The 288,358-nt window shown below is 37.6% G+C and overlaps 1 protein-coding gene across 3 annotated transcripts; it reads right to left on the reverse strand.

The window, feature by feature from the left end:
- Positions 1-39,616: 39,616 nt before the first annotated feature.
- Positions 39,617-234,518, reverse strand: Ccdc85a (coiled-coil domain containing 85A). 3 transcript variants are annotated; one of them, XM_047522985.1, is made up of 7 exons: positions 233,415-234,518; positions 225,704-226,652; positions 79,510-79,586; positions 51,852-51,986; positions 48,676-48,795; positions 45,303-45,401; positions 39,617-41,414 (listed from the first exon to the last, which is right to left on the reverse strand). In XM_047522985.1, the coding sequence occupies exons 1-7, from the start codon at positions 233,673-233,675 to the stop codon at positions 41,325-41,327; spliced, it is 1,731 nt and encodes a 576-aa protein (XP_047378941.1). In that variant the 5' UTR covers positions 233,676-234,518; the 3' UTR covers positions 39,617-41,324. The 3 variants fall into 3 exon arrangements, with proteins under 3 accessions (XP_047378941.1, XP_047378942.1, XP_047378944.1); XM_047522986.1 differs by lacking the exon at positions 45,303-45,401 and having other exon boundaries at positions 233,415-234,516; XM_047522988.1 differs by lacking the exons at positions 45,303-45,401; positions 48,676-48,795; positions 51,852-51,986 and having other exon boundaries at positions 233,415-234,512.
- Between the last annotated feature and the right edge of the window lie 53,840 nt (positions 234,519-288,358).

Raw genomic sequence — 288,358 nt, forward strand, 5'->3', positions numbered from 1 at the left:
TGGTTTGGATGTGAGGCGTCTCCCAAAACCTCACATGTGAGACAATGCAGGAAGGTTCAAAGGAGATTGGGTGGTAAGAGTCTTAACCCAATCAGTGAATTAATCCCTGATGGGATTAATTGAAGTGGTAGGGTGTGGTTGGAGGAGGTGGGAATTGGGGTGTGGCTTCTGCCTCTCCTCCAGTCCCAAGGAATGAAGCCAGCTTTCTATGGACTAAGACCTCAGAAACCATGAGCCCTCAAATAAACCTTTCCTCCTCTGTAATTGTGCTGCTTAGATTATTTATTTACTGTAGTGAAAAAGCTGACTAAAACAGTGTGGACATTTTCATGTTATTAATTCCTCAAATGCAAGAACATAGGATATGTTTCCATCTATTTGTGTTTTCTTTGATTTTACTCGTCAGTGTTTTATAGTTTCAGTATATAGGTTTTTAATCTCCTTGGTTACATTCATACCTTAATATTTACTTTTATGATGATTATAAGTGAATCATTCATTATTTCCTTTTCAGATAGTTCATTATTAATATATAAGAATATTACTAGTTTTTCAAGTTTTATTTTTAATTGACACTATACATATTTACAGGGTACAATGTGATGGTTTGAAAACTGTCTGCATTGGGTAATGATCCAATCAGAGTATTTACCATATCCATTCACCTCAAATATTTATGATTTGTTTGTGGTGAGAAACATTCCAAATTCTTTCTTCTAGCTACTTTGAAGCATAATGTTATTAACTGTGGTCACCCTACTATGCATAAATCATTGCTCCTGTCTAACTATAACTTGGTACTCACTGACCCACCTCTCCCTTTTGCCCCCTGTGTCCTACCTGGGGCAAAGGACCCACCTCTGGTAACCACTATTCTACCCTCTCCATCTGAGGTAAATTTCTTAGATTCTAAATACAGTAAGATCCTGCAGTATTTGTCTTTCTGTGTCTGGTTTATTTCACTTAATGTAAGATCCTCCAGGTTCATCCATTTTATCCCAAATGAAAAAATTCCATCATTTTTATTGCTGAAGAGTGTTCCATTGTGTATATGTACCACATTTTCCTTACCCATTCATCAGTTGATGGGCACGTAGTTTGTTTCCATTTCTTAGCTCTTGTGAATAGTGCTGCAATGCACCCGGGGGGGGGGGGTGCAGAGTCTCTTCAACATACTGATTTCATTTCCTTTGTGAATATACCCCGTAGTGGAATTGCTGAATCAATGGTAGTCCTATTTCAGTTTTATGAGGAACCTCCTTACTGTTTTCCATAATAACCTCACTTTATTTACATTTCCACCAACAGTGTGCAAGTATTCCCCACTACATACTCACCAGCACATTTTATCTTTTGTCTTTTTGAGAATAGCCTTTCTAACTGAAATAAGGCATATCTCATTGTGATTTTTGATTTGCATTCCCTGATGATTAGTGATGTTGAGTATTTTTCCATATACCTGTTGGCCATTTATATATCTTCTTTTGCCTTTATTTATTTGGATAATGCTGGGGATTGAACCTAGGGCCTGGTGCATTCACACCACTGAGCTACTTCCCCAGCCTCTACCCATTTTTAAATTGAATTGTGATACTGAGTTGTTTTCATATACATATGGGACATTAACTTCTTGTCAGATGTATATTTGGCAGATATTTTCTCCCATTTTGTAGTTTGTTGCTGCACTCTTGATTGTTTCCCTTACTATGCAGAATTTTTCTTTTTTATACCTTCCCATTGTCTATTTTTGGTTTTGTTGCCTGTGCTTTTAAGATCTAATAAATATATTTTCCCCAGACCTCTGCCATGAAGCAGTTACCCACGCTTTCTTCTAGTGATTTCATAGTTTCAGATCTTAAATTTAAATCTTTAATTCATTTTGATGATTTTTGAACTGGTGTGATTTTAAGGGTCTAATTTCTTCCTTCTGCGTGTGTATACCAATTTTCTCAGAACCATTTATTGAAGAGACTGTCATTTCCACATGTATTTTCTTGGCACCTTTGTCAAAAATTATTTGGTTTTAAGTGCATGGATTTATTTATGGGCTGTACCCAGTACTATACTGTTTTTATGCCAGTACCAAATTGTTTCATTTATTACAGTTTTGTAATACATTTTGAAGTCAGAGGGTGTGATACCTCTAACTTTGTTCTTTTAACTTAAGATTGCTTTGGCTATTCAGATTTTTTTTTGTGGTTTTATACAAATTTTAGAATTGCTTTTTCTAATTCTGTGAAGGATGTATTTTAACAAGGACTAAATTGAGTCTGTAGGTTATTTTGGCTGGTATTGACATGATAATAATATTTTTCCCATTTGTGAACAGAGAATATCTTTCCATTTATTTGTGTCTTCAATTTCTTTCATCAATGTTTTAAGTGTAAAGTTCTTTCACCTACTTGATTATTTCTAGTTATTTTTGAGTGGCTATTATAAATGGGATTGTTTCCTGAATTTCTTTTGCAAATGGTTCACTCTTAACACATAGAAATGCTGATCATTTTTGTATGTTGATTTTTTTATCCTTCAAGTGTACTAAATTTGTTCATTTTTAAACAGTTTAATGGTAGGGTCCTTAAAGTTTTTCATGTATAAGATCTGTGTCATCAGCAAACAGGGATGATTTCACTTTATTCTTTTCCAATTCAAATGCCTTTCTTTCTCACGCCCAAACACTCTAGCTAGAACATCCAGTGTTATATTAAATAGAAGTGGTGACAATAGGAAGCCTTGTCCTTCTCCAGATTGTAGAGAAAAATCATCTTCCTTTTCCTCATCCAAAAGGATTTAGCTCTGAATGTGTCATATATGACTTATGTTTTGAGGTTCATACTCTCGTTCCAATCATGAATTGTTTTTGGATTTCATTGTGTTATTTGTATTCTCTTGTACTCACTAAGTTTTCTTGAGATCATTACTTTGAATTCCTTTTCAGACATTTGCAACTTTCCTTTTCATTAGGATTAGTTACTAGAGAGCTATTGTGTTCCTTTATGATGTCATGCTTCTTTGCTTTTTCATTTATCTTGTGTTCCTTCCTTGATGCCTGTGCAGTTGATGAAACTATTATCTCCTCCAAACTTTTACAGAGTAGCTTTCATAGAGAAATACTTTCACCTGAAAATCAGGTTTACTGTTCCTTTTGAGAAGGGTGTGGTGTCCCTAGTTCCAAACAGATAATGTGGTGTAGCTTCTCTGCAGATTCTTCAGCTATGATCAGTACCAACAATGACTGTGGATGCCTCAGTGGCATAAGCTATAGGAACTTGTAGCACTGGCAACAGTAGCATAGGTTATCAGGGTCCTCAGTGCCAACTGTCTTGGTCATTTTCTTCACAATGAGGATCCCACTTGGTGTTGATTGGAACATAGCCTGCAAGCAGCTACAGCAGTGCTGGGTTCTAGGACACAGGTGCTCTGAGCAGTGTCTTGGTCTCAGAGAAACTATTATTGCACCTGAGTCTTGGGGTATAGTTTTACTCTGTGAGATAAGGTCAAATGCAGATTGTGCACAGAGCTGATGTCTGTGACCCTGAGGCACTACCCAGCTCAGCCTCCCTCCCAGGGAGGGCGGAATGGTAGCATGACTGCCCTGGGAGGCAGGGAACAGCACTGACCTGACTTTGGAGAAGAAGGGGTTCTCTGGAGGTTTGAGCTCAAAGACATGGTTACAGATAGAATTTGAGACTCAAACTCAGTAGGGCACAGTAACGACTAGGTCTTGGGTGATAAGGTACTGTGTAATGGTGAATGTGAACCTTGGAATGGAAGGACACAGCAGTGTCCCAGACTCTGAGATGAGATGAAGCAGCAGAACGGACCCCAGAATGGAAGACTCATTGGTTGGTTGGGCAGGGGAAGCAGGAAGCACCAAAGCAATAATGCCACTCACCAGGGAAGGTGATATCTAGGCAGCTCAGATTCTAGATAGTCCAGTTTAAGAGAAGGGTACCATCCTATAGGGAAGGGTATTTCAACTTACCCAATGCTCTGTTTTCCTAGAACATAAAACACCATGTCACCTCACTCCTGGGATGTGTGGTTTCTCAGATCAGCAGGGCCCCGGGAGGTGATGCACTGCTTTAGCTCAGGCCCAAGGAGTGTGACTACTCTGAGAAGCCAAGGCCCCATTCCTTTGGAAGCAGGAGACTGCTCTAACTCATGCATAGGGCATGACCATACTGGATATCCAAAGTACTATCTACCCAGGTCAGTTCACAAACAGGGGAGGTGGGGTATGATTACTGTTATAGTCAATGCATTATTTTTCCCAGAAGAACTGCATAAATTTGCCTCGGGTCCTAAGGGACAGGTTGCAGCAGTGACTGGGAAGGGTAGATGAAACAGGTCCAGAGGCAGCATGGTCCCTTGGGGTAAGGGATAGCCCTCAACTTGGCTTGGGGAGAATGGGTCATGAGGCAGGGATCATTCATTGGTGGCTTAAAGGCCTCAGGGTTGGAGTGCCAGGGCCACTCACCCCCAAAGCAGGACAAATTCCAGTAGTGTCTCCAGTTCTAAGACAGCACAGCACGGGAACCATGCATTTGCTGGGGGTGAGGCTCCTTGTTGACCTCTTCTCTGAGGTGAACATAACTGGATGGACTTCAAACAGATCCCTCTGCTGGGCTCAGTGCCCTGGGGTTCACAGCAGGAGTCCTTACTTGTGAGTACTCTTGGTGTCCAAAGTGTTCACAGGGGTTTCTGGGATCATCTTGCTAACCTGTTCTCCAAGGGAAAAGTCCCTCCTGTTTCCAAGGTTCCTAGCTGGGGATGGGCTGGTGGGGACCAAATGTTTCCTTCTGTAATGCATGCAGCCATCCAGAATTTCTGCTCTACAGGGTTTCTGGTACTACTTTGGTTTATTCTGGTACTTTCTTCTAGTTATTTTCATTAAAATGTAATTGTTTATTTGGGTGTTTTTGTTTTGTTTTGTTTTGTTTTTGGCTTACTTTATGGAGTGAAGAGTGTGAAGGGCTTCTAGTTGACCCTCTTTCTGATGTTGCTCTCAATTCCTGATATGTGTATATCAGTTTTGTATTCTGCAATTTTTGCTGAATTGATCAGTTCTAACAGTGTTTGGTGGAGTCTTTAGGATTGTGTATATGTTAGGATCCTGTCATTGGAGAGTAGAGACACATTTTGTCACATTTTCCTTCCCTATTCACATACCTTTTATTGCTTTCTCTTATCTAAAGGCTCTGGCAAGAACTTCTAGGACTGTATTGAAAAGGATAAGTGAAAGTGGGCATCCTTGTTCTATCCCTAATGTCAAAGAAAAGCTTTCAACTTTTCTGTTGGAAAAGACGTTAGGTTTGGGTTTGTGGTTCACATCTTACACTGTATTGCAGTACATCCCCTCTGCAATAGTCTCAATGTGGTTTCCCTTTAAAAGTTCATGTATTGAAAGCTTGGTCCCCAGTATGGCCATATTAATAGGTGGTGGGACCTTTTAAGAAACAAGTGTATTGAAAAGATGTTTGTTAATTAGGGTATTATCCTTTTTAGTTTTTTTTTTTAATTTTTCATTTTTGTTGACTCATAGTATTGTATAACATTAGGATTCATTTTGACATAATTATAAATTGATGGAATATAATGTGCTCCAATTCAGATCCCAGTACTTCCCTTCCCCTCCTCCATCTCCCTGTTCCTTTTCCTCTACTGATCTTTCTGCTATTTACAGTTTTTTTAATTAGTGATAATAGTGATATTCACTGGAGTATATTCATATATGGACATATATGGACAGTTTTTCCCTTATCCTGTCCCTCTTCCATTCCCCTTAATCTCCTTCTTCTACTGCCCTGTGCTTTAAAAATTTTATTAACATGTATTAAAAATATATACCATGTGTTAACTATGTATATTAGTGGGATCCAGAGTGATCTTTCCTTACATGCATATAACAAGCACTGATCAAGTATGAACTTCCTTTGTACATACAATTCTCAATATACACCCTTCCCAATCTCTAGCAATCATTACTATACTTTTAGGTCAGCTTGTTTTTAGCGTCCACATGTGAGGGAGACCAGGTGGTACTTGTTTTTCTGTAACTAACTTATTTCACTTAACATAATGTGCTCTAGTTCCATCCATTTTTACTGCAAATTATAGGATTTCACTCACTGTTATAGCCAGACAAAACTCTGGTGTGTGCACAGTGTATGTGCATATACACACACAAACACAAGTACACACACATACATATACACACATATCTATGTGTGAGTATTTCATTTGTACATTCACCTGTTGCTAGGCATGCAGGCTGATTCCATGTTAGTAATTGTGAAGTGTCATAATAATCATAACCGTGTAGGTATAGCTTTGGTCTGCTGATTTCATTTCCTTTGGATATATACCTAGATGTGAGATAGTTAGATCATGGGATAGATCTAATTTTAGTTTGTTGAGGAATGTCCATACTATTCTCCATAACAGCAGCATTATTTTTATTCCCATCAACAGTGCATTAGATTCCCTTTTCCTCCACATCCTTGACAGCATTCATTATTTCATTTTGTTTTGTTTTGCTTTTTTTTAAATATATACTTTAACTGGAATAAAGTAGTATCTCATTTAATTTTGATGTGCACTTCCCTAATGACTAAGGATATCAAACATTTTTTTCACATATTTGTTGACATTTGTGTTTCTTCCTTTGAAAAGCATCTATTCATATCATTTTCTCAATTTTTAGTTGATTTCTTGAGGTTTTTTATTAGGTTTTTTGAGTTCTTTATATAGTCTCAATGTTAACCCTCTGTCAAATGAACCCCTATCAAATATTTTCTCCCATTCTGTCAGTTGTCTCATATTCTGTTGAGTGTTTATGTTGTGGGGAAGATTTTTAGTTGGACGTACTCCCATTTGTCAATATTTGTTTTCTGTACTTTCTTTACAGAAAACCATTTCCTGTACCAATGTCTTGAACTGTTTATCCTTTGTTTTCTTCTAGTAGATTCAGAGTTTCAGAGCTTACATTTAGGTCTTAGATCCATTTTGAGTTGATTTTTTTTTTAACAGTGTGAGACTTAGGGGTTAAGTTTTCTTCTGCATGTGAGTGTTCAGTTTTCCCAGCATCACTGATCCAAGATGCTGTACTTTCTCCAACACTTGTTTTCAGAACATGGATGAAATCACAGTTGGCTGCAGATGCATGAGCTTACTTGTGGGATGTTTAATCTGTTCTATTGACCTATATGTCTATTTTTATGCAAGTGCCATGTTATTTTAGTAACTATGACTCTGCAGTATGTCTTGAAATAAGGTATAGATGCCTGCAGTTTTTTTTTTTCCCCCAAGATTGTTTTGGTTAATACAGGTCTTTTGTGGTCCGATGTGATATTTTTTCTCCTAGTTTTGTGAAGTGTCATTGGTATTTTGATGGGGACTGAATTGAATCCAAAGGTGTTTTTGAGTAGTACAGATATTTTAACAATATTGATTTTTTAATACTTTTATAGACTGTATTTAGATTCATTGTACACAAATGGGGTACAACTTTTCATTTCTTTGGTTGTGGATGATGCAGATTCTTACCCTTCATGTAATCATACATGTACATAGGGTAATGATGTCTGTCTTAGTCTACCATTTTTATACCCCTGCTCCCTCTCATTCCCCCTACATAATCTAAAGTTCCTCCAATCTTCTCTCACCCCCATGCCCCCCTCCTCCATTATATATCAACAACCATTTATCAGGGAAAACATTTGGCCTTTGGTTTTTGGGGATTGGTCTATTTCGCTTAGCATGATATTCTCCAGTTCCATCCACTTATCTGCAAATGCTATAATTGTATTGTTTATGACTGAATAATAATCCATTGTGTATGTATACCACAGTTTCTTTATCTGTTCATCTGTTGAAGGGCATCTAGGTTGGTACCACAATCTTGCTATTGTGAATTGAGCTGCAATAAACATTGATGTGGCTGCATTACTGTAGTATGCTAATTTTAAATCCTTTGTGTATAATCCGAGGAGTGGGACAACTAGGTCAAAAGGCAGGTCCATTCCAAGTTTTCTGAGGATTCTCCACACTGCTTTCCAGAGTGGCTGCACCAATTTGCAATTCAACCAGCAATGTAAAAGTGTGCCTTTTTCTCCACATCCATGTCAACATCTATTATGGTTTGTGTTCTTGATAATAGCCATTCTAATTGGAATAAGATGAAATCTTGGAGTTGTTTTAATTTGCATTTCTCTAATTCCTAGGGATGTTGAACACTTTTTCATATATTTATTAATCACCTGTATCTCTTCTTCTATAAAGTGTCTAGTTCCTTGGTCCATTTATTGATTGGGTTCTTTGTAATTTTGGTGTAGTTTTGTAAGTACTTTATAAATTTTGGAGATTAGTGCTCTATCTGAAGTGTGTGTGGAAAATATTTTCTTCCACACTGTAGGCTCTCTTTTCACATTATTGATTGTATCCTTTGCTGAGAAAAAGCTTTATAGTTTGAATCCATCCCATTTATTGATTCTTGCTTTGATTTCTTGTGCTTTGGGAGTCTTGTTAAGGAAGTCTGATCCTAAGCCAACATGATGAAGATTCGGGCCTACTTTGTCTTCTATTTGGTGCAGGGTGTCTGGTCTAATTCCTAAGACCTGGACCCATTTTGAGTTTAGTTATGTGCAGGGTGAGAGATATAGGTAAAAATCAATATGCATAAATCTAACCCATTTCTATTCATAAATGATGAATCCTCTGAAAGAGAAATTAGGAAAATCACTCCATTCACAATAGCTTCAAAAAAAACAAAAAAATACTGGGAATCAATCTAACAAAAGAGGTGAAAGACCTCCACAATGAAAACTACAGAACACTAAAGAAAGAAATTGAAGAAAGCCTTAGAAGATGGAAAGATCTCCCATGTTCTTGGATAGGCAGAATTAACATTGTCAAAATGGCCATTCTACCAAAGGCACTATACAGATCCAATGCAATTCCAATTAAAATCCCAATGACATTCCTCATAGAAATAGAGAAAGCAATCATGAACTTCATCTGGAAGAATAAGAGAGCTTCAATAGACAAAACAATCCTGAAAAAGTGAAGCAGGAGGTATCACAATACCAGACCTTAAACTATACTACAGCAATAGTAACAAAAACAGTATGGTATTGGCACCAAAATAGACAGACAGACAAATGGTACAGAATAGAAGACACATAGACAAACCCACATAAACACAGTTGTCTCATACTAAACAAAGGTGCCAAAAACATACAATGGAGAAAAGATAACCTGTTCAAAAAATGGTGCTGGGAAAACTGGAAATTCATATGTAGTAAAATGAAATTAAACCTCTATCTCTCACCCTGGTTGATTTTTCTGTCTGGATGTTTTGTTGTTCATTGCTGAAAGTGGAATAAATGAAGTATTAAAACCTTCAGTTACTTGGGAAGATTTATTATTTCTTTGAATAAGTTTTCTACATCTTTGGCATTCTTAAATGCTTTTTGAATCCCATTTACCCCAATATTTACTATTTTAGTACTGTCCCAAAGTTCCCATAAGCTTTCTTCATTCCTCTCTATTTTTTTCTGTTTTCCCCTCCAGTTATGTATCTTTAAGGTCACTAATTCTATTGATGCCTCCTATTACATTTTTAATTTTGTTTAGTGTATTTTTAGCTCAAGAATTTACTTTTTTAAAAAATTGCTTCTATCTCTTTTAGGTTTCACTGTAAGAATACTGAAACATTTTTTTGTGTTTTCATTGACTCACTGAATTTCCTTAAAACAACATGGAATTTTTGATTCTCTGAGAGTCCTTCCATACTGAATGTTGTCTGTACAAACTATTTGGTCAGTTTCTGGAAACTTCTTTTGAGTATTATGATTTCCTGAAAGCACTTAATGTTTGTTGGCATGTAACATCATCTGGGCATTGAGAGATTAAGTATTTAGTCTTCACAATGTGGCTTTTTGCCTATCTTTCAAGGAATTCTAATCAGTCTCCTTACTTTCTCTGAGCCTGTACTCACTTCCACTATTTCAGTAATGGATGGCACCCAGGTCCAGATTTACAGGAATCAGCCTTTGGTGTGGTATCACTGTTTCAATACTAAGAAGGCAATCCAATCCCAGTTTTGTCTAAATTACACTGTTTGTGTTTTCAGAAATAATAATGAGAGTACCTAGGGAGATTAGTTTGCCCCCACAAGTCTCTCCCAGGAACCACGGATGGTCTAGATGCCAAGCATAGCTATGGGGTGGGACAGAGGTCCACCCAGCTGTGGGCTATCTATTGCTGAGGTGGACCCATGGCCCAAGACCATTGCAATCAGCCCCAGATGATGCTAGCAGACATACAGATATGATTTCCTGGGACTGTGTGTCTTCCCTTAGCACTGGAGCTGTTCCAGAGGCCATGGAAATTAGGGCATCAGAATCATCCCTGTGTTAGGATTCACCATGCCAGCACTAAGTTCCAGGACAAAGTCTCATGCTTACTACCAAGCAAATGGAGTCTTGTATCATACCATGCTGCCTGAGATGAGGGAAGTGTGGATCAAGGCAGGACCTTGGTCACCTAGGCTAATACTAAGCTGGGTTGTGCCAGAGTTTCACAAATGCAGGGACATACATAGTCTCAAAGTTGCACCAAGGCTCATGCCACACCTGCTAGTGAGGCAAGCCAAAATTCAGTCTATCTCACTGGGGTGCAAGTCTCCAAAGGTGTTGAGGCCATTCTACAACCCCTTCTTCTAGCAGGAGCCTGGTGATAGTTGTAACATCCAACATTAGGCAACAAGTGGCAGAGACTATCCTTTGGCCACCAAGGCTTATGCCCAAATCTCACAACTGAAAGGGCTGGCACAGGCTCAGTAGGAGGAAGACAGTTTTTGCCTGGTCCACTCAGGCTAGAAATGATGCAGGCGAAAACTTGTCTGTCCCACTGGTGCATATGTCTCTGCCTGATTCCAGACCCAATCTAGAGGCTCCATCTCTAAGTTCTGGCCTGCAGATGTGGCCCATTTCTACTGGGTACCATGATATCATGACTCTGGGCTCTAAAACAAAGCCCTGTCATAGATTTCTTGCCCTGCTCTCAGCAGGTTAAGTCTTGCTCCCCACTCTTCTGCCTGAGATTGATGGAGAAGTAGAAGAGTCAGTCACCTGTCCTAATACAATGCTAACAGCTCAGTCCATGGATATTCGCCTGTCTGTAAGGGTTGTGAAGCTTTGCCCAGTACTGGGTTTTATCATGGCAATCATGACACTGGGTTTGAAGTTCAAGAACTAGAGTTAATTCTCTCTCCCTTCCCCAAGCAGGTATCTCTCTTCACACTGAGCTTCTTGGAGTTGGGGGAAGGGTGATGTGAACAATCCTTTCTTTCCCATCTTCTTCAATACATCTTTTCATCTTGTTGAAGCAAACGTTATGAAGTCTCACCTGATTTCCTTACTCTTGTGAAGGTAATCTGGCCTATGAATAGCTGTTCAACTCAGTGTGTCTTTGGAGAGGTGATCAACTGCCATCTTACTCTGCTTCCCTGTAATTTGTATTTCATAACAATTTATTGTAGCAACAGTTGTTTTTTAAATAGTTTTCTTTAAACCCTCCCAGGATGAAACTGCTTTACGCACTTCCCTTATAATATTAGTATTTCGAACATGTCTACTCATTAGTAATACCATTGAGTTTTTTACTTTTTTCTTTTCTCGTTCTTATTAATAAACAACCTTTTGTTTCAGTGTAAAGAATGGCTCCATAACAGTTTCTGAAAAACATGCCTAGTATTGATGAACTCCCTCAACTTTTGTTAGGGAAAATTTTTATTTCTCATTCATTGAAAGTTTTAGTGGGTATAGGATTCTGTTTGTCATTTTTTTTTTCCTTCAGCACTGTTAGTCACTTTTCTGTTACTATTAAAAAAATAACTGATACAATCAATTTTAAAGGGGACAGGTTTATTTTGGATCAGAGTTTTGCAGGTTTAAGTCCATGACTGATTAGCTTCATTGCTTTTTGGTTTCTGGTTTGGCAGCATATCATGGTAGGAGATTGTGGTGGAGCCAGGAAACCAAGATAAAGAGGAAGAGACCAGGGTCCCACAATCCCTTTCAAGGGAATACTATCCAATTATGTAAAACCTCTCACTAAGATCCACCTCTCAAAATTTCTGCCACTGTCCAATAGCATCAAGATAAGGCCCAGATCCAAACCGTAGCAAGAATTTTTGAACATATTATCCCCTGGTATCCTGGCCTGTGGAACTTCTGTTGAAAACTCCTCTGAGATATCAATTGTACTCCCTTGAATGTGATATGCTTCCTATCTCTTGATGCTTTCCACATTGTCTTTGAATTTGGATAATAATTTGATAATTTGATTATAATGTCTCTTGGTGAACTTCTCTTTGGATTAAATTTTATTGATGGCCTAGATATTGTCATCTTTACCCAGGTTTGAGAAAATTTGTTGTTATTTTTAAAATGAGTTTTCTATGCCTCTTTCTTCTTTTCTAATTACTCCTATTATATAAATTAGTTCTCTTGATAATGCCCCGTACTTCCAATTGTTTTTCTTTATTCTTTTTCAGTTCTTTTCTTTTGGTTCCTGTTTGCCTAATTTCAAATGTCTTATTTTCAAACTCACTGATTTCTTTCTTCTGTTTGATCAAGTCTACTAAAGAAGCTCTGTATTAAATTTTTCATTTCAGTTAATTTATTTTATCTCTAGGGTTTCTTTCTTCTTATTTTATTTTTTTGTCAAACTTCTCATTTTTATTGTTTTCCAAATTTCATTTAATTTTCTGTTTGTATTTCCTTTTTGTCCTATGAACTTTTTTAAGAGGATTATTCTGAATTATTTGTCATTCATTTCATAGATCTCTATTTCTTTCAGATCTGTTACTAGTGCTTTATTAGTCTGTTATAGTAGAGTCCTTTTTTCCCTGATTTTTTCATAATCCTTGCCTCCTTACAATGATGCCTGCATTTGGGGAGATGTCTATCTCTTCTGACCTTTGCAAGTATTCTTTAGGGTTGATAAACATTTACTCATTAGTCTAGTCTGGGATTCTGAGTCAGGTAGAACTTGACATACTGTTCTCTAGTTTGAGTAGGTTGCTGTGTTGCTGGCTGTGTTCTCTCATCTGGTGAGACCACTAGCAGGACTCTGCTGTCAGGAGGAGTAATTGACTGGGCTCTATAAACATTTCTGATTGTGCAGTATTGCAGGTTGTCTTCCCTGACTGGGCAGTAATGTTCAATATCTGTAATTGGGTAGGCCATTGGATGGGCTCCAAGTGTGGTTGGGTTATCTGAAATTTCTGCTCAAACACATGGGATAGATAGAGACAGAGACTATGCACTTTAGATTCTTGGACTTGGACTTTCTCCTAGCCTAGGATTGGTTTAATCAGAGCATAGGTTTGGTGGAGGTATAGTCCTGCAGTTGGGATTATGCAGGGCCAGATGCTCCTTTCCTAAATGACTGCTGACTTACAGTTGCTCCCTAGTCTGAGGAAGACTTAATGAAAGCACCAAAACTTAAACACCTCTCTACCACTACAGTTGTGCAAGGACAGATGCTCCTTCCATGGGTTATCACTAACTGCAGTTGCTTCCAGGTCTGGGGAAAATTAATGTGAACACTGAAATTTAATTTGATTACCCTTCCAACACCTGGAACAGGCAACCCCAAAGATGCTTCTCAAAATGGGGGAGAATTAAAGAGAGGACCTGACCTGTATATAGAAGCTGGCTTAGGATTCCAGCCTGGAAGACCCACGAACAATGTTGCTTGCAGCATGATGCTGTTGGCTAGTTTCTCTGAGATTTCTCCCCCAGAGAGAATACAGAGTGACCAAGATTCATGCATAGATTATTGCAGACCTCACCCCTGTTCTTTGTTCCTAACCGACCCGAGGTGGACTATCCCTGATAATATTTCCAAAGAATTCAGTGAACAGGACATGAATGAGCCTCCTTTGAAGGGACTCAGAAGGGCAATTGAATGTCTGCCTTCAGCTCACTTTTCCCACTGTAGAAACCATGGGTCCAGGAAAATTCTCTGTGTGTAGAGCTGTGCTGGCTTGGAGGAGGAGTGATATGATCAAAGAAGACCGTTGCTCTTATTGTTCAATCATGAATGCTAGTTCTGTGATAAAACTATGTTATGTGATAAAAGGGTGTCTCATCTCCACTATCAAACTCCAAGATATTCAGCTTGGCATTATTTGCCTGTGAATCGTTGTTAGTTTTAGTTATAGGAGCATGGGGGAATAAATCAGAGGACCCCTCTACCATCCTTCTAACATCACTCTCTGGGTCTCAATATTAGTGCATTTAGAATCTTTTGGAGGTTTTGTTGTTTGTTTTTGTTGTGCTAAAAATGGCACCAAGTCTTTTCAATGCTAGGCAAGTACTCTACCATTAAACTACATGCCCAGCCAACAGTCTATTTTTAATAGTATTTTATACAAACAACTTCTATAATAAAAGAGGAGCCCAATGTAGGGTAATCTGCATTTGTTAAAAATAGATAATTCTCGAATATATATTTCTAAATATTTAGTGCTAAACTCTCAGTGTTTCTTTTTCTGTTTTATGTGGGAGGACTGGAGAAGCTTTGTAGGTATAGGGGAATATTTTCTCTCTAGATCCAGTTCTCAGCTATTCTTTCCTCTTTGCCTTTTGAGTGTTACTAAAGAAATATGAAAGGTAGGGAAGTAAATTAGATCATCCATGTACTTTTAAGAAGTTATTTTTATTTTGCAGCACAATGCACCATGAATTTCAAGCATGTACTTTCCCATGTATTTTTCACATTCCTCACAATCATCCTGTTAGATGGGTGTAATTCTCATATACATTTTTAATTTAGGCTCAGATATGCAAGGCAACTTGCCAGAGGCTAGTTAGAACTGGGTCTTGAGTCTTGCCCTGCCCAGTTCCAAAGCAGTACTCCTAACTATTATAAGATATTACCTCCTGCTGTAAACACCTACTTATTAGTAAATTATATTTATGTGGTATTGGAATTGACAATAGAAGTAGAGAATGATCCAAGTTTGAACCAAAATATTCAAGATTCAAATATTTCCCAATGTGTTCACAAAACTGATGGAATGGACACACTAGACATATGTTCTCAGGAGGTTAAAAAAGAAAGCTGATTTTCTGTAATTACTGAACTTGGAGAACTTGGAAAAAACCCCAGTTAAATTCACATATCCACAAAATATTTGTACAAATTAGCAAGGTTCATATATCCACTGTTGCCCATTCAGACCCAGTCAGAGCTTGATTTTTAAGGAGAGAAGGTCCAGTCACAGTAAGCTTGGATATTTAACGAGGTCTTAATCATAATGTCAGGTCTGGTACCCACCTTTTCCTGTTGTTCCACTACCAGCCAATCTAATTTTATGGTAGTAGAAGTAAACACTCATGAGAAATTGGAATGCAATTCAGGTAGCTTTTGTGGAAAAGATAGAGTCACAAACACACAAAAGAGAATGGCAACTCCTACTCATTTAGTCCTAAAACCCATGTAACTTTGATATGTTGGGTGACAGGCTTGAGAAATCTTAGTGGGATTTCTCAGAAGTATATGGTTGCTATCATGGAGTAACTGTTGTGACCTGTGAGGAACTTACAAGAAAATTTTAAAAGTTGGCCCTACACGAAGAGAGGGATGAGAAAACTTTTGGGGAAATGTTGAGAAGTGAAGAAAGCTTTTCTTGGGTTAAAAAAAAAAAAAAGTGGGAAAGACTGGAACACGAAGAGTGAGGTCTCCAGGGTAACTCAAAGAACAAAGGCATGACTTTAAAAATGAAATGTCTTTTTTAAATCTCCTATTAGCTCCCCTTTCTCTTTTGTAGTGACCCCACTGAATTCTGTTGAAGCTATACAAAAGGCATTTTTCAACAGATTGATTTTCCAAAACCATAAATGTATTGTGTAAGAGCCTCTTGTTTTTTACTATAATTCAAATAACTGTCAAAATAAAATGTTAGTTGTTTCTCCAGTCAGAAGAATCCCCTTTGCCTGTGAAAGAAATGGTAATTAAAGAGCATTCCCACTGGATTTTATTGATCTTTCTCTCAGGATTAAAATCTTTTCTGTAAGAAATCAGAACCAACATAATAAGTTAGCACTTACATATGAGACATCAATATGCCATGAGTATTTAATTGCAAACACTAACTGCAAAAAAAACAAAAACATTAGATGGTAGTCCTTCTTAAGGCATGAAATATTTGTAGTGCCTTGCTGTAAATTGCTTAATTTTAAGAGGAGAAAAATATTCCATTTCGTATGTGCAACTTTTTAATTTAGACTCGGTGTATATAAATTGTGTGTGCCACAATGTTGTCTAGTTTCTGTTTTAAGTTTTCCTGTGGTTTTGGTGATTATGATTTTTTTAATAAGTTCATATTATCAGGTAGGTATTAGACATGCGATTCTGGAAATACATACATATACAATTTTTATTTGTTCTAATTAGTCATAACATGATAGCAGAATGCATTTTGATTCATTGCACATGAATGGGACACAACTACTCATTTATCAGGTTGTACATGATGAATAGTCCATACCATCTGTGCAATCATACAAGTACCTAGGTTAATGATGTCAATCTCAATCCACCATCATCCCCACTCCCCTCCCCGCTTCCCTCACTCCCCTCTGCACAATCCAAAGTTCCTTCACTCATCCCTAACCCCAACAACTATGGATCAGTATCTGTTTATCAGAGAAAACATTTAGACTTTGGTTTTTCGGGATTGGCTTATTTTACTTAGCATGGTATTCTCTAGTTCCATTCATTTGCTGCAAATGCCATCATTTCATTCTTCCATTGTGTATAAGTACCACATTTTCTTTATCTATTCATCTGTTGAAGGGCATCTAAGTTGGTTCCATAGCTTAGTTATTGTGAATTGAGCTGCTATAAACATTGATGTGACTGCATCACTGTACTATGCTGACTTAAAGTCCTTTGGGTATAAACTGAGGAGTGGGATAGCTGGGTCAAATGGTGGTTCCATTCCAAGTTTTCTGAGGAATCACCATACTTCTTTCCAGAGTGGTTGCACCAATTTGCAGTCCCACCAGCAATGTATGAGTGTACCTTTTTCCCCACATCCTCCCAAACACTTACTGTTGCTTGTCTTCGTGATCATTGCCATTCTAATTGGAGTGAGATGATGGAGTAGTTTTGATTTGCATTTCTCTTATTACTAGAAATGGTGAACACTTTTTCTTACATTTGTTGATCAATTGTACATCTTCTATGAAGTGTCTGCTCAGTTCCTTAGCTCATTTATTGACTAGGTTATTTGTGAGGATTTTTTGGTGTTAAGTTTTTTGAGCTCTTTATATATCCTAGAGATTGGTGCTCTATCTGTTGTGCGTGTGGTAAAGATTTTCTCTCACTCTGTAGACTATCTCTTCTTGCTATTGATTGTTTTCTTTACTGAGAATATGCTTTTTAGTTTAATCGGTCTCATTAATTGGTTCTTAATTTTACTTCTTGTGCTTTAGGAGTCTTTTTAAGGAAGACAGACTGTAGATCCTTCTCTAAAATAGACCATATGTTATGCCACAAAGCAATTCTTAGCAAATAAAAAAATATTCTATCAGATCATAATGGAATGAACTAGAAATCAATGATAAAATAAAAAATAGAATCTACTCCAACACATGGAGACTAAATAATATGCTATTGGATGACACATGGATAACAAAAATCATCAGGGAGGAGATTAAAAAATTCTTAGAGATAAATGAGAATACTCATACAACATAACAAAATCTCTAGGACACCATGAAGGCAGTGCTAAGAGGAAAGTTCATTGCATTGAGTTCATACATTAAAAAAATAAAAAGTCAACAATTAAAATAATGTAACGTTATATCTCAAAGTCCTAGAAAAAGAACAAATCAACACCAAAAGTTGGAGACAGTATATAATTAAAATCAGAGCTGAAATTAATAAAATAGAAGCAAAAGTAACAATTGAAAAAATGACAAAACAAAAAGTTGGTTCTTCGAAAATAAAATAAAATTGATAAGCCCCTAGATACACTAACAAAGAGAAGGAGAGAGAAAACTCAAATTACTAAAATTTGTGATGAAAAAGAAAATGTCATGACAGACACTACTGAAATACAGAAGATAATTAGAAACTATTTTGAAAATTTGGACTCCAACAAAATAGAAAATCTCGAAGACATCAACAAATTTCTAGAAACATATGAACTACCCAAACTGAATCAGGAGGACATACTCAATTTAAACAGGTCAATTGCAAGCAATGAAATAGAAGATGCCATCAAAATCCTACCAACCATGAAAAGCCCAGGACCTGATGAATTCTCAGCTGAGTTCTACAAGACCTTCAAAGAACTAATACCAATACTCCTCAAATATTTCATGAAATAGAAAAGGGGGGAAGCCTCCCAAACTCATCCCATGAAGTTAGTATCACCCTGATACCAAAAACAGACAAAGACACATCAAGGAAAAAAAACTTCAGACCAATATCCCTGATGAACATAGATTCAAAAATCCTTAACAAAATACTGGCAAATCACATATAAAAACATATTAAAAAATAGTGCACCATGATCAAGTAGGGTTCATCCCAGGGATGCCAGGTTAATTCAACCTACAGAAATCAATAAATGTAATTCACTACATCAGTAGACTTAATGATAAGAATCATATGATCATCTCAATAGATGCAGAAAAGGTATTTGACAAAACACAGCACCCCTTCATGTTCAAAACACTGGAAAAAATGAGGATAGTACGAACATTTCTCAACATTGTAAAGGCTATCCATGCTAAGCCCAAGGCCAACATCATTCTAAATGGAGAAAAATTGAAAGCATTCCCTTTAAAAACTGGAACAAGACCGGTATCCCCTCTCTCACCATTTCCATTCAACATAGACCTTGAAACTCCAGCCAGAAAAATTAGGCAGACAAAAGAAATTAAAATAATATAAATAGGAAAAGAAAAATTCAAACTATCACTATTTGCTAATGACATGATCTATATTTAGATGATCAAAAATAATTCCATCAGAAAACTTCTAGAACTATAAATGAGTTCAGCAAAGTAGCAGAATATAAAATCAACACCCATAAATCGAATGCATTTCTATACATCAGTGATGAATCCTGTGAAAGAGAAATTAGGAAAACTATCCTATTCACCATAGATTCCAACAATGATAAACTATCTGGGAATCAATATAAAAAAAGAGCTGAAGGATCTCTACAATGAAAACTACAGAACACCATGAAAAGAAATTAAAGACCTCAGAATATGGAAAGATCTTCCATGTTCTTGGATAGGCAGAATTAATATTGTCAAAATGGCCATACTACCAAAAACATTATACAAATTCAATCCAATTCCAATTAAAATCCCAATGTCTTTTCTCATGGAAATAGAGAAAGCAATTATGAAATTCATTTGGAAGAATAAGAGACTCGGAATAGCTAAAGCAATCCTTAACAGGAAGAGTGAAGCAGGGGGTATCGCAATACCACAACTTCAACTATACTACAGAGCAATAGTGACAAAAACAGCATGGTATTGGCACCAAAATAGACATGTTAGACCAACAGTACAGAATAGAAGACACAGAGACAAACCCACATAAATACAGTTATCTCATACTAAACAAAGGTGCCAAAAACATACATTGGAGAGAAAAATATGCTGTTAAACAAATGATGCTGGGAAAACTGGAAATCCATATGCAGTAAAATGAAATTAAACCTCTATCTCTCACCCTGCACAAAACTCAACTCAAAGTGGATCAAGGACCTTGGAATTAGACCTGAGTCTCTGCACCTAACAGAAGAAAAAGTAGGTCCAAATCTTTATCACATTGTCTTAGGACAAGACTTCCTTAACATGACTCCCAAAGCACAAGAAATAAAATCAGGAATCAATAATTGGGATAGATTCAAACTAAGAAGTTTTTCTCAGCAAAGAAAACAATCAACAATGTGAAAAGAGAGCCTACAGAGTAGGAGAAAATCTGCCACACATACTTCAGATAAAACACTAATCTCCAGAATCTATAAAGAACCCAAAAATCTTTATACCAAGAATACAAATAGCCCAATCAACAAATGGGCTAAGGAAATGAGCACACACTTCACAGAAGATCTACAAGCAATCAACAGATATATGAAAAAATGTTCAACATTTCTAGTAATAGAGAAATGCAAATCAAAACTATTCTATAATTCCATCTCACCCCAAATAGAATGTCTATTACCAAGAATACAAGCAACAAAAGGTGTTGACAAGTATGTGGGGAAAAAGACACACTCATACATTGCTGGTGGGACTGCAAATTGGTGCAACCACTCTGGAAAGAAGTATGGTGATTCCTCAGAAAACTTGGAATGGAACCACCATTTGACCCAGCTATCCCACTCCTCAGTTTATACCCAAAGGACTTTAAGTCAGCATAGTACAGTGATGCAGTCACATCAATGTTTATAGCAGCTCAATTCACAATAACTAAGCTATGGAACCAAACTAGATACCCTTCAACAGATGAATAGATAAAGAAAATGTGGTACTTATACACAATGGGATATTAATCAGCCTTAAAGAAGAATGAAATGATGGCATTTGCAGGCAAATGAATGGAACTAGAGAATACCATGCTAAGCAAAATAAGCCAGTCCTGAAAAACTAAAATCTTAAGTTTTCTCTGATAAACAGATACTGATCCATAGTTGTTGGGGGTAAGGATGAGAGAAGGAACTTTGGATTGTGCAAAGGGAAGTGAAGGTAGGGGTGGAGCAGTTGGGATAGGAAGGACATAGAATGAGACAGACATCATTACCCTATATACATGTATGATTACACTAGTGGTGTGACTCAGCACTATGCACAGAGGAATGAGAAGTTATGTTCTATTTGTGTACAATGTGTCAAAATGAATTCTACTGTCATGTATAATCAATTAGAATAAATAAATACCACATTTCTACATTTGCTATACCAAATAACCTAAAATGATTGTGTGGTTGAGATCTTTATATAACCACTTAAAGAGCATAATAATCAACCCATTCACTCATAAAATATGGGTTCCTACTACTTTGCAGGCACTATTCTGAGTACTGAGCACAAATTTTTGAACAAAACCAAAAAAAGATCATTATCCCCTTGAGTTTATGTTCTACTAACAGAAAGACATACATTTTTATACATTTTTAAAAAATAGTATGCTAGTATGTAAATGGGTGGTTAGTGTCATGGGAAAAGTGAAGCAGAGCAAGAGGAGGCAAGAGGAGGGGTGGGATTGCCTTCTTACAGGTTAGGCCTCACGGAGATGACAATTAAAGGACACTTAATGAACTTGAGAAGATTAGCTAGGATATCTGGGAAACAGGATTCCCAAAGAGGACAGCCAGAGCTAACATAAGGTAGAAGCATGTTCAGTGAGCCAAAGAATCACTAGAAGGCCATTGTGCCTGTAATGGAGAAAGCAGGGAAAGAATAGAAGGAAAGAATTCAAAATAGGAAGACTTGTTTAACTGAAGCAACTAGGAGGATGGGAGTGTTAGTACCTGAAAACATAGCCTAAGAGTAAACTGAAATAGACCAGGACATCTACTTTAAAAGTTTAGACTAGAGTTCCAGGTTTGATCCAGCATATATCTTAGAAGTTGCCACTCTGTTGCAAAAAGTAAAATACATGAACAGACTGTTGTTGGCTGAAGCAATCTTTAAATGTTAACTATGTCCTATTGTGATTAATGGTGCTATTGCCTTGACCTATGCCCATGTTTAAGTATACCAAATATTTAAGGAATAAATTATACTAAATCTCTACAATCTCTTCCAGAAGACAAACAGATAAGTAGAATGAAGAACACACACATAAATATATAAAGTTAACGGATCTTTGACAAAGTTGATCTTTGACAATTAAAGGAAACAGTCTTTTCAACAACTTCACCCAGAACAACTGGATATCCATATGCAAAAAAAATAAAATGAATCTAGAGAGACAACCTACTTATTTCATAAAGTTGACTCAAAATGGATCTTAGACCTAAGTGTAAAATGCAAAACTGTAAAACTCCTAGATTATATAAGAGAAAATTTATATAACACAACCTTGGGTAGGAAGATGACTTTCTGGATATGACACCAAGCATTACTCATTAACTAAAGAATAAGTTTGGCTAAAATTATAAATGTTTGTTGTGAAAAGACAATATCAAGAGAAAGAAGATACGAGATACAACTGGAAGATAATATATTCAAACACTACATCTTGTAAAGGACGGTTATCCAAAAAATTATATAAAGTGTGTTTAAATATGTGTGTATGGATATTGCACTCTTAATACTCAGAAATAAGAAAATGAGCATTCAATTTTAATAGTGGAAAAAAGGCCTGAATGGATATCTCATCAAAGAATAATTACAGATGACACGTAAGCATATAAAAAGATGTTCAATTGCATTTGTCATTAGGGAATTGAAAATTAATTAACATCATATTTCATTAGGGAATTGCAAATTAGCAACAATGAGATGCCACTACATAGAAATTAGAACGACCAACAAAATTAAAAACACTGACAACACCAAATACTAGCAAGAATGTGGAGCAATAGGAACTCTTTATTTGTTGTTTGTGGTAATGCAAAATGGTACCACCTTCAAAGACAAGGTGACAGTTTCTTATAAAACTAAACATACTCTTATTATACAACTGAGCAATTGCACTCCTCCATATTTTCCCAAATGAGTTGAAAACTTATGTCTACACAAAATGCTGCACACAGATGTTTATAGCAGCTTTATTCATAATTGCAAAACCTGGAAGCGACCTAGATGTCTTTTGGTAGGTAAAGGGATAAACAATGATACATCCAGACAATGGAATATTACTCAGTGCTAAAAAGAAATGTGCTGACAAGTCATTTGGAGGAAACTTATATGTATATCACTATGTGAAAGAAGCCAATCTGAAAATGCTACATATTGTGATTCATTAGACTTATTATATGACACTCTAGAAAAGGCAAAAGTATGGAGAGAGTAAATTAAATGTCAGTGGTTTCCAGGTGTTGGGATGGGTGAGGAAGGAAGGTTGAATAGGCAGAATAGGGTGAGTTTTTTAGGGCAGCAAAATTATTTTGTGTGTAGCATCTATTTTAAATTCCTGTTACTCTTAGGTAGATCACCAGAGTAGATATAGAAAAATATTTGCCAAAATTCATGCTCTGATACCTAGTTTCAACTGTAAAAGGTCAATTACAACAACCACAGCCTGATAAGACCAGGATGACCACAGGATGACTCTCATGGATGAAAATCTAGGTCTAGGTGGCCCCACCAGCCATGCTACCTGGACCAGCAGAAGTGCTACCTAAGAGTGACAGTAATTTAAGTGATAGAGTACTCTAGAAATCATGCTAACCACTGTCCCACAGAAGCTGTGGCAGGTAGAATTACCTTAATGTGAGATGCAAATGGTCAGAGCAGGGCCGATCATGGAACAGTAATGGCAAGTGTTTGTTGTGCCCAGATCTACTCTAATCCCTTTGTTATGGTTTGGCAGTGAGGTGTTCCCCAAAAGTTTACATGTGACACAATGCAGGAAGGTTCAGAGGAGAAATGATTGGGTTGTAAGAGTCTTAACCCAATCAGTGAATTAATCCCTGGTGGGATTAATTGAAGTGGTAGGGTATGGCTGGAGGAGTTGGAATTGAGGCATGGCTTTGGGGTATTTATTTTGTATCCAAAGACTGGAGACTCTCTGCTTCCTGATGATGTGAGCTGCTTCCCTCTGCCACACTCATCTGCCATGATGTTCAGCCTCACCTTGAGCCCTGAGGAATGGAGCCAGCCTTCTATGGACTAAGACCTCTAAAACTGTGAGCCCTCAAATAAACCTTTCCTCCTCTATAATTGTGTTGGTCAGATCATTTAGTCACAGCAGCGAAATAGCTGACTAAAACACCCTTCATCATTTCTGTCCGCCCTATTCCCATACCCTTTAGAGATTAAAACCACATAGAGGTGACTATGTGGGTTTGTGACACCTGTGACCCTTTGCCCTACTTGCTCAGGTTACTAGAGCCACTGTGCAGAGACTAGAAGTATCTGGAATTCACAGTCTCACATCCACCATACCCACACCTTTTCCCTTCATTGTGTCCTTTGTGAGCGGTGGATGGCGTGGCAGCATAAACACCCATCTTAGTTCCCTTGGCTCAGGACAAACTTTAGGATGCAATTTACATTCCATAGTTCCCTTGCAGCACTAGGGCTGCAGCAACCCTCCAGAAACTGCACTTTGGCTTGGTTTTTCCTCTTTCCTGTCCTCCTTCTCCAGTTTCCTTCTGGTTTCTCTGGGGAGTCATTTTCTTGCACAAGAATTCTTGTCTTGCAGTCTGCTTCTTGGAAGCTCAAGCTAAAACATTTTGTTTGAGCTCCCATAACACCGTGTGTTTTTACTTTATATTACTAAACTCGTGAGCAATTATTTGTTCAAAGACTGTCTTCCCTGCTGATGTATAACTGCGTACGTGGCAGGACCAGGCTGTCTGTTCACTGCTTCATCATTAGTCGCCAGCCCAGTTTGTGGCACACGGATTCAATTACATGTTGCTTGATACACAAATAAGCAAAGCAAGAGGGTCAAGATTAATTAACAAATTAGTGACATGTTTGTAATTTTTTTAAAAAAAGAAAGTTATTGCTTTCAAGTAGACTTAATAAATAGAGTTAGGGTAAATACACAAGCTCTGTTATTAAAAACTAAAGTCCTTAAGAATCTCTTTGACAGTTTTCAACCCATCTGGACCTCTTTTCTCTTAATTGTTTGTTTATTCTATATTTTTTAGTTTGATCACTATCTTTAAAAGAAAGAAACAAACAAACAAAAAAAAAAAAACAGGAAAAAAATCACAGCAAGAGTGAAGTAGGTACCAATTATACTGAGTACCAAAGTTATTCTTGACATTCTTTCCCTTAGGCTCTATTTTTATAGTTATGATGAATTGAAAGATGATCAGAATATCTGATTTTTTTGAACAATAACAGTAAAGCACAGCACATGACATGAGCCTCAAATCACTATGGTTGCTGCTCACATAGGCTAAACAGGGTCTTGGCACAGAGTTTATGTTGTTAGAGTAGTAAATACAAGAAGGGAAACTTGTACTCTAGTCCAGACACTGGGGACTCTTCACTGGTTAAGGAACTGACTGGTGAGTACTGTCAGTCACTTAAGGACACCAAATTACTACAAATAGATTCCTGAATAATTTTAGGGCAAAGAATACTAAAGAAAAGAATAGATGATGAAAAGTCAGTCAGTTTTCTGTGCTAGCTTGCCTAGAATTTTAACTACCAAACTAAACTGATTTGAATTCTTTGCTTTTAAAATCGTGCTTTTCTGAGTCCTTGTCTTTCTCTGTGAGTTGAATACACTTGACCCAATATAAATGCCAATTTGGGGTTGTAACATGGAAAAGAGACATGTTCAATAGTCCTGAGATCTTGCCTCCAACTTGTGCCATCTTCCCTTAGGGAGCTAAAGAAGCTTTGCTCCAGATGAAAGAAATTAGGCTCTATGAGTTGAACAGTGTCCAGTGTAGAAAAAGTCGACATACGTGGCATGCAAAGATGTCTTTATAACAACCTCCTGCTAAAATGTAAGAAGCTTTACCATATGAAAGAAGGAAAACCATGTTTGACTTAACCCACTATAGGAAGAGGCGTTTTAAATTCAGTTACTAAATTTCTACTGACCTGTATATTCCTGTGGTCTTAAAATAAACGTAATTTATTTATTCCAAACTTTAGACAAAAGGTTTATTCACATCAGCAAATGTACCAAAAAAAAAAAAGAGAAGAAAAAGAGAAAATGGGGTAAAAGCATAATTCACAGTAGTATTGTTTTATTTTTATTGTGGTTTATTTGGCACATTCTTAATATTGTTTCTACAGCTTGATAGTCATTTTTAATTCTTAAATGTGTCTCTACCCCAGGTCTTTCAAAATGTTTAGTAAGCTTCCAAAAAATATGGTGCCTGGTTAATAGAGATTAATTAATTAGAAAGAAAAGATAGCAAATTCAAAGAAAAAAATTGGAATTCAAAGATGCTAACTAAGGTGGTCAATCCTGTTTAAGTGACTGAACTACAGTGGCTCTGGGTTTCTGACAGCCAGACGCACCAATGAAAGAAGAGAAAACCTCACTATTTCCTCACATGAGACATTTCTCAATTATAAATTACAGACTGAATTTTTCATTTGAGATTTTATATATGAGAACTGTTTGGTCCATGAACATTATTCCTGGCAACATTTCACGGCAAATGCATGATCATTTCATAAAATGTACTTGGTTCAATATACAGTGTGAATGATGGTGATTCTGTAAGCCAGGTTTATAAGGCAGGCTCATCTACTGTGTTTTAATGACAGTTTTAAATTACCAAGAGTACCTTGTTTGTCCTAAGTGGAACTTTCTCAGTGAGGCTTTTATTAAGAGATAAATGGTAGAAAAAATTTGATTGTACTTTTGACAAATGATTGAAACACAAATCTCTATACTGAATCACTGGAGTTATAGGCATGTGTCACCACACCAGGCTTAAGTACTAAAATCTTCTTCATTAGAAATATCATTTTAAAAATTGGAAAAGATATTAGCAATGCATATTACCCACCATTACATAATAAACAGAATATATAACACTCTGTAAACACATACATATGCACACATACACACACATAAACCTGGTAGAAATAAAGGACATGAACTTCCGAAAGAAAACCCACATGACTAAAATCACAAAATATGAATGAAAAAGATAACATACTAACTTCAGAATAGATTAAGCCCTTGGGATGGGAAGGGGAGATAAATTAGGAAGAATGTTCCCAGGAAACTTCAGGGTTTTTTTTTTTTGTTAAAATTGAATCAATTATAGCAAAATGTCAGCATTTGTTAAAATATCTTCTATTTTCACTATATTTTGGAACAAAACTTATAAAAATGAGGAGGCCCCCAAATTCAGAGTTCTGTTAACATCTCTGGTCTGCTTTTATTTTTGGAAACTCTAATACTCGGGATTCTTTCATTGTCTTCCCATTGGCAATCTTTCACCTACATCTGCTGAGACCTGCCATCCTGGTCCCTCCAAGTCTTGCTCCCCTCTCTTCCCAGCCCCTGCATAGTTGGTGCTGAGATATTTGCTCCTCGCCCTCCCCTTTGCATTGCCACATGCATCTTCCTTTATTATTGAGACTGCTTCAGTACCATTTCATAACTTTTTCTCCCAAATGGATTAAAACCTGGAGGGGTCATGCTAGGTGTACTGGTGCATGCCTGCAATCCCAGGAGCTTGGGAGGCTGAGCCAGGGGGATTGTGAGTTCAAAGCCAGCCTCAGCAGTGGCAAGGTGCTAAGCAACTCAGTGAGACCCTGTGTCTAAATAAAATACAAAATAGGGCTGGGGATGTGGCTCAGTGGTTGAGTGCCCCTGAGTTCAATCCTGGGTTTCCCCCCTCAAAAAAAAAAAAAAAGAAAGAAAGAAAGAAAGAAAGAAAATGGAGGGGTCAGGAGAGGAGAAGCAAAGTAGATGGAAAGTGAAATCAAGCAAAAGAAATCAGGAATCCTGTAAAGGACACCCATGTTCCATTTTCTTTTTATTCCATTACATAAAGATAATGTAGAACCTCTCTTTTATGACAATAAAACCTTGTTAAAACACTTACTTGTTTTTCATAATAAAACTAAGCTCTCATCAGAATATTTATCTTCCCATTGCTCTATCAGAAGACCATCTACCCAATAAATTTTAAGTGTACGATTTCAGTGACCATGATTTTGGGCAGTCATTAAACAGAATCCCAAATCAAACTGGTTTCAAACAATAAGGCAACTCTAATACTCTTAGGATTCTTTTATTGTCTTCCCACTGGCAATCTTTCATCTACATCTGCCTAGAACCACCGCATTTTAATCTTTAAATCTCTTTCATTCACTCTATTTCGAAGTCTCAAAGTAAAGAACACTCCAAGCAAGATATGATCCATTTTTCAGTTCACTTTCTCCACAGTTCTCTTGACTCTATCCTTTTCCACATATGTATATTTTCTTTTCAAGATCATTTCTCTACGATAGCCAATATAGGTAGTTATTGTTGGCAACAAACATTTCTTTCTTGGCATATCCAACAAGAGAGAGGAAAATAACCTATCCTTCACCCATGAGATAAAAATACTTCCTCAAGAATTTAAATAAGTCATGTTAGATCCTGTGGCCACCAATATACCAGAGGAATGCCACATGCTGCTTAGCTTCAGCTTGGGTTTTTTAAAACAATTATTAGCAACTAGGTTGATTATTAGTAAACCAGTAGGTTGATTATTGATGTGAATATGGTTGGTCCTTTCTAAAACTCATGTTGAAATCTGGTCCCTAGTGTAACAGTGTTGAGTCCGTGGGGCTTTTAAGAGGTGTTTGGGTCATGAGTGCTACTCTTGTGGGACTGGGTTGGTTCTCATGGGATTAAATTTGTTACCTTGAAAGAGGGTTGTTACAAAGTGAGGCTGCCCTTTGTCTCTTCTGCATGTGTCTGCTTACCCTTCTGATTTCTACCATGAGTTGAAGCATCAGTATGAGGCCCTCATCAGTACCATGTTCTTGGACTTCCCAGCCTCCAGAGCCATAATTCAAAATAAACCAATTCTCTTTATAAACTAGTCACTCTCAGGTACTTTCTTATATACAATTACTAAGGAAAGCTTTGAGTTGATATTTTAGACCAATCAGTTCAACTCTGGAATTGGAAATTGTTTTTCCCTGATCCTCTTGGGTACTGTGGAAGAGGAGAAGGTCTCTCAAGCATATAAGGACTTGCTTGGGAAGAAGGAAGAAAAAGCAAGCGTAGGTAGCTAGCCAATATGTTCACTACTTAATGGACTGACTAGACTGAATCTAAGAAATGGTGATAGTAAAGGGAAAAATTACTCTAGAGATTATGGTCTGACTTGTCAAAAACCCACTTCTACTTAACCCAAATTGTTGAAGGGGGAAAGACAGGTTTTTAAAAGACCTTTCTTAAATGTTATATTCTCATTCAACTTGGCCCATACCCAACAGTGGTCCATAGAATCAGAAGCCAAAGAAATTCACATGCTTTGTGCTGCTATAAAATTGTATCCTCATTAGCATATGAATTTATTGCCATGGTAATTATGACATTGTTTGTTGAATGCTATCATTTCAGAACAGGATCAGAAAATGAAACGTCTTGGGACCTGAAAATAAAGATTTCTTGCTAATAAGACCAAATACAATTATAAGTTAGGCATCAAAACAATGAAATATATTCTGCAAAATAAGAAGAACTTGTACTTCAAAGGGACATACTTGAATTTTAAGGAAACGAGACTATATATCACTTATGATTTATCCTTCTAAGTGATCTTGAGGTATCCTTTAACATCAAAGCTCATAAAACAGGGCAACTAAAAACAACTTGAAAAGAGAAAGATAAAAGAAAGGATAGAGAGTTAGAGAAAGCACTCTGGGGGCTTGGGGATGGAGACAACATTTCCCTTTTCAAACTTTTTAAATATCTTTTCTGGCAAAATTTCTCAACCTCAAGCTCACTAGCTTGCTTTTCAGCAGTGTGTTTTCTACTCTACAGCCAGTGTGTTCAACTTGTTTACACTAACATTTCACTTCCAACATATACAATGGTTATTTTGTTAATACACACTAACTATGCATATTCATGGTGTTCTTTGTAGTCATTGTGATATATATATATATATATATATATATATATATATATATATATATGCAGCATTCACTTATCAAATTCCACCACCCCTTTTTCAGCTTCCCCACTCCCAACAACAAACCCTTCTCAATCTTGAGTCACCACTATTCTACTTTCAGGTTAATTTTTTGACTTCCACGTGTGAGAGAGACCATCTAAGATTTGTCTTGCTGTTCCTGGTTTATTTCATTTAACACAGTTTCCTTTAGTTCCACCTATTCTGCCAATGACAGAATTTCATTCTTCTTTATGGCTCAGTAATCATTCATTGTATATGTATATACCACATTTTCTTTATTCATCCGTTGATAGTTAACTAGGCTTGTATTATGCTGCAGCTATTGTGAATAGTGCCACAATAAACATGGGTGTGCAGGTATATCTTTAGTGTGCTGATTTTATTTCCTTTGAATATATACAAAAAAGTGGGATAACTGGATCATATGATTGATTTTTTTTTTTAGTTTTTGAGGAACCATACTGTTCTCCAAAATGGCTGTGCTAATTTATATTCCCACCAACAGTGAATAAGAGTTCCTTTCTCTATATCCTTATCAGCATTTTTTGTGCTTATTTGCTTATTTGTTTGATAATAGCAATTCTACATGAAATAAGATTGTGTGTGTGTGTGTGTGTGTGTGTGTGTGTGTGTGTTCTTTTCCTTTGTGGATTTAATTTGCATTTCCCTTATAGCTAATGATAGTTGAATACTTTTTCATATTGGTATTTGTATTTCTTCTTTTGATATTTTTCTCTTAAGAGCTTTTGCCCATTTTAAAATTGGATTACTTGTTTTTTGTTAAGTTTTTTGAGTTTCTTATATATTCTGGGTATTAATCCTCTGTCAAAAGAATAGCTGGCAAATATTTTCTCCTGTTCTGTAGACTTTTTCTTCACTGTTGTTTCCTTTGCTGTGCAGAAGCTTCCTAGTTTGATGTAATCCCATTTGTCTGTCTTTGTTTCCTGTACTTTTGAGATTCCATACAGAAAATCATTACCTGTACCACTGTCTTGTAGGCTTCAACTATGTTTTCTTCTAGTAGTTTGAGTTTCAGGTCCTACGTTTAGGTCTTTGATCCAATCTGAGTTGATTTTGAACTAGATGAGAGATAGGGATCAAGTTTCAATCTTCCCTATGTGGATATCCAATTTTCTCAAAACCATTTGTCAAAGGAACTATCCTTTTTCCAAGGTGACTTTGTGAGAAGCAGTTGACTGTAGATGTGTGGAACTATTTCTGGGCTCTCCATTCTATTCCAGTGGTCTATGTGTTTATTCATATGCTAATACCATGCTGGTTTTGGTTACTGTGGTTCTGTAGTGTGTGTTGAAATCAGGAATTGTAATGCCTACAGCTTTGTTCTTTTTGGTCAGGATTGCTTCAGCTATTCTGGGTCTTCGGTTTCCATATGAATTTTAGGATTGTTTTTCTTGGTTCTGTGAAGAATGTCATTAGTATTTTGAAGAGGATTATATTGAATCTGTAGATTATTTTCAGTAGTATGAGTATTTTAACAATATTACTTCTTCCAATCCATGAACCTAGGAGGTCTTGCCATTTTTTTTAGTGTATCTTCAATTTCTTTTTTTTTTTTTCTGTTCAGTGTTTTGTAATTTTGTATAAGTCTTTCACATGTTTAGTTTACTTTATGTGTAGGTATTTTATTTTTTGTGTGCAGCTATTATGAATGGAATTGCTTTCATAATTTCTTTCGCAGAAAATTAATACTTGGTATATAGAAAAACTGTTGGTTTTGTATGCTGATTTTGTATCCTGTTACTTTATTGGATTCATTTTTCAGTTCTAAGTCTTTTGGTGGAGTCTTTGGATTTTTATATGTATAGAATCATGTATTTTTTTCCTTCCCAATTTTTATGCCTTATATTTCTTTCTCTTGCCTAATTGCTCTCGCTAAAATTTCTATTATATTGAATAAGAGCAATGAGAATGGACACCTTTGCATTATTTTCTTGCAGTTTTTCCCCTTTCAGGATTACATTGGCTATAGTTTTATCTCACATAGTGATATTATGTTGAGTCATGAAACCTCTATACTAATTTATGAAAGACTTTTACCATAAAGGGATGTTGAATTTTTATCAAAGGATTTTTGTGCTTCTGTTGAGATGATCATATGATTTTAAGCCTTAATTATACTGATATGGTATATTATGTTTATTGATTTGCCTATGTTGAATCATCCTTGTATCTCTGAGATGAAAGCAACTTCATCATTGCAAATATCTCTTTAATGTGGTATTGAATTATCTGCTAATTTTTTTTGAGAATATTCTCATCTAGGTTCATCAGAGATATCCATCCATAGTTTTTCTTTTGTTGTTGTTTCTTTGTCTGGTTTTGATAATAGGGTCCATTCTAGACTCATAGAATGGTTGAATGGATTTCCTCCCTTCCTTTTTTAAAACATAATTTATAAGGGATTGGCATTAGTTCTTTCAACGTTTGGTAAAATTCAACATGAAGTGGTCCTGTACTTTTTTGTTGGGAGACTTTTATTACAAATTCACTCTCATTATTTGGTATAGGTCGATTGAGATTTTTTATGTCCTTCTTCAATTTTGGTAGGTTACATATTTCTAGAAATGTGTCTATTTCTTTCAGTTTTTACAGTTGGTTAGCATATAGTTTTTAAAATAAAAATCTGTAAAGATCCTTTTTATTGTGCAGTATCAGTTATAATGTATCCTTTTCGTCTCTAAATGTATTTATTTGAATCTGTTCGCTTTTTTTCTTAGTCTAGCTAGAGGTTTGTTTACTTGAAATCACTCCATTTTTTTTATGTAGATATTCATTGCTGTCAACTTCCTCCTTATTCTTCCTTTGCTATAAATATTGATATGTTTTATCTACACTTTCATTTTGCTACAAGAAATTTTCAATTTCCCTTCTCCTTTCCTCACTGTTCATTCAAGTATTTTGTTCTGTCTCCATGCATTTGTATTATTTCTAAAGTTGACTTCTGTTTTTTTCCCATTGCTATCAGAAAATATAAAGGATATAATTTCAATTTGTTTGAATTTTAAGGCTTTGTTTTGTCTAATATATGGTATATTCTAGAGTAAGTTCCATGTGCTGATGAAAAGTATGTGTATTTTGCAGTTGCTGAATGGAATGTTCTCTAAAGTTCTATAGTTAAATTTTACTATTTCTCTGATCTTTTTGTCTAGATGACCATTACATTAATGTGAGGTACTGAAACCTCTCCTATTATTATATTGGAGCATATCTCTCCCTTTAGGTCTTAATAGTGTCTGTTTTATAAAATTCGGTGCTCCAACATTTGAGAACATAGATTTACAATCATTATATTTTCTTGTTGAATTGATCTTTTAATGATTATACAGTGACCTTCTTTGTCTCCTCTTACATTTTTTTTCTTTCTTCTTTCAGTTTATTTTGTCAGATGTAAGTACTGCTACTCCTGCTTGATTTGGGTTTCCATTTGCTTAGAATATAATTTTCCATCCTTTTACTTACAGTCTGTGTCTTTACTGGTGAGATGAACTTCTTGTAGGCAGCATATTGTTGTTGTTTTTTTTTTTTTAATTCTTTTAGCCAATCTGTATCCCCCCACCACCCCCATAAGGGGGATTGAACCAGGGGTAATCTACCACTAAGCTACATCTCTAGTCTTTTTTAATTTTTTGAGACAAGATCTCATTAAGTTGCCCAGATCAGACTGAAACTTGCAATCCTCCTTCCTCAGCCTTCCAAATAGCTGGTATTAAAAGCAGGCACCATCACACCTGGTTTGGTCTGTATATTTTAATTAGAGAATTTAATCTGTTTATAGTCAATGTTATTATTGATGGATAAGGGTTTTCTTATCCTTTTGATCATATTTGGGGTCTAAGAGTATAGTTTAGTGACAGAGTGTTTGGTTAGTATATAGAAGGCCCTAGATTCAATCCCCAGTACACACACACACACACAAACATACACACACACAACACATTATAAATAGTTAATTTTGTTGATATTCTTCTAACTAATATTCAATTTTCTTTGAATATTCTTTGTTCTCTCTTGTTCATCTTTGTGATTTGGTAATTTATTGTACTGATGATATTTAATTCTTTTCTGTTTCTCTTTTTTGTTTACTTTCAGTACATATGCTTTCCGATGCTTTCATGATGGTAGTTATCTTTCACTTTTACATGTAGGAGTCCCTTTGAGCATCTTTTGTAAGGCTAGTCTGGTGCTCATGAAGTCCCTGTGTTTGCTTGTCTTGGAGGGTCTTTATTTCTCCTTTGTTTCTTAAGGACAGCAGTGCTGAATATAGTAACCTTGGCTAGCATATTTTTCTTTAAGAACTTGGAATATATCATTCAATTTCCTCCAGGCCTGTGGGGTTTCTTCCAAGAAATCCTGTTACTCTAATGGGGATTCAGAGTTTTAAACTTTTCAGAGTTTAAAATTCTTTGTCTTGTACTTTTTTACAGTTTGACTATGATATGCCATGGTCAAGATCTTTTCTGCTCATGTCTGTTTGGGGTCCAGTAATCCTCCTATACATGGATGTTTATATTTTTCCCAAGATTAGGAAAATTTTTGCTATTGTTTCACCATACAGATTTCTCTACCCTTAGCCTTATTCTCATGGCTTTTGGGTATTCCAAAAACATGTATATTTGTTTAGTATGGATGCCCTAAGGCCTTGGATACTCTCATCTATGCTTTTTCTTCCTTTTTCTTCTTTTTTTTCCTCTCTCCCTCTCCTTTCCTGTTTCATTCTTCCTTCTTCTCCCTTTCTTCTTCCTCCTCTTTTTTTGTGGATATTTCAAAAGACCAGATAGTCTTTCTTTTTTGGGGGTGGGCACTGGGGATTGAATTCAGGGACATTCAACCATTGAGCCACATTTTTATTTCTTTTTTAGAGACAGGGTCTCAGTGAATTGCTTAGCATCTCGCTTTTACTGAGACTGGCTTTGAACTCATAGTCCTCCTGTCTCAGCCTCCCGAGCTTACAGGTGTGTGCCACAAAGCCTAGCCAGATATTCTTTTTTCACTTGATCTAGGTTGTTTTGGGAACTTTTAACTGTATTTTTATTTGACCTATTGTGCTGTTTGTTTTCAATATTTCAGCTTGGTTCTTTTTCAAAATCTCTTTGCTGGAATTTCTCATTAATATCCTGATTTGTCTTCCTAATGTCACTCAACTGTTTGTATTCTTAGATCCCACTGAGAATTTTTATAATCACTTTTAAATTCTTTATCAAGAATTTCTTTCATTTTGATTTCTTTGGAATCTGTCCTACAGCATTATTATATTCTTTTGGAGGTATATATTACCTTGTGTATTCATATTTATTTTGCTCCTGTTGAGCTTTGGGCACCTGAAGGAGCAGATACCTCTACCACTTTTATGAGATGGCCTTCTGAGTAAGTGGCTATCTCCCAAGGGTGAGCCTTGGGATGTTGGTTTGTTATTTGATGTTGACTCTGATTCTAGATGTACACTAAAGTGAGTTGTCTCCCTATAGTTTCTGTGGCTGTGATAAATGGCTTTTAGACCAGAGTATACCATGGAAGAATTGAAGAGACCCACTGTCTCTGTGGTCTCCATGAGAATGGGGACATTAGCAGGTAGTCGTGGTATAGACAGCAATGGGTATGGGATGCTCACTGTGTGGCTACGCCTGTAATGGGAGAGGGAGCCCCCAGTGCACCAATGATTGGGGTTTCCTCAGGCACTATTGATACAAGCCCTGGTACTATCAAGGGGCCCTGGCACTGATAGCCCCTGCAGTGGCAATGGGTCTGAGAATTTGACTTCTGACCAGTCAGAGGTGTAGGCCCAGATAGTGGAAAACACAGCATCCCCTCTGTGTTGCTTGCACCTGAGAGCAGTGTGTGGTTGGATGAGGTCATGGAGGGAGATAACTGAACCATGGTTCCTCTGCTTCTTTGACAATTCTTGCCCAGGCTAAAGCTGGGAAATTTTTCTTTTGGGACCTCCTTTGGCATGTACACCCATGACTGGGAATTTTCTCCCTCTAGATCCTTCAGTTTTAGTGCCTGCCCAAGAACAAGAAGGACATAACTGAAGCCACGTAAATTTGCTCTTGGCTTACAGTGTACCCAGTGTACCCAGGGTCCAGTGACAGCTAGAGCCATGGAATTGATCAAGGCTCCCTCAGTATGCCCCAGTGTGGGAGGCAGCAGTGAGAACTGTGCTGTTCCTTTCCCACCTTGTCAGTAATAGGAGCTTGAGGGTGGTACAAGGCAGGGAAGGCAGAAATCAGGTGTCTACCTTCAATCCTAGCACTGGCACGAGTCCACGGGTGGATAGTATCCTCTGTTCCCCTCTCTATCACAAAACCCCTAACCTCCCTACAGTGTAGGTCACCCAGAAGGCTCAGGTCACAATCGGCCACCTGGGTCTGGACCAAGTTGGGTTTGTGAAGTAGCTACCCACCAAGTCAATGCCGTGGACTGTCTGTGGAGCCACAGAGATGGGAATGTACAGGAATTTCTGACCTGTAGAGCAATACAAATTCAGACAATAGCTCCCTTCTCTAGTTGACTCCTGGCTATAGCACACTGAGGGTTCGTTGCTAAGTGATGTGAAATCCTTTTCCAAAGCAATGCTACTGTGCAGATTACAGATTACTTATCTAAATGAACTGAAAGCTTATAAGGATCATGAACATTTCCAGAAGCAAGGAATGCCCGCACCTGCACTAACAAGGGTTTGCTTGAATTCTTTCACCCCTATTCCTGCAAAGGAGAGACTCCCACTCCCAACTGTGGAGCCATGGTGGCAGATACGAGGGAATTTTGGGTTTTTTTTTTTTACTGTTTTGTTGTCCAAAGTCTCTGTATCTTATGAGGTTTCTGACTGATTTCCAGTGTTCTCTATGGGTATTCAACTCAAAATGCAGCTATATACCTGCTACTTTGGTTCTTTCCTTTGGAGGAGGTGGTGAGTGCTGGACATTTTCTTATTTTAATTTTTATTCTAATTAGTTATATATGACAGCAGAATGCATTTCAATTCATTGTAAACAAATGAAGCACATTTCTTTTCAGTCACATTGAATCTCAAAATTAATTTTTAATAATATGATATTTACATCTTTATTATGACTATCAGCTATGCTTCTGAAGTTCTCTTTTTTCTTCCCTTGGTACATTTTTTTTTTTTTTTTTTTTTTTTTGCTGAGTTTGTGTTTCTGATTCATAGTTGTGGCTTCCCACAATGCTGGGTGATTCTTGATTGTATACATATTTTAGTACTAAAATTTCCGTAGTAGCCTGTTATGTTTATTCTAGAATTTGCACAATGGAGAAGCAGAACAGGCTGTTAGGCCTCAGAGATACTTAAACCTCTTTAAGTGTAAAGGAGATGGCGGGAGAAGCTTCTAGACAGGTTGTGCTCATTACTAACAATCTGAATAAAGAGAATCCTTTTCTCCTTTCTCCAATTCAAATACCCCCACTCTCTGTTCTGGTCTGGAAGAAATCATCTCTATTGCTCTCTGTGTTACCCAAGGACAGAATGGTTGTATGCAGGAATCAAAAATGCCCAGCTACTGCCAGTCACTCTAGGATCCCACGACACATGTATTAAACTGGCTTGTTTGGAGCACTCTTGCAGCCCTCTATCATGTACCTTGAACTATGGATTTGTTCTTCACTCTGCTCCATTTGTCTATCTTTCAAGATTTCATCATAATCACTGGCCCATGGAGTACACTGTTTCTTATGATCTAGTGGAATCATGGATTTATGAAAACATCTTTTCGGTCATTTTTAGGACTTGAGCCAAGAAGAGGAAGTTATGGCAGGTACTCATTCTGCCATTTTGAAGTCTAATTTTTCCCAGTGATATGTAAAATACAGAATTAGCCAGTAGTGGAAATTGTTTTTTTAAAACATACTGTTTATATATGAGAATCATGTCAATGTCCATTTTTACTCCATTCACATGATTGCCATCTGTAATTGATCATGACAAGGCCTATGGTAGGCTGAATTATGTATGGAGATCATCTGTAACTGCACAGCTAGAATGCTTATGTTGCAGTAGATATTTCTTCAGCATCAGTTCCCCCCACCTTACCCACACTGGCCCATTCTGGACAAATTATATAAACTGCCACTGACCATGAGTCTTGACTCATGTTTTGGTGGACTTGCTATTATTCCTCATGCACTGTCAAGACCATTGAATTTAAGAATTGAGGAGGAACCTTACAACTCAGCAATGTAGATATTATCTTCATTTGTCATGTGAGGAAACTGAGGCGCAGTGAAGCTGTTCAAACTCAGAGTTAATTAGAGTCAAATGCTGAACTTGCAGATGTCTGCCTGTCTAAAGTCAAATATTGATTCAATACTGCTCTTAAGTCAGCATACTTTAATATAACTACATCCCAATATGATAATTCTCTTTTCTAACTTCTATTGTATTTACTCAGATTCCCACACCTGCCCCCTGCAAATAAAATCTTATCATGGGGTTGGATCTTGAGCCACATGTATTTTTTACAGTCCAAAGATGGTCAACATTGGTTGTTTCTTAGGTTTCAACCTAATATGCTACCTTTAACAGAGTGGAGGTTTTACTTTTTTAGGATCCAATAAATGCATTCTTCAGAGGTGCCTTGAGCTTGCTGGGAATTCAACTTGATAAGCCAGACTGAGGTAGTCAAATCTTTCCAGAAATGGATACCAAAGTTTCTCCCCGAGAAAATAGCTTGTCCCTGAGGTGGAGGGAGGAGGAAGCAGCAAGAAGCTTATGGCAGAGTGCAAATTCTGGGAATTAGAGGAAATCATTAGGAGGCATACTGCTTCCTCAGATCAAGAAAATAGATGTTTGAAGCAATCCTATCTAGATTTCAAGGATAAAGGAAGCTTTCACTAGATCCAAGATACCACTCTTCATGTGTGTCTTGAGCAACCAGCACCATGAATCAGGAATCAAAGCTGTGTTTACGCATATGGCAATGGTAGGCATTCATTAAATGTTCATTGAACTAAGGAACAATCATCCCAATTAAACTGTCAGTATTTTACTGAATGTCACATAAGATAATCTGCATTTTCTACAGTGCCTTAAGCATGTGCTAAAAACATGAAAGGCATTCATTAGAAGCTAGATTCTGATTGTCAGTCTCTCAGCTTTAAGACTTGTAAAAAATACTCTGCCAAGATATGGAAATTAACCTTTGTCCCAGGGAAGATAAGATCATAAACTTATAAAATCATCACAGAAGAGAACAGTGCCACTCATTTTGATTGATACACTCTGCCATTTAAAGTTCGGGCTGATGCTCAGTATAGGAAGTCTTATTCCACCATCTCATTTGTGATTTCCAAGAAGTATGTGTGTGTTCCTACTTATGTCTTGGTTATGTGTATATTATACATTCCCACAATGATGTGTAAGCTTCTTAAATACAGTTTTCCTATTTCTTTAGTATTTCCCTTCTAGTGTATCTCCTAATGACTATGTTCTAATAATTTGGTAACTAAATTAATTTTAATCCATCTCAATTAAAAGAAGATTTTATAACAAACTAATTTTTAAAATCTCTGAAGATCATTCTAAAATTTTAACTACATTATAATAGGGAATGGTATAAATTAAGAAATCTCTGAATATTAAATCCCTCATTATAAGCATATTTTAAAACATGACTGTTTTATATTTAAGATAATTATCTGTATTACCACCATCCCAAGAGAGCATTGATAGTTAACAGACATCTACTCAAATTAAGGAACAACATTTTGAGTAAGACAAAAACACTGAGATTAAATAATTTATTACCATTGCTAAGATGAACACATACTTAATACTCAATTTTATGTGGTACTTTAAAAAAATAGTTTTAATACAGTATCAAAATTTACACAAGTATTTTGCAAAAGACCAGAGTCCCTTGTATTAGCTTCTGCAGGCTGTGCTGCAGGCACAAAAACTTTTAAGCATTTTTGGAGTGAAGGAATACAACAATTTAAGGATGAAAACACTTCTAGGAGAGAAGATGTAAATATAACAAGCAATTTAATAGAGGGATAAGATTTAAAAATATGACATTTTAAAAGAAAGAGGCTTAAACCGTAACCCAATTATAACAGAGATAATTCTATAGTAAATTAATTCATAAATATTTTCTGAAAATAGCTGTTTTTCATCAGTTACATTTTTTAAAAGTATAATGAAATTCCTTTACATTCCCTCATCAATGAACATTAATACACTCTGTAATGAGCCCATTTTAAAACAAAAAATATTTGCTATGAACCAAATCTCAGTAATTTAGAAGATGCCTGAAAGCTGGAAGTTGTTGCATCCCTACTTTTATACTCTTAAACTACAGTAGAAATGTAGCATTCTGTCACAGGCCTCTTGCACATTCATACAAGAAACTATCATTGCATTTAGATAAACACAAAATACCTATCATAGCATTTCTAATACACACATTCTAATATTATATATATATAGATAGATATACCAAAAATAAGAAATAAACTAAGCAAAGCTAACACACCTCTTTTTCAAACCTCAAGCAATCTGAACAAGAGCTTTTAGCCTTAATAATGAAGGACATGCGTTAGTTCCAGAAAATGCTAGATAGCTGCGGTAGGCAAAGAAAGCTTTTTTCATAAATGCAGTGCAATATTGTAAAGTTTACATAAAGTTTATTAAATATACAGTATGTCTAGAAACTAAATTGTAGAAATTGACATATCACAGCTCGAAACACATAGAAAAATTATTTTTCTTAGTTGAAATTGATATATTGAATGAATATGGAAGTTGGTCTGTCCCCAGAATGTGCTTTTATGAGCAACTCATCAGATTAAAAGGTATTTTTTGATCATTTGAAATAAATGGTACTCTCCGATAGGCACTCTACAAACTCTTGCTACTCTTCTAACTGGCTAAGACAATTTGATGTGTTCTTTTTAGCACCTCAAAAAATCAAAACAGAGATCAAATCTATTTGCATCCAAATAAATTATGCATCAGGAACCTTCCTTAAGAGAAGTATAAGAGGTAGGTGCCCAACTCTCAACTTTGGGAAGCTGGCAAACACCTCTTTGTATCTTCAATATAGCATGATGGAAAGTTCCCACCATTGTATGCAATGAGTCAACTCTATCAAAACCACTGAGGCTCTACTGGACTTTTCCAACCATGCAGGTTTCCCAATTACAATCTCAGAACTGGGGAGATAAAAATGATTTTGTTCTAATGAAAATATTGATACCAAAATGGTGATTTTTTTTCAAAGCTAACCTTGTTTGAGATCAACTGTTGTGAACACTAAAGTGAGACACAGAATATCAGTTTGATGGGGGAAGTCGTACTGAGGGTTTCAGAGGGGAGATATGTGCAATGTACAATCACCTCCGTGTTATTCCATGAGTTCAGGTTTGTGGAAATCCACTCTTCTCTTTATCTCTGTCTGGCAGTGTTGATCTCATGTTTGAGAAAGAGTGCTTCTCACATGGGTCCTTTGTACTGGTTTCCTGATAAATGTTGCCTAATTCCAGGACACGAACCTGCAGCATCTCCAAGTTTCCTCCACACAACCTTAAAAAAGAAAAGTAAAAAGTAAGCATCTTCCTTGTCTTTTCAGAGATTTGTGGGTTTTAAAGGGGAACTATGAGAGGGGCAAAGATGGATGTGGAGACGAGACAAAATATCCACGTGAATGAGTTCAAACACAAGATGTGATGATGAACTTCTGAAGCACAAGAATTGCTCTGCAGCTGGGATTGCTCTCCCTTGCTAGCAACCAGGGTCAAAATTAAAGAACACTGTGCCAGCTTACTCAAGTTACCCAAGTGATCATTAATTCTGGCTACACGCTGAGCACTTGGGGAACTCTTCAATGGTATCTCCCACCTTCAGAAATTCTCATTTCACTGGAGGTGAGGTACTGGCATCTGTATTTCTTTTAAGCTCCCCAAGTGATTCTAATGCATATCCTGAATTACAAACCCTTTAGCAAGATCATCCTGGTTCCTATGTCATGAAATGTCTAATTCACTTAGGAAAATGAAGGAGCTTTTGTTCTTGAGCTGGTCTTAGGGCTAATAGTAAATTTTGGTGGACCTCTCTACAAGCTGGAATCTTGATTGACACAAACCTTACCTACTAAACAATTCTTCAAGATTTCTAAAACAAAACATCCCAAATAGGGACAAGATGAGAATAGTTTCAGGAATCTTTGAAAGAGATAGTTATAACCTGTTAAAAACTGGGTCACTTTAACAGGATGTTAGCAAAAGGTGAAATCAAAAATAAAATAAGTATAAAAGAAAAACCATAGATTTCACTTATTCTGTCATATTAATTATACTATCCCCACCCACATGCATGCATGCACACATAACAATCATAACCTTGCTAGAGTGTTTCACTATGAGGATTATGTCAGATTATCCACAAAAATTGACAGCATTCTAACATGAACACAAAATCAGTTTCTTCATTAGTTACTCATACTGTTTATTTTGCTTTTGCTTAATAAATACAGGCAGATGTTCCAGGGAAACTCAATACCATTCATAGTAATAAGAACATAGGACTCTATCTTCATTTCTAGGCCAGTGGAACTATTAGTATCTGTTTCAACAGATAACAGTACTGTCAGAAATGTCCCGTTGTACTCAAGGGGAATTACAGCTATGGTCCTTAAATATTTGGAAAGGAATTATAGAGCAATGGGAAGCAAGCCAAAAGATACATTTAGGGGGATAAAAAGGTAAAGTTCATAGTAAGTCCATTTCCCAGAATGTTTTGAATGTCTGGCTTGGAACTTAAAGGCCTTACAAGGATCAGAGACGCAAAGCACCAGCTGGTCACTCTCAAGGGCAACTCCTCATCAGTTATCCAAATATGGAGCAAAATGGGCCTTCACCCCGACAGGATGTAGAGAAAGGAAACACAGCAGGCAGAAATCTGAACTAAACCACTGTTCCTACAGGGTCACGGGAGTGGTGACTGAATAACTGAAAAAGCAGACTAGGTGTATGTTTGAGAACATGACTGAGATTACTGGTCAAGTATTTCAACTGTCAACGGTGAGGTTACAAGAGCTAAACTGAAAAAAAAATAAAGCATTACTACAAACATTATCTCTGGAAGAGAATAACCAAGTAAATACTTACTAACACACATCATGGTGCTATGGATTATATTTCCACTGTACAGAAGACAATGATTTATCTCCAGGAGGAATATCAGAAATGATGGCAAAACTTCTTACCCCAAGTTCTCCCTGAGTCTTACACTGACTTTATGTGAAAACTATTTCTGTGATATTATAAAAGCATTTAGTTCCTCCAATAGGAGTCCAGGCCTCATAATCCTTACTAGTTTGAGAAATTATCTATGAAACTTCCCTGTAATCTGCATTTTTCTTTTTTCCAGTATTTACTGTTTTCTATGTTGATATAATGGTGACACAAATATTTTAAATCAATACTTCTTGTCTTTTAAATCATTTCCAAATATGAGTACTTAAGAATCAGATATGGTAAGGATTTTTCCCCTCAAGTTCTAGGAATCAAAGATAAAAGTGGACAGTTAGAAAAGATACCCTAGAGAACTTTTAACATAAACAAGGAAGGTAAACTTTTGATTTTTCTGAAAGGATCTTATATAGCGAAAAACAACATCAGCACTGCAAGGTGCTATTTGAAGCATTTTTGGAAATACAGGCAAACAAAAACATCAACACAAAGCTATTCAAAATCCAATGCCATGGTTGCTTTCTTCTGAGACAAAAGAAATGACTTTTCTCATGTCTGGAAACCCTTCATAAGGGAGGGAGAAGAAGGGAAGGACAAGAAAAAATCCTGGCACTGAGATATTTGTGCTTTTCATTCTTTAGGAAATGAAATCCCATGATTTACTGCACTTAGGAAAGAGTTGGTCCTCAGAGGAGATCTGGGTCTGCTCCGACTTCATTATTGAACTAATCTCATTTATGATTTGGTTCATTCAAGCATAAATTGTGAGAGTGGGGGTTCTTATCCAAATCAAATCATCTGTGGTATATGAAACTCAATCATCTGCTTACCCAGGAGCTCCACACTCTTTGGAGACCACAGGAGGATGACTTCTGTGGTTCCTTCTAGTTCTATAATTCATATTGTCTGAAATTTCTTATTACATAGTCAATAGATGAGAAGTACCAGGCACTCTTAGGTGTGTAGCTCAATGTTTTAATTTATCTAAGGAAACTATCAAGTTGAAAACCATAAACACAAAGTGAAAAGCTACAGAAGGTGAAAAATGGGTATTTTAGGAAGTTATGACATCTATAATTAGTTATATTTTAGAAACAGAAAACAGATATGCAAGAAAGAAACACACACAACTTGGAAAGGGTTGCAAAAGAAAAAGCAGCCATAACACAGGTAAGCAGGAGCTAAAAAAAACTCACCACAGCACATATAAAATGCCCATGAGACTTATGTTAACATTTACTGGATTCCAGAAACATCTCAAGGAGGTCAATAAAGGTCTGAGAATATCTAGTTCTAATGGACCTGAAGCTAAAGGGTATTTCTAAGCAAGTTTGCTATCCTAATGGAGAAAAGAAGGGGATAAAAGTACAATACAAAGTCAATTAAAATCAGTTGCTTAATATGATCAGTGCTTCACCATGATTTGTTGCATTTAACAAATGGCTTCCTCTACCATATTTCAAGTACTTCTTTAAAGTTTCACAGATTGTATTCTTAAAAATTAAAAATTTAACCAACAATTAAAATTCAACCCACAATAATAATTACAACAGATATACATTATGAAAATAACTTTTTGTATGTTCTCCTGACACATGGATCAACTTCCCCATTAGTCTGTCTCACCTTTCTATATTGAGTTCATGTCAACTAGTGAAAGGTAAAGACAATATTTTGCATGACGTGAAGCACACACATGTATGAAGAACTAAGCAAACATTACCTAATAGGGACATTATTTCTAAGAATAGCCACAAATAAATCTGAAGAGGCTATGTCTTATTTATCATGTTTTTAAACACTGATCTTTAAAGAATGTCTTAAAAATAACAAAAATCCATTTATTATTAGACAATAAATTTAATATTTAGAAAATGTTCATAGATTATTCTGGAATGCAGAATTGACTGATCATTTCTGATCTGATTTTTTTGTTGTTGTTTTTTTGCAGTGCTGGGACTTGAACCCAAGACTGTGCACATGCGAGGCAAAGCTCTATTACTGAGCTACATCACCAGTCCACTGATCTGAATATTTTGTAACATGATTATTGTTAATAAACCTGCAATAAAACATACTGAAGATAAAAACAAAGGCAAGTGTTTTATAGAAATGTAAAGACATTTGGTCAGCACTTTTAAAGGTAGGTATTCATAAAGCAATAACTAAGCTATGATGAAGCTTTCAACACAGAATACACAATAAAGCACATTAAACTTACATTGCACATTTCTCTGACTATAGCTTTTTCTGTCTCACTAAGGTCATGTTCATACTCTTTACCCTGTTGACGATCTATAGTTTCCTGAACATCCAAGACCTGGATTTGTTGAAAAAGAAAAGCAAATTTCACATGGGAAATTGTTAGTTATGATAAAACCATCAAAGAGCTCCATTTTGTAAAATCTTTAACTTTCTCCGTGTCTGCATATCAGAGTAGATTAGTATATGGCAAAACCTTTTAAAAATAGGTAATTGATCCAAAACCTATTGAAATAAATTCAACATGATTTTCAAATGACCATTAAAAGTAAGCCATTGTATCATTAATAGTTAACTGAATTCATTAATGTCTAAAATAATTAGATGCATTTAATTCAGTCATTAAGATAACCTAATAGTGTGTACTATTTGGAGACAGTCAATGCCTCTTGGTCCATTGTAATTGTGAGTAACGTAATTAATTATAAGTCAAACAGTCCAAATGATATGTAGACATGGCCTACAGAAAAGACAACTAAAAGAGAACATACATATAAGAATTAGTGACCTCACAGTTCTTGCCTGTACATGTGCCTAGTACCTAAGAAAGAAGGTGGAAATGGCTCTTTGATGGTAGCAAAGAGAAACACTGGCTTATTATAATGAAAATATATGAGCAACACTGAAAATATTTTTCATTGAAGTGAAACATCTGGGATGAAAGCTTTTAAACAATTTTACAGGCCTGTCTCCACTCCTCTAAATTTGTTGAAAATAATGTTCCTTTCAATAATGTTTTTAATGTGGACACTTTCTATAATATAAAAGGAGACAAAACTTTGAGTGCTGCTGGTCATTCTTTTCCCTATCAATCAGCTTTTAAACCAAAGCAGTATTGTAGCATTAAAAAAAAGAAAAAAAAAAAAAAAAGCTAATGCTTTTTCCAAAGGTTCTATTGTCCTATTGTCTTCACAGTTCATACTGATGACCACATCTAAAAGTGCCTCCCAAGAATTTGCAACAATGAACAGTAGAGAACAATGAACAGTAGATGAACTTCATATTGAGTTCATCAATACTGAGACTAATTATAGTATTCAATTCTGTAAATATCAAATTTATAAACTGCCATCTTGTTAATCCAAAAACCCTAGCCATTATTATATAGATACCACGTCTTTAAAGTTCTGACACCTGTTTCTTTTAAATTTACATTCTTTATATACTTAAGGGAAATCATTGACTTTGCTCAGTGAATATTCATGGAAAACTTAAAGAGCCCTTGAACAAGCAGCTCATTTGCCTACAAATTTAATTTGTAATACACCTCATAGAAATATACTTCAAATCAGTTAATTTCTACTAAGCACAGTGAAGGTCCAATTAATAGCAATCATGGAATTTTAAAGCCAAAGAAATATGGTCTTATTACAAATGGGCTAATTTCTCATACTGATTTACACACTCCCCCATAAACCATGATCATAGAGTTTATTAAAGCTCAGAGTTTTCTTTGAAATCTATCAGAAAGTGAGAAACTGAGTCTTTGTTCTAATTATTCCTTTGGAACAGCTTCATGATATAAATCAGCTTTAGATAGGTGACTCTTAAAAACATGTCAAGTTTTTAATATTGAGATCTTCTTAAGATGCATTTTCAAAAGACAATGTCTGCACATATTTCTGTTTTGCAGTGCAGTTAACTCATAGAACCAAACATCTCATATTCAAGGGCCTGTAGTTATCCAATAAAGATGCTTCAGTTGCTCAGTATCACCCAACTACCAACTAAGGACACTTAAGTGCTCTGATTAATACATAATATATCCTTCTCTTGAGATAAAATTTGACATGAAAATTAGAGAATAAATTCAGAGAAAATTGAGAAGCTCTTCCTTGCCCTCCCTTTCCTTCGAGGCCACATTAACAGCTGCATTGAGAAATTAAGGAAATTTCAATGAGACCCACTATGCCGATCAGATTCAAAGAGTACTTGCCATTTAACAAGGCAACAGACTGAGACAGTTTGATCCGGAGGGTGAGGTGCTGATCATCTGTATAGGCACTACAATGCTATAAAACTGAAGTGAATCTCTGGCCCATTTTCCATTTCTAAAATGCTTTTCAGATGGCTAGTGCCTGATTCCTGTTAAAGTTCATCCAAATACAGAGAGCAAAATGTTCAGACAGTAAGCCAAAACCCTTCATGCTGGCTGTACAGTCCCTTGAATTCTCTCAGTTGTTCACTTTGTGAATTATTCCAGCCAAGACAGAAAATGCCAAATGTATTGCCAATGGCTACCAGCCTGATTCTCATACCTTCCCTCAACAACAATTAGTGTGTGTTCAGGAAAAACAAGCTCATGTAAGCTAAAGCAAAATACACAGAGCGCTAAATCCTCTGCTCAAGCTAAATCACCACAAGAACTGAACATTCTGAAGCTCTCGTCTACTTTAGTCAGGTTGTGAAAGTGTAGCACACTCCAAAAGAGGACATCTGTAGTCTAAGGATTAATCGTTCCAAAACAAACAATATTAAGAAAAATTGTAAAACATATGTAACAAAACAGAACGGAAGAACTCAACCTACTTTGAATCTTAGAAAGGTTTGATTCCTACCTGTTAGGAATTACAGATATATTTGATGGACCGTGTTTCATACTATGGAACTGATCAAATTTCAAGGATTTACTTCAATTTTTAATATTTTTATTATCTGTATCAATTTCTTCTGTTGTCAATATATTACTTATTAGTTTTACTTATTGAAAAACTCATTATTGGTTAAAAAATAAATGATAAATTTTACCCAAAATTTTGTAAAGTCATCACAGAATCTAAAGAGCCAAAAATTAGATTTACATATAAGACCATACAACTGCTTTCTAATGCTCTATAATGCAGCATTAATTAGAATTTGAAGATCTAATTTCTACTCAGCAGGTAAGTAGGTTGCTGTTTATTTCTGTACTGTAAGTTGCACAATGTATTCGATGCATAAAGAGAAATATAGTAGCCTTCCTCATTTTGACCATTAACTGCCTACCTCTGAAGACATCCATGCTACAAACATTGCACACATACCTATAACAATATTTCACAAATATGGATATACATGCACATCAGACTTAAACTTCAATGCATATAGGTATGAATCACATTACTCAAAACAAAATGATAAAACTAGAGATTCAACCACAAGTACTCAAACCCATTGTTAATTTAAAAAATTAAAATCATACTTCAAAAATGAAGATTAAAAAGTTATAGCATAAGGAGTCAAAAAAATAAAGTATCTATGGTTAAAGCAAGACCGTGAGGATTACCAGAATACAGCAAACAAGCCACGACACAACTGAGGTTCTGGATAAATGGTTGCACACAGTTGGTTACCTTAAGAGAATGTACCACAGGTTCAGGCTGCTGAGAAGGTGTGGTATGTCCACTGAAGCTAGCTGGAGAGTTGGGTGAACTGTTACTCCCATCAGCCCCTGATGACAACCTAAAAGAACCCTTAGTAGAAAATCAACAACTTTGTTATTAAAACAAAAGTCGTTTATAACTACATAGATGTCATTCAATATTCAATTTCACTGCCAAATGAGAATTATCCACTTTTTTCCTAGCCTATCCTAAGATACTATTGACCTGCTAATTGGAATTTACTTGCTGTTTGACCAACAAGAAAACTAAGAGACATCCAACACATCCAGATGTCATCTCTGATTTACCAAAGAGAGCAATGCCCCTCAAGGAATGACCATTAACAAAATTTCAAGTATAATATTTGAAACTTAAAGATTTTCAAGAGTAGGGGGATTCAAGAGTTACTTCATGGTTGAGTTCAATGTGTTCATTCAGTAGGTCCAATGCCACATTCCATGTCTCAGAAGATGCAGACACATCACATCCTTGCATTGAAGATACTCTCTTATAAACCCTTCTTTGAGGGAAGACCTACAGTAGAGCATTTTTGAAAGACACTCAACCAAATTCAGCATTTCCTTTAAGGAATTATTCTCTGATTTTCTAGTCTTTAAAAATGAAAATCAAAATAGATACAAATTAAATAATTTTAGTTTACTGATTTTTATTCTTCAACTCAAATGGTGAGAAATCAGAACTGGGCGTGATTAATTAGACCCATGCGAGCCATAGTCATGGGTACATGAAGTGGGAATCCCCCGGAGAGGTCTGCCCTTTCACTAAAGATTGCTTGCAGAAAGACTGATGAGTTAGTGAAGGAACAGAGAGCAGCAGTTATCTACTCTCAAAAAAAAGAAAGAAGCAGGAATAGAAATTTGAGAATTTTCCAAATGTGTTTTTATGCAGATCATTACAGTCTTTAGAGGACATGAGAAATTTTAATTTCTGACTATCAACAAATCTACAGATTTTGCCATGTCTAACAGATTAATCACTGTTCCATTTGATCTTATCAACTTAATCCCCTGAATAGGAGCCAGTGAAGGTTCACCATATGAATTTATGAAGGGAGAGACATATTTAGGATATTAAATTGCAACATCTCTGGGTAAGCTTTTATGGGGTACATTTTAGGGATGGGAGGGGAAACCTGCAGAGAGCAACCAGTAGAGGTACAGGCTGTATGCATCCAATGCCATTCACAGAGAAATGAGCAATCCCCAATGATTTTTTACAATAATTACTGTTTATGCAATTTGGAATATTTTCTCCCCTTGTTGCTGTCATGTCTTCCTATGTCCCAGGAGGATCCCCTTGCCCCCTTGCAAGCCTGCTAAGGCCATGTTTGTTTCCCTGCTCACACTTGCACAATCTAGTCAGGTCTTCATCCACCTCCACTAGCCAAAGATAGAGGAAGCTGTGGAATATGACATTTAGGTGACTTCTTCAGGTTCTGTCTTCTATTGCTACTAAGTTTAATTGGAAATGGGTGATAAAGAAGGTCTTTCAATTATCAATGGCCAAACCCCTATGGAAAATGAAATTATAAAATTGGTTTTACTGTATTTGTAACTCAGATCAAATAAAATATAATAATCCCTGATACACATAATAGAAGGGAAATTATTTGAAGTTTAAAGATGGTTAAACTCCACCAACAAATTTTATGACAACTTCTTTTTCTTTCAAGAGTGAATAATTTCAGCACTATGGAGTACAAAGGAAGTTCTTCTTCCCTGAATAACCTGGGTCCTCTGCTGTTGTGTTTGCTTCCCCTAGTGGTACTACCCTTAGGAACTCTTTGGAAAAGATTTCTGGAAATTATACAGAGTTCGCTTCTCTCTCCTAGCGCCAATTTTCCTCTGGTAGGTAATCTGATTTTCTTCTGATGGGTAGCCTAATGTCGAACTCTGAGCTATCCTCTTGCCATTTCTTCCTTTCAAACATTTTCTGCCCAGTCTTTCTTTTTCAAAGATTCTCTTCCCAGATTTGCAGAAAGTTAGGCATGTAAATCCTAGCAAGATCTTGTTTGGGTGTGGGCCTCTATCTTTCAAAATCAATGTTAATAGCTTCCTAATACCAAATTATCAGGGCCAGTTAGCTTTGTTTCAACTTAAGGGGAGTACTGTTCTGGTCATATCTATTCAGAGACAAATGAACACTTTTATTAAAGTGACTTCCTTAAAAAAATGCTACAGTAGAATCTTTTGGGGATGGGGGGTTATTTAGGAGGGAAAATCATCTTTTAAAAATTTAGGTTTTTACCTCAAATTAGCTTTGAGAGGCAAAAACTAGTAATCAACCACAAAGATCAATGTTCATATTTTGTATTATTTTTGTGATACCAGAAAGGTAATAAAATACCTGGTAAAGTTTACTGCCAACAGGTGCTAAATACTTTTCTAGGTTATAACAGAATCAAGCACCTCATTCTGCCTTCATTTAGTACTATAAAATAAAAAGTTAGCTTTCTCTGTGCTTAACACAGTAAGACCAATCCTTGGAGAATTACTGAGGTTCAATCAGTATGTACTTTCAGCTAACATTTTTTCACCAAATTATTTTATCTAAGTATGATACTGAATGAAATGCCAGTACACCAAATGATGTTAAATATTCTCTTGGAGTATATTTCAATGAAATTATTTAAATTATACTCGCCTGGTTCTGGAGACAGGGGATTTAAAAAGTGGAAAATCTTAATAAAATTGGAAATGTAATTCCCAGTTTGAGTTGCTTGTTTTCAAGATTCACATGAGTACACACAGTGCACCCCTCTCTGCCAGTCAATTGCAAAGGGCAAGGAATAATTTCCAGAGTAGACGAGACACAGTTGATGACATTCACTTATTTCCACAGCCCCACATCTTTTACACTTCTCTTCACCAAAGGTCCAGGGTAACTTCATTCTCTCTTATTTGGGGTTGCTCAACTTTCAGTCCCAGGTTCAGAAAGAACACTGTCAACAACTATTTAGGAAGTGAAAAACTATTCCCATCCTCCCTCCTGGTTTTAGACATATAGCAACTTTTTCCCACGTGTATGGACTTATTCTCAACCCCCGAGTATAACTTTTCCTCAAACAGCAGAAGCCATCTGGTTATACACAAGCAAATGTAGCCAGCTGACTCGTCTTCACTCACCGGGAGAGTGGGCAGGCATCGTCCTATTCCTCGGCACCCTTGCCACCACTGCAAGACCCGCCGGGCTCTGGGCCCCCAGCCTTTCTCCATATTTGAGCTGTTTCTAGTTGGAGGTTGCCTTCTATTCTGGGTGGCCTTATATTTGGAACAATATGGGACAATCACTCAAAAAAATACTGTTTCCCAAGTCTCATAACAGCAGATAGAACACGATGCTTAATGAAATGAACCACAATGACCACAATGGCAAGCTGTAACATGCACCTGCAGCTAGGGAAAAAATATACACATATCAGCATCTGAAGTCCTGTGTATTAGAGCTAAGACCAATTTACGTGTTTGGCAAAAGTATAACTACATTCTCAAGCTTTCAAAAAGAGTAGATGGTAAAGGTAAAATGTCAGAAAAATCTTAAAGCCATTTAAATGACATGATTTCATGGGTTTTACCTGTGAGAAGCAGAATTGCCATATGCCTTCCAGGTATCTAAACTGCATAACTTCAGAACTTAATAGAAGTTACTTTTTTCTATTAAGAAGTTATAATCAGAAGCTGTATGCCCTTTTGTTCAGACACTTAATTTGGGAATATTTAATTTCAATAACATGCAGAAGACCTGACACTAATCAAAGTTTCAACAAAATTGCTACATACTGAAGAGTATGTAATCAACTAAGAAGTCTCACTGTATTTTAAAGTAACTCTTTTACACAGGGAATCGACCAAATTATTAAAAATTCTATTCATCACTTAATCCCCAAATTTCTTTGTGTTCTGGAACTAGAGATCACTTAACTGAAAAAAGAAACAATGTTTTCCCTAAATTTTAGGTTTTTTCCTGTGATCAAATGGTACAATCCTATTAAAATGATCAGAAGCAAAATGAACTTATTTGAACATGATTTGCTCTCACTGCCAACTTTCACCAACTTTTGACAAAGGACACTGTCCCAAACATCAGGGAAAAAATGTTATGGAAAACTCACAGACTGTTCAAAAAATTCCAGTAGCTAAATGTTGAGGTTAATTTGGGGAAACTAAAAGAAAAAAAAAATTCAATGATTCATTTTCCTGGAAGTTAGTATGTGCTTCTAAATGGTGCTGGTCTAATTTTCACTTGTTTTTAACTTTCGGAGGCTGAACAACAACAAAAAATATGCATCATAATCTTAAGTGAAGTAAAAAAAAAAAAAAAGGAAATGATGTCTAGCACTTGGTACTCTCAAAACTTTTCTGAACCTATGAATTCAGCCCAGTTCCTACCAAATAAGTCATACATATTCTATTCTTCATATATAACCAGGAAAATTATATATTTGCACTTGGGCCATAATGATAATTTCAACCTTGATATGAATATTGCTTTTTTGGTAGTATTTCATATGTGTGTAATCTATTTCCATCATCGAAAGAATTATATCTAAGAGTTTGCAATGTGGTTATTAGACTGAACTACTACATCATTCTGTTTCTGTGATTATCCTTAATAAGTACTGCAAATTTTGTAGGTACTTCTACAAATAAGGAGATCTATCATCTGGATTTGGTTCTTTCTGTGGCTTGTGTCTCTTTGATCTTGTGTTTTGGATTCAACAACTGAGGAAAACATTTAGGAATTTCATTTTCATTCTTTCTTAATGTTTAGCAAGTCAAAATCCTAATTCCTCTCCACTGTGACAAAACTTATTGCCAAACCCATGAAATCTAAGGTGGCATCTATAACCATTCAGAAGCCTATCGAATAGAGAAGTCATTCAGATACTCCAGAAAATGCACAATATTTGCCCATTTACAGAATGATACTATATAAAATAATAGCTACAAGGTAAGTCTTATAAAAGCTTTTTATAAATATTAAATATTTATAACTAATCTCATAAAAGGGGGGAATACAAATGGGCCAGATTTTTGTGGAAAAATGAATTATTTGATGATATAACTATTTTAAAGGAAAAGGTACTCTTATAGAGAATCAGGATTATTGATTTCCTATTCATATAAGCAACTTTTTAAAAAATCTAGGTACAAAGAAAAATGTATTTTGGGCCAACCATCCATCTTTGACTTTCAAATAAACTATATCTGAATGACATTTCTAGACTAATGAAGGTTTAACTTTTTGCCAGGATTGCAATTGTTAATCACAGTATTTCCTGAAGACGGTTTTGTAAACCTCAGCAGGTCATTTGTTGGAGTTATTTCTGTAAACTTTGAGGCACAAAAGTAGGGAACCTAATTCTGGCCATCAGTGGGGAAAACAATTCCTAACCATCTTAAGAAAGTGACTTCCTATTTTCTGAGGTTGTTTTGCTTAGTCTTGTTTTCTGTGGTTTTCCAAAATTTTAAATTTATAAAAAAGAATGCCTGAATGACCCCACCAATTCCATAAATCTGTACATTGATCAGCTACTTTATATACAGATATATAGTGTAACCAACAAATTATTTTAGATAGGAGATGATAATACCCTAAATGCTGAGAGTAAACTAATGCTTCGTGTGGGAGGTAAATCATAGATTACTTACTATGTTGTAAGGAACCATTATAGAAATGATTTCTTTGCTGTAAACAAGCACCCTTGTTCAAGAAACACAAGTATACTTTAATATCACAGAAAATATGAGTACTATGACTTTTACCAAGTATCTGGAAGACCTTCCATGAAAGTTGAAATTTTGTACATCTATTATTACCCTTAAAATAATTTACTTATCCTTCAGAATCAAAGAATAAAGCCATTCAAATTTTAAAAGATCATCTAAACAAATAGAATATATATTAATTTTTCCTCTTGCTGAGTAAAATTATTATAATTTGTAATATGACTTTAAAGAAAAGTGGTAAAATGAAACAGTTGTGATTAAGTTGTCATTGTGCTATTTTGTTATTATTTTTTGTCAGTTATTTTTAGTAAGATTATTTTAATTAGCACTCTGAAAGCTTCCATTCTTAGTCATACAGGATACATTAAAAGATTTAACAAATATTGTCTTTTTTTCACTATTCCACATGTAGTAAAATAAAAGCAAAATTAGGAGTCTTAAGTATTTATTTAAAGACTATTTTCAATGCAAAAGGATGTATGCACTTTGAGCAGAGTAGCAAAATAGATCTTCCTCATAGCAAAATTACATTCTTGATAATAAGATAATTGCATCACTATTTTAAATTCTAATGAGAGCCATATTAGTTTCCTTCCAAATAAGAAAATGATACTAATCTCTATCATGATGCAATAGTTCTCTTTAGAAGGGTGGGTATAGATGGATTTCATCCTGTCTAGTTTATTTCCACTCAACTTTATCTGCTTATAAGCAAGAATAACTGGTAATATAACAGGCTTCAGAAAAGAAAAAATAAATACAAGAAATGCAGAGATTTGAACTGTCTACCTCTCAGATCCATTGTTTCATTAGCTAACCAAAGTAACTACCCAAATTAAAGGGTCACACAATTTTATGAAGAAAGGAACAGCTGTGTAGAACTTGTCCTTTTTTCATAAAATACAATTATATTCCAACAATCCTCTTGCAAATTTAAATTATTTTTTAAATTTAAAAAATATTTTAATTTTACATGTATTCCTTTATATAATTCCTATATATAATTATGCAACATGACTGAATAAGAAAAATGTAAACTTGTAGATAAGCAAATGGGTGAAAGACAATTAAAAATCAAATTTCTTTCAAAAGTTTCTATATAAGTGTACGATAATCTATGTTCTATTCCTCTAAAATTCCAAAAACCTAAGGACAATATTACAAGATTTATGGATAAATAAGTACTTCTGAAATTTGTGTTGGAGGAGGAGAAGTGAAAATTAGGTCCTGAAAGAAAGGAAAAGGGATCCAGGTTCCATCCTTTTATCACCAGGCACCTCAGCAAACTGCAGAAATATACACTGATAGGAAAAAACATGCTCCCAAGAACTAGTCATTGCAAGCCTAAGTAATAAAGGATTGGGAAACAAAAAAAGTGATCATTTTTTAAGGTAATAGGAATAGGAAAGAGTCAGTTTGACTTGATAACTTTTTCCTTGCTGACTTTGAAAGAAAGAGGAGAAGGGGAAATGAATTCTCACATGGACAAATATATGGTTTTTGCATGAGTCAGAGCGTATGGACTCAGGATGTCCAGGGGTCAGATTTTAAATGGTTCTCCACACTCCTCTGTACTGAGAAATGACTCAACATGACATCTTCAACCACTATCTGTAACATTATCATTAGAATCATCATAGTTTGAAGGGATAAACAGTTCTCATCTTTTTAAGGTTGTACAAATCTCTCTAAGACACAGTAGTTTCTCTTTTCCTTCTTGCTCTCAAAGGGTTATAGCTTACATATAAATGAAGGAAACAACTTTCAAAAAATAGACTACTTTTGAATACAGTCATCATCTTTTCCCAAATTTGTGGGAATCCATAAAGTGCTATTATTCCTCACAGAAATGATGAAATACACTTTAAAGGGTCCATTATTATGTTATATAAAGCACAAAAATCACAAAAGATGTCCACTTGGAACTTGATTTGTCGCTCTGCAATGGAGAAAATTACCTGAAAATTAAAAACTTATAAAATGTTTACAATGTTTTATTCTAGTCAAGGAAAAATAACATTTTTAAAAAACTGAAAATGCTTCCCAAGTTTCGTTTTCTACTCTAGAGTAATGAACAATGAATGCACTTGGCTGCTTATTGACTATCTACATATATACATATATGTGTGTAAACATATATGTTTATATACATAAACATTTCCAGTTGATTAAAATCACAATACTGTAGTGTCCTATAAAATACAGGCTTTTTGCTTGATATGAATCAAAAGTAATGCACCTAAAGCAGATTTTAGAGCCCAGCCTTCTTACTTATTAAAGGAAGCCAACTATGAAAGCCTGAAGATTGATTAGCTAAAGTGGTTTCCTGGTACTTAAAGATGTTTAATTTGTTATAAGTCCTGAAGCTTGGTCACACAGTATCTCATGCCTCATCAGAACATATACCTAGTTTAGGATGGGGGGACAAATTCAGTTTTTCCTTACTATAGGGCCAGAACAGATGCTTTGCCTAATTGCATCAGGAAAATATTTCACTGAAGTTGGCCAGCCTTCATTCTGACACACTATAACACCGCACTAACAAATCAATAAATAGCTCAGATTAGATAAGAGACTTTAAAAGTCACCTTGGCAAACACTTAAAGATACCTATGCAGAGATATACAGATGCTGAGATCCTCAACTTTGTTCTCATGATAATATTTAGTTGTTTGTATTCAAAGAAAAGCACATTTTTCATTTAACTAAAAAACTATTCAATACTGACTTAAAATATTTAAAGGTTTTCAGAATTTGTAGATATTCATTTGTTCACTTCATATCTAGTAAGCACCTATCAGAAGCAATATCATATTTCAATAAAATTTTTGTTGAAAGATAGAGTTCCAATTACAGCCTTTTGGGTCATGTAGCCTGGATTTAAATTCTAGATCTAACACTTATGAGCTATATGACTCTGGACAAACTATATGACCTCTCTGTGCCTCAGTTCCTTGTCTCTAAAATGTGGGGAATAATGGTGCATTGATATGTCACTGTATGATCTTAGTAACTCTCATGAAAACAGTGCCTGGCTCCTGTAAGTGCTCTATAAGCATTTGCTGTCATTATCATGAATGTTTTGGCTTTGGTTGTCAACACGTTTTATAATGTGTCACTTTACTTTCACATATTTATTATATATAGCAGTAGTTCTCAACCAGGGGCAATTTGCTCCCCCAGAGGTTCATTTGGTAAAAAGAAACATGTACCAACATTTTTAGTCTTCAAAACTGGGCAGTTTCTACTAGCATTTAGTGGGCAGACACCAAGGATGCTACTAAACACCATGCAGTGCATAGTACGGGCCTCTTGCAACAAAGAATTATCCAGCTCCAAATGTCAATATTGCTGAAGTTGAGAAAGCCTGATTCAGAGAAAGAGAACTATGTTGGAAAACTGCAACACAAAATCTCTGGTGACAGCTCTGTATCAGATACTGCATATGAGGAGGACATGCCTGCAAGATTTGGAGCTCCAAACAACTAAAAAGGAAACTCCCTAAGCTTCAGTCCTTAAGTATTCTACGTAGGAAGGCACACATATTCCCATCCCCACACAGGAAATGACTTCGTGACAAATGAAACAGAATTAAGAATGTCCCAAACACCCTACGTAACAGCAATACTATAATAAAAATACAAAAATTGGTCAGCACAGGGCAGTGGTCCAAAGAACAGAGTCCCAGAGTAAAGAGATACAGCAAACTGCAGCACCTTGGAAAGCAAGATGGCAATCCCATCTGGAGAATGAAATTGGCAGAAGGTGATTTGTGGAAATTAGAGAAGAAAATAAACCTTCCTTAACAATACAGCAGGCAAACATTCCTCACTTAACTTTAAGCAGTCACTTTAGGAAAGAATAAAAATTGGCAGCAAATAGAAGGGCCCTGACACCCAAACAACATCCTAGTGCTGAGAGCATTATGCAAGATGGAGAGAGAAATCAGAGCAAATAATAGTGACTGTTCCCTCCTTCACCCATGACTAAGGTGTATAATCTGTTTACATGTTTGTATCCTCAGTAGGTAGAAGAGACTTGGAAGGTATGCCTTTGTCACAATGGCTCTCCATCACTAAGGCCCTACTATAAGTTAGGGCTATCTTAAATGTTGACAATTTAAAAGATTAAGACAATCCTACTACACCTTCAAAGACACAAATGTGAATAAAAAATATATAAGGCATTCAACCAAGTCCACAGCAGGAAAACAAACCAATTTTTTAAAAATGGGCAGAAATCTGGATCAACATTTTTCCAAAGACACACAAATGGTCAAGAGGTAGATGAAAAAAAAAAAAAAAAAAAAAAAAAAAAAAAAAAAAACAAAACACTCAACATCACTAATCATCAGGCAAATGCAAATCAAGACTGTAATGAGATACAATCTCACCCCAGTTAGAATGACTTAATAAGAAGATAAAAGATAACAAGTGCTTAGCAAGGGCATAGAGAAAGGGGAAATCTTATATGCTATTGGTGATAATGTAAATTAGTAAAGTCATTATGGAAATCAATATGAGGCTCTTCAAAAATCTAAAAATAGAACTACTATGCAAAGCAGCAATGTCACCTCTAGGTGTCTGTCCAAAGGAAATGAAATCAGTAAGTCACAGGAACACCTGTACTCTCGTGTTCACTGCAGCACTATTCACATGACAGGATATGGAAACAACCAAAGTATCCATCAATGGATGAATTCACAAAGAAAATGTTGGAGATACACCTACAAAATAGAAGACTATTCAGGCATAAAATGGAATGAAATTCTGTCATTTGTAACATGGATGAAACTGAAGGACATTATGTTAAATAAAATAAACCACACATAGATATTGCAAGATCTCAATCATATATACAATCAAACAAAGTTGCTCTTCTAGTTGCAATGTGTTCTTGAGAATGCTGAGAGTGGATATAAAGTGTTCTCACCACAGAAATGATAACCATGTGAGGGAATGCTTTATTGAGTCATTCCACAATGTATATGTATTTCAAACTATCATGTACTTGGTAATATAATTTTATCTGTCAGGTTTTTTTTTTTTAATTTTTAGAAGATACTTTGTGCCTGGTGCTTTTCTCAATAATTTACACCTCGATGACTTTTGGAGGACCTAGAAGTCTCTTTCTGCTAGCTCTTGGGCTAATGGGAGATCCTGCTTGGAAAGACTCAGGGGCCTGGGAATGGTTAGATTAGGAGCATGTGGGTATTCTGACTAATAAATTAGTGCCTGATCCAGACAAACCAATATACACAGACTGACCATGACCTCTGTGCTCATGTGACTTGCTCTACTCAAGACAAAAAACTGGGGTCACAATAATTACATAAAGTCTACATCTAAAATATTAATTGAATGATTTTTGAAACATGGTTTTCTGAAGTTACCTAAAGGATCTGTTGAAAATTACCAACAACTCATTTTGAAATACTATATAGATCATGCTATAAATGGAATATAATACGGATCCAGCTAACTACAGTGATCTCATCAAGAAAATAATCTATCTCCTATTCCAACTTTCTTCTCTCTGGATTTGGATTCTAGTCACACTCTTCTGAATCCAATGCTTTTCCTGTCTCACATCAGTGTGATCCAGGATGTCACTTTTTTATTCTGGTTCCATGTTGGGGGCTGTGCCATGTGGGCTGCGCCGGGATGGCGCCTGGCGGCCAGCCGGAGGTTGCTTTGATCACATCGGCAGTGAGGAGGTTAATTAATATAAGCACACTCGAGTGATTTATCATTGGCCGTTTTCAATTAAGTCCATGCACACAACGCGTGCACAGGTGTTCCCTAGTGCTCCTGCTCCTGCCTGCTCGCTTTAACTTTTGCTGTAATAGGGCAGCTGGCTCCTCGCCTGATCTCAACTGGCGAGGCCCTGCCCTCCGCCTCCTGGAGGGAATATAAGTGGGCAGTAGGCGGAAGGCAATTAGCAGCAGTAAGCAGCAGCAGCTAGAAGAGAAGGGAAGCAGCTAGCAATAAGAAGCAGTAGGCAGTGGCAGAAGGCAGATCGTAGAGTGGAGAACTGAGAACACACCTCTAGATTGCACCCTTTAGTTCACAGGATGCAGGACACACCTCTAAGAAGAAACAGATCTCTGATAAGCATAGCAAGCCTGTCTTTCTAAAACATCCTCTAAGCAAAGTTTCTCTTCCTCTAAGCAAAGTCTCTCTTCCTGATAAGCAAAGTTCCTCTAACCTCTAAGCAAAGCCTATCTTCCTCTCACAGTCTCTCTTCCTCTATAAATTAGTGAATATAGGAAAAGTAGTTTATTTCCAGTCCCCTCCAATAAATATCTGTGCAATTGTTGCTGTGGACAGTTCCATACTTAGCATCTGTCTTTCTCCCTCTCCCCCTTGCCCCATCCCCATCATCTGAAATACCTGTTTCAATCCTGGCTCTGCTAATGAGGAAGTCATAATCCTGTGAATTTTGCCTCCATTGTCTAACAGATAGGTATAATTACTATACTGACCACCCCACCTTAAGGTGAACTGACAAAAATTTTGTTCATGGGTTAATTTTAAGCCCACTCATATTTTCAGTAATACTTCATACATCTTGGAATACTAACATTATTAAGTGTCAATCAAGATCTATGTATGAAACTATGGCTCTTCCTCAAAAATAATTGTGGGGTGGGAGGGAGGCAAGAATGGTGGAAGGAGGAACTGTATAGAGGGAAGGGAGGGGTGGGGGTAGGAAAAAATAACAGAATAAATCAAACAGCATTGCCCTATGTAAATGTATGATTACACAAATTGTACGCCTCTACTTCAAGTACAACCAGAGAAACAAATTGTACCCATTTGTTTAAATAATAAAAAAAATAAAATTAATTAATTTCAAAAAAAAAAGAGCAAACAGACAAAAAAAGTTTATGGATGTTTTTGGATGTTTATTGAGTTTCTTCAGTGTTAAAATAAATAGACATATAAAAACAAAAAAAATTGTGTATATGTATATCTATGTATACATAGATACATATGGCTCTTCCTCAAAAATAATTGTATGGCTATACATATGGCTCTTCCTCAAAAATAATTGTGCCTATGTACTTGGTACCTAAGAGGTACTCAACTATTAAGTGACTGAAATGCACTTCTGGAATGCTAAAATGGCCTGCAATAGGTAAAATTTACATTGTTTTTGATGGTCCATATTTGACAAAACTAGCGTTTAAACACAGTCTAAATTCCCACTATTTTTCTCTCATCAGCCAGTTATCATTTGAGCAAAGTAAGTTTATCCTCAAAATCTTGAATCACCTCCATCAATTTCATTATAGAGAAGTTAACCCATGTTAAAACAGTAACTGAAAAGATCACAAGGAAAGAATAGCAGACCAAAAATAAAAACAGACTTTATCACTGCAACATCCAAAGTATATGCTCATCAGAATCTCTATGTAATCTCACAATCAAGTGGAAATTTTTAAAAAATCTTTTGATGTGATTATTGCTCTCAAATTCATTAAGTGTAGACCACTCTAAGTTTCCAGGAGATCCTAGCTAAGGAAACTGGAAAGGAACTTTTACTCATTTAGTCATTGTTTGACATAATAAAAAAAGACTGATGTCTGGAGTTGGCAAGGAACTCTCACCCTGAGAAACTAAAATTGTAGACAGACAACACAGACGTGGAAAAAAATTCAGAAAAATGTGAGCCTAGGATGTGAGGCCCAGAGCAGCCAAAGCTGAGGCTGCCATGACATGCAGGACCTGGATCAAGAAAACTCTTACAGGCCATAAGAAAAATTTGAAATTTATTCTGCTTGAAACCATAAATAGAATTGACTTAATGTGGAAAGTGATTTGGCTGAGGCAAGACTAGCTGTGATGAAGTTTCAATTACAATATTAACAAAGAAGTTCAAATGAAAATAATTCTTGCCTACACTGGGCAACCGCAGAAAGGATGAAAATCATGACAATGAGAGATTAAAGGGCAAGACCCTATGAGTCTTAATGCTTGAAGGTAGACAGTGAGGTTGAAAAGAATCCAGGATGGCTCCTTGCTTTCTAACTGGGTGCCTTCTAAATTGTCATGCCATTAACCAGGATAGGAAATACCAGGGGAAGTAGCATATCTAACTCCATCCTCAGAATTTTAAAATCAAGATCAAAGAGGTGATTAAGGATACAAAGCCCTAAAGCATTCTTTCTCACAGATACCATTCAAATGGCTTTCTTCTGATGTGGGAGATAAAGAATAGTTTGCAAAATATTAAAATTATAAATGATTTTAAGTACATGTGATGATCAACTAGTGAAAATATCCAATTAAACACTGCAATGTTCTTGGAAGGAAAAGAATCAAATATCTGCTACTCCAGGTGAAATTTGCAGACATATAAATGTTCCCAAGAAAAAAATAAATAAATGAAAATAATTATAGAAGATTATCAGGATGCCTTTTCCCAAGAATTAGAGGTTAAACCTGAGGAAGAAAAGCATTAGTATCTTGAAAGGGTGAAGACAGCAAATACCCTGTATCTCTGGAACCAGAGTGAGAATAGACAAAGAATAACAATGAAGGTCTGCTGTTTGAAAACAAAAAAAATCTGTTAAACAATAGGTAGGAAGTGTGGAAAACTACATTTGTGTGCATTCTGCTAAGATAACGAGTTTATGTTTTTCAATTTTTACTTTTATTAACCACACAACTCCCAGTGAAAAACATTTAAATTTCTAGGGGAAAAAATGAATACATCAAAATTGCTTTCTCATCAGGCTAATGCTAAATAGTAAAGACTCTGGCATTGATACTGAGAGGAACATACCTGAATGTTTTTGGGCCTTGGACTTATTTTTTAAAAAATAAATAAAAGGGAACAGGGGGGCATGAGCAGGACAGAGAGAGCAAGGGCATTGAACTGAATTAGCAGTGTGGATGCAATAGCAAAAAATGTAATGCCAATTAATATTGTATTTGACTTGCAGAGCACAGCCCATTAAGAATAGTGTTAAGCATCTCAGCATGCCATCGGAGCCCTGTGGAACACGTGTGCAGATCTACAGTCCCAGAAACTAAATAGCTTTGAAAATAAATGTTTGTTGAGTTGACTAAGAAATATTACATTCCAAAGTGGAGTCTGCTACACTGACTTTGGCAAAAAGAAGAACTGTAAATTTATTCAAGGAATCTTCCAGTACGTGAAGCTGCCACACAAAGTGAAAGGTCAAGATGAGAGAGGCCAGCAGAGAGGCAGAGTCAACTTCCTACAAGGATGGCTACCTTTCTAGGATATGTATCAATAATACAAATAAGGACTGTTGCTATTAGACACCAGTCCACCCATGCCGTCTGTTGAAACCTCTATCTTAAAACACTAACAAAAATCCTATACTTAAATGTTTGCAAAAATAAAAGCTGCCAAAATGAATCTAGGCAGTATAGCTTCTGACTAATTGGTAGTAATAAAATTGCCAGCAGGGAGAAATGAAATCTGCCATTACCAAGATCATCATCAGAGCACAAAAGAAGCTTCATGGAAGCAAGAATTCTCATTGTCACAAGCAGTGCTTACTAGGAAGAAAAACAGTCATTTAAAAAATGTTTGTGTTCTGCCTCCTTAGAAAAATAATTTATGATGGAAAATAAGGTTTTCTGATTTATACTATTTATTCACATAGGTGAATAATATTCCATTTAGCTCCATGAAGGAAGAGCCCCGAATTATTCATAATTCTGGGTGTCTGAAAGAATTAAATGGGTTTCTCCTTCCATCTGCATTGCCACTGGCTCCTCTCATTCCCTGCCTTTAAATCTTAGGGTGCCCCCAGGACAGTCTACAAGCCTGTTTTCTCCTCAACACTGCACAAGTTTTCATTTGTTCCTAAGGCTTAAAAATAAGTGTAAAATTTTTGTTTTAAAAAAGTGTGTGGGGTGTGTATATTCACACATTAAGTATGTATATTTCATTCTTCCATCTCCAGCTCTGATTTATCACCCAAGTTCCAGGTGTATAACTCCAAAATAGCATCTCCTCAGTAATGTCTTAATACCTCACATTAACCATGTCCAAAATAGAACTTGATTCTCCTGCACCTCCTAACCTGTTCCTCCCCACCTTCTTCATCTCTGCTAACAGCACCACCCCATCATACTGTTGCTTGGTGGTAACAAATACTGGTTTTATTCCTGTTTCCTTAACCATGCCTCCCCTATTTCTACACAAGACTTTTGTTCTTGTTGCTCCTGCTTTCCAGTATATTCTTTAGCAAGTCATGCTCTTTCACTCAGGTCTCTTCAATTGTCACTTCCTAGAGAGAAGCCCTCTCAAACTCTGTCTAATCCTTTCTCATTCCAGTAACTCTTTGACTCTATGCCCTGTTTTGTTTCCTACATAGTGATTACCACTTCCAGGTAATGTATTACATATTAATGTTTTAAAAGTAATAACCCATCTATTAATCTTTAAGTTACATGAGGTCAGAAATTAACTTTGTTATTCAAACTGTATTCCCCATTGCTGAAACAGTGGCTGTGTTTAAGAGATTTTCAAAAAATATTCAAAACAGGTAAAAGATAGAATAACAACTTTCCATGATTTATAGAAATTATATTCCCTATTTATTAAGAGTTGTTTGATTATAATAAGAAAAGCAGTGGAAGCCCACTAACCACCTATCCCTAAATGAAAAGCCCAATTCAATGAATGTCAACAATTTTTCATTTCAAATAGCAAGGTCTATGTGAGATTCTGGGGATAAAAGATATCACAGATAGCTAGAATAGAATAAAAAATAGTGTCACCTCATCCCTCCACACAAGTCCTAAAAATAGCTAATTGCCACAAACCAAAGCTGTATGGTTAAAAAAAAAACAAAACAAAACCAGTTTATTTTTCCTAAAATCTCTGGGTAAAGAATTGAAAGGCATTAAAATGCCCCAAATCCTAAGGGAATTATCTAAATAAAGGTAATGCTTAACACAAGCACACACACACAAATTTTCTGAAAAGTAGCATTATGAAGCTTCAGAAAAAGCAAAATTTTTAAAGAAACTAAAAATTAGAGTTTGGCAATTAAAATTAGAATTTACAATTAAAAATTAGAGTTTTATCCTAGCAAAGAGGTTAACCAGAAGTAGTTGGTTTTTCAAGTTTGGTTTAAAAAAATAATATTAATAAAAAAAAAAACCAGAAAACTAAAAAGTATTTTTCTAACTCAAAAAGAGAAATTGGCCCAGAGACTAATGAGCTCCCTAAGCCACTCTCTGTCTGACCCTCAGCAAATCACTTCTTGGGGCTAAAACAAAGGCCTATCAATTAGCTTCATGTGCTGGCTATGAAGGGTGACTAATAAAATGGATTGCAAAGCACTCTGAAAGCAGTGAGTGCTGTAGTGAGGCTTCATGACCGCCAGGTTGCCATCAGTCACCATGCCCGCACTGTGAATGCATCTGGTTTATGTTTTTAAGCTTTATTTTTTTAATTGATAAGTCATAATCTTATCTATGAGGTACATTGTGAACATCACTTTGGCTCATCTTTTCAAGCTCTTTTCCATCTTGTGGCTCTCCTGATGTCAATCAGTCCTGGTGACAAAGACAAGAAATGAGGATTCTTCTCACTTTCCTGTTCAAGTCTTGCTCTGACGCATAGAAAACAAGTCAGAGATATGAACCATCCTGTGTTCTTTCCAAAGCACCTTGCAAATCCTGGATGAATAGATGCTACACAAATGACCAATGAAACGCCTTTTCCTTTCCTTTACGAGAACAAAGAATTAGAAACAACATATGGGAGAAAGATCATGAGAGGAGGAAAGGACATGAAAGGCCCTAAATTTGTAGAATTACTTTCTACCAATGGTCTGCAATTGCTCATTTTCCCATGAAACACCCTCACTTAAGGAAAACGAGAGATTAATTTATTGCAGACCTCTTCCTTAGACAGAAATGGTTTTTCTCATTTGTTGATAAATACAGTTTTAGAATTTTATTTGACTATAAAGGATTGCATAAAAATTAATGTTCTTTACAAGCTACCACCATGTGGTATCTAATTTAAAGACAAACCTATCGCATATTATTTTCCTAGCTATCTCTCTAAGACATGCAAGTATAGCCAGGACACAAAATTAATATGATCAATCACTCACTAAAGTATAGTCTCAGTTACCATAGTAAGTTCTTCAGAAAAATTCCTAGCCCAATAGAACACAACTATTTCTCCCAAAGAAGGTGGCCTGTCAAGTCAAATGCAAGGAAGCATCCTGACCTCTAAAATAATTTTTTTAACTTAACATTAATGGTTTCTTAGGAAAGCATACCTTGCTTGTTGCTCAGCTACTCTGTCAATTTAATCATAGCACATTTCAAATTCCAATACTGATAACAGACTAATGAAAAAAGAGGAAAAACTAGGGAGAGTATTTGTGTATAATACAGATTATATACAGATGAAAATTTAAATAGCTCTATAGAGACCAACTTTTTAGCAAAGAATGACATAAGAGATAACCCAGTTGAATTGGTGAATGTTATGGTTTGGATATGAGGTCTCCCCCAAGAGCTCCCGTGTTAATGCAGGCATATTCAGAGGTAAAATGCTTGGATTCTGAGAACTGCTGCCTAAGCAATCTATCCTAGTTTAATGAGACTAACTGGGGTGTGGTTAGAGGAGATGGGCCACTGGGGTTGTGCCCTGAAGAGTACATCTTTCATGTGGCCCCTCTCCACCTTCTCTGCCTCCAGGCCACCATGAGGTGATAGTGTTCTCTGCCCTGCCCTTCTGCCATGATGTTCTGGGCTTCACCTTGGACCCAGAGCAATGGACTCTCAGGTAACAATGAATTAGATCTCTAAAAACCATGATCCAAAATATACTTTTCCTTCTCTAAGTTGTTCTTGTTGGGTATTTTGGTCACAGCATGGGAAAAGCTGACTAACACATTGAATAAATGAGTTTAGTTTTGATATCATCTGGCAGGGTCAGCAAACTGCAGCCAGAGTTAAATCCAATTCAATGCCTATTTTGTGAACAAAGTTGTATTTGAATACAGTCTCTGTGGCTGTTAGCTGTTCTTGTGTTAGAATAGCAAACATCAGTAGTTGCAACATACCACATGCCCACAAGTTTGAAAATATTCCTTGACTAAAAAGGTTTGCCAAGTCCTATACAGAATGGAACAGTTTGGGAAGTTTCAGAAGAAGGAAGGGTCTTAAAAGCTATAATTGAACTAGAAGATAAGTGAGAAAAAGACAAATGTTCTCCCCTGAATAAGCATTTTGTAATAGAAGCACCCTTAAGATTGCTAAGAGAATAAGCTCTTCCCATTCTAGATAAGTTATGAGAGCAATGAAATTTCACCAATGAATATGAATATGAATAGGTTTCTTGACTAGTACCCAATTCAGACTCCTGTGAAACCAGCAACTGTTTTAGATATCGAGATGGAGAGATGGAGATAGTAGTAATAGTGTTACTTTCATAGCTATCTTGCTTTAAGGGAGACACACTTGCTAAGGGACAGGTTTGAGCAAAATGGGAAGAACATTTGACTAGCAGTATCAAAAACTCTGGATACAAACATTGCCTTTGCCCATTAATGAATATTTTCCTATCTGCAAAATAGAGATGATCACCAGGGTCAAGGTCAGAACTGAAATAATAAAAATGGACTCAAGGCTAGGACTATTCTGGATCCTAGCTGCTATTCAGGACATGGTTATGAGACAGGATGAAATAGATACCTCCACTGTCTCCATCCTGTTCACTGTATAACCTGAGACAGACCTAAACCACAAGAGTTGCAGATTCTTGTAAAACATCCACTGTGCTGTGGCCCATAGTGTTCTCAAAGAGAGAGAGAGAGAGAGAGAGAGAGAGGATGGTTGGTTGGTTCATTGCATGATGAAAACTAAAGAAAATGGACACTGTTTTTCTTGATCTACAGTCTCTCTCCTTGGGCCCTAAAGACTTATGATATTGAACTCATATTTAAAATCAACTAGGATTGATGATTCAAAATTTTAACATGAAAGATACAACTAAAAGAAAAAGCAAAAGCAAATAAAGCAATAAAGCATTTTAAAAAATCAATGTGATAAAACTGAACATTTTCTATAATAAAAGTGCTTTTGATTCACAAATTATTATGACATCATCTATAACTATGAGAAACCAACCAGAATTACTTTTTATCTAGAATTGAAACATGACTTATCACATTCTCATGCCTGATTCTGATGAACTCTGTCAATATCAAGATCCTGAGCAAGACACATCATTTAGGTGAATATCATTTGCTGGGGCCACCGACTTTACCTGTTCTCATACCTATTTTGATCTCATCAGCAAATGTGAAAAGCTCAGCACAACTGGTTTCCCTAACAAAGAGAATCCTCTCCAACTCCCATGAGGCTACATGAGCCACCTTCTTCCACTGACCATTTGGAGGGTCTTGTCTTCAAGAGAACTCTTCAAAGTCCTTTCCAATTGCCAAAGAACCTAAGTTGTCATCAACAACTCTCTAACCATTTGTAGAACTTATTGACAAAAGTATGTGAGTTTTACTAGTTAAGTACCAGTGTACTAAAATAGAACTGAGGTGAAAACAAGAGGAGAAAGTGAATGGAGCTCGTTCCAAACAAAATACATTTCAAAACACAAAAACACAAAATTGCTAAACCCCCCCCCTTTCTCTAAAACCCTGCCAAATAGATGACTTCCAAATTCTAACAAACTTCTGCTAACTTTTGGCACTCAATATTTGTGAGGTGCCAGAAGGATAAGAACCCATCAATCCCACACAATTTAATTGTGATCAAATTTACCTGGTTATGTTTTATTTCTGAGTGAGCATTTTATATTTTTCTATTTATGAGATTTCTATAGTTGTACATAGAAAATTCCCTAGCATATAAAATGTTTAAATAAAAAATTATCTCTTTGACATTAAAACACACCTGCCTTTGGTGTCAAAATAGTTGATGTATCTTGGCTATTAAAAAGTCTCCTTTCTTAGAGCCAGTTTTTATATCAGTTCAAAATGGCTCCCATCTGGTCCTGAGTTTATTAGTTATTTGTTATCTGTCAAACATTAGAACTCCTGCCTTGCATGCTGTTCCATAGTAAATGAGAGGCATTTTAGGTCATGAGAAGACAGTACCCAATTCCTTTATTTGCTATACTACATTTGAGTCTGAATTTTATTTCTTTTGTAATCTGCACATTTCTCTGTGCAATCACTTTTGAATTATTACCGATAAGAATAATTAGATCAATAAAACAAAAAATTAGTTCGAGTTTTTAAGTGTGGCAGTTAGCTGTTTCCTTGTTTGGTTTTTCTTTATAAAAAATGATTCAAATGTTTCTTCTATACCTAACCTCTATGATAGAAGTTACGAAAATCTTCAAGAGAATAAAAATTCTAAACATCTCAACTAAGCACTCTTAAAATCACACATACCTCTGAGTTGATTATCATGAGGTACTATGAAATTTGGGGGCAAGAAATTCTCCCAGAGGTAAGAACCAGACCAGGTAGACACATATGAATCAAGGATAATGGAATGATTTCAAAGGGAGGAACAATTCTGCCAACTGCCTCTTGATGGATAATTATCTTTCCCACCTCCATTTCCTAGGGTCAGCTCTAGAACCCTGGAGTAAGAAGCTACATTTTCCAATAGGTTTGGGGCCCAGGACAGGGTAGAACCCAGGTAAGAATAATGGAACTTTATCAGTTCCAAGACTATTAGAACACTTGGGATCTCCAACTGTAGGAGCTGTGGGAATGGCCAGGACACCACCATAGCAGGGAGTCATCAACCAAGGTCAGGTTCAGAGTGGTGAAGCTTAGAAACCCACAGGGCTAGACTTAAGATAGTATATGAAACTTGGAATGGTATGACCTGAGAAAACTGTTTATCATTCAATAATACCACACTTACAACTGTGGGTGAGCAAGGTTTGGAAATAATATATTGCTTATTAATGTAGAAATACTTTTTAGCATTCCTAGAATAAACTGAGTAAACCCCTCAATCTTTTCCTACTAAGAATTATTTATCAAGTCACCACCAAAGAACGAGTAGTAAAACTAGTAAGTTAAAACCTGTCATTTATTCAATATGCTCTATTTCTTCATTTCACTCCTCTAAGCAAGCACACTGAAAGCATACTTTAATTAGTGTCATAAGCTAATATGGTACCAGGTTGTACAGGCTCAATGGCCCTCAATGTTAAAGAATGTGGAAGAGTTCACTGTAACCTGTAAATGCTACACTGATCGTTGCCTCACAATGTACCTTGCAAATTTTTCTTTCATTCTCTGTCAACAAGAAAATCTAAAGGCTCTATCCACTTCTCTTTGTCTGTTACTTCAGATAGGTTCATCTAATAGAATGAATTCAACAAATCAGATATCCTTTGAAAAAACATTTTCTTCCTTCACACATTGTTCTTTATACATATGACAAATACAGCTGACTTTGATTTATACACTGGTTCTCTTTTGTTATATTCTATAGTCTAGCTACACTGCAAAAACTAATATGTGCTATTTCATGTCTTTGTCATCTCTTTTTCATAGTAATTTATTTTGGAATTGAATTCCTTAAAAGCATGCTCTATTTTTGAATAAAGAATTCATATTGTTTGAGTATAAATTAGACATAGGTAAAAAATAATTTTCTCACATTTTCTATATTGGTATTCTCTTTAACCATCATTTTTAAAATTTCCTTTGTGAAATCTCACATCCCCATTCATTATATGCAATCTTGGAATATTTTTAAGTATGATCTTTGAAAAACACATTATTTTAGATGCTCAAGAGAAAATATTGTAAGTTCAGGTGATCTTTGTGGTTTGTACCAACTTTTAAAGGGATTCCCCCCCAAACAATGCTTAGTAAATAAAAAGTAAAAAGACTGTACATATGTGTGGACTGTTTTTGAAATGTTGAATTCAAGAAAAGATGTAGAGCACATCTCAGCAATCCTCATAGGACACCGACTGAAGTCACCATGGCAGTGCCTGGAGATCTGCATTCATTGGGAAGATCTGCCATGTCAATGGTACTAATGTTCCACTCTACTTCCTGTGGCTCCTTGTCACCACTGGATAAAACCAACTAAATTTTTAATGTATTTCTCTATTCTAAAATAGAGAGTCCTTCATTCTGAGATATAGTAACTTTGCAAGGATATGAGACATCTTCCCAAGCTTTTATGTATACCTAGGCTCAGGATGTTTAGGATTAGAAGGAACCACACTGATTTATGAAGAAAGCAACGCTTGTACCTAACCAGAGGGAATCCACTGGCATTTATCACACTTACTTCATTTTTAAATATGTATACTATTAGGGAAAACTAGCATCTTCCATGTTCATTATATATGATTTTGTGTAAGAATCATCATCAAGGATATTATATATTATCCCTCAAAATACATGTAAGCTAACACTGCTCAGACAAGGATATGAAGCCACTATATGCATATATGAGGTGCTATGTGCCTCAAACAGATATACCTATCATTGTTAAACAGAACTGGTAGCTATCTGATGAATTTTTTTTTAACTTTAGAATCCAGAGAGGTCAAATAACCCACAGTGACATGAACAGGCATCTATAAACAGAATACTCAGTATAGTAGAAAGTTGTAATTTTTAGAAATTTTAGCATCAATACAAAAGGGACATACTGTTTTTGTGTATATATTACAAATAAACACAAACTTTCTCTGGATAAAGAGGCACAGATTTTCATTACTGAGTAGAACCTCCATTATCACCTATATAAGGCTCAAAGAGGTTAGAAGTATCCTCCTGTTCAATCAGCTAACTAAGGACAGACATAATTCAGGCCTATTCAGTGTTCTTTCTTGCATGACCTCTTTTAATCATTTGATTACTGATGAATATGTCTCTATGTTCTAAATATGACCCAGTTATATTTTGCTAATTTTTCATACAGTGATCACTTTTCAATGTAAATCAACGACTTGGATCCCTTAGAAACTTATATATTTAAAACTGTCATTGTTTCAAGAATATAGACATTTGCCCATCCTACATTTGTTATGTATATTATGGTTACATTTAGGTGATATTACTATCTATTACATTTTTTTATCAATTTTACATATAAAGGATATTGATATGAAATTATTAAGAGGCACCAACATTAATTTTTAATGTGTTCTATTTATAAGCATGTTTGCTTTGCTCAGGATATGGCAAGAAATAAACTGTAAGAATAAGAGTTTTGGATGAAAAGGTCTAAATTCCGTTATGGAAAAGGTCAGAACCAGAAGGAGGAAGGCAGCTTGGCTTAGTTATGTCTTTCCCATCAGTCAGGAATGGAGTGATCTGCAGCAAGAAATGGAGATCAAGGAGACTGCACTATCAGGGATCATGGCCTCTGTGAGAATGTCCACAAAGCTTTATGATTTGCTGATTTTTAAAAAATTAATTAAATTCCAAAATCAAACACTGCACCATGCTCTACACATTCTAAGAGCCTGTCACCTTACCCTACTAAGAAAAGGGAAGGCTTGGGGGCAGGGTGGTACATGCTTATAATACCAGTGGCTCAGGAGGGGAGGTTGAGGCAGGAGACTTGCCAAGTTTAAAGCCAGCCTCAGCAAAATAAAATACAAAGTAGGGCTGGGGATGTGGTTCAGTGAAGGAGTACTTCCAACCAGCACCCCCCAAAAAATAGAAAGGGGAAGACTGCTTCATCTTTTACTTTTTGACTTTACTTTTTCAAAAAAAAGCAAAGGAAGAGTAGAAAGTCATTTCTAATAGTACAATACACTATTTATTTCGCTTATAAATCCCTCTTAAGTTCTGCCCAATTATTCTTTGAAACTTCTTCTCATTGAAATATCTATGATTCTTGTTGATATGAGTATACCCCAAAATCCCATGCCCAACAGGGTCCTATAATTTTTTGTCAAATTCATTAAGGACATAGTACCAAAAATGCTATGTGTTTATGACTTTTACAAATCAAAAATTTAAAAATGCGCCCTACAGAAAGAATTACAATGTACTAGTATAGATATAAAAAGACAGCACTATTAAATGTGAATTGTTGACAACACAGTCCCTACTAATTTAGTACCTGTAAATTCAATGTATATTCTATGAATTAATGTTGAGTACATAGTACTGCCACGTTTTCTCTTTGCACCCCTATTTCACCTATATTCTCTCATTAGGATGAGGGTTTCTTATCAAACAAGGACCTTAAAGTATGAGAGGTTCTCAGAAAAATGTGAAAAATCCCTTCACTTTGAAAGCCCTTATGTTGCCTTAGACCTTTTTTTCCCATAGATTTTACTCTTTGATAGTTTCTCCAATACACATTAGCTTTTTCTTTAATCCAGTCTCCATTAATATAGGTTCTCTAGCATGACTTTTTCTCCTATAACTTTATTTCCTGTACCTATTTATCTCTTCTATTCCAATACACCCACACCACTTGTGTAGCACCCATCTGTCCCCTAGATGTTCTATTGAACTATAAAGACTTTTCCTTTTCATTAATTATATAAATTATTCACAAGCATTAGTCATTTGATGGATTCCATTCCCCCCCACAAAAAAAATATATAAGGAGCAATCAATCTTCAATGGGTTTAACTAATTTTTCCTATCAGTAACATCCAGATTATACCCAGATTGTGCAACATAATTAGGGTTGCTATTCATGAGAAAAAATAATTCTTCACAAGTTACTCCTCAGGATGCCAGAATGGTAATTTCCATGCAAATAACACTTGAAGAATACTGCCACTTGATTTCAGCATCCCAAAAAGCATTACTCTGTGACTCATTTGTGCCACAGTTACTGATATTTTCCTTCCAGAGCAATTCCAACCCTGAAAGAGTTATATATGTAGGGCTGTACTATGACAAAAAAATATATATATATATATATATATATTTATATATATATATGGGCAAAACCAAGTCAGAAAATGTGAAAAGGGAAAAGAAGCAAAAGAATAAATATCTCCACTGCAGAAAAGGAAAGCACATAAGGAGAATGTACATGTCAGAGAGGAACCTCCCATCACTGCCCAGCATGCTGGACGGAGGCTGTGTTGCCATGGAAGTGAGAAGCTAGATTTCCTTAGCTCCTGTGTACCCTTCTCAGCACTTCTGGCATCGGGTGACAGGTTCTTTCCTTTGTTCAGAAACTGCTCTGGAAACAACCCTGCCTCCCTCCCAAGGCACTGAAAGATTGCATTTTGAGGCCATGCTGTAACCAAATTACATGAGAGGGAGATTTTTCATTTTTATCCTTAAAATTAGACTCTTATGTGTGTGCTAGCACAACAGAAATAGCAACACTTGCTGAAAGGGGCCCACTCAGTGGAGATCCCAGTTCCCTTCCTCTCAAACAGGTCTGCTGAACCCCAGCACACAGGGAGGCCTACAACACCAGGCAGCTTTAGGTGCCTTTTCTGATTCTGGTAACTGGCTCATGAATGTTCAGAGGGGTGGGTGGTTTGTGTCAGGAAGGGTCTCCGAGGCCCAGAGCACCCACAGTACTTGCCAAGCAGATTTGGTGCCAGGGTATTTAGTTGAAGGAAACAGATATCCTGCTAGGACTTTCAACAAATGTACTTAATTGACTTTGGAGTTGCAATAAACTACTTACTTCATGTCATGAACTATCTTCATGATGCAAAATTCAAAGTCCATATAGAGTAGATAAGAATAGTTAAATAATAATAGTAAAATAATAATGATAGTTTGCCTCAGGGTTATATGTGAAAAGTAAGTGCCCTCTCAGAAGGGCAGCCCTATTTTTTATAATAAAAGTCATGAAGTAAATATGCTACATCATTCGTTTAAAGATATTCTAGTTGAATAAATTTCTTCCTTGCAAATGTAGAACATAAACAGATAGCTACATCTGGATTGTCAAAAAAAGGACCACAGAATGAGCAGAGAGACCTAAGCAGAGTTTTGAATTTGGGCCAAACAATCATATTTCAATTTTCAAATTTCAATTTTAAAAGCACTATCTGTTCCCTACCCATCTCCAGCTTACTGTAGACAGAAAGGCCTCTGACCACATCTTCTTTTGCATGAATGTTCCATGCAGTTGTATCTATGAGTGTATAATAAAACTTTATGACTCTGGAGCATTTTGGAAATGTTTCAGGGAGAAAACAACCCTGTAAAATTCAGGTTTGTTTGTTTTTTTTTTTTTTTTCTTTTGTGATAGATAGCATTGCTTTAAGAAAAAAAAATAGAACATTTCCTTTAAGGCAGGAATAGAAAAATGTCCAACAAACCTTAGATGACTAAACAGACTCAATGTTAGTCTTTAAGAAAAATATTGGGAAAAAAATCGAATTTGACAATGAGATGAAAATAGATTTTGTAGTCTAATAATGCTGAACTATATTAATGGTATGAAATGATCAGAGAGGGTATTGTGCATATGCTAGAGAAGCCATGGAGTCAGCCTGCCACCTTGTCCTGAGCCCATCCTTAATTAGTTGTCTATTCAGAATAATGCCCTTGACCTCTGTAAATCTGATAGGTCTCAACTCAAAAAGGGAGTTGTCCTATGTGATATTTAAGGTTCTTCAACTCTGAAAATCTATTACTGTATCCAAAGATAGTTTGTGTTTATAGGTAAATGCATATACAGAATAGGTGTATATACCTATCTTTACTAAAAAAAAAGTTTAAAACTACAGCTTTACACCATAGTAGGCCTATTATTTATAAATGCTACTTATGTTTTTGTGCATGACTCTACTTCATTGGATTCAAAAGTTAGAAATGACTCATAGATGGCAGCTATATTTATTTAACAGAGTCTTCATGTGGGGTTTATATCTCAAATTTGCATCAAGTAAAACTGACAGACAAGTCTGACCAGTTTTAGCATTATGTGGAAAAAGAGATTATAAGCAATCCTTTGAAATATTTTTAAATGTGATCATAAAAACTGTTCACATTAGTTTACATGCTTAAAGAAGAATATCCTGAGTTCAGGAAATCTTTATCATTTGAACCAACTTTTAAAAAGGCATTTTCTTTTCAAATAATAATAGCTACATAATAATACTACATTTTCTAAGTGTAAAACTTTTTACTTTAGGAGACTGTTGAAATGTGGTGTTCACAAATGAAAGTACATTACAACTTAATGAACCTCACAGGACACAGTAGTCACCATGGTGGTGCCTGAAGCTCTGTGTTCACTGGGGTGGCCTGCCATGGTGGTAGTACAGACAGCTTACTCTACTTCCTAGGCCTCCTCCTCACCACTGGATAAAACCAACTCAACCTTTAATTAATTTCTCTATTCTTAATAAAAGAATCCTTCATCCTCAGACTTGGTAACTGTCTGAGTATAAGACATGGGACCCAAGCCTTTATTTACAGCTGGGCTCACCTGTAAGAGCTGGGAAGAACTTTGTCACTTACAAATGAAGAAATTAGGCCTTTGTCCCTGACCAAAAAGAAATCACAAGCATTATGCTCATCTTATTTATTTTTAAATATGTATATTGCTAGACAAAGTTGTGACTTTCTATTCACTTAAACTGTTTTGCATAATGAATAAAATAAACATTAAAACATTTTTTCTTCCAGGACAATTTTTAAATACTTTAAATAATTAGCCTAAACTTTATCAGCAAAGGACCTGGCACAGCCACAAAGGATATCTGAAATACTTGGGATTCCAATTGCCAGTTACATCCTTATTCCTATTTATCCAAAGACAAATGGACATATTTTTATAAATTTGGGAGTTAAAAGGAATACCTTTAATCAAGGCACAGTGGAAGCTCTTATAATTGAAAATAAAGTGTTCAAATATTGAGGCTAATTTGTGCAGAAATGTCAGCATGTCGCATTGAATTGACCTTGCAAATCAGCTGGCATGCAGTCAGAAATAGTTCCTACAGGGAAATCTCATCAGACATTATTTGTAAAAGTCCCAATAACATCCAACAATAAGGTACATAATGCCTTCATGCTCCCTGGCCCAAGTCAGCCTTCTGTGAGGACTCCCTTCACCATGCAACATTTATGGTGTTGCATCCTACAGTCTCACCCACTATCTATGCTCATGTCAGTTTCCACCTATAGAAGTAGTTAAAACCAGTGGTTCTATCATATCTTAACTGTAAATGAAGACAATAATCTCCAATATAAAAATTGTTTTTGAACTGAGATCCTTTGTATTCTTTGCATATGTCCAGTAACATTTCAAACAATGAATTTTCTTTGCATTTAACTACTTTGACATGTAAATAGCTGTTTAAATCTGAAACATTGTTTTCTTGTTGTTAACATCTCTGAAATCAGCAAGAATCTGACATGGTTTAATGCATATTTTTCTTTTTTGTAATCATACGTAGAGTAATGGTGTATCCCACATCAATAGCATTTCAGATTCAATAAAACAATCTTTCCTAGCCATTTCTCAGAGGAAAAAGCAAATAAAATCAAAAGTAACCTTTCCTGATAGCAAATAGTAATGCATGAAAAAGCACATAATTGAAAACTAACTTGAGAAGTTAATCTCTCCTAGTCTTAACTATGCAAGTACTACTACGTATTTAAATATACATGCATCAAGTAGAGCTGAGGACTCTTGATTTTCCTTCAAGAATTCTAACTCGCTTTTATAGGTTTTTAAAAATAAATCTTGCAATCATTTTTGTTGTGCTTGTTTTTTTAATAAGATGACTTTCATGTTATCACTTCAGTGATACTCAATTCCCACTTGAAGGAAAACTAATAAATATTATCTCTACTTATCTTTTACATCCTAAGTTGTCTAAGAGATGATATGACCATGTACTAAAAAAATAGATATATTCAGTCAAGGGTTCTAGTAAAACCACACTGTGAACCCAATATAAAAGAGAAAACAAAATGAAAAGAGGAAAAGAGCAAAGAAAAACCTCTATCTTAAGACACAAATAAATCCCTTCTCTCAACATGCAGTGTGTGTGTGTGTGTGTGTGTGTGTGTGTGTGTGCGTAATGAGAAGGGGATAAGTAGGTTCATTAACCTCATGATTTCTAGGCAGTTAGTTGGCCAGTGGAAGAGAGAAAGGCATTCTTCCATGCAGTATGTGATAGCCCAAGTCATCATTAATGAGCAAAAATAGTTTAAAAACCAAACAGAATTAAAAATACTTAAAATGTCTTCCCAAAGAGTATTCGTTTTAATGTTTAAATCCCTTCTCCTGAAATACAATCTTTGACTTTTTATTTAAACTATTATTTATATTTGAGGTGTCATTTTCCATTCATCACTTTATAAAATACCCACCAAAATGAAGAAAGAATGCTAATGACTAATGGTTTAGAGAAAACCCATTTCATACAATATTAAAATACAATTCTATCTTCATATCTGCAATGGAAACTAACCTAATATCAGTAGATTAGTTCAACTTAACAAAATATTTTCTGAAAACCACCACCACCAAAGACCAACATTATTCTCACCACTTTAACAGCCCACAGAAACAATTTTATAAGTAAAATATATGAAATGACATTAAGGATCCCAGAAAAAGTTCCACTTTACATTCACCAGGGAAAAGAAATGAAGTTCCAAAGTAAAACCCGTCAATTACTGTCATTGCTTTGTTGCACTAAAAAAGATGACTTAAATCACAAAGAAACTTAGAAAGTACTAATTTAATTAAAATTAAAACTACCTACGGCTTTATCCCACTCAAAAACTAGCAATTTTTTTAATGAGTCCCTTCCCTGTAACCACTGAGTACATGCACATGCATATGAGTAATACTAACAAAGGGTCTTTATTTTCTATTTCTCTTTATTTTCTCTTCCTTTTAAAATTACTTCACCTTATTTTCAACACTCATATCCTTGAGTATACCATTCAGAAATGTGGATAACATGATGGTCTCATGGAACATAGTCACACTCCACATGATGAATGGCTAGTTACAAAATGACTTCTATCATTTAAAGGAGAACATGTAATTAAGACTTTACATTCAAATAAAAAGCTACAACTCCAAAGACACTGACTAGCTATGAGCTTCTGGAAGTCACCCACCTGGGGCAGCATGCGATTTTCTTCCTCCAGCTGTCTTACTCTTGCCTCCAGCTGCCTAACATAGGACAAGGTTGATTCTAAAATTAAAAAGAAAGAACTCACATTATCCACACAGATCTTGTTCAGTGCACTGTCAGGATATCTCTTGTTTGATTTACTTAAATCAGACTAAGTAACTACTTAGTCTGTTATTTAAAAAAAAAAAATTCCCTAGGAATAAAACAGCAGAAGCCATGGAAACTATAAACAGTTTTGAGCAATTATATAGTGCTAAAAAGTATGAGAAGTTTCTAGGTGGCCAGACTGCTAGCTTTTTCACACCAACCAGCCCTTATAACATTAAGCATCTTGAAGAAAGTTACTCCATCATTTTCCATTGTGTGCATTTTGCATTTTCAATATGTACCATATTCTAGACTTTTCTGTAACATGATCTGTAATCAAAATAAACAAGGTCTTATTAAAAATAGAATAAAAATGCAAAATACACAATTCCCTTCATTTTCCCAATTAATATTTTAAAAGAAACATTTGTTCTTCCTTACAAATCTATAGATATTAACTCTAATTAGAAAACGGCCATTAAAGGGCTAAATATTTAAATTTAGGCTAAATTTGGACTTTCACTGTGGCCACACAGGGGCAGAGACCCAAGTTTTCCCCAAATTTTTATGTAAAATCCAGGCAAGTGAACTGAAATTGGTTCTTGTCTTCAATTCTTCCAAAACTCAGATGGATCCTGAAAGCTCAGAATCAGAATCATACTCATTTTCTGTTCCATATTGAAACCCTAAAGTTTATAGCTTCTTCTCAAAAAAAGGATGGCAGATGGAAGAAAGTAGAGTTTCATTTTTAGGAAGAATATGACAGTAACTCTTCTTCATTAAAATGAAAATATCCAAGCATGTCATATAACACAATTGCAAATCATTCATTACCCAAGCACAAACATTTCAGGTATAGGGCAAAGTATGTAGTCACAAAATCCCTCCAGAGCATATTTTCATAGTTAATGCTAAAGTGGCAGAACCTTCTCAGTGTTCATGGATCACAGGATCACAAAAAAAGCAAAATCCCTTAGGATAGTGCATTTTAGAGGCAAGTGTTTAGAGCACCTGATAATCTGAAGTTAGAATTTCAAGCATTAATAACATGATCTTAAATTTATCATGGAAACTTCACTTTTATTTTTTGATATGGGACTTGATTATATGGAATCAAACCTGTGTGAGTGCATGTGTGTTCAAAGCGATAAGTTAACATTTTATTTCACATAGGAAGTTCCAACCTTTAATTCGCAAATATAACAATTAAGCTCTTCTCTGTGTAAACACAGCATGCCTGTTTCACAATGATTTGCAGAAAGCCCCCATCATTAACACTAATAAAAGGACATACTGACCTCACACAGATAGAGATTAGCCTTGAGTGTTCTTCATAAAAGACAACAAAAATGGAAGGTAAAGGAAACTGAAGATATTTGCTAGAGATGTGCTCTTGTTTTCATTTTTTTTTTGTTGTTTTTTTTTTTTTTTAGCTTAATGAAATGTTAAAACTCTGCTTTATGGACTTTTCAAAAGGCAAAGTACAAGTACACAGCATAAATGAATAGTAAAATTATTGATTTCGTGAGTCTGCTTTACTCTAGCAAATGAATAAGTGATTTGCAGATCATCAAGATGTGAATGTTGATTGCCTGATTTACACAGTTTTGCAAACCCAGCTCTCTTCTCTAGAAAAACAACCACTTGCTAAGGACCATCCAATGAAAAATTGATCAGCAATATTCTATTTAAACCACAAACAAAATAAAATTATTTTATCCTTTGTTCACAATTTATAGCTTATCTTAGTGCTCCTATTCTTTACTATCTCTAAATCTATGATATTTAAAGGAAAAGACTAAATAGTGGGATTTGGGCAGTATTTGAAAAATGCCACTGAATGGAATTTGTTTTAATTCAGTGACTATATTCAGCCACTTTAACACATTTCTCCCTTTTAAATCTTTGCAGTTTACACTTTTGATGACTTCACTCTCTACTTAAACAATTAAGTACTCTGTTCAGAAAAAAAAAAAAAAAGAGGGCAAAGGCAAATTCCAGAATTTGGAAAACATTCTCTAATTTCCATTTTTAAAGTTTAATTACAAGAGATCAAGTCCAAATCTCTGTCCCAAATCATTCACTGAAAATATGGGCTAAGACAGGAATAGATGGGGAATAGTTTATACCCATAAAACAATGAAAAAATATTACAAATGAAGGCAAAGGTAACGTTTGAGTTTGTCCCTTTAACACATTACTGATTTGTTTCAAACTTTGTTCTAGAGTTGGAAGAGAACACCAGTTATTGCAAGTCTTAACACATTTCTCAGAATATAGATTTTCTTTGAGGATTACAAGCTGTGTGCTAGGTTCCAGAAGATACTGTTAATTATTCCAAGCTCTTAGTCTCTTTTGCAATTATTAGTTAACAATTAAGGGATACTCCAAATGAAAAAACTCTCCTGGAAGGAATACCTCATCTGCATGCACAAATCAGAGTACTCATGCTGTTTGTTGTTTCATTCAATAAATGAGCTGATTATATAATCCTTCAATGGGACTGCAGTAGGCAAACATTTCTGAAGTTTACCATCAGGTCAGTAATTTCAAGTATTATTTGTACCTCACCATAGGTCAGCTGAGTCTGACCTATAACACATAGCCAATAATGGGACAGGAAATACATAAACTAAAACAGTATGGGATAAAGAAACTCCGCACATCACATCACAATTTCTGCCCTGAACCAGTTGAATATCAGGAAAAAAAAACTGACAGGATCTTTTGAATAAAAAAAAAAATGGAGTCCCTGGGGCATCAGATCATATTTGACCACATCTGCTACAACCTTCTCTTTCTCCATGATGACAACCATTGAATAAGCTGGTCTCTCATTACACACAACAAACATTAAGGACAGTTGTACACTGACCTAAGAGAAGTGTCTGACAAAGACTGGCAATCTTTTTTATCAAGAGGTGATAAATAAAAACTGCATTACAATGTATTATAATTGATCATATATATCATATATGTATATACACATATATATATGTTTATGTATGTTTGAGGGGGGCTACTGGGGATTGAACTCAGGTTCACTCCACCACTGAGTCACATCCCCACCCCTATTTTGTATTTTATTTAGAGACATGGTCTCAGTGAATTGCTTAGCAGTTAGTATTTGCTGAGGCTGGCTTTGAACTTGAGATCCTCCTGCCTCAAACTCCTCAGCCGCTGGGATTACAGGTGTGCACTACTGCACCTGAATGATCATTATATTTTATACCAGGGATTGATAGCTTCATAAAACTGAGATTTCAAAATGCCATTTGGCTTTCAGAATTCTGAGGCTGATGATCCAAATGAACATAAAAAATAGAAAAATATTTTGCTATAAACTACATAGATGTAAAATATGTTGAAAAAGGACCCTGTCTTCCAGAAACTATAACTAGTTGGGGGAAGTAACAGGGAAAAATAAAACCAATAAGGTAATGTGAAATTCAGTGCTAAAGCACATGGAACAAGAGTAAAGGAAGATGGATGTGGACTATAATTCATACAAAGGCAAAGCCTGAACTTAAATGGATCAATGGAATTATGATAGGCTGGAGATGCATGAGGGGAGCCACAGGATAGACAAAGGTCAGAAGCCAAGAGTAGTCATACTGCATACAGAGAAGGAAAGTAATCATATGACAGAAGAGTAAGAGACTGTTAGAGAGCAGAAGGAGGGTGGGCCAGGTTATGTCCTGTGTCAGGGATCTGGGAAAGCCAACATCAAATCACAGTAATCCAAGTGTCAATCTGCTTTTAAACTCTCCAAAAAGTTATTTCTCTTTCCATCCTGGGAAACCTATAGACATTAGAAAAGCAAAGAACAAATCATATCAATGTGAAAATTCTGTGACATTCTCAAAATGTTCTTTGGGTAAGTCTCAAACTTTCTAAGCAGAAGCCATTTTTCTCTATACATCTCACTTTTCTTTGAGCCTAGTGTAAAATGTTCATAGCACCTCTTCAACAAGTGTCAGAGATAAGCATAAACATTCCACTAAGTTCTCTCTCTTCTAAACAACCAGTTTTAGAGGTGGACTGTACCTTAAAGCCTTTATATTCCATCCTGACCCCCTGTCCCTAGACTAGTTTTTCGGATGAGAGAACTATAGCCAAGAGTAGTAAACTTGTATCTTAACCCTGAGGATTTGTCAAATATATTCAAAATATTCCATTCCATTGCTAAGGCACCACAGTGATTCTTATCTTGGATCTTCTAATCATGAAGTAATGTCTTGCTTCTTACCCAGGTAGTTAAACACTGTTATTTTTTTAGATATTCTTAACGGATTTACCTTTATAATCACCTGAGATTTTCCTCAGACAATATCCTTAATTTCACTTCATTTTACCTGAAATATATTCAATTGTATAAAGGAGCTCTATTTTTTCCCCCCTGCTATTGGAAGTACTCTGATCAAAATACTAAAGACTCTTTTCCTGCCTTTGATTTCTAAAGCAGTGATTCTTCTGCTAGGGGAACATCCGCCCTTGCAATCACTCATGAATGACCCTGACTACTATATGTAAAGGGTTTGTCATTGATAGTTAAAACTGCCTAAGGTTTGTCAAACTTCTAAGTGGTTTTAATCTGATGAGATAAAAGTATTGTCATTGTCTCCATTTTAGAGCAGAAAATAAAATCAGGTGATGGTCCATTCTAACACAAATGCCAACCACAGTGATTTTATACAGTGTAAAGGAGGAAAATCATTCAGAAGACTTTGGCAGTCTTATAATTATAGAAATTTCTGTGGCTGAGAGCTATGATTTGAATGTCCCTTTCAAGACTCTTGTTAAAATTTAATTGTCATCATAATGGTAATAAAAGAGGGGACCTGAAAGAGGTGATTAGATCATGAAGGTTCCCCCACTTATGAGTAGGATTGGTATCTGGCCCCCTCTTGCCCTTCAGCCCTGAGATTACAGCATAAGGTTCTTTCTAGATGCCTGCCACTCAACCATAGACTCTGGAACTATAAGCCAATAAATTTATGTTCACCATAAATTACCCAATCTTCAGTATTCTATCATAGCACAGAATGAACTAAGACAGCTTCTCTCAGCAAAGGTCCAACAGTCACATGATTTCCAATTCATAGGCAATCTTTCCAGTAAACCCCAAGCTCAATATACATGGTTTGAACTAGTTCCAGATTAATCCCACCAGTTATAGGCTTTAACACATTTCTAAGGAAATTATTTCAGAACAGTACATTTTAAAAAATTATTATTCTTCTGACAAAAGTGTTTCTCTTCTTCATGCAAGCTAAGGTCAGCTTTCTACTTAGAATTCATATTAGTTCTAAAAGTATATGTGATTACATGTCTCACTATAATTTGATGCTTTTCTTATTTAAAAACATCTTCCTGGAATCAGCATTTTCAGATTCGTCTGGATAATTCAGACTGCTTTATTGGCACAGTTAGGATTTTTTTTTAAATGGAACTTTAATTACCCTACAGAATTAAAAATTAATACCAAGCCTACCTCCACTATCTATTAAAATTTAATACCAAGCCCACCTCCACTTCTCTCAGTCCTCTCTCTCTATGCCAACCTGAAGGAGAAATGAGATAGTTATTTCCTATCTCTTTCTCCATATTTAAATCTGTTCAGTTTCTCCTTGGCCTACAGTTATCTTAGCTCTGTGTCTCTTCCCATAGCTTGCCCTGGCCAGATAACCCCTCCTCATTCCACTCTGCCTGGTCAAATGCTCCCTATTCTTCCATTCACAAAATAAAAAATAACTTCTAATAACTACAGTTGCCAAAGATGGGAAAATACTGCTTTGTGTAATGATGTGTCTCATATAGTTAGAGGTATTCAGAGAAAGCTCAATGAGATGTTTCAAAGATTTTTATCTATGTACACACTGTTGGGTTGGTCCCTTTAACTCTTAAGGGCAATAATTCTACAATTTTAAATTCTTCCCACTCTAAATGTCTTTCAGCTTTCTTTGTCAACTCATTGACAATGGATTATATATTGAGTGCCTTATGATTTCCTTACCTTCTTGTAGTGTTGATTATTTTCAACATGTGCCTAAATAAGCTAAATGAAAATATCATAAGCTCCACATACCAACTGGTAGTGTTCCCTGAAGGGGTTAATGCATACTTGTTTTGCTTTAATATTAAAAGAGGTCTCCATCCAATAGTTATTATCTGCTGTATGTCAGACAGTAGCAAGCAAGAGTGATAAGGTCTGGGTGTTCATGGAGCTCATATTGCAGTAGGGAAGGACAGACATTGAAAAGCAGACAAATAGGATATCTTATGAAGGAAAGATGTGCAATAAAGACAACAAAATAGTACTAGGATAGAGCAATTTCAGGAAGAGAATCCCTGTAGGGAGGAAGGCCTGGGAGGAGCTCTAGGCAGAAGGAAGCAGTGCCAAGACCCTGGTTGGGAAGACCCATATTCTGGAACCCAGTCAGGAAGTGGGAAGTAATGGCAGCTTGAGACAGAGCTCTGTTTGTCTTGTCACCTTCCTCCACTGCTTATGGTTTTAAAACCTTGTGCTTTTCTTTGGATGTTCCTATTTAGACCTAGTTGCAGACTATTTGACTATTGGACATTCATTTTAAAAAAAACAAAAACAAAAACAAAAACCTTAGTATTAGGATTCTTCTCTCTCCCTCTCTACTTTTCCCATTGGGAAATTCTGTTGTCTATCTCCAAAATATTCTGAGAATCCAACCTCACAGGAGTCTAATAGGTGTCCCTGCTTGCATTCTTGTCTTTTCTTCCTCAAGATTTAAATTCACTCACAATCTATTTCAAACCCAAGGTATCCAGGGTTTTCTTTCTAAAGTGCTAAGTCAGATCATTCCAAGTACTGCACTAGCTCCCAGTAGCAGAGTCCTACATGATCTGACCACCTGAAAACCTCTCTTATTCAGGCCATTACTTACTCTCCTCCAGCCACAGGACCTCCTTTCTGTTCTCAGATACTGCAGGCATGCTCCTGCTGAGCAACATTGCTTCAATCACACCATCCTCTTGACATGCTATTCCCCCAGACAGCAGTTTGACCAACTTCCTCAGCAAATCTTTATTGAAATCTCAACTGATCTCAGGGAGACACAGCCAATTCTCTGTATTTAAACTGCTACCACCTGCAACCCACACCTGATCTCCCTGACTCTATTATACTTCTTTATCTTTTGTCAAAATATTTTATCATCTCCTATCATGTAAATTAGCTTGTTCTTATTTTTATTGTATGAGGTCTGTCTCTCCACAAAATATAAACTCCACAAGGCAAGGATCTTTCACTACTGTGTTGAGTGACATAGTCCCAGTGCCTGGAAAAGTGTCTGGCCCAATCAAATGTTACGGAATGAACAAATCAAGCAGTTACGGACACAGTGCTCCAAAAGCAAATGATTTCATAATATCAGTCTACATCTTTTGGTCATTTCAAGAAAGAGAATTTGTACTTACCTGAAGCCAAATGCCAATTCTATTGTATTTTTTGAAAATCATTCTGTGGCACATTAAACTTTGCGTGGAAACTTTGGGAAGGTTCTCAACCGATGTCAGATTCAACAATTTGTGAGTCATTTCAATAAGAGAATCTGAGATGTGTTCTCATCAGGTATTCAGGGTTAAAGGATTAAAAATGTAAATAGCTGTGTCCCCACCAAAATTCATGTTAAAACCTCACCCCCACAGTGATAGTATTAAGATATGGGGCTGTGGGAGGTGATTGGGTCATGAGGAAATCAGATTAGTGCCCTTACAAAAGAGGCTTCAGGGAGCCCTTTTGCTGGTCCAGGTGAGGGCATCCATAAGTTCCAAGTGCCATCCATAAAGAATGGGACCTTATCAGACTGTGCTTATCAGAGTGTGCTGGAGCCTTGATCTTAGTCTTCCCAGTCTGCAGAATTGTATGCGATAATTTGTTATATTAATTACCCAGTCTATTATTTTGTTATAACATCCTAAAAGAACCAAGAGTAGAGGAAGTGGAGAGACAGAGAAATATTTGTAGAGGGAATGTGAAATGTGGACCATCTCTACCACAAAAGTCTTGGAATACAATGTAAGTGCCCTAATCTGCTTCAGATAAATCAAGTTCCTTTTAGTTACAAATAGCCACTGGAAGAAATTTAAACTTCACCTGGGCATTTTCTCCATAGTCTCTTCCTGAGAGGGATCTACTGAGGGAGCAGGAGTAAGCACAGCTGTGGGACACTGTACTTGGCAGGTGTCAATTGAGTACTGAGTGAGGGAATCTGAGCTGTCAGAGAACAGCCTGAGGATGGCTGTGGGCAGTGGTCCATATCAGGGTATGTTTCTTCATGAAGAGAAAAATCTGTCACTTCAAGGCAAGGGGAAAAAAAACTTGCTGTCTTGCTTATTTTAATTAGAATGAAGTCTGGAAAGACTACTTTCCAAGAATAGTTTGACAGAAAAATTATGAGTGCTCTTTGCTCTTCTTCAATGCCTTACAAGTATTATATTTTCTGAAATAGTAATTATTTTGCTCCATTTATTATTTTCTATGAAATTTATTATTTTATGAAAGAGGAAATATTTAAACGGACATTTAAAACTGACAATTTACATGGAAATCAATTTAAAAATCAGGAAAAATGTCAGAGTCTATGTCCTAACTTTTATATTAGAAAATAAACACTACAAATTTGTTCAAGATACTCTTGTCCCAAATGAGTTTTTTAAATGGCATTTTGTTGGATATTTGCTACCATCCACCTGTTGGTGGATCCTTGGTGCTATGGATTCAGTGTATCTCCCAAATATCATGTGTTGGAAACAATCCCCAAAGTCACAGTTAATGGAGTCTGAGAGATGATTGGGCAGAACACTGATGAATGGATTATCCATTCATTGATTAATGGGTTGTCAAGGGAGTGGCTTTATTGTAAAAAAAAAAAGAGCTCTCTCTGGCATGCTTGCACTGTCTCACCATGTGATACCCTTCATCTAACAGGTTATAATGCAGCAAGAAGGCCCTCACCAGAAGCCAAGCAGATGCTAGGACCATGTTCTTTGACTATCCAGCCTCCAGAACTGTAAGAAATACATTTGCTGTCTTTATAAGTTACCCAGTCTCAGATACTGTGTTATAAAAACAGAAAATGGTCTGGGACACCACACCTAGTTGTTAGAGCTTTGATTTCCCTCTATGTGTAATCTGGAGATCCCATATGACAAGGCCTTGCCTTATACTTCTTTTCACTTTTCCCTATGACCACCACAATGCTATGTGCTAGATGATGTTCCATAACATTGTTGAATGAATAAATGCTCTCCTTATTCGGTTCCCAACTATCCTGGGAGTTACTGCAAGTTTTGTGTCTCCAGGATAGTTTTAAGCAGATAACTCAAAATGCAGTCAGAGTTTCACCTATAAAACACACAACAGCAAGCAATCTAACTGAAGGGTGTTGTATAGGAATTTTTTATGCTCTAAAATTGTGTTCACTTTTACTCTTTTCTTGGAACGTGCTAATCCCACAAAGGATGTAGCAGGTAAGTAGCAATAAACTGGGCTAAAAGAACTAGGGACCATATGGAAAATATTTCAAATTCTAAAGAGCTGTTTAGTATGAGTACTGTTTTAACAACTTTTCAGGGTTAAAATGTGTCTCACTTTCAACTGTTACGTTGTTTGCGTTATTGTTGTCATTTCTCAGAGAAAATAGCTGCCTTTTCCTAATGCCAGGGATAAAAATGGATGTCATTTTAACAAAGGTGACAATTTTCTTTAATGTATATAGCCCCCTTGTAAGTGCATCTTGTTTGGTATTGTCAATGAATGTATAAGGAAGGAAATCTCAAAAAACAAAATTTCAAAAAACAGTAAATCTATAAAAATGTTCTTTTCTCTTAGCATAATTAGTATGCCTTTGCATGTATATTTATATGTTTTAAAAACCTATATCTAACAGCTTCTATTGCCATTATACTTTTCAGAAAAAATAAATTTTATCAAACAGCACAACAAAGCATCATTAATTTGACCTCCATCAATTGGAAATTCATAAAAGTTTGTTGAATTTAGCCTATGTATACACTCTGAACTGGTTAGGAAACAATAGTTGGCAGAACAAACTCAGTGCAAAAATGCAGCAATAATTATATTTGGAGGGCAAAGTTTTGCAAAATTTTAGCATTAGATTACATTGAGTGGTTATTTAAAATGAATGTTAGTTTAAATAAACAAAATTGGAAATAACACATATCTTGGCATTTTTTTGTAAATTATCTATTTTGGCATATTTATAATTGCTATGCTTTGTGACCACTGAGTTAACATACTGAGCACTTATTATGATCCAGGCACTACTTCATGTGCTAGAGATGATTCATTGAAAACAAATAGGGCTCCTCCCCCTTGAGGAATATTGTAGTTGGGAAGGTAGGCAGACAGATGTGTGCATACACACGGACAAAGCTGTCCTGAACATGCCACTCCAGCTTACACTTAGATCATCAGGGAAGACCTGGCATCCAAGTCCAAATGTGAAGGTAAATAGCTGGTAATAAACTTTCCAAGCAGCAAGAACATAACTTGCAACAACTCCAAAATGGGAATGAACCAGAGGCATTCAAAGAATAGAAAGAAGGCTGGAGCATTTGCAGTTAATTGCAAAAACAGGAAAGATGGACTTGTCTCCTAGGAAGGCAGGAGACAACTTAACTTGGATTTTGCACTCTTTGCAGTAGGGAGCCATTGGGGAATGGAAGATACAAGTAGCAACATCTCATCTTATTTATACTTTAAAATAGCATCCTGTCTTGTAGAAGATAGAGGAACAAGAACGGAGGTAGGGTACCCCTGAGGGAGCCTCTGTAGGAGATAAGCTGAGAGATGACTGTGGGTTGTATGTGAACCACAACAGTGGTACAGAAGTAGTAGCCAGATTCACCATATCTCCAGCAGGTAGAGCCAACTAAGCATAAGGATAGAATAGATATGAGGAATGAAGGAAAAAATTAATAATCAATGACAACTGCCATTGAGGTATGAAGTTAGGGAGAGTGGCAATCATGTGATGGCTTAGAGAAGGAGCAGGAGTGGGATTTGAAATCAAGAGTTCTAGTTTGTTCATGTTAGGTTTAGTATTTCTACCAAACATTTAAGGCAACAGAGAGTCAACAGTTGAATAGACAATCTGGGGTTCAGAAAAAAGATCTACAATTTTGGCTTAAATGTGGAAGTCAACAGCCAAGAGCAGTTGTTGAAGAGAAGGATGAGGATGGAGAAGGATCTGGAGTGGGCAGAGCCACATGGCAGTACTCTTCAATCCCCTTCTCCCAGGTCTGAGTCAGTATCCAGCCTTCCTTGTAGACACAAGCACAAATATTGTGTCTCTTCTTAGATACTGTATTAGTCAGCTCTCCATCACTATAATGAAATAGTTGAAGCAAGTAATTATTATATTTGATGACTGAAAGTTTTACTTTGGCTCACCAGTTCTAAAGGTTCCTATCCAAGATCAGATGACCTAATTGCTTTGGGTTCTCTAAAGCATTGGGTTTTAATTGTCAAATATGAACATTGAAGTCTATGATCTTTTGGGCTCTAACACCAGTAATTTCTGGGTTCTAATTGTGCATTTTACAATTATCCTTATTAATGGCATAACTGTGAAAGGGGGCTAAGATAGGATTTCTAAAAGCATATGTATATTATTTGGCTATTTTTTTATTCATTCATTAAGCATTTATGGCATACCTACTAATATCAAGGCCTTATGGAAACAGAAAATATGTAAGACTACATCACAGTGTTCTGAGAAAGGGGATAAGGCACACCTCTGTGACAAATGTTCACCTGTTCTGTTTATGGCTGTTAAACATGCTCATCTTAAGCTGGTTTACATTGAAAAGCACTATTCTTTAAGAATATCTCCTTATAGGTTTATTCTTTCCTAAACTTTGTATCCTTAAAAACATCTTCCACTGAAGAAACAGACCAGAATAAGGGAAAGCAATCCTCCAGATTTAATCTTGGTACAATGAAATATTATTTGACATCATTCTTATAAACAAATTACTGAAAAAAAGAATAAAAAATTATTGAATAACTACTTTTGTCTAAGCATCTATTTGACCATGGTAAACAGGAAGTATCAGGGTATTTATCTCTACATGCATTAATAAAATTGAAATAGGAAATAAATTAATCTTAAAAGTCTGGTTAAATTCAGTCCACACAAGTTAACCTGAAGGTGTTCACTGTTCTTTGATTTGAGAGACTCTTTAAAATAGTGTGGTTGAGAGAGAAAGTTCTAGCCAGGGAATTTTCACCTGACCTTGAAGTTCATTTGGCCTCTTCTAGCCTCACAAGGATTCCATCATTTCATCTTCACTAAATGGTTACCAAGCAACAGCAGAGTAGTCAATTTGGTCAAGCAGGCAAATCAGATGACACAAATAATGACTAATAACTTTAATTTATCATGTATCAAGCACTTTACTAAAAAGGCACATGCATTTTTCACATGCATTAATGTATTTGATCTTCACTGCAAAACTAAGTGGCAGATATTATTATCCCCATCTTACAGATGAAAGATTGAAGGTTTAGAGATAAAAATGTAACTCCTCAAACTCACAAAGCTAGTAGGTTGCAATTCTGCAACTCAGCTTGGGGTCTGCTCCAGCAAAGACCACCACTGTAGCATTATAAATATTCCTTATTGCACAGACAAAAATGAAGACCAGATTAAGCCATTATCAGATAATCTGATCAACATTCATAATCTACTTTATTTAAACATTCTTTCTTATATTATACCTGAACAGTACCCCATCACTCAGTTGATAACATTTCTTGAAGGAACAAAAACTGTTTTTCTTAAGTGCATGGAATTCAAAGTGTGCTTGATGCTACCCTCAGGTAAACAAGTCAGCCAAAGTGAGGATAACAAGTTTCACAGTCAACAACAACCAAACCACCCCAAGTCAAGTGCCTGGATCAGTAAGTCATTAGTGGGCTTAATAAGTACAAGGCAACCTGTGGAAATTTTAACAAACTTCTTACAACCTGTCTCAGAAGTCCATAGGCTTAGAAGAAAATGATAGACACAGGCAAGTGGTAGTTTCTTCTGGCTTGTTAATGTCTAATTTCAGTTTTTCAAAAGGAGTTGTTTTCTTGAATCTCTCCCAGATTCCCTTCTGGATAATTGGGAAGCCCAATGAAATATCCATGGCACTTAAAATTATAGCTATTTATGTGGTTGACATTATTCTTGGGCGATGATAGAGAATTTGATGTATATTATCTAACAGAAGTAACCTCAGGAATTTGGACAGAAGTTGGTCCACTCACCTAAATCAAATGTCTCAATACACTACTCTTAAAGTAGTCATCCTTACCTACAAAATCCTATGAAGTCTGAAATTATATAACAGTGTCATGATACCTCAGAAACTGAAGTAAATATAATAAATTTCTGTACCTAAAATAACTATAATCTTTATGTAATAATTTAAGCTGAATAAAATTCTGTATAGTCTGTAATTACACACACAAAACCAAAAGCATGTTTTAAATTCATTTTGGTCAAACTATAAGATCTGTTAAATTTTGTCTTGCTTTTGCTAACTTTCAGATTGATTTTATATTACTAGTAGAAATGCTGCATTCTGTGTATAAAATGGAATTCTAAATCAATTGTTTTTATTCACCCTTACAAAATAAAAGAATGCTTCTTTTACTTTCAAAGCAAATGGAATTGAAAAATCTAAGTTTTCACTTGAGTTAACCTCTTTTCAGTGCGTAGTCATTCAGTTTAGTAAAACCTTATGCCACAAATAAAATTTTATAAATCAAAAAGTGAAAAAAAAAGAGTAAATTATAAAATTGTAAAATAGAATCTGAACACTATGTCACTTGGGGGAAACTGTGTTTTATCCATCTTTGTAAGCCCAAGTCTGACATGCTTATGAAATCCCAAATAATCATTAAACTAAGGTGCTTGGCTCTTCAACAGGAAAATACCACAAGTATTTTAACAGTTTAAAATATCTCTAGAATAAATCCACATACTTACAGCCACCTGATAATTGACAGAGGTACCAAATTTTTATACTGGAAAAAAGAAGACTTTTTAACAAATGGCACTGAGAAAACTAGATATTCATCTGTAGAAGAATAATACTAGATCCCTACCTCTCAACCCTGCACAAAAGTCAAATTAAAATGGATCAAAGACTTAGGAATTAGACTAGAAACTTTGTAACTGCTAGAAGAAAACTCAGGGTCAACACCCTATCCCTTCACAAGACCCCTAAAATTCAAGAAATAAAACCAAGAATCAGTAAGTGAAATGGCATCAAATTAAAAAGCTTCAAAACAAAGGAAACAATTAAGAACTTGAAGAGAAAGACTATACAATGAAAAAATCTTTTCCAGCTGCTCCTTTGACAAGGGTTTAGTATCCAGAATATAACGAGACTCAAAAAACACCAAAACAAACAAACCCCTAAATAACCTAATCAATAAATAGGCAAAAGAATTGAACAGACATTTCTCAAGAGAACAAATGCGAATGGTCAACAAGTACATGAAAAAATGTTCAAGATCGCCAGCAATGATGAAAATGCAAATTAAAACTACACTGACTTCATCTCACTCTAGTCAGAATGACAATTATCAAGAATGCAAATAATAATAAATGCTGGTGAGGATGCAGGGAAAAACTTGCCCTCATACATTGTTGCTGGGACTGCAAATTAGTACAGCCACTCTGGAAAGCACTATGAAGATTCCTCAAAAAACTAGGAATGGAACCACCATATGACCCACTTCTTAGTATTTGTCCAAAAGAACTAAAATCAGGATATCATTGCAATACATCCATTTCAATGTTTATAGCAGCACAATTCACAATAACCAAATTATGGAGTTAGCCCAGGTGCCTATCAATAGAAGAATGGATGGAACCAAACTAGATGCCCTTCAATTGATGAATGGATAAAGAAACAGCGGTACATATATACAATGGACTATTACTCGGCCATAAAGAATAATAAAATTATGGCATTTGCAGGCAAATGGATGAAATTGGAGAATATCATGCTAAGTGAGATAAGCCAATCTCAAAAAACCAAAGGACGAATGATCTCGCTGATCTCTGCTTCATGTACAGAAAAACAAGATGTATCCCATTTGTTTAAAATTAAAAAAAGAAGAAGAAACACAGTCAACAAAAAAAAAAAAAGAAAAGAAATTGTTTTATAAATACACAGTGGAGCTTTACTCAGTCATAAAGAAAAATGAAATTATGACATTTGCAAGTAAATGGATGGAACTGGAGAACATGGTGCTAAGTGAAATAAGTCAGTTTCAGAAAACCAAGGGTTGGTTGAATGTTTTTTTCTCCTGTGTGGAAGCTAAAGCACAATAAGGGAAAGAAGGTGGGGCTGGGGTCAGATGTCATAAAGGTATAGGGAAGATCAGTAGAGTAGGAGCAGGGGATGGACAAGGGCAGGGAATGGAGAATGAATTTAACAAAATCACATTATGTGCATATATAAATATATATATGTATATATATGTACACTGCAGAGAATGTCATTTTGTGTATAGATATAAAGCACCAATGAAAAATAAATTAATGAGAGAAAGATCAGTAAAGGAAGGAGAATAGGGGAAGGAGGAGGAGAGGGAAAGTGGGGGAGAATGAGGACTACAGTGGAGTAAATTGAATTCCATGCCTATATGATTTTATCAAAAGGAACCTAACTACTATGTAAAACTATGATGCTCTAATAAAAAATATAAACAAAAATAAAATGTTCTTAAAAAGTATGAGAATTTAAAAATATTAGCAATTCACTTTACAGAATAAATTTTACTGGGAATAAAGTAAGTATAAGGACAAAGAGGGTCACAATAAAAGCATTACCCTTTTGGACATATTAAGATTAAGACAGAAGTTCACCTGGTCCCAAATTATTTGAGTAACACATTCCAATTAAAAATAATAATAATTAAATAATTTGTATTTACGAGGGAAAACTTCATTCCCATAAGATATCTCAGGGCATGCCAGGTGAAAGGAGGCTGACAAGAGGGATTTCTCTTGGCTTATTTTTTATTTTTATGAATTTTTAAAAGTTTGTTTTAATTAGTTATATATGACAGTAGAATGCACTTTGATACATCATATCATGGAATGTAAGTCCTCATTCTTCTGGTTGTACATGATGTAGAATACACTTGCCTTATTTCTTTATTAACGTATTAACACTATTCTCTCTTGGCTGCACTGGGAGTACATAACTATCTATCAGGAACACCACCATTGCATAAAGGGAATTACAGTTCTGAACCCCACCCTCTGGCTGAGAACAAACAGAAATATGCAAGATTTTAAGATGATAGAAGAAAGTGAAGAGTCCCATTACAGAATTGCCTATAACATGCCCTCTACCCCCTCTGTTGGAAGCTCAGCTTTGTGTTAACACCAACAGCCCTACTGGAGCTTCAGTTTGAAGGTACTGGCTTATCAGATTTACTGAGAAAGGCTTCTTAAATCATCATGTTAGACCCAGGAATGGAACAAGATGAATTGTTTTTAATTTGCAATCAGTCCTTGGGAAGTACACAGGAACATTAAGGTAGAATAAAACAATAGGTCTGTGGACTGTATAAATTCAAATCCATGGAAAATGATGAATATCTCTTACATTTACAAATGTATATATCTTTCCATAAATGATTGTTTTAATGCACCAGTCTGAAAATGAATTAATCTTTTTAGTCTAAATAACAATTGTCTTGAAATTTATTCTTTTAGCTTCTGTCTTATGCTGAGGTGCCAGGGAAGTCAATCATCGTGAAACACCAACTTCTCACATCCTATCACCACCATCGAGCTAGGAATTTAGTTCTGAATGCACATGGAGAAAAATGAATTACTTGGAAGAGGTACTCGCTAATAATTCTGAAGCAAGAGCCGCTCAATTCTCTGCTAATAATATCCAATCAGCTTTTGTATAAAGGTTTAGAAAAATGCTTGCTTTGTGATAGACACCATGATTATCTATTTGATAAATTTGTAGGGAGGAAAAATAATTTTAGGTTTTCAGCCAGGTTTCATATAAGCTTAGGGAAGATACTGCTTCAGGAAGGAATATCAAAAGGTGGCAGGGGGTGGGGTACCTTCCCTTACCATCTTCTACTCAGTTGGACCTAAGCGAGCCAACGTTAAACCATCTCCCCAGATCTCCAGTCCAGTCTCTCTCCTCTAGTTGGATTTGGCCCTCAGTTTCTACAGTTTCAGAAGCTAGCTCTCTTGTACTGCTATTGAATTTCAGCACCTAAAGTCTCAGCTCCCTGCCCATCACTTTATGTGGCAAGCAATAAATTCCCTAGTCAGCTTCAGGATATTGCACAGAGACCTTCTCTGATCAGCTTGGGTCTTCTACCTGACCTCAGCTGACCACTTGAACTTTTTTTGAAGCAGATCTGAAAGACCAGACAACCAGTATGTGCATAAAACACAACTATCTCCTTTCCTCATATATTCAGCATCATTACCCCATCAGCTATACCCACTGTTTTTTTTTTATTTTTTCATACATTTTATTCTCCTTTTAATAGTATCTGAAAAGAGCATGAAATACTTGTTTATTGCAAAAAATATATCTAGTATGAGTTAAGGTACTCCTTTAAAAATTTGTTCAGGTACTAAAAAGTTACAATGTCTTTTCCAACATTCCCTTTATTTTACTTTAAGAACCAGCTCTCTGGAGACAGTCATCTGGGATTTTATTTAGACAGGTAGTTAAAAGCAAAGAATGAGAAGTAGGCTTCCTGGGTTTGAATACTCCCTCTGTCACCTATACTGTGGTCTTCAATAAGTTATTAAAAATTCTTGGCTTGTCACGGTGGTGCACACTTGTAGTCCCAGCAGTTTGGGAAGCTGAGGCAGAAGGTTTGCAAGCTCAAAGGCAACCACAGCAACTTAGCAAAACCCTGACTTGAAATAAAACATAAACTGGCTGAGGCTGTGGCTAAGTGGTTAAGGGCCCCTGGGTTAAATCCCTGGTACCAAAACAAAAACAAAAACAAAAACAAAAAAACCCTTCTGACCTTTTGTGCCTTAATTTCCCCATTTGCAGAGTGGATTAATAACAGTACCTATCCTATGTAGTTGCTGTGAAGACTAAGTTACTGTGTGTAAATCACCTGAAACATTGGCTGGCATATCATAAGCCCTAGCTATTTAGTATTAGCATGGATGCTGGTAACAATAGTTGTGGCTTTGATATTGCCACCATTACTACCATGTCCCTGGCCCTCTCTGGGAGGGTAGATTTCTTGTCCTCCTCTACACTCTTGATCCAGGACCATGAGGGCTGATAGGATGTCCTGGATATTTGTATATTCTACCCACGGCAGTCCACGTGGTCTGCAGCCCAGGTTCCTATTTTAGACCTTCCTGGCTGTTCTATCACTCAGTCATCCATACCAAACACCAACCAGAATTAGCCACTTTCCCTGAGTACTCTGACTACTGTATCGGGCATTGAACACAGCACTGACAATCTGACAAACATGTAAGAACCAAATCACAACAAAAGTATAAGAAGATTTAAGGGGAAATGCATGTCTTAATTTTGGGAGGCACACTGACTAAATGACTCCACACACAAAATTTATTCAACTGGTATTACTAAAATGACGAGCTATACTCTGACTGTTAATAAACATCGTACTTAGGCCAAAATGAAAGCCATACATGAATAATTGTTTATTCAACAAATATTGAATGTTCCAGACACTAGATTATAATAGATAACAAAGAAAGAAATACTAGATAAGAAAAAAAAATAAATGCATAAAGTTATTTTAAAGATGTTTAGCGATATAAAGGAATGATTGTGTGGGCAGAGAAAGCCACTGTGAGGAATGTGCATTTTAATTGATAATGAATGAATGGAAGATAGTTATGGTTAAATCAAGAGCATTCTAGACTGAAGGGACAGTTTGTTCAAAGGGCCTGTGGTGGGGATGATCTTAGCATTACAGGGGAACTGAAAGTCAGGAGCCTAATGAGTAAGGATATTATTGGGAAGACAGCAAAATACTTTTAAAAGAGAGCACAATTAGGAGGAAGAGTGTTTGTTAAGCATTAAAACCTGTATCCATCTCAACCCAGTTGGGTTATTAGGGTCATACTATTCCTTCTTCCTCTTAAATTCTATAAATCTCTATAGAAAGTGATATAGTGAGAGGCAGATCAAAGAGATTATATTGTCTCTAGCACCTTGAGCTGACTATACAAAAATGCCAGAGCAAAGTGTTTAAGATGAAGGGCACAGCAGGCATCCATCTTAATTACAGGAAAAAAGAAGATGGATTTAATTTTAGACCCTTTGTGGTAAAGTGGTTTAAAGTCAAAGAGGGTGAAGCAGGTGAAGCAATCACTGATAATCTCCCAACTTCATACTTAAAAGACCCTACCTGAGGATACAGGTCAGGGGGCATGGAGAAAGGAAGTGGAGATTACATAGCATCAAGCAAATGGATTCATGAATGACTTAGAATCTAAAATGTAATTTTAATTTCTATTTCTAAGCTGAAACGGAGATTTCTTTTTAAAGTTCTGTCCCAGATTGTTTAAGAACATCAGTCAAAGTACTCTACATACTCTGCATGGGGACTTTAAACATTTTTTTTTGAAGTACCTTCTGAAAAATTCACTTCCAATTAGGAACACAGCTCAATATTTCAGGTAAAATTTCCTCTTAATGAGGAAAGAAAAGAGTCTGGGGACAGATGGACTGGGTTGCCTGGCTAAGAACTTAATTTTCCACTTAGCTCTCTGCAAGACAAGGCAGACAACCTTAGTCCATACATTAATATTTATTTTTAAAAAGGCATAATGTTCCATATGGGAAGAAGATTTGGGGGAAATGAGGCACTGGCAATGCTAGCTTAGGCTTCTAGATTGCTCCATATTAGTGTAGGTGTGTTCCTTAATATGGAAAGTAAACCTCCAATTAACATGGAATTTATTTTGTGAAAATATCTTTACAGATAAATTGCTTAAATGGATGGCTAGGAAACCATAGCAACTATATATTTTAATTAAAGTTTGCTGCTTGAAAGAAATCTTAAATAATTGGTGCCTACAAGGCTTTGCTGAATTGGCTTAGCTATGAAAAATCCAGACTTTTAGTAACAGGAAAGGAAAAAAATCTACCATCTTCCCTTTATGTTATACATCTTATAAAAGAGATAACCTGAGTTAATTTTCCAATATTTGAAGCTAAAATTTGTCCTATTAATAGGAAGTCCACTTGAACACAATAGAAAAAAATTATAACTCTGGCTTAGGAACGTTTTCCCAGCCCCGTATGATAAGACACTCAAAAAAAGAAAAGGACATTTTAAAAATTCTTTGTGACAACTATTATTAATACTTTCAATTTAATGAATGCCAATGATGTCTGTTTACCGTAGAAAAGTGACATTTTGACATTTTGTGAATAATTGCCTGAAACAGAAGTGGGCATCTTCAACCACACATTTATTTAAGCATTTATGGGCAGTCAACTAGATGTCTGTACTGAAATAAAAATCCTTAGTATATTTAACAGAATGTCCCCAGTGATAATAATTTCTTGACACTTCGTTTTATCCTCCAAATAGTATTGTCTCTATTCAATGGCTAAGGCAGATGGTGTCCAGCAGAAGGCAATTTCCAAATCAAGTACTAAGATTGTATCTACACCAGTAAACCAGTTCAATGGCTTCAACAGAACTGACCACTGAGTCCAGGAACACCTTACCCATTTTCCTAAATAACAAAGCTAAAAGTAAAAGTCAGGTGGGTTGCTGTACTGGTCTTCCTATGCACTCAACAGGCCCATTGGGTGGGTCCTCAGTCCCATCTTGGTCCTTAATAGAACTAAAATCCTGGGGCTTTGTCTGACTACATGAGGATAAAAGGGGGGATATGGGGAAAAAAAAAAAACCTAAGTTGGGAACAAATTGGTTTTGTCCCCACTATATGAGAATAGGATATAGGAAAACAATACAAGCCAATAGTGTCCTGTCAGAGATTAATGGTTAAAAACTATCCAAACTGAAATAGACACTAGGACAGTTCAAGTGAAAACTGCCTACATTTCACGTGAAGTTTATAATCTCATTAGCTGTTAACCAATCCAAACCGCTAAGTTCTTTAACAAATTTGCCTCAGAGATAACCTTTACCTTACATTCCCCTGCCACCTCTTCATCTGGACCCAGGACATCTAGCACCAAGTGTACTGGCGAGCTGGCCCCTCTAGAGGGTCTGCACAGATCGACACTCTGGGAAAGTCTAGACTTTAACACTACGCAGGCCATTGGCACTGGCTGTTCTTGACAGCCTATAGTCACAGAATTTACACGCACTCAGCTCTCACAGGTCCTCTGTGCCCACATGCCACCTCAGTGAGGGGACTGCTGCTGCCTGGCCAGCAGGGTTTCAAACATTTTATTTTGAGAAGGTTTGATTTGTTCATGCTTTTTCCCATCTAAACATTATCCTTTAACCACTTTTCTCTATGAAATTTACAAATTCCACCTATCATTCCAGAATGGGTCCTTATATTCTTCTATCTTGCAGACTCCCTGGACTAAGTGAGCCTATCTGACTCCATTAGGGACAGTTCACCTCTGGATTCACACTATACTTTCCTTTCACTCAATGGAATTCCACATACATTCACACTTAATTTCATTCTAATTTATTCTGTTGGCGGCCTCAGTTGCATACATTCCTCAAGGGCAGAAGTTTGGTATGTAGCCATGATCAATTTTGTAAGTACTTGATATTTGAGTAAATACTTGCAGTCTTAAAAATCACCACCATAACTGGATTCAACCACTAAGGAACAATCACTTTCATTTCTACCACATTTATTTCATGAAGTTTTCCCATTCCCAAAAGGCTGCTGGGTTGGGGGTGGGGGAAGAGCAAGCTGTTCTTATTTATGCAAAATGCAGTCTGATAAAACAATTAGTATTTTTTCCTACTCTTGATTACAAAATGTTTAAACAGATTGTATTAAGATTTACCTCAGTCAACCCCAAGGGAGGTGGGGTGGGTGGGCAGAATTCCAAAATGTTTATTTGCAAATCAGTTGTTTGGAAAGAGGAAAACACAATCCCTGGGCGGAAATGATGCTCCATTCAGGTCTGGTTTTCCAAAAGCCTGGATAGTGAAGTCAAGGGATATAGAGAAACAGAAGCTTCAGTAAGGAAGTAGAAGTAGATTTGGGAAAGCTGACGTGAAAACCAACACTGAAGCTCTGGAAAGGGAAGGTGGAACAATTGCAGGCGGTATCCACACCCCTTCCTGCAAGTGATGAACTGAGGATCTGGGAGCAGCTCTCTAGTGCTGGGAGACAGGAAACTCCAAACTGCAGTGTAGTCTCCACTGTAGCTTTCAAAGGAAAAGGACAAGGAAATGTCAAGTTAAGAGTTGTGGGAAAGAAAGGGACCAACTGTGACTGCTCAACTGACCAGGCCACTTGTGTATGAGAGAAAGGGCCTATGCGCTTGCAGGGATGCTCAAATGGCAGACATCCAGAAATCACTAGGTCCTGTCTTTCTCAAGCTATGTTCCTTCAAGTCCTAGATTCTCTCACCAAATCAACAGCTGGACAACAGGAAGAAATGTTCCATGGTCAATCAGTTTGAGAACTACTAGGCTAAATAAAATCAATCACAGTTCTTTAATGGGTACTTAGTCAAGAACGAGCTTTGTAATCTTGGCAAGGTTGGGGGAAACTATACCATGTCGCCTTTCCAAAACTGTTTTAACATAGAATTTATGCTGCAAAGGACAACTTGGTGTGACTGTAGGATCAAAAATGCACATCAACTCCTTCTCTTTCTACAGATGAGAAAAGAACTAAGACCTGGGGAAGCAATACCATTCTTAAGAGGAGGATTTCAGGGATCAGTAGAGAATAGAATTCACATTTCTTATGACAGGTCAGTTCTCTCTATTCTACACTATCACACATGTTCTGGTCACAGGTCAATTTCCATCAAACTACAGTGCCTTAGCGCCACCTTCTTTCCCGAGAATCCTCAGGTTCTTGTTTCTTCTCCCCAGCACCAGGTCTAAGTGTCCAAGTTCACCCAAGACTAATCTTGACTCTTGTTTCTGATCTATTCTACTTAATAGGCACAATCTCACCTGCCAGCTCACCTGGATTATCTACAGATTACCTGCCACTAGAATCCCCATCATGACATGATTGTTCCCCAACCAAAACATCACCTGCTACCCTCAATGGACCTTCTCAATACTAATGATCTACTTGGAGCAATGCCATGTCCTGATAGCACATATTCTCTCCATAGCCTCAGCCCCAACTAGAATACCTCCCATAACCTCTGCTAGGTCCAACAAAAGTCCCTGCCCTCCCCAAGTTCTCCTGTCCCAGCCTAGTCCCTTCTCCCACCCACTGAGCTCTTTGTTGCCCTAGGCAACATCTCATCCTGTACCAGTACCCATAGGACAACCTTCTGCCACAGCAAGTATCCATGGCAACCAAATGGGGACGGAAAATAGAATTAAAGTCCATAGATAATTCCCTAAAGTTAGCTTAGCCAATAGATGATTTCTCAGAGAAGTGAACGTTTGGCAAAACCAAGTATATTGTGTTCCAAATCCTCTTTGTTGCACTGTGGTCTGCTGGGCAATGACATGGCTTATAGTAAGGGCCTGGAAAACATGGAGAGCAGCCCAGGTTTGCCTGGCCTGGAGAAAAAACACTGCCTAGGGAAGGAGACGAATGAGGGGAGGATGCAAGTCGGGCTATCAGTTCTCCTTATTCCTCAACTTGTCTAAGTTTATTGAGGGCCTGCAATATGCCAGCCACTGTAAGGAATATAAAGAAATATAACACAAGTGAGATTTGCAGGTTAGTCAGGAAAATAAAACTGAAGTGTATAAAAAGATAAATATGATTTAAGGACTATCAAGATAAAAATAGACAAAATTACTGCAAAGAGGAACATGATTAGTTGCCAACTGGATTGCACAAACAATAACAGCCAGGAATGTTCAGAACAGTGTGAAGATCCCTCATCTATGAACATAACAAAAGACTTTCAGGATGCACAGGACCATACTGTCATCTGGCTCATACATCTTTCCATAAAATGGGCATGTTCAGATTTAACTGATGTCAGAATTAAATAACATAGTATATATGGTAGCATTTTGGAAGCATAAGAGCTCTACAAACTGATTTATCATATTTTTATATTTCAGGATCAAAAACCTAGGTCAGCAAGTCAGTCTTTATAAGCCTGTAGAAATATTACCTACAAATAAGTTTCAGTACTTACCTGATATTCAGTTAATATTGTCAGGTTAAAATGAAAGTGCTATATAGTGTTTTATTTTTACCAACTTAAAAATCCTTAAAAATCACTGTACATAGTGGATGTTCATAAAGCAAATCATGTTTTCCTACTGGGACTACACTGTAATTGGGTATTTGTTTCTGACCAAGGATTCAGTATTACAGTTATCACAAATATGATCTATAATGTCATAAAAGTAAAGATTAAAAAATCATAAATCTTTATAATCATGTAAAGTAGTAAAGTTATTTTTCAAACCCTACAATATAGGCATCATGCATGGTACACATTGATTATACAAAGGGCCCTAATGCATCATAAATTGTACCTACATCACAGAATACAATGCTATTACATTATACATTCAAGCCTAAATTACTGTAGCAACTAGAATAAGCATTAAACATTTAATTAGCAATGATTTCTTGCCTTTATAGTACTGTCTCCAGGTGTTCAACCTTAATCCAAGAAATTCTGATTTAGGATCCCGTTTTATTCTGATAAATGCCTCTTATAACAAGCAGAGGCTTCTCTTAAATCATTTCATCAATTGACCACACCCTCAAATAAAGAAGTGCTGGGTAGATATTTGCTATTGATGGTGATAGTGATAGCTCTGTTCCGACATGAAGGAAAACAAAATCTGTAGGTGACCATTAACTCAGTACTTCTTTTTCTATAAGTGTTAAAAGCAGAAGTCTAACATCAACCCCCAAGTGCCTCTAAGAAACAAAGTGTTACTGCTCCTCATCAGCTGTGGTCTCTGGTGGATCTAAACTTCTAAATAAAGCACTACTTCTCAAACTTGAATGTGCATCCAAATCAACTGTGGATTTTATTAACTATAGATAGTGGTTCAGCAATCTGTCCCGAGATATACTCTTGGAGCTGATGTAGGAACAATCCTTCAAGAGACCAGACATTAAAGCACTGCAGATGCCTGAATCCCTGCTCCACCCTGCCCTCGACCTGAAACAATGAGTAACACAATTTTCAGAGATGGTTTTGCATCTGAAAAAGGGAAATTATATTGCTATATTTTGGATAGTATTTTAGTCATCATCATCATTTTCGTGGTTGGGATGGAATCCATGGCCTTGAACATGCTCAGCATATTCTCTATCATGAAGCTACACTCCCAGCCTTTTGGTATTAAGATGAACTGAACTCATGTAAAAGTTCTTAACACTTTGCTTACACATGGCTAGATTCTCACTAAAAGTTAGTTAGTTTCTCTTCATTGCAAAGCCATTAAAAACAACAACAGTCACAATGATTAACAGATCATTAACTTGAGATTTTAGAAGCAGTTTCAAAACAACTTGCAACAGAATTTTGAAAAGCCGGTAAAAGCTCAAATCTTGTGTTTAAGCATTGATAAAAACTGTCAAGTAAATGGGGGTGACATGGGGTAAGATCCTGAGAGCTGGGGAGTGGTGTAAATAATGAAGTGTGAACAGGATGAGGGACATAAAAGCAAAAAGGAAGGCTGTCCCAAATGGTTGATTGTAGAATTTGAGACATTAATGTGTGTTTCTTTCTCTCTGCTTTATCATGAGGGACCAAGAATTCTGAAGAATGTTTAAAGGAAGAAAACGTGATTCAAAACTATTCTTTCTCTTCTATGTCATAAGTCAAAGCACAAGCATCCAAGAATAACAAATCTCTGGAAAGGTCTAAATGTGCTGTTATTAAACTTAAGTGAAATTTAGGTGGAAAAAGTCATTTTCCATTTTCTCCCTAAATTAAAAGTCACTAACATTGCAAGGAGCTATCATTCCTTGAAAGTCTGAATCCAAAGAAAGAAATGACTCAAGAAGTGGAGGAAACAGGGCTTATCAGTCTGCATGTCTTCTGTCTGTTAAGACCAATGAAACTGCACTGGAAAGTCAGATGCAATCACTTCTCTTCCTGAAAAACTTGTGCAGTTGCCTATAAACTTTGTTTCCACTTTACATCATGGAGGGATTCTGGAAGCTGCTTTTTCTTAATGGTAGAGACTGCCATAGACCTTGCAGTTATATGTGAAAGGAAGAGCCCTGTGACAGAAATCTCACTTTTCCTTGGCCCCCATTGTGGCACATTCTTAAATGAGCATTCTCAAATGCTGAAATAAATCAATTCTTTTTTGTTGTTGTTGTTTTCTTGATGGGTCTGGACTGACTAGGTTCTTAACATATCATTGTGACCCAACTTTGCCAAGGCTTTACTATAAATTAGAATAGAGGAAAGACCTTTTGTCTCAAAGGAATTCTTCTGAAATTTCTGTTAGATTCCAGAAAAACACCAAGATATCTTGTCACTTCCAATAGCTGCAATTGACAGAACTGAGTAGCAAAGTACTGAATTCCAGCAAGAATATGTGCTATCCTTCTTGGAATCCTAAACTCTTCTGTCGTGAAACTGCTTCTTATACTTGCCCCCCACCACCACCACCACTACCACATACACATGGATTTCTCCCTGCTGCCAGAATAAGCGAGTATCCACTCAGCAATCAGCTGCATCAGGGAACATGGTCATGACATTCACCTAAGGCATCTCTCTTATCCCACTGGAGATCACACGTGTAGGTTAAAGTGGCTGGAAACAGACAGAAAATGACTCTAACCCCATCACAAGTTGGATGGAGCCTGGAGCAAGTAATATCTTTAGGTCTCCTGTTCTTCTTATGTCAGATGGAACAAAGAGTCAAAAGTTGATGGTGTGAACAATGTGACTCTGCAGGGTCTTGTACAAATATATAAAGCTCTGGGAATTGAAGGAAAAAGAACCATAATCTTCTCTTTTGGGAAAGTGCATATTATGTTATAAACACTTAAGCAACCATAAAAGTCTAGGCACTGACCTTTAGCCAATCATGCTGTGATGACGCCAGTCTCAAAGACTACTGCCAAAACCCCAGAACATTCTCCAAAGCACTCAGCTTTTCAGCAAATATCCTTTATGACCCTCTACTGAACAAAGGTCAAAGTCAATGATAGTCTTTCACATTGGGATACATACAAGCTTTTGAGAGCTGATTTCTAAATGTAACAATCCAAAGATAAATCATTATCAAGTATATTCATCTCCAAAGTCCTCTAATCTGCCCCAGTTCATCTAACTACCCAATTTTATCTTAAGAATAACTTTTATTGTTAACCAAACACTACGTGCAATTTTGATACTTCTCACTTCTCACATTCTGAGCAATACATTGTGGCATAAAAGAAGCTACCACTGTATCATAAAACATTTTAGAAACCCAGCCTGTGATGCCAAGCAGGGTTACTGAAGCTTTCATAATCATTAAGCTGGCAGTGTCATTTAATATGTTGCAAGCTGAAGTCCATAAAACATACTTACAAAACCACTACGATCTGCGTAGCTGCCTATCAGATTTAAGAGCTGGGTCTGCTGTCAAGAAATTTAATTTTAACCATCTCATGAAGACCTCATATCAAAATGTTTTCTAATTATCTTCCTTCTGAACAGTCCTTGAACAAGAAATAAAACTGAAATTTCACTCTACAGATAGATACCTTCTTATGAAAGTTTTCTCACAAAAGTTCATTTATGTTTATTTTTTACCCATAAGGCATAAATTTCCCATGTCACCAAATAAATTATATTTAACTCTCAGTACAGATCCGTCATATAAGGAATATTATTTTTCATCATTTCTATAGAAAGCACAGTCTCAAATCCCAATTAGGGAAGGAACATCAGAGGCTGAGGGAGTCACATCTCTCCCCACCTTCCAATGAGATCTGGTTTATAGAGAAGCAATCCCTTTACTTTTCCCATCCCACTCTCTACAAAAGGTTCAACCTCCTCCTTTCTTCCTTCCCATTCAGTAATCTGAAAGATACAAGTTCAGGATTCAATCCTAAGTCTATGTGACTCCAAAGTCAAATCATGTTCTTTGTCTTGTTGTGCAGAGATCAAATGAGATAGTGCACAAGATAGATCTGCCAAAGGGCTGGATTCAATGGATATCCAATAAACATGAATTCTCTTTCCCTCTCCACATATTTAAATGCAATCTGAGATGGAACATTCTTTTTGCTTTCAGAAGGAAATAGTATCAAGCAGAAATAGCACCTTATACAACAAATATCCAAGGTATGTATTATTAGGTTCCATTTTTCAATTAAGGGAAACTGAAGTCCAAAGAAATTTTTATACTTGTTGTTTTTCTAGGTCTGCCCTGCTAGAAGGCAGCAGAGCCAGGTCTTGTATCCTGGTCTTTGAGTTCAAAACCATGTTCATCTTGCTTCAATCTTATGTAGATCTTCACAGTTCAACAGTTTCCTAAAAAGTGTATGTTCAAACGAACTCTGGGTGAATCCAGAACCCCTGGATAAATCTACTGATGAAAGTCTACCAACACTGCCTTCCATTTTAGTCCAAGTTTGGGTTTAGGTAGAAGGAGGAAGGAGCTCTTCCTGTAGACATACAGACAGCTCAGAGCGGGATTCAGAAAAGGAACATTTTGGTGAACAGCAACAAAATATCTTGCTTAACAAAAAGTCTGAAAATAGTAAACTCTAGAGGCATCTCAGGACTAGTCTGAGGAAATATCAAGACTTGCCCAAAATGTCAAACTACTAGGTCACCAGAGACCCTCCAATAGGTCTAATCATGCTACCAGAATAAAAATAGAATGTTATTAGAATGAAAAAACTTCAAAACTGGAGTGACTCATGTAAGACCTCTCTCCTGAGGGCACATCAGTGTTTGCTATTGATGATGAAGTCATCATGGCTGTCATCAGAAAGGACACAGCCAATCTTCCTTTACCTGGAAATAGCGCCTGTTCAAAGCACTCAAGAAATCAGTCCTACAAAGAGTCATATATACTTATCTATCCATAACAGTTGTATCTAGAAAGGTCTTTCTATACATGTAAACCACCATCTCTATATATCAGATTATCCATAACAGTTTACTTTAGTCAGAGATCCTACACCTTCTGCAGTAAGGCTGAAAGCAAGTGAGAACACTGTGGGCATTGAAAGGAGAACTAAATAGCCATTATAGACTATTCTATCAGTTTTGTTTTACTTTAGATCAAAGCTGGAAAGGGCTTTGGCTATGTGTGCATGCTGCTCTCTCTAAGTCATCACTGGGTCTACCATCTTCATAGCATGTGCAAAAGACTCTTGGTTTTGAATAGTCATGGAGATGTGCAGTTTAATCCTATTCCTGCTAATTGCTAAGTTCATTATTTTGAGTGGTTTTTTAACCTCCTTGAGCCTTGGTTGTTCTACCATAAAATGAAGATCAGAATACTTTGTAAAATTGCTGTAAAGGTAAGCAATAACTAACTTAAGCAACATAAACATTCAGTGATGTGCTAATTGTTATTTTTTTACATGATTACATCAAGAAAAGTCAACCCAAAGCCTTCATGTATGAGAGTCACTTCATATAAGAAAAGGGATTGTTTATTCAACAAATGTTTATTACTTCAAATTTCTCTGCTACCTTCTCTAACTAGTTAAGGAATAGGGTTACACCTGAAAATGAGGGGAGTCTGCATAGAGCTTGACTCCAGTGAAAAGCTGATCTGATAGCACTGGTACCTGAACCAGTTTGGGTTTTTGAAGTATATATAATAATTTTAGCATTATAGAATATATTTCATCATGATAAACACGGTTTCCCTTCATTTTTCTTGCTTTGCATACTCAAAAGTAGGCAACCTCTTTAACTGGTAAGAGTGTATCATGCAAGAAAATAAAAAAAATTAGTTCAAAAGCATAGTATTTACAATAAACTATTTATAAAGGCTTTAATTGTATTTATTCAAAGCACAAGAGTTAAATGTAAAAGACAACCCCCTAGATTTCTCTGGTTTCAGCTATAGTTTTTGAAATTTTCCAAATGCTTAACCTTACTTTCATCTAAAAAGTATAAATGTTAAAATAAATAAATAGAAAGTCACAAATTTTGGATCAAAAAAACCCACCAACTCTTAATTTCATTCAATCCATCTGAAATGGACTAAAATTTCCTCAACTAGACGCAACGTCTTCCTAACATCACATCTAAGTGAAAAAAATGTGACCCACTTTAGAGGATAGTCTCCTCAAATCTGGAAGTGTCCTACTAGATCTGTTTGCCCCAGAGGGTAGGCTGTGCTTCTTACTCACTGCTGCAGTTCAATATCCAGCTTGGACTGGGCAAAGTATGTGTTCAATAAACAGTTATTGCCCAAACAAGTGATGAAAATACTTACTTGACATTTTAGTATGCCTGGCAGATCTCCAGTTAGAAACATGAAGGGCCATTGCATGGGATTATGATATGCAGTAAACATATAGTAATAAAACTCTTCGTAATTCATACTTTTTGTTATCTGAAACTTATAACCCAACAATTTTTCTGAACTAATGCCATCTGGATGTATGGTTGTATATGTAGTTATTTAATAGGAGCAAAATTGTAAATATTCCACATACCATTCTCAATCCAACTCAAAAACAATTGTTGTTTAAGAACAATTGATAGTTGAGAATTTTTCACAGACATTATAATAAAGGAAGAGAAGCCACAACCTTCCTGCTGTAGTCATCAATGTAGCCACTGCACTTGGCAGAACTCTGGCACCTGGCCAGACATAATGCAATGTTGGTGAAGGCAGTGAAAGAAGGGAGGGAGGGAGAGAGACAGACAGACAGACACAAAGACACACAGGGAATTGCTTTGTAGAGCCAGTCTATAGTTCAATTAGAAAGAAATGTGTCAATCTCCAAATTGTCATTTTTTGGTACCTAATGTCATTATCCAGGAAACAGGAGGACTTGATTATTAAATCAGCAATGCTGATTACAGAATGAGAAGTACTCTATGCTGAATTAAATTCAGTAATTAATCAAAGCCAATGTGCCCACTTGTAAATATCAATATTGAATTTTAAGCATATAAACCAACCAATCAATTAAAACTGAGAACATGACTTTAATCAGGGAAGGCTGAGATACAATTTGCTGAATTCTGCAAGTAATAGAACTTAAGTCATTCTTGAAACCTAATCTTGCTGCCTGTGAGGCACATAAACAAATTACAGGATCTCTTGGCAATGTCAGGACCTACAAGCGATGCCCTTATCTTCTGAATAAAGCTGGCAGTAGAGGTTGTATATTTTAGAGTTCTCCAACTTCAAACTCAGAGGGAGTGTATGTGTTTAAGACACAGGAACATGAGACTGGCCAAGTTTAAATTTCAGCTCCCCATTAACTATCTGAGTGACCTATGGCAGGTGATCTAACCCCTCTGTGATTCAGTTTTATGGGAATAATAATACCTTCCTCACATTCTTGTTGGAAGATCAAATGATTCATACCCAAGAAACACTGAAAACAGTATTTGCTGAACTGTAACTGTTCAGTAAACATTTAAAATTACTAATATACAAATGTATTCACCTCCACTCCTTAAAATGATCATGTACCAAGAGCATTATTTCTTAAATATATTTATGACCACCATTACAATTAGTTTCCTAACAATCTAAAGGATAGTACCCTATAGATTTTTATTATAAACATTTTGAGAATACTGAAATCAGACATTTTCTTTAAAAGATTAAGGAAACATTTCTCTTTTAAATATTTTTCTAGTTGTCAATGGACTTTTATTTAATTTATTTATATGCAGTGCTGAGAATCCAACCCAGTGCCTCATGCATGCTAGGCAAGTGCTCTACCACTGAGCCACATCCCCAGCCCATGGAAACATTTCTATCTCCCAGATTTCCCCATGGATAAAAGTGAGCATCAGCAAACTCTATTGTTTGTGTATTTGCTACTTAAACCTTTCTCAGTTTCACATTCATCATGTTATTGTGATTGGTCCAACAGCTCTTTCTATAATTTGAATTTCCTATTCCATCACCAGCACGATGTCACTAAAATCAGCATCATTTCACCTCCTGATTAAGTCTACTTGGCCCATGAACTATCACATAAATGCACAAGTCCTAGAGGAAATTATGGATGCCTTTGCACAAGAGTCAAATTTTTATGCATATCATATTCCTCAGATTTAAAATTCTACTCAGAGTAGGTCTCCAGTGCCATTGTTGAGCATGAGTGCATTTCAAAAACAATTTTTGTTTGAAATGTCAGTTCTACGAATTCTCCATAAGTCTAGAAAGCCCAAATCATAGGTTTTGCATTCAATTAAAACTAAGAAATCAAAAGGTGAAACTTATTGTCAGTGGCACTGATCCTGAAATGGGATGGGATTTCAGATAACATGTCATATTTCCTAATGAGGAGGCACTTACAACAGTCATGCAAAGAACAATCACGATTGCCACCTAATCGAGATAACTTATGTAACTGGTGTCGTTTGATGAAAATCACAAGGACACAGATCCAATAGCCACACTTTCCTCTTTTTTGTTCCAGTTCTTATCTCTTTCACAGCTCCTTCTGGTTTTACTTAATATAATGGACTTCCTTGGCTCTTAGTGTCAGCTCCCCAAAATGCCCTTGCAGACTGTTAGCTCCTAAGCAGCCTCCATTAGGAGACACGTCACACAACACATTGCTTGTCCTTTAATGATGCCAGAATGGAACAGTCTAAACCATGCTTTGTACTTATCAAGTAATTGATCCTTGAATTCAGCAAAGACAGTTCGAAACCTTTATGGATATAGAAATCTTCTTCTCTCAATCAAAAGTAAAAGTGCCTGGTAATTTCTCCTCTGCACTACAATAGCAACCATGCAGAGAGAAAAAAAAAATGATTTAAGTCTCATAGGAACAAACTCCTTATTCTCTCAAGTCTTTTTCACACAGCAAATACCATCCACGGCATGCCTTTCCTGAATTAGCAAAGTATAAGATAGTGTTCAACCAGGATCAGGATTCAAATGGAGTTCTCTACCGCTAACAGTCTTGTTGATTTTCCTCCATTTCTCCATGCAATACATACTAATTAAGCACATACTCTGCGCCAGGTATTGTGCCAGAAATTGAAGGTAAAAAAAAGAGGAAAACAATAGTTGATGCCCCTGGGTTGCTACAGTCCAGTATTATGTCTTTTGAACTATTTTTAGTTTAACCACAAAATTATGCATGTTCTTTCATTTAATCTTACATAATGATTGTTTTCTACCTGCCAGGTCTGGAGAAATATTCTACAGAAGAAAGAAACATAACCCCAGGCCTCAAAGTTCCCTCCAAATTCATATAGAAGATATAGCCAAGTAAACAAAGAATTGCAATATGAGACAGGTTTGTGTGAGATTCTCTCTAGGATGAGAAGGAGGTTGGAGACATAAGCAGGTCCATCAAGAGTCATGGCATATAAGAGAAAAAGCACCTCTCTGGGGATCCAGAAACTTGGCTCCTTCCTCCCTCAGGTAGCATGGTGTGACATGTGGTGAGCCCCCACTTAACTATTTTGAAACCCTATTTGGTTTTCAAAACTAAAATACCCTAACAAAGTCTGTCTATTTCATCTGCCTCACAGGGTTAGGATATGCATAGAATGAGAGGAAAGAGAAGAAAATAGGATTTACTAAGATCCTGTCTCAATTTCTCAATTTTTACACTAGGCTGGCTAAGAAGGAGGAGATAAAAGGAAGGCAACCAAGAGTTTCCTCCACAAGTAAAAATAAACAGTGCACACACACACACACACACACACCAACATCTGATTTAGATATCTGTGAAAATGAGCTTTATGTTGAAGTTACAATAAGCGTCCAAGATGAAGTGGTCTTTGTATTGTTTTAAGCCTTTGTATAGGAAAGACGGTTTCTAGGCAAATTAATTTCTGCCTAGAACTTTTGATACTAAGCAACTAGTCCAAGACCAAATAAATTTCTCACAAAGAATTTTCCTCTAGTAATCATGTGGGTTCATTTTTCTGTCCTAAAATTCTAGAGTCTTTGCTTATTTCACTCTCTCATGAGTGAGAGAACCAGGTGTGCTAAAGTATTGCATGTTTCTTTCAGTGGTTTTACCAATCTTATTCCTGCCTCCCCAAGCTCAACTCCATTCAATTTGTCTCTAATAAGCCCCTCATTATATCTTGCTTCCTCTTACCTATCTACATGTGTTGTTCTGTTTTCCTGTGTGAAACAAATCCTTCATTGTGATGGGGCAGATTAATTTCTTTTAAACTCTTTTTTTAAGGCATTCTTTATGTCTGAAATATCTGCTTTGGTGCCTAGAAAAATTCAGATTTCATATTCTCTAGAAAGCTTTCTCTAAAATCATGGTACTTTGTTATGGTTTGGCTATAAGGGGTCCCCCCAAAATCTCCTGTGTCAATGTAGGAATGCTCCAAGATGAAGTGATTGGATTGTGAGAGCTGTAACCTAATCAGTTCATCCTAGCTTGAATGGACTGAATGTGTCATAACTGTGGTTGGAGGAGGTCATCACTGGGGGTATGTCCTGGAATGGTTCATGGTCTCCATGACCATTTCCCCCTCTCCCCTGGATTCCTTGCTGCCATGAGGGGAGCAGCTTCCCTCTGCCACACACTTCCCCCCTGGTGTGCTTCCTCACCTTGGGCCCAGAGCAATGGACTGCCCATAGATGAACAGAAACCTCTAAAACCATAAGCCCAAATAAACTTTTCCCTCCTCTAAACTGTTCTTATTGGGTATTTTGGTTACAGAGACAAAAAGCTGACTAAATCATCATCTTCGGTGACCCTTCCCTTCTTTCTTCCTATCTTCTTGGAGTTAATCACACCTTGTCTAAAAAAGCCCTAATTCATCCCCGTGCATCAGAATCCTTGGAAGAATGTTTAAGATATACGTTCCCACATTCCAGCCTTAAAAAATTCTGATTGAGAATTTCATTCAAAGAAACATTTTAACCGGCACCCAGGTGATTCTGCCATAGGTGGTAGAAAGGCCATAATGCTGAGAAACTGTGCCCTACCACAAATCCATCCTACGACAGGACTTTGGACATACATATGCTTTGGGCATACAAGAACATACCAAATACACATACAACACACATACAGGCATATATAACACGTTTCTGGTGACCACGAAGTGACTTGATTTGCTTCATAAATACTTCATGTAATGCTCAGAAATACTATTTTGAAGGAGAAAAGGTTCTTAGGGTAAAGTCTTATTGTTTCAGTAAAAGCATCCAAAATCTAAAGGTTGACTTCTTTTATAAAATTTGAGTTGCAAACATTTTATTTGCAGCTTGAGCAGATTGCAAAAACACATGAAGTTTTTAACATTATTCTTTTTACTCATGGCTGCTTCTGAAATAAAACCAGGGTTTCCAAAATCTAGATTACTTAGATGATACTTGAGACCAAACATTGAGGTTTATTTGTAAGAAAATTTTTAAATGTAACTCAAAACATAGAACATATAAAGCAAGATTTACCAACTTTGCAGGGAAAAACATCCCAAAGGCAGTTATACATAGAAAAAGCATCATCCCCAAGCAGGATATTACACAAAGTAGGCCAGCTCATCTACCTCGACTGCAGTACCTAACACTGTCACCTATTTTTATCACATCTGGTTGTGCTGTATGTACTGTGGGTGGGTGGGTTCCTTAAATTCTCTGGGGGAAAAATAATACATTCACTGAATTCACAAACTCAAAGATATTTCATCCTTGAAAGCCAGGTGGCAGCATGCTTGAACATAGAACAGCATACCTATGTTTTCTACTTCTGTATTTCTCATCCAACCAAGTCATACCATTCTATCAGGTTCTGATAAGCTCCCTCTCTATAAATTATGCTCAGCCTTACCCCTAGGTGACCAAAGCTGCCCTTATGCTGGGGGGAAAGGAGAGAGGATTATTGAGAACATATAAGTCAATTCACCAACAATTCAATATTAAGTCACTCTTACTGATAAGACTGCTGCTCCATCTGAGTCTATTCTCAACAGACAAGTTTTTCCAAATATTGACTTAGAACCTACTTGGAATGTGCATGGTATTTACCTTCAAGGGACTTATAATCTAGACACCAAAGTCAAACTTCACCCATCCCTTCCCCATAGGAAGACTGTGTCCCTATCTCACTCTCCTGATGTCAGGAGCTGTATCCCAATAACCTGCCATGACAGTTCCTTTGGATCTAGGAGCCCCAGTCACCTTGGAAGGGTCTGGCCTGCCTCTACTCGTACCATTTCTGAATGTACTTAAGCTGAATCACTACAGACCTTTTGTTAGTAAAAATTCACAACCCAGCCCCATGTCAGACTTAAGAACACAGTTGTGAAAAGAAATGAGGGAGGGGAAGTCAAGTCTAAGCTGTTTCCATAAGGGCAGTGGCAGGGTGATTCACAGTTAATATTATTTGGGGGATTTTATCTAGTCTGTTTTTGCTTAAAGTGACCTGTTTCTTACCTTACCCAGTTTCTTGATTCAGGACAAATATTCACTATGGCCCCTTCTAATCTATATAGCGGGTACAATCTCCTCTTTTGAGTCAAACAGATTAAGGTGACTGACTATCCTCTCTTCTCAGCACTTTGTGACATTCCGTGATGCTCTTCCAAAAATCAATCAGGTAATGTTTCTAGTGTCAAAGCAAGGAAACAAAAGACATCTGGGCTCCAGGACAGGGTACAGCCTCAGGACTCCAAGCAGAGATTATGAATTTTAATTCTCTATTAGAACACAGACACATTCGGGCAAGAACATTAGGAAAGACTAATCAAGGAAGAAATCGGCAGGGGGCATTCATACTGAAGATCACTGATAGCACTTGAAACTTAGCACAGCCAAGGCTAATAGGCTCCTTACATCCTCTTCTCCCATTAAAGATGCTCTGGAAACAAGCTACCCAGGAATATTGCTGCAGTTATCACAGTTACCAAATTGGCAGGCAATATTCTCTAAGTGCACTGGGCCAGGAGCTAAGGATTTCCTGTACACCCTCTACTCTTCCAGACTGAGTGCAGTTATAAAAGGAGCAAGAGCGGAGGTACCAGGGATAAATAATGCATGAGAACTTCAGGTGCAGAAAGCTTTATTCAGGCCTGCCACGCTAATGCATGACTAAGCCTGACATTTGCTACAGTATGTCTGGATTGGCTAGCTTGTGTGTCTGAAATGGCGATGAGAATAGAGGAAGAGGCTGTACCTGTGATCTGGTCCTTAGTCTCTCTCCAATTGTTCTGCCCACTCTGTGTTACTATCCCCAACCAGACCTCTCCCCTCCAGACTCTTGAAATTTGGTAAGCTAATAAAATCACAGTATTTCAAAATACACAAAGGCAAACAGAAGTGATATGCATGGTTAAATAATCCCTCTATTAGGAAGACCCCTAATTTCCTATTGTTGCCTATGATTCCCAGCTGTCCTCTGATCTTTCAATTAGCAAAGTCACCACAAACCATCTAAATGATTTCCTGGACTCTAGTTGTCCTTGAACAAATTGAAGAAATTTTAAAACTGGAAGAAGGATGGTAGATTTTATAGATTGCCTAAACTCATTAAGTCCTCAGGGAATACATGATATCATATATGAGAAGCATTTATCTTCAGAATTTCTGAATTAAAATTCAGCTAAGCTCTGAAATAGAATTCAGGATCTGAATACTTACTGAAACTGTCAATATGTTCCTTTATTGTGGAACAAGATCACTTTTTATCCATAATGTGGTCTCTAGTGCAACTGAAATGAGGGCTGTCCTTCAGGTTCCTTTCTGATCTGAAATTCCACAGTGCTTCCTGGGCAATGCAGTCTATCTAGAATCTATTCATATGCCAGAAGCTTCACCTCTAAAATTACCCTGTACCAAATTCAGAGCTTTGGATATCACTTTAGTCTTGCATACTCTCTCCTGCTGCCATCTTGCAATCAGTACTACTCAGCCTCCAATTATCTGAAAATACCATGCAAGTTGCCATTTAGCCAGTACATCTGCTAACATAAAATCATTGTTGTGGTTTGGATATGAGGTGTCCCCCTAAAGGCTTATGTATTAGGCAATGCAGGAATGTTCAGAGTGTGACGATTAGATTACGAGAGTCGCAACCACATCAGTGGATTAATCTAGTTGATGCATTAATAATCTGAATAGACTGCAGGGTGGTAACTATAGGCAGGTGGGTGTGGCTCAAGGAAGTAGGCCACTAGGGGCATGGCCTTGGATTTTATAGCTTGTCCTTGGATCCTTGCCGTTTCCCAGCTGCCATGAGCTGAGCAGCTTCCATCGACCATGTCCTTCCTCCATGATGTTCTGCCTCACCTCAGATCCAGAGCAATGTGATTGACTGACCACAGACTGAACCTCTGAAACAGAGCTCAAAATGAATATTTCCTTCTTTGCATTTTTTCTTATCAGGTGATTTGGTCATAGTGATGAAAAAAATGACTTTGCAATCATCATTTCTCAATATAACATCAACCCCATGGCTATGCAAGATGGCTCTGATACCTGGGGCATAAACTTGTAAATCTCTCCTGCAAATCTGTTTAGGGTAGTACAGTGAGGAATAACCACTGTAATCCTTCCAAGAGATGAATATGTTGCTAACAGAGCATTGTGTCCCAAACATGGAATAGGTTGGAAGGTACTACCATTTCATATCCCTTTTTATAAACCTAACTACTTCAAGTGTTAAATACCAACCTCCAGGTGTCTGTCAAATGTCATCCAGTTTGACCAAGTGACCTGAAGGAAAATGAAGCCGTGAACACTGTTCCACAAACCAATATCCAAGGCACCCACATCATCTCAAGAAGCAAGTTCTAACACTTACTTGGACTTAGTGAGCAAATATTGTGCCTGCTGTCCTGTTCTAAACTTTACTGAGAAGAGGGCAGACATGCCCTTCAGAACCTCACAATTTAACACAAAAACCTACCAGTGGGGAACCAGCTCTCATGCTCCTGTACTGTTTCTTCTTGTAATATAATATTGGTCAGTTGACTCTTGTTTATTGAATAGTGACATCATAAATTCCCAGTTCGTGGTCCTGATTATCAACTCTATATATACATGCCTTGGGAAGAGATTACATGTTTCATTGCATACCAGGATTACACAATAGGGAACATGACTAGTGTCCAAAAGAAAAAAAAAAAAAAGATGCCAAGAGAAGGGTATGGTTTTCTACACACAGAGCTAGAAAAGGGGACTGCCTCCCTATGGTTCTGAGTAAGTTTCCCCAATTCATCCACAGTTCACTTAGCATACCGACAAGAATCCATGTCAGTGAGGCAAACTTTCCCGGCTTGCCTCTCATTTCCTCTGATCATTTTAGTGCCACTATGGGAAGCATTTGTAATGTGCTTACAGACATGTGCCCCTCCTCCAACAAATAAGTATTACCTCAGTAAATCCCAATGAGAGTATACTCCAGAAAAAGCAGGGCTTGCAAAACATCTCATGCTCATTTTTCAGAATTCAGAATGAAGTGACTAACCCCTGATATACAATAAAAATGATTAAATGCAAACACTACTGAGCCTGTATAATAAATATTTTATGCATTAATGTTTTCAAAAGTCTTATTTCACTTTTACTGCTTTTCTTTTTGGCATTATTCTATTTTAGTACATGCAATGAAATAATCTCCCATGAAAAAAGCAGACATTTCTGGCCCCTTTTAAATAAACCAATGGATAATTATTGTGCTATTAATTTGCTATGTAAATTGTTTAAATTGCTAACTTTTTTTCTCTTTCCATTATTATAGACAATTCACTCCTTCCCAAGGAAAATGGAAACTTCCCTTCCAAAGTTAATTGTTTTCTTCCCTAGTGCCCAAAATACACAACTCAGGTGTTCTTTCTGAGGATTCGTTTATAAAACAGACCATAACCCCAACAAAAACCTTCATTATAATGCCTAATTAATGTTTATTCAATTTAGAAGCCATAAAATTTCCCTTCCCTACTCTAGAAGCTATCACTTTGCTTCAGAAAAAAGAAACGCTGGTTGGAGACTACTTAGAGGCCTCCACATGAGTCAGAGAAGGGAGTCCTAGACTCAGGTCAGATGCCTCTTCCTGCAGGTGTGGGGCTGCATCACATGCTCCTCGTTTTCATCTGGGGTTTTTGGAAAAGGAAAAGAAGAAAGTACCATCCTCTAGGAATTTCTCGGTAAGTATGTTATAAACATTTTTTAAGTTAATTCATTTGCACAGTTAGGCAAAAAGAAACCCTTCTGAACTATTAATGACTAAAACTTTTAACAGAGGTGCTCTTATGACAGCAAAATAGGGCACACACATCAGTAGATACATATTTAGAAGCTTCTACAAATGGGGAACTACTGAGGAAGAGAACAAAAAGAGGCAATGAAAGCTATACCCAGGTGATCCTGCCAGCAGGCTAAAGTTCCTGATGTCACTTTCACATTGAGAAAATGAAAATTGCTACCTGTAAATTTCACATTTTCAAAACTAATTTTTCACTTTCGAAGCTGCCTGCCTCCCCCTCCTTTTTGTATGTGTAAGAAAGATGTCAACACTTACAGGCTTAATTGGAAAGTAGTAGGAAAACCTGTCAGCTGGATTTGCAGAACCCTGACAAATCCTCAGGCACAAACACCTGGGCAGTGAAACTAGCAGCCTTGCACCCCACCTTCTCCTAGTATCTCCACCTTTTGTTTCTCAAGAGCCTTTACCTGAAGCCACAAGCTAGCATGGTGCTAGTGGGAAGGTGGATTCCTCCAGGCATAGCAGTTTATTTCCCATACTCCATAGAATTTCCTGACACTAGATAATGATGCCAAACCTCATGGGAAGAGATCACTATACAGTCATAACCTTCTTAATTTGGACAGAAATGTTCTGTAATAATAGTGAGTGGCAGAATCCCACACTCCCAGAGAGAGAGAGGGACCAGTTCTCTTTATCAGAACCAGGAACTGGCCACCCACACCTATTGCTAGTCCTCTGGGTGAACTCCACGTCATTCTTTCAGAAAGGTGTCAACCTCCTTTCCATTAACCACCTGTAGGCTGAATGTTAGCATCAGGAGAGTGAAAGGCTATCAGCATATTACTGATCAGTTGTATTCATGTCTCATGCAAAAATATGACCATCGTTGAAGAAACCAGTGTCCTGGAGGAAATAGTTTAGTAAACACAGTGGAAACCTTATTTATGTCTCACTGCATAAAAGAAAAAAAGCATGAAATTAAGCTCAGAAACAATCTTAAAATCAAGTACAGCAAAAAATTAAAAATACAATAAATGTACTGCTCAAATGGACTTCTTTCTTTGAAGTTTTGAGACAATATTTTTTAGGGGGGAGCATTTAGGAAGGCCTCTGACTCAGTCTGGAAAAAAAAGAATACAGAAACAACAACTGATCAATTCAATGAAAAAAAAAATTAGCCAAGAAAACCCTAGTTACTAAAATCTGGATATTGTTAATAATATTCTAAATGTTATATTCATATTGGGTAATGCACATAATTCAATGAGTCAAATTTATGCTGTCATGTGTTCATTCCTCAGCAATGTCAAAATTACTGTCAAAATAATTATTACTAAGACCACCAACCTACCCTGGGTATTTTAAAGAGCTAGCATGTAGAGGCATTGGCCTTAGGATCCACCATGTGCTCCCTGGTTGCTACTCTCTTCAAAGTACCAAGACTTGTATGGACTTAGTCTCCCCTCCAGCCCCACTACTCTAAAACATTGTCATCTCTTCATACATATTCCCAAGTTTTGATGGTGCTTGGATAAGTGTTTTATCCATCATGGTCAGTTGATTCCTCTGTGATCATGGGGCAAGTTACTAAACAAAGATGTGAATCAAATTGTCATCTCTGACTTACATGAATAAGAAAATAAAATAAGTCTAAGAGGGCACTCCCACACCAAGAATGTCAGTGAGTAAATAACATTCCTACAGAATGAAAACAAATACCATGACTTAGAAAATGGGTTTTAAAGGCTTTATGCCTTTGTATCACTCACTAATGCTGTCTAGTCCATCACCGTGCCCCCAGTGCCCAGTGCAGAGCCTGCCTTAGAGTGGAGGACACCACCAATACATGAATGATTAACAAATGAAAACCCATAAAATGGTTGGATCTATCCATTTTTTAAATCACTAAAACTCTGCTCAAAAGATTAAGATTTTTAGTTCTCTATTTTATTTCTACTTAGTATTTGTGACCAAATGAGAAAGCAATCCATTTCAATTTTTTATGATCAAACTTCCACAATTTCTCATCAGTTGGGTTAATGGAGTCATAAAGTATATCATAAACCCCCAACATTAGTTCTAAAAATTATCCCCTGAAAAGGATTAATAGTCACATGAATTTGAGACACTTTTTTCTTTTTTTTCTTTTTCTTCTTTCTTTCTTTCTTTTTTTTTTTTTTTTTTTTTTTGGTCTTGGAAATTCACAATGCACATTAGCATATTAAAAGGTGCAAAATAACTGCAATAAGGAAATCTGATTAACTTTGTTTAAGCAGACTGTCTATACTTAATGGAACCAATCAGCATCCCTAAAAACTAATATTCTTCACAATACGCTTTGTAAATTATTTTATATTATATATCTACTGTCATTTATAACTAATTAGAAATTTAAAAATTAAAAAAATGCTACTTTATTAAGAGATATTCAGTGGGTTCAAGATTTATATCTTGATTAGTATTTGAAGCATTAACGATAATTGTTAAAAGTCAATTATTAGGTGAACCAGAGGTTGATTCCATGATTTGAGAATGATCTACATTATTTCCTTCTGCTTGTCTTCTGGATAGTTGGATGATCACCATCAGTGATGTAATTATGAGTCCAACCCAAAGCTGAGCAAGTCTGAAAGATCAAAATTTCACCACAGATACAAACATAATTCATCTGACTTCATCACAGCAAAGAGGCAAAGAGTCAGTCATATTTAATCATCTTGTACACAGGAAATGGCAAAAAGCTCTTCTCATTCCCACTCCCACCCCACAAAATGATAGATCTTCATAGAATCTCTCTGACCAAGACTGGGGAAAGGTTGGGGAGAAAACACACTGGGAAAAAAAAGTCATGTTAGTATTGGAAAAAAAAAAATGCACCTCTAGCATTTACATGATACAGTTAATACCAAACCAAAATAGCTAGAATGACAGGAAGATAATAGCACAAATGTAGGACTAATTTTTGATTGATTATAGTCAGAGAGGTTGAAAACTTAACTGTAATTGAAATGTCAGCACTGATGAAAAAATAAGAGCAGGAAATTGTAGAAGGATGTGGCCAGAGTAGTGCAGAGCACAGCAGCAGACTAGACAATAACTTAGAACCAGATGATAGCAGGAAAAGAGGGTTTGGCTGAGAACGGGGACCATCACCACCCCAATTCCCTTGGGTAAGTTTTGACCAATAGCCTAGTACCAGAAAAAGCTCTTTGACTTCATCTGTAGATGAAATACAAAATATAAAATATTTAAATAGAAAATATCTTACAAAGATTATACTTTGTTATTGGCATGTTTTTATATGACTAGAAAATCCTGAGGGGTTTTAACTGTACCCCTTTAAAAATAATAAAACCATTAAATTAAGTTTTACTAACTGAAAATTCATGACAATTCAGACAACAGAGTTGAAGTTTACATAGTATGTATAAAGTACACAATAGACAGATGAACAGTGGAAAGAAGATGGTAGAGTGACGAAGAAGGTGATTTTTCAGGAACTGATCCATGCATTTCCCTCTGGTGCCGTCCCTCCTCCTCTGTTGCCACCTCTAACATGACTCCTCTGAACTCCGCATTCCATGCATATCAGAGTTTGTCTTCTAAGCATGCTTCCTTCTCTGCTTAGCATGTCCTTTCACCACTCACATTACCCCTGCTTTCCCCTGCTAAATCCTACTCATCTTTCAAGACTTGACTCAGATGTCTTCCTTGAGCTCCCCTCCATTCCAGCCTGGATTAACTGCATCACCTAGCACCCATGAAATTCTATCAGAACCCTTACACTATTCTGGATGATCTATTCACTTGACAATTTATTTTTCAAACCCATATCCCCAGTGTCTGCCAGAGTTAATAGTAAGTAGTGATTGATAAATCTAGGTAGCACCAGTAGTGCATGGAAAAGAATCCATATGCTTAAAACAAGAGAGACAAAAGAGCAGTAATCTGAAACTGAAGTCAGCAGATAATCAGAAATTATATGTCCTGTGATTGTGAATCTATACACTTTGGCTTGACATGTTAACTGCAGCTTAGGTAATTCTGCCCATCATCTAGAACCATAGCTGTGCCCCAGAGCCTGACTCCTTCCCAGGGCCACTCTGATGCCACCTCTGTGTACACTACTGAGATGCTTATTTCCACATTAGTGAAACTCTTAACACCTAAAGGGTCAGTATACATGGGTAGAAAGCTCTCCATACCCAGACCTTTTAGACATAATTAGCATCCTTTGACTGCAGAGAGTGGGCATGACAGTCCCTCACAAGTCATCTTAACCATTAATGTAAACACTGAACTATAAAATTTCAAGATTCTTTGATGAGGACATGGTATTAATTGTGGTATTTTGGTCTTAAGATCTGTGCTCTAGATACAAATATATTTGCTTTAAATAAAGTTATTGATTTAACTTTAAACTGGTGGGGGGAAGAAGAAATAGGACTCCAGGATATGGAATGTAATTCTCTATTGGTGTGTTAGAAAATATACCACAGAACTCAGTTCTGAAAATGTCATTTTCATGCCAAATTAAAGGTAAACATAATTATGTCTAATACATCAAAAGTACCTAATTAAACATACTCTTTGAGGCTAAAATATGCAGGCAGACAAAACTAATTTTAACTTATTTCATAATAACTTCATTATTTATTTATTGAAAAATGTCAATCAAAAACATTAAACTAGTTTTTGTTTATTTCAGAGAGCTTAAAAACTGGCAGCAATTTTCATTGTAATTCATTCCCGGTTTTCTGCTTTGGGGAATACATAAGCATCTGATTATTTTGATGCTACAAGGGGGAAAAAAAGAGAACAAAAGGAAATTTTAAGTAAGGAGCAGTGGTGAGTGAAGATAAAGCCTGTTGAGTCATTATGAGCTTGGAACAAATAAAAATGCTGGGATTGTAACCAGGTATAAAACTACGCATCATGCTCATATAAAGACCTTTGTCTCCCTCAGTCCATCCATCCATCCCTCTGTGATGAAAAATTTCCATGGTTTTTGTGTTTCACTCAGCAGTGGGGAGTGAACTGCCAGTCATCCCAAGAAGCATGGGGTTCAGATGTGAGAAGGACAGCAGACTGTACAATGGAGCCTACAAGAATGGCTGAAAGAAGAGAGACCCCAAAGCGTTCCCAGAGGGTTTCGGCCATGAGTCAAAATGCCCCATGGCAGCTCTCTAGGCCAGAAGGAAAACCCAAAGACGACAGGAAAGGAACTTAAGAGGCCTAAAGTCAGGCTTCAAATTGGGAAGAAAATTTCACACTCCCAAAAGTAGTTCACATTTATATGCAGAGAACGTTGTGTGCTGGTTGCTAGAATGTCCCATTTCTTGAAATCAGGCAAAGTGTGAAAAGAATTCGAAAAGGGTAAAGATTAGAAAAATAAAAGAGAAAGAACAGGCTTGGAGCCAAGAAAGAAGACTCATAAAAATTACTGGGTCTGAAAGGCTGAGCTTGGTATAGATCTGGCAAAGAAAGAATGTGGGATGTTAGGAAACCAATAATTCAACTCTAACATGGATCCCATAGAGCATAGGACTGCTACCTCAGGGCATAAGAGAATAATTAGAACTGGACTCATCCTCCTGCTACAAACAACTAAAAAGTTGTGTGCAAACCTGGCCCCTATTTTTAGGCATTAGCCAACAAGCAATGCAAAAGAGCAACCCTTGAAAGAACAGAAGCCCTCCAAAGAGCCCATGTTTGCCTGGGTTTCTGTCTGGGAATGTTTTTCAGACAGTGGCTCAGGGAAGGGGTGTCCAAGCAGAGCACTTATTCCTGATCTGAGGAGTTGGAGACTGACGCTAACAACCACTAAGGTGACTGGACTTTGAGGGGTAGATATTGGAAATAAGACAGTGTCCTGGCCTGGAGGGAGCAGGGCACCCAGAAGTGCACTTGGAAGTCTCTCACAGATCCTTTACTAAGGATGGATTGCACAGGTGCAGACTAAGACTTCAGGCCTGGCAGAAAGTTGCTTTTGCGAGGCTGAGAGATGAACAAAGCCAATAGATGTGGCAACTGTGCTGGAAGATCCTGGCACTGTGGTGCTGCCAGAGCAGAATCATCATGACATGCCTTAGCATTTAGTGAAAACCACGGAAAGGCACATCTTTAGGGAAAAAAAAAAAAAAAAAAAAAAAACCACTCCCTAAAGTAAAGGTCATGACCCAGACCTAAAGGCAAAACCTAAGACAGAGTCATCCTAACAGACAATAAAACCAAGTCTGACGGGATCAAGAGGATCCACTAGCAATTTAACTAACTGCCGGAAGCAAATTCATTTTCCTTTCAAGGAAGATAACATACTCCAGATTCCCTACAAAGAATTATCTTTGATGTCCAATTTACAATAAAAAATTATAAGGCATACAAAAGGAAGAAAAGTGGTTCATAATAAAAAAAAATAAGCAGCCAATGTAAAGAGACCAAGAGATGACACAGATGTAGAAATGAGTAGACAACAGTTTTAAATAGTTATTATAAATGTGTTCAAGGGCTTAGAGGAAAACATGGACATATGAGTGAACAGATGGAGAAATCTCAGTAGAGACTGGAAAAATAGAAAAGAACCAATTCTAGACTGAAAGGTAATATACTTAAAATGAAAATTTCACCAAGTGCATTTAGTAGGAAATTGGAGACTATAGTATAGAGAACCAGTAAACTTGAAGACAGCACCTCCCCCAAAAAATTGTACATATGCACACATATGTACATATATGTATATGAAAGATATATGTCCAGCCAACATAAAAAACCTAGATAAAATATTTTTTAAACGAAAAGGCCTCAATAAAGTCCTTGTCAATCATAAAGTGGTCTAATGTACAATTGTTAGAAGAGAGTGGAACAGAAAACATTAAATAGTTGAAAAAGTTTCAATTTATAAAAAAAAAAACTACCTACAGATCCAAAAAGCTGTGAACCACAAATAGACAAATGCAAAGAAACCCACAATTAACCACATAATATCAAACTGATAAAAGCTAAAATCCTAAAGGTAGCCAGAGAAAAACATATTAAACAGAGGGATAATTACTTAAATTCCACTGATTTCTCATCAGAAATAATTCCCAACGAAAATAAAACAGCATCTATATTTATACTGATGGGAAGAGGAGGAGGTATTGTCAACCTAAAATTCTATACCTAGTGAATGTATCCTCCAAAACTGAGATTTAGGGAAAAAAAAAATCTTCAAAGGTACAAAATATAAGAAAATTTATCTCCAGCAGACCTGCACTACAAAAAAAAAATATATTTTTTCTTCAAGCTGTAGGAAAAAATCTTACCAACCTAACATTCACAAGAAAGGAAGAAGAGGATTGATCAGTATGTACATAAATATATATAAGCAATTTCTTTTAATTTTATTAAAAGAAGGCAGACTATTTAAAGCAAAATTACTTACATTGTAAGATTTATATAGCATATAGAAAATATATAACACACCATACAAAAGAGGAATAAAATTTAATTTTATAATAAAATTTCTTTAAATATACATGAAGTATACAATAATTTCTGAGAAGACTGACAAATTCAATTTGCACACTGTATCAAAGCGATGATCTAATTAATATAGAGTATAGCTAAAATACTTGATTAATCTAATAGAAGATTATTCTAAATGTTAGATTAAATTAAAATGAAACAAAGGCAACAAAGAGTAGGGGAATAATATGGGACAAATAAAAAACAAGTTGTAAAAAGTTAGACATCAAGTCAACCTTATCAATGAGTACATTAAACGGAAAGGTACTAAATAAACAAAAAGGAGATACTACCAGACTGGATGAAATTGTAAAATCCAACATTATGCCATTTGAAAGAGACTAAATGTAAATGTAAAGCCATACATGGGGTCAAAGTAAAAAGATGGAAAATTATATGCTATACAGATAATATGCACAAGGAAGCTGGTGTGACTATATTAATAACAAAAAGAGACTTGATGATAAGTATTGTTACTGTACATAAAGGACAATTTTCAGGAATATATGTTATAAATATTGATATGTATAATAATGAAGCTTCAAAATAAGAAAAATCTGATAAAACTAAAGAAACAACTGAACATTCTAATCTAGCCCTCTTAATAACAAACAGAGCAAACTGAAAATTGGTAAGGATGGAGAAGATTTGAAAGTCAATCAACTTGATCTTAAGCACAGTTATAAATCACTTTATCCAGAGGCAGAAATTACTATATTTTCAAGTGAAAATAGAAAACTAATCAAAAAAGGAAGAAATCACAATAAATTTCAAAATGTTGAAATATTAGAGATTATGACAAACACAATGGAAATCAGTTGGAAAGCAGTAAAAAATATTTAGAAATAAGTATTTAAAAATTAAACAAACTTTTAAATAACCAATTTATCAACGAAAGAAATCATGAGGGAAATTTAAACTAATAGATTATATAAATATATCAAAACTTATGGGATACAGGTAAAGTAGTGCTTAGAGGAAAATGTAGAGATTTAAATACTGAGAGCTTTGATTTTTGAAACCTTTCTTCATAGGATACATAAAAATTACAACTAAAAATAGATCACAGACCTAAATGTAAAATTAAATGTAAAAGCTCTAATTCAAAATATAGGGTATAACATTTGTAATCATAGATTAGACAAAGATTTCTTAGAAAGGATACACTGAGAACAAGACAAAAACATTTAAATTATTATATTAAATTTCATCAAAACTAAGGACTCTGTATACACAGACACTATTAAGAAAATGGCCAAACTACAGATTGTGAGTTATTTCCAGAATATATAAAGAACTCCAACAACTCATGACGAACAATCCAATCAAAAACAGGCAAAAATGCATGAACAGACTCTTCACCAAAAATATACACAAATGGCAAGTATGTACATAGCACGTTCAGTATCATTATTCATCAGAGAAATGTAAATGAAAGCCACAGTGAAGTACTATTCCAAACCCAGCATAATGGCTAAAATTAAAAAGTCTGGCAATACCAAATATTTATAAGGATGTGGAACATCTAGAACTTTGACACCCTGATGATAGTGTTTTGTTCAACACACACCTACCCTATGACCTGCAATTTCATTCATACATATCTTCTTGGAACAAATGAAAACATACTTCCACAAAAAGATTTGAACATGACTTTATTTATAACAGCCCCAGAGTGGAAAGTCAAGTGCCCATGAATAATGTTATGGTTTAGATTTGTGTATGTGTACATATGTGGGTGTGTGTGTGTGTGTGTGTGTGTGTGCGTGCGCGTGCATAATGGGGACTTATTCCGGGGACACTTTACCACTGAGCTACATCCCCAGCCTGCCTGCCTGCCTATCTATCTATCTATCTATACATCTATCTATCTATCTATTTTTGTTAAGTTACCCAGGTTGGCCTTGAAACCTCAAACTTGCAATCCTCCTGCCTCAGCCTCCTAAGCCACTGGGATGATAGGCAAGAACCACTGTGCCCAGCAGGTTTGGATATCGAATGTATCCCCAAATCAGGCTTATGTGTTATGAGAGCTGTAACCTCATCAGTGGATTAATCCATATGATGGGTTAATGATTTGAATGGGTGGTATCTGTAGGCAGGTAGGGCATGGCTGGAAGAGGTAGGTCATTGGGGGCTTGCCTATGGGGGTTATATTTTGTCTCTGACCTCCCTTTCCCTGCTTCCTCGCTGCCATGAGGGGAACAGCTTCCCTTTGGCACACATTTCCCCCTGGTATGCTGCCCCACTTCAGACCCAGAGTAAAAGAGTCAACTGACCATGAACTGAACCTCTAAAACCGTGAGCCAAAATAAACTTTTCCTCCTCTAAGTTGTTTGGGTCAGGTGTTTTGATAAGTGACAAAAGCTAACAAACAAATATATAAACGAATTGTCTTACATTTAAACAATTGAAGAGAAAGTATATTTTTAAAAATGAATGAAGTAAGGATGCATGTAATAATATGGTTTAATCTCAAAAACATTATATTTAATACAAGAATCCAGGCACAAGAGTAAATACTACATGGTTTTATGACTTGAAGCTCAAGATCAGGCAAAAAACCTAATATATCGTAATATAAATAAGAACAGGAGGGACCTAAGTAGTACAGACGCTGACTACAAAGGGGCACAAGGTTACCTTCTTAGTATAACGGAAATGTTCTAAGTCTTCACTGAAGACTCAGTTATATTCCTATATCGTCTGTCAAAACTTATTAGATTTTACATTCACAATACATGCATTTCACTCTATTTAAAATTTAATGTAAAAAAAAAGACTAAGATTTCTGGTGGCTCCAATATCCTATGAATATTAATTTCTAACACCAAATGATAATCTAAAGCTTAATTACTTTATAACTAGATAATATCACATCATTAGCATATAGCACTACTTCCCCACCAAAAGTTTGTGGTGTTGGTGAGGAAAGGATAGAACAGAAATAACTTTTCAGTGAAACTGTATGTGCTAACATCATTGCTTCCCACTCATGCCTTCCTTTTCTCTGATAATATCTCTCTAAAGCTAAACAGGGAAACAAGGGATTTTCCTAGTGGCTGACGCCTAATTCCCATCACTGTTGGCAAACTGCTTTGATCTTTAAGTATCTCACTTCCTTTGACTTAAGCAGTGGCTCCCCCAAAGCTATGAAGCATTTTCAAAACATCAAATTAACTGAACTTGAGATGTCTTTAAATAAGCTCTACACTGCTCTTATAATGGACAAGAAAACTGAGGCACAGAACGGGTGAAGATCCTATCTGAGCTGCATTAACATCAGGTTAAGAAAGCAGGGCTCCTGCCCACCTGGCCCAGGGCAGAGCCAACTCCAGATGCCAGGTCAGCACAATTGCATGAACAACCGAATTCCACAGAACTTGAAAGTACTACACAGAGTAAAAAGGTTTAAGACAGACCAATTCATACCATATGCTAGCGAATGTGCACCTTGTGTTTAGGTGAACTTGAGGATAGTTTGCAAGGTAAGGTACAAGAGATTTTAAGATAGTTTCTTTTGCTTTTGGGTTTTAGACAGGTTAGGGAACTCTGCTGCAGGGTGAAAGAACTTGTGGCTACAGTACCATTTTTTTTCCTCTAAAAGCCTGCCCATGACTTTGGAGAAGCAGGAACTCCTGAAGACCTCAAGGAGTCAACACAGGTCACAAATCTAAACCAAGTCTGCTAGAAGGTCAACTCACTAGCCTACAACTTCATGCTAACCGTGATACAGATATATCCTAGAGGAAAGGGACGTGGACTACACAGCCTCCACAGCCCTGGGAGAAGCCACACCTGGGCCCAGGCCTTCCCAAGGACAACAACCCTCACCAGCCTTGTTAGCAGTTTCACCATTTAAGAAAGAGATGGCTACCCCCTTTTCCCCATGCCTCCTGCTGGCCCTCACACACCCAGAACCCGGAAAAGACGAGAATAAGAAAGCAGATCATGCTACTCCCGTGTCAAGCCCCTCAGCCTGAGCACCCGGCACCTCAAGAAGAACAAAGGGATGAGGTGAAACCCAAGCCAGATATCAGTTTGAAGTATTCAGCTGGACCAGACCTGAATGTGACTTTGTTACATACCTGAAAGTTCTGGGATATGTCCGTGATACCATTAAAAGGCAATGAAGAACAAGTCAACACAGCACAACTGAAGGAGGTGATTAAAGTTATACCATTTATGTACCCAGTCCTGTTCAGACTTAAAAAAAAAAAGTGAAGGCCAGTAGAGAAAACACTCAAAATACAGAATCTAGGAACTCCAGCATGGTGGAAAGACACACAAGTTCTATACTGACAGTCACCTTCCTGTCTCTCTAGCCAGCACTGAGGTCCTGAGTTCTACACCAGCATGCTCAACCTCCCAGACGTCTCATTCATATCTTAAAACCTCCCCACACTCAGCAAGCTCAGGACTGAAACTGCCATCACCTGCTCTCACCTTCACATTCCCAAACCTCCTCCTCCCCTGTATTCTCAGGTGATTCACTCAGAGTTGCTCCAGGGTCTTAATTAGCTTTCAGCTGGACTGCTGCTTTCCCCACACTTCTCGCCCCAGTTGCTCCCCTGAGAGCCATTCTTCATGCTGCTATCTAACACTTCTAAAAAGCAAATATGAGTTCATGGTCGTCCCCATCTAAAATCCTGCAAAAGTTTCCTGATTCCTTCTTTAAGATCCAAGGTGTTTTCAGGTAGAGGCCCTGCCTACCGCCCCAGCTGCATCCACCACATATGTTCTCAAGTGCTGTTTGAGTTGGCTATTTTACTGCTGTGACTAAAAGATCTGCCCAGAACTATTTTAAAGGAGGAAAGGTTTGAGGTCTCACAGTTTCAGAGGTCTTAATCCACAGAAGATTGGCTCCATTCAGCGGGGCTCAAGGCAAGGCAGAACATCATGCAGGAAGAGTGTGGCAGAGGGAAGTGGCTCACATGGTGATCAGGAAGAGAGAGTCCACTCTCCAGATACAAATATCTACCCCCAAGCCACACCCCAATTCCCACCTCCTCCAGCCACACCCTACCACTCAGTTACCACTCAGTTAATCCATATCAGGGGGATTGATACACCGATTGGATTAAGGCTCTTACAACCCAATAATTTCTCCTCTGAACCTTCTTGGACTGTCTTACCATGAGCTTTTGGGGAATACTACATCTAAACCAGAGCATGTGTTTACCTAATCCCAATCATGTCAAGCTGTTTGGAGCTCCATGGCCTCTCCTGCCATTTTTCATGCATGTTGTCTGTCCATCATGTCCTTTCCTATACTTTTGAGTTACTAATCTTCCTAAACACAGTACAGAAGTCACCAACTCTTATAAACCTAGATGATGTGAGTGGTACTCACTATATAATGGTGTGAACTAAGAGGAAAATACCAAGGGGAAGCTCCTGAGGAGACTAAGTGTAGAGGCCGGAGTTTCATCTTACTTGTGTAAGCACTCCCAACATTGACTGTTTAGTACACAGAGGCTACTTAATACATGCCAGCTGAAAGAATAAATGAGTGTACAAATGAAGATATGAAGTCTGCCAAAGATGTCTTACAGAAAATTCTGAAATATGACATGAAGCAATCATCATGCAGCAAATCAAACTTTGGGCACTGCCCTATGACTTTGAACAAATCATGCAAAAATGTCTTTATGCTTCTCATCTCAACCATCAAATGGAATAGTTGGTTGAATAATCTCAAGAGTTTTTTTTTTTTTTTTGACTCTAGAATTCTATGGCACTCTGATTCTGTGTTCATGCAGAACCAATAAGGAGAGGGGGCAGGAAAGATTGGAATTGGTCATAAGAGAGAATCTCTTGAAGTGATATTTGAAGGGTTTTGTTTTCAGAGTTGTCAGAAGATAGCCAGTCAACCCATCTGTTCTAAATGGCTCAATCATGCCTATAAAATGAGGAGCCATGCAAGATGATTTTTAATTTGTGTCTCCTTCCCCACTTCCTAACTACTAGAATACAGACTTTGAAGGTGCAGGTAGAAACTCCCCATCACAGAAGACCAAGGCAAAGTTTCCAAAGAACTAGCAACTAGGTATTTGGACCCATGTAAGCTATTAAGTTTTTGTAACAGAATCAAATATTCACTGAGGGCAAAAAGAAGTGTCAAAAGAAGAGAACTCAGTGGCCTAAGAGAGTCCCAGCCACTCAGATCAGCTCAGAACCTGCCTGCTCTCAGAAGACCTGGAAACTGTCCTGCGCTCCTTAGCTATGCAATCATTCTAAGATCCCAGTGTCCTCAATCACTGACTGGAAGCCAAAAATAAAGCTACCTACTGAAGCAGATGCTGCTTAGTGAAGTGATCCTGGGCTTGCATCCACATTCCAGAAGCACATCTACCTTCAAGCTAAAACACACTCACCAGGACTTCAAAACTGCCCTGGGTCTCTAATCAGGAGTCCTTGGGAAATAGCATACCAGCAGCCAGTAAGCAAAACCAGAACCACTCAAGAAAAAAAAGTTTCTACATCCATAACCTTATTAACCAATCTTTGTATGTTCCTGGGAATAATTTTACACTTACACCCAAAAGTTCCAGTAAAAAGAACAAGAGATTAATGAGTTTCTAAATTTACCTAATAGAGATATAAGGAGGGGAGGTGCCCTATATCTGTTTCATGGGGTGTGAAATTCTCTCAAAGCCATCAATCTGACTAAAGTGATTAAGTGTGAAATCTTTCTTTCCTGAACCAAATTTAAGCAGGACATACAGAGCATGAGGGAAAGTCATAAGGCTAGCCACAAGACCTTAATGTCCCCACTCCTTTTCAGTCTTTACTCCTAATTGGCATAACTATATCTACAAAAGGTACCAAGACAAAAGACTCAACTCAGATTCACAATGAACTTCTACCTCCTCTTTCTGGCTTACATTTTGCTTGTGGATAAACACAACAGAACAAACTTTAACTCATTACAGATGAACCTGGGTATAAAGGTCATGATGAAGATAAACAATGCCAAAAGAGGGCAGGTATGTATACATAACTATGTCAACAAAATATTACATCCAACAGTCAACACCCAAAAACCAATTCAAAACTAGGCCTTTTTCAGTATCACTCAACAGCATAAACTGTCCTAATTTCCATTTTCACTCTTTGCCATATGATGTAAATATAGGATGTTGAACAACAGCTCAAAAGTGAAAATTCACGAAATAAATTAGGGTATTTGAACTATAAGATGCTCAATAGTTGGTGTTAACTGATTCCCTTTAAAAATGGCAACTGTAGCTGTGAGTATCTGTTCCACAGTGAAATGCTTCTAACTATAACTCAAACTATATTGAGCTGCTGCACTCCATTTACCTAGAGAGGCATTCCACAAAGGCCTACAGATAGGAGATGCTTTATTCATGCCACTGCATAGCTGGGGATGAATTCCTTCACAGTCAGCATGTCTAATACCATGAAAATACCATAACAGACCAATGACAGGTTGCTATGGACTGAACTGTGTCCACTCCAAATTTACAGATTGAAGTCCTATCTCCCAAGGTTATGGTTTCTGAAGACAGGTCCTTTGAGAGGCAATTAGGTTTAGAAGGGTGGTACGCTTAGGATGGGATTAGTGCCTTATAAGAAACACCAGAGAGCTTGCTTTCTTTTTCCACCAACATACAAAAGAGGAAAAGTCATGTGAGGACAAAGCAAAAAATTCCTATCTATAGCCAAGAGAGAATTCTCACCAGACACTGACCCTGTGGGCAAGTTGATCTTGAACTTCCGGTCTCCCACATTGTGGGAAGTGAGTTCTTGTTTAAGTCACCCAGTCATGGTATTTTATTATGATAGCTTGAACAGACTAAGACATGTTATGCTTGACAGGTTGCAATGGTTAAATTCATGTTGTCATCTCGGTTAGGTTATGATGCCCATATAGTCAAACGCTATTATAGATGTTGCTTTGAAGATATCTGCAAATACTACAATTACAACTATAGTCTGTAGACCTAAGTACAGCAGATTACCTTCCATAATGTGGGTGGGCTTCATTCAATCAGTTGAAGACCCTAAAAACAAAGACTGAGATTTCCTGAAAATGAAGTAATTCTGACTCCATACTGCAATACAGAAACTCTACCCAGGTCTCCAGTCCATTCTCTTTCCCTGTAGACTTAGGACTTAAAACTACATCAACTCTTACCTTAACTTCCAGGCTACCAGCCAGCCCTACAAATTTCATATTTTCCAGCTTCCCAAATCATTCCAATCATCACTTAAAATCTTACTGTTTCTATCCATGTGTACACATGTGTGTGCACACACAGACTACTGTTTCTTATTGTCTGAAGAACCTATACACGGATTAAACAGAACAATGTAAGAGAAACATGAGATGGACAATAACAGGGTGGGAGGAACAAACAGGGATAAAGGAACAACATGTGAATTTTTCACAAATTATTTAGAAAGATGGGTAATTTCACAGAACTCACTGAAGTCCATGATAGCTACTCTAGACTTATCAACTGATTTGGTACATCTCTCATCTTACAAATGTAGTTAATAAAGTTTTAGTATTGTGAACAACAATCATGTTTACTTTCTTAATCCACTTTGTGCTTTCCTTCAAAAAAAAAACAATGGCCCAGTTCTCTTACTAGCATAGTTTTCAAATTCATTTTCTTTAATGATTACTATTCAATATGTCTTATGACTGACAAAATATTTCCCCACAATGAACTAATATCTAGGACGGTTATCTTCCAAAATGTTTTTTTAATTTGGAGCTATATATCGCTTTATTTATAAGATCTCTTACCCTTTCCTTAACTATCCCTTTATCAAGATGTGCTGTTCTTACTCTGTAAATAGAACATCTCCAATCTAAGAAATTAAATATGGTTGACATTTTCTTGTCTTCAATTTCTTTACCTTTCTATCTGTCCATGTTAGTTTCCTATGTTGAAAGCTTTCTGCACATGCCTTCAATGTTTGCATATATATTCATACTTAAAAGTTGAGGCACTACAAACCTCAGTGGAAGGTTGGAATGTGTGGGTGGAGCATGATGCCATGGACCACACTGAAGAGCATTCAGCCAGAAAGAATTCTTCATTTTTATATTTGTTCATTTATTGGTGAGACTCTCAATGTAAGGATGGAAATCACTTCATCCAGAATTACTCAGAGAATCAACATGTATCCCATTTGTTTACAATAAAAATAAATTTTAAAAAAACTATGCCTTTGCTGACTACTTCAAAACAGAATTATTCTATTTCCCAAAAAACTAATATTTTGTTCATCTGCCTCAAGGACACCTACTATATAGGTTTACTGAATCTCCTGGTTTTAAGCCCTGTGATTCCCTGTACCCTGTGCTACATGATACCCCTGATTATGAAGCCTCCCAGTTACTTTCTCCAAAGAACAAACCTCAGTTCCTCTATATGAAAGGGATGGGACATGGCAGGAAGAATATCACATGACCACATTAGGTGAAGAGAGGGCCTAAGATCACCAAATTAAACTCCCTATTCATATGACCCCTCTGAATCCATGTATTTTGAGAGTTTTCAGACCTTTCTCACTATCGTCTTCTGTAGGACCCACTACTGAATTGAAGTTCTGAAAGGCTCACCTTCTTGCTACTGGTTGTACCTCCCTCTGCAGGATAGTTAGGTGAAAGTTTTCTCTGCTTTGCTAAGTTGACTATCATTCCTCTTTAAGCATTTTATCTTGATAAATTTTAATAAAACCTATTACTTGCAAATGCCATCTTATTTTCTTTATTTTCATGCTTAAATATCAATACTCAATAACTTTACTATTTGGTAAATTTTGGATGAAGAGAAAGAGAGCAAATAAAAGCAATTTTTCAAATTAAAATATGTCACTTTAAGCAAAGGGATGAAGACATATACCTATAGGCAAGCATATTTGGAAATGAACATGACCCAGCCCTATCCACCCTACTTAGCTCCTGACCAGGATTCCAGTACTACGAAGAAATTAGAGGAAAGTTCATACATTCACCTGGTACAGGTATCTCATCAATGCTATCATTTGCCAAAGACAGCAGGGGCATAGCCAGGTGTTATGGTTTGGATATAAGGTGTCCCTCCAAAATTCACATGTGAGACAATGCAAGAAGGTTCAGAGGAGAAACGATTGGGTTGTAAGAGTCTTAACCCAATCAGTGATTTAAACCCCTGATAGGGATTAACCGAGTGGTATCTGAGGTGGTAGGGTATGACTGGAGGAGCTTGAAAAATTGGGGCGTGGCTTTGGGGTATATATTTTGTATTTAGAGAGTGGAGACTCTCTCTCTGCTTCCTGATCTCAGGTGAGCTGCTTCCCTCTGCCACACACACTGCCATGATGTTCAGCCTTGCCTCAAGTCCCAAGGAATGGAGCAGCCTTCTATGGACTAAGACCTCTGAAATAGTGAGCTCTCTAATAAACCTTTATTCCTCTACACCTGTGCTGGTCAGGTCCCTTAGCAGAGAAAAAGCTGACTAAAATACCAGGGATGGCTTGCCACTGATAGGAATAGCCGAATTCTGATATACTGGTGACCCTGAGCTTCCTAACTGACTTTATGTCTGAAGCTTCCCAGCACTTGACTTGGCTTTACTTCCTGGTGCTTCTTTCCTGCTCCTACATAGAGGAAATCATTGCCTGTGCCTGCATCTCACCTACCATCAGGCATAGATAGTTGTTCAGCAATGGAGATATCCTTCCTAATTGGTAAAAAACTTTGAGATATAATGATGAATCAGGACGAGGTTTACAGGAAGGAGGGGAAAGCTAAGATGATCTGTTATCATTAGCCTGTCTCTTTATAAGGCAACCTCTAGTAGCCCTGCCCTACAATTCATCTGCACACCTGACACTTGCTACATAGCTCATGTGTAGCCAAAGCAAGTAGCCTGTAAGACACAGTAGGGAGCAGCCCTGGGTCACACATAGTGCCCCTGCCTCCAGTTAGCACTCTAGCCTTTCCAGGAGTCTTCAAGGACAGCCTCCCTAACCAAGGATACCTGCCTTCTCCTTTCCATTATAGCTTAGCTGACTGGATCCAATCCTTTATTTGTCTGAACACATATCTACCAACCTGATCACTGCACAGTTCAATTATAATTCATTACTCAAATTATTATCCCTCCTGAAGATCAGCTCTTGACCAAAATCTACAGCTTTTAATAAATGACCCACATCCTAACCCAAACTGACTCTTGCCTCATAACCACTGTTTAGTAAATACAACAGGTGATGTGATAGAGTACACTAGTAATGGATCACATGCTAGAGCCAGATAGACTTGGGTTTAATTCCAACTGTGGGATCTTAGACAAATCATTATATCTCCTTGAATCCATTTCCTTTTCTGGAAATGGAGATAATAATAAAAAATACTAATTCAAAGAGTCATGAGGATTTGACAAAATAATACAATGATTAGCACAATGCATGAAACAGTACAAGCACTTAATAAGTATCAGCCCCTTCCATCAGAGCTGAATGAGACCTGTAATGAATTTAATGTTTTTCCCATAGTGGACTGCAGAGTGTCTTGGAAACATCACTTGGACTCTGTCTGCCTTGACAGAGTCTTGAATTCTCAAATTAAATAACTTTATCCTTACTGCTGACTCTAGATTCTTCTAAATCCCAACCTTCAATTATATATCTAAAAACCAATCTTGTGATCCATGACAACATCCAATGTACATTAAAGTCACAAAAGTAAAAAATGAGAGGTCATTAAAATTAATTTGCATCCATAAAACACCTACCAAAATAACTCCTCTAGGCTTAACAGTTCTTAAGCAGAAAAGTAGCTATGCTCAGGGGCACACAGTAATTGAGGTAACATTGTAAATATCCATAAGGTACATATTGCTTTTCATCCTCGGTGTTAAAAGCAAATGCTAGGATACTATTCTATTCAAAACTTTTCTTTGGTATCTTGCAACCACATTTTCTTTTAAAATTATAAATAGCAATAGTCTGACTATCCTATCCAGCTTTAAAATTCAGACTTCAAGATATTTAACAAATTAACAAGAGAATACTCATCAATTTTTTAGGTATTGTTTTTTGCTATCAAAGTATGAAATTATATGAAAAACACTTAGAAAAATGATGCTAATTCTCCCATAATTTCTGAAATTTTGTAAATTTCCATTCACTATAATCAATTATCACACCTTTCTTATCCTACCACTAAGTAAAGGAAAGTGCAAATCAGTCAGTCCAGATTGACATAAGCACATGTATACATTCCTCTTCTAAGATGTTAGGAATTCCTGCAGTGTAATAAAAACACATGGAACAAGCTTGACAGACTATTTCTGCACAAAATGAATCTGACACTCACTTAGCCTGACAATACCACAACTGTGAGAAAACATTTAGCAGACAGAATTCCTAACAGCAATCCAACTGACAGATATGCATACTCCATGTTGAGTATAAAATTCAATTTACAAGTAGAGCTAATATGGATGGAAAACATAATAGTGCTGTTTATGGAAATGGATTATTGAAGCAACATAAAAGAATGAATGGGTATTAACTCCACCTTTAACGCAAAGCCAGTCTAATATTTGCATATTCTCACTTTTTTAAAACAGAGGAGGAGACTTTTTAGTGAGGAGGAGGTGGTACTAATGGGGGAAATGAAACAGCATCAATTAAATACAGGGATTTTTTTAAGCACAAGTTTAAATTACGAGACCTGAATGGAATCTCAAGGGTTGTAGTCCTTGATGAAAGAAAGCACCACTATATCTCTCTGAAGAGCACTCTTGGTGATGAATTTGATGCCTCATCAGTTCATATCAGCAAAGGCAAATAATTTATTATGAAGATAATGAAGCTTAAGCTTCTGGACCCACATTTATGTGGGCCTCTTCCAAGAACGTGGGAGTGGCCCTTTAGGAATGTTTTCACATAGATTATGTTTTTACGAACTGAGAAAGTGAGGTCCATTACCACTACCATTAAGATTTCTTCCTTCTGTTCTAAGTTTTCCTCCTTCATACACACACATATCCTTGCAAGGACAAGATAGGTTCAGGGTGTTTGGGGATGCAGTTAAAGAGAAGCTGTACTGGGAGTAAGTTTAATTAGGCTTTAGTGGGATGTTTATGTGCTTCCATTTTAGAAGAGTGATTGCTATGGGTCCTGATAGAGAATTAGCTTCCAGTAATGTTCACAGCATCACCATCACGATTCCCCACTGTATTGTGACCCAAAGGTGCAGGGCCATAGATTATGAAGTAAATATGGTCTTCACTGGCCCCCAGCAAGAAAGAATGGGGTGTGGACAGGGAAAATAAGGCTTGAAATAAAGTTCAAAACCAGAAACCAGTCTATGCAAATTTTCCAAATCTTACAGAAAGATACAGGGAAAGAAACTTAATGGAGTTTTCCAAATGTGATAGCAATCCTAAAAAATAATGTATGACACTACTAGGAAAAGCTAAAATCTTTCCAAAGAAGCAGTAAAAAATTGTTTTCCAATCAATCTTGTTAAAGGGAAAATTAAATTATCTTTCTGTGTCTCTCTGTAGAGAACACTAGAAAAATCATAAGACCTAATCAAAAAGTACATAGCCATTATACTTTTAATGTCTTTTTTTAAATGGACAATTGAGACAATGAATAAGATATTACATAATTTTTCTGGATATTTTATGATAATGATGGTATTGGTCATTTTTGTTTTGATTTTTTTTTCCTCATTCAAAATATCCCATTTGTATGTAATCTTTATTTGTAATCTTGTGATTTCTCCTTAAAGAGAGTCCTCCACAATTTTATACTTCAAGTCCTACAACATCTCAGCCTTCCTTTGCATATTAGATCTGCCTTCAATGTTCCATAGAATTTCATCACTCCTGATACAAATATCAAAGTCCCAGACTTATAAGACTTTGCTCAGCGTTAACCTGAGAAGCTCTTTTAAATCTTCCAAAAATATGGAATACATTAACAAAAAAAGTAGTGAAAGCATAATTTAACTAAGATTTTCTCTCATTTGGATGTGAAGCTTCAGGAAGCATAATTAAACTATCATACATTGATATTTTGAAGAGAGGAGCATACAAAGTTTGAGATTCCTTAATTACGCCCCTCTCCCACTGCCATGGGGCTAGGTATTGTACCCAGGGCCTTAAACACGCTAGGCAAGCATTATACCATGGAGCTACATCCCCAGTCCTTCTTGATTTATTTTTAAGGAGGAACTGTTGATGGAGGTTTTGGGAGCCTACCAAACTTCACACCAAATATCATTAGCTCTACAATCACAGCCCTTTTAGCCTATCTCTCTAAATGATGTTCAAGGAGAAGTTCCAGATGTTTCTAAATCCTACCAGTTAGATTTTGGCTAATTATTTGGTTTTTATCATAGGTGTCATTTTAGAGAGAATTTCAAAACAGTATGAAGTGACACTGAATTCAACTCTCCAGTGTTCTTAGTGACATGCAGGTCTACTTGGTTCTTGTCTGTGGTTCACTATACAAAGCAGACAGTTTCATGCTGAAAAGCACTCAGCAAAGCTTCTCAAAGGCCAGTGCTGGATGCCAGCCCACTGGAGCCATGTTGACATTTTATGTTAGTCCCATCTGGTCCCATTCAGAATAAACTCAAGGTTCTGTGTACTATGCTGAATGTACAAATCACCTGTTTGAAGAAGAATCAAAAAATCTGCATGAATAAAACTATAGTTAAAGTGATTTCAGTGTGTATCACATGTAAAATAAAAAATCAATAGATTTAATTAATCTTTGCACTTATAAATTTTTGTAGGGAAAAAAAATCAGAAATAACAGTATTGGCTATTAAAGAGATCTTCCCGGGGAGCTGGCTTGAAACCTATTCTGTAGCTTTGGCTAGGGATAGTGAGAACTGGCAAAAGAGTAGAGTCTGGAGGGTGTAGGAGGAGGAGTTAATCACTATTTTTAGGGTCTATGAAAACCATCCATTTTAGAACAAAGTCTCCTTCTCAGTTGGAAATATCACAGACCAAGTGCATGAATATATTTCATTGTCTGTAATTGCATACTATGCCATCCCTACATTGCATTTAAAAATATAAAAAAGATAAGGCTGTCATCATGCATGCAAACACATGGAGATTCACAAATAGAAAACCCTCAAAGATCTTGTTCTTAAAGCTACTTACTTTTTCTTCAGAGCAAACTGCACCACCCCTTTAACACTAATGGTTTTTCAGCTATTCTTGTAGCAACAGTAGAGAAGCCTGAATTCCCTGCTAGTGTAGCTTAAGTATCATCATTCGAACAACTTGCTAATACTCCTTTTGAATTAAAAGGACATAACTAAGGGTCAGGGATGTAAGTAGGTAAGAGCAGCAGCCACAGAGGCAAATGGACAAAGCAACTGAAATACAAATAGGAATTTAGGAAGCTGCACAACCCAGGTAAGAGTCTCAGTGAAACTTCAAAGCCAGGAGCACTAAATCTTACAAAGCCCAAGGCTTTCCTCAGTTCATTTCCTATTAATCACAGTTAATCTTAATGAGTAGCTGTGTTAATAGAACTGTTCTCCAGAGAAGAGATTCCTCTAGCTAGTTGGTTCATTTAGGCAGCCTGGACACATCTGGCGAATGGTATCTGAAGGACAGCTTTCCTTTTTCCCAGTCCAATGCCTCTTCTTTTCTTCTCTTCTCCTTTCCCCGCTCTTCCTACCTATTCTTTAAGACAACATGTGGAGAGCATCCATGAGCAATGCCTAGCATGCTGGGCCATTAAGTCAGAGTGGGGAGTGCTATGGAGAGAAAGAAAGGAAGGTAAGGGTCAGAGATGAAACAAGGTCTGAGGAGACTGTTATTGAGGGTTTTGTTTTGTTTTGTTTTTATACAGACATGTCCTGGAAGTTTCCCTTAAAAATGTGACATTTTACCAGACACCCGAATGACATAAGGTTCTGAGTCAGGCAAGTTCTGAATGTGAGAGACAGAGGAAACAGCACACATAAAGCTCCTAAAGTATAAAAGTACTTGGTATAACTGCAAAGTAAGAACAGAAGGATGGCCATGGAGGATTGAGTGAGGTAGAGAGGGCCATGAGGTGTGGTCAGAGAGAAAATAAAGGTCAGATCACAGAATGCTGCATTTTAAGTGCTAGGAGGACTTTGCTTTCACATTGTTAGAAGGGAAGCCAAATAGGAGGAATGTGAATACAGAGGGACTTGTGTGGAGGACAGACAGCAAAGAGCAATGGTGTAAGCAAGGAGATCAGTTAGGAGGAAATTACAGAAGTCCAGAAGAGAATAGAGGCTTACAGCACTTGGGAACATGGGTAAGGAAAGTAAATGAACTCTGGATACATCTGAAAAGGACAGCTAATAGGATTTACTGGGAGTTTGGATATGCAATTTGAGAGATAAGATGTGAGAATCTTAGAAAGGATATTATTGATTTATACTACCAAAACTGGGCAGGTAGTCAGAGGAACAAATTGGGGCATAAGGACATTGTTTCAGTCAGTTTTTTTGCTGCTGTGACTAAAAGATCTGACCAGAATAATTGTAGAGAAGGAAAAGTTTTATTTGAGGGCTCATGGTTCAGAGGTCTTAGTCCATAGAAGGCCAGCTCCATTCCTTGGGGCTCAAGGTGACACTAAACATCATGACTGGGCATGTGGTAGAGAGAAGCAGCTCACATGTTGATAAGAAAGCAGAGAGAGAGACTCCACTCACCAGATACAAAATATATACCCCAAAGCCACACACTAATTCCCACTTCTTCCAGTTACAACCTACCATTTTGGTTACCACTCAGTTAATCCCATGGGGGGGTTAATTAATTGATTAGGTTAAGGTTATAGCCCGATCATTTCTCCTCCAAAACCTTTTAGCATTGTCTCATATGTGAGCTTTTGGGGAACACCTCACATCCAAACCATAACAGACATTAAAGTTTGGTTCTGGCCACGTTGAGTTTGAAACCCTTTTGGATATTCAGGAAGAAATATCAAATAGGTAGTCTGAGATAATATTCCACAGAAAAGTTCAGGATGGAGGTAAAATTTGAGATTTGAGAGCATGGAGATAATATGAAGAGTGGAGGAAAATATGAAGATTGGATGAAAATCTTTATACCAGGAGACTGGATGAAATCACCTGCAGAATGAGCACAGATAGAAAAAGGAAGAGGACCTTTTTAACCACATCCTCACCAACACCTATTGTTGCTTGTATTCTTGATAATCGCCATTCTAATTGGGGTGAGATGAAATCTTAGGGTAGTTTTGATTTGCATTTCCCTTATTACTAGGGATGTTGAACATTTTTTCATATATCTGTTGATTACTTGTACATCTTCTTCTGTGAAGTGTCTGTTCATTTCCTTAGCCCATTTGTTGATTGGATTATTTGTATTCTTCGTGTAGAGTTTTTTGAGTTCTTTATAGATTCTGGAAATTAGCGCTCTATCTGAGGTATGGTTGGCAAAGATATTCTCCCACTCTGTAGGCTCTCTCTTCACATTTCTGATAGTTTCCTTTGCTGAGAGAAAGCTTTTTAGTTTGAATCTATCCCAGTTGTTGATTCTTGCTTTTATTTCTTGTGCTATGGGAGTCCTGTTAAGGAAGTCTGATCCTAAGCCAACAAGTTGAAGATTTGGACCTACTTTTTCTTCTATAAGATGCAGGGTCTCTGGCCTGATTCCGAGGTCCTTGATCCATTTTGAGTTGAGTTTTGTGTAGGGTGAGAGATAGGGGTTTAATTTCATTCTATTGCATATGGTTTTCCAGTTTTCCCAGCACCATTTGTTGAAGTGATAAAATTATGGCATTTGTAGGCAAATGGATGAAATTGGAGAAGATCATGCTAAGTGAGATAAGCCAATCTCAAAAAACTAAAGGACGAATGATCTCACTGATAAGTGGATGAGGACATATAATGGGGGGTGGGAGGGGTTAGCATTAGGTTTAGGGTTAGGTTTAGGGTTAGGGATAAGGAGAGCGATAAGAATGAAGGAAAGAAGGACTGTATAGAGGGGAAAGAGGGGTGGGAGGGGTGGGGGGAAGGAAAAAAAATAAACATCATTGCCCTATGTAAACGTATGATTAAAAAAAAAAAAAAAAAGAAAGAAAAAAGAAAAAGGAAGAGGACCAAGACCTGAAACCCCTGGCAGTCCAAAGTGGTAGTTTATAATTTAGAGGAAATGAAAAGAAATGAGCAAAGGAGGCTGGAAAGGAGTCCTATACAAACTCGGCTATTTGTCCCATTGAAAAAGGAGAATGAATTGACTCGCAGCTCCCAAGAACCATTTCTCTACTGGAGAAAGAAGGCAGCTCAAATGTCCACACCATCCCACTCATCTAGTAACAAGTATCTTGCTAAAAGCACTGACTCTTCACTTGGGCTTGCAAATAGTCAATGGGTAGCTAAAAGCAGGATACAAACTTGGCATTTCTGCATCCCATTTTTGCATTTGTCTCCTTTGCTCTGAGTCATCTTCTCCTGCAGTCATCCTGGATTCCAGGAACAACAGGTCTATTCAATAAACATCTTTTGATGAGTAGAAACTACCCCTATACAACATCAACTTTCTTATAACTGCTGCCAAGAGGGCTCATCCTATCTAATCCTGAGATAATGACCAACCAGACCACAGTCTGACCACTACTGCTTGACTATGCAGCCTTCTGGCTCCTTCCCTGTGCAACCTGGGGGCACATATCAGGGCTGAGAGCACTGGTCCCCTTGTCTTTCTAGTATAACTGTACTGATTCAAGTTCCTTTCTTGCTTTTATCCCTGCTCATCTCTTCCATTGGCATCTTGGGTCAGCGGCAGAATCTAGTTCACTGGAACCCTGGAGCCTTTGCTTTAAAACTCTGGTAACAATTTCTCATCCCAGTACACACTTCTCCTCCTCCTCCTATACACACACACACACACACACACACACACGTACACCTTATACATGCATCAGACCAGTTCAATATGTAGTGACCATATAAACTTAGGAGGATACTCTTGGAAATATCCCAGCCTGGGTTCCACTGGGACTACCACCATAGCAACTGCCTCCAGTCACCCAGCTAGGCAGACCGAGAGGGTCAGTAGAATAGAGGACTCACTCTGGAATTTGTGGTCCTGTCCCAATTCAATTATATATAGGATGTTTTACCAAAGGGAGCAAAATTAAAAATTAAGTTGTTCCACTTGTCTCTATACAACCATTCAAGTTTTAAAGAAGAATGTATTTTTAAATCAAGTTTCAATACTTAAAGAGACAATCACTAACTAGAAAATCTAACCACACTGACAGTTTAAGACAAGGAACACCATGATATCCTCTCTTTGTACCAGGACTACAGTATGTGCTGGGCTCTATAAGAATTCCATGCCTCTAGTGTATATTCCATATCTGCAGCATGTCACAGTGTTCCAGGAAGGTCAAATTTTACATGTTCTAATCAAGTACTTTCACTTGCCACGTGCCACTTGCAGTATTTCTAGTGCTACTGAGAGCTAAGCATTCATTTGGTCTCCTCTGGTCTCTTTCTTAATGCTTTAAGAGGTATTGAAAAAAAAAATGTTCTGTGAGGCACCTCTTACTTATAGTATTGAGGATATACCTATACTTTGCCCAAGTAATAACGAGGTCCAGTAGGAACAGAAGTAGATATACTGTGTGTCCTGGAACAGACAAGCGGATGAATACTTAAATTTTCTACTTGCGAGCTTTTGCACTAGCCTTAGATGGACATTCTCTGCACCAAGAAGCTTGTCTGGGATGGCTCCACTGGAAAGCAGAATTCTGAGAAGAGACAGCAATGCTGTCTTAACCTTACTTTAAGCATCGAGCCTGACCCTGCTGTGGTCTCTCACAAATACGATTGCCCCTTACTACCAGATACCACAGAGAATTTAATGAAACCTTAGCAATGTGTGGATGGTTTATCGATGGCCACCACTGGGGAGGAGCATCTCCCAGTGAGGTGAAGACAACTCTTGATTACCTACAGACACTTGATTCACACCGTTTATCCAGCAGTACCCTAATCTCCCCATCCAGGCCTTCTCATGCAGAAATACCCTTCAGAGCCAAAGAACTCTGGGCAGAAGCCAATCTGTATAATGCTGAGAAAAAGAAACACACATTTCTAGCAATTAGTTACAGAAAGGAGTGAAATAAGTCAAACCCAATTATTCCGTTTGCAGTCAATTCCCAGAACATCTGACATATTCCTGTTCATACTAAAATAACAGGAAAACTCAAAACCAGTAACATATGCTGAATGATCTACCTTTCAATTATCTATACCTCAATCAAGGTTTAAACTGAAGAATCAATTTAACATATGAGGGATAAGTGCATAGCTACAGGAGACTCACCCTCTCCACTGACCTCCCAAATTTCCTTCAGTCCTATTCCTGGCAAGTGAAATTTACCACCAGAGTGAAACTGGGCTCAGGCAAGTTGTCCCTTTTTAAAATTGAAAACACTCCAAAATCCTGTAATATATCATATGGCAGATGTTCACTAAATACTTATTGGATGGATGGAGGGATGAAAAAATGGTAGATTTCATTAGCTCTTTCACAGTTACCCATCTGTACATTTGGACACTAAAAAGGTGCTGAGGAGGAAAAGCCAGAACATACCATGTGCTAGGACTTGGGCAGTTGAGAGTTATAGTACTCGAGTACAGTCCAGCACAAGAAGGCATATGAACAGTGCTTCAAAAACTTGTTTCCCCTTTAACACAATGCATCTCGGGTCACGAGCATTGTTTCTACTTTCTAAGCTAGCTGTAAATTTGCTTCTTGCTCTCATTTCATTGGAGAGTTAAGTCTTTGAGGACAGAGCCCATGCCAAATCTTTGTATCTCCCACAGCATCCAAAGCCATACCTTGCACATAGTAAATATTCCCTCAGTAAATGTTTAGGCAAACTGGACTTAGATGAAGCACAGATTGTGGGAATACAACCAAAGTGATCCTACTGAGCTCCGGTGCATTTTGCATTTCAGATAGACTTAAAGAAGATAGATCTTAGCATATAAATTTGGTTAACTGATGAGTGAATGCTCGAAATAGCACCAAGGCTGTGCCAGAGTCACTTCTGATGCAGTGATTCAAATGCACTGGTGATATGCATATAACACCAACACAGGGAAATAAAGAGGATGAAAACACCAGAGCTTATAAACATTTTTCAGCCTCTTCCTCTCTGCAAGCTTTAGTCTTGGTTCTAACTCAAGAATAGTATTTTGTATAGCACTGTGGTTTTAAAAGTGCTATCACAGTTTCTTTCACATTCTGCCTGATGAAGGAAACTTCATTATCCCCATTTAAGAGATGCGGAGGCTGCCTTCCCAAGAGACTTGGTGAATTTCCCAGGATCACCTAAGGCAAAACTGATCCTGGATACATACCCAGGACCCTCACACCTGTTTCAGACTATGTCAATTTCATCACTAAATCAGACTGTTTTCACTTCTTTAAAACACACACACAATTTGTCAAAGAAGAATTTGTAACATAATATATATATATTTATATATATATATATATATATATATATATATAAAGATATATACATATATAGATATAACAATTTTTCAAATTATGGCAAGATTTACGAGAAATGGAAGACCTTGTAATCAAAGGGTAAATGCCCTGGACCAACAGGGACAATCCCAGCTAAGATATTCAGCCAACAAATACACTCACTCTAAATGTTTATAAGATGACACTTTTATACATCCAGATGACCTTTTCTTTAAACTGAAGAAATAACTACATAAGTTTATTACTTGCCCATATGTGTATGTACCACATACATATGTATTCCACAGCCAATGAGGTTTATGCCAACTCCATGCAACCTCACCTCCACACCATGCATCTTGGCAGCAGCATCAAATGAAGACTATGAAAGTAACATCATTACTAAGATGGCCCTGCCCTGCTCCTCATTAGGCTAACTATGGAGCCGTGTCATATTGCTGCTCCTGCTAGCTGAGAAGCTACCATGACATTTAGAGCAGCTTTAAATTTTAAGAAAACTCTCCCATTGGACCAATGGATCATGTTCATGTAAGCCCAGGTTTGAACAAATTAGTTCCACTAAAACTTTACTTCAAGCATGACTTCTGACAGTATGGGAAGTGGCAAACATCTCCTGGAAAACAACAGTGATCAAAAGAAAGATTCTTGTGATTCTTCCAATACTAGCTGAAATCCCTAGGAAAACCAAGTTTGAGAAAATCTGTACTCTAGTGGGAGACCAGTGTTTTAGGGATAGCAGGAGTTATTGATCATCTTCTTTTGACTATTGCTTATCTATTCTTCTCTTTTTGGTCTCACACTACACTGAGTCATAAAAAGATATATGCTGATTTTTACACTGGAATTTTTCTGATTATCAGTCTTACTGCTCTTTGATCTTGTGATTCCCATCACATCCTACTTCTCATATTAAATGTTATTTTTTGTTGCTAAATCATCACCTTGACTAAATCCTTCAATTCAATAAGACAACATTTGAGTGGATTTGGCCAAGAAAGTATTGAGGCCTCAGCCAGATTCATAAGGAAATAGGCTCTCCTGGGTTTGGTGGAGATGATCCAGCTATCAGATTAGCCCCCAAGTTGACTAATGGAAAATTCAGCATTTTGTGTCCAAAGAAATTGAGGTGAAATCAACTGTGATCTGTGCCATCTTCAGTGTCTGAAGAGGTCCATTTTTCAGGAAGGGCAAAGCAGTTTCATGGTGTTTAGTCCATAAGAGCAGGACTTCAGTCAATAGCTAGATTTCTAGTCCCTGGAAAGTAGGTTCTGAAAAGATCTAGAAGAGTAACAGCTCCAGCAAAACAAAGTTTTGAGTGAGCCCAGATTTAAGCAGACACATTAAGTAGAAACTGAAGCAGAGGCTCAGTCTGCAAATGCCAGGAGAATCAGGTAAAGGTTATAACTCTGTAGACACACACACACACACACACACACACACACACACACACACAGAAGGGGCACAGAAATGATACTAATTCCACTGCTACCCACTGATGGACTGGAAGCTCCCCATGTGCATGTTCTTGTCCCACTCAGCATTGCCAGAGATTTAATAGGTCTGAGCCCAGAAAGGGAGGCAGAGGGAGGCCTGGGAACCAAGGACTGAGGAAACAGATCTGGGTACATCAGGATCGTGTCTGATGGTAGAACCTGATGGCAAGTGGAAGTAGTGGACCAGGAAGAGCATGGTGAATCTTCCCACATGATTAAAAACACTGCCTTCATTTTTGCACCACCCCCATTCCCCATGATTTCTTCTACCCCAGCTTCCGGTGATATCAATGGATAAATCCATAGGCATTTTCTCATTTTTTTTCCCTCAGTGCCCTGCTTCTGCAGTCTTTCTTTCATTGGCTCCTAGCTCACTTCATTTCCTCTTCCCTTGCTGTTTCTCCTCCCTTTCTTCCCACAGCCACACTTCTACACTCTCCCCTCCACCTCCTGACTCAGTTCTGCTGGACTCAGCACTCCACCTTCTTCTACATCCTCACACTCCTTCCTCAGAGACTGCTTCACTCTTTCAATGCCATTTCTGTGACCCAAGTTGACATCTGAAAGACATCTCAGATCTTGGTTTGGCTATGATTTAAGGAGTACAAATCCTAACCTGTTACCTAAGTTGATCAAAAAGCCCTTCCTCCTGATTCCCTATGTCTATTGATTCCAACATCTGATCACCATCTTCAATCCCTTCTTTATACAGAGGTGTTATAGCTACAACATCTTTTATACCTTCTCCTCTGTGTCAAGTCAGAGAGCAACTCTTTGTTCAGATCTTCATGATTTCTCATTTACCTTGTCACCACAACCTCCTAATTCATCTCCTTCCTCTGGTTTCTTTTCTGCCTTACCTATATCTGAATGCACATCTAATTAAGTTTCTTATACATATTTTATTACTTCATTCCTTGATTTAAAAAGAGTACCACTCCTCACCCAGGCATCTAAAGGCCTCCACAGTATGCCCAAAGCTACCTTCTCCCCAGATATCTTCCTTGTGACTTCCTTCCCCACCCTTATTTTCTGCCAGACTACGTGACAGAATTCACATTTTCCCATCTCATATTTTCCCTCTATTGCCTTCTGTTCCTCACTGCACCCTCACCCCTACCTGTCCATCTTTTCCTTTCACTGCCCCACCATAATTTGGGTTCATTTCATAATTTTTAAGGTTCTCTTCAAGTACTACCTTCATGAAAGCTGTCCTGATCTCCTAATTGGAAATGATGTCTCCTTTTTTTTGACTCCTATAGTTTCTGGGCTCTGTTATGGTATTCCATCACGTTCCAAGTGGCATTATGATTATTTATGGCTTTCCACCATTTCCCTATTACATACATATATGGCACTATAAGATTCCTTAAGACAAGGACAGGGTCTCAAATTTGTGCTTTCAAAATGTCCATACATTCTGAAACAGCACCTTGAACATGGAAGGTAGTCATTAAATGTGTAATGAAGGTGATATGAGGTCTAATCATACCATAGGGCACGGGTAACTTGTTATTCTACATTTATGGATTAGAAGGGTTATACTATATGGACTTCAGTTGAGTATACTTCCTACAGGAAAGTTTGTTCTTTATTGTCAAAATAACATTTTTGACAAGTTGAATCTGTTTGGGATTACTACCAGTTATTTTTAAGACCTTCAAGCACAAAATGAAAAGTAAATGGCATTTATCCAGCAACACTTTACAACTGGTGCCTGATTTTGTTTTTTATATTTTCAGATTGGTCTGCAAGACAGTTCATTCTTTTCACAACTTCTCAAGTCACCCATATTTACCAAATGTAAATGGTAGTCATTCACACAGCTCAGGCATTGGGCCAGGAAGTTTCTATTTACGTAGCTGGGAAAAGAAATCAAATCCAGTCAAACAATACCCAAGTCAACTGTTTGGCTCCTAAATTAGGATGAAAATCCTTCCTTCTGGGAAATTTTAAATAAATGCTGAAGACCTAATCCTCTAAAAAAATATCTGACTTAATACCACGAATGAATTCTGATGGGTATAATTCACTCCCTCCTTATGCATGAGCTATTTTAGTCAACCACTGTATAATTGAATTTTCTTTAGGCAATTCACAGCTAGGCTGACTGACAGGTTTTTAAACTGATAATACTGATCAATAGGCCACCAAGGACACATTGTACTCACTTAATAAGTAGTAATAATAAGCAGGTTCCTGACATCTGAAAGATATTCTTATTAATTAATTCTCACACACAGTCATACCAAGGTGCCCTGACTCTGCTTAAAATGATGTGTAGTCAATTCTACCCAGCAGGTTGGTGCTGTTTCCCTAAAAATAGCACAACAATAAATGAATAGTTACTCAAAATGCAACATTTACTATTTTTAATTTCCCAATACTAACCCTTCATAGGATCCTCTGTATTTTGGCCTATAATCAAGATATATTTGAATTCTGACCTTTTTGAACTAACTTGAATATATGGTCCTGCCATACAACTTACATTTCTGGGTTATGAACTAGTAACTTCTAAGGATCTTGAATTTGATCTAGGATATGTACATCTTTCCATCTCTCCTATCAATCCATCAAATATGTCTCTGTATTTTCAAATACTCCTCTTATCTATTGGTACTACCTCTAAAAAAGAAATGCCCTTTCCTGTTACTTAGTTAACCATATATTCCACCCACTCTTGGCTCCTGTATCTCATTTTCCCTGTGTTTTAATCCACCTTTCTCCACATACTCCTTATGCTGTGCCTATCATCATGCTCAGAATTTAGTCCCTACCACCACCAAAAAATACCCATGACTTTAATAATTTCATATGATTCTGTCATTTTTACTCTTCCCTAGGAGGAGGAATAAAATAGTCAGTGACCTCCACAAGTCTCTCTTTGATGACCTGGTCTCACTCTCCATCTTCTTCATTTGATTGTGCATTTGATAGTGCTGGTCTCTCCTCCCTTCATTTACTGCTCATTTTGTCTCCCTTTGATGACACATTTTTTTTCCTGGTTCCAGGTATACAGAAGTGTTACTAAGATGAAGCTCTTACCATCTCCTCTCTCTCCTTCAGTTTCATCTCTCATCCTATTTACACTACCTGAAAAATTCCATGTACAACCCTCACTTGCCTGGTAAATCTAGCTCTATGTTTCTGATTGCCTGTTGGACATCTTCTCCTAACTAATGCCCCAGCCTACGTATGACATCAACTAACACATATCTCCTCCCTCCCTGGAGAACTTCTAAATATCACTTCCCTAACCTTGTGCATGGTAACTTAATTCTATTTGCCCAGGTGCTAAAGGATACTTCCCTCTTCATAACTCCTTCAGTTCCTTCACCACTCACAAAATCATTCTGGGCCATCATCTGCATGGGTTTTGATACATTGTTTCTATTACACAGCCATAATCATCACTTCAACAAATATTATCATAACCTTACACAGGAAAATGTACCACTCAGTCCCTTGTAGTCAATTTATCAGTCTGGTCAATGATCCCTGAGCTACTTCTGGATGTAAGTAGAAAAGAGCAGAGGCATGAAGTCTCCATGTGGTCTCTTCTCACATGACAGTGCAGCAATGCTTGGGGAGGGGAAGCTTCCATCAGCTGGTGTGTACTAAGTACCTATAAAGAATAGAACCTCTTCACCCAGCTACATCATTCATGTCCAGAGAGAAAGAAACAAACCTTTGTGTTGCTAAGTCCCTGGAATCCAGGGGTCAAGGTATTCTTCACATGTAACCTAACTTGCTTTTACTCTCACTTCCTCAAAATGCCCCATTAGACAGAATGCTCTTCTCTCCACCTTCTTGACAAGAGAATACTTGATACTATTCTTCCATTAATTAAATACCACTTCTTCAGGGAAAACTTGATGTCCCTAGTTCGAGCTACTCCCCTACTGTTATGCTCTCATAACATCACACATTCCTCCCTATGGTACACATCATTATTGTAACCTTGTTAATTCCTAGATTTAATGTCTACCTCTTTTACCAACCTATAAGCTCTATGCAATCAGAGACACCATGCTTGCTCATTTTTAAAACACAATGTCCGGCACAAAAAAAAGTTAAGAAATAAAAACTTTTCAATTGAACCAATGTTGCTCATCTTTTTATCTTCAATGTCTAACATAGTGCTTGGTACAATGCTTGATTTCTAGTAGAAATTATCCATTAATAATGGCATTATATATATAATAGACATTCATATAAATGTCTCGCCATTTCAATTCAATTGTTTCAGGGAAGAGTGCATTTTTATCCTTGATACTACTGCTACCATCACCTTCTCAAGTAGAGACAGACAGCATCAATAAAATCTATACAGCAGCATCTCCAAAGCAACTGCCGGGGACCCTCTGAAAGCTTGTTAGGAAGACTTTATGAGCTGTGAACAGGAACTATGTATTAATCCTTTCATATTCATCAAATTCAGTAGCCCTCATCATTCTTTCAAATACCAGGACAACTACTTCAACAACCCCTGCCTGTTAAAAGGGCAAGTACACATAAACTGCACCATAAAATATACAGATATGTGTATGTCTACAAGCATGTGTCTGTATGTATGTACATGTGTGTTCTCAAGAGTAGAGTTAAGGGGAATAAGGGATACATGAGTAAACATGGTACATTTATTTAATACTCAGATGTGCCAACCTGTAATTTAGCCATCACAGCCAACATTTGTTCAGATGGACACAAAACCAATTACACCTGTCCTTTGTTTGCCAATGTGATTTTGTCCCAAATCTGTATTCTGCAGACCCATTTAGTCAAGTTGGCTAATGATCTAAACAACTGGCTTCAATATTCTGCCATGTTTTTAAGCCAGAAACCTAGATGTCATCCTTAACATCTTCTTTTTCTAGTCTGTGGTTGATTCATCAATAAGTCCTGTCAATCTTTGCTCTAAATAATTCTCAAATCCATCCGCTTTCCGCATTGCTACCACCACCTTGACCAAGTCACCTCCTCTCCAGCAAAGAATATTTATAAAACCGCCTCCTATCTGGCCTGCCTTTATTTAGTCTGCCTCCTCCTTAATCCATTCTCCACCCTCTAGCAAGAGTAATCTCTTTGAAATTCATTCCAATCCTTCCCTCCCTTAATCTTACGGTATCAGACAAAAACCCCATAATATGGCCCATGAGCTTCTGCACAGTTCAGTCTTGCCTTCTGTAGTCACATCCCATACCAGGATCCTCTTTTCCCATCCCATTCTGGTCTTCTTATAGTTCTTTTAATGCTTCTTGCTCCCTCCTGCAATGGCACCTCTTGCCTGGAAACCCTTCCCTCTACCTTTGCCTTAACATCCTTGATCTATCAGCTCAGAGAAAACTTCCTTGTGAAGTTTTTTTGGCTGCTATACTAGATAAAAATCTGAAGTGTTAGAAATTGAAATCATAGTTTAATCTTTGATGGGGTCTAGGAACTAGAAGTGGACCCAGTGGGGCTCTAGGTACTAGTAAAGTTCTGTTGCTTAATCTGTTGCTGTGAGCAAACTCATTGAGCTACTCATCTGTAATGTGTATACTCATCTTCTAAATGTATATTTTAATAAAAAAAATTTTAAAAATTCTCAGTGCATGACAATCATAGTGTATTTCCCCTTTTACATATAACACATTTTCACAGTTGCAATTTTTATGTTGCCTAATGTTCAACAAATATTCACTCAGCACCTAATATATTTCAGACACTGGGCAGACACTGGCTCTCAAAGCATTTGCTGCCTACCAGGAGGAAGCAGAGCCTCTCCAGACAGGCCTTAGGGAAGGTCTTTTGCAAACCATGCCCTTTGAGGCTCCAAAGTTCACCAACATATCACAGCCTTCCCTCCAGGTTCCACCAGATCCCTGCAAGGCAGAGACGGCAAGGAGACAGACAGCACAGATGTCATCAGCAGAAGAGCGTCAGACTAGAACCATCCAGGAAGAAACACATAAAAGGGAGAGAGTTAAACTAAAATGGAGGAGACAGTGCAAATTAGGTATTAGATAGAGTACACCAAATAAATTAGAGCAAATAAAAACAGCAGCAAAGGAGAGAGATCAGATAGGAATACCAAGAATCATACAGAAAAAAGTATTTCAGCAAGAAACTACAACCTCTGAAATCTTTTGAATGCACTTCTAATATTCCTTTCTGCTCTGATTTAACAGAGTTTATCATTGTCTGGCAATGACGAACGGTAGAGACAGTGTATATTAGCCAAATGCCTCAATTTGGGTAGAAGGAATTGGTTTTCTTTTCAAGAAGCAAACATTAGCAACTTGAATGAATGCATTATAACCTTTCCTTTAAAACATCTACTTCTTGAAACCTAGAAAAGAAATTGCTACCTGTTGCTCCTCAGGAGGCTTGACTCCTGTCCTCAGTCTGCACATCCTGGCCCACACCCTCCTACTTTTCCCTCATTCTCCCTCCCACCTGGTTTCTTCCTGGGTACAGGCTGCCATTTAAAGTCTCCAAGGAGGACTTTTCCCTACATCTTTCCTGGCCAGGTCTATGTCATCTCATTCTTGATATGGCAGTGAAATATACTTCAACAATGTTCAAACGGATAGTTCATTTTGTTTTCTAACACCAAACGAAGAGTATTTTACAATGGTTGTACATACTCAAGCTTACATTCATAGAAATAATTATAAATCACTACTGTAGTTCTCTGCCAATTATAGCATAGGGTTCAGGGATATTTCTCATGTTCATATTTAGAACATTATAGCTTAAAACCTCACCATATTTTAAGTGGACTTTACAAAAACCAGATAAGCACCAAGTCCTTACATGAATTGATATGTGTTGCCGGATGCTTCCTTGGTTCTACTATGCCCTTCCCTTCCCCTTCACTCTTACAATAACCCCACAGTTCTCACCTACATATTTTAGGAAAGCAAAATCTATAAATGCACAGATTTCACCTACAAAGTCCCCACCTGCCCTTCATGGCTGCTGGCACAACTGAAGGCATTTACTGCTTCAAGATACTCAAAAGCAGAAGCAATGCAAAAAATGAGGCAATGAAGTCATTTAAATATAGCTATAGCAGAACCTGGCAATGTTACAGCAAATTAAATTTTAATGAGACACAGAAAATGCTGAAGCTTCAGAAAGTTTATCAGAGGAAGGGGCATCCAAAGGACACAAATGCCCCGGGGCCCAGGTGTAGACACAGAGGAATAAAGTACATGCTCGGACCACTCAAGGTTAAGAGTTTACCAAGGACACAGGCATCCAGATGTGGGGAGACCAACCCTCTGAAAATATGATAGCTTTTCCTTAGGAGGTAAAGCAAATTCATGCAAACTTCTTTTTGAAGGCTCAGAGAAAACTGATACGTAACAAGGTCATGTTTCTATATCAATGAAAGATGTTCTATGCACAAATGCCACTGACCTAAAAGAAGCTGATGGCCAGAGACCTCAAGGAGCCACCATGCATCTTCTGAGATTGTCCTTCAGGAACAGACTTGCATGCTAGCCCTGTATGAGATTTATTTCCCTGTGGCTCTCTAGGGTCACTCTAGTCTCCTCCTCTGTACCCTACTGGCTCCCCTGACTTCCAGCTTCTGACTGGGCAGAGCCAGAGTCCCTGGGAAGAGACAGCAAGAAAGAAACACAGGTTCCCCAGTCAATAGGCTGTGGTCTGGCGGTGGGTGCATTCTTCTGCTTAAGGAAAAGCCATGTCTGGTGACCCTGTGGAAGAGTCACTTCTTCCCCTTGTCCTTGTAGCTCTGATCTATATGGATTGCAGTAGAGGGCTCTCCCTCTTCCTACTGGGAAGCAACTGTAGGATAGTGGACAAAAGGAAGACAGCAAACAAGGTCCCTGGACTTTATTTCCACTCCCCTCCCCACACACACACACAACCAGAAATGTCATCTTGGATCGACCATGTACATACTAAAGGTCAAAGACCTTGCCCTTTGCTAAGAGTCCCATTTGTTCTTGACAGAGTCCTGATTCACATAGGAACACCTCCATATGACATTCACAACAACCACAACAGTTAAGAGAATGGGTTAGGGTAGTAGACTGACTCTGGCAGTCAATATTCATTTGACCTTGGACTAGTGACCTACTCTCTTACAGCTGCCTCAACATGGGGATCCTAAGGGAACCCCACTGACAGTATTTTCATGAAAATTAAATCATGTATGTGGCACTTGGCTCAGCCCCTGCTGTGTAAAAGTACTTGATGAAAGACACCTAACACTATTATCATTGTTGTAATTTACAATTACCATTCCCTGATTCTCCACTCATGGATGTCTGCTATTTTCTGAAATTTCCTTATCTGTACTGAGCCCCTGCATTGCCAGAAGCCACTTGTGAAAATAGAACACTTAAGATAGGACTGAATTGTTTGCCACAGTGGAAGAACTGGGACACCAAGACTCTGAATGGAAAACAAGACTTCAGGAGACAGGCTGGCCTCAAGGCAGAGGCCAGCACAGGAGGAGAAATGGTCAGACACAAAAGACCTAGGTCATTTGCTTCCCCATGTCCCTGAGGGCAAGGCATACTGGTCCAATGAGCATGAGTCCTCTTCTGAGCACACTGCTCCATCCTGGCACCTAAACAGTATGTCAGAACTGTCCCGAAAAAAGAAATCAAGACTACACACTCAAGCAAGTGAGCCCCTTTCAGGGCCAGCCAAGTCCAGATACCTCTTTCACCCTAAATCCATCATCCTTCTTGCTGCTAGCAGGACATTCTCCCTCCAGAGCCAATGTTGCTGTGGAATATTCAGAAGCAGGAGCATTTATCACAATGACATATCCCAACTTCCAGAAATTGAGACATCTAGAAACAGCCATCTGAGTAATATCACTTATATCCCCTGTCACTTTCTGAAATGATCCAGTGAGAGAGAAAGACAAAGTGGCTGTGACTTTCTGTATAGCAGGTAAAGCCCAAGCCTCTCTGCTGCCCAGAGAAGCCAGAACTATTTCTGCAGCACTCTTTCCTCTGTGAATGGCTTGGCCCTTTCTAAATAGCTTCTAGTGTCAGCAAAAGATTGGTCCCACCTCAAATATCACATTTTCTGCTTGTTTATTTGTTTTCTATTTGTTTATTTTCTACTTTATTTCTCCTTGATAGAGAATTAAAGTCATATTTTATAAATATACATTAGAAGGACAAATACATCTTCTATCTTCAATGTCCCTCACATCCTCTATGATGTCTTTTTATATGTTTATGTTCCTTAATTGCCTAAGCTTTTCCATTTCACACTTTTATCAAAGCACAGAGGAGACACTTTCATGAGTTGCCATCAAAACAAGCAATTTGAAAATACTTCAACTCTTCAACTTTAACAAGGTGACTTCAAGGACCCCATTTCTCTCTATGGCCTCCTAAAGGCCTAATCAGTCTCAATGACCAACAGCAGGCAAAAGCAGGACAACACTCCTACTACTTCAAGACTGAAGAGGAATCCCCTCTTAGTAATTCAAATTGTGTGATCTCTACAGGAAAAACTGCAAAGGAAAAATATATCTTCCAAGTTTCTCTTTTCCCAAGGAACAGAAGAATGACCTGGTCCTATTCCCTGTATTGTATTCCTAGATGAGTATTACAATGAATTCTAAATTTCTAATTATTCACTGCTATGATTTGGAGAAGGGTCTTTCAAAGGTCCACATGTTAAAGGTTGGTCTCAGCCCATGGTACTAAGTGGTAGAAGCTGTAAGAGGAAGAGCCTAGTGAGAGGTCTTCAGGTCACTGAGGGTACACTGAATGGGATTATGGGACCACAGACTCTCTCTCTCCTTACTCCCTGTATTGTCATAAGGCAAAGGCTTTGCTTCACCCCACACTGTTGCCATGATGTGCTGCCTGACCACTAGACTATAAGCATTGAGGCCAATTAATCATGGACTAAAACCTCTGAAACTGATCCAAAATAAACCTTTTCTCATTATAAATTGATTATCTCAGGTGTTTGTTACAGTGACAGAAAGCTGACTAACACACTATCACTAGCTATGAGAAGGTTACTGTTATTCCTCCCAAGTAACATATTTTCACTGCAACTCAAAATCAAAGAGCCCCACTGCAAATCCAAGTAAGGTACCATGACACAGAGAAAGGTATGGAAACCCACTGTGTTCTGGTCACCTTTTAATTACCCTGTTAACATGGGGCAACTACCCTCTTCACACATACCCAGGTCAATCTTGGCTCCTTAGGCAGGACCTGCAATATGGCACAACCATGTTTTCAGAGGATATGATTTAGAGTACAGTATATCTGAATTCTCATACTAAACCTATAATGATAGTCAAAAAGTGACTGATGACTAAATTGATACTATCAATTGATAAATGGATGTGAGATTAGATATATATGTATGTCCAAACAATGAACTATTTTTCAACCTTAGGAAAGAATAATATGACACAAAAACCACATAATATTACACGAATCCATTTGTATGAAATGTCCAGAATAGGCCAATCAGAGATAGATAGTAGATTAGTGATTGCTGGGACTAAACGGGGAAAGTAGCAGCTGATAATTAGTATATTACTTCTTTCTAAAGTGATAAATATGTGTTAAAATTATACTGTGCTTAAAATCACTGAAATATATAAACAGGGGAATTTAGGATATGTGAATTACATCCCAAATTTTTTAGGAAAAAAATTCAAATTTGAGTTGTGGAGATTTAAAAAGTATGCAAATTTCGGTAAAACTCAAGCAATTCCATTAAAAGCTTACCACATAAGTAATATGTATAAAACATACAAGTTTAAAATAAAGATTATTAAGTTCTGAAATTCCTTAAAAGTGTGATTCCGGACACTGTCCAAAGGAATCCACTAACAAATGATCTCATCATATTTCCTGGTAACTGTCACTGTGAAGGATCAGGACCATGTGCCCACAGAATGAGACCAGACCATGGGCTTTCCAAATCCAAACCCAGGAATAAGCTTTAGCTGGATCTGAAGAATCAAGCTCAGTGACTTCTGATGAATGCTCTTAGCGAAGCAAAACTCATTCTGGAAACACTGGTTAATGAAATCTTCACCCTGAAAACAAATAGTGCTAATTTATTTCCCAAGTAATTTGTACTGTGCCTCAGTGTATGTGTGTTAGAGCTGTTTTACAAGGCTCCAGACCCTAACCTGAGTGATTCAAACTGATATGCACTTGGCTATCTTCCAGCAATGTGTAGTTTCCTATGAAGTTATTTTGAAGAGAAGATAGGAACTTGCCAGATAAAACCTACAGAGAGTAATCTGTCAGCAAATACAAGGCATTAGTCAGCCTGGCTTCATAAGCATATCATTTGATGCCATTTCTCTCTGGGGCTTCGTCATCCAGGGGTTTCTCTCTTTTGCCCTCTACTTTTAAACAAATGGAGTAGTATGGCATGCACATCAAGTATGAGGGCATTTAATTATCTTCTTCTCACCCGAACAGGCTGACTCGGCAGACTCTACAGTCATAAAGTGACCCTGACATCTGGCTGAATAAAATGACAGTGAAATGTCTACTCGGGGAACTCGAAAAGCACACTCCTCTCTTCACCATTTTTAAATTTCAGTGTCTTCTCTTTTCAAGCTTCTCTGCGTATATTTTCAGCTACCAAGGAAATTCTTAATTATAAGGATCTATTACACTCTGGGGTAAGTAGCAAGCATATCAGCATAACGCTCCATTTCACAGAGAAAACAAAAATTTTTTTAAAAGAAATAAAGTAGTCAATCTTTAGCAAACCTTTTGCAGTCAAAGAACTAAGGTTTTACCCAACACTTAGGAAATGGGCCAATCCTCCACAAAGAGCAATGGCTTTGTATAGACTGAGCCCATGTTTCAAAAATAGTGAAATTCTTCTACAAAGGTCCTCTATTAAGAAAGAGGTCAATTCTTGGATGAGAAAAAATTCAGTGATATGTGAACAAATTTTATAAGTTAGTTGCTTCAGTTAACTTAGCATCCCTACATAAAGACAAAGTTGCCAAGTAATTCAATATTTTTTTCATATTCTAAATATTTTATGGGTATGATATTCAACAAATGAAAATATGGGCTATGCAGACTGTGAGGAATGAGTCAGATATAATGACATTTTTAATTTTTTTATTTGTTCTAATTAGTTATATATGACAGTAGAATACATTTATACACTTCGATATATCATACATAAATGGGAAATCATTTCTCATTTTTCTGATTGTACTTGTTATAGTATCACATCAGTCATGCAGTTATATGTACATAAGGTAATACTGTCTGTTTCATTCTACTATCCTTCCCATCTGCATATCCCCTCTCCATTTACTTCCCTCTACCTCATATAAAGTAACTGTTCTTCCCAGGCATCCCCTCAGCCCACCGCCATTGTGAATTAGCATTCTCATATCAGAAAAAACATTTGGTCTTTGGTTTTGGGGGGTTGGTTTATTTAGTTTAGTATGATATTCCCCAACTCCATCCATTTACCAGCAAAAGCATAATTTCTTCTTTAAAGCTAAGCAATATTCCATCGAATATATATACCACATTTCCTTTATCCATTCCTCTATTGGAGGGGACATCATACATTTGCTTCCATTTTTAATGAAAACAAGTGAAGGTCAAGTGCCATTTTTACACTAACCTGCTCCCTCAAGGCAGTATGGCACCATGAGTAGAGCTGAGCTGGACAGTACACTGCTACAGACTTGGATTCAAAGTCCAGCATTGCCCCAAACTGGCACTGTGTTTAGCTGGGAAAGTCAGAGTGACCCCTTTAAACCTCATCTTCCATTTCTGTAGTGTGGAGATAATATCTACCTTTCGAAGTTGCCAAGACAATGCAACAGAAAAATAAATATTTCATGCATATGGTAGCATGGGACACTAGAGCAAGCCAGCAGTTCCTACCAGGCCACCCATAAGAAACACAAAACCGATATTCTTCTCTCCATTTGCAAAAGAAGTTGCAATTTACTCAGCATTCTATTACAGCAAATTTCATGTTTTGTTTTGTTTTTTATTAATGGTTAGAGGTAGTGTAGCATCACAGTTAAGAACTCTAGCAAAAAAGATGATGAGATTTGAGTTTGAATCCTAGCTCTCCTGCATACTAGTCAGTAGATCTGGAACAAATTATCTAACCTCCCAAACTCAGTTCTCTTTGTCTTTAAAATAGGTATGACAAGATAACTCCTTCAATGGGTTGTTGTGGAATTTAAAAGGGACATTCATGAAAACTGCTTAACAAAATGCTTCACACATTAGCAATTTTTGTTATTACTAAATAAAAGCCTCATGAATTTTTCTACTGAATTCCTTCATATATAAATCTACTGAATCTCCATGATGTTACATGGAAGCAACATCAAGAGAGAAACACATGCAGACACTTGCTTTCTGGCTCCTGCTCCCAATTCTCCCAGGCAAACAACCTGGGCCTGCTGTTATTTCAATTAAAACTGCAAAAAGATAAACTAATTGTAGGTTACCTGTGCTCTCTAAATCATGTCAGCAATCTAAAGAGAATGTCTGGCTTTGGAGGAGGTGCACAAGCCACACCTGAGCAACTGACGCTCCTCATTGGGCAACTGTGCAGCAACCATCTCAGCAAGGCCATCAGATTCCAAGGCCCTTCCCAGTGAGAATCCAAATGCAACAGAAATGCTGCAATAAGCACCATTAAGAAATACCCCTTTGCATCAAATCAGCATTTTGCACAGATAAGTAACCAACTAAAATACATTTTGATGAGCCATGTAAATAAGGAGTTCATAGGAAAGCTGGAAAAGACTGAAAAGAATAAACAAAAAGACTCATCATTATTACAGTGGGGGTGGGGGGTACCTGTTACCTCTCTGATGGTCAGTATTTTTTTTTTCAGTGATTCAGATTCATTCAGGTTTTCAAGTTTGAGAACAGAAAAGAGAATGATGGAGACCTAAGAGACCTGGTGAATTTGTACAAACGTGAGGCCAAAATGCTGAAGCCATGATTTACAGAAAGGACTCTTTTGGGAGATCTGGATTCTCCTCATCCCTCCACTAAGGTAAGTCTGACACTTGTTTTATCCCATCTGCCCAAGTTATCACTCTTTGTCCTGACTCTCTGCAGGACATTTTTAGATTCTAAGATGGAATGTGTAAAATGTGGGAGGAGAATTAACAGAAAATAAAAATGAATGCTTCATTAGTTGATCTTCTCTGCCCTCTGCAGTGGATCTTCCTCTGTGAGGCACAGATTGCCTCATGTCATCTTTCCTGGTCTCCCAGCTGCTCCAAGTCTCTCCCAACTCCAACTGGTTATGCAAGCATCCTAACTTTCCAATAGCCAAGATTGTGTTGTTTCTATGCTAAAATGGGGGACAGCTCCCCACTGCCCTCCAATATCTGCATGAGCAGCTAAAATAGAATGCATACTAAGTACCAGGTACTGCACAAGGACCTTCCTTTCATGATTCTCAATGCTTGCAATGATCCCAAAAAGCAGCTGTTAGGATTCTATTATTGTTGCTATTCTCAATACTAAACCCTGTATTTGGTCACATTTGTGTTTTCAGCCTTTTCCCCAGCATCTTTCTGGAACTCCAACCAGAATGTACTTACCACTTTCTATTAAAACTATTCCATTCTTGCCCTTTGGTCTTTGACTTGGCAACTTTCCCTCCAGCAGATATGCTCTCCCATTTACGTTGTATTCTCCTTTTAAAATTGATCTCAAACATACCTCCTCTGGGAAGAATTCTTGAACTTGGCTAAAAGCAAATCTTATTTTGCACCTTTTTCATACCACCATTATGAGACATTTAATTTTGTGAATCTCTTTCCTCCGCTAGACCACCCATTATGTAAGAGATTGAGTGTTACGACATCATGCCTGTGCTTAAAACTAGGTACACAACACACAATTGTTTCAGAAACATCTTATACATGAACATCAACCTTGAGAATAGAACCTAATCTCTATTTTCAATGTCTTATACATTCTGCTTTTCACTGATTCATTTTTTAAGTCTTTCCCCCTAATTTACCTTTTGTATGCACACGTAAAAATCAATAACAAAGTAAGTCTTCTGTAGTATTATATTAGTTTTCAAACCATATCTAATTATGGCTATCTAATCAAGGCTCTGATTGATTATACAGTAAGTGGACCCTCACAGGAAATTAAGGGAGGAATCTGTACAGAGAATTTCCTATGCCTACTCTATTAACTATTCCAAAAAATGATATTACCCACATTTTCATTTAGGCAAGTTTGCAGATTAGGAATAAGTATTTAGCTTCATATTACTCCCCTATCACACTGCACACCATTAAAGAAGCCATTTCATACAATTTGCTGAAGGTATTTTTAGCTTGTTCATAGGTCTCCATGGGAATTTAATGGAAATTAATGACCCCCAAACCTTACATCTGTTTTGATTTGTTTCTGATTTTAGTAAACTCATTTTCACAACCTGAGATGAACTTATTTATGCTCAGGCTGATGGGTATATTTGAACATCTACTACACTATTTCTATCAGCAGAGATGATAAAAGCAGTTCAACCTTTCATAATGTGGTAATTATTATTCAACGAATGATTAAAACATAGTGTCTTGCCTAAAGTCAGCAAACAGGCAGGACAAGAAAAGAATATGTAAACACTCAGGTGAAGGAGGATGAATGCATAATCAAGGGGTTAGAAAGATTAGATCAGTTCTTGGCATCATTGAGGAGTCTAAGCGGGCTCTGAAGAACATGCACATCGGAAAGGGAAATGAAACCCAAGAAGAAGGTAAGTGATAAATAATGAGTGACTCAAACATTAGCAAATCTGAGAAAAAGACTGACAAGGTGAACCTAGATGGGAATGAGTGTTACACAGGAGACAATGAAATCCAGGTTGATGTAATGTTTTAATCAGAAAAATAATTGTAGGCAAAGACACTATGAAGTGATCAGAGCAGTTGCTAGGAATGAAGAGCTAAACAAGCTCAGAGGGGAGCCAAGCAATGTGACATCTAATTACTGAGGTCCTACTAGGTACATGGCACCATGCTAAGAACTGCTGAGCTAACCTGGCCCTCCAGGAATGTAGGGATTGTGGAGTCCAGGAAAATGGCAAAATCAAAGTTAATACTGCACCCAAAAAACATGATAGGATGGCAGACTGAGATCACTGTCCCAAAAGAAGCACCCACAGATTCTGAGGAGCAGAACTGTCTAGGGGTAGAAGTGACTGGCTTGTGGAAGGCATGTTTAGTATACACACTATTCTCAATCACGGAGAAGAGACAGTTAAACATACAAATAAAACCTTGTATTAATAAACACAAAGTAGACATCTCTTTTTCATGGACTTAGGCTGGCAAAAAAAAAATACAAAAATCTTTTTTAAAAGACCAGAACGACACCACATTAAGGATTAATGAATCTTTGAAAAGTTAAAAAAAAAAAAAAAAAAGTCATATGAATGCAAGCTAACAATAATAAAATGCACAATTAATAAAACAACAGAACAAATTCTAGTAGTAGCATCTGGTTTTAATACATAGGTGGCTATCCTATTTCAAATACTGACAACTAGCTTCTTAAGACAGAGGGTTTTTTATGTTATTTTTTGTTTGTTTTGTTTTTCCCAAGTGTCCCCATTACTAAATTTTCAGAGTAAATTTTATTCCTCAAGAAGTTTGAAAATAATGATTAGAAAATAATTCAGCCTTGGTGCATTTCTAATTTGATTATGTATTGGTCAACTTTTCTCTTTTTTGACCATAAGTGTAGGGAGCACCTTTTACCCACACAGATGGCAAAACAGGGCTTAACAAAATGGGGTCATCTCCAGTAAGCAACAGGAAGAGAACATGGTGAGAAATGTATCACATGGTCCTTCCCTCAGGTGATTCACAAGAGCTGCAATTAGGGGTTAGTTATGAAGGTCATTCTCAAAGTTACTACATAGCTGATGAGTACTACTACATCTCTCAGAGCAGGGGGTCAGCATATGACAGTCCACTGCCATAAGTAAGAATTACTTTTACATTCTTCAATGGTTGAAAAATATTGTAAATACCATTTTGTGATATGATATTTAGTGACCACAAATGACTGGAACATGGCCACACCCATTCGTTTATGTATCATCTATGGTTTCTTGGGTACTGCAATAACAGAGTTAAGTAGTTAGACTTTGGCCCACAAAAAACAGCCTAAATATTTACTATTCAACTTGAGCAAAACATGACTCCACAACATGAATGCTTATGATGAATCCCCTCTGCTATTTGTCAAGGGATGATCCAAGGAAGTATACATGCTATTCTCAAACATGGAGGAGAGATGATTAAACATACAAATAAAGTCTTGTATCAATAAGAATAGGCTCCAGAGTCAGAAAGATGGGGTTCCATTACCTGGTTCCTCAGCCACCAGCTCTGTAGTCCGCCAAGTGACTTATATCAGACTCCACTTCCTCACCCACCCAAGAGAGGACTACCAATTCACCTAGGTCTCCTAGGGCCGAACAGACTGGCATTATGTTCTTAGCTCACATGTGAGCCTTCCTTTCACATGCACACTTCTGAGATGTTTATATTTGCCCAAAAGACACTGATCATACAAAGAAATGAAAGACAACTAAATTCTAAAGCACAAACCAAGAATTTTGCTGATGTCAGTCCTTCCTAATGCCTTTTAAAATCAAAAATCCTTTTGAGTATAATCATTCATCTATTTATTCATTCAACAAATATTAATAGAGCTCTCACAACGTGCCAGGCAAATCTCAGAAAATGAGAATAGAGTAATGAACCTCTGACATTCTGTGGAAGAGACAACACACACAAATGTGTATCCCTATGTGCATTCATAAATGCAGTAGAAATTGCTAAGACATGAAAAATGACAGTAATAAGTATTTGCTGAAGAAGTAAGGCTAAACTGAGATCTGAATGATAGGAGACAGCCATGAAAGGATAGGGAAAAGAGCACCCCAAGTTAGGCAGCATCTAATGCACAGGTCCTATGAGAAGGAGGCTCAGGGAATTTAGGAGGAAGAAATAGGACCTTGTGGGCCAGAGAACTGCAAGCAGGGCAAATCTCTCTAGAGAAAATAAGGAAATGTTGATCCTGCTCTAAGTCATCACTAAGTTAATCAAGGGAATAAGCCAATGCCATTTGCAATACAAGGAGGAGGGAAAAGTGGTAATTGGGAGACGAGGAAAAATATTAAATTGTTCAGGCAAGAACCATGATGATGCCTTGGACTAGGGTAGTTAACTATGTAGTTTAAAATATGGAAATATTTGGAGATGGAGTTATAAAAATGTGCTATCCAATGAACTGGATGTTGAGGGTGAGGGCATGCAAGGAATCAAATGCAACTGCTCAGTTTGGGGCATGGGCTATTGGGTGGTGCCATTTTCAAAGATTAGTAATCCAGGATCCAGGGGGGAAGGAGCTATGAGGAAGAAATCCAGAGTCTGATTTGGAGTATGTTAAATTTCAGATTCTAATTATACATATTACTGGTAATACTAAATAGATATTGAGATATGAGGCCCTGAGGTCTATGGAGCTATAGGTAGAGATCTGGAAATCATTTGTATTAGTTTAGCATTTAAAGCCATGGGAACAGATGAATTTACCTAAATAACCAGGGTCTTGGGGCCCTCCAATGAGAAGTCAAGCAGAAAAATAAGACCAGGCCCAAGAGATAGAATAGCCAGAGAAGTAGGTGAAGAGTGTGACATCATGAAGGCCAAGAGATAAAATGTCATAAGAAGAGAATGACTATGGCTGTCTAATACTGAGAGTGGTCAAGTATAGAACAGTGACCTGTCACCATGTCTCAGTGAAATTGTGGGAACTAAAGAATTGCAGGAATGAAACAAGAAAAGAATGTGAAGTGAGTACCAACATCTCGATAAAGCCAAGGGCCTTTTTCCTGGGAGGAGGAGAGGAGCATGCATACATATGTAGCATCAAACATGGGGGGAGGGGTTATATAACAAATCCTCTAAAACTATAAACTGCCTAAGGTTTTTAGGCACCCCATTAAAAAACCTTGGTTCACAGTAAAAACAGAATACCAAGGTTACCTTTTTTCACTGAATTGACTGATTCTTTGAATCCAAGAATCATGAGTCCACAGGCAATTCAAGTTTTTTATAGTCTCTTGTCTTACCCATGAAGATCTTTTCCCATTAGAAAATATCTTTTTTTTTTCCTATAAAGTAAAATCACTTAGATTCAGAACCCCGGGGCTTAATTTTGGTGCGCAGAGATTCAGAATGACTCCAGCTATTTCAGTAATTTCAAGGGATACTTTTAGGCAGAGGAGGCTGTGCAAGGGCCAAGGCTCCTGAGACTGTGCACAGAGATTCAAAAAATACCTTATCTTGTTACCTAACTTGCTGTTCTTTCCATCTCAGACTGGGGAGAATATGATTAGCATAAGGAGTTTTATCAAGAAGGCAGTTAAGATATTTTTATTCTTCCAAATTCTTCCAGGCGACACTCTGGTGTCATACTAATTGAATGAGCAGCCAGGATATCAAACCATCAGACCCTATCAAAGTGAGAATTTGATAAAGTCCTATTGAAGGAAATTTTTTGTGTGACAGGTTGACATATTCGACTCCATGGAAATGTTATAAGCCAGGCTATATGGGCAATGACTAAACAGACTCCATTTTACCCTGAGACTCCATATTATGTAGGAAATGTTTCTCCTGTGGGAACATCCCACCTCTGTACCCATCAACAGTTGCTTAGCATAGCATGTTTGGCAACACAAAATGGCAATTCTTATATAATGTAAAATTGTCCTCTTTTTGGTTCCTATTTTTGTTGGACAATGTATCACGTCAGCAACGATTGTCTAGATGTTAGTTAATAATCATTCTTTAACTTGTACCCAACTAAGATCATTTTGACCCACTTCCCCTCCTTTATAATTGTATATCTTTGATGTTAGTTTATAGTTTTGAATCATAGAAACAGACACTTATGATTATGTACTGACTTATGGTTTAAAAACCCCTGCAACCCTATGGTCAGGGCTGTTCTCCCAGTAACCATTTTGGGCACTGTGTGAGACATTCAGCCAACTGACTAATGAAGACTCTCAAATTTGGACTTCTCAGTGGTGATTGGCCTGTTCTTAAGTTGCACACCACAACATTTTAACACCTCTGGTTTGCCCCTATATCTCAACTTCAGTTATCATGCTGCCCTTTGGGAAGAGAAAGGTACCAGACTGTGTAGAGCAAGTTTACCAAACTTTTTAATGTTAAAATATAAGAAACCAGATAAGCAGAGTTCATTTGGATCATGCTTTGCAGCTCATTTAAGCACCTAAGCAGACCCTTGGTAGGAAAAGAATAAAGCAAAAGTAGAGTTTGAAGCTGCAACAGTTAATTCTTATTCTTTTATTTCCTCCAGAGTTCATCTATAATGTCCTTTCAGTGGGTCAACACCAGTGCCAGAGCCAAGGGCTTGATGACAGACAAGGTCAATACATTCAAATTTTAAGCAGATGGAAGAAGACAGTGAGCAAGTAAAAACAAAGACATAAGCAAATTTTCAAGTGAGGATTGCTGTTTTGAAAAGAACAATTATAAGGGGTCATGACAAGAAAGTTTTGGGGGTTTTTTGGGGTTTCTTTGTTTCTTTGTTTGTTTTTTTAAATTGGAGAGTGAGGAGAAAACTCTCTCAAAAATTAGAACATATGAGTTGAGAATGACAAGGAGGATCAGCCTCCTTGACAAGAAAGGGTGTTCAATTTCCATTTTAAAAATCACATTTCTAATATGGAGCTTAAAACTATTGGCAAATAACCTAGGCTCTGCAGTCTAGCAGCAGTATTTCTAATAGCAGAAAAATAAATATGAACTCCAAGGATTGCCTATAAAAAAGAAATGAGTCATTACTTCTTTTATTATGTTTTCAATGACTAATAAGAGAGAAGGGAACACATAAAAATAACAACTGCTTGTACTTTTACTGCCACGTCCAGGAATTACATCATTTGCCCAAGGTATCTGTCCCTAGAGTTAAGTCTATGCTCCTAAATTATCAGTCAAGAGTTACTAATATCATAAGCAGAGAAGGGTTTGGTTCAATTAGCCTAAATAATTGTGCAAATTTCATGCAGCCCCAAGAAAATATTCAAAATACAGCAATGAAACTAAACATGAAGTACAAAAAGTAGAAAGTTGTACGTGCTAGGCTTGGTGTGGTCAAATCCCTTGCTAAATTTCACTGGCTGATTCCGACAATAAGCCACTCTAGAATCTTCTTAAACAACTGACTCTTCAATACTTACTCAAGCAAAATTTCACTGACCTCATTACTATCTGTATCAACCTTACCAAGTTTCTCTGACAACTATATAAAAGAAGTGGATTTTCACAGTGAAATATCAGAGGCAAAATTCAGATACATCTTGCTTATGTTAACACAAAGTTAGCTCAAGGTGAAAGTTGTATTGATTCCCTAGTGAAAACCCATTTGTTGAGACTAATTCATCTTTGCTTCAGATAAAACACAAAGACAATGTAGGCTGTTTAATCCTAATTCATATATCTTGTTTGGAAAAACTCATCACATTTCGTTTTTCATTTTTTAAAAAATCTAGACTTAAAAGGCTTAACTATTTGTGATTATGCTTCAACATGCTTCTTCTATCTTTAAAGACAGACCAAACAACAACAAAAATTTATGGTCAGCTATAGCAGAAGTCAGAGGTACATTGTAGCTCTTTTTGTCCTTTTCCTTCTTTCTCTTTTCAGTTCCTTTTCTCTTCTATTTCCTAAAACCCAGACTTGCCACCAACACCCAAAATGCAAAATCTTGCAGAACTTATATTTGCAATCACCAGCCCATTCTAAGGGTAGCATTCACTGACCCATACCTTTTGCCATAATTACTAGTGATGATATTAATAACATCAACAATATTAAAAAAAACATTACACAAGTCTGTATCTTGATCATATATGATTAGTCTCATTACCACCTAATATAAAAATTATAAGAAAAAATTTCTGGATATGATATGACAAATGAAGATTAACATTAATGCATCCAAGAAAGCCAAAATTTCCCAACAAGATAAGTCCTAAGTTCTCTGGACAAAGTACCCAGGACAAAGCAATCATAGACTATGGGGAAAGTTATGCTATTGATTTGGTTTCTCCTAAAAAGGAGACTCCTAAGGAGGAAGAAGTTTATAGGATATCTAAAAGCTTCACAATCATCATAGATATCCAGTTCTCTTTATTTCTGTCATGTAATGGGAAGGGTTTAATGAAAAGGTTCATCATTCCAACACATCATTTTCCAATGAATACAAAGTTTATATCATAGATAAAAATGCATCTTATTGTGACTTGATTTTGAAATTTAATATGGTCAAATATACAGTAGAATTGAATAAATAAGACAAGAAAGAACAGAAGGAAAAGGAAGAGGGGAAAAGACCATGGGTAGATTTAAGTTGTTGCATGTAAATGCTATATCAGCTAGAGTTGAACATTTACTGTACACTATGTGCTAAGTCATGTGTCATTTAATTCTGAGAAAAAAAAATCTTGAGTACTATTATTATCCTCAGTTTACAGATAGGGAAATTGAGGCACAGAGAATTAAGAGACTTGCCCATATCACAGAGCTTGTAAATAGTAGAGCTACAAAATACTGGACCAGATGTCTTCACAGAGGAAGTCCTTAGTTATCTAGATATTTCCTGATGTGCCATGGAAAAATTGAGCCCTCAGCTTTGCTCTGTACCATGCCCTTGAGACAAGCATCCCTTGATCTCTCAACAATTCAATCATTTCTGTGATTCTGAAATCAGACTAATCTACCCTAGAAGTCACAGTGAAGGCTCATGATTTTAATTACATACTGTGCAGGGAGCACTGGTGTCCAAATTAAAGAACTGAGAACAATTACTAAAATATAGGTTAGCATATTTCAAAAAAGGCAATCAGACCATCAACAACCGTCATAAACCAAAAAGGGGGTCTAAAATAGGTCTCATGCTTTAGTTTGGCTCTTAAGTGTCCCCTAGAGGCCCATTTGTCCCCAGCCTAAAACATTATTGGAAATTGGTGGAACATTTCAAAGAAAGGAGCCTGTCTGGGACAAAGTCAAGGCATTGGGGCAATATCCTTGAAGAGGATATTTGGATTCTAGCCCTTCCTATTCCTCTCTTTGCACCCAGCAGTGAAATGAATGGGTCATGTCAGCCATGTACGCCTGCTCTTCTTCTGTGTGATGCCTTCCACCATGTGTGATACAGCATGAAGGCCCTTGACAGAAGCCAGCATTATGCTCTGGACTTCCCATTCTCCAGAACTATTACCCCAGTTAGCTGTTTCACACAGAGAGGTGACTAACATAACTTCCTTCAGAGACCTTAAACTCTAACAAGGGAAAGAGGTTGGACCAATATACAGTAACTATTTTTAAAAAAGCCAAGACTATGGTAGAGGTGTTAGTGCATCTGAAAAAGGAATATGATTTTAATTCCAAGATGGCCCTAGAGAGACAGCCTGTGGGTTGTAATTTTTTGGAAAGGAGCAATGGGGAAAAGATATTCCTTTACACATAAAGAGTCAACTGGGCAAATCTCCAGAGCATAAACCTGAGAAGTAGTCAGAATATCCATATAGTCCAAGTGGACAAAAACCAATTCCTGCTTAGAACATTTCCAATGAGACAAATACAAGAAACATATTGCTGCCATGGTCCATTTTTCGCTCCTTTCAGACTATTTTTCCACAAATAATGAAATCATTTTAATAAAAAATGAATAATAAAACCTTGAATTATTTTTAAAATCTGAAACATTTTCTCTTTCCCTCTGTTGCCAAGCAACACACTTTTGCTATGATACAATCTGAGACCTTGATTAACATTCTCAGTTGTATAGAAGGGATATAGAAACAGGATATCTTGATTACAGAATGAAGTTTTTAAAAATAAATCCATAAATGAAAGAAGAGAGAATGAAGAGATGCAGGACTCATCAAATCATTGGATTTCTACAGTACGAACAGCAAGTCATGGGTTCTTCAATTTCAGAAGCCTCATTTGTGGAGGTAACTACACAGGAGTATTCTACGCAGCAACTAAAATTGCTGCAGACAGAACAAGAGATCAATGTCACTCTTACCACATTAGCTATAATTATGCATTTTCATCTACTGAATGGTTTTCATTAGCTTTTGTCCCCTTCTGGAGTAAAAGGTGCTGAAATTCGCCTGTTGAAACTGCTCAGGATGCATTCCCCAAGTTGAGTTCAGTCAGCCCTAAATATCCACTGGTTCACATCCAAATACCACCCACCATTGATTGAATATGTTCAGGAAAAAAAAAAAAAAAAAAAGCACCCCTACTGAATATGTACAGACATTTTTGGTCATTATTCCTTATATAATCAACTATTTATATAGCATTTACATTGTGCATTAAGTATTTTAAGTAATCTGGTAATGATTTAAAGTCCATGGAAAGATACAAATATGTCATATGCAAATTCTGCACTATTTTACACAAGGAACTTGAGCATTATGTATTTTGGTAGGGGACAGGGGGTCCTGGAACCAATCCAGTGGATGTTGAAGGATGATTATAATCATAACAACAAAAGGCCACCAATATTCCACTATAAAACTCTAAAATTGCAGGCCCAGTCATCCTAACTGCTTTCTATTTGTGCTTAAAAAGTCAGGTGTCTGAACTGTAGAAATCTTAGATATTTGGAAGATGTGACTATTTTCACTGAATTTATCAACTGCACAAAGCCCCTGGAAGTAATGGGAACAGTGAGGAATAGTTGCTATCAAGACATTTGAGAGATATAAGAAAGGTGCAAGAGTTCAATAAAATATAAGGAAGAAATGAAATTCATTATACCAAGGTTAGCAAGAACAAATATAATGACATGCATTTAAAATTCATGAACTGGGAAACTAGTTTAGAGTTTATTTATGATAGATCATGGAGTTTTAGTTGACTGGAGGTTTTTTATGAACCAAAGTATGACAGAGTTGCTCCAAATGTTTTTTTTAAATGTCTGAATGTTTCTAAGTGCTGGACGCTGTGCTAGGTGCTTTCATTACTAGTAACATTTCTACAGGACTGGTATCCATCCACACATCCATTCATCAGATATTTAATGAGCAACTATTATGATCTTGGCACTATACTAAGAACCAAGTATTTGGGTTAGCAAAGCAAAACACATCAGTCTCTGGCCCTCATGAAATTTATAAACTGGAGAATCTCTGGAGTTTATAATTCTTTTTTTGTAGAAGAAGAAATTAAGGCACATTTGAGTAAATTTCCCTCAGATCTAGTTATTAGCAGGCCTGGAATTTTAACTTAAATCTATTCTATTCCAAAGCCTAGAATCTTAACCACAGTTCATCAGGTGCCCCAATGGGGAGATAATAATTCCATTGTACACTGCAACACAGTCACACCTGGAAAAATGTTCAGCCTGGAACATATTTTAAGAGGGGTACTGAGTTTCTCTAGATACATTTCAATTTGTGAAGCAGGAAAATAAAATATCTGGAAAATATAACAGAATGTTCTCCAGGTTATTTTTTAATAAGGAGAGAAGATTTAGGTGGAGCTATCCTAAGTATTTTTACACAACAAAGATTCTTTACACAGAAAGTGTATAAGATTTACTCTATGGAGCAAGATACATTTACTTTTTGAGACAAGAGTAGGACTGGATAGCAAGGGGCAAAGTTCAGTCCATAAAAAGAATTTGTTGACATAAAACCTGTACCAAATTGAGTGGGTAGTGGTCACTAACCCCCAGATGGTGAAATGGGTATGTGATATGGATGATTCAGCATGAACTAGAGGTGGGATTAAATCATTTCTAAAATCCCATCTGCTTTAATACCCTATCATTCTAGGAAACAATGCATATATATTATTTTTACTATTTTAAATTATATTGACTACATCAAGTAGAAAAGCTCAATTCGGGTGCCATCTTTTAGTCTTCAACCCTTGCTGACCTAATAAACAAGCAAAAAAAAAAAAAAAAAAATCAAAACAATAACAAACACCAAGAAAGGGGAGTAAAACTGAGGCAATAGTCACCCAAGCTCTAGGAATTTGAGATTGATACATACAAACAAATATTCAAAACTATCCATTTTCTAGTAAATCTAAAAGCCTTCAAATTTTAATAGTTTATACAATCCTATTACAGAACCACACAGCATAATTGTACATTTGAGTCCACATGAATTTGCATCCCCTAGAGTTGTTCGATGAACAATTTTTTCCAGGCCATGTGCCCTATGTCTGTCCCAACCCTCTCTATCATCTATTAATCAAGAGGACATAGCTGACACTCTTCCAGTGAATAGTTACACTGAGTTCTATTCCCACCGATTCCACGACCTTGGCCCTATAAGCTCAATTTACCTTCTTGCCAGCATTTCATGACAGATGATGGTCCATATTTACAAGTCTAACAAAGTGATCAAATTAATGATCCTGATTTTACTGGCCCATTGTTCCACATGGCAAGCACCTGTCTAGTTACAAAACAAGAAGAAAACAAAAACAAAACAAAACAAAAAACCTTAATAATGAAAACAATTTGACATTTGTCTTTTTAACTTCATTACTTTCTGACCATGGATATTTTACAAATCAAATATGAAAGACATTTTTTCGGTCTCTCCTTGACAAGGAGTTAACCTTCTGGAAATGCAAAATCATTGATGGTTTCTCACACATACAGTAGTATCACCTCTCTCTAAGACACAAAATTCTGAGAGCAAAGAGTACAGCTCTTGGAAAAGGGGCTTAAAAATGGTGATGAGGTTTGAGAAAGTTATTGAGGGAAATAAAAAAGGATGCTGGCCAAGTCCAATGAAACAGATCCTTAAGATACCTCCCTGGTAGGTGATATGATCTTGTGTACAGATAATTCTAAGAAATCCACTAAAACTAAGAGCAAATGAATTCAGAAATATTTCAATATAATATCAATATACAAAGCCAAAGTATTATATATTTTTACTAGCAATGAACAATTCAAAAATTAAATTAAAAAATTTCCTAGGGCATCCAAATAAGTAAAATAGCACTGGGTATGGTGGCGCACACCTATAATCCCAGCAGCTCTGGAGGCTGAGGCAGGAGGATCACAAGTTCAAAGCCAGCTTCAGCAATGGCGAGTTGCTAAGCAACTCAGTGAGACCCGGTCTCTAAATAAAATACAAAATAGGGCTGGGGATGTGACTCAGTGGTTGAGTGCCCCTGAGTTCAATCCCTGGTACAAAAAAAAAAAAAAAAAAAAAAAAAGTAAAATATTTAGTAATAAATATAATGAAAGAAGCATAAGATTTGCAAATTAAAAAGTACAAAACATTATTGAAAGATTTTAGTAGGTGGGAAGACTTCAGATGTTAATGAATCAAAATACTTAATATTGTCAAGTAACAATACTTCCCAAATTCATCTCCACACTAAAACCAATTCACACCAAAGTCTCAGTGGCTTTTTTGCAAAGACTGAGAAGCTGATAGTAAAATACACATGGATATTCAAGAGACCCAGAAAGGACCAAGTAAACTTTTTTTTTTTTTTTTTTTTTTTTGCAAGCATATTAAGCAGGTTTATTTAAAGGGAGTAATACAGACTTCTCCTGGCAGGGAGAAGGGGGCCATGGCTGATGTTCTAAAAGTCCCCAGAAGTGAGCGCACCCTACATCTTTTATAGGTTAAAGTCTCTTTTGTTCTCCAGTTTTCTCCCCCCTTATCTCTCCTTCCTTCCTGCCTACATGACTAGGCCTGGTTTTTGCATTAAGTGAGAAGCCACGGGCAGGGGGAGGGCCAGGGTGATTCAGGCAGGCAAGGGCCCACCCCCAGATGACTTTACAACCTGCTCTTCCCCAAGTAAACTTGAGGGGGAAAGAATTAATTTACTATATAGCTTACTATATAGCTATAGTAATCAAGAGAGTATACTATCAGCATAGGGACAGACATAAAGGTCCATGGAATATAACTAAAAATACTACTACTACTACTAATAATAATAATAATAATCAGAAATAAATCCTTACAGTATTGTCAAGGAATTATTTTTTTTACAAGAATTTCAAACTCAACATGGAAATAGTGTTTCCAACAAATAATACTGGGACAACTGGATAGCCATGCCATGCCAAATTAAAAAAAAAAAAAAAAGAATTTAGAGCCCCCTACCTAACACCACATGCAAAAATGAACACAAAAATCAATCTTAACCCTAAATGTAATAGCTAAAACTATAAAACTCTTAGAACATAGCCATCTCTTCATCAACAGCACAAGAGAAAACTTGATAAATTGGACTTCATCAATCTGAAAAATTTCGTGCTTCAAGTAACACTATCAAGAAAGGGAAAAGAATCTATATGATGGGAAAAATTATAAATCATATCTGATAAGAGTTGTGTGTCTAGAAAATATAAAGAACATTTACAACACTAATATAAGACAAACCAATTAAAATGAACAAAAGACTTGAATAGACTTTTATCTAAAGTCTATGACCCACAGCACCTAATTAGTCATCAAGGAAATACAAATCATAACCACAATAAGATTCTACTTCATAGCCAATAGTAAATTTAAAACAAAAGGCAGGCAATAACAAGTATTGACAAGGATGGGTAGAAAGTATGATCCTTGATGCATTGCTGGTGGAAATTTAAAATGCTGGAACCACTTTGGAAAACATCTGGAAGTTCCTCAAAACATTAAATACCAATCACATGCTTGCCATATGTTGCTATGTAACCCAGCAATTCTAGGTATTTATCCAAAAAATATGAAGATGCTTGTATACAAAATGTTCATAGCAGCAATACTCAAAATAGCTCAAAGTTAAAGCAACCTAAATGTCCATCAAATGACAAATGGATTTTTTAAAATCTGCTATATACATATAATGCATTATTTACCAATAAAAAGGAAGTAGGTATTGAAACATAGTAAAAGATGGGTAAATCGTGAAAACAAATCAAAAAAAGGTCATAAGAGACCACAGATTGTATGATTCAATTTATGTGGTGTCTAATAAAAATATTAGTAAGTAGATTAGTGGTTTCTGGGGTTGTGGGGGAAGTTGAAGAATGACTACTAATGGGAATGAGGTTAAACACAAATTCTATTTTAGGCAGACAAGAATATTCTACAATTTTGGTGATGATTATACAACTTTGGGAATATATTCTAAAATGAGTTAATTTAATGGTATGTGAATTATATCTTAATAAAGACATCATATGGGAGAAGGGGATAAAAAAGGGAGGGATGCAGGGACAGAGCAGCCTAGAGGTGCCACAAGACAGCTGAAGTAGATCGCAGAGGGTCATTGAGAAATAGAAGAGCCTGTGCTCTCACATCCTTCTTTAATCTCCAGTGTGACCATTCTAGGTATGTAGGGGCAAAGGGACAACAGTAAGGGCTAGAATAATATCAAATAGTAAATAATATTTTACTATTTGAATCAGAGGCAAATTCTTCCTTAGGTTTATGCGTTAGAATAACCTAAAGAATTGTGCTAAGAATATCACACTGTAATTATACATTTGGTCCCCCCAAAATAGTTTTGATACAAGTAGTTATCCTGTAACAAGGAAATTACTTTATCAAATATGGGGGCAATGATTCCAATATATATTTTCAGTGGATGGAACCAATTTAGAACTTTTAAGGGTAATTCATTTTTCAGGACTCCATACTGCAACATGGATATACTATGGTCCATGGGCCAAATTCAATCTGCTGCCTGTGATTGTAAATAAAGCTAGGTGTACCCATTTCTGCTTTGTTTATGTCTGCTTTTGTGTGGAGTAGAATCATTGTGACAGACCTACAAAATACAAAGTCTATTTATTAACTGGTCATTTACAAAAAAAAATTGCTAATACTTCTCTACAAAAATATTATAGATTCAACTTTTTAAACACAATTTGTATATTCAAGTGAATTCTCTTGCCTTCAAATATTCACCTCATTAGGTGGTTTATATCCATATCAATGATGTCACCATTATTCAAGACTTTCCTGAAATTTGCCTTAGAGCTGTCTTTTAGGATATTAGAAAGCATGCATTTCAGGCCTATCACTGGAAAATCTTGGCATTTAATGGTAAGTAGATAGCTATTGAGAAACAAAATGATAAATCAAGATAGGTACAACTATCATTGATTGATATCAGGTATATCTCTGGAGCAATTCAGCCAGCATTCCCATGAAGCATATAAATTGTCTTTGAAAGCAATTTCAAATGAGTTCCAAAAATGATTTTCAGTAAAGACAGCATCTTGGAAATAACTGTCGAACCTCCTACTGTCATTATTTTGAAAAAGAAAGCTCATTAGGATGTCTAAATTCTGGTATATTGGTTAAATCAGTCTCTTTACTTCCCAGTCACATCTCATATTGGAGACTTAGGATACATTTGTTATCAACGGGTGGGAAAATGTGGCTGATATGCCCCTGAATATTATGTGCCAAGAAAACAGATTCACAAAGACATTAACTCTCCCTGGTTCAATTAGCCATGATGGGTTCCCTAATAGCTGGAGGGCCTGTACAACCCCCTCCCTGGTTAGGTCCAGAAATTCACTCTTCTATAAAAGTGAAGTGTTCTAGCCCAATGCTTCTCACAGGGAATACTCCTCTCTGCATGACTGGACATAAAAACAAGGAGTCCTTGTATTTCCAAGTATTTCAAAGTCTTTTGCCTTAGATGTCATATAATGGGTTATTCTGTTAATTTTTAAAGTTAGGAATAATTTTTATGAAGAACATCATGATGGATGCCTTAAATATATACAAATTCAATTTAACAAAATTTAAGTTAATAATTAAAGTGACGATTAAATGCAAAAATCTTCCCTGAGTCTACACTATAATACAAATAACAAAACATATAACCTTGATTTTCTAATTTTAATATCTCACTATTCTTTAAATAAGAAAGGGAGAACATTAAAGAATTTAAAATTGGAGTGAGAAATCCATAATTTAATTTTGTTCTAAATTATTTTAAGTGTTTCCAAATATTTGACATTCCTGTCCATCTCCAATTTGACAATTTTCTTTAAACAACTGATCTTTACTGAAAGTTTTCAATAGCATTTGATTTACTTTTCACAGAAAAATTTGCTCTTATTTTACAATCATAATTCATCACTTTTGTGGTGTTACATTAGATGAACAAGTACAAGCAACATAAACAGGTTTGGGAATTCAAAAAGCTCACCTCTGGCAAGCAAACCACTCAATTAGTGGGAAAAGTAACAAGGAGACTACAGAGCATGCTTCTAGCCACAAGTATACTAAGTGCCATGGGCTTTGAACAGCAGGTGTCACTGAGACAATGGAGAGCATCAGCTCATCTGTTAAGTAGGTTCCAAGGAAGCTGGTTAAATGCATGTCCACCACAGTGTGTATGCGGTACACAAATTCATGATGTGACCAAAATACCTTGTCAGTGCATCATTTAAAACATCAAGTGAAGCCTTGCACACAGGTCGATTCAATTCTTGAGCAGCCAAGTTCAAACCTACCTCAGACATCTCTGTATAGTTCATCTCATCTCTTATTCATAAACTAGTGCTTGTTACTGGTATACCAGGAAATGAAGTCAGAAAAGCAAAGAACCACAGAAATCATCAAGAGGATAACAACCTTAAATGTGGACGTTTTCACAAAATGGAGATTCATTTTGAAAAGAGGAAGAATGTCGTCCTACCTAGTGGACAAAATGTGGTATGACTTGGGCTGGGGGTAGAGATGAAGTTGCTGGCTTTTGGTGGTAATGGAGAAGCCATTTAAGAGTCAATCAGGAGACCCTGCAACCTTGACCACCTGCATATCTCTTCCCCTCCATATTTATGGAAATTTTTCATTATATGTGATTTTTTTGTAATGAGTAGACAGATGAGGATATCAATGAAGATCCACTTTCGTTGCTATTTTGTTGTTAGGTAAAGCCAGACTTAGCTTTTAGGCAATCCATTTGTGGCTTGTCCTATCATTAAGCACACTGACATTTCTGATGTGTGATCTTCCGGAATGCCATTTAGCTACTGAGAAGAAATAATGAAGTACAAGCTGCCTTCTCAGAAATGCCTGACCTACTAAACTGCCTGAAATGAAAGGAATATTAAGTGATAAAGTTTCTGGAAAACAAACAACTATTCCCTCTATGTGGTTTGGGCTTCTGTCCTACTTATTCTTAAAAGTACAATTATCTTCCTGCAGAATCATTATGTATGTTAAAACAGCTTACCTTTCTCATAATGATAGCTTACTGAATCATTGTAAATAATTACATTTTATTCAGATGTTTAGTATTTTTGTCCTTATAAGTTTTGACTTGATTTTTTTAAAAAATCCTATTTTCAGCACATGGAGAATACCTGGTTTAATGGTTCTTTAAGGACAGAATATAGTGATGGGGTGAAGGAGTTGAAGATTAAATAGAAATAGAATCAAAAGAGACTTTAAAAGAGAATATCTGTGCCTATATTGACAAATATGCTAATATGTGAGAAAAGATCTTCCAAGAACAGTAACTTGTCACAATTCCCTGAACATGTCTTGACTTCTGACCACCATGCTGTTCCCATGCATACGGCTCCCTCTGACCCAATGGCCTTTCTCATTTTCTCACTTGTCTTCAGAACTGACCTTGGAGACAATCTTAGTGAGGTTTTCCCTCTTCCCCATATGGCCATGGTTCCCTTCTCCTTGCTCCCAGATACCACTGCACTGAACTCTGACATCTATTACACCCTCTTGTGACAGCTTCTGATTCTGTCACCTTTACTGTACTTCGATTCCATAAAGGCAAAGACAACCTCTAAGTTTTATCTACTCTAAGATCTAGCAGTAAGCCTGATATATAAAGATCACTGGACATTTACAAAATGGATGAAATACAAAAAGGGAAATGTGTACAAATGGGGGGGTAAAAGTTTAGATATTGTTAGAAGCAAATGACTATTATGCAGTTGCTCTTTTGGGTTAATAGTGTCATAAACAAGGATTTTTTAAGAGCACAGAAGGTAAACAGGTAAGAGCTGAAAAAGGTTAGTTAATCCTGCAATGAAAGTGGGGTTAAAGGGATTCCAGATATAGGAAATAAAAACAAAATATACTGAATCACTGGAAGGGTAGGAAAAGATGGATTTGTGTAAGACACTACCAGCAGTTTGTTACTGCAGCAGGATGAAGCAGAGAGTGGTTCAAAAATGACAAGGGTATATTTTGTTTTATATAAATAATTCAAGACAGATAATTTTAAAATGTAAGATCAAGGGGTTTGTTTAATGTCAGCTTCTTTATTGTTATAATGGTGTCCTCTATGTTGGCATTTATTACTTCATAGTTCTGATTGATCACGTGTCCATAATTACATTTCTGGAATTCCTGAGGAAAGATACTGCATTATTATCTTTGCATCTCCCATGGCATCCAACTCAAGGCTGAGCACACTGCAGTCTCTCTGTACTCTTCCTTTCCATAGTGGGACCAAAAACTATGATGTGAAAGTGTGTGTGTGTGTGTGTGTGTGTGTGTGTGTGTGTGTGGTGTGTGTGTGTGTGTGGTATACATGCATTTATGCACACATGCATATAAAGTCACTGAAGACAAAAATGTAAATGAAATTTAACAAAGGTACTCCGATGTTCACCAGCCTCTTTAGTATACTGATGCTCATGGTCATCCTAATGACTACAATCAAAAACAAAGACCACCTTGGAGAACCCAGAGATTCAGTTTTGGAAATGTCTCAGTCTAAGCACATAAGTTATAATCAGCATACCCTGGCAGATGAATAAAAGGATTTTCTCATTTCAGTAATATATTTATGTCTACCTTCCCTCTGGCACTCTCCAAACCTCATAAAGAAGTAAATTTTTAGTTTCAAGAAGTTCTGCCTCCAAAAAGTTTAGTGTGAAAAATCTGTGAGACCAGGACAACTTGCTCAGGCCCTTTAGCAAGTCAATGTCATAGGGCAAAAGATGGGGACTGAGGTAGATGAAAAAAAAACCCAAGGGACATAAGAACTGGCTACAAAGAGTGGCCTATGGTGGAATCTCTACAGGACAAACAAGATATTTTGGAAACAACTGTTAAATTTTCAATATGAGGGCTGGGGAATATAGCTCAGTCGGTAGAGTGCTTGCCTTGTGTGCATAAGGTCCTGGGTTCAATCCCCAGCACCATAAAAAAAATAAATAAATAAACACGGACCAGGTGACAGGTAAGATGTAAATTTATTGACTGTTTTGTCTGAAAAACAGACTACAGAAGAACATGTAGAATATCATCTTAATTTGGTTTAAGAAAAACATGTACTTAGAAATGGATATGAAAAATGTTTGAGGCCCTTAATGATGGTTATCTGCAAGTCAAGAAGATGGTGCTTTCATTACTAATTATGTATTTTCTAATTTTCTACTTTGGTTGTACCTTTTGCTAAGGTTATAACTAAAAGGTTATTTTTAATTTAAAACTATAGGGACCTACTTATTCATACTTTTATACACATGATTTTCCTCCAAAGTGTTATAGATTACAGTTTCCATTTTTAAGTCTGTTTTAAACTCTCTCAAAAAGTTAAAAAAAAAAAAAGGATATTTCACACTGTATCTGTAGTCATGAAGTATATTAGCTTAAATTAAGGGCATTTTGACAAAGGGAAATTTCATGTTAGTAAAAGTTTATCCTTATTCTTTTGCTGTTTTTGTTTTGGTGTCTCAGCGAGATTTTTCATACAAGATGTTATATCAGACGAGATACCATATGTCCACAAACCTCAGCAGGAACAACTCAGAGTCTGTAAAACAAATTTAATGATGCTTTTCCATAAATTGACTTCCTATGATCCTTAAAATATGCACATATTTTAAGAAACCAATAATCAGACAAACCTAATTAAGAGAGACATAATTATGGCCAACAAAAAAAGATCATCATATACAGAGATGTACATTCAGAAGTTTGCCATGATTTTCATGTACAATGAATATAATAACTGTTCACTGCATGATTTAATCCTTGGATAATTAAGACATACTACATTAGGCTTTTAGAGCACACATCATTATTTTGAGTTTTTTGTTTCTACTCCATATAGAAAAGGAATTTTCCCCTTCCGTTCCAGCATTTTATGCCTTTGGAAAGAAAGCAACTGACCAATATTGGCTCTCTTTACATTAACACATGTGGATAAAATTTTGAAATAAGTTAATTATCTACTTATTTTGACTTTCTAGCACCAAGAGATTATGTTAGGCATTCTAGTTAAAAATGGTTAAGCAAACAGATTCCCCTTCAAAAGCAATAAAACTGAATCAAAATGTTAAAGATGGAGGAGACGTACACAGGGACAACTACCAAGCAAACCATGGAGCACACCTGAACAACGAGGCTGATCTTACTCCTTATACCTTCTTGTAATCAGGGAAACAGGTTTTCTTAAAAGTTTAAGACAGGAAAGGTCTCCATGGATTGTGGCGACCAGATGGAGGAATGTATGTCTGGCAAGGACTAGGAAAGAAGGGATGGGTGGTAGTCACAGAGGCATGGAACAAGTCTGATCTGTCATGGAAGCCACAAAGACACGGCTAAAGCAACCCGTTTACTATCTCCTCACTTGAATCAGCTCTGCAGGAGGGAGACCAGAGGAAAAGGAGCAAAGCTAGTGCTTATGCAGTCAGCCTCTGACAACCGGCAGCTTTGCCAGGCATCACATCACCAGTTAAAGGTTAAAAACTAGGGAAAGACAAACCCACAAGGCAAAGAAAATAACCTATTTGGTTAGAGACCTTTGAAGCAAAAGCCAAAACTGAAATTTTTACTGTCCCATTCACATTCTGCTTTCTCCAAGAGCAAAAGATAAACAACAAAAAGAAAAACACAATGAAATGGGAAATTTCAAGCCAATAGTTCTTCATGATCGCAGAGAAATTTGGACAGAAGAATTCATAAAAGGAGAAACAACCTTGAAATAAAAATAGTCTGGCAGAGTTCAGATAAAATATCACTGAAAGGAAAAATAGAAGGAGAAAAAGGTGGAATGAATACAAGTAAACTCACAATACAAAACAAGGTAGACAGGATTCAGATACCAAAAAGAGATTGGCTAGAGAGAAGAAAAAAAAAATATGTATATATAAAACAGTACTTCAGAAGAAAAGAAAAAATACAGGAAAATAATTAAAAATATAATAGCCTTCATTGGCGTTCAGGAAGAACAAATCTAAACCTAAATGAAATACTAGATTTTACCCACCATATTGGCAACAAATTCTCAAGTTGTACAATAGCAGTTGTTAGCACATGGAGCAATCAGTAGTCTCATTCACTGCTGGTGGGAATGTAACAGAAGGGCATCCACTTTGGAACATGTGACCTCATCTAATAAGGCTGAAAACCGACACTGCTGTGGCTCAGCCATGCCACGCCAACAATATACATGCTTAGATGCAGAAGTATATACACAAAAAAAGTTCATGACAGCTTTCTTCACAGCTGCCAGAAACCAGCAAAACATGTCCATCAGTAATTGAACAAATTGTAGAATATTCATGCAGTAGAATATTATGCAGCAAGGGTCATCAAACCTTTCTAATAAAATGCCAGATGATAAATACTTTGGGCTTTGAGAGCATGGGATCTCCATTACAATGACTCAACTCTGCCATTGAGCACATTTGACTATATAAATGAATTAGCATGGCTGTGTTCCAATTGGACTTTATTTTTGGATAATGAAATTTGAATGTCAATTTTCACATCAAATCAAATTTTTAGAACTTTTTCAAACATTTTAAAATGTAAAAAATAGTCTCAACTTGCAGGTCATCTTAAAATGAAAAATAAAAAACAAAAAAAAACCCAAGCAACAGACTAGAGGTAGCCTAAAAAGAAAACTCCCTGAACAAGGTTGAATGAAGAGCCTTCAAACACAAGATTTTATATATATATATGTATATATATATATATATATATATATACATATATATACATAAAGTGAACAAGTTCAAAAAGAATATATACTAAAGAATCAAAATCATATGCTTTCAACTGATAGAGAAAAACCATTTGACAAGATCTAACACTCACTCTTGATTTAAAAAAAAAACTCAACAAGGAATAAAAGGAGATGTCTTCAAATTAATAAAGAATACTTATGAAAAAAAAAACCCACAGCTAACATTATATTTAATAGTGAGAAATTGGGACCCTTTACCATCAAGATCCAGAACAAATCAAGAATGTCCTCTCTCCATTCCTGTTCCACATTGCTGTGGAAATTCTAGTTAGCACAGTAAGACAAGAAAAGAGAATAATAGTATACAAATACGAAAGAACATGGCCTTTATATCCAAATGCCATAACTGTCTATGTAGAAAATCCCAAGGAGTTGACAAACAACCAAACAAACAACCTTGAATCATCTGGATTTTCCATCACAAAAATTTACTCGAAATGAATCATATACCCAGATATAAATCACAAAATTCACCCACTATATAATTAGCATCCTGGTCAAATCTTTCATATATGCACCATCAGTTCTCACCTGGAGTTTACAGGGAACATGACAATCAATGGAAAATTCATATGATTCAATTTAGACATTCATGCTGCACTTACTCTGCACAGTTATCAATCTAAATGATTTACCTATACTGACTCTCAAAACAACATTCCCCTAAGGTGGGAAATATTATAATCTTCTTCTTACAAATGCAGAAACTGCAGCCAAAAGAGTTTACATAACTTGTCTAAAGGTCATACAAGTAGTAAGAAGAGATGCCAGGATTTAAACTGCGCAGCCCCAGAGCCTGTACTCCACACTTACAGATTACATGCACTGATGACAACATTTCCCCTAGAAGCCTGCACTTATCCACTTAGTCTTATCTCAGCAGAGTATTCGAGATCACCACCATCTATCAGTCAAACCTGGTCCCCAGTGCCTGTCCAGCCTTACTGGATACATCTGGTACCATACTATGGCCCTTTACTGCTCCACCTACCTGCTATATCCTGCTGCTGACTGCAGATCTTCTCTCTCCCCCCACCCCCATACTGCACTTCACTACCAAAGGTTCCCTACCAAATCTGAGCCATCTGTGAACAGGTCACATTGATAAGAAAAGACTATTTTTGATTGCTCTATTTTCAGCTATGAGGCTTTACTCCTTCTATGCCTGAATTGAGGCAAGAGAGAAAGAAAAAAAAAATCACTTCAACAGCAACTTTTTATACCCGAAATAAATACTCTTTAATATCCAGTCATTAAAAGTGCATTAGTCTCTTTTCAAGGGGTTCCTAGAGTGCAGAATAATAAAAATTTTAAGAGGCAGTTCAATCCCTGTTTGGCCAAGATCCTAGAGTCTAGAGATTCAAGCAAAAGTCATCCATCTCCCCTTTTCCTCCAACCTCCTAGAAAAAAGGCAGTTCCTAGAAGAACCCTGTGTTTGAAACACAGGTAATTTTAGCTTCGACTCTTGGCAACACAAAGAACTTGCTCTCAAATTACAGACAAATCTAAACTTTATAAAACAAGAACGTGGATCCCAATTGCTACAATACCACCTTGTCACCCAACCTATTCTGAGCCTGTTTCTACAAGGTGTGAAATAACATAGATAAATGTGAGATGTTGGCCTGATCCCCTAAGAGCAGGCAACTGGGTTCCAGGACTAAGTGAGCTTGAAATTGTGAAATTCTGGACACACTCAAAGCACATCCAAGTGCTTATTTCTTCATTTAGAAATAATAATGGCCAAGGTGATCCATCTGAAAGCTGTCAGAGTTGACATTAAAAGCATGGGGCCCTAACCAAGACTGTAGTCAGTTGAAAGCTCTCCACCTCTCATTTCCTTGAGTCAGTGATCTTACATCCTCTCTGCCCATAATTAATGGCAATTAGCTTATCTGTGAAGTTTATTAGCTTCTTAGTTGCTGAGATTAAAGTGACAAAATAAGCAGCTCAGAGGTGAAGATGAGGGCTATCCAATTGTCAAACAAATATAAGATTCGGTGCATTACTATTTTCTCTCTGGATTAAAAAAAGATCTAACACATATCAACTTTCACCTTGAACTTCTGACTCCATTTTATAAATAAGGTGAGGCTTTGAGAAGTAACATGAGCTGTCCCCAATAACAAGAAGCTTAGGAGGAAACTAGAAACAGGTTGCTTCTGATAGACTTCCTGTAACACTGGGTGCCCACTGAGGCAACTAAGGAACGTGTCCCAAGTTCAGGGGCACAAAGGAAGGTCTGTCTTGACATTTACTGTTATGGGCCGGGCAATGTCCAAACAGACTCCATTTTACCTTGAGACTCCATGTCATATAAGAAATGCTTCTCCCATGGGAAAATTCCCACCTCTGTACCCATCAACAGTTGCTTAGCATGGCATGTTTGGTAATGCAAAAATGGCAATTCTTATACAATGTAAAATTAGGGATTTTGTTCCCATATTTTTTGGGGGGGCAATGTACCCTGTCAGAGAATGATTGTCTATATGCTAGTATTCATTCTTTAACTTGTACTCAAGTAGGGTTGTTTTTACCCACTTCCCCTTCTGCTTATGATTTTAGATCTCACGGTGTTTATGGTTTTGATCATAGAAACAGTCACTTACAACTGATGTAGTGACATGCTTTAAAAGTTGTACTCTAACCCTGGAGGGGGCCAAATGGTATAGACTCGCAGCCTGCCCTTTGGCCTGCCAGCTGATGAATCAAGATAGTTCCATCTCTTGGTTTAAGGTGGACTCAGTGATTTATTGCAATTTCACCATAACATTACCAGTGAGGAATATATTGAAGACTTTTCACTTTTCTGATATACACAAATATACAACCAAGATGCCTGGATTTTAGATAAGTATCTTTCCTGTTTATCCTCCCAAATACATACTTGTTTTTTCTTTTGTGAAAACAAAAGGAATGAAGCATTCTCTGTCAAATACAAACCCAAAGGGTCCTTTCTCCCTTCACAAGTGCTCTCTGAACACTGCTATTCAGCAACAGTAATTCTGGAACAGAATCACAAGAGGACTTCAGTCAGTCAGCCATGCCTTAAACATTTACCAAGAGCCCTATTATGCCAGGTATTGTTATAGAAAGACAAAAGATTATTTCTCTCCTCAAATCTGACTCTGAATTGGGAAGACAGCAAACAAACTATTCTACTAGGATAAGTGGTATGCTACAGAAACAAAAGTGAAGCATTTGGCACAAAATAGAAAAGACAGAACACCAGTGAAGGCTCCCAGTGTAGAATTTGGCCAAGCATGTGGGGCAGGTACATGGACACAAGTGGCCTGTTGTGAACAGAGCAACTCCGGGTGTGACAGGTTAGAGGGTATGGGGCAACCTGGATTTGAGGTCTAGGAACCAAGCTGGGTCCAGATCTTATAGGTCCTCCTGTGCCATGGGAAAAGAGGGTACAGAGATGCAACTGTTGACTTTGGGGCAAAGAATGAATATGATCTGATGTAGGTTTTAGAAAGATCACTCCAAAGTAAAGGACAACTTGAAATGGAGTGGTATCAGAGATAATGGGAACATAAAAGATAGATAGCATACTACTTGAAGTCCCAAGTGAGAAGTTATGAGGTTCTGAGCTAAGTGATCGCTGACAGTGGAGACAGGAGACAGAGTAAAGAAGTATTTAGGAGAATAAATTGCCCTTTTTTTTTTTTTTTTTAAACATCTAGAACACTAGTCAAGAAAGAGTCTTGGATAATTCCCAGTATTTCACCTGAAGCAACAGTGAGACCCACCTTCACTAGAGAAAGAGAGAGGTAAAAATGAGAAGGAAGATTACAATGTTAGTTTTAGAAACTTTTCCTTAACCTTACTTACTCTGTAGTTGCTTTATTTTAATTTCCTAGTAGTATACCACCACTAAAGAAGATCTTTCTTATTATTGATAGTGATAGTGATAACACCCACAGGATATTTTTAAAAATAATTATCCAACAAATGTTCTGGTTCACATTCCCTAGAATAAGGAAATACAGGAAGAAATACACATGCCAAAGAATTTTTTTAAAAAGTCAGTCACTGTATTTGCAGTGTGCAGTGCAAATACAGGATGTGATCTAAACAGGCCTGACTCGAACTCCGGTGGATCATCTCCTCTCTCACCAGCCAAAAATTACTCACAACTCCCTGGCACAGGGAGTCCAGGCTGCCTCCCATTCTTTTTCTCCAAGGGAACACTCAGATTTGTCATTACGAACACTGATAAGAAATAAACTCTAAGTTCTAATTAGGCTTTATCTAAATTTGGAGGTGCCAAGGAAGAACAGTAATTCCCTAATTCAGATTCACTTGGAGAGAGTCAAATAAACAGTGGTAAAGAAGCCCGGAGGCAATGGGACAGGGAGGGGTGAAGAGTGGTGAACAGAAACTTGTCTGCCCCCATCAGTGGATTTAAAACACAGTTGCATAAATGAGCAAACTAAAGTGACATTTCTCAAATTTTTTCATCTGTTTTTTGCCTTTTGCAACTTCCTTAACAATAAGGAAATGCAAAGAAAAACTACACTGAGATTCCATCTCAATTTAGTCAGAATGGCAATCATCACAATAAATAAATAAATAAAAGAACAATAAATGCTGCTAAGGATGTAGGGGACAAGGTACACTCATGCATTGTTGGTAGGACTACAAATTAGTACAACCACTTTGGAAAGCAGTATGGAGATTCCTTAAAAGACTAGGAATGGACCCACCATATGACCCAGCTAACCCACTCCTCAGTATTTATCCAAAAGAACTAAAATCAGCGTACCGCAGGGATACCAATGCATAGTAACATTCATAGCAGTGCAATTCACAATAGTCGAGTTATGGAACCAGCCTACGTGTCCCTCAACAGACAGATGGATAGAGAAAAGGTGGCATATATACACAATGAAGTTTTACTCCATCATAAAGAAGACTGAAATTATGTAATCTGTGGGTAAATGGATGGAACTAGAAAACAGCACACTAAGTAAAGTAAGCCAAACTCAGAAGGTCAGACTTAAATGTTTTCTGTTATATGCAGAAGCTTGAGAGAAATAAGGAATTTGAAAAGAAGAGGCAGGGGATCTCATGAAAATAGAATGGTGGAGTAGAGGAAAGGAATCAAGGGGGAAGGAGAAGGAATGGGAAAAGAGAGGAAATGCAGAATGAAATTTATCAAACTATTCTATGTACATTAATGAAGAGACCACAGTTCCACTTTTATGTTTAACTATAATGCATCAATTGTTTGAAAATAAATAGAATAGAAGAAGGGAGTCAAAGGAAGGGAGAGAAAGGATAGTATTAGGAACTGAAATACAGCAAATTGGGGCTGGGGCTGTAGCTCAGTGGTAGAGCACTTGCCTGGCATGTGTGAGGCACTGGGTTCAATTCTCAGCACTACATATAAATAAATTAATTAAACAAAGGTCCATCAACAACTAAAGAGAATTTTAAAGACTTTAAAAAAAATAAATACAGTAAATTATATAATGTGCATTTATGAATTTCAAAATGAACCCCACAAATACGCATTAACTAATGCACTACATGCACAGCGTGCACACACACACACACACACCCCTTCAAATTCCATGATATGTAGCTCATCAACAGATGGAGTAATTACCCTTTTTGCATTTTGATAGGCTTGTGGACTGCCTCCACCAACAGGCTACAGGAAAGTGACAGTGTATACTCGTAGGCTAGGTCACAAAAGACCAGTGGCTTTTGCCTATTCTGCTGGAACAATTACTCTTGGATCACTGAGCCACCACATAGGAACTGTTATACTGAGGCCATCTGAGGTCATCACACTGAAGAAGTCACATGGAATAATCCCGTGGAAATCTTGGAATCTGCATAGAGACTGGGGAATACCCAGAAGCATCAACCTATCCCAGGCCAGGCATACAACATTTAAGTAAAGGTAACTCCAGATAATTCCAGTCTCCAGCACTTAAGTCTCCCTAGCTGAGGCCTCAGAAATTGACGTGAATACTCTGCTTTGTCCAAATTCCTGGTCCACAGAACTTGTGAGCATAATGAAAATGTTCCCGTTTTACAGCACTTAAGTTGTTGAAATAGTTTGTTACAAAGAAATATGACATCAGAACACCTCCACTGAACAGGCAGCCAGTGCTGTCCCTGCTGCTGCTGTGTGGGCTGTGGGGCCAGTGTCAGAAGACCTTCCAGTTGAATCAAGAAAAACCATACAAACTTAGGTTTGGTAAATGATTTTCCAATCATTAAAACACCATGGGCCAAATAAAACAAGATTGTGACTGAATTTGACCCCTGGCCCACCAGTTACAAATCCTCACATGGCATGTAGATTCTCTAAAGGCAGAGTTGCACCTTCAGCCACTTTCACAGAGTTCACAGTTGGTGAGTCAGACACCCTGCCAATGCCACTCAGCACTACGCTAGCTTTTGTTGTTGCTTGTCCTTGATGTTAGATAAATCTGTTCTATTGAGGGCTAAGATTTTTTTTTTCTTACAGAATAAAACTCCCCCAAATATTCCAAGATTTGCTTTAGTTCTGAAATCTGCGGTAGATTTTAAGGTGCATTTTTTTAAATAAATAAAAGCCACAGTGATCACAATGAAAGTTAAGGGCCAATAAGTTTGAGTGAAATATGAGTTCACATGGCAAGCCTGGACACCTGTTACCTATACAGTAGGAACTCAGATGTGGAATGAAAGAGGAATAGAGAATCTAGTACATAATAGTAACTCAAGAAAAGACAAATATATAAATGAATGGATAAATAACGTTTTTTGAGAAGGGACTGATCTGGTCTTCTTTAGTCCACATTTTGGCATTTCCAGCAAAACAAAAATCACAACCTCCTTTTGGTCTTAAACTAATGCACATTGTTAAGTCTCCAAAATGACAAGTTCTCCCAACTTCTATAAACAGTGGAGACCTACCAGTATAGCAAGTTCATTATAGCTCACAATAGATTAAAAAAAAAAACCTTTGCTCATAAGAATATTAAGCAATAAAAAGATCATTCACATTTAAACTACCCAGTAGCAAGTTTTGTATACAAGTCAACATTTAGTTTTGGAAGAAAAAAAAAAAAAAAAACAGATTCCTATCCCTAATTTTTCTCCAAATATCACTCAGGCCTAAATTAATCTTCTTTTAAGTGACTAAGGTTTTATTTGTCTGCCTTAGTTTTCTTTATAAGTAACACAGAAAAGAATTCACATGAGATTCAGTAAGATTATTTTCAAATAGGCTTCATTAAACAAACTAACATTCTATTTACTTTCTGTGAAATCACTGCCATAGCCATCTGTACAAGTGAGCCATGGTATCACAAATGAATATTAGCTGACTTTCAAGATGGCTGAATGGAGGGTCACTTTCCTGGCTGCTCCATGGCACGAAACCAAGAAAGCAGATAAGCAGCTTTTCAGCAGGGTGAGCAAGCAAAAAAAAAAAAAAAAAGGTGGGGCAGACTTTCCTGGAATTTAAAACTGGACTTTCGAAAGCAGATCAGGGACTCAGGAGGTCGGATATAATAAAATAAGGATGAAATCCCCAGCACCACAGCTGCTATTGTGGCTGGAGGAATAAGCCAGAGTGTTCCCTCTGTGAGCAAAGTGGAAGGATAAGGGAATTAAACTCGCATTTTTTAGGAGGTCTGAGGCTTATATGAGTATGGAGAGTTTAGAGATCAAAGACACTGACCAACCAACTGAAAAGCAGGATGCACAACATCCATTGTGTGGGAGAGAAGCTGCCGTCTCTCTTATGTGTGGAGGACATTGGAAGGAACCATTGTGTAACCATGGCACAGGGGCCGGCAGGTGAGGGAGCTCATTCCTGGCAAACCCAAGTTTAGCCCAAAATATAGGCCTGGCAAACCCATACTGTGTGACAGAGTATGCCTAGAGACCAGAAGAAAAATCAAGCATGGAGAGAGGTTCCACTAATTGTGAAAACCCACCCAGTTCTCCCCCACAACTTCAATCAGGCTGCTGGCAGAACCTGCTAGAAGAAACATGCCTGGCTGTGAATTGAAAAGGGCAGGGGTGGAAGAGATGGAGTTTGGAGACTAAACCCAATACCAGGAAATGTGGGGTCCACAGGGGACCTAGTGGACTAAGAATTGGTTTTTCTACCACATGAGTGGAACCCAGGGAAGAACACTTGGGTGCTGTCTTCCAGCAGGGACCAGCAATTGCATGGCCCTTGAGGTGTGCCTATTTAAAATTTCCAGACCAACTGGCATTCAGCAAAGATCCTGGAGCCTACATAAGCCTAACCCTGCCTCCAGGAATTCTGCCCATAGGCTTACTACTCTTACTCCAGCTCTCTGAAGGGTGAAGCATCACACTTCAGAAGACCCCACCTAACACGGCTGAGAAGCTGAAAATCTTTTGAACTCCAGTGGAAACAATTCTTTAACTTTTCATTGAGTTTTTTTCCCTATTTTTTTCTTTTCTTTTATTGTAACCTTAATGATGGATGAATGTACATACTCATTTTTTTCTCATTTTTAGCATTTTTGAAACCAGTTATTTTTCATGGATCTGTTTTTTGAGGACTAAGATATTTTATTAGTATATTTCAGTTCTATTTTATATTATTTTAATTTTATTTTTTTCAAATTTTGCTTCATATATTTTTTTCTCTCACCACTTTCCCTCAATTCTATTTTCTTCCATTAACAGGTAATCTCTATTGTTCTTTCACTCTTCCTTTAATTTTTCACTTCTGTCTTCTCTCCTCCAACCTCATAATCATCACTATATCACTTCTGTCTCTTTATTCACCATTCAAAGTTGTAAACCACTTTGTAAATTTACTATTTTTATTGCAGACAATAGCCGATCATATCATTTCTGTATATTGTGACAGTTAAGATTGTAGACATTATAGCAAGAACTATTTGGTTTAATGCTGCATATTGATTGAATTGGTTGTTATTATTATTTTTCTCCCCCTAAATGGTGAGCACTGGAAACCTTCAGAGACACTATAAGTCCACAGGGTAAAAATTCTACTGACTCAGATCCGTACCATTAGATGGGTAGACACACAAACATGATAAAGCAAATGAACAAATAACTCCAAATGAACCAAGATATTCTAATTACAGAATCCATCAACCTACAATGAAAGAAATGTCAGAGAGGGACTTTAGAATGTACATAGTTGAACTGATCTCTGAGATAAAGGACAATAAAGGCATGAAATCAGAGAAAATGCAGGAAGTGACAGATCACTTCAATAAAGGGAGACTTGAAAAAAATCAAGCCGAAATTCTCAAAATAAAGGAATTGATAAATCAAATTCAAAATTCAATTGAAAGCATCACCAACAAACTACATCATTTAGAAGACAGTTTCAGGCAATGAAGACAAAATATGTTATCTTGAAAACAAAATTGACCTTAAAGAAGAGATTTTAAGAAATCATGAACAGAACTTCCAAGAAATATGGGATAACCTGAAAATATCAGATTTAAGATTTGTTGGGACAGACAAATGCTTGAAGATAAAACAAAAGGAATGTACAATCTTTTCAATAAAATAATATCAGAAAATTCCCCAAACCTTAAGAAATATAAAACCAAATACAGGGGACTTACAGGACCCTAAATATACAAAATTACAACTGAACCATATCATGGCACATTATTTTGAAAATGCCTAACATATAGAATAAGGATAGAATTTTAAAGGCTACCAGAGGGGAAAAAAATTGACAGGTAACATTTAGAGGGAAACTGATTCAGATCCCAGCTAACTCCTCAACACAGACCCTCAGAGTTAGGAGGTCTTGGAGTTATACCAAACTGTGAAAGAAAATGGATGACAGCCAAGAATTCTATACCTAGCAAAATTAAGCTTCAAAATTGATGATGAAATAAAACCTTCCAATGATTAAACAAAAGTTAAAATAATCCACAGGGAGAGAGCTGGAACTACAAAAATATACTCTAAGAGATTTCATGAAGAATAAATGAAAAATAAAAGTGAAATTGAGCAAAGGGAAGTACTATACTAGAAGAAAATCAAAGGAGAAACTAATTCAAATTAAAAACCAGAATAAATAAAAATGACAGGGAATAAAAATCATATCTCAATAATAGCATTGAATGTAAATGGCCTAAACTTAATCAAAAGACAGACTAGCAGATTGGATTAAAAAACAAGAACTGACAATATGCTATTTCAACTCATAGGCAAAGACATCTCCAGACTGAAAGTAAAAGGATGGGGAGCCCGCCCAACCCCCGCCACACCAAAGTCAGTCACCATGGCTGAGCCCACACACCCCCACACTGAGGTCGGAGACCAGTAGCTGAGCCTGTCCGCCTGAGGGACACTACTCCTGCCTCCATGCTGACTCAGGGCACCCTCGCTGGGGCTCCCCAGTTTCTTTGGAGACTGGTGCAGGCATTTTGAATTATTCCTGAGGGTATGGCCATCATTATTAGAAGGGCGGCTCCCTTCCTGAGACACCTACAGGAGACTAAAGGCCCTTTGACAGGTACCTCTATTTACTCACTCACATCCTACACCCTTTCCCCATCCTCTTGTTCACAACTAGAAATACTGTAAATAGTAATTGAACTGATCCTGTTTATTTTAAAAATGTCAAAGTATTTATATGGGGTATCTGGTTCAGGGCTACATTTTCTTTGTATTGAGTGTTACTGGCATTGATCTCCCCTTCAAAGGAGAGGTATTGGAATACCACAGGGTCATAACAAGCCTGCAGGGAGGGGCTTCAGTATCTCTGATCTTCACTGCTAGAGGGGAATATACAGAAACAATATGAAAAAACAGGGGAAGAAGGTGTCCCTAACAAACCAAGATGCTATTGTGATAAAATCCAATGACAGCATGGCAGTAGAAATGACAGAAAAAGAGTTTAGAATCTGCATAATTAAAACAATCCGTGAAGCAAAAGAGGAGATAAGAGAGCAAATACAGGCAATACATGACCATTCCAGTAGACAGTTAAAAGAGCAAATACAGGAAGCAAAAGAACACCTCAATAAAAAGATAGAGATTCTGAAGAAAAAAAAAAAACAGAAATACTTGAAATGAAAGAAATGATAAACCAAATTAAAAACCCAATAGAAAGCATCACCAACAGAACAGACCTTGTGGAAGACAGAATCTCAGACAATGAAGACAAAAATATTTAATCTTGCATAAAGTTGAAAAAACTGAGAAGATGTTAAGAAGTCATGAATGGAACCTCCAAGAATTATGGGATATCATGAAAAGATCAAAATTAAGAATTATTGGGATTGAGAAAGGCACAGAGATACAAACCAAAGGCATGAAAACCTGTTCAATGAAATAATATCAGAAAATTTCCCAAACCTGAAAAATGAAATGGAAATTCAAATACAAGAGGCTTACATAACACCAGGTGCACAAAATTACAACAGATCCACACCAAGACACATTATAATGAAAATACCTCACATACAAAATAAAGATAGGATTTTAAAGGCTGCAAGAGAAAAGTATCAGATTACATATAAGGGGAAACCAAAATGGATATCAGCAGATTTCTCAGCACAGACTCTAAAAGCAAGAAGGGCCTGGAACAATATATTTCAAGCTCTGAAAGAACACGGATGCCAACCAAGACTCCTATACCCAGCAAAAATAACCTTCAGATTTGACAATGAAATCTTTCCATTATAAACAAAAGTTAAAAGAGTTTACAAATAGAAAGCCTGCCCTACAGAACATTCTCAACAAAATATTACATGAGGAGGAAGTGAAAAGCAACAATAAAAGTAAGCAAAGGGAGGAACTACCCTAAAGGAAAAGCCAATCAAAGGAGAAACTAAGTCAAGTTAAAAACCAAAAATAAGCCAAAATGACCAGGAATACAAATCATATCACAATAATAACCCTGAATGCCAATGGCCTAAACTTAATAATCAAAAGACATAGACTGACAGATTGGATTAAAAAGAAAGACCCAACAACATACTGCCTTAAAGAGACTCATCTCATAGAAAAAGACATCCACAGACTAAAGATGAAAGGATGGGGAAAAACATACCCCATCCATGCACATGGACCCAGTAAAAAAAGCAGGGGTCTCCAGCCTCATATAAAATAAAGTGGATTTTGAACCTAAGTCAGTCAGAAGGGATAAAGAAGGCATTTCATACTGCTTAAGGGAAGCATAAAACAGCAAGATATAACAATTTTAAATATCTATGCCCCAAACAATGGAGCATCTATGTGTATCAAACAAACCCTTCTCAATTTTAAGATGCAAATAGACCAAAACACATTAATAGTGGGGGACTTTAACACACTGCTCTCACCACTGGATAGATCCTCCAAACAAAAACTGAACAAAAAACTATAGAACTAAATAATACAATCAATGATATAGACTTAATAGATATTTACAGAGTATTTCATCCATCATTGAGTGAATATACTTTCTTCTCAGCATGGATCCTTTTCCAAAATAGACCATATGCTATGCCAAAAAGAAGCCATTAGTAAATACAAAGAAATAGAGATCCTACCCTGTCCCCTATCAGACCATAATGGAATGCAATTAGGAATGAACAATAAAATAACAAACAAAAACTACTCATACACCTGGAGACTTAAATAATATGCTATTGAATGATGCAATGATAACACAAGACATCAGGGAAGAAATAAAAAAATTCTTAGAGGTAAATGAGAACAATGACACAACATATCAAAATCTCTGGGACATTATGAAAGCAGTACTAAGAGGAAAGTTCATTGCATTGAGCTCATACATTAAAAAAATAAAAAGCCAACAACTAAATGACCTAACATTACACCTCAAAGCCCTAGAAAATGAAGAACAGATCAACACCAAAAACAGTAGAAGACAGGAAATAATTAAACTCAGAGCTGAAATCAATGAAATTGAAACAAGAGAAACAATTCAAAAAATTGACAAAACAAAAAGTTGGTTCTTTGAAAAAGTAAACAAAATTGATAAACCCTAGCCATACTAACAAAGAGGAGAGAGAAAACTCAAATTATTAGAATCCATGATGAAAAAGGAAAGATCACAATAAACACCATTGAAATACATAACATAATTAGAAGCTACTTTGAAAATCTATACTCCAACAAAATAGAAAATATCAAAGATATTGACAAATTTTTAGAGACATATGATCCTCCCAAACTAAATTAGGAAGACGTACACAACTTAAACAGATCAATTTAAAGCACTGAAATAGAAGAAGCCATCAAAAGCCTACCAACCAAGAAAAGCCTAGGCCCAGATGGATTCTTAGCCAAATTCTACAAGACCTTTAAAAAAGAACTGATACCAATACTCCTCAAAGTATTTCAGGAAATAGAAAAGGAGGGAACCCTTCCAAATTCATTCTATGAGGCTAGTATCATTCTGATACCAAAACCAGACAAAGACACATCAAGGAAAGAAAACTTTAAACCAATGTCCCTGATGAACATAGATGCAAAAATCCTTAACAAAATACTGGTAAATCACATACAAAAATATATTAAAAAGATAGTGCACCATGATCAAGTGGGGTTTATCCCAGGGATGCAAGGTTGTTTCAACATTTGGAAATCAATAAATGTAATTCACCACATCAATAGACTTAAAGTTAGGAATCACATGATTATTTCAATAGAGGCTGAGAAAGCATTTGATAAAATACAGCAACCCTTCATACTTAAAACACTAGAAAAAATAGGAATGGTAGGAACATACCTCAACATTGTAAAGGCTATCTATGCTAAGCCCACAGTCAATATCATTCTTAATGGAGAAAAACTGAAAGCATACCCTCTAAAAACTGGAACAATACAAGGATGCCTTCTTTCACCACTTCTATTCAACATCATCCTTGAAACACTTGCCAGAGCAATTAGACAGACCAAAGAAATTAAAGGGATACAAATAGGAAAAGAAGATCTAAATCTGTCACTATTTGCTGATAACATGATCCTACATTTAGAAGATCCAAAAAAACTCCACTAGAAAACTTCTAGAACTAATAAATGAATTCAGCAAAGTAGCAGGCTATAAAATCAATACGCATAAACCTAAAGCATTTCTATTCATAAGTGAAGAATCCTCTGAAAGGGAAATTAGGAAAATCACTCAATTCACAGTAGCCTCAAAAAAATAAATAAATAAAATACTTGGGAATTAATCTAACAAAAGAAGTGAAAGACCTCTACAATGAAAACTACAGAACTTTAAAGAAAGAAATTGAAGAAAACCTTTGAAGATGGAAACATCTCCCATGTTCTTGGATAGGCAGAATTAACATTGTCAAAATGGTTATTCTATCAAAGGCAGTATACAGATTCAATGCTATTCCAATTAAAATCCCAATGGCATTCCTCAAACAAATAGAGAAAGCAATCATGAAATTCATCTGGAAGAACAAGAGAGCTTCAATAGCCAAAACAATCCTGAATAGAAAAAGTGAAACAGGAGGTATCACAATACCAGACATTAAACTATACTACAGAGCAATCGTAACAAAAACAGCATGGTATTGGCATCAAAATAGACAGGCAGACCAATGGTACAGAATAGAAGACACAGAGACAAAACCACATAAATACAGTCACCTCATACTAGACAAAGGAACCAAAAAACATACAATGGAGAAAAGATAGCCTGTTCAACAAATGGTGCTGGCAAAACTGGAAATCCATAAGCAGTAAAATGAAATTAAACCTCTATCTCTCATCCTGCACAAAACTCAACTCGAAATGGATCAAAGATATAGGAAGTAGATCAGAGACCTTGCACCTAACAGAAGACAAAGTAGGCCCAAATCTTTATCATGTTCAGACTTCCTCAACAAGACTCAAAGCACAAGAAATCAAAGCAAGAATCAATAAATGGGATGGACTCAAACAAAAAAGCTTTTTCTCAGCAAAGGATACAATAAAGAATGTGAAGAGAGAGCCTACAGAATGGGAGAAAATCTTTTCCACACACACTTCAGATAGAACACTTATCTCCAAAAATTATAAAGAACTTAAAAAACTTTACACCAAAAATACAAAGAACCCAATCAATAAATGGGCCAAGGAACTGGATAGACACTTTGCAGAAGAAGACACACAGGCAATTAATAAATATATGAAAAAGTGTTCAACATCTATAGTAATTAGAGAAATGCAAATTAAAACAACTGTAAGATTTCATCTTACTCCAATTAGAATGGCTATTATCAAGAATACAAACAATAATAGATGCTAGTGTGGATGTGGGGGAAAAGGCACACTTTTACAATGCTAGTGGAGTTGCAAATTGGTGTAGCCCCTCTGGAAAACAGTTTGGAGAATCCTCAGAAAACTTGGAATGGACCCACCTTTTGACCCAGTTATCCCACTCCTCGGTTTATACCCAAAGGACTTAAAATCAGCAAACTATAGTAACACAGCCACATCAATATTTACAGCAGCTCAGTTCACAATAGCTAGATTTTGGAACCAACCTAGATGCCCTTCAACAGATGAATGGATAAAGAAACTGTGGTATATAAACACAATGGGATACTATTCAGTCACAAAGAAGAATAATATTATGACATTTGCAAACAAATGGTTGGAATTGGAGAATATCATGCTAAGTGAAATAAGCCAAGCTCAAAAAAACAAAGCCTGAATGTTTTCCCTGATAAGTGGAGAATTATATATAATGGGGGTGAGGGGTGGGGAATGAGAGAATGGGGTAACTTTAGAATATGTAGAAGGAAATGAGAGGGAGCGGGGTATGATAAATGGTGGAATGAGACAGTCATCATTACCCTATGTACATGCATGATTACACAAATGGTATGGTGTACAACCATAGAAATGAGATGATGCACCCCATTTGTATACAATGAATCAAAATGCAGCTTGTAAAAAATTAAAAGCTAAATAAAAAATAATAATAATAATAAAAAAGAAAGTAAAAGGATGGGAAAAAAACATTTACATGGATCTCTTAAGCAAGGGTTTCTATCTTCATATCAGATAAAGTGGACTTAAAGTCAAAGGACATTTCATACTGATGAAGGGAATTTTAGATCAACAAAACATATCATAAATATTTATGCCCCAAACAATAAAGTATCTACATACAAACAAACCCACCTCAATATCAAGAATCAAACAGAACACAACACAATAATACTAGGTGACATTAACACACCTCTCTTACCACTGCATAGATCCTCTAAACAAAAACTAAATAAAGAAGCTATCTAGCTAAAACTACAATAATTTAGACTTAACAGACGTATACAGAGTATTTCATCCAACAATAATCAAATACACTTTCTTCTCAGCAGCACATGGCTCCTTCTCTAAAGTAGACCACATCTTAGACCACAAAACAACTCTTAGCAAATACAAAAACAGATTACCTTTTATTCATTCAGATCATAATGGAATAAAATTAGCAATCAATGATAAATAAAAAATAGAAGATACTCTAACACCTAGAGACTAAATAATACACTATTAAATGACCAGTGGATAGCAGAAGGAATCAGGAATGAAATTTAAAAAATACTTAAAGGTAAATCAGAATACTAATATAACATACCAAAATCTCTAGGAACCTATAAAGGCAGTGCTAAGAGGAAAGCTCATTGCATTGAGTTAATTCCTTAAACGAACAGAAAGACAACAAATAACCTAACATTATATACCAAAGCCATAGAAAAAGAAAAACAAAATCAATACCCAAAGCAGAAGACAGGAAATAATTAAAATCAGAGCTGAAATCAATGAAACTGAAACAAAAGAAACAATCCAAAAAATTGACAAAACAAAAAGTTGGTTCTTTGAAAAACTTGATAAAATTGATAAACCCTTAGCCAACCTAATGAAGGGAAAAATCTCAAATTATTAAAATTCACAATAAAAAAGGAAATATCACAGTGAACATCAATAAAACAGAAAATAACCAGAAACTATTTTGGAAATTCATACTCCAATAAAACAGAAAATCTTGATGACATAAACAAATTTCTAGAGACATATGACCTACACAAATTGGATCAGGATGACATGGAAAATTTAAACAGATCAATTTCAACCAATGAAACTGAAGATGCCACCAAAAGACTACCAAGAAAAGCCCAAGACCAGACAGATTCTCAGCTTCATTCTACCAGACTTTCAAAGAAGAACTAAAACCAATCCTCCTCAAATTATTCCATTAAATAGAAAAGGAGGGAACTCTTCTATGAAGCTAGTATCACCCTGATACCAAAAACAGACAAGACACATCGAGTAAAGAAAACTTCAGACTAATATCCCTGATGAACTTAGATGCAAAAATTCTTAATATTGGCAAATTGCATACAAACACATATTAAAAAGATAGTGTACTACAACCAAATGGGGTTCATCCCAGGGATGCAAGGTTGATTTAACATTCAGAAATCAATAAAGGTAATTCATCACATCAATAGACTGAAAGATAAGAACCACACGATTATCTCAACAGATTCAGAAAAAGCATTTGACAAAATACATCATCTGTTACATGCTCAAAACACTAAAAAACTAGGGATAGTAGGAACATGTCAACATTGTAAAAGCTACATAGGCTAAACCCAAGGCCAACATCATTCTAAATGGAGAAAAATTGAAAGCATTCCCCCTAAAACCTGGAACAAGGCAGGGATGCCCTCTTTCACTTCTTCTATTCAACATAGTCTTGGAAACCCTAGTCAAAGCAATTAGACAGAAGAAACGAATTAAAGGGATACCAAAAGGAAAAGAATTCAAACTATCCCTATTTGCCCACAATATGATTCTATATTTAGCAACCAAAGGAATCCCACCAAAAAGCTTCTTTAACTCAAACAAATTCATCAAAGGATATAAAATTAACACCCATAAGTCAATTGCATTCCTGTGCACCAATGACAAATCAACTGAAAGAAAAATCAGGAAAACTATCCCATTCACAATAGCCTCAAAATATAAAAATAAAATATTTGGGAAACAATCTAATAAAAGAGGTGAAAGACCTCTACAATGAAAACTACAGAACTCTAAAGAAAGAAACTGAAGATCTTAGAAGATGGAAAGATCTCCCATGTTCTTGGATAGGCAGAATTAATATTGTCAAATTGGCCATACTACCAAATGCATTATACAGATTTAATGAAATTCCTATCAAAATTCCAATGAAGTTCTTCATATGAATAGAAGAAGCAGTCATGAAATTCATTTGGAAAAACAGACCCAGAATAGCCAAAGAAATTCTCAGTGAAAAAAGTGAAGACACAGAGACAAACCCACATAAATACAATTATCTCCTACTAGTCAGAAGTGTCATAAACATACATTGGAGAAGAGATAACCTCTTCAACAAATGGTTCTGGGAAAACTGGAAATTCATATGTAACAAAATTAAATCAGACCCCTCTTACCTGAGTAAAACAATTCAAAGTAGATCAAGGACCTAGGCATTAGACTAGAGACCCTATGCCTACTAGAAGAAAAAGTAGACCCAAATCTCCATCATGTCAGCTTAGGAACCAAATTCCTCAATGAGACTCCTAAAGCACAAAAAGTAAAATCAAGAGTCAATAAATGGGATGGTATCAAACTAAAAGCTTCTTCACAGCAAAGGCAATAATCAAGAATGAGAAGAGAGAGCCTACAGAATGGGAGAAAATTTTTGCCAACTACACTTCAAATAGAGCATTAATCTCCAGGATATACAAAGAACTCCAACTTAACACCAAAAAAAAAAAAAAAAAAAAAAAAAAAACAATAAATAAATGGACTAAGGATCTACACAGATACTTCTCAGAAGAAATATGATCAGACAACAAATGTATGAAAACATTTTCAACATCACTAGCAATTAGAGAAATGCAAATTAAAACTACACTGATATTTCCTCAGAAAATTATCAGAATGATAATTATCAGAATGATAATTTTCAACAGAACAAGCAACCATAAATGTTGGCAAGGATATGGGAAAAAGGTACATTCATACATTGCTGGTTGAACTGCAAATTGATGGAAAGCAATATGGAGGTTCCTCAGAAAACTTGGAATGGAACCACCATTTGACCCAGTTATCCCATTCCTCAGTATATACCCAAAGGACTTAAAATCAGCATACTATAGTGACTCCCCCACATCAATGTTTATAGCAGTTCAATTCACAATAGATAAGCTAAGGAACCAACCTAGGTGCTCTTCAACAGATGAATGGATAAAGCAAGTGAGGTACAGATACACAATGGAGTATTACTGAGCCATAAAGGATTAAATTATGACATTTGCCAGTCAATTGATGGAACTGGAGATTATCGTGTTAAGTGAAACAAGCCAATCCCCCAGAACCAAAGATCAAATGTTCTCTCTGATGTCCAGATGCTGACCCACAATAGGCAGGTTGTTGGCGGGGTGAGCTGTTCACCAGATTGGACAGTTGGGGAGTGGGAGAAACAGAGGGAGGATGGGAATGGGAAAGACAGTAGAATGAATTGGATATAATTTCCCTATGTTCATATATGAATACACGACCAGTGTAACTCCACCTCATATACAACTACAAATGGGAAGTTATACTCCATGTATGTATGATATGTCAAAATACATTCTACCATCATTACTAAAAAAAAAAAATAATAATAATAATAATAATAATAATATTTTTTAAAAGAAGAATGAATTTTAAAGACTTGAGTATATACTCAGACTGCAAGTTCAAATCTGCCACCATGATCAGCTCTAGTCAGAGAACTTCAAAGCAGAATGGTTCAGAATGTCAGAATTTGACCCTGCAACCTAAAGACTCCTTCCTTTATCACTAGCTGCCCAAGTTAGACCAGACCCCAGGTGTGTATGCACAAAGAAATCCTTTAGAAAGGTGAAGACTGCCTGTTCCTTCCTATCTGGATTGTAAGCAGAGGGGTTCTGAGGTCTGACATGTAGTACCAAAGAAATTCTGGCTTTTACAAGTGGATGCTGAAGACCATGAAGTGCCAAGAATTTACAAGATGAGGGAAAACATCCTGAGACAAAGAACCAAACCTACTAACTCTCCTAATAAGCTTCCTTTACCCCCACCTTCCTTTTATCTATCACACTGGATGGTGCTAGATGAGCCTGGAAGAGGAGAAGAGGCAGCTTTAAAAAACAGATGAAATAAAACCAAACCACTCTCATTCTGACTATAAAATCCTGTGAAGACCTTGAGCTGGGCTCAAGACATTGCTTGACCCCCTGGCAAGTGGTTTACCACATGCCCAGTAAATTCTCCCAAGATTCTGCTCACTTTCCCCCAAATCAGGCACTTTTGCATTTATCTAGGAGCTGTGACTACAGGAAATAAAGGATCCTATGTTATAAAATATGCACTACTTCCAAATACTGTGCTTCAGAGAAACAATCTTTAGTGATTTACCCATCCAATGTTGGTTAATGCATATGTTTGTGTTCACCCATATGGGGTATCTGGGGAGGCGAGAGTTTGCTCTAAAACTTAATTTCATATAGGACATTAGCTAGAAAGAGCAATTTAGCATAGCCTTTATGCAATAAAATTGACTATCCTGAATTGCTATAAAAAGCTCCCATAGGAAAGTTTATAGTCCTATAAGATCTCAGAATTGAAGGCAAACTAAGAAACCTAAAACTCAAACTCTTTGAATGGTAATCCACTGATGTCACAAAAAAAAGGCACATTTATCTAATTAATCAACTAAAACACACTCTGAACAAGTAACTTCACAGTGAATACAGGGAAAGAAGTAGTTAAAAACAGGAAAAGGCTAAGTGTTGGTGGATTCAAATATGAATTTTAAGTTATCCTTAAGTTTATTTCATATAAACCATTAAATATTACCAGCACCTCTGCAGCTATAGGCAGAAGTTAGCAAGCTTGCTTTCCTTTAAAGAGTTATATTTTGTTTCTTCTCCTGCCTCAGAAGGTATTGGAAAGTAAAGAACAGATGGTGGGTAGCAAAGAGGAGAAACTGAAGGAGAAAGTTCGTTGTTTTTTTTTTTGCTTAAAAGGTACACCATTTTAAATGTCTCCCTCTGAAAAAATAATAGCTCTGCACCTATAAATTAACTTGACTGCACATGTTCACAACATACCTGTCATCACAGCTGTGATCAGGCACACACTCAGCAGCAAGGAGAATCAAGATCTGTTGTTATCTGGGATCATCCATTTACTGGTCCAGAAATCTGACTGGAATATCTACAATGTCTGCCTCTTTTGGTGTCACTGGGTTAGATCAGAGGTTCTCAAACTTTGCAAAGTTGCGCCCCCGCCCCTTTTTTTTTTCTCCCTAAGTAAGGGCTTAAGCAGATATGGAAGAAACCAATCGGTTAAATACAGCAATGCTCCAGGTGAAAGGTGTCTCGGGTGGGGGTGATGAGGAGCCTGGCCACCTAACCCCTCCCTACACAGCCCACTGGCCCTAGGGAGTTTTCACAGAGCATTTCAGGGGTCAATGGAGCAGTCTGGAAAACACCTGAGACTTCATATGCAACACAAAAAACTAAAATGAGGTCAAAAACATTACAGTGGAAAAACATCAAAATGAATGAAAGTTAAAAGCTAATTTTACTCTACTAGACCAACAAAAGGGTCAATAATGTTCCAACATTATACCTCTGTTTTAACAATTAACTCATTGATTTTCACTTAGCAGTAACTAAGCCATATTTTTCCCAAAATCCTTAGAACATCTTCATTATTTACTCAGAAGATATTAGTCAGGAGATGAATTTTCCTAATTGATGTTTCTTTCATTGTAAAACTGCCCAAGTAAAGGAAAACAGTAATTCAGCATAACTATTCCTTAAAAAAAATAAAATAATAAATGGAAGAGGAATAAATGATGGCATAAATCTGGATATATAAAGCCCTCAAGTACTAATCATTATAAAACCTCAGTTCAGGACCGCTTGAGAAAATAAAAGTCAAACTATTAGAATTAAACTGGGTTATAAAATCTTGACAAGAGTTTTTTTTTTTTTTTTTTTTTAATGCTAAGGAACGAACTTTCCTGGACCACTTAGTTCAATCACAAACTCTAAAAAATAAAGAACATTTTACATTACTCCCTGTATGATAAACTAACAGCATTATTAGGAAACACCCATGAATGGCATTTTATACTATATGTAACCTGGACTCAAGCCACTGTCCAGAATTATCTGCTCCAACCTTTACAAGGACCTTAGCACAAACCTGCTAAGCTCTTCACTGTTCCTTAAACAGTTTGTTCATTTTCACCTACATGTTTTCCCTCCCAGACATCTTCACCCTTCTACAAGACTATCCAAATCCAATCAATGCTCAGGAATCAACCTCCCAACACACCTCTTCTGAGAGACCATCTTTTGACTTGGTGGCCTGGGAGCCATCTTCCATGAAGGCCCAAAGCACCAACCACTGATCTCATCCATTTGCTACATAATTATACATCCTATAGTTACTCACCTCTGCCCATGGACTTCTCAGACCATGAACCCCTGGTATGAAGGACCCATGGCTCACGTTTCACTTTTCTGCCCCACCTCACAAAGTATCACCATGCTGCATTCGTGTGTGTCACAACAATAAATATTTCTTAAATGAGTGTTTATTTTCAATCTCTCACTTACATATGGAACCATGAAAAAATTTACATAAAATAAAATACAAGCAGACTGATTTCCTACTACAACCCACTTTGATCAGTGCCTGCTTCCCCTTATTTTCATTTATGTTTGTCTCACCATGTTGTTTATCTCAGGACACACTCTGATTAGACTTTAATTTGTTGTAATAAATCTCTATTATCCCTGACATTATTTAGAACGCATGGTTGCCTGATTAGTCAAGGCAATGATTTATAATGAAATTGCTATAGATTTTACCCTTCCCTTCAGTTATTATTATCCTCCCAATTCCATTGGAGGACCTTACTCCAAACTAGTTCAAGTGCAAGCTTTTAATCTTTGATAAGATTAAAATAATAAAGAAAGGAGAGAATGTCATTTTTGCCAGAGATGAGAGGAAAGGATCCTTACAATGTGGTGCTATGGTTTGAATGCATTTTTTTCCCTACCCAAACTCACATTGTGGCTTATAACATAATATGATGGTGATGAGAGGTGGCGAGGTCTTTAAGAGTGGTGAATGTCTTTTTTGCAAGACTGGATTAGTTCTTCCAGGTGTGGATTAGTTACTGAGAGAATAGATTATAGCAAGCCTGGCATGTTCTCTGGATCTCTTGCACTTCCACTTTCTGTCACAGTTGGAACAGCACATGGCCCTCACCAGAAACCAAGCAGATGCCACGTTCTTAGCCTTGCAAAACCACAAGCCAAAGTAAGCCTCTCTTCTTAAAACTTACCCAGTTTTAGGTGTTTTATTATGACAACAGAAAACAGAATCAGAGTAAGATGTCTGCTTAAATGGGACATAACAAAAGCAAAAATATCAAAAACAAAAAAAGTTAAAACCTGGAGACACCACTTGGTCACTGGTCTTAGTCTCTTCAAATATTTAATTGGTAAGACATGTTCTTTCCTCAGTGCAGACAAAAAGATTTGAGAAAATCCAGTTTGCAGTGGAACAGAAAGCAAAATCCTTCACTCTGATCTTTCAGAGCACTTTCCCAGGAAGGAACACAGAAAACATACATGGAGTCCATTGAGAATGCAGGTTTCACAATGGCCAGTATATTTATGTCTGCATCTGAGACTTGACCAAGCAGAAGAAACCTAGTGTCAACAGACCAGAACCATACAAATCCCAGGTCATCTCCATTATAGTTTCTGTAGTTCTTTGTTCACCCATGGTATTGAGATTCATCACAGTGAGGCTTCAAAGGGAACAGGGTCTAGACTGTTATGGTTTGGAAGTGATGTGTCCCCCAAAAGCACAAGTGTGAGACAATACAAGAAGGTTTAGAAGTGAAATGATGGGGTTAAGACTCTCATAACCCAATCAGTGAAATAAACACCTGATGGGATTAACTGAGTGGTAACTGAAGGCAGGAAAGGTGTGACTGGAGGAGGTGGGTCACTGGGGGCATGCTGCTCAGATACATATTTTGTATCTGGTGAATGGAGTATCTCCCTTTGCTTTCTGATCATCATATGAGTTACTTCCCTATCATGATGTCCGGCCTCACTTCAAGCCCCAAGGAATGGAGCTGTCTGTCTATGGACCGGGACCTCTGAAACCATGCTTTCTCCTCTAGGACTGTTCCTGCTATGTCTTTTAGTCACAGCAGCAAAAAAGCTGACTAAAACACTGACACTGCTAGGTGAATTGCTGCCACCTTGACAAGTTCCCTACCAGGCACAGAGGTATGGAGAAAACTTAGAGCAAGGGTTTTAGGTCATGCCAGGCACAATTTCCCACCTATGCACAGAATTTCTTTTAGAAAATATCCTCATTGCTCCATATTAGACCAACCCAACCTGCACAATCTCTGAAGTCAGGTGGGTTAACAGGCAGGGAGAAGAGGTCCTAATCTAAGCTGATCAGACCCCAGTTGATGAAGATCCCTTTTTCCTGTCATGGTAAGGGGAGGAGCAAGTAGCTGGAAGAGGTACCTGGGTGGTCGTTCCTGACTTCTTTACCCAAAATGAGATTTCTAAATTTACCAACACGAACTTGTGTGAAACTAGATGTTTTATGACAGAAGGGATTTTAATAAAAGCTCTGAAGCTAATTCTACACTAGAAATGCACTTTGTGTTGCATTGCTGAAAACCTGGACTATTTGTTACTATTCAAAATAAAAATAGTTATATGTCAGCACAACATTATCAGCTGTTTCTTTGGACAGACTGCCTTTAGTAAGTGTATGTACGTTTTTGTTCTTAAATGTTCAAAGGGTCTTCTTTCATGAAATGATAGCATTAGTAGATGATTATTTTACTGACCACACCTGACAAAGTCATAAGTTGACAATTCCAGCTTGATTCTCAGGTTTTATTTATCCAAAATCCAAATTCTAAGACTACTGACTTATATCTCTATTCCCAGCCCTTTACTTAGCAGATAAGTTATTTTGCCCACAGAATTTGATGGCATACTAAAGGTCACACAGCAAGAAAGTGGCAAAACCAATTCCATATCTACACCTCCAGCTGGGTTAAGTGTACCAGCACACCCTCTGGGAAGGTAATACATTTTTTAACTATGATAAATTTAAATTTATTAAAGTGTTTTAAAGCAAAATTTAGATGTCATTTTTATTCACAAAATAGAATTTAGCTGAGGTTTATAATTTTTTTTCCTTTGCTTTAAATCTCTAAACAAAACTTAGATGTCATATGCCAATTAGGATGGGTATCTACATATTATTTTGACTTATGGGTGAAATTCCACAGATACACACAAATACAAAAACTAGTTATACTTTGTGAATAGGTATAATTGTACCAGCCTAGCTCTGTTTTTAAATGAGTGCCTGGTGTATGTATGCTACATAGACTCTTGCAAAAAATATTTCCATCAAAAGTAGATTTATGTGCAAGATATCCTAAAGTGGACAATTTTGACACTGCAACAGATAAAAACAAAAAACATTAAGGATGAAACTATAAGGCATACAGTTTTAGGATAGAAGGATTTAAGAACTGATCTCCATTTATGTGCTGAAGAGATACTGTAGAAATTAGCTATTTCTAAGCCTGTTCTTCCACATATTTGAAAGCTTGATTCTAAAAGGTTTCACATGAAAGTCACTATACTAGGGAAGCTATTCATGGCAAACCACCTGGCTAACATTTATTCCTAGACCTCAAATTTATTGTAATTATAAATGTACTCTTCATAAGAGTCCTCATACGTAAAACGAGCAACTCAATTCAACCAATTTCCCCATGACTCTATAAAAAGGGCAATTCTGATTAGCTTTCGTAACAACCAATAGGCCTACCCTGCCAACCAAAATAAGACCATTAACAGCATGCACAGCCAAATATTTTTTAAATTCTTTACAGTATTCCCCCTCACAATCTGGTGTCTCTCAATTGCCTTTGTCTACTATTTTCATTCCTTTTTGTAAGTTGACTCTTACCTCACTTTCCTGTTAAATCACATCTAATCCATCATCTACGGATCTAATGACTTACCTTTCAGGGTTTTATTCTGTTGGGTGGAAGGGTGAGTCTGGCATTTGCTATCTAGGGAAATGGGAGAGATTCTGAATTAATGAACAGGGTTAATTTGAATTCTCAAGAGTGGCTCAACACACCAGGCTGCTGTGAACAAAAACCTGCAACTCAGATATTCTGACTCTTTAAATGCCATCAAAAGTGAAACACAAGTGTAGTTTACTTCTGCCTATAGTAGCATAAATCAGAATAACTGACTTAATTAGTTTTGTTTGCAGTAAGCTGAGTTATTAAAAAAACAAAACTCCTTGAGAGCAGTTGGTGTTGCCATCTGGCTGAGCCCTTTGCTCCTTAGTCTCTCTCCCTTCTGTTTCTTGCCATCCAGAAGCCGGCACTTCTCCTGACACACAGCATGTTGGCTGTTAACCCAAGGTGGAGTGTGAGGACTGGACTAAGGTAAGCCTTTTTTCCCAGGAATGCTTATCTGGAAGGAGCATGGCCTTGGGGTGGAAGAGACCACGTGACTCATAAGAATGTTAGATTCCTGATCCAGGAGTGAAAGTGTCCCTTCCATTAGGAATACATTTTGGCAGCTGTCCATCCATCTGTTGACTGTGCCCCATTGGGATGGGCCAGACTTTCCCAGGAAATAGACTGAACTCACCTACTAAGTCACCAGGTCTTCTTTGGTACTTCTCCAAGTCAGAGCCTTGGACAGCTCCATTAATATTCCCCTACCACAGTGCCTCAAAGGCTGAAGAATATATGTCCCCTTTATATAATTAATTCTGTGCCTGGGGAGTTAGCTTGATTTCTTCAGGTCCTCTACTAACTGGCAACTGAATTTAGGCAATTTGCTAAACTTCTTTGGAAGTCAAATTTCTCTTTCAGAATATGGAAGGGTTAAGTACTTCATGTCTCTAATGTTGAGTATTTAGAGCTCCAAGTTCTATGATTCTGTGTAATTTTGAACTAATTACAACTATGTGGTCCTGTTTTATTTTATGATACAGGGGCAATTTACCACTGAGCTACATTCCCAGACCTTTTATTTTTTATTTTGAGACAGGGTCTCATTGCTTAGGGCTTCACTAAGTTGCTGAGGCTGGCCTTGAACTTGCAATCCTCCTATCTCAGCCTCTCGAGCAACTGGGATTACAGTCATGCACCACAGTGTCCAGCTAATTTTTTTTGTTCTTTAGCATTGAAATTGATATCTAGTCTCAATTGACTGCAAAATAAAACTACACACACATATGTATATATAATCATGCAACAATTAATGATAGGGATACATTCTGAGACTTGGTAGGAGATTGTCATGTGTGCAAACATCAGAGATTACTTTCACAAATCTTAATGGTAAAGTCTATGACATACCTAGGCTATATGGTGTAGCCTATTGCTGCTATGCTACAATCCTATATAGCACATTACTATACTGAATTCTGTAGGCAACTGTAACAATGGTTTAAGTGACTGATTATCTAAACTTAGAAAAGTACAATAAAGATATCAGGCAAAAGGAATTTTACTGCTCCATCATAATCTTCAAGGACTGCTGTCTTACATATTGTCCATTGTTGACTAAAACATTGGTGCATAACTACACACACACAATTAGGTTTTTCCAAACACCCCGTACCCATAGGCAGTTCATGCTTTTTCAAAAATCTTAACTAGCAATTATAGACACTTAGAAAGCTGTAGATACATACTCTAGATCAGAGATCTACCTAAAAAGCCAAAAGCCTCAATAATTGGAAAGATATAAGAATACCTTTCAGTTTCCTTTATAATCAAGACCAGAAACAAAATTCTGTGTCTAAAGCAATGATGAATCAATTTGACTAGAAAAGACAATTCAAAGCATCAAAGACCACCTTCCAAAGCCTGGTCATAAGAACGTAACTAAGACATTCTATCCCACAAATCATGCCAGCAGACAAAAATCAGTGTCAGACATATTTTATTTGCCCAATTTTAAAATGTAACGATTTACTTTTCTTTAGCTCACAATGAAGGTGGAAGAAGCGGGGAGGGATCATTCAATATCATTAAATTCAATGCATTTAATGTTCTATGAAATACACATACAACATTAAATACTGTGTGTGTAGCCTGAGAGCACAAATAGCCGAAACACTCTGAGCAATTACCAAATGCAACCTTTTCATCTGCCTCAGAAAGTCTCCAGAATACTTAAGTAACTAAGGTTCTAAAGAAAATAAAAACTAAAATAGAAATTCCTAAAGTTTTATTTACTCAGCAATTGAATGTGTGCCGAGCTTCAACTGAAGCCTAGCTAGAACAAAAATCCCAAGATTTCCTGTACTCTTCGATAATGATTTGAGTAACAGAAGCTCTTATGGTACACATAACTCTTCATTATGTGAGTGCTGTAAATGAACAGCCACATCTGAACAACCAGTTATTGCCTTTTTCTTAGGGAGGACAAACCAGTATTGCCTTTGTAAGTCTATCAATGCAAACTGCTACTCCCTCTGCCATCTCCCTTGTTCTGAACACCTCTTCTGCCTCTCTGCTGCTGAAGAATCCTCTGCCTGAGAAAGAGCTGCAGTTCTTTCTATTGAAAACACTTGAATGGCACTCTAAAGAGAAAGCAATTTATGTCAGGCACAGTAGTAACTTGAACCTCACTCTTTTGCAGATTAGAGACTCTTATAAATTAGAGTTGAGATTTCATGTCTGTATTCTCAAGTATCCCATGTTCTACTCTTGATATTGAGTCTCAAATTTCCTAGCTCTCTTGAAAAGTCATCCCATTTCAGAAACTATTCTTAATAGTTTTCTCAGAATCAAATTCAAAATAAATACTTTTTCAAATATGGATAATGTTCATCATAAATAATATGCATTAAAGTGCTAGTAGGGACAACTCAATTATGACAAAGTACCCCAGAAGTGAACATTTCATTTCTTATTACAGAAATACCTTAATTATTTGAAGTATGGTTAAAGCCTTGAAAATAAGGATAAACCTTGAAAAGTCAACATAGTTACAGAAGGATGACATGTGAACCATGTACTAAAACTATGCACTTTACACACAGAAGGGCACCTCAAGGTCATTTATGCTTTCTTCAGATACAGGTCTAAGTGGTGCAGTTATCTATTTTCCGAAGTTATGAAGCTTCATTAAAAATGGAAGAACAGAACTTAGACATAATACAAAAATCAGTTAGGCCTGCTGAGGACATAAAGAGGCATGGCTGACAGCATGGTAGGTCTGCTTTTTAAGAAGATATTTAGGTAAGAATATTCATCACAGTCATTTAATGTAGACACAGTTTTACCACTTACATCACATGTAAGTGGCTAAAATTTGAGGAGTTCTAGAGCCTAAGCTTATAAACTTGTAGTCTGGAAAATTCCCATCAGGCATACGCTGGTCCAGTGATGTTACACAGTAAAATTATTATTGTGTATTTGTTTTGGCAAAAATTGGTTTCATGTTTTTATTTCTGACCTGTAAAACTTGACAAAGATCCCAACAAAATGCCTCCAGAATAGTCTATCCTTACTATGCGTACATGGATAGTCCCACATATTTTGTATTTGTATTGCATTTTTTCATGTATTTATGAATATGCATTCACATATCTGTATTCATTTGGCACTTGTAGACAGTTGTTACCTGATAAATGGAATAACTCAAAGGTTTTTACCTTCCCATCCTTTGTTCTAAATTATTTGTTAAAATGAAATGATAGATGCATCACTAATTCAATGATGTTATTGTTTTCTATTATGTCTTCTGAAAAGTTGTAATGAGCCAGAACATTGAATTGATTTCAATTGAGCCTATTGGACAGGATCATAATCAATTGAAAGAGATTCTTGATTTAATTCATGACAACAACTAGCTTATGTGACTGGCTGCCAGATGCATTTGAACATTTGTTAGAATAAACAGAATCAAGAGAATGTCTGGCATTGTTCAGATACAATATTAGAGTTATTGAAATGTATATAAATATATGTACATATATATAACACTGAAGAAACCCTCCTTAGGGAAAAGATTTAAGTGCCCCCCTCCCAGATTTAAAAAAACATTTATAGCTCTGTGTTATTATTGCCAGTAGGTTGAAAACCTTAAATTGTACTAGATAATATCTTTCTATTTCCTAGGTTTTCCAATAATTAGTACCTCTTAGATATTTTGTGGTTTTCTTAAACTTCACTTCCTATTATTAAGCTTTCTATCTGACTAAATCAAAATGTATTCTTCTGATCAGTGCAATATGCTTTGCACATACAAGTATGGTACCATAAATCAATTCTATTTTTCAAAACTTCAATTGATGGTCTATCAAAGTGTCTATAAGGTTCCCAAGTTGCTGTATTCAAGCTTGAAGAACAGAAACTACTATTTATTTTTTTAACCATCTACATGTCAGTTTGTACAATAGAAAATATACTCAAAGGACCTCAATTAATATTTGTTCTGGTAGTCCTTAACTGTAACTGTTGAAATTTCTCTCCCAAGATATGTTCTATTTCTATTGTCCAAATGCATTCATAAGTGATGTTCTGATTTTTTCTAAGCAAAATATAAGATGTCTGAGCAATTATTCATGCGATAGTGCACCACTATTAATTCACAGACAGCCTCACTATAGAGAAATTCCAAGGAGTTCCTCCACACACACAGGTGATCTCACCTCTCACAGACGAGGCCACTTTGTGTTATCAGTGTTTTAGTTACTCATTAATAGCCTGAACAGAAAATAAGGAGCAGTATTAAAATTCAGATTAAAACTTCTGAAGCAGGAGATTTGCAATGCAGCATTCCCTTGTGGGAAATCTCTTTAGCACTGCAGGGTTTGCCTGATCTATATTCACCACCAACATCCATTGCAAATAGGTTAGAAACCCATCTTTTCCATCTTGACATGAAGTTTTCAACAACTAAAGCAGACTTGAACTGCATGCGCCAGTTTTCCCAAAATTAACAGAACAACCCCACCTGCAACCCGTACTGTAGTGCATTTTCAGATAGCCTTAGCCTAGAGTTGGCAGGGCGAAGATTGACAGTACCAGCTAGAGTCAGTCAGTCAGGTCTTCTCAGTCCTGGAACCCAGCAAAGGAAAGGGAGATGTCAACATTCTACTTCTAGAAGCTTGAGTGTTTCACTCACACCAACCCTTCTTAGCAACAGTCGCTTATACAGAGACTGTTTTGCACCTGGTCTACTCATTCAAGTCACCTGAGGAGAGCTCTTTGAAAAGAGCCCAGACCTGGTACCAAATCAATTCAATTTACATCTTCAGAGCGTGAGGCTCAACCACTGGTATTTTTTTTATAGCCACCATGGTAATGTTAATCTGCAGCCAGATTGCAAACCACTGCTATGAAGCTGTGATTTTTTTTTTTTTAACTAGAAGAATTTTGCCTACACCCTACTCTGGAACATTTGCCAGTATCTGGGGACATTTTTGACTTGTTCATAGGTAGAACCCTGGATGCTTCTAAATTTCCTAAAATGCATAAGATAGCACCTCACACACAGAATTATCTGGTCTAAAAGTCAAGAGTGCCACTGTTGAAAAGCCCTGAAATAGAGGAATAGCTGTTAGAAGAAATAGAAGACTCTCTTCATTCTCTAGAGACACTCACAAAGCAAGGAAAGAAAGAATAAGAAGTTTTCAGGAGGACTTAGAACCCTGGCATTCCAAACAGCAAAGTCAAATGAGTTCTAAGCAGACCTTGTCTAACACAAATTAATAATTTCCTCATGTGTGTTCCCCCTGGCTAGGGTGATGTTGAAGGAGAGGATGATGTTACTATTCACTGGGATGCGTTCGAAGAAAGCAAGGGGAAGCAGACAGACCAGCAAGATGATCAAGCAATTATCTTATTTTCAGAAGAAAAAATAAACAACACAATACGGAGTAATGTTTCTTTTATTTATTCTTTCTCATTTGCTGATAACCAGCAATATGTGCCCCTAGAATTAAAATCAAACAAGGGGTTGGAGTTGTATCTCAATAGTAGAGCATTTGCCAAGGATATGGTATATAAACATCATCAAAAAAAAAAAAGTTTAATTGAAACAATGTTACTACTTTTTCATCTGGATTGATAGTGCCCAATGGGCCAGCTGCAGATAAGGTCCTCTGATCATCAGAACCTTAATATCTAGAAGGTCAGCAACAAACAGAACGAACAGATATTGCTAGAATCTGAATCATCCAAAACGCCCATGACCTGAGCTAAAATAGGTACCTTTTAAAAAGCAAATATCTGGCAGCTGATTATCTGACAGCAAAACTCCTTTGGAAGGGAACTCCTTTTACCTCCTAAGAAGTTCAATTCCACTTTGAATTTCAATGGAGTAAGTAAGTGAGATCCCCATTCTCAATAGTTGAGACAGTTGTGTGCTTTTATAGCTAGAAGTGGATATTCAATTACTTAATCTGCTAACCTGGAATACAATGAGCAATTAATGAATGGGCTTTAATGTGTCTAGATGTGATAAGTGTTGAATGGAATGCTCTATAAACTGAAAAAAAAAAAAAAACTTGAATAATAACTTTCAAAGAAGAAAATGCATGTGTGAGGAATTTTTTTTTTTTTAACCTTAGTTTTTTCTGTGTGTTTTTTTCTGGTTGTATGTGTTGCTTGTGTTGTTTTTTTAAATCAGCTACTAATTAACAAAGTTACAGAGATTCATCTTCACATTCTAGTTGGAAATTAAGCCACTGGTTTTAATCAAAGGAGATTCTTGGACACCATGTTCAACTACTTCATCCACTGAGTTTCTAAGTGAAAGACAAGAAGATTTAAAGATGGCCAAAGCACAGTGGACTACAACCGCAGTCCTTTTTCACTGACATTTGTGCACAAGCATGTGTGTTTGGAGGGAATGCATATCTTTACAGGTAGGACAATATCCTGCAGGTACATATTTCATCTCTGTCTTGGTCTGCCATAATTCAGGCACTCTTCCCACTTCCTTTCATCTGCATTTTATTTTATTTATTAATTAATTAATTTATTTGTTCCTACAAAAACATGCAAGTGCTGAACCAAAACACTCAGAGTTCATACCAACCCTAAACAAATAGCTCTGGAAATGACTCAGCAAATCTGCAATTTGGGATTAACCTCGCTGCTGGTTCTTATCTGTCTGTACACCAGTGATTCAAACAAACTGTGTGGCAATTTTAAAATATGAAAAAGCATGTCTTACCATCCATATCAAAAATTAATTTGTAACGGCAGGATACATGCAGGCTACCAATGCACAAGTTTATAGGCTGATGATCCATAAACATCTCATTGTGCCACTTCATTTTCCAATTAATTACTGAAATGAAAATGCAATCCAAATGTACTATAAATATACTCTGGTGAGGATATCAACTGTCAGTAGAAGATCTGAATAAGAAAACTTGAAGTAGTCACAAGAATGGGAAAACTTGAAATAGACACAAGATGAGAAAATTTAAGAATGAGAAAACTTGAAGTCGACACAAGAATTAAACTACAGTGTCATTCAATAATGCAGTTGTTACATCAAAGTTGTAACTAAATTAAGTTGTTAAATTTTATAAAACCTGACCCACCAAGTTTACCTGAATCCAGGCAAAAATAAGTCATGATACAATATCATCTTTCTCTACAAATATACCTTGCTTTGTGTAAGGCACTGTTTAAAGGTTATACCTAAAAATCTTTCTTTTAAGTTTAATCATGCATCGATTAAACTCAAGGAATACTCCCAACAGAAACCTTAAAAACATTTGACAAAATTCAAGATCCTTTCATGATAAAACCATTCAGATTATAGAAGGAATGTACCTCAATACAATAAAGGCCAATATGATAAACACCATTCTCAACAGTGAAAACTTGAAAGCTTTTCTTCTAAGATGCCCACTCTCACCACTTCTTTTCAACATGGTATTGGGAGTGCCTGCCAGAGCAATTAGGCAACAGAAATAAAAACCATCCTAATAGGAAAGGAAAAAGTGAATTGTCTCTATTTGCTGATGGCATCATTTTATAGGAAACCTGAGTACCCACCAAAAAACCTGCTAGACCTGATAAGCAAATTCAGTAAAATTGCAGGACACAAAATCAACATACAAAAATCAGCAGCACTTCTATAAATAACAAACTAACCAACAAGAAAATTAACAATCTCACTTATGATAACAAATATTAAAAAATTTAAGCAGGTATAAATTTAATCAAGGAGGTAAAAGACCTATATCCTGAAAATTATAAAACACTGATGAAAGAAAGTAAAGAAAATGCAAATAAACTGAAAGATTTTCTGTATTCATGGATTGAAGAATTAATCTTGTAAAATGTTCATATCCACCCAAAGCAACCTAAAGATTTAATGCATTCTTTATTAAAATCCCAATGTCATTTTTCACAGAAATGATAAAATATAGCTATATATCCTTAAGTCCATAAGGAACCACAGAAGACCCTGAGTAGCCAAAATAATCTTGAACAAAAAGAACAGAGCTGAAGATATCACACTTCTCAATTTCAAAACATTATTATAAAGCAGTTATAATCAAACAACATGGTACTAGTGTAAAAATAATGGACAGATGGGTGAATGGAATGGAATAGAAAATCTGGAAACAGAATCAAACATTTAGGGCCAAATAATTTTTGACAAAAGATTCCAAGAAGTTATCTTGGGGATAAGACAGTCTTTTTAATAAATGGCATTGGGGAAACTAGATATCCACATGCAGAAAAATGAAAATGAACCCTCATACCAAATACAAAAATCATCATAAAATCTTCAAAATGGATTAATGATTTAAATAGAAGACCTGAAACTGTTAAATTTCTAGAAGAAAAATAGGGAACAAGTTCTGTAACACTGGCCTGGGCAATGATTCTTTGGATCTAACCCTAAAAGCACAGGCAACAAAAGTAAACCTAGAAAACTGGGATTATATCAAACTAGAAAGCCTCTGCACAGCAAAGGAAATAATTGAGAACATAGAGACAACACACAGAATGGGAGAATATATTTGCAAGCCATACCCCTGATAAAAAGTTATTGTGCAAAGCAGATAAAGTAGTCAAACAACTCAACAGCAAGAAAATAGCCCAAATTTAAAAATGGGTAAAAGACTGAACAAACATTTCTCAAATGTCTTCTATATTCTGTACTCTATATATGGAATTCTGTATTCTGTATTCTGTATTCTATAAATGGAATACAGGTACATGAACAAATGTTCAGCATCATTAATCATTAGAGAAGTATAAATTGAAACTCTAATGGATATCACTTCACACCTGTTAGGATGACTTTTATCAACAGGTTGCAAGGAACTCATACAATGTTGGTGGGAACATAAATTAGGGAAAATGGTTTGGAGGTTCCTCAAGAAACTAAATATAAAATGAATATATGACCCAATAATCCCACTTCTGGATATACTTCCAAAGTAACTGAAATGAATGTGTAGAACGGATATCTGCACTACCACATTTACTTCATCATGTAGTCACAATAGCGGGGATTTGGATTTGATCTAAGTGTCCATCAGTGGATGAGTGGATAAAGAAAATGTGGGATATATACAAGATAGAATACTAGTCAGCCATAAAAAAGAAGGAACCCTTCATTCGCAACAACATGATAAAAATAAAGGACATTATGTTAAGAGAAATAAGTCAGATACAAAAAGACAAATGAAACATGATCTCACTTATCCACAAGATCAATTCAAGTGGAAGCCACAGAAATGTAAAGAATAATGGTCATAAGAGGTTAGGATAGTGGAAAAGGAGGAAATGTGTAATTGTTCATTCAAGGGCACAAAGTTTCAGATCTGGGAGTAGGCTTTGAGACCTTGATGACCATAGTCAACAGCAATGTACATCTCAAAATAAGAGAGTAAATTCCAAATGTCACACCATAAAAAATATAATCAAGATAATGAATATGTTAATTGGCTTGAATTAATCATTTCACATTTTACACATAGATCAAAACACTCCATTGTACCCAATAAATATATACAATTATAATTTGTCAGTCAAAAATAATAAAATTTAAGAATAATAAAAATATACTAGGGTTCTTTATTTAAAGAGTCCTTTTATAAATGGATGAATTATTAAGTGAACCACCTGCCCCTAGTTATTTTGTTTTTGTAGTTTAAGAAACAGTTTCTCTAAAATAGTGCACATAGTTACTTCTCAAGCTCATTAAAAAGTAATCACAAAATGGAAATGTCATTAACTATCTCCCCACTGACCCATTACAGCCCCTGAAGACAAGTGTCATGGCCAATGACCCATCTCATGATAATAACACAACCAAAATATCTTTTTAAATGACTTTCATCTCTTGTGGAGACCTGCCTGGCCAAGGCCGCCCACGGCCATCAGGGCACAGCTGCTGCGGCTCTTGGCAACAGCGAGGAGTGTAGATTCAGTCAACTTGGTTCAGACACCAGCCAGTCAGGAGGCCTCCAGGAAGCAGGTGAACTGGCTTCTCCCTGCAGCCTCCCAACACAAACAACCAAGAAAGCAGCAGCTTCCTATCTTTCCTATCCTTTCTAGTTCCATTTTCTCTGAAAAGAACACTGGCTGCATTAGAAGTCAAGCTTCCGGAGTCAATTTTCAGCACTATGAGAAAAGGATTAGGATGAAATGGAATCCAACAGGTAAATCCCCAAGTACAATATTGAAAATTTACCCCTTTGTGTCACTGCTAAAACCGGCAGCCTCCTCCACCACTGCTCAGAGCTGGCTGCACATAAACTCAATAGAGCAGCTCCCGAATAGAGCAAAAATAACCTCAGATATTTTGAATGAAAAGTTCCACAGTTTATGAAAGCAATCATTTTAAGCTTCAACTCAAACACAGGTAACACAAAAGAACTGTAAGGTTTTGGGGAGGAGGGTTATTGTGGTTGTGGATTTGTGCATGCGTGTGTGTGTGTGTGTGTGTGTGTGTGTTGCTCTTTTGGTTTTTGATTTGTTTTCTTTATGAATGATTTCTTTCTCTCTTGAGTTCAAAGTGGTTTCAGAACCAAGATGCAGAAAATTAAGCTTCTTCCAAAAGGTTTAAAAGCTCAAGTTTAGTGCCGTCTCAGCAAATGCAGTGGATGTTATGCTTTGGAAATCAAAGGAGTGTCCAAACACATCTGTATATTTTAAAGAGGTACATTGAAATGACCCAGAAAGATGTCTTATGTAATGTAGAAGAGCATACTATTCAGAATATGTTTAGGAAGGTTTGGTTAGAGGGTTGATGAGTTTTGAGTGAGTAGGGAAGGGAATTGTTTGATACATTTTAAATGCAAATAAAAATCACAGATTCATTCTTCCATCCCCAACACAATGGGAAAAATTCTCAAGATAAAGGCATATTTATAGACAAGGAAAGCAGCATCACAGTCTGCATCAAGGGACACCATGTTTATTTTTCAATGTTGTTCTTCATAATAAATATTCATTTCTTCCTGAACATAAGACACTAGCCGGATTCAGGACCTGCTCAGACATCATTCAACAAGTGAGCCTGAGTAGGAAACACCATACAATTCAATCAAGTTCAAGATGAAAGAATCTATTTTTATCTCCAATATTTAGATGTCACCCTGGCAACTCAGGGTCTCAAGGAATTATTGTTCCTGTCCTTCCTCTAATCTCTCACCCCAACCTTCTTCAAGCTTATTTGATTGGTAATTGTATAAAACAAAAACAAATCGAGGGGAAGAAACACAACCCATAATTCCAGAGCCAAGGCCTATTCCTCCCCCCTACCCACCCGCAACCAGCACCTGCACTTTGCAGCGTGGCTGGAAAGCCCTTGGTCATTCATAGCTCTACTGAGTCACCCCAGTCAAAGCAGTTCCCCAGCGCGTACTGACCCACCGTTCATGCCACTGTAGACATTCCGGTGATGGAGTGACGCGTCCTCCTGCGCCTGACGTCTGAGGGTGCCCTCCCTGCTGCCTCCACCACTGCCTCCGCTTCCATGTTTGTGATCAGGGCTCCCCCCAAAATGCTGTTTGAGATGCTCGGGGCTGGTGCCCCTGGCTCTGGGTAGGTGCTCCAGACTCCCACCAAGGGCATGTTTCTGAAGATGCTCAGGACTCCCTCCACTGTGCCTGGCATGTTCCGGGCTGCCCCCTGGCCTGTGCTTCTGGAAATGTTCCGGACTCCCGCTCAGCACGTGTTTGGGCAGCATTTCAGGGCTGCTTCCGGGGTGTGGGTGCCTTTGCTGTTCCGGGCTACCCTTGCACAAGGGTTTGTGGTGCTCAGGGCTGGGTCCTTTGAGTGCTTTGGGGTGATCTGGGGTCCCGGAGGCCCTTGGTTTCTGTAGATGTTCAGGGCTGGCGCTTCTGTGCTTGGAGTGCTCTGGGCTGCCCTCACCGCGGGGCTTCTGCAGATGCTCGGGGCTGCCACCGCTTGCGTGGTGCTTGTGATGGTCGGGGCTGTCGGTGCTGCCGGTGCTGGAGGTGCTGCTGCCATCACCCACATCCCGCACATAGGGTGCGGTGGAGGCAGTGAGTTGGCACAGGCTGGCCTGGCTGTCGATGGAGCAGCGGCTGCCCGCACAGCCCGTACCCTTCTCCTCATCCAGGAGCACGCAGAGTTCCTTGAGCTCCATGTTCTCCTTCACCACCTCCTCCTGCTTCACCTCCAGCTCCTTCAGCTTCTGCAGGTATAAGGCCACTTCCTTGTGCATCACCCCTGCGGTGTAGCGGCCCAGTCTCTGCCATTCTCGGGACACCCTCTTGCCTTTCTGTCGGTCATCATCCAGGAAACAGCAGAGGTCCCTCAGTTCCTGGTTGTCCTCCTGGAGTTTCTGGTTGATATCCTGAAATGAGAGAGAGAGAGAACCATTCTAGGGAGGAACACATAGGAGACATCATTAGGCCAGACATCCTGGGAGCAGCAGAATGTGTAGATGCTGAATTCTTGCCAGAGGAGGTAGGAGGGTAGGAAGAACTGAAGGTTTTTAAGTATCCATAAAAGTTAAGAATAATAGGCATTGGCCATGTTCGCCCAACAATGATTTACTTGCATTATCTCATCTAATACTCACCCCAAAAACATAATAGATAATAATTATTATGGTTCTGAAGGGTACCCACAGATGGGAAAATGACTTCACAAAGCCTAACTCATCCAAGATCATCTAGTCAGTATTTAGGGAACAGCCAGTTAATGAACAGGAAATCAGTCAATAGAAAAACAAGGTTCCCTCCGCCTTACCCTCTAGAAAGAAAGTTTGCTACTTGTGACCTAGGAAACACTTAAAAGTTCTGATCCAGTAGGGCTTTCAACAGAGCAAGCAAAGCACTGCTTAATTTTTAGCCCATGACATGAAATGAACAACCCAAATGCCCCCTCCAGGGAAAGGCGCAATTGCCCCCTAGTGGCATTTCAGACCTGCACATCCAACCCTTTTGCCATACCCAACTGAAATGTCTCCCAGGCATCTGACACTTGAGCTACCAGGAATCTTGATATACAAACACCCCTTCCCAAATTTCATCTGTCAGCAAATCCCATCTCCACTCATGTTCTTTGTAAGAACCTGTGGTTAACCCTGGCATTTCCTCCCTCATCTCTACTTCCAAACCAGTCTTTGGAACTTGACTCCCAAAATTAAGTTCATCTAGTCACTCCCATGTTATAAACCCTTTAATAGCTTCTCATTGCCTTTAGGATAAAGTGCAAGATCCTTCAATTCTCACAAGATCCCAAATGCTATGACTTGCTCTACTTCTCCAGCATAGATGGTGATCCATTTGTTCATTCACAAAGATATCACAAGCATCCATTATGTGCTAGAAACTAGTCCAAGTGGTAGGTGTGTATCAGTAGACCCAGCGGACACCTTCACATCCCCCAGCTTTTATTCTGGTGGAAAAGAATAACAAAACACAAGCATAGCACATAAGGGCTCATGAAAGGTGATAGGGTAAAAACTAAAGCAGATTAAAAATCACTACTTTTCTGCAGGAAAGGGAGACATTTAAAGCAAAGACCTGGGTGAAATGAAGGGGCAAACGTATGAGTGAAAGATGATCCCAGGCAGAGAGAAGGCAAATACAAAAGCCCTGAAAGGACATGACAGCAAGAGTCCAAGTCACAGGGAAGTCACTGCATCTGAAGCACAGAGATAAGAAAGAAGATCTGAGGTGTGAGGGCCTGAGTAGTGGTCAGACTTTGGGCTGTTGGAGAACTGAGAATAAAAGAGTGACATGATATGATTCATTTTGTAAAGAATCACCACAGTTTAGTATGGAAAAGCAACCAGCTGGAGTGGGGAGGGGAGAGCAGGGAGGGAGACAGGACAAGACGGCCACAAAACCAGCAAGGAGGCTACTGGGCTGGTCCAGGCAGGAGATGTTGGTAGCTGGGATGGGTGGTAGCAGGGCAAAAGGTGAGCATCACACACTGAGCACCACCAACCCTGACCTTGTTTTAGGTTCTCAGAGGACAAGGCCTTCTCTTTTTTCACTTGCAATGCTTTCTTTCCCCAGCCTTCTACACAGCTATTGGGACTCATTTTATATCACCCCCCCCCCACACACACACACAGAAGGCCTTCTGAAGAAGAGCCACCCGAATCTAAAGAAGGTCCACTTCTATATTCTATGTCACCCCTTAGACTTTGCCTCTGTTGTACTTATTACAATACTGCAACATATGTCTGAGTGTGCCTGCTAATTAAGTCTCCAGCCTCGCTAAAGCCATGAGAACAGGGACCTCACCTATTCTATTCTCCTGTGCATCCAAAATGCAGTACCCCCATTGAAGGTACCTCAAACTAAGGAATTTAAAAATGCATTGTGCCATTCTCACTTCCTCTCCATTCACACATATAGTAAAGCAAGCACCAGGATTTGGTAAGAATGATGTACAGGAAGCTGTGGGGCTACTACCTAAGACTCATCCTGCTTTACAAAGCCTGAAATCCTGTGGTCTTGCAATTTCATCATCCAATCCAGAACCAGAGATTCTCAGAGAGGGGACTTACTTCTTTTAAACGCAGGTTGATTCCGATACTGATATTGACTAGTAAATACATTTTAAAACTTTCACCAACCATGTCCTTCACTTCCTGACAGTAACAAGGCCTGAGATGAAAGAGAATTTGGAGCCTTGAGGAAGAAGCCTATGCAGCTTCGTTTTCAACTCCAGTTGTAACTCTTGGCATTACCAACAACTCCATTTCCTTGTTTCCAATGCCCACCTCTTCCTTCTGCTTCTTATGGCCCCTTATGACTAGGGCCTGATCTTTGCCAACAGCTTCCCAGCTGGTCTTCCTGCCGTAGTCTTCCCTCCCCCATTCCAATCCAAGTACTCCTTGGCTGGACCAACTGATCTTCAGAAACACTTCCTGAATGCTTTGTCACTGCTGCTAACCAACCCCGCAAACCTTCCCTTTGCCAGGAAGTGAATAAACCCCTAGGCCAGTCCTATAAGGCTTTCTCTGCCTTTCCACCTTTAGCTCACTGTCAACTAGCTTTGAACCCTGATGATGTCATGCATTCCAGACAGAAATATCACCTTCCTGCCTATATGAACCTATTTCAAATGAGAGATTTCTCTGAGAAGTCTCCCCCTACATGGAACATCACCTATGAATAAATGAATGATGTAACTTCCTCACCTGCTGTTAATGCCTTTAACACACTTGAGCATTCAGTGCATCAGTTTTGTCTCCTTTCTTGTGTGGATACCGTAGCTTCTAGAAGACAGAGGTCTGAAGTCTTTTTTTTTGGTTTTGTTTTGTTTTGTTTGTTTGTTTTGGCATTTGCAACAAATTTATTATGGTACCTTGCATACAGGAGGGATTTAATATGTGTTTATGGACTGATCAACCCCTTAAAAGCCCTAGGCTTATGACCAAAAATGTCTACAGCAACCCTAATATTATGTGTAACTAAAATGAGTTAATAAAAATAAATAAACTTTTTAATGGAAAAAAAAAAAAGTAGCTGTAGCTACTGATAAAGGATTTCTTACAGTTGTTTTCAGCCAGCCCTGCCACGTTGGAGTCTATAATAGTAAGAGGATGAATTATCCCTTGATGCTGATGCTTTAGAGAAAATCAGAAGCTGTGGATATTCAGAGAAAATAATACTAAACAAAATTAATCTTTCTAAGCTACAAAAAATTATTCACCATTTAGTTTAATCCTGGCACTTGATAGAAAGTTCAAGTCTTGTTCTTCTTCATCTGAATGAGTTTACATCTGAAAACACTTCCTTTTGACTACCCCACAGCTACTCTGATCTCTCCAGAACTGGAACGCAAACTGGAATGATGAGGGGCTTCTCGGAGTTAATGTCCTCTCCTAAGAACCTGAAATAGATCCTTTTCAGCATTCCAGGGTGGTGGACAGGGAGCAGGAATGGGCCTATTTATGATCCTTTATCACAGCTCCTTCTTCCTATCATTAATTTTCCTGAGAATATTATTTACTTTCCAACTTGGGGAGATTTCCCTCACCCTCTGATGTCCAGCTAAGCAATAAGCTTGATAATAACCTTGTGAGTCAGCTTTTTCAAATCTGCCACATTAAGGCTTGGACTTTCTTTTTTAAAACCCTAGGTGTTCTTTTAACATCACCACAGGCCACTAGATGTTATCCAAGTGTCTAAAATGAACTTTTAAAACTTGAAGTCCATCTCATAGAATACTACCCAAACTTTCAATCCTCTGCCTGCAAACCATGAAGAACTACATCTATGATTAAAGAATTGTTCTAATTTGTTCTTCTCACTACAGGATGAGGGGGAGGGCTTGGTGTATTAGGGAGCAAGTAGGGAAATTAATGAAATTCAGACAACAAATCGACAGATATTCAGTTCCTTGGAATATTCCCCTACCAGGATTCTGGGTTAGGGTAACCTAAAGGTTGGTGTATGCTCAACAGTCCAAAGAAACTGTCTCAGGAATCCAGCACCCTAATCTCCTCACACATTCTAATCAAAGAATTTCAACTATGCAAAAGAGAAGAAAATAGGCCTATTTCAAACATTCTACATCTGTGTGACCTTGAAAAAGCTATCTAAGCTCACTGAGCTTCTACATTTGTGTATCACTTATTCCTCACAAAACTTAATGTGGAATTAAAACCCATACTGAGGAGATAAGAAAACTGAGACTCAGAGAGGTTAACAGTTTGCTCATGCTTACCAAATCATACAGCTGCAGTCCTGCCTACTAGCCTTAAAAATATTTAGATACAATGTCAAAGTCAGTTTACAGAAAAGGGCACAGCAAAGAAAAGTGTTGTGGCCTTTGTGACCTTACCTTTGCAGCCCTTAATGGAGAGTGCCCATCCATCAGATTCCCAAATATAAAATCCTTTTCTTATGGTTAAGCCAAATATAAATAAATATGCCTATCATTAATTCAGTCAACCATATTTCCAGGTTGCTGTGGTATCTGGAAAATATTGATCTCTTAGAGCCTTAACCCCATGGCACCCCAAAGCCACATCCTGAAGTTGCCCAGGGCTGACACCCAAGGTGTATAGTCTGCCACAGGAAGTAACTGCCTCCATCGTTTCTGAACTTGATAGAGGTAGGCTAGGGAGTCTTTTAATCCTAGGTCATGAATCTAGGACACAGGGAAGCTTTCCTACCTGGGTTGGCACTGCTTTTAACTGATCTAATGGTTGTTTTTCTAAATGAGGTTCCTGGAGTAAAGACCAGGCAGCCCACCACCCAAACCACCCCCTCCCCACTCATACCTAGACCCTCACACAGAATCAGGTCCACACAACCTTAAAAGAAGGTTGAAGAAGTTCTTGAGTTATTATATTGATTCTTCATAGTATTAAATATTCAGTATTAATCAAATGATTTAACTTATTTAAAACTTTTCCAAATCACATCATGGTTCAAATCATGGAAGATTAAATTGGTGGGAGACAAACTAATACCACTGCCTAGCTTTGCCTAAGAAACCCAAACCTGGAAATTAATGACTATACATGTATATGTCCTCTCCTGATGACAATAACCACCATATTTTGTAGTCAAGTTCAGCATTAAATCTTTCCCTCTGTGATCACAACTGATCATCACAGCACCTAGGAAATTTTTATTATCATTTGCATTTTACGGATGCATAAAACAAGTATCTGACAAATTAGCCAAGCTCACCTTTCTGGCAGATGCAGACTCTTGATTCAAACCCATCTCTGATATCACCATTTTACTATTTGAGCCTACTTCTATTCCCCAAAGAGCCTGGTTCTTAACAAATACTCCATTAGTAATGAGTTAAAATAAAGAAGAGAGCAAGCCTTGGGATTTCTCTAACTGTGGGATCTTCCTTACTGCAGCATCCTCTCTAGGGACTATATGACAGTGAGTCTGGGTCTCTGAGAAGGGCCATTTTCACCCACACTGGTTGCAACACACAGGTAAGTCTTGAGCATCCGGCCCCTCCCACTCCTCTTTGCCCCAGAATCCCAGAGCTGGAGCATGAGGCAATTAAAGAACAGAATCCACTGGCTGAGAAGTGGGGTGGAAGGGACAAGAACAGCTTGTGCCTGCGGGAATCTGCTCCCTGAGGTCCCTACAGTGATTTCATTTGTGTCTGGCTTCCTATAAACAAAAGCAGAACAATGAGAGGAAGGAATACCAGGAGGCACCAGGCAAGCTGTGAGGAGAGGAAGTTTGCAGTGCTTGCCGGCAGGGCGGTTCCCCGGCCACCCCACCACCAGGTCTGCTACAGCCGGGTGAGCATATTGCAGGCACACTCAGAGATTTCCAAGGAGAAAAGTTAGTGGGGCTTGAGGGTTCCCCCCTTCTTTTGCTAAATGGCAGAAGGATGGCTGCCTCAAAAAGAAAGCACCACTGTCCGACACTTGGGTACCCTTTCAAAACCTTGACCCTTCCATATTGAGTCCCTTGTCGCTTCTCCTTGCTTTACATGCTTGATAAAATTTAAATCAAACGAGGGGTGTAGTGGGAAGGGGAGTAAGGCAACTCCAGGTGACACTAGCCGAGGTGGAGGTGAGAGCACGAAAGCTAGGAGACGACTTGAAGGCAGAACTTAACCTCCTCTGCACCGGGTAACACACACAGGCTCCGAGGGTGGCGCCCGCGTCTTCTCTCTTGGACGCCCCTCCAGCTCTTCTCGGCAATGGTGCCCTTTCATCGCCCTCTGCTCGCCAGAGAGCTGGTGTCGCCAGGGCAGCCATATCCCTGACCCCCGAAGGTGAAGATGTCCTGGTCTTTATCCTTTGCTTGTCTTTCACCCTGGTTGGCTATAACCCAGCTCCCCAAAGCATCGACTTTGCAGGCTCCTTTGGAAATTAAAGGTTTTGCGTGCCCATCGTGTGCCTCCCGCCCCGATTTTCAGCATCTTAGGCGCCTTCTCCACTGACTTCAAAGGACCCCTAGAGAGCTCGACGCTGGCGCGCCCCATATGGAGAAAAGGGGGGAGCAAAAGTCTCCAAAGTTTGAAAAACTTTCCTAAGGGCTGAATGAGGGTAAGGGGTGCTGACTGGGATAAAGGGGAGAATCGCCTGTTGAAGGAGCGAGAGAAAGTTTGCCTTTCCCCTCCCCAGTGCACCCCGCTCCCCGTCTGACCCTGCGCTCACCTTGAGCCCGCGGATTTCTCCGAGATGGAGCTGCAGTCGACGGTTCACCTCGCGGATGAGGTTGCTGTGGTCCAGCATCGCGCTCACCTTCTCTGCCTCGGCGCGCCGCAAGCTGCGGATCAGCTCCTCCTTGCTCCACTGCAGCAGCTCTTCGTCTGATACTTTGGACAGATCCTCCACCGCGGCTGCCGGGGACGAACCAGCCGGGGCTGGCGGACAACTTTCTGTCGCCGCCCCTGCGCCTCCAGCCGCCTTCGACATGGTCTGGCGCGGTGGCAGGTGCAAGTGGGTGGAAGAGGCAAAGCAACTCGCGAAGACGCGGGCGAAGCTGGGCCGCCTCCGCCCACACGCCTGTGCGCTCTGGAGAGTCAGCGGCACCGCCCGGGGGCCGCTGCGTTGGGGCGGCGGTGGTCGCGCTGGGCGGCCATCCTACCTTGCCATCCCCGTGCGCGCACCCGCTATGCCCCAGGGCCGGGCAGTCAACTGCGGGTTGCTGCTTTGGCCGGTTTCAACTCCGCGCAAGTCCATGGTGAGGGGCGTCAGGGAGCCGGTTCCCACGCGGGAAAACCTTGAATACCGGCGGGGGCATCCAGGGGACTGCGCCCTCGAATCCCCTGCCCTCTCCTCCGCCCTAATTCGATATTGACGCCCTACACACACACACACACTCTCTCTCTCTCTCTCTCTCTCTCTCTCTCTCTCTCTCTCACACACACACACACACACACACACACACACACACACTTTCCTCCCCCTTGCCCAGCTGAAGCCCCCGGGGTCCTCTCCTCTCCTAGCTGTGCAGGGTGCACCGGGATCCGCGGTGCCTCCCGGGATGCTCTAGCCCGCCGTCGCCGCTGCCCAAAGGCTCGGCGCGGCCAGCCGGCTGTGCTCCTCCTGCTGCCTGCGCTGCGTCTGCCGCCTCGCCAAGGCTGCTCCGGGAAGGCTTCGATTTGCAAAGAGGAGCCGAGAAGGGGAGGGTGGGGGGCCGGCAGGAGGAGGAGCCTGGAGCCGGGACCTCCGCAGCCCGCAGCAGCTCCTGCGCGCGGGCCAGAAGCAACTGCCGCCCGACTGTAACCCAGGTCCCAGAGAAGCGCTCCTAGCTATCCCACCCGGGAAGGCTGGGGGCGCGGCTCCTGGAGCGCTAGGGTGCGGGTTGGTTTGAAATAAAAGAGCAGGTGCGAAGCTGTGGCCGCCTGGGCTTTGAGAGGCTCGCGCGCGCCACCATGTGACCGAAGTCGCTCGTTCCTCCGCCCCCAGCAGGCCCGTCTTGTCACCAGGCTGGCAAACAGCTGCTAACCAAAGGAGAGGTGCTTGGTATTTGGAGGAATTGGGGATCGGGAAAGATAGGGTAGCAGGACCTGAGGAATGACCGGCCATGTGCACTTTGGAGAATGAGAGAAAAAGTAAGAAAAAAAGACGGGGGAGGTAAGAAAATCCTAATGCTCTGGAAAGGGGAAAACGATGCTTCGGGGTACTGCTCTTTAGGGACCACCCACCCCCAGGCCTTTGTCTTTTCTAAAATCCACTACTTTGTGAAGAAGCTTCAGGGGGAAATACTGAATCTTTTAAATTTTTATTTGAAATACATCAAAGCCTTTAGGAAAAAATAAAATACCTTCATCTCCTGCCTCCTGAAGCCGGGATTTTAAGGTCAACAGTCACCTGTCCTCAGAGCAAAGCAAGGTCCCCTTAGGCAAACTGAAATGCCAGCCAAGGAGATTTCCATTTTCCTCTGCCGCAGGGTTAACTGGGTTGGCTTTTTAGATTGTAGTATCTGGAAGGAAACTCTGCGTGTCTGGGTCCTGTCTTTGAGTTACCCTCTGGTACAGTGGGATGAAACCAACTTTGAGCTGAAAACATGATTTTTGCCTAAAGAAGTAGATTCAGTTGGCCCTGAGAATGTCATTTCTGAGATGGAGATAGGATCAGAAAACTGTAGGGGTCTCTCTCTCTCTCTCTCTCTCTCTCTCTCACACACACACACACACACACACACACACACACACACACACACAATTTCAGTTAGCTAGGATGCAGAGGGAAACATCTCCATCTGGTAGGATGAGGATCTAAAGCAGAGTCCCTCCACAGGCTGGTTAGTGTGTGTCCCTGATAAAAAACTACCTATTAAAGGTGATCAGTTGGGGACTGAGACTGAGAACTGGTTTCTGGAGAACAAGGAAAGGTGGAACTCGCTGCCCTCTCCCCTGCACATACCCCTCATCTTAGCTAAACACAGATTTCTTCCTGTGGACCCTTGACCTCCTTTTCTCAGAGCATTTACTTTAGTGGACTTTCAATTATAAATCCTTTCTCTGACCCTTTGAGATCTAACTCTTCTCCCCACCTCTTGTCAGTTTTACAACACTCAAAGGTCCTTCTCAAGGATCTCAAGGCAGGCATTGGAACGCACCTATCATGGTAGACAGTACCCTATCTCCCAGGCTCTGTGGAGGGGAGGAGTCTAAACTACAACAAGCTCTGATTGGCAATGGCAGGTGACCAATCTCCCACCCCAAAGTCCTCTGGTACTTTTCCACTAGCTCGCTTTAGTGCTTAACAATCCCCACCCTTTTGTCTCAGTGGAGTTGATTCAATCTGTCTCAGTCATCTTGAATAGTCTTCCTTGCCTGTTCAACCATGCCTGATGCAATCTTTTCTTTGACACCTCCCCTTCTCCCAAACCCACAGAAGGCTCTCCTCAACAGAATTTCTAACACCAGTTTTGGCACAGGAAGGGAAACTTCAAGTCAGAAAATATGAATCCTGTCCCTGTTAACTTGTTAGTTCTTGTCCATGAACATATCATCTAACCTTGCTGTGCCTCAGGCCATTAATGAGATGAAATGTCTGAAGTTCTTCATGGAGATACCCTACAGAAATGCAACCTTACTGTTACTGATATTATATCTGTACAGGCCCCTGTCTGGAAATGGGAACCATCACTTGTATTTTTTCCTTCATCCTAGATTCATTCTTCGGGAGTCCCAAGCTAAGTTGAAACAGCTAGTGCTATTATGGTTGAGATATTGGGTATCCCCCAAAAGCTCACGTGAAAGACAATGCAAGAATGTTCAAAGGTGAAATGATTAGTTTATAAGAGCTTTGACCTAGTTGGTGAATTAATCCACTGGTGTGGATTAACTGGGTAGTAACCATAGGCAGGCAGGGTATGACTGGAGGAAGTTGGTCACTAGTGTGTGCCTTTGGGGTTTATATTTTACCTAGTGAGCAGAGCGCTCTCTCTCTCTCTCTCTCTCTCTCTCTCTCTCTCTCTCTCTCTCTTTCTCTGCTTCCTGGCTTCCATTTCCAGAGCTGCTTTCCTCTTCCATGTCCTTCCTCCATGATGTTCTGCCTCACACTTGGATACAGAGCAATGGAGTTGGCCAACCAAGAACTAAACTTGTGACATCATGAGCCTCCTCTACACTATTCTCATCAGGTCTTTTGGTCACAGAGACAAAAATATGACTAAAACAAGTGCTTTCTCTGCTAACTTCTTCCAGATCACTTAACATCTGAGTAAATACTAGAAGGCAAATAAATGACTTAGAGGGGAATTGGAACTTGGGTTGGGAGGACAAGGAAGAAGAAAACCAAAGAAAAGCTTCTCCACAAATTTATAGACACTTTTGAAGTAGAGTACCTTATTGAAGCTTTAATGTTTCTAATTTTGCCCATTGAGTACGGACTATTATTTAATGAATAATATTGCTTTATTATTGCTAAGGTCCTATATGGTAACACTCAGGTGCTAAAAACAGAAACTCAAAGCAGTCGCCTAAAGAGGGTATGGGTTTTCTTTCATATACTGGTATTTTCAAGACAGGCAGTTGAGGGCTAGCATGGGGTCATTCATAATGTCATCGAAGGTAGGATCCTTCTCTCTACTCAGCCATCTTTGGCCTAGTTACCTCATAGTCATAAAATGACTGCCAGAGTTCCATCGAGCCATCTTCATTTGAGACAGGAAAAAGGTAGAGGCACTTGAAAAAAGGGCACATTTCTCTTTTAAAAGTCCTGGTAATATGACCCATTGAATCTCATTCATATCAATTTATAGCTTAATAGCCAGACAGTGCCAGGAACCTATGACGTTTTTTAAAGTTGGACATATTAATATCACAAGTAAAATCAAAGTTGTTTTAAAAAGAAAGAAGAAAATGGTATTAGGTAGACAACGATTTCTTATGCAAACCTGAACTCTGCAAGTTAAATGGAGGAATCTGAAAACCAGTCAAAAGTGTCCCTATGTCATTAAATCATGATGGTTTTTATCACATATAGTGTTTTAAATCAATGCAATTTTATCCCAGTCCAGGTTTCCATGAGGTTTTACATGACCTTCCTCCCTGGTCCTTCTGACTCCAGCATCACCTTTCTCAGATCTGCTTTCCATAAGATTGCCCAAGTGAACTATCTGGAAAAGTCAAGTCTACTTGCCTCATCCCCAAGGTAGACTGAATCATTCCTCATGATCCTTCACAACCTCCCTATAATATTACCATCACTCTCCACCTGAATTTGTGGCACCTCCCATTCAAGGAGGGAGGGTTGACCTCCCTTCCCCAGTGGTATTGTGCTGGGCCATGTGACTTGCTTTAGCAGTGGAATGTGGCTGCCTGTGGTCATTAGGATATTAAGTGATGCTGGAGTCATAACTTCCTGGCCAGGTCTACTTATTAGGATATGAAAGGATATGAATGAGATTCACTGGGTCATATGGTCAGAATTTTTTAAAGAGGAATGTGCTCTTTATTCATGTGCTCCTACCTTCTTCCTGTCTCAAATGAAGATGGCTGGTTAGAGGTCCAGCAGTCATTTTACAATGGTATGTCCCTTCTCTGATGAAGTCCAAGAGGCATTTTTCTGTCCACTCAAGCTCCTGTACTTTCACACTTCACTGAGAGAAGAGCTAATGTCAGATAGCTGCTCTCATTCGATCTGGGACCCATACCCAGCCACATCTGCTAACCTAAGCCCTGCAACCGGATCAGAGCCATGCCCACAGACTCACAGGTCTGCATGTGAGAATATGTGATTGCTCTTTCTTACTTCGTGTTGGGGAGGTTCATTGTGCAGCATTATTAATGCAGTAGTTAGCAGATATGACCCCTGCCTAAGACCTTCTGCTGCCATCTCAGCACCTCTCCTTAGAGTGAAGCCACTTTCTTAGCAGGGTACAAAAGATGGGTACAGTCAGGCCCTTTCCTACTTCTCCAGCTCCATGTGCCACCGCACACCTTGTCTCACCTTTCCTATTTTTCCAGCTCCTAATCATCACTCTCTGTACCTCCATACCCCACTGACGCTATTGTCTCATGTATGGAAAGCCTTCGCTGCCTTTTTCTTGAACAGCTCCCATAGGATCTCCCATAGGATCTTTCCACTGGCATCCCCTTGTTCAGACCCCTAGCATTGGCCCATCCTTTTCTCCACTCCCACAACCTCCAGCACACACCTCCAGCAAGAACATAAGCAATTAAACCACAGGTGGTCTCTGACTTAACAATGGTTGGACTTACAATTTTTCAAGTTTGTGACAATGCAAAAGCAATAGGAATTCAGCGGAAATTGTACTTCGAATTTTGATCTTTTTCTCAGCTAGCGATATGCAGTGGGATACTATGAGAGCCACAGTGCCCAGTCAACACAGTCACAGAGAGAAACCACTGACACTCTGCAGGGTACTGTGTGGCTAAGTTCTGACATTCAGTTAAATGTATCAAATACATTTTTTCCTTACTTGTTTTCAATTTAAGGTGGATTTATTGGGGTGTAATTCCATCATAAGTTGAGAAGCACCCATATAGAAAATTATATACTGAGGTTCAGACTAATACTGTTCAATTCCAACAAAAGAGTTTAGTTCCAGCTATGACTTAATAGTCTTTCTTTCAGTTTTCTCTACACCATACAGAATTTTGTCTTGCCCCACAGACTACCATGGTGCGACTAGGGACACTTTTGAGGACACCACTTTTATTGCAGCCCCTGATGCCTTATTATGGCATTGCACTTGAAGTGGTTCTCTGGTGCAATTCCTTAGTTTTCATCTCATGGACACTGACTATGTGCAAGAGTGAAAAAGAACGTATCATTAGACAGGGCTTCAAATCAGGGATTCAGGGAAAACAGTGGTTTGTTTTGTTTTGTTTTGTTTTGTTTTGATAACTCTATTTAAGTCAGTAAGAAGAGTTGATTTCTGGATGCAATTGGTAACTTATTTCTCTTTGCACTAACTCCAGGGAAGTCAGGGTTCAATTTTTGGCCCATCTTTCATCGTTGAATAAGACTTAAGGAGTGTAATTTTTTTTTTTTTTTTACTAACCATCATTATCTTACTTTCATATTTCCTGTTCCCATTTCTTCTTTTATTTTTTTCAGTTGTCCTGTATGTATCTTCATAAGTGCTGTCTGATTTGGTTTTATTTTATCTATTTATTTTTATTTCAGAAAGGCAGAAAATAAAGGAAGGAAGGAAGGAAGGAAGGAAGGAAGGAAGGAAGGAAGGAAGGAAGGAAAAGGAAGAGGAGAAGGGATTTCTTGTTTTCAGAGGCCCCATGATGTTTTTTCTCTCTCCCTTTGATGTCTGCTATGCTTTGCATGTAAGTGCCCTTCCAATGTTCATAGGTTGGAACTGTAATCCCAAAGCGACAGTACTGAAAGGCGGGACCTTCGAGAGTGACTGGGCTGTGAGGGCCCCACTCTCCTGGATGGGTTTAGCCCTTATAAAAGGGCTGCAGGGAGCAGGTTCATCCCTTCCTTCTCCTCTGCCATGGTTGGATCTTCTTTGTCCATCTCACCCCTCCACCACGTGAGGATGCAGCAAAAGTGCCATTTATTGGACAGAGAGTGAACCTTCACCAGACATCAAATTCCAGCCTCCAGAATCATGAGAACTAAATTTCTAATATTTATAAATTACCCAGACTTTTGTCATAGCAACACAAATAGACTAGGACAATGTCTTTTTCCTCTATTACACCTAAATTTCTTGAAGACAAGATTCACTCTCTAGCAGAGAGTCAGTACTAAATAAAGAAAGCAAAGATGGAGGAGGCGAAGAAGGCATGTGGGGAACAAGCTTGTCAGGGGCCTTTGTCCAGATTTTTTATCCTCTTTGTTTGGCCGCCTCTCCATCCATAACACATACACGAGTAGACTACTTCCTTTTGAAAATATTGTTTACTGTTTAATACATGCTACTTCCTTTTGAAAATATTGTTTACTGTTTAATACATGCTATTTTGGAAGTCATAGGAGTAGTAGGCAGTTTAGAAACAATTTTAAAATGGTTCAAAATTGTCAGAATGTGAGATAACACGGTGCTTTAATGAGTTGGCCTCAATTTCTTGCAAATGCACTCAGGTGGTGGATTTATTTGCTGATGATGCCAAACATAAGTCATCTGCATGAACTAGGCTGAGGCACTTCACATTTTAAAAATCTGCATTGTGTCGAGTAACATGGGTAGCCACTGAAACATCCTATCTTATCCCACCAAGAACTAATTTCCCAAGCAATACTTCATAATTCAACATGAATGCATTAGATTTCAGCTTTTTTGACTAATTTGGAGTCACATTCAGAGAACACAGACACCATGTGGAACCAGTAAGCAACTAGAAACCCTGGATGAAATCAAAACTCTGGTGGTGGTAGATGTTATTGATGGATGCCCCCAAAAGAAATTACACTCTGAGCCTCTTAGAGGCGCTTCAATTTATCCAGACTTACAAACTGAACAATGAAGAAGCATGCTGCACTTTACCAAGTTTTGTCCTTCCAGGTGCTAAAACAGAAACAGCCAAGGGAGTATTGATCCACCCACAAGGAAAAGAGGTACAACCAGCCTAGCCCCTCAGAATGGGAGATTCCAGTGTCTTTGGGCTCATGGGGACAGTTCTGCTGCCCATTCCCCACTCTTAGACTCAGCTATACTCTGTGGATAAGTTGAAGCAACATCCCAAGGAAGAAAGCCTAAATCAGGGTGTATTCAGGAGCCCATATTTCCTGCTGTTTGTAAAGAAAACAGACTTACCTTTGTGTAATGATCCCTGGACCAGTGACACTATTTCCACTATTGATCCTCCTTGAGGTCTCTACTCCACGAATTCACAACCTTAGCTGAACTGCAACTACCTGGGGAGTTATAAAACATACAGATACCTGGCCCCCTCCCTAGAGATTTCAAATTCAATAGGTCTGGGGTGCAGCCTGGGCATTGAGTGTTTTTAAAACTCCCCATGTAATTTTAATTTGCAGCAGTTTGAGAAGTACTGTTGTAGAGAGTCTAGACCTCTGTTCAATAGAAATAAGATACAAACCAAAAATGCAAGCCCTACATGTAATTTTAAGTTTTCTAGTAGTTGAATTTAAAAAGTAAAAATGATACTATTATGGCCTGCATGTGAGGTGTCCCCCCAAAACTCATGTGTGAGACAATTCAAGAAGGTTTAAAGGAGAAATAATTTGGTTGTGAGAGCCTAAATCCCATTGGTGGAGTAATCCCCCTGATGTGATTAACTGAATAGTAACTGAAGGCTGGTAGGGTGTGACTGGAAGAGGTGGATCATTGGGGGGTGTGCCTTTGGGGTGCATATTTGATAAGTTGAACTTAGTCTGTCTCTCTCTCTCTCTCTCTCTCTCTCCTTACTGATCATCATAAGAGCTGCTTCCGTCTGCCATACTCTCTTCCACCATGATGTTCTACCTCACCTCAAACCCCAAAGAATGGAACCAGCTCTTTATGAACTGAAACCTCTGAAACCATGAGCCCCAAATAAGCTTTTCCTTCTCTAAAATTGACTTATCAGGTCTTAAAGTCACAGCAGCAAAAAAAAAACTCACTAAAATAAATACTAATTTTAATAATATATTTTATTTAAACTAATATAAATACTATCATTTTAATATGTAACCAATATAAGTTTTTGAGATTCTCTACTTTATGTCTTAGTATCTTAGTATACCTTCAAAATTTAGCGTGTATTTTATACCTGCTGTGCATCTCAATCCAGGCAAGTCACATCCATGTGCTCAATAGCCATGTGATAAGAGGCTATCAGACTAGACATCAGAACTCAAGACCCTTTGGTCTGAGGGGTGGCAAAATGAGGGTGGCCCCTATGGTGGGATAAATACCACCCCCCCCATCCAAAAGATACACCTAGGAGCTAATTCCTGAAACCTAGAATGTTCCCTCATATGGCAAAAGAATGGGAAAATCAGCCCAGTTTTTCCAAGTGATCCTGAAACGCAATCACAGAGGTCTTCGTAAGAGGCAGTCAGAAGATTTCACTGATAGAAGAGAAGGAGGCGGTGTGACCACAGAGTCATAGATTGGAGCAATGTAACCATAATTCAAGGATTGCCAGCAGCCACTAGAAACTGGGAGAGTCAAGGAGCAGATTCTCCCTAGAGTCTCCAGAAGGAGCACAGCCCTCCAGACACTTTGGTGTTAGCCCTGTAAGACTCATTTCAGACATTTCCTCCTGTGAAAGAATAAATTTCTGTTGTTTTAAGCCACTTAGTCTGTGGCCACAACAGGGAAACCAACATAGTACTATTTATAACACAGAACAACTGTATTGTTGTAGTTATCACAGTCTTTCTTGTTTTATAGCTAGTAGATACCTATTAATTTTTTCTTCATATTTTTTTTGAAGGGTAGGTTCACTGTCTTACTCAACAGTGAACCCTCTGCTACATCTGGCAAGTAAAGTGCTTGCTGTAGAAGTTCAGTAAATGTTGTTCAAATATACTGAAGCCCAGACTCTGGGGTGCTGTGTTCTGATGTGCATGCAGGAAAAGTACAAAAGGAAGTGGCTTCCTGAAGAGATATCCATATGGCAGAGCCACAGATCACAAAGAACCCACATGACCATTGTAATGCCTGCCTGCCCTGATCACTTGAAGTGTTTTGGAGAAGCCATAACCCCAGGAATAGGCAAAAGGAAAAAAAGTGCTAAAAGCATAGACTGCCTAACAAATCTAACCTGCAAGACAAACTCCCAGCAGAACTGGCCAACTCCTGCCTCTCTCTGTGCAAACCTTCCCCACGGGATCTGGAAGATTCCAGTCCCTTTGTTAAGATGTCTGAAACAGACATGAAGAGCCTTATACATGAAAACACCTCTTCTCAAGTTTGTTCAATAGATTGTTTTTCTAACACAGAAATCAGTTGCCCTGAGCGTGTACAAGTTTGATTAGTAAGTCTGCTCTGGACTATTCCTCAAGAGTCTGGGCCCTGACAGCACTGGTGTCACCTGGGATATCTGCTTCAAGTGCCCCAATATAATCAAAACTTATACATGGCAGGGTTGGGGACAGGGCAGATTCAGGAACACTGTGTTTCAGAACAGAACCTTCCAGGGTGCCACAGTCACACTGTGACTGTATAAAAGTTCTCATTGCTGAGGCACATGATATTGACTCATCTATGTGACAGATGTTCCATTTCACAGAAAAGGGATCCAAGGCTCAGACCAGGCTCCCGTGGTTAATCCACATGAGCGGAGTGGCTTCCAGAAGATCACTATCACCAGAGGAAGCAGGAGTGGTTTGAGATCTAGACAGGTGGACTTTGCACCCCTGACTTTCCACAGCAGCCTCCAAGGAACAGTGTAAGGAATCTTTAATGGCACATTCAATGGGATCCAGGATTTGGGCATTTGCAGCAGAGCAAGTAAAGAATGAAAACAATCTCTGAAGCGGGGAGAAAGGGAGTCCTGATGCTTTTGCCACATGGGAAAGGAGTCCGAATTGCCAACTAATTTGCCAGGAAGGAAATCATAACTTGTCTCTTTTGTTTCTCTGGTAGCATCTGCAGAAGTTCCTAAATCAATCACACTCTTTGCCACTCAGGGATGTTTACATTTGATGCTTCCTGCCTACGCACACTGTGCTGCTTGCTGGCTGAGTCATCCACCATCAAGCCTCAACTTACTAGCACTGCCCGGAGACATCATGGCTGACCCAAGCCTCCTTTGTCTTGAGTTCACCGCCTTTTTGTTTCCTTTATAACATGTATCATTGGCAGTTATTCTATATTGTGCTATTATTGGTTCCACTTTAAGGTAAGTTCTTCTATGAGGGGAGGAGCTGTCTGTCTTGTGCCTGACCTGTTGGAGGTCTTTAGTAACCTGTAGCAAAGAAATGAATGGCAAGTGTTTAATATTTGCTGATCAGCACAGAAAGTCCCTAACCAAACTGTGCTTTATAACAGTACAAATTCTCTCCAGGAACTTTGATTCTATTGGTCAGAGATGAACCCCTATAAATGTGTATTTGAAGGCTGGTTCTGATACAGTCAGTTGAACAATATATGGGACCCTCGTGCCTCCCTTGTGGGGTCTCTACTTGTTCTTTTGCAGTGAAAGTCAGGGTAACAGCCTCTTTTACACACTCCATTCATTTCTGGGTCTTGTGACATCTAAGAGTATTCCATGAATCCTATTTGCATTTGTACCATTTGCCTAACCATCAGAGGTCATGAATAAGATTGGAGGGATGATGTTACCTGCTAAACACTATCAGTTAACACGGCTAAGCAAAAAGGAAAGAGAAAGGCCACCAAGATCCTTGTGGGGATATTCAGGACAGTTAAGGGATTCAGCATTCAAAAAAACTTGATCTAAGTTTGTTAGCAATGAAAAGCAATGCGCAATTAGGGTCTTAAAGGTGAAATGTAATTCTCTGAGAAGTCAGACCACCCCAGGCTGGCCAAATGATCTCTAAGCAGGCTTGGGTGATGCTTAAATGTTCTTTTGGCAATAATAGATGAGGACTGAAACTAGAAATGACAGCAATAGGGAGGGAGTAAGAGGCCCCAGGCACACAGAGGTGGTGTCAAAGTAAAGCAGGGAAGGAATAGAGTTCCTGGGAGGTGAACTTCACTCTGGGCCTTTACTAGTTATCCTAGGATCCGTGAACCAGCAGCATCTGCATCCCCAAAAAGCATGGTAGAAATCCAGATTCTCCATCCCCACCCCAGAACTACTGAAAGGGGTTCTGTCTCTGGACAACATCTCAAGGTGACTTATAAGGACATGATTTATAAGTTTGAGACACACTAACATAAACTAATGGCAGACAAAGACTTAAAGAAGTAGAAGAAATAGCTTGAATTTAGGAAATTCCCTGACTTAGAGGAAATCCCACTGTGGATTCAGTCCAGCCTCCATCATATTCAAGAGCATGGCCAGAAAAATAAGACTCACCCCACTTTTGCTTCTGATTGTCTTGTCTCTTCAATATTCCCTACCTAGAACTTTTACATATCATCCTTAGGATGATATGTGAACATGAAGATCACAAGTATTTAGAAAAGGGTTCAGGAATCTATTACTAATATTCATAAATACAATGCGCCATTCCTCCAAGGTGGTTTTTCCAGAGCTGGAAGTATGACTGACTATGTTGTTTTAATCTGCATTAAATGTCCCAGAGGGAAGGTTACATAAAAGTGCAAGAACTCATGAAACCAATTTGGGTAGAAGTCAAAAACCAAAGCAAAACATCAGTTCTCTGGTTCATTGATTTTCATCTTCTCCCTAGGGTATAAAGAATTCTCAACTGCTTCATAAAGCCACTGCTCCTCTTTCTGGCACATGCTGTGGATGAACACCAACAATAATTCTTATTTTAGGAGCAATATGTCAGGTACTGCAAACATGACCTCTCAGTTAGCCTCTATTGCAAGAATCTTTGTACTATCACACTGCCCTGAGTACATGCCGTTTGAGTTCTTTTTTTAGAAAACTGCAGAACAGAGAGCTATCTGTGTATGTATCCTTAGATATATATGTGTCTGTATCCATAGATATATATGTTTATTATCTATAAGGATTCTCATCTTTACAGCAATTAGAAGAGAAGAAGTCTTGGACAGCAAGAGTAGAAAATGAGATTAAAATATATAACTATATGCCCATTTTCTTGGGAAAAAAAAATTGAATCCAGATCAGCCTGATTGCTAATGTTTTCCTTTAAGAAAATATGCCTCTGAGCACACCATTCTATTTTTCCTAAGAAATGAAATGGTTAGAAAGAATACGCTAATAATCTAAAAATTCCATTGGGCCCCATCAGTACAGGGAAAGCTCCCTGGACTGCAGCTCAACCAGAGAAGAGAGCTGACCTCTAGCCACCACCAGACCATGGTCCCTGTGAGCCTCTGCAGCTGTTTCCACACCTTTCAAATGATAATAAGTATCAGACTGCTTTCTGTGGGAACAGTGAAAGAAACGTGTTTTGAAAAGTATAAATTGTGACACCGTTAGAGTATCTCTATTTTGCTGTATCTTTCTCCTAACAGAAAAGGTATTGTAAGGATTCGCCACTAATCTAGCAGAGGAACTAAAGCTTTAAATTGCTTCTGTCCCTCTAGAATTGCAAGAATCACCCATATTATGTAACTTGTGCAGAAACCAGAAGTTTCAAATCACCTCTAAGCTGCATGGTAAGAAGAAGGCCATAAATTCTCAAGATCTATTCCCTGACCCCTTCACACCCACCTCTCCAGTCGATGCCAGACCCATGATTAATCCATAGAGAAACTTTGTATGAATTAGCCAAAAAAAGTCACCCTCCGTGGGGTGGGGTTTTATTAGTCTGGGTTTTCCTGAACAAAAGCAGTAAAACAGATGGACAGATATATGGGTGGATGGACAGGTAGGCACACACATGCACATTTGTTAGAAGGAATTGACTCAAGCAGTCACAGAGACTGAGAAGACCGAAGAACTGTAGTTGGCAAGCTGGAGACCCAGGAGAGCTAATGGCACAGTTCTGGTCAGAATATGAAAGTCTAATAACCAGGAGAATCAAAGGTGACAGTTGCAGTCCAATTCCCAGTATGAAGGCAGAGGACCAATGCCCCAGCCTGGAGACAGTGAATTCTCGCTCAGTCCTCCTTTGTGTTTTTGTCAGACCCTCAATGGATTAGATGAGGCCTACTCATCGGGGAGAATAATCTGCTCTAGTTAGTCAACCATTCAAATGCTAATCTCATCCCAAACACCCTCACAGAAACACCCAGAATAATATTTAACCAAACATTTGGACAGGTCAAATTAACACAATAAATTAACCATCACATACGGGCACATGATGGGACCAGCACCGGTTGCGCTTCAGCCCCTATCTGTCCCTCAGCTGGGCACCCTAGTGGAGATAATCTATGCAAACATACAGAGGGTCCTGCTTGCTACTTACATTAGCTCTTCTTTAAGAAATGGCCCCTCTTCTCTAGAACAGGTACCTTAGAGTTCCGCCTTTGTGGACCACTCAACTCATTATACCTTCCCTCAATCCCATCAAAGTTTCTGGACTGATACTGGCTTTGGGCTCCGCATAATGCCTCTACAAAGGGTACAGCACTTTACAAGTTGATAGAATGCAATTACCTGCAAATATTATACCTGAGAACTCCCTGGAAAAGCATCCGAGTTAAGTGACACACTTAGGTAAAGAGTACAATAACTGAACCCTTCCTTTCAGTGAAAAAAGCACAAATTTCCCTAGACTGCTAGGTCTGTGCAAAACATTCAAATCCCCCTGAGCAGGGAATAAGAGAAGAGAGAAAATCAAAACAGAAAAACAGCAGGAAAAAGCCAAACAAAAAGGAAGAAAAAATCCACAAGTCAAGAAATGATGTAAACATCAGGGGAAATAAACAGAAATAACAAATGACTAAGCATTCAATAAGTACTGAGTCCCAGAAATGACACTTGTGAAGAACTGTAACATAAGGAATGAATCACTGTTTGCCACCCATGGACAGGGTGCTGTCAGGTTCAACCCATGTGCAGCAATTAGAAGCAGAACGTGCAGAGCCTGCAGAAAGGTTATGGAGAGCTAGATTCAGAAAACAAACAAACCCTATTTTATCATTTCTCCCAAAGGAGAGGGGGTAACCCCCCCATTCCAATTTACCACATACAAATGTTTTACAAAGAAGAGGGCTGAAATAAATGGAAGTTCCAAGTGGTAAGAAAAAAAAGTGGTTCAGATATTGTTGGCTAAGAAATGTAAACAATGCAACTAGGGAAAGCTAAAGAACAGAGTTCTTGCTATGGTAACAGGTTTAGAAACCAAACATGACTCTGTAGGGGAAATGAAATTTTTTATGCTTAAAGAGTCAGCATGAATACGGGGGGTGGGTATGATCAAAGTATGTTATAGGCCTGTATGAATATGCCACAATAAAACCCTTTGTTCTGTATAATTAACATGTACTCATAACAGTTTTTAATTAAAATTTTTAATTTAAAAATATATACATATATATTTTCAGTGCTCATCTCTCACATCTGAAAGCCTGAAAATGAATCCAAGGTGCAAGAAGGCAGAAGCTTTGAGGTTGATGATCTTAGGTGATTTTTCACAAAAAAAGGGGAAAATTCTGGCCTTTCGGTTACCTATGGACAGGACAGCTCTTGTGTATATTTGCTACTAAATCATCAGCCAGTCTTAAAAAAACTCAGTTTCAACACAGTGATTGGGAAACTCAGTTCCAGGTTAGTTTGTCCAACAGAAATCATGGACCGATCGCCAAAATGCCCTTTGTATTTGACTCTCCCCTTAGAGAAATTGGACCTCAATCTCCAAATAAGGTGTGTCATTAACCCTGTCATTATTACCAGTTCTTGTGACATTGCCACCATAACCTAGTTTCATCCCCTTCACAACACACACAAGTCCAGTAGGCATCTCCAATCTCAACTGTCCAAACCCAAGCTCCTTAGTCTCCAGACTTGTTCTCCCTCCAGGGTTCCCCATCGCAGCAAAGAGCAACTCCACTTAACAGTCGTACAGACCAGACACCACGCAGTCACTCTTGACCCCTTCTCTCATATCCCTCATCCAGTCCCCTGTAATTCTACTGGCTCTACCTTCAAAATATATCCATAATCTTAATAGCTTCACACCACTGCTACTATTATCACTAATCCAAACCACCACCATCTTTTTCTTAAATATTTTTTTAGCTATAGATGGACACAATACCTTGATTTCATTTTATTTATTTGTTTGTGGTGCTGAGGATTAAACCCAGTGTTTCACACATGCCAAGCAAGCACTCTACCACTGAGCCACAACCCCAGCCTGCACCACCATCTTTTATCTGGGTTGTGGCTGTAGCCTCCTAACTGCACATCGTGCTGCTTCCTTTTACCACCCTCAGTCTATTCTCAACATACATTAGAGTTAGATCATGTCACTCCTATATGCAGAATTCTCCAATGCCTCCCCACCTCAAAGTGAAAGCCAAAGTCCTTATAGTGATCTAAAAGACCTTGTATAATCTATTGTTCCACACCTCTAGTTATGTTCCTTACCTTATCTTATTACTGCCCCCTTGTTCACTCTACTTCAGACACACTGATTTTGCCCTTTTTTCTTTAACCCAGTAAATTCAGTTCTACCTCAGGGCCTTTGCACTTGTTGATCCCTCTTCTCAGAATACTGTTCGAAAGTGTCTCACCTCCTCATTTCCTTCAGGTTTTAAGGTCTCAACTGAAATATCTCCAAAAGGAATTATTTAAAAAATAACCCTCTCTTCAAGACTTTCAACTCTCCCAATGCAGATTCGGAAAAGGAGAGAGAAACAATTGCCTTACACACAATCTCAGAGTCCAAGGTTCTGCCATCTGACAGACATGCAATCTGGAATAGGCAGCCCCCCTCCCCCACTGGAGAAGGAGAAGAGAGAGCTTGCAGTGGAATGCTAAATACCTGAACTTGAAAACAGGACCTATCAATTGCTTGTATCTTTCATTGGCTTCAATTAGTCAGTTTTATCTAATTGCAAAGAGCTAGGAAGTATAGTTTTCCAAGTGCTTAGGAAGGAAGGAGAACCAGCCATGGGTGAATTTTATACTATCAACTACTACAAGCTGTGTCCTTGGAAATTCTTCAGTGCTTAAGCAATTGAAGTCCCGGCCACTTTAAGTTATCACCCTAAAACTATTACTAGATTGACTCTTTTCTTTCATCTACTCAATGATTATTTAAGAGGCAGAATCTCACAAATGTTGCCCAGGCTGGCCCCAAACTCCTGGGCTCAGCTCCTGAGTAGCTGGGACTACAGGTGCACACCACAGCACCTGACTAACAGAAGTTTTTTGAGTGCTTCCTATCATGTTCCACACACTGTGCATGATGCCGAAGATACAGCAGATCCTCCACCACTGGGGTTTCACGTTCCCTGGTTTCAGTAACTAGCCATCAACTGCATCTGAAAATACTAAATGGGAAATTCCAGAAATAAACAATTAATAAATTTTAAATACTACATTGCTCTGAGAGTAGTGTAATAGAATCTTACACATCCATACCATCCCACCTGGCTCATGATCCCCCACTGTCCACCTTATCCATGCTGCATACACCCCCACCCAGTAGGCACTTAGAAGCCATCGTGGTTATCAGATCAGCTAACCCAAAGTGCAAGCATAGTGGTGCTATGGTATGTGGTCAGAATTTTTCTGTGTTATTATGTGTTGTTGTTGTTTATCTCATGCTTCATTTATAAATCACACCCTATCATACACATATGTATAAGAAGAAATGTAGTATATGCACAATTTGGTTCATATCTGTTTCAGGCATCCATGGGGAGTCTGCTGTTCTGATACCAGTGGCAGTGACATATCTGCAGCAGGGTACTCCACGGCAGGGTGGGAGAGGCCTGCTGCTGTAACCTGTGGTGCCAGTGCTATCCCCCACACAGTCAAGGTTGTGCAACACATGCTCTCCACAGAGAGACGTGCAGAGTAGACAGAACAGTCTCACCTCTCACAGCATTGCTGCCCTGAGGTCATACTACCGAGTTAAGCCCTCCTGAACGTCCTTGCTGCTCTCCCGGAAGCTCGTAGATCCATTGCAGACATACGTAGCCATATAACTGCATGATGCCCTTTCTTCAAGAAATAACAACATATGAGTACTCAATGGATCAACCCAGAATGATGAATCAAAAATCAATAGTTTCCTTCTTTGGACTTGAGGGATATACAATGAAATTTTTTGCCACAATTAGAAACAAAAATGTACACGTGCTTATAACAATGAGGATAGAATTGAACTTTTTTTAAATATAATGTTCAGTAGTTGAAAATGTAAGCTAAAACAAAGTGTATGAACAATACACATAAGATAAAAACACACATATGCTCAAAAAAAGAAACCATTACATATTCTCCAAGGAGCTTGCGTGTCTAACACACAAGAATGGCTGCTTGTGTGAACAGTAGGGAAAAGGAGGAGGCACCAGAATGAAGGCAGGGAAAACAAAAGAAGAGGAGAGTGTCCTTGCATAGACCATGGTGTTAATGTGTCATCAACTGAAGAATATTACCAACTTGCCAAATACAGTTTAACTTTCTAAAGTCTTTTCTGCTTTTGTGGAGACACTCAAAATAACATTTGTCAAATGCATGAATGAAAAGGCACCAATCTAAAAATAGTTTTTAGAGCAATAAGACAGGCTGACAAGGTTGTACGACCTGCAGCCTCAGGGTCTGCAGGGAATTAGCTCCAGGACCCCCATGGATACTAAAATCCATGGATGCTTAAGTCCCATATGAAAAATGGCATTGTGTTTGCATATAACCTGTGCAGATCCTCCTGTGTAATTTAAATCATCTCTATATTACTTGCAATACCTAATACAATGTAAATGCTCTGTAAGCAATTACTATATTGTATTGTTTAGGGGATAATGAAAGAAGATATCTACATGTTCAGTATATACTCTATTTTTTTTCTAAATACTTTTGTCCTGAAAATATTTTTGGCTAAATCTGCAGATGTAAAACCCACAGATATGGAGAGCTGAAAATATTAAGTTCTGATGTAGACTCGGAGCTAAGTCTGAGTTGTCCGTGATTACATATTGTAATATTTGCCTATCAAGTTGATAAGCACAAAAATTTTGTTACACTATTTTAGCAAAGATACAAAGGGGTGCTTTTCAAATGTAAAATGTATATCTTTCTGAAAAGAAATGCTTATTGAGAACCACAAAAATATAACACACTTTAACATAAGACTTCCACTTTTAATAACTTATCATAAGAAAATTAATTTGTGTACAATCAAATTCATATTAAATGATGCTTAAGACAACACTACTTGAAATAGGAAATTTCAAATAACATAAATATTCAGCAATGGGAATTTACTAAATAAATTTTGTCATACATAGGAGAACCATATTTAATTAAATGCAATGATAAAAGAAAATGTTTCTCATATATTGTTAAGCAAATATAGCATTCTAACATGTGTTATATAATTCCAATTTTGAAGACAGGAAGGATATACACCAAAATATTAATGGTAATTGTCTCTGGGTTAAAGTATAAATTCAGTTAAAACTAATATATTTCTGATCTATAGTTGACACATATAGTTCAACTGTAAAAGTACTATAACAAAAACATCAGTGAATATTCCATATTGTTATTTATCTGTTACATTATGTCTCAAAGGCATGAAAAGAGAGTATTTCCAAGCTGAACTCTTCAAATGACGTGCTTCCGTCTTCACAGAGTTCCCAGATCTTTTTTATGTTTACATTTCAATCATCATTCAGTCACACTTACCATGTCACCTTGAGCCACACTTTCCTGTGTCCTCCTCAAGCCATGTTAATAATTAAAGAGAAAGTCATTTTGAGATAAGAATGTGGATAAACAAACATTCCCTATAATTTTCTAAACCTTAGCTAAGCATTCATTAAATATCTTATTAAGGTTCTGTTTGTTATCAAAATCAAGGGAATCCATTCTATCATCCATGTGGATGATGCAGAGTTCAGTCAAGTCAGGATAAAAAAGAAACGACGGGATATTAGGAATCATTTCAAGCAGTTATATTAAAACTCAGGTTGGCTTTACTTTAACAATAAAGAATAAATGTGATTTATTTATTTATTTTCCTCTGAATTTAAAACTCTGGAGGGCTAAAGAGATAAGCAAGAGCAGGATAAGGTCAAAATCCAAACACTGATATGTTTTCTATTTTTCTATGGGTAATAGCTGGTTCTAGTGTCTTATTACTTTTAACAAATGGATCTTCTTGGGGGAAAATAAAAAAGCATAATGCAAAAAACAAAACTTGCCTGGATCTAGATTTAAATTTCACTGTGAGAAAATTCTATCTTAAGAAATCATGTCCTTTAAGTTCTACTGTAATCAATGTAACCATAAAAAACATATAGGATGAAGCACACACATCGATCAAAAAATAAGATCTGTCGGTAGTTAGAGGGCTGGTGATATATCTCAGTTGGTAGTTAGAGGAAGAAGGGTGGCTTATTCTTCTACCAGTATTTCTAAGACAAACTTTCCAAAGCAAATCTTTTTTAGTTAATATCATTTATATGATGGTATTTTTAAGTGTTTAATTATCATTTTAATGTGTCGCTATGATTTACAAGAATACCTGATTTTTTGTTAAATATGCATTTGCAAACCCTTCTACCATTCACCACTTTGAACCATTGGCTTTCATGATGTAATTTTATTCTAAATTTCATTGTGCAAATTAAATGTTTGAGTTACAAGAAACAATCTGTAAAATGAGATGTGCTTAAAACTCAAACTAAGGAATGGATTCTGTTGTCCTACTTTTTATTAAATGATAATTACATCTAGATCTATAACTTCTGTGACATCCCTTTCTTTAAATAGGAGACACAAACCTATCCTTTACATAAGGCATTATTATGAAATAAATATTTGTGTCTCCCAAAATTCATATGTTGAAGCCTTAATCAATGTGGCTGTATTTGGAAATGGTGCCTTTAACAAATTAACGTCAAATGAGGTCATAGGGGTGCAACCCTGAGCAATTAATATTTAGTGTTGTTATGAGATGAGAGAATTCACTAGTCCTCTCTCCACATGCACAAGTAAAAGAGGACATAGCACACATGTAGCAAGAAGGCAGCCATAGACAAACCAAGAGCCCTCACTAGAAACTGAATAGCTAGAACCTTGATCTTGGACTTTTAACCTACAGAGCTTTGAGAAAATAAATTTTCATTGTCTCAACCATCCAGTCTATGGTATTTTGTAAAGACAGCCCAAATCTGTGTGTGCATGATGTGTGTGTGGGTGGATGGGAGTATAATTTCATGTCATTTGTACATTTGTTTGGCACTTACTTTGTACCAAATGTGGTTGTTATTGATTGATTGTATTCTACCAAAAATAAACTTCTTTGACTAGCTAGACTTTGGATGCATCTTCACATTGGGGATTGTAGACATTCACTTCTCCTTTCCTAAGTACATAGTAGACATTACTAGTTGATCACAACACTCTTTCTTACTGAATCTAGACCAGAACTCATAACCCCTTTTAGCACTCCAAGCAGCCACAAGCAATGGATAAAAGTAGACATTTAAGTTGAAATCTGTTCCCCACTATGTTAGATTCAAAGCTCCCTGAGTGTTTAGATACTATCTTATTGCTTTTCATAGCCCATAACCCTTCACTTGACAGGAATTCAGTAAATAGTGAATTAAAGACACTGCATTCTGAGTATGAACCTTCTATAAAGAAAGTTCACTATGTAAGAGTTTTGAGCCAAGAATCAAAAAAGTTTGTCTTAGCTCTACACAAATAGGATTAAAAGCATTGCATATACTTTTAACTTAGAATTCTCATCAAGCATGAACGAGCCAAAATAATGATTAAATTAATAATTCAGCAATAATAGTTCATAATCAATAATCCATAATAATGAAAGATGCATTCTTATTAAATTCGAAGCTAGAAGATTCAAGGACACAAAGGAGTGGAAAGCCCAGTCTCTGACCTCTAATATCTAATTGTAATATCAGATATCACAATAAAAGAAAAGTCTGACAAGTGCCACTATCACGTGAATGGTTTTGACAATAGAAGCATAAGTTGTTCCAAGGAAGGAAGGAGGGGAAGATTTTTCTTCAAAGCTAAAAGGAAACTCAATGGATGAACCAGTTTCTCTATTTTCTCATAAGCTCCCTGTGGTTTCCAGCTGATTTGGCAATTAGCTGTCAGGATAGTCACTGTCTATGCACCAAGTAAGTGCGTACACCCTACACTGACCTGTCCCATGCAAAGCAGATGAAGAAGGATGATTTTTCTAAATCCTTGAGCAGCTGAGAAGATGCCACATGCATCTTTCTTAGTGTCCTGGGGTCAAAGTCTTGCCACCCTGACCTAAAATATTCTTATCCTTAATGGAAACACATAGCAACAGAAAAGATACAAGAAAAAAATAAATAAATAAAAGGTTTGAGACCCCAAACCCAACTTTAGGATAAAAATTTTTAAAAATTGGCAAACTTGTTGGTTTTATACCCTCAGGTAGTTACTTCTTAGGCTATACTTACTTTATTGAATTATGTCAGGAGAGCTAAACTTTTAACTAAGGAAAAATTAAACTTTTAACTAAGAAAGAATTTGACCTTGATGGACTGATGATACTGGAGTGTGCTTCTTTTCCCCCAAATCTAGCCACTCACATATCTGTCACCAGTGGACTTCAATCCAACATGCTTAATAACTTGTTTCTTATTCTTAATGTTTGAAATCTTGTTCACTTGTGTAATATAATTTCCCCAGAATAAGTACAGAGCTAATTGAGGAACTTAATGACTAATTTCTTGAGCCAAAAAGGATGTTCATATAATCTTTAACATTCAGGTTTGTGACTAGATTATCTGATTGGCCGAGGAAGGCAAAAATCACACCTTATACCCCAAATAACATTAAAAATCAATATGTAGTAGAAAAGTTAATTAAGATTAAGAAATATTAATTACCTTTTTGATCTTTTCATTTAAAAAGACCATTCTCCCTTCATTTCTTGATATTCAAAGCCAAACTTGTAGATGATGTATCTCTGAATTTACAAGGCTATAACCAGTGATATTTACAAGATAAATCTTCATACCACACACTGAATATTCAATGAGAAACAACACACTGCCCAGTAGCTCCTCTATTATTGATACCCTGAATGTCTGGAGAGACTGTAAATAATTGCATATAGATCAAATTAAGTTTGTGATTAAATGCAAAGTAAAAAAAAAAAAAAGTCCTTCCATTTCAAGCCTTGAGAAGTAGTGAGAAATACTGTCACCACAGAGCTTTCTAAAATGGTCCATTTTACATAAAGCCAGATGCTTTTCCCATGAAGGAAACTGAACTCATCTCAAGAGTGGGTCCCACATCACTAAAATCCACCTGACTATATTTGGGAATAGATGCCATAGTTGACATTTTTGGTTTTTATTTGGTGCACATATATTCTATTCACCTTTATCAACCTAATACAGTTTCTTCCTGCTGAAACTGGGGGAAGCAAGAAATTACGAAACTGTGCATATTTAAAATTTTAAATTTTAAGATATGTTCACATCCCAAGTCTCTTTCTTGTATACAGAGCAGAAGCTACTGTTAGAACTTATGGAGGAGATGGTCTCCATTTCATTTTTATTGTGATTTTCAGAACACATAAACGTTTTATGTGATATCATTCATACATTAGATGGCCAGTATATAACAAAACAGATAAACAGAGGTGAAATGGGGAAGATAACCAGTAAGAATGCCTCACTCTGGATTTTACAATTGTGGGAAATTCTGCTTATGTTATAGGAAATCTCTGGGGGTACTATCAGAGAAGGGGGTATGTGAGCATCCTAGAACCAATGAAGGCAGGTAGGTTTATAACAGGTTAGGCAGGAGGTCCCACTGCCCAGGACGCTGGAGAGGCCCACTCACCTCCACACTCCAGTGATCTTTACTCCAGTCACCTATGGCTTTCCTCTGGCTGTGAGAGCCCACTTGGCTGTCCTTGGGACAAATGAGAGTGCTGGAGATTTCTCACCTGCAGAAGAAGCCTTCAACCACCAAGAGACAGAGATCTGGTAAATAGATACCATTTCCTTTGCCTGTCAGTGGGATAACACTGAACCATGTTTTCACACTGTCTGCTGCTGGATTTCCCAGCCACCCAGTGGTAACTGGTTTGATTCATTATCCATCACTGGCTTCCTTCACTTTCCTATTTGACATTTTAACTCCCTTACTGATATTTCCTAGAATCATCTCCCCAAATAAATTACTTACAGTCAAACCTTTGTGTGGGGGCCTATTTCTGGAGAAATCCAAAGGAAAGCAGATCCTGTGTGCTTTGGAGGGTTCAAAAGGAAAAGCCATCCAACTGCTCCTTGTAGATACCCAGAGAGAGCAGTGGGGCCGTGAATTGATAGAATTGTAGAAACAACAAAACTGTGAAATTACTACAAGGAAGTTTATAAACTACATAGACCAAACTCCTGACTTAATACTGTGCATAAAAATGACTGTACCCGAGGATGTGGGGAAAAAGGTACACTCGTACATTGCTGGTGGGGTTGCAAACTAGTGCAGCCACTCTGGAAAGCAGTGTGGAGATTCCTTAGAAAACTTGGAATGGAACCATCATTTGACCCAGCTATCCCACTCCTTGGCCTATACCCAAAGGACTTAAAATCAGCATACTATAGAGATACAGCCACAACAATGTTCATAGTTGCTCAATTCACAATAGCCAGATTGTGGAACCAACCTAGATGCCCTTCAATGGATGAATGGATAAAGAAACTGTGGTATATATATATATATATATATATATATATATATATATATATATATATATATATAAAATGGAATATTACTCAGTCATAAAAAATAATAAAATTATGGCATTTGCAGGCAAATGGATGAAATTGGAGAATAACATGCTAAGTGAGATAAGCCAATCTGAAAACACCAAAGGACAAATGATCTCACTGATAAGCAGAGGATGACGCATAATGGGGGATAGCAGGGGGGGCAAGAATGGAGGAAGGAGGGACTGTTTAGAGGGATAAGAGGGGTGGGAAGGGTGGGGGGGAAGAAAAAAATAATAGAAATAACAAAAATAACAGAAAATAACAGAATCAAAAACTATTACCCTAGGTAAATGTATGATTACAAAAACGGTATGCCTCTACTTCATGTACAAACAGAGAAACAAGATGTATCCCATTTGTTTACAATAAAAATGAATTTAAAAAATGACTGTACCTCTAAATACTGGGAGAAGTAATGCATAAGTGCTAAGGGCACTATAAGACCCCTGTTGTAATTAGACAGGCAGAGATTAATGTTAGTCGGGGCCAATAAAGGTAGGCTTTATGAGGTATCCTCAATGAGCCTTCAAGTATATATAGGATTTCAACAGCATCTCAAAGGGACAAGGAATATAAATAGTGTAAGCCAAAAAGGGACTTCTAAGAGCTTCAGGGGCGGCTCATGGAATGAGTAAAAGCTTAATTAGCCTTGAGCAGGAGAGGAAGTGCTGCACTGAAGGCTTCGGAGGAAACAGGAAGGAGCTCTCAGGCTACTCCAGACCCATCACTGTGGCCAGGACACTAGGGACATATAAATAGATGACAGTCCTCATTTAGACCATATGACCAGAAAGAATAGCAATGGTTTCCCCCAAAAGAAGAGGGAAAGAAGGAAAAAACAGAACTTGGTTAAGACATAACCAGTGGGAGAAATCATGGTGGTCAACCACTTTAATTGGAATACAGGTACACAGAGCACCAAGAACAAACTTTGGAGGAAAAGAGAAGATAACCCAGTCACCTAACCCCTAGGCCGCAGTGAAGAGCACAGAACAAGTACCTCCAATTTGCCAAACCCACCCATAAAATGTAAAGCCCAAAACTCTTCTGCAAAAACCATACTGACACTCAAAGGAAGCCAAATCCCAATTCTCATTCTCTTTTATATTATCTTGAGGATAGTTTTCAGGCATATTCTCCATCTTTCATTAAACAGATAAGTCTCCTTGGATTTGAATATAGTAAAAGTACAAAATGTATTAATGTGATAGTTGAAATATATTTTAAGACATAAGCATGATAAAACTAGAGGTGACCCAAAAATGGGAAACCCGTTTCAGGAGAGAGCACTCTCGGCTGGAGACCGGCATCTGAATCATGTGTGGTATCTGGTGATGGCTGTTTACTGCATAGAGCTGGAGATGTCACTGCCCTTGATGTGACATCCACAATGGTTTACCACATTCTCTCACAAACAAGGCATCACTGCAGAGAAAATAAAACTTTCAAAGTCCTATAGAGGAAAGAGACTTCTTCAGCTAAGGCTGCACCTTCATTAATGAAGAAAATAAATATCCATCTAGCATTCATCTTTGGGACTAATCAGATCCCACGCTGCTTTCAAACACAGACAGGGGATCCCATCCACAGATCACTCACAGCCTGTATAATCCTTGAATGTCACTGCCAACTGCTGGCCTCACAGACATTTCCACACTGGCTAAGTGCAATTGAAAATCTGGTGTAAACTGTGTAGAAACTAAAAGCAAGTGTAAAATTCACTCCAAAAATCAGTTTCTTTTCCTTACTTCCATATAGCTCTCAAAAAAAAAAAAAAAAAAAGAAAATTTAAAAACCACTATTCTGTGGGATTTCAAGATGGCGGACTAGAGGGTGACTGCATTTCACGTTGCTCCAGGACTCAGGATTCAAAATAGGAGATAGTGAGAGACTTGGGACCAACTCAAAGCCGCCAGGTGAATCTCTCCCATTGGGGAGGCGTCCCAGATGGGGCGGTAGACCCCAGGATGCAGGGAACTTTGTGAAGTAGAGTTGCCCAATGAGACACCCCTCCCCCCGCTGGAGCAGTGAACTCGGACAACTGGGAGCATCGTAGAGGAGGCCGCTCAGCACAGCGCTTGGACTCAGAGCAACCACTGGGGCTCCAGGCGGCTGCCCAGAGGAGGAGCTGCGCGGCGAGCTGTTTGGACTCAGAGCAACCACTCCTGAACACCGGGGACTGCCCGGAGGAGGAGGAGAAGCATGGCGGGTCACTTGGACTCGGAGTGACTGCATCAGAGCTCTGGGTGGCTGCTCAGAGGAGGAGGCGAGTGGTGAGTTGTTTGGACTCAAAGCGACCGCTCCTGAACACCGGGGGCCTTCCCGGAGGAGGCGTGTGGCGGGTTGCTTGGACTCAGAGCGACCGCTCCTGAACACCCGGGGGGCTACCCGGAGGAGGAGGAGGAACAGGGCGGGTCACTTGGACTCGGAGTGACTGCCCAGGGCTACGGGCGGTTGGCGGGAGGAGGAGATGCTCAGTGAGTTGCTTGGACTCCTAGTGACCGCGCCGGAACACCGGGCGGCTGTCCGGAGGAAGAGGTGTGTGGCGGGTCGCTGGGACTCGGAGCGACTGTACGGGGCTCCAGGTGGCTGCTCAGAGAAGGGGCCGCATAGCCAGGCGATTAGGTGCACAGCAGGGTCCCAGGACCTAGGCAGCTTCTTGGTGGAAGAGCCACACAGAGACACGCTTAGGGGTGGAGCGAACTTTCCAGGACTGCAGGCAGACTCTCTGAGGAGAGGCAGCCTAAGGAGACTCGTCTGCGAAGGGTGAGGCTCCCAGGCCCAGGAGATAGGTCGGGGCCCCGGGAACGTTGCCTAGGAAGGCTGCCCTGCCCAGGCGTTAGTTGTACAATGAGGGGAACCTCTAGGAGGGGAACTGACCAGCGAGACCTCCAGAACGGGTGAGTCTTCCCTACCGGGTGAAGTTTTCCCACAAGGACGGTAAAACCAGAGACACAGGCCCAAACAGGCCTTGCCTCAGCCCACAGCCTAGTTCCCCTTTGGATGACCATAGGTCAACAAGTGGAGGCACCTCTGCCCACTATCAGGGAATATACCCCACCTGAAGGCCACCACCCCTAGAGAGGCAGCTTCCTTGTGGAGCACCGAATTATCAACTTCCTCCAAGACGTCAGGCTACTGAAGGATAAGAGGGGATATACTAGAAATCTTCAGGGACATTATAAGTCAATAGAGGAAATCTGCAATATCTTAGCAGTCCACTGATAACTGAACAATATGAGAAAACAAGGGAAGAAAATGCCCCAAACAAATCTAGATGTTACATCAATAAAATCCAATGACAGCATGGCAGAAGAAATGACAGAAAGGGAGTTCAGAATGTACATAATTAAAATGATAAGGGAAGCAAACGATGAGATGAAAGAGCAAATGCAGGCATTGAATGATAGCACCAATCGACAGTTAAAAGAACAAATACAGGAAGCAAAAGATCATTTCAATAAAGAGTTAGAGATATTGAAAAAAAAACAAACAGAAATCCTTGAAATGAAGGAAACAATAAACCAAATTAAGAACTCCATAGAAAGCACAACCAATAGGATAGAACACCTGGAAGACAGAACTTCAGATATTGAAGACAAAATATTTAACCTTGAAAACAAAGTTGAACAAACGAGAAGATGGTAAGAACTCATGAGCAGAATCTCCAAGAACTATGGGATATCATGAAAAGGAGAAATTTAAGAATTATTGGGATTGAGGAAGGTTTAGAGAAACAAACCAAAGGAATGAACAATCTAGTCAATGAAATAATATCAGAAAATTTCCCAAATCTGAAGAATGAAATGGAAAATCAAGTTCAAGAGGCTTATAGGACTCCAAATACACAAAATTACAACAGACCCAAACCAAGGCACATTATAATGAAAATACCTAACATACAAAATAAAGACAGAATTATAAAGGCTGTGAGAGAAAAGAACCAAATTACATTCGGGGGAAACCAATACGGATATCAGCAGATTTTTCAATCCAGAACCTAAAAGCTAGAAGGGCCTGGAATAACATTTTTCAAGCTCTGAAAGAAAATGGATGCCAACCAAGAATCTTATACCCAGCAAAACTTACCTTCAGATTTGACAATGAAATAAAATTCTTCCATGATAAACAAAAGCTAAAAGAATTTACAAAAAGAAAGCCAGCATTACAGAACATTCTCAGCAAAATATTCAATGAGGAAGAGATGAAAAACAAAGAAGCAAATCAGCAAAGGGAGGAATTATCCTCAAGGAATTGTCAAATAAAGGAGGAACCAAGTCGTGTCAAAAAAATAAATAAATAAATAAAATAAAATAAATGAACCAAATGACCGGGAATACAAATCATATCTCAGTAATAACCCTGAATGCCATTAAGCATGAATTCATCAATCAAAAGACATAGACTGGCAGACTGGATTAAAAAGAAAGATCCAACAATATGTTGCCTGCAAGAGACTCACCTCATAGAAAGAGATACCCATAGACTAAAGGTGAAAGGATGGGGAAAAACATACCATGCACATGGACTCAGCAAAAAAGCGGGAGTATCCATCCTCATTTCAGATAATGTGGACTTCAAGCCAAAGTTGGAAGGGATAAAGAAGGACATTTCATACTTCTTAAGGGAAGTATAAATCAGCAAGATATAACAATCATAAACATATACGCCCCAAACAGTGGCTCATCCATGTATGTCAAACAAATCCTTCTCAATTTTAGAAACCAAATAGACCATAACACAATAATACTAGGTGATTTTAACACACCTCTCTCACCACTGGACAGATCTTCCAAACAAAAATTGAACAAAGAAACCATAGATCTCAATGACAAAATCAATAATTTAGACTTAACAGACATTTATAGAATATACCATCCAACCAAGAGCGAATACACTTTCTTCTCAGCAGCACATGGATCCTTCTCTAAAATAGACCATATATTATGCCACAAAGCTAATGTTAGCAAATACAAGAACATAGAGACACTACCTTGTATTCTATCAGATCATAATGGATTGAAGTTAGAAATAAATGAAAGAGTAAAAAACAGAAACTACTCCAACACCTGGAGATTAAACAATATGCTATTATATGATGAATGGATAACAGAAGATATTAGGAAGGAAATTAAAAAATTCTTAGAGGTAAATGAGAACAAAGAAATATCATATCAAAATCTCTGGGACACTATGAAAGCAGTACTTAGAGGAAAATTTATTTCATGGAGCGCATTTAATAAAAGAAGTAAATCTCAACAAATAAACGACCTAACACTACACTCAAAGCCCTAGAAAAAGAAGTAGTAACAACACCAAAAGTAGTAGAAGACAGGAAATAGTTAAACTCAGAGCTGAAATCAATGAAATTGAAGCAAAAGAAACAATACAAAAAATTTACAAAATAAATAGTTGGTTCTTCAAAAAAATAAACAAAATTGATAAACCTTTAGCCACACTAACAAAGAGAAGACGAGAGAAAACCCAAATCACTAAAATTCGGAATGAACAAGGAAATATCACAACAGACACGATTGAAATACAAAACATAATTAGAAGCTATTTTGAAAATGTATACTCCAACAAAATAGAAAATTTCGAAGAAATCAACAGGTTTCTAGAGACATATGAATTGCCTAAACTGAATGAGGAGGACATACATAATTTAAATAGACCAATTTCAAGTAATGAAATAGAAGAAGTCATCAAAAGCCTACCAACAAAGAAAAGTCTGGGACCAGATGGGTTCTCAGCCGAGTTCTACAAAACCTTTAAAGCAGAGCTCATTCCAATACTCCTCAAAGTATTCCATAAAATAGAAGAGGAGGGAACCCTCCCAAACTCATCCTATGAAGCCAATATTACCCTGATACCTAAACCAGACAGAGACACATCGAGGAAAGAAAATTTCAGACCAATATCCTTAATGAACATCGATGCAAAAATTCTCAACAAAATTTTAGCAAATCGCATACAAAAACATATTAAAAAGATAGTGCACCATGATCAAGTGGGTTTTATTCCAGGGATGCAAGGTTGGTTCAACATCAGGAAATCAATAAATGTAATTCACCATATCAATAGACTTAAAGTCAAGAAACACATGATTATTTCAATAGATGCAGAAAAAGCATTTGATAAAATACAGCACCCCTTCATTCTCAAAACACTAGAAAAAATAGCAATAGTGGGAACATTCCTTAACATTGAAAGTCCATCTATGCTAAGTCCATGGCTAATATCATTCTAAATGGTGAAAAACTAAAAGCATTCCCCCTTAAAACTGGAACAAGGCAGGGATGCCCTCTTTCACCACTTCTATTCAATATCATCCTTGAAACTCTAGCCAGAGCAATTAGACAGACCAAAGAAATTAAAGGGATATGAATAGGAAAAGAAGAACTCAAACTATCCCTATGGGCTGATGATATGACTATATACTTAGAGGAAATAGGAAATTCCACCAGAAAACTTTTAGATCTCATAAGTGAATTCAGTAAAGTAGCGGGATATAAGATCAATGCACATAAATCTAATGCACTTTTATACATAAGTGATGAATCTTTGGAAAGAATAATTAGGAAAACTACCCCATTCACAATAGCCTCGAAAAAAATGAAATACTTGGGAATCAATCTCACAAAAGAGGTGAAAGACCTCTACAATGAGAACTACAGAACACTAAAGAAAGAAATTAAAGAAAACCTTAGAAGTTGGAAAGATCTCCCATGTTCTTGGATAGGAAGAATTAATATTGTCAAAATGGCCATACTACCAAAAGTGCTATACAGATTCAATGCAATTCCAATTAAAATTCCAATGACATACCTTACAGAAATAGAGCAAGCAATTATGAAATTCATCTGGAAGAATAAGAAACCCAGAATAGCTAAAGCAATACTTAGCAGAAAGAGTGAAGTAGGGGGTATCGCAATACCAGATCTTCAACTCTACTACAAAGCAATAGTAACAAAAACGGCATGGTATTGGTACCAAAATAGACAGGTAGATCAATGGTACAGAATAGAGGACACGGACACAAACCCAAATAAATACAATTTTCTCATACTAGACAAAGGGGCCAAAAATATGCAATGGAGAAAAGATAGCCTCTTCAACAAATGGTGCTGGGAGAATTGGAAATCCATATGCAACAGAATGAAACTAAACCCATATCTCTCACCATGCACGAAACTAAACTCAAAATGGATTAAGGATCTTGGAATCAGACCAGAGACCCTGCATCTTATAGAAGAAAAAGTAGGTCCAGATCTTCAACATGTCAGCTTAGGACCAGACTTCCTCAACAGGACTCCCATAGCACAAGAAATAAAAGCAAGAATCAACAACTGGGATAGATTAAAAAGCTTTATCTCAGCAAAGGAAACTATCAGCAATGTGAAGAAAGGGCCTACAGAGTGGGAGAAAATCTTTGCCAATCATACTTCAGGTAGAGCACTAATCTCCAGAATCTATAAAGAACTCAAAAAACTCTACACCAAGAATGCAAATAATCCAATCGACAAATGGGCTAAGGAAATGAATAGACACTTCACAGAAGAAGATCTACAAGCAATCCACAAACATATGGAAAAATATTCAACATCTCTAGTAATAAGAGAAATGCAAATCAAAACCACCCTAAGATTCCATCTCACCCCAATTAGAATGGCGATTATCAAAAATACAAGCAACAATAGGTTTTGGAGAGGATGTGGGGAAAAAGGTACACTCATACATTGCTGGTGGGGCTGCAAATTAGTGTAGCCACTCTGGAAAGCAGTGTGGAGATTCCTCAGAAAACTTGGAACCACCATTTGACCCAGTTATCCCACTCCTCGGCCTATACCCAAAGGATTTAAAATCAGCATACTACAGAGATACAGCCACATCAATGTTCATAGCTGCTCAATTCACAATAGCCAGATTGTGGAACCAACCTAGATGTCCTTCAATTGATGAATGGATAAAGAAACTGTGGTATATATATACAATGGAATATTACTCAGCCATAAAGAATGATAAAATTATGGCATTTGCAGGCAAATGGATGAAATTGGAGAATATCATGCTAAGTGAGATAAGCCAATCTCAATCTCAAAAAAACAAAGGACGAATGATATTGCTGATAAGTGGATGATGACACATAATGGAAGGTGGGAGGGGTTAGTGTTAGGGTTAGAGTTAGGGTTAGGGAGGGGAGCAAGAATGGAGGAAGGAAGGACTGTATAGAGGGAAAAGAGGGGTGGGAGGGGTGGGAGGGGTAGGGGGAAGGGGAAAAAATAACAGAATGAATCAAACAACATTACCCTATGTAAATGTATGATTACACAAATGGTATGCCTTTACTCCATGTACAAACAGAGAAACAATATGTATCTCATTTGTTTACAATAAATAAAGCTAACAAAATAAAATAAAATAAAATTGGTCATCATAAAAAAAAAAAAAACACTATTCTACCCGTCTCCCCAACTTTTAGCCCTGTCTGCTGATGTCTTCTTTCTCAGCCCCTGCACACAGCCACAAATGCTGGCAGCTCTTGATACTCAGATTTTCCCAGTCGTCCTTTCATTTCATACCCATCAGCACATCTTTAACACCCTAGATTAAGGACCAGGGAACTGTGGCTGTCATGCTAGGCTAGTGCTCCACCACTTAGCTACATCCCCAGTCTGAAACCCTCAACTATTTCCTATCTGGCCCATTATGGAAAATACTCACCTGTGCTTATTCTCTGCTCAAATGTCTTTCCAGTTCTCTCTACTTGAAAGTATCCAATATTCAAAACCCTCTACTGTATTACTAATGGATCTTCTCTTTCGTCTCCCACCTCTCTATTACACACACACACACAAACACACACACACACACACACACAGAGTTTGAAACTTACAAAACCTTCTCACTGCACTTAGAATAAATTCCCAATAGTATGGTTCGACATGACTGGGCAAGGCTGACCTCTGCAACCTCTCCGTCTCCTTTCACTTGCCATACTCCACCCTCACTGGTCCTTCTCATATCCTTCAAGCACTAATCCTTCCCAAGCCAAGGCCTTTGCCACTGGTCCCTTTTCATGCAATGCTCTTCACCACTTATCATTTGAGAAATGAGAGTAGCCGTCCTTCATCTGGACAAAATCTGTCATCTTTCAGGTCTCTGCTTCAATGTCACCTCCTCAGAGATGAGTCCATCCTTTCTCAAGTTTTCTTTCACTCTGTTTTTTCCTAGCTCCCTATTCTTTTATAGAGGAAATTATGCATTTATTTGTTTATTAGATTTCTGTCTGTGTTATTGATCAGAATAACCCTAGGAAGTCAGGTATCATGTCCATTTTACTTATCACACAACATTCAGCAACTGCTAAAACAGTAACTACTCAAAACACCCACCAGAAAGAATGAACTTCCATTTATTCTTTCTTTGACCTGACACAATTAGCTCTACCTGATTTTCCAGCCCTAGTTGCAAGCCTCACTCCAGGTAAACTGAGATAACCATCATCTCCCAAATATGCACCTGACTTCTTTTACTTCAGCACCTTCTTGTCCCTCCCCAACACCACCTCCTGTACCATTTTTGCTCAGGAAAATCTTTCTCTTCCAGGCTTAATTCAAACAATTATTCTACAAAACTGTGCTGTAATAAAAATAATGGAACCAGTGTAAAATCAAAGCCATATTTCTTAAGAATGCTTCCTAGAACAGTCTTTAATATACTTTGATACCCTCTTGATACCCTCATGCCAAAGAACAATTACAAAAAAGCAATTCTATGGGACCCACATGATGAGACATTCCTCAGATTCTCTGGTTGGCTTATTTCAGAAGCAAATTTGAGAGTATCGATGGCTGGCTTATACTCAGGTTGTTTGCTGCTAATATTTTCACAGCTATAGTTTTGAAAGTAGTTAGTACCAATTCTAAAAACAGTTAAACAGGAGTGAGGTCACAACACACCTCTGTGGTGTGTGTACCTGTCCCCACCTTTGTTTTATACATTATAAGTGAAGCTAAATGTAGGCCCAACTCTCCATAATGTCAGCTTAGGAACCGACTTTTTCAAGATTCCTAAGAAACAAGAAGTAAAACCAAGAATAATAAATGGGATGGTACCAAACTTAAAAATTTCTTCACAGCAAAAGAAACAATCAAGAACATGAAGAGAGAACCCATAGAGTGGGAGAAAATCTTTGCCACCTGTACCTCACATAGAGCATTAATCTCCAGGATATACAAAGATCTCAAAAACTTAACACCAAAAACCAAATAACCCAATCAATAAATGGGCAAAGGAATTGAACAGACACTTCACAGAAGAAACACGAATAGTCAACAAATACATGAAAGATGTTCAACAATTCTCTAGCAATTACAGAAATGCAAATCAAAACTACACTAGATTTCCTCTCACTACAGTCACAATAGCAACAATCAAGAATGGAACTGGGGTTGTAGCTCTGTGGTAGAGCTTTTGCCTACCATGTGTGAGGCACTGGGTTCAATCCTCAGCACCATGTAAAAATAAAGAAAGAAAGAAAAGGTATTTTAAAAAAGAATTCAAGTAACAAAAAATGTTGGTGAGGATGTGGGGGAAAAGGTACACTCATACATTATAGGTGGGACTGCAAATTGGTGCAACCACTCTGGAAAGCAGAATGGAGATTCCTCAGAAAACTAGGAATGGAACGACCATTTGACCCAGTTATACCACTCCTCTGTATATATCCAAAGGAGTTAAAATCACCAAACTACAGTGATGCAGCCACATCAATGTTTATAGCAGCTCAATTCACAATAGCTAAGCTGTGGAACTAACCTAGGTATCCCTCAACAGATGAATAGATAAAGAAAATGTGGTACATATACACAAAGGTATATTACTCAGCCATAAGGAAGAATGAAATTATGGCATTTGCCAGTAAATGGATGGGTCTAGAGACTATTTGCTAAGTGAAATAAACTAATCCAAAAAAATCAAAGGTCAAATGCTCTCTGATATGTGGATGCTAACACACAGCAAGGGTGGGAGAGGAAGAATAGAAATTCACTGGGTTAGAAAAAGGGACATGAAGGGAAGGGAGGGGTTATAGGAATAGGAAAGACAGTGGAATTAATCTGACACAACTTTCCTATGCTCATATGTGAATACACCACAGTGAATCTCCACATCGTATACAACCACAAAACTGGGATCCTAATTAGAAAAAGACATGCTCCATGTTTGTATAAACATGTCGAAATATATTCTACTATATATATAAATAAAAAGAAAAAAACTCAAAGAAAAAAAATAAGTGAAGCTTATGAGCTGTTTACTCATAATGAGTTTATTATTGACAATACTTTATAATTTTTTTATGTTGCACATCTTTCAATTACTTACTTAGGTGATTACTATTTTAAGACCCAAGTGTAGGAATATATACACACATATACATGAGTACACAAATTTTGTTCTCCCTCATGGCTTTACTTTATGTCAAGTGTGAATTTTGTAAGTACAGGCTCTATGACCTAATTCAAGCCATTTATAACTGCTAAACCCAAAAAAGGCCAAGATAGTGTCCATATACCTCCGGCTCTTCCAGTTGACATTCATTATCAATCAGTACCCTAACTAAGCTGTTTGCCCTGATCTAGTTCTTTGACATGAAACACTAAACAAACAACATTGAGCTCCTGCTATGTATCAGGCCACTTGTTAGGCACTAAGGTTCTGCAACTAATTTTTTTTCTAACTTCATAAAGCTTATAGTGAAGTCATAAGGATCTCTAATAAGCAGTAATATGAGTTGAATCAGGCACTGTTCCAATCACTTCTTGTATATTGTATGTAATCCTTAAAAACAAACCAAAACAAATAAACAAAAACACCCTGAGGAAGGAAATAGTATTTACACAATACAGACAGAACTGAAGTTTAAGAAGGTGTGTTAACTTACCCCAAGACATACCTCTAAAATGTGCCACAGGCAATATTTAAACCCAGAGAATGTGGCCCAAGGACATTGTACTTAACCCTGCCTCTGCTTAAGACCACCATGCTCAGCTGTGCAGGGTGCACACTTCTCAACCCGCAGCAGAGGCAGAGCCAACTAGACCACACCTCACTGTCTACACAGCAGCCCAAACCCAGACACATCACCGTATTTCTCTGAGCTGTGATTTTTCTACTCCCATTGAAGTAAAAAGCAAACACAAAGATAGAGGGAAATGACATGAAAAACAATACCAAGAAGATACAAACTGAGGAAAACAACTCTAAAAGGAATCTAAAAATCTGAATAGATTTATAATACAAAAAAAGAGGTAAAATTAGTAATTTTAAGACTGCTCAGAAGAGCTCATCCAAACCCAGATGTCTTCATTGGTAAATTCTACAAAACATTCAAAGAATTAACACCAACACATCACAAGCTCTTCCAAAGAACAGGAAGGAACACTTTCCAACTCATTCCATGACACTGAATGCAGAAGCAACCAAATTAGAAATAAAATACACCTTTTTGTTGTAAAAGAGATTATCAAAACAGTAAAAAACAATGCACAGAACAGGAACTATAAACTATATAACTGGTAGAGGTTATTGTGCATAATATTTTTTTTAAAAAACCTTATAACTTGGGTTGGAGATGGGGCTCACTGGTAGAGTACTTGCCTTGCAAGTGCAGGGCACTGGGTTCAATCCTTAGCACCACATAAAAATAAACAAAGATATTGTGTCCATCTACAACTAAAAACTATTTTTAAAAAAAAACCTTATAACTCATTAACAAAAAGACAACTAACCTAATTTAAATAGATAGAATTTGAATAGCTATATCTCTGAAGAAGAAATACCAATGGACGAATGGCATATTGAAAGATGTTTAATATTATTATCTACCAGGAAAATGCAAATAAAACCACAATGAGGTATTATTTTAGATCCAGTAGGAAGGTCATGATTAAAAAGACAAACAATAACAAGTGTCAGCGAGGATGTGGAGTGTCTGTGACCCTCATATACAGCTGGTGGGAACAGTGAATAGTGCAGCCACCTGGTAAAACAGTATGGTAGTTCTCCAAATGGTTAAACACAGAGTTATCCAGCAATTCTAGTCCTAGGTTTACAGTCGAGAGAAATGAATGCATAAATCCACACTCAAACATACACAAAAGCTTATAGCTACATTATTCATAATAATCTAAAAGCAGAAACAATCCAAATATCTACTAACAGATGAACGAATAAATAAAATATGATACATCCAAATAATGGAATATTATTCATTAATAAAAAGAAATGAAATACTGATACATGCTACAATGATAAACCTTGAAAATTTCATGCCAAGTAAAAGAAACCATCATAAAGAACCACATATGATACAATTCCATTTATAAGAAACATTCAGATTAGACAAATCCTGAGCCAGGAAGTATATGGCAACTGCCTAGAGATTTGGAAGTTTGGAAGAGTTTGGAAGAAAACAGACAGGGATTGTTAATGGGCATGGGTTTCTCTTTGAGCTAACAAAAACGTTAAAAAATTGATTGTGGCCATTGTTGTATAATTCTGAATAAGCTATAAATGATTGAACTGAGTACTGTAAATGGGTATACTATATAATATATGAGTTACATTTTTATTTATTACTTTAATTTTATAAATTTATGGGGTTCCATGTGAAAATTCAAGACATATACACAGTATACAAAGATCAAACCAGGGTAGTCAGTACTTTCATCTTTGTAAACATTTTTTAAATTTTTGATTAAAACATAATAATTGCACATATTTGTCAGATAAAATGGGAGGTTTCAATACATATATACAATATGCACTGATTAAATCAGGGTGATTAATGTCTCTGTCTCCTTATCATTTCTGAACTAAAACAAATTTCTTACTAAAATTTAGAAAGTGGGAGGAACAGAGAGAAAAGATCATTTTCTTCACGTATGGAATATTAAGTGCTCATAAATCTCTCCTGAAATCCCAATACAATGGTGATAAAAAGAATTTTAAAAAGGCATGATCTCATATGGACAAATAAAATGAGAAAAGAGAAACAAGAAAGGGTAGATGTTGACAGAGTTTTGCAAGCTGTAGAGCAGATGCTGCACACACTGACCTAATGGACCCTGGAAAGCTGAGGGCCAAGCCTGAGGAAGACAAGATGGAGCCCTATCTGTACTACAGACTCTGAAATTAGAGGTATCAGTTACTTCTAAAGGATGGGACATAGAATGAGGCTGAAAATAGGAGTGTTGGTTGAAAAACCTACCTAGGAGGATTTAAATCCTCTTCCTAAATCCATCGAGTTAGGCAACAGACCCTACTCCCATCCTACTGACTAAGCCAGGGATGGGTAGTTTCCTATCTGCAGAAGCTGTGGTGTCTAACTCTAGGCTCAGGGACCCAAGGCACAGATGGTCAACTAAAAACAGAGGAATTCAAACAAATGCTATATAGTGAAAGACAAAGCATAGGAAATCTCAGAGAAAGCAAAACCAAACAATAAAAGAGATAAAAATTTAAAAGTACTAAGAAAATCATATGATCAATCTAGATAGATGATCAAATCCAGACTGTGTTTAATGTTCTATATTGAAACACTAGCATAGGAGGGGTTCCAGGAATAATGCCATGAATTAATAAATGTGATAGCCTCAAATTATAAAACTTCTGCACAGCAAAGTAAACCATTAGAAGTTTGAAGAGAGAACCTACAGAATGTGCTTGCAAATGTAAAGGACCTACCAGGGGTCCCACAAAATTCTCATGGTTATGACATTTCTTAACACTGGGATCCTGGAAGACAGTTTCTTCGTGACTCTAAGGGAAATCCTGTCAAACACAGTATAATGTGCTTACTAAAATCATTAATCATAGCCAGAGTAGAATATAGACCAAGAGGAAGTCAAGAAATCAGGATTCAACACAGGACAGATCCAAACAAAATTCCCAGGAGGACAGTGAGCTGCCTCTGGGTTATAGCTGGACTGCAGGCCCAGGGAAGAACCAGAAAGAATGGGAACCCAGGAAGGAGAATTGTAGGGACTGGGGACAGGAAGGAAGTACAAGAGACCTCTGGAAGTGGTTATCTAATAGACAGGAGCTTTCAGCCTCAAGGAGTGTAGGGTTGAACTTAGTAATCAAATAAACAAAGACAGTTAATAGCTCTAGAAGAAGCAACCAATTCTATGGAAGGGAATGATAAAGGCAGGAATACATTGTTGAGTCTTTCTAAGGGACCTGGTAAATCATTTTCCTTTTCTCCACCCAAGTTTTGAACAAAGTGATAAACAAGGCTAAGAAATTCAGATTATGGAAAAAATAATATTTCCTCCTCCTCCCTCCTCTTCCTCCTCCTCTCTTCCTCTCCTTCTCTTTCTTCATGATAAAGGTTTATTTGGCTAACTTCCTGCATAAGGCTAGAGTTAGAATATTATTGTCTGGTAGGAAGTAGCCCTCAACAGAATCCAAGTTGGCTGTGCCTTGATCTTGGATTTCCCAACCTCTGGAACTGTGATAAGTGCATTTTTGTTGTTTACTTAAAAAAAAGTTAACATAGCTAATGTAGTGAGAGCCAAATGGGTTTTGAACCCCAGAATTAGGCAGATTTTCCCATCTAGCCAGGATAGAGCTGAACCTCCCCATTTAATTGGTACAAGAAGGAGAGCTTGCTCCTGACTATCAATAGCCTCCAGAGGAGGCTACAAGGCACAGTTACTAACCCTCACTGGAGGCTTAGATGGTCACTTTCTTTCCCAGGTATTTATAACAACAAATTTCAAAAGTTGCAAAAGGGAAACCCATGTTCCCATTCCTGGATTTCCAGTCTCTCACCATGGTGCATATTACCCACATACAAATCCTTTCAGAAGCTGGGCTGTTCTGCACCTGCGCCAGGAGATGTGACCTCCCCGTGGAGTTCTGGTGGCTAAGTCATTGGACAGATCAGTTCTCAGGCTCCAGATCAGACAGCCTGAATTGTACCCCTTATTTCTTCCTCTTTAGGACATGAAATTTAAACAAAAAACCTTTCCTCATGCATGATCTTCCCTCCAAGAGCCTGCTTTTCTCTGAATTTGGGAGCCCTCAGGCTACGCCTCATCAGGTTTCTCCAGAAAACTCTGGTAACTTCTCACAAGTTCCCTCCTCATCACACTCTTTTGCTTGCAATTAGACTTATAGGCAGAAATTCTTCTTATTCACTTTGTAAACAAGGAGGGACACAACAGCTTCCCAGAAAAGCCTTGTTTGTATAAAGAGATCTAAGGGAAATTCTAGTACAGAATTTCCACTTGACTGAGCAATGCTAATGACAAGACTAACCTTCTGTCTGAACAGCAGGAGAGATGTCAAGTTGGCCCTGGGTAACTTCTCCACATGCCTTAAATCAGGTTTAGTCAAATAGCCACTTGATCTAAATGAGGACCATCTTGTGGTAAGGGAGCCAGTGTCCATGATGATCTCACTGGACAGTGTGGATCAGTCCCCTTTCCTCTCTGAGCCCCACTTCTCATCTGTAACATGAGAGCATTGATCTCAAAGGTCTTTGCCACTTGAAAGTTTTAGGATTTTAAGTATAGTCTGAGGGTTTCTCCTGATAGCTGGAATCTGATCTGATGTTAAAATAAAACATCAAAGAAGCATCTTACATCTCAAATAAAATACTTTCAATACTAAGAAAAATAAGAATTTCCCATCTCTTTTCATGTTTTCTTTTACTTCATATTCATCGCATTCTTTTTCTACATATCCCCTTCTTTGCAAGGAGACCCCCATTGTGTTTTTTAACCTACGGTTCTATTTCCCCAGTAGATGGCACCCTGTTACAACTTTCAATTGCTTTCCACTTATAAACCATTTCACAGTCCAGAAAATAATTGGCCAGAAAAATAAATACAGAGTTGAGAATATGTGTAACATTTGTTTATTTAAAAAAAAAAAAACAGAAAGGTAATATTTTATACTAAGCATGCTTCCAAAATTTAAACAAGTAGGTTCTACATATAAGGTATCATAATTAGAATGTTTTTATATATACATGTTAGACTGTGTGTGTTAGAATCGAGTGCTACACTTCCAACTGATAAACCTTTGAGATTATAGATGATCCAAATGATGTTGTCACAGTACTATTTTTAAAACACTTAGAAAACCATTTTCTGGGAATTACTCCTAAGAACAGTGTCTGGCCTACATGAGAAAAACAGTCTCAATGTTTCATTTTTGACAATCCTTCCCAGGAGCATCATCTTCCTCAATAATCTTTGAATTCAAGAGCATTTTCCCCTTTGGAAAGGCTATTTCCAAATATTTCACATTCAATGAAATGTGGCTGCCCACTTTTAAGTATTTTGGAAAGAAAAGAACTGAATGACTTCTTCTGTTCTCTCTCTGCTGACTGCTTTCACTGTGGTAGGTAGAACATGACCTATACTGTAGGAATATTTATTCTTATACATTGACAAGCAAAGAAGTCAATAGCTAAATGAGAGGGAACAAACTTTAGCATTGGGAAACAGGCCCTAACAAATTTGAATTTACCTTCTAAGAAAAGTAAGAAGGTGAGCACATGTCCCACCAGTCTCAGATCATGAAGAACCATGCTTGGAGCCTCACAGTGAGGTAGGAACCGCAGTCCTACCATATAGATTTCAGGATTGATCTTACTCCCCAGAAGCTCCTTCTAGGACAGAACAAGCTACCTGATACCCTTGCACAAGAAAGAATCATCCTCAATCCTTACCCAACAGCATTTTTGTTCCCCTACTAGAAGAGAAGCCTATCCTGAACTGTTTCTATATGGAATTTATTCCTGGTTCTCAAAACATTGCCAGCCCAACCCTTCAATGCACTAAGGGAATACACACACTGTAAAACCCAGTCCAAACAATAGCTTCCACTACAGATCTGAGGGCCTGTTTCCATCTTCCCCTCTTATCTCATGTGTTGAGTCCCATGACTCTTTTACTCCAGTTTCTAAAATCCATCTCAAGCTCTGCTTATTATGGTGACCTTCCTTCTCTACTGATGTTGGATTCGGTAAACTCCTGAGTGTGGCTACCTGGCTTTTCCAGGTAAGACAGAGGCTACCACAGCCCCCACCTCCACTCTTTTAAACTTCCTTTTCTCTGTCAGGGAAACAAATCAATCATCCCTTTCTCACAGCTGGGTTCCTGAAGAGTAGAGAACATCGATGACTTTTGGATTCTACTCTAAAACCATGGGTTGAACTAACTCTGAAGATCAGTTACATGGGATTGCTAGTAACTTGAGCCGTTAGGTTTCCCAGCTGCTTAACCAGTGGCTGGGTTTTCAGTGACTTTCTACTTCAGCTCCCTCTGGTGGTGGAAACCTCGCCACAGGGCACCACATAAAGCTTTTTTTTTTTTTCACAGACTGCATTTTTTTTTTTTTTTTTTTTTTTTTTGCGGTGCTGGGGATTAAACCCAGGGCCTTGTACCTACAGACTGCTTTTTGATTCATTGTGCACAAATGGGGTACATCTTTTTGTTTCTATGGTTGTACATGATGTCGATTCATACCATTCGTGTAATCATACATGTACATAGGGTAATGATGTCTGTTTCATTCCATGAATGTTCATAGCCCTCTCCCTCTCATTTCCTTCTACATAATCTAAAGATCTTCCATTCTTCTCTCACTCCTTCCCACCCCCATTATATATCATCCTCCACATCAGGGACCCAAAAAACGAAAGGCTCAATGTTTTCCCTGATAAGTGGAGGATGACATAAAGCTTTTTCTGCTTGTTTTGACATAGCTTTTTGGCTTCCTTAGAATACTAGGGTTCATATTTTAGTTAAAAGGTTTAAAGTTAAGTGGCAGGGAAACCGGTCATCTGACTCCCAGGTTACATTTCCTTGGACAAATCTTCACTAATATTAATGACTTTCATTTTTACCATCATATATGTTTTCTCCACAACCTGAAGATCTTTTGTCATGAGAAGATGAAAACTAGGATGAGTGATGATCTGATCAACATGTATTCCTGTAGCACTATTTAAGTTTTTACTTTTTCTAATATTTATTGTGTACTATGTGCTAGTCCCTGTTGGAACTACTTTTCTTATTAACATATTTAACCCTTAAAACAACTCTACAGGGTTGGTGTGATTATCACTCCCATTTCATAGAAGAACAGGTTGTCATACCTCATCTCATGGCCATAGTCATGTCTCAGATTCATCTACACTAGTTAGTGAATCCAATGGGCCTGTTAGGTCCATAAAGAGGCCTCTGGTTTATTGCAGCAGCCTGGGCAGATCCTTAGAAGTTCCAAGGAAGGTGTTTGGCCTCTGAGGAATGCAATCACCAAACTTCAATCAGAAATTTCAAAACTGGACTTTTAGGAATTTAATCAGGAACATATGGCAAGGACCAACTTCCAAATAGGACGAGGCAGGAGAAAAAAATGTAGAGATATTATATATCATAGAATAACATGTATTGTTGGTGGACCAACACTGACATATTCTAGAGTGACCAACTGGGACTGTTTGACTGGGATTAAGGGGCTTCCCCACACATGGGACTTTCAGGGCTAACAATAAGAAAGTACCGGGAAAACTGGGATGAGCTAATCATTCTATTTTCCAAAGAAATGCTGTCCTATTTTGAACAGTCAAAGACTCCAAGGGTCTCCTGCCTCTCCTCAAGGTTCACCAAGGTTTCATTGACTTCCATCTCCCCACAACACTGAAATGGGTGGGGTGTACCTATCAAGGTCTCCATCACCTTCTGAATGAAGGAGTTCTAGTGCAAAGGAAGGAAAGCCTTCCTTTACACAATTGCAATAAAGTTGTGGAATCTATTACCATCAAAAGCAAAACTGGAAGGAGTTATAATGGCCCCCTCATCTGTGGAGGATACATATTAAGACTTTAAGGGGACACCTGAACTGCAGAGTGTTGAACCTATATAGACTGTATTTTTCCCTTTACATTCATACCTATGATAAAGTATAATTTGTAAATGAGGTGCAGTAAGAGGTTAACTACAGTTAATCATGATGTAGAACATTGGTAGCAAAAGCAATAAACTGTAATAAAATTACAGCATCACTACTCTTTTGCTTTGGGGACATTATTAAGAAAAATGCAGTGTCACCAGAGCGAACCTGATAACCAAGACAGTGCCTAGGTGACTAATGGGCAAATAGTGTACACAGCTGGATACACTGGACAAAAAGACGGTTCACATGCCAGGATGGACATAGCAGGATGGTTCCATTTCCCGTTTGCCAAACTTGAATTCATCATCCCCAAACTCTAGACTCTTGGTTTTAAATGCTGCATTGAATCCCTACCTTCCGCCCTGACAGACACAGGGTTTAAACATGGTGCTTCATCATCATGTTAGCTAGATTCTGTCTTCACTTGTCCTTTAGGTTCCTGGGTCTCCCATGGGCACTGATAGGAACTCAGCTCTAGTCTTTTCCCCACAAAACCTAAACTACTCCCCACTTAATTAGCTGGGCAATATTTGTCTCTCTTTCAAGGAGCTAGGTTTGAGATTTGGGAGATTTGGAATCTAACACTTCAATGCCCTGGGCCTCCATTTTTCTAGATTAAAGTTGGGGTAATCTTTGCCATTGCCCACCTCATATGGTCACCTCAGAACAACTTCAAAAACCCCAATGACGCCCCTTTTTATACAACATTGCCCTTAACCGGGTTTACAAACTGGGCACATGATTTCAATCTCGTTTCTGGGGCTAGGGTTGTAACTCAGTGGTAGAGTTCCTACTGAGGTTCTGGTTTCAATCCCAGCACATGTGCATGCTGGCAAACACACACACACACACACTGACCCAGGCATGCAAAATACAAAGCAATTTAGAAGGACAAAAGGATTTAGTTAATCAGATGAGTTTTAATGAAAATGAAAAGTACTGTCTAAAATACCTTTGCAGACTTGAGTTTTATCCACCTCTAGCCTAAAACCTATCAGTAGCACAGCATTTAGGAAACTGCCAATAAACCCTATTTAGTATAGTAAAATGATGATCCTTTATTACTCAAAGAGAGGAAGACATAAGAAGTGGAGACATTACTGTCCAGAAAAGTATTAAACAGGATTCATAAAAATGATCCCAGAAATTCAAGTTTTCTAGTGTCAATCTAGTATCAATCTTGCCTCTAGCCCATTGTTTTCCCCAGAAGCATCTGAGTCCATGCTTTAGTGCTCAGGAGATCTGGCTTTGTTCTAGGGCTCAGATTCTGAGTTCAGAGATACACTTCCCAATAGGATGGTCCTTGTCCAAGCAATGAGGTAAGTTTTTTGACTAAACACTCTTTATATCCTCTGGTGCCTCTTTCATTTGCTCTGCCTCCCAGATTTTATTTATATTTCTTTGGAATAAAATTCATTCAGTCTTTTTAAAATAAAGCACATCTGCTTAACCCTACCCAAACAAAACTTCCATTGCCCTATTTATTTTATTAACCATGTGATCTACTAATGAGCACTGAACTGCAGAGATTAAACTGAGGAAATCTCTCCCCAGTCATGCTTTATCCATTAAACACGTTGATCTGTGATGATCTCGGCTTTCCTTGTGCCTGATGACTAATTGAGTTTGAGATGGTAGCTGTCAAATGCTGGAAAGGCATGATTTATGCTAAAGGTATTTTTGGTCTCTGACATACCCCATTTCAGGGGGAATAAAAGAAGTCATTACTGTATCAGAACTGTGACAATAAGCAGTTTCTAACAATGCAATTGCTTTCCAGTTACTAGCCAGTCTGTTAACTGAAAGCATTGAGTTTCTATCTTTGCTTTCACCCGCTGCTTCCGGGCAGGAGATCCTGCAGGTTTTCATTTGCATTTATTTCTGTGGCAACATTTATTCCATTCCCAGTTATCCTTCCCCAAGATCTTATTGACGCTACCACTGGGAACCATGGAAATAAGTGATAGCATTTGTAAAGAACCAGCTGCCAGGCCTGACCCACCGCTTGGATGATGAATGCTCCAACCTGGCCCCTCTCGGAGACAACAACTCGGGAACATTCTGGTTGCCCGTGAAGGGAATCTATTTCCAACCCACAACCTGATTGCTGCTGATCTCACTTGGAACTGCAAAATGACAGGAGGTGAATAGAAATTTCAGGCTGATGTGTGTGAACCGGGTTTATAATATTGCCCTCATGAGGGGAAAAAAAAAAAGACATAAGGGTGGAGTGAAGCAGATTTTTAGTGGTTTTAACAGACACAGGGCACAGCTACTTCAATCTGTAAGCCTTAAAAAGAGTAATAACATTCTGGTGACTAGGTATTTGCCTAATTATTTTATCTTAAGATCACCTCCTACCTTCCTGTTCTTTTTCCTCTCTCGCTTCTACATATGAGAGAAAACATACGACCTCTGACTCTCTAAGTTTGGCATTTTTCACTTAACATAAACAGGGGTGCTTTGATCAATCAGTCAGATCTGAAACAGTGACGGGAATCATGATGTGGAGCCTTTTGACTCTGTGACATGGCTTCCTTGGATCCTCTCCTTTCCCTGGGAGTTGTTGCTCATAGATCCAGGAATATTATTACTGTTTTCCTGTTTGTAATCTCCAAGCTCCATCACTGTCTTGCCATCAGTCCTGCCTCAGGTAACACAGGCAGTGCACTCTCACCAGCCCACCCTCCAGCGCTTCAGATCAACCCTGAGGACACACCCACCCCACTCTCCAACCTAGCTGATGCTCACAGAGGCTGACTCCTACAAGGATTTTCTAATAATTCTTTGTTAGAGGGTCTCCAAGGGTATACATGGAAATGAAGGAAAAATAGTTCCAAGGCTTTAGAACCACAGGGGTGAGGAATTCAAAGGGTGGGTATTGGCATCTTGGGACAACAACGAGGAAGTGGTTTTCATCTCACCTTTCTTTTCTTTCATGTTCTTATCACTTCTATTCCCTCCCCACAGGTGTACAGTGTCTTCAAACTGTATCCATAATTCTGCATCTCTCTCTGAAGGACCCTTTTTCCCTCTTTCCCAAACAATTCAGCTTAGAATGTCCACCCGCAAGAATTAGGCAGAGATCAGGTAAGATACAGAAATTCAATTCAAACATCAACTGAATCCTCATAGAGGAGAGATTCAAGGAACAAACTGACTCCAGGGATAGATGGATCCAGGAGTTTAGACAACATCTTCAGAAATCTGTCTCCATTTCTCAGGTTGCTTTTCAGTCTTGGCTCCATTTCAAGGACTAGTCTTCCTCTGTGATAGCAAAGAGGGCCACTAGCAGCTCTACATTTACCAATCCTTATGACTACTGGTCCCAATGAGAAGAGAGCATCCATTTTCCCAATTCCAATAAAAATTCCCAGAATGGTTTACACTATGGTAGTATTATAAATTAGTAAAATCACTATGGAAATCAGCATTGAGGTTCCTCAAAAGACTAGGAATGGAACCACCATATGACTCAGCTATACCACTCCTCAGTGTTTATCCTAAAGAATTAAAGACATGGTATTACAGTGACACATGCATACCCATGTTTATAGCAGCACAATTTGTAACAGCAAACTATGGAACCAGCCTAGGTATCCATCAATGGATGAATGGATAAAGAAAATGTGATATACATACACAATGGAGTTTTATTGACCCATAAAGAAAAATGAAAATATATCATTTGAAGGAAAATGGATGGAATTTGAAAACATTATGCTAGGTAAAATAAGTCAAACTTAGAAGGTCAAAGGTCACATGTTTTCTCTCACATGCAAAAGTTAAGAAAAAGGACAAGAAAGATGGGGAAAAGTTTCATGAAAATCAAAGGAAAATCAGTAGAGGAAAGAGACTAGGGAAGGAAAGGAGGAGAAGGAAAAGGAAAATACTAGGGAATGATATTGGCCACATTACATTGTTATAGTGTATCTATGTACGAATACATAACAACAAATCCCACCATTATGTAGAACTATAATGCACTAATAAAAACATACGGAAAAAAAAACACTGAACAATAAAAAAATCCCAGAATGGGTTCTGATTGGCCTACTTTAATCATGTATCATCCTGAACAACTTTCTACATGCAGGTGGATTATGTACTCTAACTAGGCTTGGGTCATATACACCCTAAAACACTTGGGATAGGCTCCCCTCTGAAAATAGGGGATCTATTACCAGAGGTGATCTGGGCAAACACAACTACAGGTATGTTAACAGTCCACTATGTTGATTAAAATGGCTCAACCTAGATATTAAGGTCCATAATGGAGAAATTTCCAGTACTCGTAACAAGATAATAGGAATTGGGGCCTTTAAATCATATTTCCTACGTTGGCTATTTATTGTACCTCCCTTAAAACATAACTATGACTGTAATGTATGGAGTATTGTAGTTGAATGGACCCTGCCCAGGCATTATTCTCAAAAAAAAATGGTATTCACATATTTTAAGTATCAGAACTTTTCTTCAAATAAAATTGCACATATAAAATAGATAAAGGTGAGCTGCTCTATTTATAGCTGAGAGTTGGAGGCTATGAAGAGTAGGGGTCAGACACAGAGATGAGGGTTTAGCCCCTCTCCCACTTGGTTCCATTGGAGTTCATCCATGGAACACCTGGGCCTCCAAGGGAGGACAGTTTGAAACCAATGGATTTGAATGCTCTGGGAAACAGGCTCTTGATTATAAATGTTAGTTATAAACCTACCTAATTCAGTTTTCTTACCATAATCAAATGTGAAGAAGCTCATTCAAAATAATAATAGGTGTTCTAAGACACTATATTGAAACAACACTAACGCAAGAAGAAAACTACCCACATTACAATCGGAAATCCAATCAATATTTTGCTTTATCCACATAAGCCACATCTAGTTCTTGTCCCTATAAATATTTAATTTTTAAATACTCATAATAGTAGTTACAATTTTATATTCTACACTTTACCTTAGTATTATGCTATGTATATTTTCCCTCCTTATCATCACTCTCTTCCTCTACCACTAAGTAACCACTATTGGCATCCTGTTTATATCATTCAATGCCTTTATGCTCATACAAATTTATTTTGACATCTATATAAATCTATATGGAGCAGTGGTTTTTTGGTTCATAAATATGAAATTATTTTACAGTGGATATTTTTCTATATCACTTTTATCACTGAAGAATTACTTGTGGAAATCTCTCCTGCTAAACTAGTATAGAACAACTTCATTTTTTAATATAGCTACCTTATAATCCATGGTAAAGACATGCCGACATTAATTTAACTATTTCCTTACAAGAGATTAATTGCACGTTTTTATTTTTTTGATACTTTTGTCTGCTTGTTTGGTTTTACTCTTACAAACAATATGGCAACATTTTTGCACATGTATCCTTAGCTATTAAATAGTGATTTTATTTCCAGTTAAGAGATGGTTAAGTCAAAGGATAAGTATGTTTTAAATTTTGATATTACTGGATTGCTTTTTTCAAAAGTATTATGATTCATGTTTTCAGAAGCAATAATGAAAAATTTTCCCCACATTCCCACTAGCATTGAATATGCTCATTCTTTGTAAATTTTTACATTGCACATAATTCTTTACAGTATCTTTATGATGGACACAAATGGTTTTCCATTGTTACTTTTTTAAAATATATTTTTCAGTTGTTGATGGACCTTTATTTTATTTATTTATTTATATGTAGTGCTGAGAACTGAACCCAGTGCCTCACACATGCCAGGCAAGCACTTTACTACTGACCCACAACCCCAGCCCTCCGTTGTTACTTTTATCAGCATTTCCTTCACAGTAAAGTTGAATATTCTTTCCTTATGATAGAAATTTTGATTTCTTTGTCTGTGAATTGCCCATTCTTTTACTGAACTGTCTTTGTAATGAGAATTTTCTGAGGAACACTTTTATATTATAGATAATTTTTTTTCCTGTAGGAAATTATCTGTCTCAAAAATTTATTTAAACATCCAAAAGGATAGTTGAGAACCAATAGCATAAAATGAGGTATATGGAATATATATTGCTTATTAAATAATTAAAAGTTCAAACATAGATACAGGATTCATGTAGGGATTAAATGCTTGTGTCCCCTAGAATTCATACACTCAGACCTAAGCCCAATGTGATGGTGTGGGAGCCAGGACTTTTGGGATATAATTAGGTCATGGTGGGTCCCTCATAAGCGGGCTTAATGTCCTTATAAAAATGTCCCAGAGAACCCCAAGCTAATTCTGCCACATGAGGACACAGGAAAAACTCAGTCTTCTATAACCTGGAAGAAGGCCCTCACCAGAACCTGACCATGAGGGCATGCTGATCTTATACTTCCCAGCTCCAGAACTTGGAGAAACAAAGTTTTTGCTGTTTATCAGACACCCAGTCTGAGGTGGCTCATTGTTTTAACAATCTGAATTGATTCCGACAACCGGTATAATTATTTAGATGCCACTACAGTGTGCTGTAGGAGTTAACTATCAGCTCTCCACAGGAAAGTCTCCAATAAATCCTTAGCCAAAAGCACCCTAGCTGGTGGGTAGGTTATTGTCTTAGCACTCTGTGTTTCTGACCCAGGCACCTTCATCTTGCTCTCAGAAACCAGAGGAATATATGAGAATAAGCTCAGAGAACCTTTGTGATCCAATCTCTTAACTTCTTAAGAGGCAGCTTTGGGTGAGGACTGGGGCATGGCAAAAAAGAACATTTAACAAACTTGTCCATCACACATAAAACACATGCTCTAGCACCGCATCAATCTTCCCAGGGGAAATTCAAGATGTTTTCCAGACATGCAGCAGAAATATGTTCTCTGGAAGCTCTGAAATTTTTCTCTATTTTTTAATCCTGATGACAGAGGAATCAACTATCGTTCAGTTCAATACTTACTATTTTTCAGACCCAACCTAGATCTTTAACTTTCCATTTCATTAGTTGTCCTAACAGCACTGTGAAGTATCACTCCAACTCAGGTGAGAAACTGAGGTTCAAAAGGGTTAAGTAGCTTTCCCAGTCACACAGCTGGATATATAAATGGTAAAGTTAAATTCTAACCCAGACCATCCTAGTCAATTAAATCAATCCTCTTATCTCTACCCCATTATAAACTCAGCACTAGAATAGAATATTAATTGAAAACAGAAGGACACAAAATTACCTAGATCTAATATGATCCTACCTATTTTAAAAAAATAAATACATGATTAAAAAATTGAAAGGGATATACTAAAGCATGACTAGATCTAAAGTTGGTGAGATTATAATAGCAATGATAATAATAGCTAAAATCTAAGTGCTTACTACATGTCAGACATTTTGCTAAGAACATTACATGAACTGTCTCATTAAATCCTCCTGACAACCACTCAGGGTAGATACAATTATTTTTCTCCATTTTACAGAACAGGAAATGGTAAGTGACTTGCCCAAAGACACAGGGCTCGTAAGTTCTGAACTCAAACTCAATCTCAATCACCAAAGAGTTTGTTCATAACACTACATTCTAGTGCTTTTCATGAACATATGGTTATGCACTTATAGTTCAATCAGACAAAAAAATTAAAGATTAAATTAAAATGACACGGAAACCAAATTTTCTCCAACAGGTGATTACACGCAAGACATGGGAACCTCCTGGGGCTGGCCCACTGTCAGTCATAAAGTTTAACCTGGGCTCTAAGGCCTCTCATTATCACCCAGGCCTTGTGCCTGCAAAGACATACCATCCAGTCGTCATCCCCAGCCAGCAGAAGCTCCCACCTCCATGGTAGGCCAGCTATGCCCTCCCTGGGCACCATCACTTGGTCCTGTGCTTCAGAACCAGGTCTACATGTCAGAGATCTGGTCTGCCTTAGGAGCTTCCTCAAGGGATGAAGGGAAGAGAGGGTCCTCTTGAATCCTCTTTAGCTTTACTTTTATCTGATTTATATAAAATAAAGTTTCCTCATAAGAAATCCTGTAAAGAATTTTCTTTTGAAAGAGAAGGGGGTGGCAGCAGAATGGAAGAGAAGGAAAATGTGAGGATACAGGGCTCTATCTGGTACTTCCTGTGCCCTTGTACCTCTGTCATCAGTTAGCCATCCCCCACCCAGTTCCTCTGACATTCAAAGGCTGGATGTGACATTATCTAACAACCCAACACCACCACCAAGCCAATATTTCACAAATGGACTACTAGGGTCATTTTTTAAATGCTGTTTCTAGGCTCCACCTTAGACCTATTAAATCAGACTTGGTTGTGAGCAGGACCTGAGGATCTTCTTTTTAACAAAGGCCCAGGTGATTTTTACATTCACTGAAGATTGAGATTCACTGCCTGGGTTTTGGGAGCTGGGAGATTTCCACCACACTAGGCATTTGATTCCCTCTCTCTTCTGGTAAGGGTCACTCACCTGGCTAAATGGAGCTAGCTTCTCTCCCAGGGATGTGGTACATGGCTCAAGGCAAATCTTATAGGCAGGCCTGAGGATACTTTCTGCAACTTGTTCTGACTGGGTATTGATTTATTACGAGCATATTATGTTTTCACAAGCAGAACAATTCTGTTAGAGATTGCAGGAAGGTGGCAGACACAGGCATCTCACAGTTTCTAGGATTAAAAACCATTGTTTTCCTCTTTTACTCCTTCCCTCAAATGCAAGACATAGCCTAAGTTATTAGGAAAATACTAGTGGTCTTTTGGGAAGTTTACAACTTACCCCCAAGCTTCAGGATAGGGCTCATGAGGTGAACAGTCCCCAGAACACCCCACAGGGACACTGAGACTGGTCATCTGCCTTGTAAGTCAGCACAGCTGCCTCTGTGAGTGCTCCAAGTCTCCTCCCAAAGCACCTGGAACAGTGTATATCTTAAAAGAAAAGCATTTATCTATCTTCTTTTGGAAGTAAAACTGCAGGAATCAGATGGAATCCAGTTAACAATAACAGCTCCAGAAACTTCTGATTCTGATCCTTGATAGTGAACTGAGGACAAATCATGATGAAATTATTAAGGAGAATCTCTAAATTTTAACTTTCCATTTCTTTCCAGAAATCTTGAGCAGTAGATTCTGATTTCTCTACTGTAGTGATGTCAGTGGCCTCAGATTTCCCTCACTCTTTACTCCTCTGTCACATAACATATGTGACCCAGAGAGTGTGCTGTGCAGTCAGACAGACCTGGGGTTGGATCCTGGTCCTGTAGCTCACCCACTGGGCAGGTTAAATCACTTTTGAAGTCTAGAAATGGAAAGTATGTTAAGGGTTAGTAAGTGCCCTCATTTGCATTGGAGATTCTAGCAACAGGGCCTCTGCGTGAGATAATTACAAAGAGTCAGTAAGGCAGACTAAGGAGTCCTTAGCCCTGGGCTTTGTACACATTCAGACATGTACTGTATTTTTATTATGTGCTACAGATCTCTAACAATGGACTTTCAAATTCCTATAGAATTCAGACTCTTCCTAGGTGGTAAGAAATTGGTGAATTGAAGAAAGTAAAGAACTAGGAGAAGACAAAGAACCTGCAAGAGGGGAAACCAGGCATTCTGCTCCCATCTGCAGTAGGCCCTACGGAGAGCTTCCATTGAAAGGAGCCTGGAGTGCCTTTTGAGGTCCCAGACAATTTAGGGCAAATGGGACTTCTTGTTCATTCTACTGGAATATGTCACTCAAAGTGAAAGAAAAAAAAAAAAAAAAAAAGGCACAATCAACCAATTCCTCTCATTTACCGGGAAAAAAGTATACTCAGAATTCCAGGATGAAGTGGAAGAAAACAAAAAGGTATCAAAGAAATTCTCTGAAAGGCAGTCATACTCCCCTTGAGGGACCCTAACCCTGATTTCTTTGGGTCCCCTATCCACTTGGTCACAGTCTAACTCCCTGCACATTTTCTCCTGCCAATCTCCCTTACCTTCTGGCTTCTGGTCCTAAAAGTTTAAAGGTTTCCAGAATCATCTGGAGAGCCCATGAAAAATACAGATTTCTGGGACCCATGCACAGTTTCCTGTCCATCAGTTCAGAGCAAAGCCTGAGAATTTGCATTTTCCTAAATTCCCAATGCTGCTGCTGCTACTAGGCCAGAACATTACTTTGAACAGCACCATCCTAACTCCATCCGAGTTACTTAACTTCTTTCAGATGCCTCATCTATAATTTGGGGATCACACTTGCCTTCCAGGGTTCTTGTGAAGATTAAATGAATTAATCCTTATAAAGTTCTCAAACCTCTTTCTGGCATGTATTAAGTCCTTC

Source organism: Sciurus carolinensis, chromosome 13, assembly GCF_902686445.1.
Source record: "Sciurus carolinensis chromosome 13, mSciCar1.2, whole genome shotgun sequence".
NCBI classification, from domain to species: domain Eukaryota; kingdom Metazoa; phylum Chordata; class Mammalia; order Rodentia; family Sciuridae; genus Sciurus; species Sciurus carolinensis.

Coding starts and splice junctions, on each gene's coding strand:
- Ccdc85a (XM_047522985.1), bottom strand. CDS start 233,675: ATGTCGAAGGCGGCTGGAGGCGCAGGGGCGGCGACAGAAAGTTGTCCG. Junction 226,653..233,414: donor GAGAAATCCGCGGGCTCAAG/GTGAGCGCAGGG, acceptor CTCTCATTTCAG/GATATCAACCAGAAACTCCA. Junction 51,987..79,509: donor AAAATCGCATGCTGCCCCAG/GTGGGTGACTTC, acceptor TCCAAATATAAG/GCCACCCAGAATAGAAGGCA.